The sequence below is a fragment of the Hyaloscypha bicolor genome, assembly GCF_002865645.1.
Source record: "Hyaloscypha bicolor E unplaced genomic scaffold K444scaffold_117, whole genome shotgun sequence".
NCBI lineage: Eukaryota > Fungi > Ascomycota > Leotiomycetes > Helotiales > Hyaloscyphaceae > Hyaloscypha > Hyaloscypha bicolor.
Genome location: NW_020194619.1, coordinates 488537 through 710041, shown reverse-complemented (window position 1 = coordinate 710041; position 221505 = coordinate 488537). Strand labels below are relative to the sequence as shown.

Below are 221505 nucleotides of genomic sequence, written 5' to 3'. Positions count from 1 at the left end.
TTCATTCATCAAGGTCTCCCAGGCCAATGACCCATGCATGCATATAGCGTAAATACAATGGAGCTAGAGCCGCCTTTGGGGGAAATCTGCGAGCAAAGTCTTTTCATGCTGCTTACGAAGTCACGATGCAAGTGTGATTGGTTGCGGCGTTGAGAGGGGCAAGAGCTGCCTCGTCGCTGAGCTGAGGGGCTTCCGCTGTGGCTGTGGCTGAAGCTGAAGCTGAAGACCGCCAATGGAGACGGAGATGGAGATGGAGATGGATTATTGTACGTCCGGTGTTGTGCCGGTCTCTGTTGGTGGTGGGAGGACTGTCCAAGCAAGCGTATGCGCATGCAAGGCGGGCGTTGCTTGTTCCGCGACGGGGATGCACTGTGGGTTGCCGGCATATATTCACGTGGAGATGGAAAATACTTGAATGTCCAGAAGATAGGATGGACCATGAGTTTAAAACTCTAATGAGAGATCAGGCCAGAACCAGATCAGCTGGCTCGTAACGAGAACTCTATCCAACTATATGGGCATGGGGCATGGGGGAACATTGAGGCCGGCTGTACTGTACTTGAGTCAACTGGCAGGCCTGCTGTTTCTTCAGCAGCCACAGATCCAGAACACCAAACCAAATGTGTAAAGGCGGGGAGGTGGTCCACGGGAAGCACTGAGAGGCGTGTGGAGCAAAGGAGAGCCGTTATCGCCGTTCTTCATTGTCGATCGTGAAGCTAACGTGCTGCTTGTTGTGTGCGGTAACAAGAGACTCGCGCAACGGTGTTGGAGCCAGCTAATGCGCGTGCCGCCCACACCGAGTTCATGTTACACAGGGCCCGCGGTTAATGTTCTTGCATCAACCAATGAATTCGATGGTTGGGGTAGGAAGTTCTCTCCGGGGAGGGGGGGCCAGCATTTGGTTTCCCCGCTCGTTCTCATCCGCGATTTCTTTGGAATTGGACTCAAGTGAGAAAGAAGGTTTTGAACGCGCAAAGAAGAGAGTGCGTTTTGGCACTTGGTAATCTTACGTTGGCAAAGCTAGACCCACCATTGCTAGAAAGCACTTTCTCGGCTCATGGGAAGTTGGCAAAATTGGTAGCTGCCATACGGGAAAGGTACTGTGGGACGATATCACAACATGGTCCCCCGCCATCGAGGAACAGTCGCAGACGAGAAACGGAATTGGTGGACCCAGGAAGGGAACTAGACTTACAAAATACTACGAAGTTCTCCACCCTTCGTTTAGGCACCTTCAACCAGCCAATTACTTGCCAGAGAGATGGACTTTGAGGCTTATCCTGGAGAATGTCATGAAACTTGGTTTAGGTGGAAATTTGCGTGTGTACGGAGTACGAGGTACACATCATTTGTGGAGTGACTGCATGCTGACGAACAGAGGCCGCATCGAGCTGCAGCAAGATGGGCTGACTGTCAGACCTCAGGAGACATTACCGGCCCTACTACTGTACGCACTCTCCCTGGCCGTCTTCGAGCCCCATTTTTGAGCAGATCCAAGGCCTTCCAATTTCAACTCGCTGCTCCCTCCAGAATGGGTGGCCGCAGCGTGGGGGTCGTGGGCCTGCTTTAAGCCTCTCTCCCATCCCTCGACGACGGTGCAACCAAGTCCATGTTAACCGTCAAGCGCCCCAGATTGACATTGACCTATCACAAGACGGCCTCCTTCATTCGAGGTATAGAGGTGGAAGTTCTTCAGCTATTCTTTTGAAAGACTGCCTTCAAGCCGCTACTCTCTGCTGGAACACAAACACAATCCTGGCCTGGGTCCCCACCGTGATCCTACCTACCCCTCTTACCGCATGAAGTAAATCGTCACGCGAGTGGCTGAGGCAACATTCGCGAAGTCCAGGTCTTGCCCGGAACGTTGCCCGGACGTTCGGCTTGCAACAATGAGTGGCTGGTGCAGGACCCCTGAAAGTCCCCGTGCTGTACCGTGTTTTATTGTTCGGAGGTACAGTATATCAAGATTTGGAAGGTAATACAAGAGATAAGAATGCACTGGACCGGGGCCATGCGAGGTCGGAGCTGCAATTCTCGACCAAAAAAAGGACGAGTCTTCGTCAGAAGAGGGGTCCTCGCCTTGGGTAAGGAAGAAGCGGCTCCGATTTTCCTACGTGACTTTCTCCAGCCTGAGCGGTGGATATTGTCAACCAACTGTCCCAGATAGCGTCTTAACGCCATAAGGGAAGACCGTTGGAAATCGATGCAGAGGATAATTCATGTAGAATGCGGAAGCTCGAGGAAAATCGAGACTGAAGTTTGCCGGTAAACCACGTGATGATAACCTTAGTGGACGAGTCTCGCGATAAAGGTTCACTCGCGAAAAATTTCTCTGAACAGACTCGACCAAATGCTGCGTAGAATGCAAAAATGGCTAATACAGGCAGCACTACATCCTCTATGACCTCTACATCACATACAATGACTGCTTTTCCACCTGCTGCCAAGCCATCCCTACTTCCCGCCAAGACCACCGTGGTAGCCTCACCAATGGCAAACCTTCTCGAAGCTCTCGCACCCGCCAACAGACATACATTTATAGCTCCTCCATCGGCTCTGCCCCAGACCAGCTTGGCGTATCTTAAGGAGACTTTGGATTCCGTCGCAGGGAAGCTAGGGGAGGAGCAAACAGAGAGACTAAAGGAGCAGAGGAGGAAACGGAAGCGAGGTGAAGGCCGCAAAGAGGAGGGAGAGGTGCTGAAGATTAGGAAGGTTCATACGGAGGGTTTTGAGGTCGAGCAGGTCTGGGAGCAAGCGAGAAGGGTTATTGATGCATTGAGAGGAGATGCGGAGAGAGCTTTAGAAGAATTGGGCGAGGTTGAAGTGGAGAGTGAGGATGAGGCGGTAATGGGAGATGGTGGGGTGAAGCTGTTGAAGTTTGATGAAGATGGATTCGAAGTGGGATTTGATGATGAGAGTCTGGAAGAAGAGCAAGAAGTGTCCGGGTCAGATGAAGAGGATGGCTTTGAAGAAGAGGGGGTCGATGGGGAAGGCAGTGCCGATGAAGTCGAATTTGACGGCCTCGATGGCGAGGACGACTTTGAGGATGAAGACGACGAAGTTGAAGAACCTACTGGTGTCTTTGTAGAAGATCCAAATGGGTTGAATGACGGCTTTTTCTCGATCGAAGAATTCAACAAGCAGACTGAGTTCCTGGAACGACAAGATGCTGCAGGCGATCTCTATACGGGGGAAGCAAGCGATGAGGAAGAGATCGACTGGGATGCCGACCCACTAACAATGGCGGAAAATCCTGCGTCTAGTTCTCGGCGGGCTGCTGCAATGGATGTCGAGGATGATGGGATCGAGGAAATGGATGACGAGGAGGAAGACGGCCCGACCTTTGGAAACATGGATCTGAACGCTCCTGAAGGAGAGAGTGAAGATGGAGAGGAAGATCTTGAGATGGATGAGGGTGTTGATCCCGCAGGCGACAACACGAACGATATTCTCTACAAGGATTTCTTTGAGCCTCCACCACGAAAAGCTGCAAAGGGGGAACGACAAGCAGACTATTTAGAACGACAATCTCAAAAGGGTAAAGCAATAGAACCTGAAGATGACTCAGCCGGGATAGAACGTGCTATGGCAGATGTTCGGCGAGATCTATTCGACGATCTCTCAGAGGAAGAAGGCTCAGAAAATGCATTATCAGATGTAGACCCTGCGGATCCCAAATCTAGAAAGTCAGCACACGAACGCCGACAAGGAAAGCTCGCAGAAGAGATTCGCCGTCTCGAAGCAGCATCGGTAGCGAAACGAGAATGGACGCTTGCTGGAGAAGCTCGAGCAGCAGACAGACCTCTAAACTCATTGCTCGAGGAAGATCTCGATTTTGAACGTACAGGCAAGCCTGTCCTAGAAGTGACAGCTGAGGTCACGGAGAGTATCGAGGAACTCATCAAACGACGAATCTTAGCCCAGGAATTCGATGAGGTGATTCGTCGACGACCAGATAGTGTACCTGCGAATACTCGCAGAGGAGCATTCGAGCTGGATGACAGCAAACCGCAGCAGAGTCTTGCGGAAATGTACGAGGAAGAGCATGTCAAAGCCCACAATCCAGACACCTATGTCAGCAAGGCTGATGAGAAGCTGCGAAAGGAGGAAAAAGAAATAGAGGCACTGTGGATAGAAGTCAGTGCCAAACTTGATGCTCTGAGCAGCTGGCATTACAAGCCCAAACCTCCAGCTCCAAGCCTGACTGTTGTTTCCGATGTGGCGACTGTAGCTATGGAAGATGCCCAGCCATCCACTGCTAGTGCTATCAATGGAGGCTCGAGTATGTTGGCACCGCACGAGATCTACAAAGCTGGCAAGGAGAAGGAGAGTATCGAGAAGGGAGAGGTTGTGCTGAAGAGCGGTGCTCCCGTTGCGAGACAGGAGATGACGAGGGAGGAGAAACTGCGGAGGCGAAGAAGAGAGAAGGAGAGAATCAAGAAGAGAGGTGGTGTTGAGCTTAACCAACGACCGGAGAGTAAGAAGACTAAGCAGAAGAGGGAGACCCTCGGAGAGCTCAAGAAAGGTGGCGTCAAAGTCATTGGGAGGAAAGGAGATATCAGAGATGTTGAAGGGAACAAAGTTCAAGCTGCAAAGGCTATCAACGGAGCTGGCGGGTTCAAGTTATAGGGGTCGCCCAATCAATTTATTAACTTGGCACATCCAAGTGTATCTACTGGCTTGCACAATCCCATTTCTGCCTTGACCGATGGAATGGACGTGAAATCTTGGTCACCAAGATGAACATTGGAATCGAGTGTTCCTACCAATTCCTATACCTTTCCCATCCCATCCCTCAGAACTGTCCTCCGCCCTGCTAGCCCCTGACATCAAAAAGGGGCTCCCACCCACCCCTGATTGGACCCATCCCTCCTAGCCGCCGCGGACCAGCTGTCGGCCCGCCCATGTTTCAACCCCCCATCTCCAGGATTTTTGTTGCACATCTCAGATGTTTCCATAGACCCTCAGACGTTTCTCCGGTCGTCCTGAAACGCGCGCGCGCGCGCGGGACGGGATGTTTGCGGCGCCCGGCTTCCCCGCCACTTGGGGAAATACTGGATGTTTTGTTGCACGTCTAAACCATTTACCCGGGAGATTGGGCTAGGCTGGGTTTATGTTTTATTGCTTTTTCTTAGATGCTTTTGTTTCCATGATTTATCAAGGGAAGCGAACGTGTTCGTTGCTTGACGATGTGGAAATTCATCAAGCGGTGCCTTAACCTACCTACCCCTGAACTCTTGGCGAGAGAGGCGGCTTAACAGAGTGACGGGGAGACTGAACCTTGCTTTAGGTTGTTTGCGTTGTGTAAAAAGGCAAGTTTGAAAAGAGGCGTGAGACGGCGTTGATCCCGAACCTTATGCTTTCATTTTGTGGGCCTGTTTCATTATAACTCGAAACTCGCATGGGTAATCAAAGCTGATACCCAGAATGGTGATAGCTAAACACTGGGTTGCAAAGGGACTTCGATGGACTCGGAAAAGGTATTGCGCTCTAGACGGAGGTATTTGGTACATTCCTCATTCGAGTTTAAATTCATAGTTTGTTGAACCCCTGGATTTCTGACAGTCATCGCTCGTTAATGTAAACGCCGCAAATCCGATATTACCCTACCAATCTAGCACTTGTCTCTTGTGAGGAGCGATCCCTTTGACCTCAGCAAAGCCTTTCCTCCAGCTCTAGTTTCGTATTTTAGACTGATTAGAGTGTTTAAGTGAGTATTCCCAGAACAGGCCGAGGCTCTCATGCGTGTGGGCAACGAGTCCAGGTTGCCAGGATTATAGGTTTAGAGCGGAAAGACATGAAAGGACGAGTTTGGCGTCATCCGGCAAAGTGAAATCGCAGTGCCGAGGAGCCTAGATTAGAGGAGATGATGTATAGCACGCAGACGATAAAGTGACAATGTGGCAGTGTGCTGATGGGTACATCTTATGATGTTGATCATCAATTGGGAGGCGGGGTGTCGGGAATGGGGGGAACGCTGTATTTCGTTGACAACTTCCTGAGATATGACCATATACGGTGATGAAAGGAGGGAAACGAACAGTCAGCGAGGTGCTTTAAGATAACAGTTCAGCTATGGAATCACTTCAGAGAAGATTGTGAGACTATACAACCAACCATAAGTGGGAACTGTAATCGGTGTCGTTGAATTGGTGGTGCTGTTGTAGAAGTCTCAAGGGTGCGGGGAAAAGAATTTGAAAGAATAACCGAATAATTACATGAGAGCCTTCTAGGAAACGGGTGGGTCCCGTTAGTGGAAGAAGAAAATGCTCGATCGATAATTGATGGCTGGTGAACGGAAAGTGATTTGAGTAAGAGGAGCAACCCCATAGCCGGTAGCTCTTCTATCTTCACTCCCAAATTGTTCAAAGCAGAAAACGTAGTACGAGAATGCCAAGTCAAGAGCTGCCAGTATCTTTTCGTAAAGGCCATGATTACATTCCCTCCCCAGATGATGAAGCCGAGCAAAGGTGAGCGAACCATGGGGCTAGTACTTTCAAGTCACACATCCGCCCTGTGAATCATACGCAATTTCAAGGCAATCCTCCTGCCTAAGATAAGTGTCTTCCAAAAGAACATATAAAACCTTTACCTCACCTTCTATTTCACTCTGCAATTCGAGCCCAAGGGCTTCATTCTTTGCCTCGTGGTTCACTTACACACCAATCTAAACCCACCACTTCGCGCCGTGCAACGAAAGGCATTCGCCCTCGCCCTTTCGGACAGAAAGGCTTCAACTAAACGCCCGAGAGAATATCACATAAGAAAAGGGGCATCGCCCGCCTCAGGCAATCCAAAAAAATGCAAGGCCTCACCGTGCCCGGTCCGGCTGTGCACGCCTCGGAAGCCACTCTAGGCACCACCACCGTGTGAGTCACTTCCCCTTTGAATTTCCCTTCGCCCATGTACGAAACAACACTAACGCAATCCTCGCTCCAGATCCAGATCTCAGTCTAAAACCTGCAGGAAGAAACTCGAGACCTCGCCAGACCCGAATCTGGAGAGACAGCAGCGGCTCCTTCACACACTGCCAACGGAGTTGCATGTCAATATCATGGCTCATCTGTACCAGGACCCGGCTTCGCAGATCTGCTTTGGGTTGGCGTCGAGTTACTTTTATTGGCAGGTGTTCCATGAGGTGAGGGATGAGAAGGAGTACGGTAGAGACGGGAAAGTGTATCGGCCTGCGAATGATCTGCGACTGCAAGTAAGTGTTTGTGGTCAGTATTCGGTGTATGGGCGGTGGGAATATGGCTTCCTGTTAGATGCGTGGGATATTGAGTGGCATAGAAGTCTTGGGGAGTTGTTATCTGAAGAGCAGTGGTTGTGGGGTCAGTTGAGGTATTGTGAAGAGTGCGTGAAGTACAAGCCTGCTAGCGCTTTTGAGGAGTTCGGTGGAGAGCAAGAATTGTTGAAGGGTGTTGAAGAACGGCGGGTGGAATTGGTCGCAGATTTTCAGTGGCTTGAAGGTATGTGCAAGAGGTGCAGGGCGAAACAACTTCTTAGGGATTTGGGGGAGAGGGAAGAGGCTAGAGAACAGGATGGTAATCCATGGGAAGAGAGAAGGAGTCTGGGGTTGAAGAAAGTGGAAGTTGGTGACAACGCTAAGGATCTTTTGCGGGAAAATGAATATGCCTTGACTCCTTCAAGGTACTGGGAAGAATGCGAGGCTTCAGATGGAAACTATGAGACGTGGGAAAGTATATTTTCAAAGTTTGGTATCTGATTTGGGGAAAGAAAGTAGGCCTTGGGTATCCTCCCCTCTTAGACATCCCCTCCACTTGGACTAGAAGCATGGTAGAAACTGGAAACTAGAATACGCAGTCAGAAATTGCTCACTTTAGTTCAAGAGGTCCTAGATCGAGCTCCAAGTTTGCGACCCATTGAAAAAATCTAAGGGCCAACAAGCAGTCTTTGCACAGGCAGGCCTGTAATTCACATGCTGTGCCGGGCGGGCCCTGTATTTCATGAATTTATTATCTCCAGCTACCTGGAAAGTAAGCGGATATTCTACAAAATTGCTCTTGATATCCTCATCGTCATGCCGAGAATATTTTGGCAGAAGCAGACGTCGAGTGTGGAACGACTTAATCCCCAATCCACATCCGCCAGTACCGAAAGAAAAGTAGACGGAAACAGAATCCTTCCTGCATGTGAGGAACCACCCCTAAAACGCCGATTTATGCATTACGAGCCATGTCTCCTATTTTCACGCCGTTTAATGCCCACACTTCCTCGCTAACATATCAGAATTCTCTTCATTAGCATCATTTCCATGTCATAGACCAGCAATCATCAATTATTCCTCATCCCCATATATGTAAATTAATCTCATGCCCCATACTTGTGATTCATACTCCCTCAATATTTGAAGGCAGCATCATCTTGGTGAACAGAAGTAGTTCTCAATGGATGACGTCCGCAGCGCTTTGGCTTGCTGGGTTTTCCGCGGTAGCAAGTAGCATGGGCGTTGTTGCCAGCCGGGATTCCAAAGTTCTGCTTGAAGGCGCAATACTCCAGCTCCTTGGGCATCCAGGACTTGATGTGCTGGTGAAGCTCACAGCGGTAAATGCCACACTGCTTGCACTCTCGTTTTCCGACAACCTCCCAAGCGGCCTCAAGGGGATTGGGCCCAATGCGTCTCGTGTTGAGAGGCATCTTTGTACCGTGAATAGCGCGACAGACGAGGTAGAGGTTTGGTGCAGATAGACCGAGGCAGCAAGAGTCAATCTTATCCAGGTAGCTGAACACCTCGAGTTGAAGTTCGGTGGGGAGAGTTGGGAGCGTGTTTCCATGGCTGCGAGACGGAATGAGAGATAGGCGTCGCTCCAAATCCGGGGTCATCTGGAACTCCCACTCCTCTTCCTCAGGAGACGAAGTCATATCGGTGTCGGTGCTTCCCAAGGAGTCGTAGTCAGCGTGGTGGCTACTTGAAGAGCTAGCTGAGCTGAACGAGGTTGAAGCCATTGCGTTTGACAATCCCGTGACCGGTGGAAGGAGTGCTGCTTGGGCAGGCAAGGGGAGTTCCAGAATACCAGGACCGTGAATCACAACGCAAATCGCTCTCATTTGTTTAGACACTCTTGCAAGAGAGGCAGCACTACTGGGATCCAGCTCTTGAGCAACACGGGTGAGGGCGTAGTGGCATCTTGACGAAGTCAGCTTTTTGAAAGAGGAAGGAGCGGGCGAATTGGCATACAGATCGTTGAGCATCTTGGTCAAGCGAGGTTGTGTCTCTTGAGTTGAGGTAATATCGCGCTGTCGAGCGGTTGAGTTGGATGTAATCGGTAAATCTTCAGATCGTGAAGTGGAATGCTGATTTGGGATGTGTCTTCTGTAACAGTAAAATTTAAAAAGTTCAAGATTGGAACGCAACTGCGGGTCTCTTTCTTTTTAGTGCCCGCCGATAGTCAGGCGGGCGGCCGTCGAAGGAAGCACCTGATGTGAACCCAAAGTTATTTCCCTTGTCGAGTCAGTCCACATCCACTTTTATCCGGGAATTATCGCCGGCGTCCTAGGGGCGAAATACGGACGTCATGTGTTTTCTGTGAGCGGGAAAAAAGTTCTCAAAGTCACTTGATGGTATTTGAGGGAGTTGCGGTGTACGAAGGTACTCGCTCTTTGGACAATCTAGACGTGCCAGAATACAGTACCTGCAGTGTTCCACGCTTAGACACGGAAATTTCAGGAGGCCAATGACCAATCTATGTGCAGACCCCTGCGATAAATTGTCCACGCCTCCACGCCGATATCGTGGGTTAAAAAAGCCACGCACCCGCCTTGGAAACGGTTGTCAAGAGCAACAAAGCGGGGGATGTCCGAGAGAAAGTCAAAGCCATCGCAGATTCGCAGCGAGAAACACAACATCAGCCAATAAAAAGTTGAAGCCTCTCATGATGCCGTGGCACTCCCACGGATCATTGAACGCGCAATTTGGAAGTGTGTCATGGATTTGTACGCCTGAACATGCTGATGGGGAATTACCAACTATCCCGTACAATTACTATCCCGCGATGCGAGTCCCCTCTGGCCGAGTCCGGATATGCGCTCCTGGCTATATCGAAATCCAGATGACAGATATAACGACGTCGAGTCCCTTATTCTCCCCGCCTTCATACTTGAAGCTCCACATGCCGTCGGTCTTCTCGTTCCAGTATGCTCCCGTTGCGCTATGCATTCCTCTCCGGCCAACATGAGGCTTCCCATCCGTTCCTGTAGCCTCATTCTTGTCGCTCGTCGAAATCGTGGCTTCGGTCTTGGGCACCGGACTCTCTTGGGCTGCTTTGGCTCGGTTTAAGGTAGAGGTAGGCACAAGGTGTTGGATGATTGTGCTGTTGACAGCATATTTGTACGATGGGGTTCCGCCAGCAGGAGAGGACTCGGAGATCAACGAGCGTAGGATGGAGTTCTGCGGAGATGTTGGTCAGAAGAGTGTATTGTGTGCAGAGGAGGGGTCAACAAACAATGATTGTTGTGTTCCACGCCTCGGTCTTCGAATGCTCGTAGAATTCGGTGCTTCCCAATGCACTTTGGCAGGCCTATCAACCCACTCAGCACGAGTACTCAATATAGGTTTAACTGGAAAAATGCTCTGCGAGAACGTACGTCATTCGCGATCTGCTTCAGTCGAGTGTAAGAGATTGGCTGCGGGGAAGTTAGCAATGAATCACGATCGCATGCTCGAATCGATGGGCTCGTACCGGAGTGGCGGATGAAGTCGCCATATTTTCGGAAGTGCTCTCGATGCCAATGGGGAGTAGAGGAGGACGAAGAAGCTATTGAGGAGAAGTGTTGCGTTGGAATGGCGCTGATGCAGCTCATCAGATGGCCTTCCGTGATTTGGTCTGGGGTAAAACGCTGGAGGTAGCTTGTTTTGGCAAGGCGCCGGTTTATTCTTGCCTCACAAACAAGGCAATAGGGCCAAAAAAGCTGGCGCTTCGAAGCTTGCTGCAAGAAGACCACTACGAGGACGAGCCCTGGAAGCAAAGAGGCTGGTGATAGCCAATCCAACCACTCACAGCAGAGTATTGTTGCACGTTTTAAGCCCCACCCCAAGACCAGACCTTATCAGATGGACCTCTGCAAACTCACGCATCGATCGAGTTTTCCCACTTTAGACAGCTTCCCTCCAAGCGTGACCTTCCCGAGCGACCTACAATCGCCTTCTCGAAGATTCAATTCCTCCCTCCCCGGCTCGAAAGTCTCATTTCATTGAGCTTACCTCAACCAATTGCGTCTGCCCGCTGCTACAGGACCCGGCACATTTCCCCCATCCCAGCCCGGCCCATCAGTTCCCCGCAAGATGTCGAGCCAACCTCTTCTTCAATCGGCTCCTGGTACGTGAATCTCTTCCCAACGATCAGTGAGGGAATGGAAATTCTCAGCTAATCCTGCAATCACAGGCAAGCGGATTGCACTCCCAACCCGAGTCGAGCCCAAGGTCTTCTTCGCGAACGAGCGAACCTTCCTCTCATGGCTGAACTTCACCGTTATCCTTGGTGCCCTTGGAGTTGGCATGCTGAACTTTGGTGACTACGCCGGTTTCTGGTCAGCTCTAGGGTTCATCACCGTTGCGGTCTTGGGGGCATGCTATTCGCTGTACACATATCACTGGAGGGCGAGGGAGATCAGACGGAGAGGACAAGGCGGTTTCGATGATCGATTTGGCCCGACTGCTCTTATGATCTGTCTCTTCTTTGCCATCATTGTCAATTTCGTTCTGCGCGTCGTTTACCCGGATCAGGATTCAAAGAAGCATTAGCGGCCTATAATGAACGATGAGGGATGTACTTGTACATGAGAAAGGATGAATTGGCGGGAGAGTAGGAATTGGCGCAATTGAGATTGTGTATATAGGAAGTGGATGGCAACCGAATTGGCGTTCGAGGGCATGGTTTGCTGTACATATCATGGTAGGGGTGTCGGTCACATAAAAGCTTCGTCAGAAAGGGCATGATCGATTGAATATGACAGTGTTTCTGTCCGCATATTGCGTGCTATCTTCCGGAGCACCAGCAACGGGTATCTTTGTAGACCTAACGCCGATTCCTTTTCAAGTCCCCACGTGCAACGCAACTGAACCTCAACGCTTTGGGAGCTCCAAGCCATTCGTCTGCTCGCTGTGAGAACGTTAGTGAGCTGTTCGAGTAAAATTATGGAGGTTGGACTCACGTGTGGTCCTTCCTCAAACTATCAATCCGTACCCTCGAGAGACACAGCGCCATGACCGGAATAGCCCTGATCTTCGGCTTTCCTTCAATCGCCCTCTCAAACGGAGTCTTCATAGTCTCAAAGCCCCCCTCACTCTCATGACCAGCATCCTCATCTTCATTCTCAGCCAGAGATCTATCTGCCCCAGCACCCTTCTCCTTCTTTGCATCTCCTTCCTTATGCCTTTTCTCCTCCATAACCTGACCCAACTTATTGTACTGAAACCACTTTCCACCATTCTTGACAATCTCCCTCTTCACGATCTCGGCAACTGAAATCATCTTCGACGCAACAGCAGCTTTGGAATAAAGCATCACGACTTTCGGCTTCGCTGGCGGGATGGTGGGGTATTCGGAGAGGATGTCGAGGGCTCGAGTGACTTTTTGCTGGATGTGTGACGAGGATATAATGCTCATACTCGTGACATCGTGGGTCTTCTCAAGCTCCGTTCCCATCTTCGGAGCATCGGTCGAGCTGGTGGAAGGATTGTTGGTCGTACTTCTCACGTTCGCAGAATCCAACGGCATAGACTCCCCAATTTCCTTGATCACTGCCGAACGTTTCTTCCCCGCGTCCTCCTTACTTCCCCCAGCTAGACGTTGGAGAGGAGCCGAAGTTTCGGCATGGTGTTGGGCGCGTTTGGCTGCTTTGGCGGCTTTTCTCTCCTCCTTATTTCGCTTTTGGTTTTCCTGGTTCCGCTGTCGTCCCTCGGGCGTCTTCATGTTCTCTCGATACGCACGGCCTGCGGGCCCTTTCCGAGCTGCCGCCTTCGTTCGTGACATGGTTTCGAATTGCACTTGGTTCTTGGTGGACGATGTTGGAAATGTTGTGCTGACTCGGAGTTGAAGACTTCGAGGTGGCCTTGCCCGCTTCGCACAAGCCACTTTCTCAGCCTTGCCGATCCGCTCGAAAGAAGTATTGCTTCACCAAGTCCAGTTCATGTTATTTAGACATCCATTCCATTTATCCATCTTAAAATTAGACAAAAGACTTGGCAGCGGGACGGTCAACTCTCGAGCTTCCTTACTAATTCGAGTTTCATTTTCGTTCTCAATTCAAAGCTCCCAAGCGGGTCGAGAAGAGCACCACAATGACACTCCCAATCCCCAGCGCTCACAGTTCAGGAAAGAACTGTATGTTGTGAACCAATTTGTTGTAGAGCGGCATCATGTTGATACACAATAGCTTGAGTAAGCTTTGTTCACGATGGATAGTACTGTCTTTACGTCTTTGCTCTTTCTATGCAGTCCCCGCTCTTGCCCTGAACAGCTCTTAAATATTTTTCATGCAACGATTACTCTTCAGTATTTCAATTCTATGAATGTACCGACTAGCCACTGATGTTACGGCAGTCCTGTGTGCTGGCACAGAGTCAGCTGACGGTGAACAAGCATGTCTGCCGTCGGAAGTGATCTTTCGGATTTGCTGAGATACTGGGCGGGTAAATAGCCTCCGTACTCATGACTGGCTTATCAGGTATCTACTTTTACCACTCCGCAAGTACTTTGTTCTCTAGGCAGAGATGGTTTCTTGGGGACGGGCTTGGGAATTCTAAACAAGGTGCTCTGAGAGGAAATTCTGAGTTTAACGATTCCGAGAAATATATTTCTTCACAACTCACAGTGTAGAAGCTGAGTGGGAAAGTAGCCCAGGATATTCATGAACTCGAGGGAAGGATGTGTGTCGATTCATTGCAGGACTTCGGAAGGATCGAGACCCCTGACTCAACCAAAATAGAAGTACACCGGCGACGTGGAACCTTTTTCTGGTTTATTTCGGACTGACGAATAAGAATCTACCCAGATATAGACGAATTTTAAGGACTTTTCTTCTCTTATTACTCACTGGAAGCCTGGAAGGTATTCTCGCTGAGTCTTGTCACATGCTAAGGCAACTTGCGAACTCTCACTGTTTCACCTCCACCACACCTTTGAGTAAAAAGTATCAATATGTGCGGGGTGAAAGGTTATCAGGCAGGCCATTTTGTGGAGAAGCTGTCACATCTGCCCCTCATCTTTTTGCAGGTGGGGTCTTGTTCAGTGTGGGAGGATATGCAGTTTCATGACAGCCTCGACTAAGCATTCGTCAGAAACCAAAGCCCAGGCGCATAAATATATTCCTTTTGGTGTGTGATATCCACTCTGTAAACTTCCTTCTCAAATACTGTACACTCCTATCACAAACGCACACGCCTATCACCGACCGGTTCGGGCTACTCGGTAAGAGGCAGGTTCGCGGTGGTACAAATTGCAAAGGTAATCTGTTGTTGCACTCTCGGCTGCTTGCACACCCAGCCTGCTCACTCGATGCACGTCAAGCCAAGAGTAGGGATGGCTCCAATGACGGTCTCGGAAATGTGGCCGTTGAGTGGAGCCTCGTCCTGCGTCAAATAATACTGTAGCAATGGACTGATCCAAAGCCAAGCCAGGCACCTCTCTTCTCAAACGAGCTCTCCCATTCGAAGGCTGCCGATGAGCTGACACCCACGCGGCCGCCTGTTTGCAAAGTCCCGTCCTTGTTGGAAGTTGGCACTCCCCACAGGTCAGTGCTGATTATTAGTGGCCGGCTATATCCATACGACGAAGTGTATCCGCAGCGTGATCGCCACCACGATACCCGTGAACACCGGGAATGCCTGGGCCACAAACGATAAAGGGCTACCGTACTTCTATTTCCAAAAGCTCGGAGGAGGCGCAAGACACGGAGCAGAGGGTGGGATACCTGTACCAGAGTGCAAAGCCGGAACATTCGAAGGTGCTATAGCATGGTGTAGCTCCGTACTCGTACTTATTTACCAGTCCAGCAATGTCCACACTTCACATGTGTCCTCATTGCGAATCCTGATATCGCTATCGCTATCGCAAGGTGCAGCGCCTTGCAGCGCTTCGTTTCCTGCAGGCAGCATAAAGTGCCCAGCCCACAAGGCGCCCGCCCCGACGCAGCTCCACCAAAGATGCAGCGCAGAGCAGCATCCAGCGCAGAAGCGCACGGCACGACGGAAGGCAGCCCATGGCCCCATGCCCAGGAGGCCCAATGATGCCCTTGACCTAGCTTGGTAAGGCCAGCAGGAGAGCACAGGGGGCCCTCAAAGGACCTGCTTGGCGGCAGCGAATGAGAAGCGTCAAGCAGATTCCAAACCTCTCCACAGTCCACACCCTCGCGGTGGCTCGCGGTGGCCCGCCCTTGTTCGGCTGGCGTTGAGCAATTTTTAGTGTGCGACTGCAGCAGGGGGGGGGGGGGGGGGGGGGGGGGGGGGGGGGGGGGGGGGGGGGGGGGGGGGGGGGGGGGGGGGGGGGTGCCAGGCGGGCGAGCGACTGTGTTGCTCCCCAGGCCCAGGACGGGTCGCATCTTTTAGTTTCCTCCATCAGTCAGTAGTACAGTAGTCCATCAGTCCATCAGTCCACCTCCACCTCCATCTCCGAATCCATCTTCGATATTCGTCAACCACACGCCCAACGCTGGTCCGACTTTTTCCCATTTTCACTGACGCCTTCCTTCACGACCTTAGCGACGACTTGTACTGTAATTTTCACTCTTCTTCTCTTCTCTTACCTTACCTTATCTTCCTTCCCCTTCTTCCTCTTCTTCTCCACGCCTCACGCCTCACGCCTCACGCTTCACGGCTCGCTTCGGCAACTACGACCACGCCTTCGCTTTGTCCGCGTCTCCATCTGTCGTCGCCCCGTTACAACATTTCGCGAACCCACGCCACGACGGCAACCTTCGATTCTGTGCCCTCCTTTCGCCTTCAGCCCTTTATTTACGCGACTTGTAATTGATTCACCTTCTTGTACAGAGTTAAACCGAGGGCCTGCCCGCCTGGAGGGTCGTTTTGGCCACTCAGGAGGCTCCACTTTTGTCGACGTCAGCGAAGCTATATTCACCAGGTCACCAACTCCCGCAACCTCGTTGTCGCAAACATCAACAACCAAAACCCCGAGAGGCTCATGAGTTGCAGATCGGAGTCGTAGCTCTGGTGCAAGCCCTCCAACCACAACGGTCTGCTCTCTCTGCATGCGAATGTTCCGACTCCCGTCTTGGTTGGAATCCAGGGGTTGTGATAAAGTGGTAAATGGAGTAGCAGAGCACAAAATGGCGCATGCCACTCGACCGGTGGTGGAAATTCACTCTGGCGGTGCGTCGAAGCGGAAGAGAAGTAGTAGTGAAGGTACGCCTGATATTGTACCAGGAGCGCATGATACCAAGCGGAGGAAGGGCCACACTCCTACGGAGAATAGAACGCCTGTCCCAGAGATTACATCTACATATACGTCTACGTCTATGCCTACGGGTGGACTGAGTGAGAAGTTAGAGGCCGCCATCGATCTCGATCCAGATCGAGTCCGTGAAGGCATCGAGTCCCAACTGAGTCTTGACATTTTGATGAAGCACAACGAGCTTCGTCTGATCAACCAAGAACTCGCAAAATGCCAAGCTGCTCTCGAGCAACTCCGTCGTTGTCATTTGATTCCTTATCCGACTGCACAAGGAACTCCTGAGTCGATGCAGCATGTCAGCAACGGAACAGGACCAACTGTTGCCCATGGTGGCAATGTGCCGCAATGGGCGCCTGCTTACGGAGTTGCCGATGGGCCATATACAAGACACTACGCCAAGTGGCTCATCCCAGATCCAGCATTCGATGGTGTCCAAGTTGACTGGCAACGGGGTTCTGATATGTCACGTGCTGGGAAAACTGTACCAGAGGGTCGTTCTACCAGACACAGTTTCGTTGAGGGCACCACAGCAGCAAGCAAGTCCAGATCTCAAAGAGGCTCTTCTGGTCAAAAACTCCAAGCCCTCTCAAGTGGCTATCCTCAAGCCAAGGAGAAGGCTGGGCCTTGCATTCTCAAGCGGGCAAGCGATGGTCAAATGGTCAAGCTTGTTTGCATCGACTGCAACCGCGACAATTTCTCAAGTACTCAAGGATTCATCAATCATTGCCGCATTGCTCACCGCCGAGATTTCAAGAGCCATGATGAAGCCGCGCAGGGCAGCGGACAACCGATAGAGGTTGACGAAGTTGGAGGCATCGTTGGTGAAGAGAAACCTCAAAGCGCTCCCAACGGTCTCGTACATCCACTCATCAGAAGTGCTCCGACAGACAAGGAAGCTTACAAGGCCCTTCTGTCCCGCATCAAAGCTTCCATGGAAATGTATGAGCAAGGCAAACTTCCCGGCGTTACCTCGATACCAACGAGCACAAATTCAACACCTTTGAAGAGCAAGTTTTCGAAGTCGGCCGACACTTCGAGTCCAAACTTCGTTCCATCTCTTACTACGCCACGTCTATCTGAGTTGATGCGGAGCAGAGGCTTTGGTGGTGACCTTGCTCAGATGGTTACGGAAGCGAAGAAGAAGGTCGATTTCGATGAGGACTCGGATGATGAATCAGAAGATACCGATGTAGTTTTGAGCGCCAATCAGCGCCCAGGAACCGGCGTTGAGACCCCAATACTTCCTGCGATGAGAGTGCCATCCCGTGCAGGCGTTTTACCAGCTCCATTTGGTCGACCTGGGAGCAGTAAGGGTGTTGATACTCGCCATGGCAGACAGCCAGGCCTGAGCGGAATATCCCCCCGACTTACCCATGCAACTCCAGTCATCAACACGACCGCCGCTGGCCACCGCAACATGGGCACAACTCGTCTCGTCAATGTTGAGCATCATGATCATGCCGATGAGCACCAGGATGATGTTGATGTGGACATGCTGCACGGTCCGTCGATCAGCGACCTCAGTCCAAACACTGTTGTGAGCAACAACGCGCCCAGCTTGGTCAGTGATGATGGAGAATATGATGAGGGTGATGATGCCGAGAGCGCGAGCTCTGAGGAGGAAGCAGAGGACAGCGATGTTGCCGAGATTGACATTGAGGATGATGGGGTCGAAAAGGTCGTGCCAAGGACGATTTTGAGGAATCGATCCGGCAGTGCAGGCGATAGCATGAGATTGAGGAAGGAAGACAAGCAAGTCACCTTCGTTTCTCCAGTCAAGGATAGCAGACGCACGCGGAGAACTTGAAAAAGCAGCCGGTGCATGATGTCGGATTATGAATATCTGGGGAAGGAGGAGAGTAGAGCTTGAGCATCACACACGATTCCGTGCTTGTTACGCGCTCTTGTTAGCATCACCAAAGCTTAGATAACTCTTCTCTTCGGTTAGACTTCTGTATGATAGAAAATACACTTTAGCACAATTCAACTAATTCCCAAACTTTACAAATATGCCCAAGGTTTAGCACTTCATAAGCGGTCTTTGATTTTCCTGGTGACTCTGGAACGTTAACAATCCGCTTCCCAATATCAAACAAAATTCCATGCAAACCCCTAGCCCTTAGGTCGTCATGAGTCGACTTACGCCTTTCAATTCCAACTTCCGCTCGCACTCTGATTAAAGGCTCCATCCTCCTCCTCATCCAAAGTCCCCTTCTGCTTCTTCAATTCCCTCTTCAAATCCGCATTCTCGGACTCCAACTGCTCAATCCTCAACTCCAAACCATCCATTTGCTCCTCAGCGCCAACGCTGAACTCCTCGATGATCTTGAAGAAGCGCCAGAGACGCAGAATGACGACGAGCGAGGCGACTTCTTCCAGGATACCGTGCAGTAGGACGTCGACAATGAAGCCTGCTACGATTACGGTGGCGTCGAAGGAGTGGAACCAGGAGTTGAAATACCTTTCAAATTCACATATCAGTATGCAAATTCAAATTCAAGTAGAGAGAGATAGAGAGAGAGGGGGGGTGATGGAGGGGGAAAAGAGAACTCACCGCCACCCAAAAGCCCAAACACTAAGTATTAATTCCAGCATAAACAGACACGAAAACACCAGTCCTGCAATGCCCAACCCGTTTCGAACGTCGTCCCAGAAGGGACTTGTGTCTTTCTCGTCGCATTGGTAAAGGTTTATTATTATGTCTGCGAAGATGCCGAGGAGGTCGAAGGAGACAAGGCCGAGCACTGTCCAGTGCTGCGCGCGCGAGGAGAGGAAATCTGAGACGCGGGTTTTGCAGCCGTGGTAGATGGTGTGGAAGTGCGAGCGTTGGGAGGGCGGGGTGGAGTGCGTGCCGTTGGAGATAGAGTTGTGGGTTGTGAGTTGGTCGTGGAGGAGCGGCTGTGAGGAGACGTCGGAGGTGGGATGGGAGGTGGGCATTGCGAAGGTTGATAAGTTGCTCGAAGTGATTATGGCTATATTATATACGTTCACTAAATTGAAGAGGAGGAGAAATAGCCTCGTCGATGTCTCTTGATCACCGAGGGACGAGGTGGTTCAGGTTGGTTCTTGACTAGAACAAGAGAAAGTAGGCTCGAAGAAGTTGGAAACTTGGTCTTGTAGAGCAAAGAAGCTTAGACCTAAACAATCTCAACTCGAAGTTCTGGTTGAAATGGAACACCGAGAAGGTAGAGCAGCTCAGGGGTGAAGCTGTTTATCTGGGGAAGTTTCGCGGCGCACAGCTCTTATCGCAGTCATCTTGACAAACCTCTTGGTCGTCCGATATTATTTCTTTTGCTGCTCTCGTGGGAGGAATTCCACTAGCTGGAGGATGGCTGTGTGAGCTCTGTGTGGGATTAGTAGAATAGCACTTGCACTGTTAACTTGTAGCGTGGCATTTTCTTGGAGGTCGCATTGTGCTTGTCAGCCTTGAGATGTGGTCCCTTGAAGCTTGGGTCTTGGCATTGTTTGGGTCGTAGAAATGACGAAAAGGTGCGGGAAGCAGCCTCGTCTTCGCCAATTTGATTTCAACAACACCATCTCCACAACGATTTCGCCTGCCTGATTTCTTTTCTCATATTTTGAGGCTTACAAGGTTAGTAGATACTTCTCGTCTTAATGTTGGCTGTGTTGCGTTGAAACAGCCCTTTGCGTGTGCAGAGAAGTGGGAAGAAAGCTCCAAGGGTGTTTCCAGCCTGATCACTACCATTCCAAAGCTTCAAATTCACTTATTTGCTTCTAGAAATATTCACTGCCTTTATCGCTTATCACACTGGCGCTAATGTTGTCATAAACCAGGTTCTGCACGCTGCCTCCTTTCCTTTCGACAACATCAAGTATTTTATTTCTGATTGCACGCAAACTTCGCAACAGCATCCTCTGAAAGCACACAGGATGGCAGATACTGAGCCGAAGGTTGAGGAGGACGTCCTTATCGGCGAGGAAGAGGGAAATGATGAGGTATGCCATAGCGTCGCTTTCAGGCCCGGACATTGTTGACCAAGGTTCGTAGGAGGAGATTTCGGCAATGAAGAGGAGGGTCGCAGAGATGGAGGAGGAGGCAGCCAAGCTTCGTGAGATGCAGGCGACGTTGGATCAGCAGAGCAACGATCTGCGAGAGGACAAGGAGGATATCGACTCGAGAAGCATCTTCGTTGGCAACGTCGACTATGCCGCTTCCCCAGAGGAGATCCAGGCTCACTTCCAGAGCTGCGGCTCCATCAATCGTGTCACCATTCTGCTGGACAAGTTCACCGGCCATCCCAAGGGGTTCGTTCCACGATTTCTGGTTTCATGACGGCCATTGCTGTTCTTGTTGTTGCCGTCAAGAATCTATATGATCAACGCTACCTGGCAAGAGATGGATGCTAATCTAGGCTATGCAGGTATGCGTACGTGGAATTCACAGAGCCAAGTCTCGTTGCTCAAGCTCTTGTCTTGAACGAGAGCGTCTTTCGTGGACGTAACTTGAAGGTTGCAAAGCTTTCCCTTTCTTTGTATAGCTCTTTGCTAACCAGGTTGTCCTTCCACAGGTTGTTCCAAAGCGTACAAATGTCCCGGGTATGACTCGCGGCCGAGGCCGAGGTGGCATGAGAGGTGGTCGTGGCTTTGGGGGCGGACGTGGAGCTCCTCGCGGTGCATACCGTGGTGGATACAGAGGAAATCGAGGCCGTGGATTCTCTCCGTACTAGGGTGAGAACGGTTCTTCAAGGCGGTCGATGACAATTCAAGGGATTGGAAAAGCGTACGATAGTTAAAGGCACGAGACCTGCGTTGGTTTCTATAAAACGGTGGGGAATTCATGAGGGATCTGGGCAATGGTCTTGAACTGAAGTACTAGATTTGGCGTTGATATGGGAGCACGTGCTTGATTCTTCCACCCTGTTCATCTGCCTTCCAACTTTGTGAACTTCGTGAACTTTGTGGAACATTGATCTTACTGCCCTGGGCACATAGAGATATCGATATGGCTGGACATCAGGGATAAGATACGGGGTGGAAAAGAAACGCTCCCGTTTTAGACCTTCGAGACACCTGCTGTTTTTACCCACTCGACATCATGGTGGCCTTGGGATTCTAAGGCCACTTTAGCGGGGAGACGAGACTTTGCCGCAAACCGTGACCTGCTCGCGAAACCACTCTGTTGATGCGAGAGATCCCCGGCCAGCCCAATCTCGATATCAGTCCTTCTCAGTCTGATGTACTGAGAAGCTCAATTCCGCCGATTCTTTGTCAGACGTTGTGGCTCCCGCAGGCGCCTCTGGTGCAGCACAGCCCCCTCTGCGGATCACACTGACGACCACTCCTTGGGTTCGCCGCCAACCACCCTGGAAACACAATCGGTTCTGCGAGCACGTCGACGAGCTTCATCATTGACGTCGAGTCTAACGGCGTCGCCATATTTGGCGTACATTCACGATGTCCAGCATTAGGACGGACTCGAGCCTGCCAGCGTAAGTTGCGTCCCGGCGTCATACCAGGAACCTCTACTGACACTCTCCAGGCAACCCAACTTGCGCTTGACCAGTACGCTTTCCATCGAATATTCCGAGTGTCTATCTATAAAATACTAATATCCTGCAGTAATTGCGGCTGATGGGCTCTACAAGCGTGATGTCTTCCGTATGCATCATCCAATATTCCCGAGCTTCGAACCCAAACTGACAGCCATTCCCAGGCTTTCCAGATCCTTTTGCCGTCGCGACTCTGGGTGGCGAGCAGACCAAAACCACGGCAGTCATCAAGAGAACCTTGAATCCTTATTGGAACGAGACCTTCGACTTGTGAGCAGGCAGGCACGGCAGCGAGAATAGGACATTGATACTGATAATTTACAGGCGCGCCTCTGAAGATAGCATCCTCGCTGTACAAATATTCGACCAGAAGAAGTTCAAGAAGAAGGACCAAGGATTCCTGGGTGTCATCAATGTTCGGGTTGGAGATGTCGTTGACTTCTCATCTGGCCAAGATCGTGAGTAATGCGAAGTAGCTCTCAATTTAAACTCGTCACTGACTCTCGTGATTCACAGAAATGCTCACACGCGACCTCAAGAAGTCCACCGATAACTTGGTCGTTCATGGAAAACTGATCATTAATTTATCTACCAATCTCTCGGAACCTGCACGAAACAACCTAGCTCCTCCAAATGCCAACGCCAGCCGACCTTCTTTGAGCAACACCCCTCACGGATCGACTTCATCTGGCTTCCCAGGTGCATCGACTCCGTCCCATACCCCGCAGCCGTCGGGCGTTTTGATGGCAAACGGTACAATCTCAACAGCCCCAACACCAGGACACGCACCCGCTGCCGGCAGCGCTGGACCCGCAACTGCTACCACTCAGGCGAACGGTACAATGGTACCTAGACAGACTGGAACATTCAGTTCTTTTGAAGATGCACAAGGGAGACTGCCAGCCGGATGGGAAAGGCGGGAAGACAATCTGGGAAGGACATATTATGTGGACCACAATACCCGCTCAACAAGTTGGAATAGACCCTCTGCGAGCGGTACTGTAGACTCCCAACGCATTGAGCGTGACGCCAACACCCAGGTGGAGAGGCAAAGGCATCAGAACCGAACTTTGCCGGAGGACCGGACAGGTGCCAACTCCCCCAATTTGCAACAGCAGCAACAAGGCGGAGCTGCCGCGAATGCGGCTACCATGATGGCAACAGGCGCCACTACGGCTGGAACCGGAGAGCTTCCGCCGTTGTGGGAACAGAGACACACTCCAGAAGGCCGTCCATATTTCGTGGATCACAACACGCGAACGACAACCTGGGTCGACCCAAGACGCCAACAGTATATTCGCATGTATGGTGGGCAAAATGCCAACAACACCATCCAGCAGCAACCTGTTTCACAACTTGGTCCACTGCCCAGTGGATGGGAAATGCGACTCACGAACACAGCCAGAGTGTACTTCGTGGATCATAACACGAAGACGACTACATGGGATGATCCACGACTTCCATCATCGCTGGATCAGAATGTCCCACAGTACAAGCGAGACTTCCGGCGCAAACTCATCTACTTCCGCTCTCAACCGGCTCTCCGAATCCTTTCTGGCCAGTGCCATGTCAAGGTTCGAAGATCCCATATTTTCGAAGACTCCTATGCCGAGATCATGCGCCAGTCCGCTACGGATCTGAAGAAGCGCCTAATGATTAAATTCGATGGCGAAGATGGTCTAGATTATGGTGGTCTCTCGAGAGAGTTTTTCTTCCTCTTATCTCACGAGATGTTTAATCCCTTTTACTGCTTATTCGAATACTCCGCCCACGACAACTACACCCTTCAGATTAATCCCCACTCAGGTATCAACCCTGAGCATCTTAACTACTTCAAGTTTATTGGCCGCGTTGTCGGCCTTGCTATTTTCCATCGCAGATTCCTGGACGCATTTTTCATTGGGGCATTGTATAAGATGATGCTAAATAAGGCGGTTTCACTATCGGACATGGAAGGTGTTGATGCCGACTTCCACCGCAGTCTCCAGTGGATGCTCGATAATCCGATCGAGGGCGTCTTGGATCAAACATTTTCTACAGAAGATGAGCGATTTGGCGAGACAAAGATTGAAGATCTGAAGCCTGGTGGACGGGACATCGAAGTCACTGACCAGAACAAGAAAGAATATGTTGATCTTATGGTCAAGTGGAGGATCCAGAAGCGTATCGATGAACAATTCCAGGCCTTCATCACTGGTTTCCATGAATTGATTCCTGCCGAGCTTGTCAACGTCTTCGATGAGCGAGAACTGGAATTATTGATTGGTGGTATTGCAGAAATCGACGTTGAGGATTGGAAAAAGCACACGGATTATAGAGGATACACGGAATCGGACGAGGTTATCAAGTTCTTCTGGCAGACAATTCGAAGCTGGGATGGAGAGCAGAAGTCACGTCTCCTTCAATTTGCAACTGGAACATCTCGAATTCCAGTTAACGGTTTTAAGGATCTTCAAGGAAGTGATGGGCCGAGACGATTCACGATTGAGAAAGCAGGAGAGGTCAACAATCTGCCCAAGTCTCACACATGGTCAGTGCACGTCGAAATCCTGAATGCTGACGAAATGCTAACCCAGCGTAGTTTCAACCGACTTGACCTGCCACAATATAAAACACTCGAAGCATTACAGACGAAATTGACGATGGCAGTAGAAGAGACTATGGGATTCGGGCAGGAATGATTGTTTTACATTGTCGTATTCCTTTGTTTCCTTCACGGTGTTTTTAAGCAGAAATGGGCGAGGTTCTGGTCTCAGGAGCCAAGGGGCGGTCTTTGGAACTCTTTGCATAGTCATCACCGGTAGACACCCAGAAGCCTCAAATGTATTTAGCATTTGCCAAAAAGAAGTTTGGCAATTTCCAATACCTTGCTTCGGCTCCGTGTTTTGAAATTACTCTTCCCGGATAGGAAATAAAGCCACACTCATCGCAATGTCCCAAGTCGAATTGGGACATTACAAATTCTTCCTCTCCTGACGTTCATAACATTGCATTTTCAAAGTCTACTACTCTCTTTGAATGCCCAGGAATTCTAGAGCATCAAAGTTCTGCTCCTCCGAGTCTAAATGGGTGTCCCAATTGCATTGTGGACGTTGATAATGCGTAGAGGCTAGCCCCTTAAGCCCGCAACTCCTGGCGCCCCCGTAACAATGTCCCAAAAGGAGGGGGATATTGAAGCGCCAGCTTTTCGTATGTAACGTAATTGATAATTCTAATATCATGGTATCGCTTTTATTATGCTTAATAATGTATCAATAACAAGAACGAGAGGTCTCCTTCAACCCATAGCATTCCCCTTTTCCTTCCCAAACCCCGATCCAAAACGACACGAAAAACGGTCAAACGCGAAATCGCACCCAAATTTTGCACGCTCGTTCTCATCCGAAGTCCTTGCTTCCTCCTGATGGACATGAAAAGCAGCACTCGTCTTCAATCTTCCGGGTCAGGTTGAAGGTTCAAGTCCCTGCCTCTCTGAATATTCCCTCGACTTATCGTACATTCAAAGTTCACCTACTCCAAATGTCCTATAAGTTTGAGGAGATTCAAGGCATCAGCCTCCAATTCCAATTAGATGTTCAACCTGGCTTAGGACAGCGAAAACAAGTCCTGCCATTTAGCCCACCGCAAGCCCCCCACTGAATCTACAAGAAAGCTCCAACAAATCCAGCGACGCCCATCAACACACTTCCCGCACCAACCGCTACACCTTCTGCACCATTCTTCACCGTCGTTGTAGAAGACGCTCCAGCCCCGCTAGCGGTAGTGCTGCTAGCGACTCTGACAGCACCACTTGACTCCGTAGCCTGAGCACCAGATGACCCAGATGTTATCGTGGAGACGGCGGACACAGCGCGTGAAATGGCGGAGGTCGTGGTGCCGCCGTAGGCTACGAAGTCGTTGCAATATGTCTCATGAGAGGACTTGGCTGAAGCGTAACGGGGATCGTTGGGGCATTGGAGGAAGCAGCTTGAGGATTTTGTTAGTTATTGTAGGAGGAAACGAGCAGAGGGAACGTACGTCAGGACATCGTTCCACTTCGAGCAGAGGCAGCCGTAGTCTGTTGTTGTGCAGGCTTGGGCAATTGCTGATGTAGACGCATAGCAGGAGTCCATCACTGGCTGAGCAGCGCATGCTGTGCTGCTGGCGGACGAGCCGGAGATGGTTGTTGCTGCTGCTGCAACTGAGAGGAGGAGCGAGGCCGGGAAAAGAGAGATATACATTATGACTGAAGATGTTCGTATATTTTTGCTGGAGAACGAGAGACTGGAATGAAGTGTGAAAGAGCAGAATATAAATTAACGACAGTGAGTGTGGTGATAACAAGGGGAACAGAGAAAGAGAGGTTTGCTGGGTCGGCACTACTCATATGTGTCCGAGGACAATCTCCTCAATTGGGGCTCCACACGCTAAGATCTCAAGTAGACCCACTGAGACCTGGACACCCTTGAGACCTGGACACCCTTGAGACCTGTGCACGCGTTGGCGAGCTGTGTCTGTTTCCAGGGTACCTTTCCCCGGATACGAGGCAGTGATTGGATGCCGGGAGCCGTAATAGTAAGTGAGTACGGCCTGGCGTCGATAATGTCTTGGTCGTTGGCCGTGGCACCATGATTCCTGGTCTAAGAGTGGCAAACGCTTCTGAATGGGTGGACCGTGGGGATCTTGATAAAAAGCATTGGACTCCTTTTGCTCAAGAGCTCATGCGTGGCTGTGACTTGTCGAAGGGGGCGAGAAAAAGAGGGTGAAGGGTTGCGTTCGTCAACTTCGTCTCCTCTTTCGTGGGACTAGCTCGATTTTGGACGCCAATGAAATTAGAGACAAATGCTTAAATTGACCCCTGTATATCGATCTACAAGCATCATCTCGTACTCGGCAGTCAGGAATCTCCAATTTCCCATCGACTTCAAGAAGACTGGAGCTCTTCTTCTCTTCTGCTCGAACATTCTTCTTTCTTATTGTGAACTCACCAGCGTCGCCGTCGCCGGAAAGGAACTCGGTGATGGTCAGGTCCTCTGTGTCTTTTCTTGAAGTGGCGCAGGCCACGGCATGGCCCAAGGAGCAAGCGTCCCCCGTACAACGAACAACTTCTTTCACGTGCGTGAAAGCAGAATGCCATGGCTCCGTATCATTAGTGCGATACGCACAGCATGGCTCCGAACACGAGCAAACCGATAAAACCATCAGAGAAAGGGAGAGAAAGGAACAGTTGAGATCTGATCGAAGGGGTCTCCGAAGATCGCCTCTGATTCGCTACAGGAAGATCATCACATGCGTGTTGCCACATCAGCCTTGCTATGATGTCAATCGAAGTGCATGGATATTTGGAGAGTTTATGATGTCGATCGAAATTACTTGGATATAAGATAGTCTTACTTTCACGCCAGTTCGTTTCTTTCACGCTAGTTGATCCAATCCTCACTCACAAATCATTTGCTCTGAATCACACTATCAACCAAAATGTCGTCTTCACAATCCTATTCATATTCATCCACATCATATAGCTCTTCGTCCTCCCGCAATGGTCAATCAACCTCGGGACGACGATACGTGCAAACCACATCCTCCAATCCCTCGGGGACCAGAGTCCAAACGGTAAGCCAGAATCTGGGTGAGCCCTTAGTTCACGAAACTCGACAATACGATTCGGAAGGGAGGCAGATATTGGAGGATGGTAGAGCGTTAAAGCAAGGGAATTCGGGTAGCGAGGCAAGGAGGATTGAGGACGTCAGTGACGAGCCAGAGGCTTAGTAGGCGTAGAAAGTGTATGGCATCGTGCCCGGAAAGGCTTCAAAAACAAAATGTTCAGGAAAATGCTGCATGACAGACTGAGCAGGTGGTTATGAATGGGTTTTGCAACTGCCTTTTTCGCAAATGTACAGTTTTCCATATCGAACCAGAAAATCGGGTTCAAAGAAGAAATCGAAGAAAAAGATTCTCTCTTTTGCTTTCCCAAATTCCGTGATGAATCTTGCTGGCTCTGACTTCTCATTACTGGAAGTCCATGCAATTGAATACGCCATACCGGCGCCTATCAGTTGACCACAACGAATAGATTTAAAACACGTTCATCTAAATCACAAGCTACCTAATGTTAGCAAAAAAAAATTTTTTTTCGAAAGAAGTACTCCTCGTTTGGTCTCGAGTGCTTTTGTATAGCCTGGCACAGTGCACCAGGAAATTCCGACACAGCTCTGCAATATATTCTTTCTTCTTGATTCTTCAACACAAACAAACTCTATTGCATCCTATGTGCGGTCCGAGACTTTATACAATAAAGAAATGCTCCAAATCTCTCATGCTTCCGAATATCTGCCTCTCTACTTTCGGTACCACATCCGGGTGATCTTGGTGTGTCTCATTTCTACTCAATGTCAGTAATATACCTCGGATGGAATAGAAATTGGGTCTTACTCTTTTGAAGCTGGAAAATGCCATACTTTTGCTCAGTTAGTACAATACGTTGTGTTGTTAAGAGGCTGCAGCTTACCATCAACGCCTCCGAAGTTGGGGGGCACCCAGGCACATAAATATCGACCGGCACAATCCGATCACAACCTCTCGTAACACTGTAACTATAATGGTAATAACCACCTCCATTCGCACAGCTCCCCATAGAAACAACCCATCTCGGATCCGGCATCTGATCGTAGACCTGTCGAAGCGCAGGAGCCATCTTGTTCGTAAGAGTGCCCGCAACAATCATGACATCGGACTGTCGAGGAGAAGCACGGAAGATTATACCAAGACGATCTTGGTCGTAGCGAGGAGTGGAAAGGTGCATCATTTCGACGGCGCAGCAGGCAAGTCCGAAGGTCATGGGCCAGAGTGAGCCTTGACGCGCCCAGTTGGCTATTTGATCGAGAGTTGTCCTTGGATGAACATTAGCCATTTCCAGAGCTTGACAAGGGCTAATAGAACGGACAATGCGTATTGCATAACACCCTTCTTCTCCTCCTGTGACGGCAGCACCACTTCACGTCTGACCTTGCCAGTAACACTCATCGATGGGTTCCCTGACGCATTGTGTGGTGTGACCGCGCTCGCTGGTTTTGAAGAAGACGAGGAAATTGCTGCAATTGATCGGTAGGGAATCAAGGCGGACACTGGCTTGACTGTGAGGGGGAGATAATTAGTTGTGGCGAGAAATGAGCTCTTGGAGCTATCAGAACGCACCTCGCAGCGCCAGCGCAGCTGCTGATCTTGTCGAAGAGAACATCTTGTTAATTATTAGATGGCAAGAGAGAAAGGAAAGAGGGGAAGTTGGGAGTGGAGAGGGGCGCTTTGTTCGGGGTTCGTTCGAATCGAAGATCTCAAGATCATCAATTCAAGCTCGCGCTGATTGGCCCCAGCCTTAAGTCACGTGAAAGTGGCAATGCATTAGATTTCATAGTGAGAGTTTAGAAAGTGCTACTCTACATTTTGCATGCATATTTGACTTCCCTGTGATTTTGAGCGTCTCTAGAATTAATACAAGTATCGTAAGTTGAACGAAGAGGATATATACTGCAAGAAAGTCTACAGAAAAACCGCTTTTGTGACAGAAGCAAGCATTGCTATCCCCGGCTCAAGCACCAGAACTTTTCGAGTTCTCGCCCATCATAGCGTCGATCTGAGCATCGACCTGCATTTCATCGGTCTCAGCAGCATCGTCAGCCTTGCCAGTTCTGCCTCGAGGTGGTGAGCGCTCGTCACTGTCCTCTTCGCTACTATCACTGCCATGCTGACTATCACGATTGGTCTGGCGACTCCTGGTCATCTGAGAATTGAATTAGCCTCGTCTTCCACCTTGAAGATTTCATGACTTACCCATGACCGAACACCGCCGATTAAGCCCAAACTGTATCCAGTAGCAAAATCGCTACCTGGGCCTGGACTATCACCTCTTGGAATCTCCAGACGGCGGCTGAGATGTGAAAGAGCAGAGGGACTCGTAAGAGTACCTTTCGAATCATCGTAGCTTGCCATACGAGCTGGAGAACCTGGTCGACTAGCTTGCCAAAATTGTCTCAATTCTTTGCCCAGTTCTTGCCCAGTAGTTGTCCAATTCGTTCGAATGGCTTCTCTCATCTCTGAAACGTGTCGCTTGAGATCAAGTTCGTTCTTCTTAAGCCATGATACATTGAGTTCCTGACGTGAGGTACCACGCTTGAATTGACGTGCGATGTACTTCTCGTAATCACGCACAATCCTGCCAATTTCATTAACATTTTCAGCAAGGGGATCCACGGAAGCTTACTTTGTAATGATCCCTGTGGTACTGACGCCCTCTGTCCTCTGCGTGACCAAGAACTTGCCAGCTTCCTTGATAGGCTTATAGATATCATCGCCCTCATCTGCGCCGTATGGGAGATCGTCGTGCGCAACATAATCAATCTTGTGTTCTTCCAAGAATTGAGGCGTCACAATCCAGGGGCAATCCTCAATAACTTCATCCACCCACTTGCAATGCCTAACCGTCTCAGCTCTCTCTTGTCCAGAGAGGACTGTAAGTCCCTTGCGTTTGTGTGTTTCCTTGTCGCCCGTTACACCAACAATAAGATAAACGTCAGGGAATGCTTTCTTGGCCTGTTCGAGTTGGCGCATGTGTCTGTACAGACATCAGCAATTACTCAGTGTTCGCTTCATCAGAGAGCTCACCCAAGGTGAAATAAGTCAAAGACACCGTCTGCATAGACTCGAACAGCTCTGCCAGCCGGAGGTAGATTTGTTTTGTAGCCGACAGGATCTGTCAACTTTCCAATTGGTGGAGGTGCCATGGTTGCATGCTTCTCATCACTCTCGTCCTTCGAAATGCTCTTTCGCGGTTTCCGTCCAACGCGGTTTGCTATATCTGTACTCCCTTCGGTCGTATCTGATGGCTCGCCCGGATCCTGGACATTGTCAGATCCATTTGTGATCTTCTCGTGTGTACTTGATCGGAATCTCTTCGCTGGAGGGTTGGAGTCGATTGAGTTTCCCTTCTTATGGCCTACGCCAGTCGATTCTGGAGCTGTAGATTCGCCATCTTCACCCGAGGCATCGCGCGACGAAGGTTGTAATAAATCCATTGTCGATGACTTGTTCGCTGATGGCATCGTGGCCGTTCTCTTCCGTTTCCCCACGCTTGAACCTGCTGATGAGGGAGAGGACATGGTGAGTTTCTGTAATGCTGATCTGAAGTAGGCAGAATTGCTCGATGGAAGAAAATATTTCTCAACAGAGGAGGAGGTAATTGCTTGTTGATCGATGGTTTGGATCAGGAAGCGGTCCACAAGTTGACCAGCTCCTTAGTTAAATAATTTTGCAAGGATTCCGAATTTCCACAGGGGTCGTGAAATTCAGTGCGCAATCTGCGTCTTATCCCAAGATGAACAATTTCCCGAAAAAGGAGTTAGCTTTTGGGAAAAGAAATGGAAGACAGCTGGGCTACGATTCGGGCATTAAGATCATGGTTTGTTGGGAGTTCTAACATTTCTAGAAGATTGAAGAGTGGATACCGGTACACCTACTGCCCGGTTTTTGTCTGAAATCGTCATCCATCCCCGTTCCTAGCTCGATCGATCTTCACGCGACCACGCCATCACGTGGCAAACTATGGAAGAAACAGGTGGAAAGGCCGACAGGGCTGAGAAGCTTGTGGCTGATGCTCTGATGCTGGCAAAAGAAGACTTTTGTTCACATCATATGGCCCTCGGATCCAATGTGCAAATCAACGTCCAGGTATCAATTCCGCAGTTCTCAATACAACGCAACTGTAGGTCTGATTCTAGTGACCTCCCTTCCAATTGTGAGATCTGTGATGCAAAAGAAAAGAAACGTAACACATGGCTCGCTGCGTAATGGAGATCGTAATTCAGAAAATGAAAACAAGAGAGCGCCGCCATGTAAGATCCGAGAGACTGCCAGGTGTAAAGTGCTGCGATGTGTCCACCTTGGTATCCCTATGTTCGTCCTGCCGCTCCGGTGAGAAGAATTTGTGAAATGTCCACAAACTGCTGATAAAACACAGAAACCCGTAACGTATGACTTCTAATCCAGGTCTTGGTGCAAAGCAGCAAAGCAAACAACCTTCTAGAAAGACCCGTCTCTCAGAGAAGCAGTATCCGTCATAAAACCATGTTCGAAGTGTTCTTAGAGCATTCGAACGATAGATTGGAAGCAATTAGACCCTAGTTTTCGGTAATCTTCTCGTCTGCTTTCTTTTCTGTCGTTTCGGTAGACTTTGGGAGGGTGTCATCTGCCACGGCCTTAAGGTTTGGCTCCGTCTTCTCTGTGGTCGACTTTGGTTCGTCTTCGCTGGTTGCCTGGCCCTTGTGTACTTGACTCGCAAGGTCCTTGTCCTCTTCACTGTGGTCAAACATCTCAGTGTCGTCAGAATCTGTAAGAACTTCAGTACCGTCTCCAAGGAGAATAATGCGGCCCCGTTGATTTCCACCAAAGGACTTCTTCTGGTCCATGTCGACATCATAACCACTATCACTGTCGTCGAAGTTATGATGCACACCAGGTCCACGGAACTCAGCTATCCCACTAGTCAGCCCTGATATCACCAAAACTAATAAACAAAACACTTGCCGTACTCTGGAGGCGCGCAAGGCCCATCTCCATTGGCAACTCTCTTGGCAATCTCCTCATACCACTCCTCCTTCGTCTTTCCGCGTAACAGGCCGATAACGATCATAGTCATGTTATCGCAACCAACACCTCCGGTCTCCGAATTTGACGCGAGGCAATTATCCATCATATTCTCACAGATCTTGGCGAGTTCTTGCTTCGCAGCGATACCACGTCGAACGAACTCAACAACCGCCTGCGAAGACTGGCAATCCCAGATACCTACAACACCTCACATTAGAAGGTAAATTCCCAAGACCCGTATTCTATCACTTACCATCACATGCAACCACCAAGAACTCATCATCGTCTGAGATGTCGTGGACCGTCACGTCTGGGTACGCTGTAACGATCTGTTGCTCAGGAGCAAGTTCCGCGCTTTTCTTGAACTCAAAATCACCTATAGCTCTTGATAGAGCTAGGTTGCCGTTAACACGTCCGAAGTCTACGAAACCTCCAGCAGCCGTGATTCTAGCCTTCTCGCCTATCTTCATATTAGCATTTCAGCCAAAGTTCAGCTGCCAGTCGTCTATCTACCTTCATTTTGTGGTTTGTGATCAAACGAGAGCGGCTTCGCTCTACCTTTTACGCCTAAAACACTTCGAGAATCTCCAGCATTTCCCTGAGTCTGTTAATATAAATGTTTTAACAGAGAACTCCATCACGTACCACGTAGATCTTCTTCGAAGATAAGATTCCAACCGAGGCAGTGCAACCGGAAACTTCTTCCTCGTACCGTGGGTCTAAAAGAGTGCAAGTCAGTTTCCATGCCCCACAGAATCCTTCAAGTATGCTGACCGTTAAGGATGGCTCTGTCCGTAGCTAGGAATCCGTCCTTTAAGGCTTGCTCTATATCACCCTTCTTGAAAGCATCCTGCTTCGCAATGATCAGGTGTATGTTTTCGCCAGCAAACTGTGCGACCTTATCTCCTCCATGACCGTCATAAACACCGAAGAATGACAACCTCGTATCAATATTCGCAGGTTTCGACTCCTTGCCATCCTCAGCCACCGATTGGAGGTCCAAGACCGCGGCATGCGCATCCTCCATACTGATACGCCATCCCTGCATGGAAGACACGCCAAAGACTAAACGTTCATCACCCCCGCTTGCCGAAGTCTGCCAGATTCCGTGTATCAGCAAACGTGAAATGAAAATTGGAACTTATGTAGACCCGCCGCCACAGCCAGCTCGGAGCAAACTTGGGACAACAAAAAACAATCTCCAGCACTTGAGTGCCAAGGAACTGCAGAGGGATCGTCACTGCGCACACTTCCAAGCTCTGCTAAAATAGACATCTGAAGAACTACCGAGGCTGAGAGAGACGACTGCGTGACGACGACACGGGAAAAGAAATGAACTGCATACCTTTTCGACAACGGGCTCCGACAGAGTTTGACCCATCTTGAAGGAAGATCAGGTCCTCTCTTGCTTCCGCCGGGAGCAATTTCAGGTCTTCCCTTTCGCCTTTGCTGCGCAGGAAAAGAAGGATGTGATGAGCGGGGTTCCGTCGCACGGAGAGGAGGCTCAGAGATGGATCTGCAGACTATCTGTTCATCTGCATCAGGAATGTTCGCTGAGCTGCTTCGTCGTCTTCGAGTCTGGAAAGTTACCAGAGATGTCGCGTGTGGGGGGAGAAAATCGAGTTGTGCTGAATGACGAAGGAGGGCGACCGTTAGCTCGCTCGCTAAGGACTTACCACCTATAAAGCGGCGACAGAAATCAAGGAGTTGTCGGAACGCATTCGCTTCACCCTTTCATGTTCCTGAGAAGACCGCTTCTGCTTGGGGCGGGCAAGGCGTGAGGCTTTGAGCTCCTTTACTCATAGTACATAATTTCACCCGTCATCATTATGGGTTGCGCAGCACAGCACCATGTCCTTGGCCGGGAGGCGGGCGACGAGGCAGAAATCAGCGCCTGTGCCCTCCCATAGGCTGCGTGTCACAACTCATCGAGGGGTTGCATTAGCGGACCCTGAGAATCTGTCCGATTCCAAGGCTGGAGGTGGCTGCTGCCTCTTCTTGATGGGCGATCAGTGTCCAGGCACTCGGGGCCGAGGTCACTTGTACCAAATTTCAAGCCTTGCGACGAGCCTACCCTTCTTTCCACGCTCTGGAGATTGCTCGATCGTTCTGTATTGTGGCGGCCCCAAGGGGGTCAGAGCTGAGCTGCTGCGTCATCGAGGTCCTGGCCATCCTTGCTTATTGCTAGGGAGTATCAGCACAATTTCTGGGGAAGTTCTCCAAGGACGCCAACGGCTAGACCGTCTCCGAACAGAAGAAATTCGATAACAAGAGGGAATCGAAAGATTGCATGATTTAATGTACCAATTGACTCCGTGTGGGAAACTCTCCCGGAAGGACGGTCAATGTCTGAAGTCAGACGGTACACCAGTCAACTGGTCGGAGATTTTGAGGAAGAGATTCTATGATATTGTCAATGAAAGGAGAGGTCGGGACGAACCTTTACAGCATCCGAGCTCAGCTTGGCAACACCTCTGTCTTGAAACCCTAAAGAGCTTCCAAAATGCTGATTTGGATTTTGGCTATTCCACTTCGGTTCCTAACCCTCTCACGGACCGAAGCCATTGAAGGCTTGCTGAGGAAAACGGGATCTTCCTCTTCATGGGCAACTTCATCGTTTGCCATCCTTTCAGGGATCTAGTGATTGCAATGTGTCTGCAAGAGACTGGCCATCACATTCATATACAGAACAGGTTCTTCAAAGGAGTTCAGGAGTTTACCCGAGCAGTCAAGTGAGCAAGCGAGACAGTACCCCAAACCTTTGAGATGTGCTCGCATTCCTTTACATTATCTAATTATCTCTCTCCTATTCCAAAATATCCTATGACTGCAAATAGAACTCATATATAAGCTGCATAATCTAATTCTCCTCGCTCAATCTTCGCCCTGCTCGATCTCTTGTTTGCTTTCGCATCAACACTGATTGGCCTCCTCGAAGCACCGGGGACCATCCTCATGTTCGGTTCGATATCCAGCATCGGGGAATTGGGTTTCGAGTTTGAAATCCTGGCGCTTGGGATGAAGCTTGGCTTGGACATCGCTTGCGCTGCAACAGCGTTGACTTCAGCCACATCTCCAGCGTTAGCGTTGCCTTGGTTATCCTGAGGACTGTGCTGCGTTTCCCAACTGCCTTCTCCATCCGAGTAATCGTCCCGGAGAAAATCTTCGTAACCATCATCATCGCCTCGGCTCTCTGGTTGTTTCTGAGCCTGGAATTGGTGCAATGACATCAATGATCCACTCGCTGATTCGAACCTGCTATCTTTTGACTCGGTGGATTTCATACTGCTTCTTGTCCTGCTCCGTGACAGGTGGCTTTGAACATAAGACTTTAGTTGCCGTGTTCCCTCGCGAGCCATTCCATAGGAGATGCCAAACGAGTCCCGAGGCAAATCCTCATTCTCCTGTCCTGGGCCTTGGGGGACAGTCTCCAAGTTTCCGGCCATGGTAGCTTCTTCAGGAACAGTCGGAGAATCCGCGTACGTAGTTCTCGCCTTCTTCGGTGATCGTCGAGATTTCGATTTCCTGGATGCCGAACCGCCGAAGAATGGTGACGAGTCAAGCCGTCTGCTCACAGGCCTTGAACGTCGAGAATGTTCGCTGCTCGCTGAGGGGTGACCCGCAAGTGGTATCGACGGGCTTTTGGTCACTTGCCGAATAGTGCTAAGTCGTATGACATCTTCTGGCTTCATATCTGCATATTCGGATAAAGCACTGACTGTGCTTCTCCGATTCAGCTCATCTGCCTCTGACGAACCTGTCGTCAGCCATGTTTTCGAATTTCTTGCAATTCCTTGGCCTAATGTCCAGTCTTGTCCGTGTCCAGCACTGCGGCGTTTCTCACTGTTTTCAGACAACGAAGAAATAGCGTCCCTCCCGCCACCGTGTCCAATTCCGCTCGAGCGCTGACTTAGCATGGGCATGAATCTGGATTGCCTCCTTGTCGATTTTGTGCGGCTGAGTCTATTGCTAACGAATGATTGCTCAGACATTTGACGAAAGCTCGCATGCTTTTTAACAACGGAAAATCTTTCCATAGGCGCAAATGAGAAGTTGCTATCCCGCAAATTCAAGATAGACTCTTCAACCGGCGGACCAGAAGGAGTAACATCCGGTAAAGGGAGAAAGTTGCTGGTAGAGTAGACCTTCGCTGAGCGTCTTGTGTGGCCTTTCCTCGAATAGTTGGAATAGTTTCGGGAAAGCCTTTGAGTGTTTGTCGAATCCGTTCTAGAGGATCCCTCAGTCGGATACAAGCTACCTTGGGTGGACCTCCAGCTACCGTCGGCCTTAGATGCGGCATTTTCTGAATACGACCGAGCTCTATTCTCAGATTCATTGGACTCTTGGCATTGAGATCGCTGCGTCCCAGATATATCAGACAGAGTTTGGGACCTCCGTATATCTTGTTTTTTCTGCCTTGTTAGGCTAGTTTGCTGCTCTCTGGTGACGATCGAGCTGGTATCGCCTCCAAATCCACTCATGTCTAGTTCAAGCGGTGGCGGTGGAGCAATGTAAGTCGGGGGTACTATCTCCATGATACTTGAGCTAGCTTCGGTAGGCCCTGATATTTCACTTTTGGATAGAGTTGGTGAGCACCTTCTTGCTTCGCGTCTTCGCCTGACGTAGCAGAACAATGCTAGAAGTATGCAAAGGAGCAGCAAAACAATTGGCATGACAATCGCCAGAATAATCTTTCTACTCAGCGGCTTTTTGGAAAAAGCTGGCAATTTCGTCGAATTTCCCGTTTGAGATGTGCTAGGCGGGGTCGATGTTCGTGATGGAGCCGATGCCGAGGGTGACGCTTGGCTAGTTGTAGTGACAAGATCGAGCTGGAAGGTTTGAGAGCTAGACTTAGTTGATGACTTTGAGGTTGCTAGCAAGGTGATCGCGATGGATGGTGGCTTTGCAATCAGCGGGACCTGGCCAGCAAGATCAAATGTTTGAGAATCAAACGACAGCCAAGGTTCCGCAGGAGAGATCTGTGCAGTGATCTCGACGTCTGACTTGTCACGGAGATAGATACTTAAATCATAAGTAAATGACTTCCCAATCGTTGCATTTAGCGTTCCAATTTCGTTGCGGAACAACGATGTAGAGATATCAAGAAAAACGATTGCATTCGCAGTGTCTCCATATATGTCTGTTGCCAGAACTGTGATGTTGTAAGGTGTTGCATCAGCTGGGACGATTCCACTCAGAGAGAAAGTGGAATTGTCAAAAGCCAACCAAGGAGGTGCATCCGCGGATAACGAGGCAATTTTTGAGTCATTGGCGGTTCGTTCATCGATCTCGAGATTTCCAGCAAGACCATCGAAGTTGACGGCATCACCAGCTGCTGCATTGATGACCAAAGCTGCATTCTTGAAAGCCAGAAGGTGCACCCCAACCTTAATATCAAAATTCATTGCTGCTCCACTAAATCCTTCAACATCCGACGCAATCAATTGTATACCAAAAGTCTGCGGTGGCTGTATGAGGGAGTGATAGTCGGGGGTCTGACCAGTGAACGTCAAAGAACTCTCATCAAATGCTATCCACGACGGTAAAGGCGTATTGTCGACAGTAATAGCGTAGTAGATGAGGTCTGAACCCGAGAATGTGTCAGGCTGGAAATGAATGGTAAATGGAGTTGAAGGATGGTAGAGTAAGATCGAGGGTGCCGAGAAAGCTGTTGATATTTGCAATTGTACTGAAAGTGGGATACTGAGGATCGGTGCTGGATTCTTGGAAACAACTAGTGTAGCATTTTGTGTGATTGAACCAGACGAGTCACTCGCAGTGATGGCTATGGAAACTCCGGTGACTCCTCCTGCACCAGCAGCCTCGATGGACGGCGTTCCCGACAAAGTACGTGTGCTGCTGTCCAGAGACAGCCAGCTAGGCCCATTGGAAAGTGTGTACGTTATCGGAAGAGTCGATGAGAAGGTCGAGATTGAGAACGAGTAGGAGAAGAGTTCGGAGATTCGAGCAACAGGTGGTACTTGGGAGTTTAGAGGGAATGTGATTGTCGGTATTGCAACTACAAGAGTACCATAGATGGCAACAGCGGATAGAAAGCCCCACAGTGCCATCTTCTTGAGAGCTGAATGATCGCAGCAGACACAATGAATAGTGAAGTCCAAATCCGTGGATGCCAAGTATGATCAGATCAACGGTAGGACAGTATGAAGATGATCAAAAATGCATAGAAATCGACGGATGGAGTTAAAACTGAGGAAAGTGGAAACCACGAAGTACCATTGAGATAATTTCCTTGAAGGCGCAGAACCCCTTATCGCTGGTATCGCCTTACTTGGGAATTCAACATTGTAGGGAAAGAATGGATCACTGCAAGGGATATCAAAACTTCCGACCCCAGCCATCGAACGATCGAGAAAACTCCGAACTTACGTGCGGAGAGGGAATGTGCCTCCTGGAAAGGCTGGTGGGCGAAATAGTATGGGAAGGTTGTGATGTTGTGGAATGCCAAAGTCCAACCACCCCGCCAATTGCTGACATGGGGTTCAGACAACCATCGTTCGACCGTTAGAGGCTCAAATGAGATGTGACCGCCTAAACCTTTATGGAAGATAGTCTGACAGACCAGACCAATTTCGTCGATGCTGGTTGGACGACCGCACGGGGGCTGGCAAGAAGAGTTCATCCCTACATTGTGAGAACCAAATTGTGGGGTCAGGACGAGGCAAGAAAGACGCCGTAGGAGCCGGATTTGTGACGCTCTATCGATTGTGGCATAACGCCACCCCTTGGTGATTTATGAACAAGGGACTGCTTTCCAAATACAGGAGTGAAGAAAGGGGGTTCGAAGGACGTCGCAACAAAAGGGGTTGATGAAGCGAAGGGCGGTGAAGGTGTTCTGCCGGAAGTTTAGTCGACCCCTCCACAACCCCCCTTCGACAAGGTCTCTTCAGGACATCTAGCCTCCTTCACAAGATGGCATCACGCTCTCCTTCACCAGAATTTTCTCCGCTATCAATTGGAGAATATTTTACACCGGTTCCCACCTACAAAGTAGCCTCAACCACGGCTGTCGACTTTTCGGGCCTCCTCGAAACCCCACTAAAACTTCATGAGGACCTCAAGACAGGCTGTGGAGGTCAACTATGGCCGGCCGGGATGGTATTAGCTCAACAAATGCTACGGTATCATCGAGGCTCGTTAAAAGATGCACGAATGTGCGTATTCAATACCTTTCACCTTGCCACGAAAACTGACGTTAAGAAGTCTTGAGCTCGGGGCTGGCGGGGGTCTGGTTGGATTGGCTGTGGCTATGGGATGTCCTGTTGATCACTCTATCTACATTACAGATCAAGAAAACATGTTTGAGCTCATGAGCAAGAACATTGCTCTAAATGGACTAGAGTCACGTGTAAAGGAACTCGTCCTAAACTGGTATGCCTTTCTCAAATGCTAGAGAGATTCGTCTTAACGGAGAGATTAGGGGTGAACCGCTACCAGCAGAAGTCCTCAGAGACAAACCTAATGTTATTTTGGCAGCGGACTGCGTGTATTTCGAGCCGGCCTTCCCACTACTTCTGAGTACGTTGGCAGATCTCCTTGACTTGTGCAAGGAAGCCGTCGTATACTTCTGCTTCAAGAAACGGAGAAGAGCAGACATGCACTTCATGAAGAACGCAAATAAGAGATTTATTGTCGAAGAGATCGAGGATGAAGATAAAGAAACCTTCTCCAGAGAGGGATTGTTCTTGTACACTTTCAAACGAAAGCCATAAGATTTATCATCTTGCTTGTAGCACTTCCCCCAATCCGTGCCGTAACTTTTAGTTCGAACTAATAAGGTCTTTCGCCTTTTCCGCCCCTAATTGACTTTACTCTTCCCTGTCTGCCATGTTGACCCCAAGCATAAATGCAGGCTCGTCAACATTATGGTGCTCATAAGAAAGGACCCCGACGGCCCCTGGCTCTAACATCATGGGAAGTTTCACACCGACTTCAAACCCGAGCCACCGTCTTGCAAAAGCCCTGAGAATCTGTCCATGGGCAATGATCACCACATCCACAGGCTTCTCTCCATGCATATAAGGCCCTTGAATCTCTCTGATCTTTGCAATGACACCATCAAGTCGACTTTTGATCTCTGCAGGCGATTCCCCTTTTTCACAACCATCCACCCAGATATTCCAAGATTTTTCTCTGTCCAAACCGCGCTCTTTTCGACCTGCCTTTGCCTGAGACGGTAGAATTCCTTCGTACAATCCATAATCCCATTCTCGAATATCCTCCGTTATTTCCACCTTCCCCTCGAATTGGTGTCTTGTGGGCTCGTCAAATAGCAATTCGTACGTTCGGAGAGCTCGAAGGCGAGGACTGATGAACAGTTGAGTTACCCTTGAGGGATCAATCATCTTGCCTGGTCCAACGACCACACGAGCTGAGGAGATGACCTGCTTCTCTCCATCTGCCGTGAGAGGAATATCACTTCTTCCTGTGTACTGGCCAGATTTCGTCCATTCAGTTTCACCTATTTCAATTAACATCTTCTAGAACAACAGCATTGAAAGATCACTGACCATGTCGAATGAGAAAAACTCGAGGAGTTCCGGCGTCCTTGTCTGGCATCTTTGCCAATCGCTATCCTGTTTCCTTCCCCACTGTTGATATTGACAGCTTATATGAGCATCGAATGAAAGGATTTGGTAAAAGCCGCCAAGCCATCAATCTACACTTGAGCGAGGAGGTTGATGTTTCACACGAGATGAAGATGAAAATGAAAAAATGGGCTGAAAGTCACTTTCTGATAAGATAAGAAATGCCCCACTGTGCCCCGCTGTGCCTCTCCATTCATACATGAGGTGAACGAAAGAAATAGGGCGCAGACAGTAGAAAGTCTGGGCAAGATATTGTTCGCAATGCAAAAAACGAAACCACATCGAGACTTCTAAATCGAGAAAGATATCGTAGCAAACTTTCTCGCGTTTGCAATATAATTTTTTTTGATGATATTCAATTTCCAGCTTCCTTCCCCGGATTTCTGTTCACAGCCTTGTAGAGAAAAGGTAATTGCTATACAATCAGTTAAAGTACCAGACTGGCCTGGGGTCGGCTTTACTCATACCTTCTATTCATTACGACATCTTTTTGATTTACATGTTTGGTGTTCTGCCGCTGTTCGAGAGCTCCTAGCCAATCAACGCGAGCGTTCGCACAAGGCTGAAGCCGGGCCAAGGGCACTGTAACACGAGGCCAACGCATCCCGAATTTCATTTCCTCAACTACACTCCCATGAACTCGCAGACAGACAACCTTTTCCACAAAGCCACTGACAGAACACGGTCATTCAAGAAATAAAGCTCGCGCCGATTCGAAGTGGCTTCTGGCAGCCATTGCGCGGTAGCCTTGGCTGCTCGACCCCTGCAGTCACTCGGCGTGCACGCCATCGGGCTTTGATCTCCTCTCTAGGCAGACAACGTCCCCCGGCTTGTTCAGCCATGTACCACTTTCAGCACGGAAGCCGGGCCTTTGCCCCTCAGGAAGAGCAACCCAATTCCCCTTCTAGCATGGCCAACAACCAGCCGCGCCGTCCTCTAGCCATCAATGACATGCTCAATCATGCGGCGCCTCCTCCATCCTCAAGAGACACAAGGTCAGTCACAACTATGATTCCAACCTATTCACGGACATTGCTTTGCTGACTAGACCAGCTACCCAAATCCAGCATACCAGTACATTCCACAACCATCTCTGACCCATCCTCCGCCAATACAAACGCCGGTGCCTCAGCCTCGCCACCTGTACCCACCTGGGACAGCATATCGACCTCCGTTTGACTCTACATTCCGTCATAGGATAGAGCTTCCGCCCCCGCCCCCACCCGAAACCAGTGAACAGCGTTGGGACGTTGATTACTACATGAGTCATCCTCGAGGCACTGTACCGCCTGATCACTGCAAGTCTCTCTTTTTTTATATCTTCCAGCGAGCCTGAACATTCAATACATTATAGACTCTACCTTTTAAGAGTACAAATTATGCTCATATGATGCGAAGAACCACTTACTGGCTCAAGCATTTCTTTGAACGAGTTCGATCAAAGGTGTTTGGTGTAAGGCTCTGTTTGCTAATGGCTGACACACCCTCAGATCCTTCTCAAACACTCCCTGAACTTAATTTCCAGAATTCACAAGAACTGGCAACTCCTACAGCAAGACCAGGTGTCACCTGGACATGCAAAACTTGTGTGTTATGTAAGTTACCACCCAACTCGTTCGGTTTTCTTGGAGAATCATGCCTGCCATTATTCCTGTCCTTTTATATCTTCATTCGCTCCGTTGTGTCTCAATTGGTCATGGTGTTAACTATTCCAGGCCTTGAAAAATTCGAGGGAGAAGATCCGAAGAGTCACTTTCCCCGTATGTATGCCCTTGCTTTCATCCCCATTCTCGTTGCCGTTGTTGATCCAACCAACGCTAACTGATATCAGATCAGTGCAAGAGATGCACATCCGGGGACTTCTGTGCAGGATGTCTGAAAGACTGGTTCCTGGATGCTTGCAAGAATGAATCCAAAATGCCACCGAAATGCTGCTCCATTATCCCGCTCTCGGCAGTTGCCAATCTTCTCAACAATGCACAGATTGAGCTCTATAAGGCAAAGTACGAAGAATGGGCTACTCCAGATAGGATATACTGCCCTATACCAACATGCTCTGCTTTCATTCCACCACGAATGTATACCAAAATCCGTCAACGACCAGCTACACCCTACAACGATGCAGGCGATACGACAACATTCCCAACACCCTCTCCCCCGCATGCGTTTAGTAACCCAAAAAGAGAAATAAAATCACACGTGGCATGTCCTATCTGCGGTGTCTCGGTCTGCACAAAATGCAGGTCCCTCACGCATATTGGAGAGTGCCCAGAGAATGATCTTGATCCTGCTCTTGAGGAACAATTGAAAAAATGGAAGATTAAACGTTGCCCTAAATGCCGAGCTGGAGTTCGGAGAATGTACGGTTGCTCTCATATTGAATGCAGATGCGGTGCGCACTTCTGTTGGGAGTGCATGTTACCAATTAATCAATGCGGTGTAAGTTCCTAGTTACTTTTCATCCCCCCACATTGTCCAACAACACTTATAGATCTGACAGATTCAGGGCCAATGTGACGATGACGCATCTGATGCCGAACCGGATTATCATGTGGAAGAAGACGACCTTGACGGCAATGCAGGATTCTACGAAGGTGCAGGTCCTGACTTTGGCCCGGAACCGTACGGACACATTATTGATGCTTGGGGATGTCAACATATATGGAGCCTAGTTATTCCCGCGAGCCCCTCTACCTTAGAACGGCGCGATATGGAATGCAACAGATGTTTTCGAATTGTGCAACCTTCAGCCAAAGAGGCACCTCCAAAACCTACTCTTGACGAGGACACGGAAATGACCGGCATGAGTCCACCCTCTCCAATCACTTTTTATGGAGAGCCAGCTTGGCAATGTGTCTCTAGACATATTGTCTGCACTCGTTGTCCGAAACAGCCTCCTGCTTCGCGGAATGGAGACCCTAGCCGGTTATGGACTTGTGACTGCGGTATTCAATGTCTCTCGTGTGACAGAGCTGAGGCTATGACCAAGCACGCGAACGGCGAGAAGCTTGCTAAAGAGCGGAAGGAGAAGATGGATTCCTTGGCATGGGAGTGTAGATGCGGGACAGTTATTTGCGGTGCTTGCAAATCTGAGAGCGCATGAAAGGACCGGGCTATCGAGGAAAATTGAGACAGATGAACAAATCTGGGAGAACGGCAATTGCTGTGAGCATTGAGCGTTATTTGGAGCCGGCGCGATGGCGAAATAAGATAGTCAATATGATCGATACCCATCTGTAATGCAGGCCAGGAGCGTCTTGTACAATTTAATCAAGGACCTTGCCATGGCAATATTTGCGGCTATTCTCAGACCAGTTTAAAGGTTCGGCATTATCCGAGGTAATAACCGCACCGAAATGTAGGAGAGCAGGATTGAGTTTCTTCTAAGTGACTGCCAAGGGGTATCATAGGTATTGTACATATAAAACACAAGTCATCTATGCCAATCAAACACATGATACAATAAAAAGCCTGCAATGAGTTGCGTATACACCTCGTGTGGAGATGGAAGCGGCCATCCCTTTTCAAGAGTCTCCAGTCCTTGTTCTCATCTCGTCTCTACATTGCCATCTGCTTCGTCCTGATATCAGAGTCGTTAATGATACTGTCCTCTGCATCGGCCTCCAGATCCCGAAAGATAAAGTCCTCTCCATCTGCTGCGATGTTTGTCTCATGAGACTGCTCCTCATCCCGCGGATTCCGCATATCATTCTGCAGCAGATCCAGGAACTCTGCTCCCGGATTTAATTCCATATTCCGCCGCCTCCTCATCGCCTCAAGAAGCTCTCTTCGTTTACTAATCTTGAACATGAGCGTCAACGGCCGCAGATCTACTTCTAGACCAGCGCGTTCCATGCGAGAGATGACATCGGCAGTATTTTTCGTGTCCTGTACACGAGCGTATCCGTTTACGAGACTCGTCCAGGTTACAAAGTTCGGCTCAATGATGCCCTTTTCTTGCATCATTGTGAAAACTTTCGCTGCGGCGCGGGTTTGGTGCTGGTTCATGAAAATCTTGAGGAGGATGGACCACGTGCGTACGTCAGGCTTTGGCGGAATGTGTGGTCTTCTTGGCTTTTCCTCTAGAGTTTCGGATAGCTGAGGGAGAGAATCTTGAGTTGGGTTAGAGTCAACGAGACGTTGGGATTTCGAGATTTCGACGTCGTTTTCAGAACCCTCAACCTTCGATTGCGCCTCGAACGTCCCACCTATCAGAGACGATTCGGGTTCGATCTGGCTGGCCAAAGGATCTTCGCCTACAGTGGATGGTGCAAGCATATCTCCAACAATGGCTGTGCAATCACCAAGCGTGTCCGGAAATTTACCCAGTGCCAGGAGGACCGAGTTCCAAATATGGGTCGTTTCGAGAAAATCTGCAATAACCGGATCACTGGTCGACATAAGAAGGCGGAAATGGTTATAAAATTGCTTGACAGCCCACGCATCCCGCAAGCCGTAGAGAAATGCACTTATCATCAAAGCTTGTGTCGGCATGGGCGGCTGCTCGAGTTCATCTTGGGGTATCGGTGAAGTCTCTAGGCGTTGGGCGTTTGGTAATATATCTGAGATCCAGGGAATAATTCGTGCTAATGGCTGAATTCGAAAAGTTTCCATATAAACCTTCAACATGTGATAAAAAGCAGCATGAGGTTCAGAAGGCTGGTCATGCTCCTTGGCCTTTTGCCGGTAGAGAAGGAAAATTGCATCTAGAACATCAGTGACAATGTGAGCACTCATTAACCCCTTGCCCCGAACGATTTCCATAACTGCTTCAATAGCCTCGGAGTCCATTCTGTGTTTTGAATCGTTCAGTAGAATCGAATACGTGTAAGTATCTGGCTCGATTCCACTCTCTATCATCATGTCGTGAATCTGCCACGCAGTGCTGTGGTTACCGATATCCACCGAATTTTTGATAAGGACGTTATATGTGATAATATTTGGCTGCATTCCCCACCCAAGCATGCGCTCAAATATATCCGAATCGGAGTAGGCCGTGTCTGGACCTCTGACGGACCGATCAAGTATTTTCGAGCACAAACTAAGCATTTTCGGGCTGTTGAAGTCAGAACCGTAGAGCTTCAACTTCTGCAGAATCTCCAAGACAGTATCTGTCTCACCGACCTTTGCAAAGCGGTACGCAAAGTTCATCAAAGTATTTTGGTGTAGCGGGTGGCGGATGTCTGTCATTATCTTGTACAGCTTCTTCAACAGAAATGGATCTGCGTGGGATAATAGGAGAAACGTTGAATGTTGAGAGATGTGAAGATAGTCCTTCGGCCCGATCTGCAGCAGACCGAAGACTGAATTGTGTATTCTGCGAATGAGATTTGGTGCGCGAGGTCCAGGTCGTCCACCGAGGAAAAAAGAGATAACATAGTTCAGACAGTCTGAGAGCGCATACGGAGGAGGAAACGGCTCCTGAGCATATGTTCCGGCTATGATTTTCAAAGTTTTGCCGGTTTTGGTTTGCAACGTCTTGATCATAAGCTCTGGCCATATCTCCATTTTCCGTTGTGGGCTAAACTTTTCCCATTTCAGACGTAGCTCCAGAGAATTATCTCCTTCATCCATTAATTCTCTAAGGAATGTCAAAGGGAATCTCGAAGTTTGCTGGAAGACGAATCTTGGCAGTCTCTTTCCTTTCATGGACAACTCATGGCGAAGATTTAAAACTGCAAATCGCCGGTGCCAAGTCCTAAACGGGGTATAGAGGCTAGAGTCGGTATACGGACTAAGGCGAACCCATTTTGGCCTGTTGGGCGGTATGTTTTGCTGCTTTGCTCTAGCCTGCGACTGGAGACAGAGCCTCCTTCGTCTTGATGCTTCCAAAGATTTCTTTCTGTCCGCTTCGAGTTGACGGGCTCGATCCCTCTTTAGACCGACCCGTTGTTGAGGTCTCCTCATCGCGCTGCGACTGAGCAGATGGTAACGAATTTTGAGTGCTTCGCGTCTCATAGGCCTTGCCTCTTCGGGGTCTTTCTCGTCCCCGGGTAAGAAAGGCACTCTCCTTATTGATGCCATTGGAGGTTTTATCTTAGGTCGGGGACCCCAAATTTCCCTATATTTTCTGCGGAAGTCCTCCTCTTCAGAGCTCCCAGAGGATTCTGGGCCAGGGGGGAGGCCATCAACATCCCTTAGCGCTTCGTGAAGTTTCTTGCTTCGAGAGTACCAGATTGCCTCATACTCTCTGCGCGACTCCTCTTCAGATATCCCAGAAGCCTCTACGCCAGAGTAATGACCATCAGTGTTTCCTCCTGGAGGTTTCTCCAGTCCTTGGCGCCAGTTGTATTCGTCATTTGTATCATTGCTCATAGAACGATCGAACTCTCGAGGCAGTTTGTGAACCTCCCGTTTCTTCCCCTGGATGCGCGATGTTGAACCCACAAAATGGCTTTTTCCTCCACTATTCTCCAGCGGCAAGGCTTCATAAGCGTCCTTCACAGCTTCGGACTTCTGTCGAACTGCCTGTGCCGTTGCCGAATGGACTGGACGCCCTTTGCACGGCCATGGTTGAAAAACTCGAGGCGCGAGGAATGGAAGGATGGACAGATCGAACGGTGGCCAGCGTTTCGTCAGCAGTTTGAAGCGTGGAGGCATCAGCTGAGGAGAGTGTTTCGTTCACCACATTGCTTCGTGATGCATGAGTTAGAAGAGGTGGAAAAAGGCTTGAATTGTAGCCCCGACACAGGGGATCCCTCTTTTCTTTTTTAGTATGCGGCCGCATCAGGCTGAGAAATTTGGCGCAACCTCACAGCTTCAGTTGACCAAGAACATCTCCACAATCTAGAAAGATTAATCCTCCCTACAACTCACACAATATGTCTGCGACTCATGCGACCTTAGGCGCAGCAGCAGATGAACGAAAAGCGCGCCTAGCCAAACTCAAATCCCTGAAGCGCAAGCAACCAGGCGATGAAATCGTAGCCCCAGAATCAACACGCTCGCCATCACCACCCGCCGAGCCAGATATAGCAAAGCTACATCTGTCTGGAAGAAATTATGACCCGGAAGCCAAAGGCCCGAAGCTAGGATTCGAAGCACCGCCAACATTGGCCGTCGAGAAGACCCTAGAGCAGCAGGCAAGAGAAGTCGAGGAGGAGATCAGGAAGAAAGCCGAGGAGGAGGAACAAGACGACAAAGGTGTGGATCTATTCAAGTTACAACCCAAGAAACCTAATTGGGATTTGAAGAGGGACCTGGAGAAGAAGCTCGAGATCCTCAATGTTAGGACGGAAAACGCTATTGCCAGGATGGTCAGGGAGAGGATAGAGGGGGCACAGAAAGCGGCAAAGTCGAAGTCTGGGAATGGATCCATCACAGCTAGCGAGGGCGGAGAGGAAATGGGAATGGAAGGTGTTACTCTGGTTGAAGGGGTCAAATTGAGGGAAAGAGAGGAGGAAGAGGAAGAGAGACGCCAGAAGGAGGATGAAGATTTGCAATAGAGTTAAGAAAACTGTATGATAAAGGCGCCATGAAGGGATAAGGGAGCATGGTGGAGTTTGGCGTTCTAAGGAAAAGTGGCTATAAGCCAGATGATCTGCCTTACAATGGGTGAACCTCCTGAGGTTCTTCTGTGAGAATCGAGACATTGGGGCTGAGCGATATTTTATGTTGTACTCGTCAAAGCCTCTACTGTTCTCCCTTTTACGTCCGCATCAACAATTCGCTTTTCTCTTTGTTGCACAATGCGATCCTGGCGTTTTCTTGGTTGTGGTAGAAGTCTATCGTTGCAAGAAGCGAGAGTTCTTTGCCCTGAGATATTCTTCGCGCAACCGTCTGGATGTTGCACTGTCACCAAACACTCACGGAATCTCAAGCAGCCAACATACAATCCCAAGCCATCCTTAGTTTCGCCTTCTTGCTGCTATGGCACTCGCTGCTCCCGTTGCTGCCGCTGACGAGGCCGTATGCATCGACCCCTTCGCGCCCGTTTGTGTGCCACCATGAATCCTCTCTGCCGCCGTGTCACGAGCTGATAAAGCAAAGGAATTCCGAGTCGGGAGGATGGAAAGTTTTAGATGATTAGAGTGACAAGCGGATTTGAGTGGAGCGGATGAGGTTGTTGCAATTCGCATTCGTTACTGTCATTCAAGAAATTGAGATGGGATGCCTTGAACCTTGTGGTAAATCATGGCTCTCGTGACTTTTTCGCCAGATCTTTTAGAGCTCCTTAGAGCTCCGTGTGGGACAGCCGAATAGAGAAAATTGTAGGGAGCCGAGAGGTCTATAGAGACTCAAGACTACCGTGTGTGAATGACTGTTGCTTTCTTGGGACTGTGGTGTGAGGATGAAAATTTAGAAGATATAAATAAGCATTCAAGTTGGTGTGGAATCAGCTTATACAGGATGTGCGTAGCAGGGAAGAACTGTCAGTCTGCTCAGGAAAAGCACAAGGAGATCCGAAGGTAATTGGAAAGCATTAGAGTATCAATATCGTCTGAAACTGGTCATGCTGCTTTGCAAATATTGAAGCTCCGAATTGCATAGCGATTTCATCCATTGCAAATATTATTTTACCGATTCACTTTCCAGTCTGAAGACAATCTCGATATATCCAAAACCCTTGGAGATTGAAGCAAAGTGCAACAAAAACGCTTGAATACTAAGATTCACTTTGGAGGCGGTGGGAATCTAGAAGGACAATTTCTTAGGCACAACATCTAACAAGAAATTCGTGGAGGCTAAACTTTCGGCTGTGCCCCTTGGTCAGGTCACATGGCTGTATCCTTTGGACATCGAATGCCTTTCCTTCGAATGAAGGTTCAAGTACAGTACCTTCACGCCAAGCACAACTGTTGACTTACTCCAGACACATCTTACCTAGATATAGTGTTCACTGGCAGACCACTCAAAGCTCTGAGGTTGTTGTAAGGCCTTGAGACTATCAGCCAAGTATATTGCCTATTGACCCATATTCATTGCCTGAGTCAAGGCCAACCTCTTGCTAAAAGGACTCAGGCTCCTTTCTCTTGGCAGTGGTCTGTAGCTATCACGGGGAGGGCCGCCATCACTGAACCTATCGCTTCCACGCTGTCGATCATTTGAAAGTCTTCGTCTTCCCCTGTAAGGACTCCTGCTTCCCGTTCTCCTGCCTCTCGCAGGTGGGCTTACTTGCTGGAATCTTCTCCTGGTGCTCCTGCTATCTGTTCTTTCCCTTGAAATCCGTCGGTCTTCTGAAGTATAGGAGTCTGCGGATGAGAAGGAACGTCGTCTTCGCTTCTTCTCGGATTCTGTAAGATGCTTTGGAGGCGGTGGGGATCTAGAAATGCTCGGAGATCTGGTCACAGACCTTGACTCGTTACGGCCAGGGTTCCTTCGTTGTGGAGAAGATGATTTGTTTGACCGCATAGGCTTGCGGCTCGCTGAGTGTCTTGATATCTCTCTTGGGGATGGCGATCGAGACATGTTTGTGGAAATAGTTGACACCGAGACAGATGAGTGAGAAGCTGATCGTATCCTTTTGGGTGCACCTCGAAGTTCCGGATCCTCACTATGCCTCTCACGCTTCCGGCCCCTCTCCTGCTCTGCCTTCGCAAGTTGCTCATCGGCCACACCTTTTCTGCAAGACAGTCATGTTAGCAAGAGATTCAAAGAACCCACTGTTAAAACAAGAACTTAAGTAAATGTAACTATTTGTAGGGTAGACAAAGACGAACTTTCTGAGCAGTTCCTGCGGAACCTCACTCGTCAACTTTGGGACCAGTTTTGGATTCAAGAGCTGCTGAGTTCTCGAAGGGCGTGAAACATATGGTCGTTCTTGAGCAACAGCTTTGCACTCGTAACTATAGTGGCGTAGATTTCAGTCAGCCGAGTGCCCGTGAGGAGGGTAATGATTGTACATATCTCTTTTAAGACATTTCTGGCATAAGGTAGTCGCGGTTGCTTTCGACGGGCCTCCAATGGTCGGCCCTCTGCCGTACCGATTCATGATTCGTAGCGTAAAAGAGTGGTGTCTACTCAGTATAGTGTTCAGCGGGAGACAACTCCAGATGCGTTCGAGCAGACGAGCAGTAGTTCCTCGTGGTGGATCTCAATTGTCAGGACTGTCTCTGCCGTTGCGGGTAACTTTTTTAAGGTTGGTTGACAGGGGGTCACCGACGCTACAGTAGCGCAGCCTTTCCTTGACTGGATGCAGCGATTTTGGAGGAGGCCGATTATTTCTCACCATCCAAAAGGGCTGAGATGCTCTGACCTTTCCCCGCCAACAATCCCTCAAATTCAACCTTTGGCCAGATATCGAGAGTCTGGGAAGGCCCTGCGAGTATTTGGAGCCGCGGTCGTACGAAGGTCAAGTCCAGAAGGCAACACCTCACCAGCATTGATCCACCGTGGTACGCCTTGAGCCAAACGGACTGACAAAACCCACGCTTTCTCCATAAACTCCCTCATAACCACCAGCAGCTTGTCAGCTACGACAATGACCAGATGTCACGTCTCTTCATCGGGCGCTCTTGTTAACTTTCTCCCTTAATTTTAAATTCTACAAAAGCTTTGGTTTTTACAGGCCTATCGCCTGGTTGCGATCTCACCTTTGTCCGCCTCGGGCTCCGACACTCTTTTTCGTCGACTAGAATCAGGTCTGGTCGGACTTACACTTCAATATGGCGACTGCGCCAATGTCCGCAGCTACATCTAGACTGTCGTTCGCGAAGGTATGTGGAGTTCGACACATCTGGTCTTCTCAGCTTTGCGTTACGACGCCCAGCAGGCATAGGAATTTACAGCTAATGTTTGCCCTCTTTATTTAGGTAGCTGCATCGGCAGGTAAAGACGATGTAGCTCTTAGCTCGTTTACCAAAGTTACGACCTCGACATCTCTCCGAGACCAGCGAAAGGAAAACACTCGGCTGCACGCCCAGAACGAAGTAGTAGACGGATCGGGTCTACCGAATGCAACATCCGAAGACACATCCGCAGTTACTTTGAAGAAGGAATTTTCTTCGGGCGAGCCTAGCTTGAAGATGAAGCCAGAAGAGCCACGTTCTGCGGAGCCTAGCGCCAGCGAGGCCAAACTTGGGGACGCCGTTCAGGCTTTGAGCGTCAACTCTCCCATGCCGAGTCTTGTCGTGAATGGTTCGGGGCTTGTAGCCAGTAGGAATAAGGCAGATGCAGTTGACGGATTCTCGGAAGACCCCTTTCAACGTACAGATTCTGGTTCTGAGCTTGGAACTAAACCACCAAGTCTGGACGGAAAGAGCATCACATCTGGGACTACTTTTGCGCTGGATGAGAAAGAATCTTTACGCCCTGATGATAGTGCGAGTGTCAAGGCTGCAGAGGATGATGATACATTCTCTGGGCGAGGTTCTATAGTGGCAGGTTCAAGAATTGGATCCGAAGCTGCTGGTCGGGCATATCGTGCACAGTTCTATGAAGCCCCTGACCGACGAAGTATGCAACCCATGCAGGAGCGTCAGAACCAAGGCATTAGCACACCACATAGTGGTTCTTCTGGACAGCAGACAACAGATGATGGCAAACCTAAGCCTCTCATTGGAGCAACCGGAGCACCAGAAGCCTTCAGTCTGTTTTATCGCCAGACCCCCGATGAGAAGTTACTAGAAGCCCTGGAGTCTCCAAAGGATAGAATCTTCCTTCTCAGACTTGAGCAGGATGTGATTGAATTTGTCAAGGATTCTAAGTAAGTTATACCTCAATGGTTAGCCCCTTTTGTGTCTTGATTCTGACGCTACATAGAGAACCTTTCATTGACCTGCCTCCTTGCAATTCATTCTGCAGAATGCTTACTCACAAACTTGCTGATTACTATCACATGACACATCAAGTTGATTCCGGTGCTGGTGCCGTTCGGATCTTCAGAACACCTTTCTGTAGGCTGCCGCCCTCTTTGACCAGTATCTCCAACCCGCCAACCTCAGGCAACACCCCGCCCCCCACGATGCCAGCAATGAAAATCATGCGAAGGGGTGGCGATGGTGACACTGGTCCTAGCCCTTCCAAAGCAACCTCGGAAACCGGCAGTGATGGCAAAGATAAATCTCTCTCAGCGAAAGAAAAGTTTGTGTAACTCTTTACCCTTGTCGTTTTCTCTCTGCTGACTCGACTTAGATTATCTCGAGAGGAAAGGGAGGCAGCTTATAACAAAGCCAGAGAACGCATATTTGGGAAGGAAGAAAAAACCGGCGATGTCACCCCAGGTGTGTCAATTCCTTTTTGTCTCACACTGCTCCTTGCTAACCATTAGCTACAGAAACCGAAGAGGGAAATGAGATGTCTCGCTCGAGCTCGCTCTCAACCAAGGACCGGGCAAGCCAAAATAAGAGACCTAAGCCACCCAAGCAGCGTAGAGACGACTCTGAAAGCTTCGATGTCAGGTCCCAGTATACACCGTTCTTCCCCCAACCGCAAGGTCCAACTTGGGCCCCAACTCAGCAGTTCGCTCCCATTGGTCCCCAGCCATTTAATGGTGTTGTCCAAAACAATTACCCAAATCCGATGCAACCTCAGTTCATCCCCCAACCAGCTCCACAGTTCAACCCTGGTATGCCAATCAACAACATGAACAACGGTAATATTCCGATGTATAACCCCATTCCCCAGGTAATTCATCTCCACGCTATATTGGGTGGATCTTCAAATTGACAGGTCTACAGCAGTATCCTCAGCCAAGTCAGCAACGCTTCCAACCTCACAGTGCGCCGATCAGCGCTTATGGGTCACCTGTTCAGTCACCTCCACTGGCACCCCAGCAATGGCCTCAATCGAATCCTTACCAGAGCCCGTATCAGACACAAGGACCCATGCCAAGAGCTCCCCCGAATTCGATACCTTATGCATTTGGTCAGTTGCCTAGCACAGCGAATCCAGCCGATCCGAAGAGTCAACATCCCATTCCTGGGAGCTTCAATCGCCACGCCTTCAACCCAAAGACACAATCATTCGTTCCTGGTAATGGTGGCCTTCCGCTTCCTCAACCGATGTCCCATCATGGCACTCCTCACCATGGGTCTCCGCACCACGGCTCTCCCCATCTCCAATACAATGCCTTCACTCCACCTCAACAACAGTACAACAATGGAATGGGGTACAATATGGCTCGGCAGGGTTCAAACAACTCTTTGCCCTCTTATCATGCATCTCCTCACATGGCTCATCGGCCGATGATGCATCAGGCTATGCCACAAAGCCTCCCTCAGAGCATGCCCCCTAATTTGCCACAAGGCATGCAAGGAATTCAAGGAATGCCGCAGAATGGGCAGATTGGAAATCATCTCCCCAACTATGGTAATTCATCTACGCTCCCTCCCAAGCCACCAACTGGAGTTTAGAGACACGCGGTTACGTGATCATCAAAGTGGCGTATGGTAGCATTGGTGAGGAGTTAGTGGGAAATGCGTGCATCAAAACGACTTAGTTTACAACATTGGCTGATAGACTATGAATACATAAACTACATAAAAAATAGGTCCTGATCACGAGTGACGAGATTGGTGAAGAATGGTATTCTATTCGATTGGCTCTATAGCCCCAGTAAACGCCAGAACTTTTTCCATTCCTGTACAATGCAATTATGAACTGCACGGCTAAGTCTCATGGAAGGCGTTCAATTATCACATATCACTCGCTCGGTTCTCTCGGTTCTCTCGGTTCTCTTTGTTGCCCACCACCACGTCCACCTCCCCTCTTCCCACCTCTCTGGCCACCACGTTGCCCCTTGTCTCCACCGCCTTCGCCACCAGTTGCTGCCAACGCATCTGATCCGCCCATAGTGAGAGTAGCGGTAGCCAGCCTTTGCGAGAGATCAATTTGGGTGCGAATGGTGTTGGCCAGATATGAAACAACCAAAACGTCCTGGATATGGTTGTTGAAGTCCCGCTCGATGTCTTGTGGGTCGACTTTCGGTGCCAGTGACAAAGCGTTCATCAAGAATTGTCCCAAAGCATTCGACGGCTCCTTTTCCTCATCCAAAACCGAGTTGACATATTCTGATACTCGCTCAAGCAGATCAAGTGTCTGATCCACAGCTCTCTCTAGACCTTCAATGTCCGAAACTACTGGCGCCGCTCGGTTCTCGCTATCCTTTGCTCCAGATATCAACTCCAGGCCACTCTTCTCGGCTTCGCCGTAGCGGATCTCGTATGGTACTGGGATGAACAGACAGCTCTCGGCAGCACGCTCAGCGTTTACCCCAACCGGGGCACTGATGTACGCTCTCGCTTCAATCTCCTTTCCAGCCTCCGTTGATACCGTCAAATGGACTGCCGGGTGAGGGAAAGTTCCAGTCTCGGGACTTGCGAAGAAGTTCTGAATTAAGGCGCTGAAGCTGTTGAGTTCAAGGCTTGTCGTGTACCATCCTAGCAACACTTCTCTCGGGTTGGCTTTGAGTTGTAATGCGAGCATGTTCTTCTGGTACTCGACGTCGACCTCGACTTGATCTTCGTTCTCGGTATGGGGGATCGCGAAGCAATTTCGTACTTCCACTTCCATGCCGTCTTCTGAGCGGACGCCGAGTAGGGCTCCAATCACTCGCGTTGATTGTGTGTCGCGGATGTCACGTCGAATAGCATGATCGAGGATGGAGAAAACGGCCTTTATATCATCAGTTCACCATACGGTAATTTCGTGTGCTTGGACGTACTTGTGGTTGAATTATGACATTGAGAGGTGCGGTTGTGGGCTGTACACCGATCGCTGAAGGCGCAAGAGGGCGTGCAAGATGCAGGAAAGAATCAGTACCAACCGCCATGCTGGGCAACTTTCTCTGGGGTCGGAAAGGTCTGGGGAAGGCGTCAAACGGGGTGTTGACTTCAAATTTGCTGCCCCTCGTCGTCGCTTCCGTTGTGTGCGAGATTCGGCGCTAAGATAAGGATTCACGTGCCAAATGTACTTTTCGAAGACTTGCAAGAAGACTTCATATTTGAATTTAATTAAAGTTATACTTTATATCCTAAAAGGCCTTATATCCTCACAGGCTTCATAGAACTTCCACTGATCTGAAACCAAAAATTGCACTCCGCGAAGTTGTTCTCATTCCAAATGGCCTTCAGGACGACCATGGGTGCGCTAAGATAAGAATTTGTGTAATTTTTTGAGACATCCGTCTCGAGAGCTTCAACTTTTACACAATCTTCGAGCCTTCACCGAAATGGCATTCCACGGATCGAGAGGTGACTTACGGGGTAGGGGAAACAGTGAGGGAAGCGGGAGGAGATCCAGTATGGGTGGCTCACGTGGTAGAGGACGAGGACGAGGACGAGGCGGCTTTCGAGGTGGGAGAGGAAAGCCGGTCTTTGACAGTACACGAATAGCGCAGCAAAAAGAAGTGTAAGATTTCCAATTTCCCAATATATGAATGGAGCATTAAACAGCTTTCAGGGAAGCAAATGAAGAGTCTGAACCAGAAAGTCCATCTGAGGCGGAGGAAGAACCGGAAAGCCAAGACGAATCCAGTGGAGATGAGGAGCCATTACCAGCTGTGCGTTCCTATGCTGCTCTTATGCAAAGTTTTGCAACAGACTTGGGGCCGCAAGCAAAACGGAGGAAATTGGATCCAGAAGCAAGGCCCGAATCAGCGAAAACTGAAGAAGAAGAGAACTCGAAGCCTGCTGCAGAAGATTCTGATGAGGTTGAAGAACCAGAAGAAGGTCCGGAGACTGAAACTGACGGCTTGCTTGAAGACGAAGATGATCTGGAGGACGCTTCGGATCCCTTCGAAGCTCATTTCGCGGATCCAGATGACAACATTCTTTCCAAGAGACTCAAGTCCCTGGAGAAAAACCAGTGGGTTACTCAAAAAGCAGTAATTCCGAAATTTGGAAAGGTCGTAATCGGCATCCCTGAAATAGACGACAAGAATGACAGGACTAGGCCCAAGCCCTTGTCTGAACCGGCCGAATTGAGGTTGAAGCAGAAGTTGGCAGGCGTCATGTCTAAACAAAGACCAGAATTTGACGATCTGGAGAAACACATTACACCTTCGATATTTGGCTACCAGGATATCTTTTACTGTGAGCGGCGGCCGACGAACTCAGAGAGCTTAAGACGTTTGGCATGCCTCCACGCTGTCAATCATGTATTCAAGTAAGTACTACCTATTTGGGACCTAAGCTTTTGTTGACATATCTCCAGAACTCGAGATCGTGTTATCAAAAATAACGCTCGCCTTGCAAAAGAGGAGAATAACGGTGACCTCGAATTACGAGATCAAGGGTTCACCCGCCCAAAAGTTCTCATGATTCTTCCCACTCGCGAGTCTTGTGTTCGGATGGTAAAGATGATCACATTTTTGTGTGAACCAGATCAGCAGGAGAATCAAAAACGATTCGACGACTCGTATGTCGAAAAAGAAGAGAAGTTTTCCGATGACAAGCCACAGGATTTTCGAGAACTTTTTGGAGGCAATGATGATGATATGTTCCGGCTTGGGCTAAAATTTACTCGAAAAACCATCAAATACTTCTCGCAGTTCTACAACTCGGATATCATTTTTGCCAGTCCATTAGGCTTGAGATTGGCATTGGAAGGCAAGGACGACAAGAAAGGAGACTATGACTTCTTGAGCTCGATCGAGGTAGTCATCGTTGATCAAGCTGATGCACTCCTCATGCAGAATTGGGAGCATGTGGAGTATATTTTCGAGCACCTAAACTTGCAACCGAAGGAGGCCCATGGCTGCGATTTCAGTCGAGTGAGGAGTTGGTATTTGGACAACAACGCCAAATACTTCAGACAGACCATAGCCCTGGCAGCATTTAATACACCTGAGTTGAACACACTCTTCTTCAATAAATCCAGGAATTGGGCTGGCAAGTTCAAAATCAGCATCAATTATCCCGGCGCGATTCAAGAGCTAGGATTGAAAATCAAGCAAACCTTCTCTCGTCTCGAATCGCTCTCCTTTGCCTCAGACCCGGATGCTCGATTTACATACTTCACCACCGCCGTTATACCATCCTTGACCAGATCTGCCAAGGACAGCACTGGGACAGTCATATTCATCCCGTCCTATCTCGATTTTGTTCGGGTGAGGAACTATTTCTCAACATCTCCAGCTACAACCAGCTTGTCGTTTGGCAGTATCTCTGAATACACTTCTGTCAGGGATGTAACAAGAGCACGATCTCATTTCTTTAGTGGACGCCATAGTGTCCTACTTTACACCGAACGCGCACACCACTTCCGCCGTTACCAGCTCAGGGGTGTCAGAAAAGTGATCATGTATGGTTTACCCGACAATCCGATCTTTTACAAGGAAATAGTGGGTGGCTACCTTGGTAGGAGTGTCCAAGAAGGTAAGCTGGAGCCTGGAGAAGGGAGTGCGAGAGTTATATTCTCCAAATGGGATATATTGAAACTGGAGAGGATCGCTGGCACGGAGAGAGTCGGGAAAATGATCAAGGAGAAAGGCGATACTTTCGATTTCCTGTAAGATATCGAAATAATGAAGATATGTAAACGCCATCCCATGTAATTCTGATGTACAATCGAAAGTCCTGGTATCAATACATTTGTCGCCTATCTTATTTTCAGTCATCTTCCTTGCTTGGTCTAGGATCTCGTGGCTTTGGAATAGTGATGGCATCATTTCTTTCCTCGATCTCGACTTCTTCCATCCTCTTCACCATCCTCTCGAGGTCCCGCTGTCCTTTTTCCCTGTATCTTGTGACCTTCTCAATGTTCCTTTCAGTCATCTCGTTGAGCGGCCGTCCTTGCTTTCTCAATGTGGCAACAGTCCTCGCTGTCATCGCAAATCGCATATCGTTAGGTCCATCTACCAGCTCCAAAATGGCTGAAGGCGCTTGATCCGACTTCAGCGGCTCAATCCGCAATACACGCGTGTAACCGCCAGGTCTGTCCGCATATCGTTCTCGTAATGGGCCAAAGAGTTTAGGGAGGAGTTCGTGGGGATTCTTTCCAAGAGTCAGCATCACACATAACACATGTTTCCCAGCCTATCAAGATTGAAGTATTGACATACGAAGAATATGCTCAAGGCCCTTCTCTTGCTCGCTTCTGTGTTTTTTTTCCCCAGAGTGATGAGCTTTTCCGCCAGCCTTTGCGCTTCTTTGGCTTTGGGGTATGTTGTAGATATCGATTCGTGTGTGAAGAGAGATGTGACGAGATTACGGAGGAGGGCTTGTCTATGTGAAGACGTGCGGCCTAGATGTCGATATTTTAATCTGGCGCCGGCCATGGCGAAGAGTCAGGAGATCAATGGAGGCTCCTCTCCGCTTGGCAGAAACTCAGGAAATGTAAATATGAGCTTCAAGATCGCCTAGCATGCGGAGCTAGGCTTGGGAGCTTCAATTGATACGCAGTGCGCTGGGGAAGATGCTTGATCCGACTTGCTGGAATTATTTGAGGTTGACGATGAGCTTTAAGAGCCAGCTAAGGTCACACCTCTGTTACATTAAAGCCACGGCAAGGCTGAGCCTCTCGCTTCCTCCAACGACCAATGACGGCAACCTTCATCTTCAATCAATCACACTTCCTTGGGACAACAAATCAAGAATGTCCAGACAAGTCGCGGACTTTTCTACTCTTCCAACTGAGCGTCGCCTCCAAATATGGCGTTACAGCTGCCTTACTCCCAGAATTATCGAAATGCGCACAGATGACTACCCAGGCAATTGGAACATATCATTCTATCCAACCAGACATGGGACGGAAATCCGCACTATTCAGTGGGTAACTCAAACCACAGCTCCAGCAGTACTCAGTGTCTGCCACGAATCACGTGAAATGGCTCTGAAAGTCTACACATTAAGTTTCGAAGTGCTGGCCAGTGGGTCCTCTATCATCTACATAAATCCCTTGTTGGATACGATATATGGAAATTTCAAATGGGACAAAGAAACTATGGGGATTTTGATCGACGATATGAAAGCCTTCGATGCGGAAGGAGTTGGTATCAGAAACCTGGCTCTCCCTCTGCACTCCGGCTCGATTGGATGGACTCGGCTTCCTCTGGATACGCTGAGTTCTGTGACGCTGGTCGCTGAAGACTCCCTTGAACCTTATTGGCAAGACTGGGATGAGGATGCTGTCTTGGTTGCACCTGTCACGGAGCTTGAAGTAAGAAGATGGGAAGAGGGAGGGAGGAAAGCAAGTGTGACTTTTGATGAGGCTATTCGAGGCCTTGAACATCCTCCTGTCTTGAATATCGCTGCGCTCAGGAGAGGAGATGCTGCAAGAGCTTTACGTGCGGTAGATCGGAAGTTTCGTGTTCTTCAGGGCCCAAGGAGGCCGCATATAGATCATGATGTCGTCCCGCCGGGAGTCGCAGTATGGAATCATTATGACTTGTAGTCAAGGATATCACGGAGTTCTAGGTACTGGCGGGACATCCATACTTGGAGCATCCGATTTCTTAGACCTGGTATGTGGTGAAAATCTGTTCTATCAACTTGAAACTTTTCCTGATCTCCTACTTTTCGCCGGGAGGACTCTTTTGGAGCTAGGCAGAACATAATTAGCACTCTTCAGTCATGACGCACACGACCTCATTGGCTCTTGAAAAGGCACTGCTTCAACGTTCAATCGTCTCAACTATCACGATACTCTTACCTGCGATAGTTTGCCAGTCGAGTTGAAATACTTCAAATTACTATCAGCGATGTCTAGCGTGGACAATGACTCGACCAAAGATGAGTCGTATACAGGCTTGAAGCAGCAACTACTCTCGAAACCGGGCCCCGTTTTGCCACCTCCTCGATCAGCTCCATCTCAGAGCCTTACTCATGCTATCTCCTCATTGTTCCTTCATCCCTCTATTGAAGCTGCTCTCCACCTATTCAACGGTGACTTGGTATCAGCCCATTTTTTGGTACGCCGCATGCAAGCTGCACCACAGTATGAATCTATGATGTTGCATGGAATACTGCACCGCATTGAAGGGGACTATGAGAATGCAAGAGCGTGGTATCGTGATGTGAAAGACTCGGAAGTCTTTCTAGCCGTGTGGGGAAACAGCGGCATCGACAAAGTAATGGATTTCGTGAGAAGCATTGAGATTCTGAGGAAAGAAACAAAACATGAAGATATCTCAGAGGTCCATCAGCTAGAGGATGGGAGCAAAAGAGAGCTCAAGACTGTGCTAGAGTTTTGCGAGAAGAAGTTTGGGACGCAGAAGGTGGATGATGCAAGTGCGATTTGGGTCCAAGATGAGAGATCGTCAGCAAAAGGAAGTGATATGGTTGTCGGTGGAGAAGGTTGGAGACAATTCTGAATAGCCTCTCGTCTTTTTCTTTTCATCGCAATTTTCACCTCCGAAATTTTCCAGTGTTTAGGTGTCTAGGTGTGAAGTTGCGTGTCGAATGTGTCGAATTTGGTGTCTAATGACGACAAGACTACTAGTGCTGAATGGCGTCAAGTTGGGAAGGGACGAGATAACTTTCTACCTCAGCAACAATTGCAAAACGCTACTCTTTCCATTTTCTTATATAATGGGCGAAAACACTTCCAACTCAGATCGCCTACCCACATTTGCGTGGGTAACACTTGTTACTCGCGCCAGCTACCTTCCAGGAGCCACTCTTCTCGCACACAGCCTCAAGAAGCACCAATCAAAATACCCGCTGATCGTTCTTACCACGCCTGATTTTGAAAAATCTCATGTATCCACTCTTCAGCAAGAATGCATTCTCACAAACTCACGTCACATACAAATCTCACCTCTGGTCCCTCCCGCACACAATTTACCGGAGACACTTATTGCACCTCGCTTTGAAGATACTTGGTCAAAGCTGCGAGTTTTCGAATTGCATAAGTATGGATGTGAGAAACTGGTATTTCTGGACGCTGATATGCTTGTGAGGAGGAACATGGACGAGTTGTTCGATATGGGGTTACCCGGAAGAGATTGGATTGCGGCTAATCATGCTTGTGTTTGCAACCTGGACCACGATAGCTGGGCCCCAGAGGAGTGGAACAAGGAGAACTGTGCTTATACTGGTTTGAGTCCTGAGAGTCCACCGACACCCGTACCAAGTCCTGGAGGGAGCAATGGCAAGAGAACACACGCCTTGCTAAATTCCGGCTTGTTCATCTTCCAACCGTCGCAGTCTCAGTGGGAAGAGATGATCAAATTTCTCAATGAAAATGAGGAAGTCAAAACGTACCTCTTCCCAGATCAGGATTTTTTGGGTGACTTTTTCAAGGGCAGGTGGAAGAGTTTGTCGTGGAAATACAACGCGCTGAAGACAATGCGGTACTGGCATAAAAACCTTTGGGTAGACGAAGAAGTCAGAAATCTACATTACATTGTGGATAAACCTTGGAGTCGGCGGATTGGCAGTGATGGTATTGCAGGGCACCTCGGAAAAGATGGAATGACACATCAGTGGTGGTGGGATGAGTTTGAGCAATGGGAGAGAGAAAGAGAGAAGATGGGAAAATCTAAGATTCTTGAGATAATGAGGACTGCTGTGGCAAAACCATTACAAAATGGCCAAGATTAGGATTGGGAAAGGAACAGAGAGGCCTACAAAGGCATTTCAATGACCTCAATGTTCATGGGCGCAAGCTTTTTCATTTCCAAATGGCCATATTCGAAGGATATTCAAACTCCCAAAATGTCAGAAGATTCCGCTTTGTGATTTGAATAACTCCTATATACATTTTGACCCGCCTGTACGCAGGTACTTGGATGGCGCCATACTTGTATTCCAGGAACTCCTATTAAGAATAATTCGGGATATTGATTCAGATTAAGTCTTCCTGTTTAAACCGAGCATTGGGGGAAACAAAACGATGCTTAATATCAGAATACCAAAGGTGGCTTTGTTTTCGAAAAGTGATGACTTGGGAGACTTTATATCAGGAGGGCTGACCCCCTGCAGGGGATCGGCAATCTTTGTGTGGTTGGCCTTGGCTCCAAAAGTTTCGCGGCGAACGAGAACTGATCGGACCACCAACACGCAACCTTCACCCTTGGTCGTTCTCTAACTGCGAGCTCCTTGGAGCTTCCACGATATCAATTGGGACATCCGAATCCCTTTGACCAGATTGGAAGTTTGCCGAAGCCTTGTAGCATCCGTCGCGCCAGCCTAGCAACTCAAGATGGGCTTCACAACTGGTTTTGTGAGTACCGAGAAGAAGTTAGCGAATGCTGCAGCATAACTAACGTTGGCGTCCAGACTGGCGGGGTTGCTCTGACACTCGGTATTGCATATCTCACAGTCCTTGCCCATGAACGGAATCGACGGGCCCAAGCTGAAGCTCTCCGGTCACAATCTCGCGTGCTTACAAGTCTGCTTGAACCCTCACCTATACCTCCACCACAGAGCAGGGCCGAACTCGCGCGCGAAGAAAGGAGTTCGTTAACGGAAACGCTGAAAGATAGATGGAATGAGGAGGTTGAGCATGCCGTTCGGAGAGTGCAGAAAACGGATTGGAATGAAGTGCGAGAGGGGATGGAAGGAGCTGTCGCGAGGATTTTAGGGTCTGGATTACAAAAGAGCAGGGAGGGCATTGAAGAAGCGGGGAAGCAAACTGCTCCGAAGGTTCAGGACGCGGTCGATAGGAGCAAAGCTGCTGCCAAGAAGGGTACCGACCAAGCTGCTGCTGGAATCGACAGAGCTGCGGCAGCGACAATCGCTGGGGCTGAACGGGTCGGTGCTCAAGCAAAGGATGGTGCAAGCAAGATCGCTTCTGCAGCCAAGGAGAAGGCAGATCAAGCGGGTATCAAGACTGGAGAGCTTGGAAGTTCAACGAAAGCGAAGGTCGACCGGTCAGCTGCTGATGCAAAGACTGGTGCTGAGGATGCTGCGGAAGCCGTGAGACATGCTGGCGGAACCGTTGATGCGGCCCGCGGTGCTTTGAGGGATACTTTCAACAAGGGTATTGAAAAGGGCAAGGCAACAATCGGAAAAGCTCAAGCTGCAGTTGGTCTGGCGACTGAGAAGATGGAAAGCAAGGCACAAGCAGCAACTATGAGCCATTCTTCCGCCGTTGAGAAGGCTCTCCACGAGCGATATGAGAAACCGAGCTCTTTGGATAAGAGTGTTGAGGAGACCCTGGCGGAAAGGTATAAGCCCATAGAAGAGAGGGATAATACCGTCCTACGTGGCATGTAAAATGTGTACAAATCCTAATGACCGCTGCTTGTATCAAACTGTTCTTCTCAATTTTAAGGATCTGCTCTTCAAGTGGCAAGCAGTGAGCGTCTAGACGAGTTAGGTGAAAAATAAATTGGAATTATATGTCATGCGAAACGATCAGGATCTCTTTCAAGGTTTCCAGGATTTGCTGGACTTCGCATTTATTCACAGAAACTTCTTTGAGTCAAGAAAGCAAACAAAAAAAGGTAGATAGGTATGATGACCGAGTCACTTTCGTGCCTCGCTTTGAGTACTCGTCAATAGGAAGTCACTCCTCACTTCTTTCCATGCAACTCCGATTCCATTTTCAAATTCGAACGTCAGGTAGAAGTAATCTGCTTGCCTCCCTTCTGCGACAGTACATCATCTAAGTCTGCTTTTGAAACCCTCTGTTAACCAACCGCTTCACCTTTTCGATTAAGATGGGTAGCAACTGGAACAGAAGACCGATTTTGGCCGGCTTCGATGACGCTTGGATTGAGGATATTATCCAAGACCATTTGAGCATGGCTTCTTGGCCAAGAGTACCACCAGAGCCCAAATTGGAGAAAGACGATGGCCACTCCGAACGTAAACACATCGATCACCTCGCGGTACAGGTAAACAGCGACGATTACACAGCTTTTTTGCTCACTTTCAAGCTGCCAATACCACGCTTACGAGTAGGCATGCAGTGAAAGATATCGACCTACCACACCATTGACATGCGCAACTGACGAACGCACATTGCAATTTGTAAACTACGGCCGCCGTATTTAGCCATCAACCGAAGCCCAGCAACATGAAGCTGAAGAAACAATAAGAGATATCCTCGGATCCCGCATCATCAACTTACCTACTGTTCAGTTCATTCTCAAACTGCAAGCAACTCGGATGGATCCCATGGAATAGGTCTCTGTCAAACAAATCATCGAAATAGAGCCAAAGGCTGGGAAGAACTTGTTCTTGCTAGCGAAGCCGTTGGATCAGGATGCTAAAGCTACGAAGAAGGGAAAAAAGGAAGAGGCGGCAACTATTTTGCAGGCTGATGGGCTTCACTAGATGTTTTGTTACCCCGTGGCGGGAAGCTAGGAGGTGTATCGAAGCAAGGCCATAGCCAACGTACGCATTGCTTCAACATCTTGGAGCCAGTTCTTCCCAGTGCTGCTCGTCGGGTTATCCTCAAAAGTCATACATTATCGAACCTTCACTGATTGCTATGATTCGCAGTTCTCAAAATCGTTGTGAAATATCCCATACAGGATAAGAAGCTTTGCTCCATTCATCCTGATCAAATGCCGATCCGGATACCCCCTTGGACTTCCCTAATGCCTATTTCCCATCTGTCAAGGAGGATGCAGAATTTCTTCGTTGCAGCATCATACCCATACTATTCAAGATTTGCGTCCAGCACAGCAATCTCCTTGAAGCCCTTCTCTTAAAACATGTCACATCCATTAGGAGATGCAGGAATCCACGTTCGGCAGTCGCTCTTGTCTGCTATCTTATTGCAATGTTCGGTCATGAATTGCCCAATCCAATTCTCCGATAGTGTGGGAGCGCATTTATTCCAATTCTTTCAAACCCACAATTAAAATGAAGGTCTAGTATTGCGAAAGTCCAATAACATCGATATTAAAACTTTTAGAAGGTCATGCATTTTATTGCAATGAGAAAGGAACTTTGCTCAAGATAGTCATCCTCAGTATCCTATCCATAATCACTAGCAGCGCCCATGGCATGAGCAAATACCACAAACACGTCCAAATTCACACCTTCCAGTGCTGGAGGCATCGCCTTAACTTGGATCACTGAAGGTCGGAACTCTCACGGTTCTCTAAGACTAGTCCATGCCACAACTTTTCTACTCTTCCATCAGCCTCCGAAGTTCAAGAATATCATCCATCGGAGGAACAACTCACCCTGAGGAAACTTCGGTGACTTTCCACATCGTGATATCATCCATTGCCGCTCGTGGGCCAAACGTCTTGACTATCCAGGGAAGGATTTCTTGGGGGTTAGAGTTCTTGAAAATTACCTTCCAGAGTTCGTAATCGACAAAGGCATCGTTCCATATGGAGAATAAGTCAAGTATGTCATCGTTGTGAGCTTCACTGAAGTCGAAACCTGATGGGAGTGCCATGTTGTACTTGCAAGGCAGCAAGGAAGATTTGACAGATATTAAGGGAAAGTGGAGAAGACCTGAAAGTGTTCGGATGAGGAGGGAGAAGGTGCTCAATGGAGAGGTTTAAATGCTGACTGCTGTGTCTCATGCGTTCTCGAATGGCACACTCATTTTCATGTCCGCATCTTACAAAACACTCCACCCCCTGGAGAAGGACAACAATGCTGACGAGTCATATCAACTTGCATAACAGTCCTCGGCTGACAGCACCACCCGTGGCCCAGTGAAGTGTATGCCCCGCAGGATCAGAATACAGACAAATCAACTAACAAAATCCACCCGAATAATGCCAGAATGGATTTAATTTGTGGTTTTCAAATAGGGGAAGACATTTTGCAATCTGAAATATAGGTTCTTAACTTCTCATTCTAATGTCAAACTATAGAAGGAAGCATATAAATCGAGCGTCAAAACACTTGGATGAAGAAGACGAAGACGACGAAAAGACACTGATAATCTAAGTTTTTGAATCTGCTTTCTATTCTAAAACGGTTGTTTTTGGCAATAAAGGCCTCAAAGGGTTGAAAATGGGAAAGACGTTTCATTTCGCACTCGCGAGGGCCTTGTTCAATATGAAAAAGGCAAATGATATAGAGATTAGTATTGGGGGAAGGGGAATTGAGACAATTCACAGCGTGAAATTCCAATTCCAAGCTTTCAACAAGCAGGTGGGTATCATTCCGTTACATTTGATATGCATTTTGACCCTCGTTCCGAAACGCCGCTTTGCAACAGATCCAAAGCATTAATCCAATTGAGCAGCCTGAAGATCAGTCTAAACGGGCGCGTACATCATCTTCGTAGCCTACAACCTTATCGATTTCCTGAGCAAAACTGGCATTGTGACCAGCCCAAGCTCTTTGGCCCCTCTGGCACGCGATCTGAATGGCGTTGGGAAGATCACTGTCTTTATGTCAGTAACTGATCCAGATCCAGAGTCCAAAAATTTGTGAAAATAGAAAGGGAATTTTGCCAACCTTGTAGTGGACTTCGTGGCATAACCTTGAAGCTCAAGTTCTTCCGCGAGTTCCAGTTGGTGATTATCCAACAAGCTGTCATTGGGAACGACGATCAAAGACAAGCCAAGTCTCATACCATCAAGAATCGTACCTGCACCTATATGCTTGTCAGTAACTGCAATTCATGTGCGGCTTTGGAAAACATACCAGCATGGCATATGACCAGGCCGTTATTTGCGATACCCTCATGTGCCTGGCACATTCTCATTTCTCGGTTCAAACCGTCAGCCTTAAAATCGAAAACCTCAATATCAAGACCTTTGTGATCGGTTGGCATGAGATTTTCGAACGACTTGAAAGTTTGGCCACACTGAAAGATGAGTTTTGTGAAGCCGTTGTCCGCTAATAGTTGAAGAGACTCGGGCTTGAGCACTGCTTGAACGAGTTCTGGGAACGGAGCAGTAGCGCCTGTGGTGATCAAGCAGACTTTTTCCATCTTCTCGGGCTTCCCCTAGACGACAGGGCCACATGCCCCGAGGCGTAGATAGATCTCTTCCGATTTCGTGGAGGCTTCAGGGTCCGGAGAGGAGTGAGGAGAGATCCACGGCATGAAACGGATCCACGTTGAGAGCATCTCTTATCGGAGTGGCTATCGATTGGCCGTGCATAGATGAAAGTAATCGTTGCGTCAAGTAAAGAGACTAATTTTTAGCGTGGGCCAAGTCTATTGAGGTCGGAATTTCCCACTACCTTCCCGACAAGCGGTCTGTCCCTTTCCTGTCTGGGACTAGTGCAGCTTCCTTAACAAAATTATGCTCCTGCAGTATCAACTTCACAAGAGCAAACAACCATGGCTGCAGCTCTTCAAAGCTTCCGCTTTGCTGTGAGAAGCTGCAATTGCAGGCATATTTCCCCTCGGCATGTGGCCAAGTCGATTGGAAGAGGGCGAGAATTCTCCACAACGCCTCAACGCTGGCTGGCGGCTTCAATTGAAGAAATCGAGGAACGTCTCTCGAAAGCCGCAGCAACAAACCGTGATGCGGCAGAATATATGCGGGTTTCGAAGGAGACTGAAGAAGAGCTAGCGGCTCTGGAAGAGAGTATGCAGCAAGAGGAAGAGGAATCGAGGCAAAGATATGCAGCCCGGCACCCTCCATACGTGTTACCACTACGAAGGAAGAGGCTGAAGGACACGTTCATGAACATGGGAGATCCTGAGCCTTGGGAAGAAGAGGGCATGTTAGATGATGACCACGACGATATGACTTCCCTTGCGCATGGAGAATTGGAGCAACATCGGGAGATGAGACATTATGCCAGACTGGCAGCGTGGGAGATGCCTCTTTTGTCAAGTAGGTGTTATCTTTTGGATTTGAGAGATGGAATCTCCGTGAACGGCAGCTAATAACCCCTTGCAGAATTGGCTAAGCCATTCCACCCTCCCACTGCAGATATGCCACTGAGATTCCGATATACGACGTACATGGGCGAGCAACATCCCGCAGAGAAAAAAGTCGTACTAGAGTTTACTCCAGCAGATATGCCAGACCTTACCGATATTCAAAGAGATAAGTTAAGGAAGCTGGCGGGAGTGAGATGGAATCCCGAGGAGGATATTATCAAGATGAGTTGCGAGATGTTCGAGACTCAAGCCCAGAACAAGCGGTATTTGGGGGATTTGGTTGATAAACTTCTGGAAGAAGCAAGGGTATACATCTTTCCTCTCATAAACCAGTAGTATTTATACTAACAATGGCAGGACCCAACTGATACCTTCGAAGACGTGCCATTCGACACCAGACATCACCATTTTAAGCCCAAATTGAGCTTCCCAGAGGAATGGAATATGACGGAGCAACGACGCATGGAATTGGACCAGTATCGCCAAGCCATTGCAGAGAAACACAAGCAACTAGAGTTTGCAGAACAACTCGTTGATGGGATCAAGCAGATTGAGGAGGGACTGGCTAAGCAAGAGCCAATTAGAGAATCTCTACCTGATATGCTCCTGGGTGCGAGAAGGCCGGGTTTGAAGGGAAAGAGAGTCAGTGTCAGGCGATAGATAGACGTTGTATGATACGGCCAGGCATTGTATGATATTGTGATAATTATCCACATAGAAACTGATGTAAGAAATAATTCAGACACAATTCATCACGGAGAAACCGCAGCCAAGCTTGGAAATACGTGTCACCCGGAAGTGTACGAAATATCTCTGAACTTACTTTAAAGGCCCAATGAACTCGCCGAATTGCTCAATGACAGGGGAGTTAGACTTAAGGGCAGCAATCTAAGTTCATCCCCTCTGGTTGTCTAGCATAGTTTCCCCCCTTTTAAATCTCACGGGTATCTTGGGTAAGCACCCTTGACGAGCTTCGCATGGACCGAGGCTTGGGAGGTGCAAGAAATTGAGGGGAAGGCAGACGCCACCATCACCTCCGGATTTACGACAGCCACTGGGAGAAGCTAGATCTTCACATGAAAGTCAAGACGACAAATCATTTCGGGACTTGAGTTGCTCCGCTTTGTCTCGAACCGCAACACCTCTGCACAAATAAAGCTTGAGTCTCGCAGCGCTTTGCCTCGCGAATCTCTTGAAACAAAGCTGGCCTGACCAGCCCGAATGCAATCATCCGCTCTTCTCTTTAAACACGAGAAGTGCAAGATAACCAGAAACTGAATTCAGGGAGTGAGTTGTCTACCTTCTTTCTCGCCGACCTTTACTGTCACCGTCTTGTTGTACAATGGCATGGCAGGATCAGATCATTATCATAACTCATGTGTCGGCATCTGCTAAAGGGACCTGGTCGAGCCTGCTGCAGAGGATGCTGCCTAAGTTCCTTGACAATTATGCTAACATGCGATAGAACAGCTTCATCCAGCAGAATGGGGCCAAGCAAGATCTCGCCCTTCGAGGCCACACCAATTGACTCTATCCCGGCCACCGTCAATCTCTGCAAAACTTCCTTCCACGCACAAACGACTAAGCCTCTCTCATACCGGTTGACACAGTTACGCAAGCTGTACTGGGGAATTGACGACTATGCCGATGCTTTGGTTGAGTCTTGCAAGCAGGACATTGGCAAGCCCGTCTTCGAAAGTTTCATCTCCGAGATCGATTGGTGCAAGAACGATATCGTATTCGTCACAAAGAATCTAGAGAAGTGGATGAAGGATGAGGCCGCACCGGACATGGCATTTACCAACTCGTTGCTTAAACCGACCATTAGGAAGGAACCTCTTGGAACCATCTTGGTTATTGGTGCATACAACTTCCCTGTCCAGCTCCAGCTTGGTCCCGTTATCGGTGCGATTGCAGCTGGCTGCAGCGTTGTGCTGAAGCCATCTGAGGTTTCGCCGGCCACAGCAATGGTGATTAAGAAGATTGTCGAGGAGTACCTTGATCCAAATAGTTTTGCTGTTGTGAACGGTGGCGTCCCGGAAACAACAGCCTTATTGAACGAGAAGTGGGACAAGATCTTCTACACTGGAAGTGCTCAAGTTGGGACCATCATTGCAAAGAAGGCTGCTGAGACTTTGACACCCGTCACTCTCGAACTTGGAGGTCTCAACCCTGCTTTCATCACCAAGAACGCGGACCCACGCCTGGCAGCGCGCCGACTTCTTTGGGGAAAGCTCCTTAATGCTGGCCAGGTATGTATGAGCGAGAACTATGTTATGGTAGAGAAGGAGATTCTCCCAGCATTCATCGAACAATTGAAGATAACCCTTAAAGAATTCTTCCCTAATGGCCAGAAGAGCAGCGAAGATTTTGCCAGGATTGTCAACAAGAGACACTTCCAGAGGATCAAGAAGATGCTTGATGAAACCTCAGGCGAGATATTGATTGGAGGAGAAATGGACGAGTCTCAAAATTTTATTGAGCTCACTGTGGTTCAAGTTCAGGATGAGAACGATTCCACCGTTGTGGATGAGATTTTTGGACCTATCATGCCACTTCTCGCGGTGGATAACATTGAGACTGCTATCCGTACAGCGAACAAGGTACATTCAACACCTCTGGGTCTCTATGCCTTTGGTTCGAAGGCAGAGACGAATAAGAGTAAGTTTCAATCCCTAGTCTATACGTTAATCAAAGCTACCGCGTTTTCGCTACACTCTTCTGTTTGAATTCTAACATCGCATAGTCCTCAACGAAGTCACATCTGGCGGTGCTTCCATCAACGACGCCTATTACCACGGCTCCATCCCGACTCTCGCCTTCGGCGGTGTAGGCAACTCAGGGCAAGGTGCATACAGAGGCAAAGCTTCCTTCGACAGCTTCACGCATCGTCGTTCAGTCACCACCACCCCAGGCTGGATGGAGAGCATGATCAGCGTCCGCTACCCACCGTATGCCGGCAAACTCCCCCAAATCAGACGTCTCACTCAGCAGAAGCCAAATTTCGATCGTCAGGGAAAGGAGATCAAAGGTGTTGGGTACTGGTTTAGCTTTGTCTTTGGACTTGGGGCGAATAGTCTGAAGGGAGCGATTGCGAGGTGGGTAGTCGTTGCTCTTGTGGCTGTCGGTTTTAAGAAGGCCCAAGGAAACAGCTCATTGCCTCCATGGCTTAGATAGAAGAGGGACGATTGGTTCAAAAGTCGATATGAGTGCGAAGTTGGACCATGTATGATTATTAAGCACTCTTTTGGGCTTGGAGCAATGTTTACGGGCCAGGAAGCACTGGGGACAGGAAACTCCTTGTCTTGTCACACGACACAGTTTTGATATTTGTCAAGCAATCTTTGTTGCATATCGGATTCCATCCACAATATCCTCGGGGCACATCTCCATCTTGATTCCTAATAAGACTACGTCTAGTACTGGACTATGAATATACACCCCTATCTTCTCATGCAGGTCGCTTACTCCCGAGGAGAAGCTTCACCACTGACTGGTTGATGCAAAGTTGCCACCCGTGAAAATTACGCAGTGGATGATAGTCTTGGAACGGAGATCGCTTTGGCTTTGTTGCACATCGTAACGGGTGCATCCGCTCCTCGGAGTTGGGGAAGTGGTGACAGCCTGAGTTTCGTGAAATATGATATCACGTGCCCAGAGGTATTGTCTTCAGGACGGTTGGTTAAATGGGCACTGTGTCGTTCCGGGGAGAGACCAGATGGAACCTAATCTTTCTTGAACGTTTTTAAAGATCCCGGGGCTGGTTAAGCTTAATGTGGCACTTTTCGCCCCTTCGCCGCCAAGCAACCACTTTGACCATCAATATTCGCCTCTTACATTTTGCACACTGGAAATTCCGTTGAGCAAAGAAGTATCCTATATCTGTGTATCTATTTTCTATAAATATCAATCGCTCCTACTTATACGCCACTCCGATGCATCCTATATTACAAAGTCCCCCAGCACCACATTTACTGTGCGACAACCACACCCCGATATCTCATCTTCCCATCCTCCAACTTCTTCATACTCTCCTCAATACCCTCAACAGTCATGGGGAACTGCTCAATAATAGGCCTAATCTGGTGATGCGCCGCAAAAGACAACATCTCCCGATGCACCTGCCTGGCAGCAACTAGCGATCCCTGAATCTTCAACTCGCCTGCAAGGATAGGCATATATGGGATCTTCAAGTCCTCTGGCGAGACAGTGAGAGGATAGATTGTTCCGCCAGGTGCCATGATGGGCAGGAATTGCTTCCAGTCTGGCTGGAAAGAGGTGGTAACGAGGAGGTGATCGATGGTGCTGGAAACACGAAGCTCTTTGGCGCCTTTCGTGGCGATGAATTCATCAGCTCCGAGTTTGAGGGCTTCGTCTTTCTTGTTGTCTGTGCTGGAGAAGACGACGACTTGGCAGCCCATCTTTGATGCGAATTGGATGGCGAGATGTCCGAGTCCGCCTACACCGATTATGCCAACGCGGTCTGTGGCCTTGACGTTGAAGGAATGTAAGGCATTGAAGACTGTTGCTCCGCCGCACATCAGCGGTGCTGCATACTCGCGCGGGATTGAAGAGGGAATGTTGTAGATGTAGTCGGCTTTCCAGATGGCTTTCGAGGAGAAGGAGCCTTGGTCATGGTTGGCGTACCCGTACATTTGCCGCTCAGCGCACATTGTCTCGTGGCCGGTGAGGCATTGTTTACAGTGGCCGCAGCTCCCGGTCTGATATCCCCATCCTACTGAATCGCCCTGTCGAAAATTCTTGACTGATGAACCGACTTCCTGGTTAATGATTAGCTTGAGTAGCCTCATGAACTGAAGGGATCTTGCCTCGACAACCCCTGCACCTTCATGTCCCAGTGCCATGTCTGTGTGCTTATAATGCTCATCTGTACCGCAAACACCAGAGTGGGTGACTTTGATGAGAACCTCATCTGGTTTGAGCTCCTTCTGGGTCGTGCTTTTGATAATCTTCCCCTGCTTCGAACCTTTGAAGATTGTGAATTCAACCATGACTGTGTTTTCTTGATTTGACTGGATTGGAAATTCGGTTGTGTAAAGAAGTAGTGGAAGATTGTAAAGTGGATTCTTGCTGCCCGAAGAGAATTGTGAGGTGAAAACCGCGAACTACTTATACGAGGAAACACACTTGACGATAACAACAAACCTTCGGAGATGATGAGATCAACAAAATACATTTTCGGAGCTTCGATCCATGATTTTTAAGCAGCCCCATTATCATGCTGTCACAGTTGAAGAATTATCCATGCCATGTCGGGGTCAGGCAGAGAAAAAATCTAGAACCACACAAAGACCCACCAGCAACCACACAAGTGACATCAATTGGCCACGGCAACCCGTCTGATGGGTCCGAAGAGAGGGGTTCCGGCAGTCTTTCGCGATCTGGTCCACATTGAGAACAGACATGGATAATATGGCACTGAATCGCATGCTCTCACGTCGCTTCCCTCGATTCGACACCAAAGAAGTGACGTCTCTAGTGTTTCGCTTCGATAAAGGAGATTTTTTTTATCGCCGAAAGGAATAGTGAGTTACCGTAGTGGTTTCTGTAGAGAGATTCACACCCCACAAACCCTGAAATTGGATTTGAAACTTCCATAAAATTTCTGTGTGAGCAGAAATATGTTATCTGGAACCCTGTAATTGTTGCAAGCAGCTTCATTGTTCGTGAAATTCTAGCAGAAAGCCATCCGAAATAGTTGCTTCATTGTCAGACCGTCAGGGATGCGGCCGCAGGAGTGGTAGATGCGCCGCATACGGAAAGCCGTAATGCCAGCGAGATCTATTAACGATTACTGATTCACGATTACTATTCACCAAAAATTCGGCCGCAGCCAAGATACCTCATTTTGCGTGCGCAAGCATTATCGCACTCGTATATATATAGCTCATAGAGAAATCACTAAAACGAAGCTATTCGCAATTGCTAATCGCATTAGTATTTATATTCGTCTCCGCTATAAAATCTCTAGTCCCCCCTTTTTTCTCGACTACTACACACGAAAGGGATAGTCTACACCAAGAAAGCCTTGTCCACAGCCCCAGACTAGCCTAGCATGACTGCCTTTCGGATCTCCAGGCCATCCGCCTCGGGAGAAAGCCCGAAAACTCCCCTTCTGGATCTCAATCCGGTTATTGCTCCTCCAGGATAAGTAGTTTAATGTTCAGGGACGGACTCCGGCCGTAGACGCTGACGCTTAAAGGAAGAGGGACAGGAACCATTCTACCAAAGTATCCTTTTCGTTTGTAAACACGCCTGATATTGCCTCTAAGCCTTAATATGCCTCTATAACCTAAGCCTCTTGATAATATAAATAAACCCAAGTGCAAAAATGCCCGTTAGGATATGTCCCTAATATCTCCTTAACCTAGCTAAAGGTATGCGTTATTAGCGCATAAGGGTTAGACTCCCTTTATTAAACGAGCGAAATAAGGTACCGATTTCTTATAAAGTCTTAGTCGATTAGAGACGGGCGGGCAAATCTTGTGTATTGACATTGAATAATAGAGGAGATACGGTGTCTCGAGTCGGAGCGGTGGCGGTAGTAAAGGAGGAGATTCTATTATTGTCACTAGTTCGGGACTCAATCCTAGCCTTGTACTCCTCCAAAGAGATAGAGCAGTCGGTCCACCGATTGCTCCAGGTTACCAGACCGCACCACGAGGAGGTGTTGAGTCGCCGCGGTCCGGGGTGAATAGTAATCGTTGATCAGTAATCGTCAAACAGAATCGCTAAATCTCGCAGGCACATCTGATCCTTACGGCTTTCTCCAGCCGCAGCTTTCGTGCTTCTTACCTCGGTCTCATGAAACACGAATAGAATCGTAGTTTTCTTCCCTCATTATTGACAGCTGGCTGCTCTGTAATAGTGTCAATAGAAGCTGCTACATGCGGAAATCTAGACCAGCCGGGCCCGAAGGAATTTGGAAAGTGTTTTGTTCGGACAATGGACCAACTATGTACCGCTCAACATCTCCAGAACTCTCTTTCCCATGTCTCCTCCAAGGTACGTGGTACTCTCGCCCGGATTCTCATCATCAACCATGACAGCGGCTTCATAGCCCCTCATGACCATATCTTCATCGACCCTCAACCCCTCTTCTACAAGCAATGTAATAACGCCTCTGATCCTCGCAATTTCTCTTCTTGTCTCGGCAGGAATTTCGTCGTTTTGACTCGAATAGATGGTACTGCTGACGTTCTCCTCAATCCTCGTGATGGCAGTATCACCTCCAGCGACTTCGACGTGTTTGCTGATCCAGATGTAACCATTAACTCCCAATATCACATCGACCTTTCCCCCGCCATGATCAGTATCGATTGTCCATACTTGCCTCCTAGCTCTGACCACACCTCCTCCACCGCCTGTTCCGCTGACACTGATAAATACTCCATTCCTCAGCTTCCCATACTTCAAACTCCTCGTGTGTAAACTGGCGCTTCCATCTTGATACAGACTCTGTACCTCCGCTACCAATAGGTCGCCTTCGCTGAAGAATGTCCTGATTTGCAATTCGTCTGTCTCTGTTCTCTTCCGCAGGATGCCTCCAGGCAAGTTGATGGCTGAAAGTGGAAGACCAGCCAGTACGGGAGCTCCAACGTCAACGCGCCAACGCTTGGATTGTACTTCGATTATACGCCCTACGACCAAGTCGCCAATTTCGGGGGTATAACGCGCTCGTAAGGGCCGGACAGAGAGAAGCTTGTTTGTCTTTTGGACTGTGCCTGCTACCGTTGCAATGATTTCTGTGCTGGAAGGCGCAATGTATGTGCCATGACCTCTTGAAATGTAGTTAGTAAAACAACTACATACGAAGGCATTGAGATGTATACCTCATCCATTGCGGATCATCTGTGACCGTCTCTCCAGGTGTTACGATATCCTTGCCTCGCCGAGCTCTTTTTGAAGGTCGCATATCAGAATCCCCTTCCAAATCAACACCGCCATTCTCATCATCATCATCCGCGTCATTCCTTGTTTGATAAGGAACAGTAGGAGCTGGGGCCAGAATCGTGATTGCCATGGTTGCTGGGGTTGAAGTTGAAAAAACCACAAGGCTGAGTTGGGGAATTTTTGGTAGCCGGATCGGAGAAACATGTCTCCATCTCTACAGGTTACAGGGGTATAATTGCAGGCATTACCGGCAGTCCAGCGTTTTTGACGAATCGCTCAGGCGCTGAGCGGGTCGAGAACGAGGCCATTCAGCTTGGTGGAAGCAAGAAACTTCAGGAAGACAAGTAATCATCGCACAGAAGGCGTTGAAGTATTGTAATCTATTTATTGTCTTTGCATGCTATAAAAGTATTCATTTCAAGATACCGCACTCAATATTCAAATTGCGCGGCTTTGTGATGCCGTTGCCAACACTCTCCTTCCATCTTGGCTTCCTCTTTATGAGCGCTACGATTCTCACGCAGGTACAGTAGAGACTCCCCTTCAACATGTCTTTGACCGACAAGGGTACGCATTGGCGCCCTGTTTAATGATTCAGTCAAGGACGATAGGGCTATCGAGGGTCAGGGAGGAGTCGAGTATCGAGAGCATGGGATGAGAAGGTATGAGCCCAGTCCTCGTTTCCGATGCATGACTTTGCTATTGAGCTAGGGCCAGTTCGTAGGATTCGTAATTCCAGCCATTGTTTCAACGGGACCGATCATGGAGCTGACGGGGGATATTGGACTCGGCGTTGGATGTGGTCTGCCCTGAGCCGGGTTGGTGGTATTTTCTGCTTTCGCTGTGCTTTTTTTTTACAAAGTGATCCTGGGAAAAAGAGAAGGCCGAGTGGAGATCCAGGGAGGCGAAGTGTGCGGGAGCATTGGAGGAATAGGACACCACGATTTAAAACCATGACACACCCCTTTCAAAGCTGCTGTCCTGAAGTGGGGTATGCTGTCTAGTTGACGAGTCTCCAAAAGCCCATTCCCGCGAGTGTAAGGGCGATTCCGGTAATTCCAGCTTGTCGACTCTTCAACCCGAATAAGCTCTTGCTCTGTAGGATCTTGGCCTGTTGTGCTCTGAGCTGGGAGTGTCCAGAGAAGTAGCTGTAGACACCAAGTCCCATAAACGCAGCGGCCCCTAAATGATGGTCAACAAAATTTGGGTGCTAGACGAAAGCCAGCTTCTTCCTACCAGTGATTCTGCAAGGCAAGCAGTCTTCAAATTTGTCCTGCGCGAGAACTTCTTTGAGCGGTTCAGGTCTTGAAAGCGCCTCTATGCGAGGAGTGCTCGAGCTTGCCATCGTGGGTGAGCGCCAAGTTACTGTAATGACTGTGTTGGTGTAGAAAGAAGATTTGGGGGCTCATGAAATGAGCTTCATGGCTGAGGCGGCCGCATTTGACACCCCACGTACGTCTGGTGCAATCATGATCTACCAACAGCACACCCCAATCTAAACACTCTCCGCGCATCAAATGATTCAATAGCAGCAAGAACCAACAATGAACGGGGCTATAGAGGCTCTGTACATTTATGATGAACACAAGTAAGCAGAATTGCCCCTGTGATATTTCAATAGCTGACTGTCAAGCCGGCCAATTCTCGCCCATCCCTATACCTCGCGACCTCTTACCGCACCCCAACTTCTCCCTTTATACCTAGGACAACCTACTCCTCGGCCGAACCTAATATACCTTCCGAATACCTCTCCACCAACTCTTGTCTTCAGCCTCATCCACTGCCACCTCCTCTTCCTCCTGACCTCCTCCACCGAAATCGAGCCTCTGCTCGCGCTGGAGTTCCTACACCGGGTCATAGATGTATTTGAGGAGTTTATTGGGGCGCCATTATTGGCCCACAAGGTGGAAAGCAGCTATGATGTCGTGGCCCAACTTTTAAATGAGATGTGTGATGCTGGTGCAGTGAGCACGACCGAGCCAAATGCTTTGAGAGACGTAGTAGAAGTTGAAGGGTGGATTGGGAAATTATTAGGAGGAATCAATATTCCTGGGTGGGTAGCTTTACTGGGGTTTAATTTCTAAACTAATCTCTGTCGACAGAAAACCAGGTTTCTCAGCGCCCTCAAATATGTCCGCCATATCTTCGACCGGTTCATTGGCAGCAAATACTCCTGCTTTGCCATGGCGAAGAGCAAATGTGCGGCATACCTCTAATGAGCTGTATGTGGATTTAGTTGAGACACTTTCAGTCACCTTGGCACCTTCGGGACGGCCTCTAGCAGCTTTTGCGAATGGTACCATTGCCTTTACATCAAAAATATCAGGTGTTCCGGATTTGCTGTTGAACCTTTCAACGCCATCCGGAAGGCAAAACATCAACAGCGTTATGGAGTTACCGGTCTTCCACCCCTGTGTAAGATTAGCAAGATGGCGGGAAAAGCCAGGAGAATTGAGTTTTGTTCCGCCGGATGGAAGGTTTGTCCTCGCTGGTTATGAGGTTGATTTACTGCCACTTCAGAATGGTAAAGTTGGCATTACTAATTCTTCGAACTTGAAATTGCCTGTCAATGTGGAAGTAAAGACAAGTCTTGGCCCCACAGGTTCGGACTTTGAGGTCAGGCTGTTCATTACCAAAGTCTCCGGCCAAGGAAACTCCTCAATTTCAGGATCTTCCTCCCGAAGCAGCAGTCTTCCCGGAGGTCGGAGTGGATCAGGCTTTGGAGGCCTTGGTGGGAGTCATGTAGGAACCTCTTCGACACCAGCTTTGGAAGATCTAGTCGTCACGGTTCCTCTGCCATCCGATGTAAGGAATCTATCCGAAATCCGAGCAAGTCGAGGCGATACTACCTATAACCCCGGCGAGAGGAAACTAGAATGGAACATTCCAGCGAAGGAAGCTGTTGCAGGTGGAGCTACGCTGCGATGTACTCTGGTTGGACCTCTTTCAGATGACGAAGACTTTGATGCGAATGGATTCAGACTCGATGGGGGTTATAATTACGAGGAGGAACCGTATCAGAGTCACCCTGTCGCAGCTCCTAAAACGGAGATGACGGTCGTACAAAAAGATTCTAAGAAGATTGCACAAAACAAGATTCTTATGCCGAGCTCGGCAATGGTCAGCTTCTCTGTCAAGGGTTGGTTGGCATCTGGAATCAAGGTCGAAAGCCTGGTGATTGATACGAGGAAAAGTCGAGGCCTGGGAGAAGGCGTCAAGCCCTATAAAGGGGTGAAATACTTGACTGTTAGCAGAGGTGGTGTTGAGATTCGATGTTGAAGATTTCCATGGACTCGGCGTCAGGAGGGCGTGGCACAACGGCGCACAGCGTGACGAAATCCCATTTGGAAGATACAAGGAAAGTCTTCGTCATGAATTCTATTGAGATCGGTGTTACATATAATTCTCGCCAATCTCCGTTCCTCTCCAAACAAACTCTAATTCCTCGAGGATCGGTGCAAGGATTATACATTAGAGAAACCCACCTCCGTCTCAGCTGCCCAAGCCAAGATAGATAGATACGAGCAAGTGCCACGTCGTGACTAGCCAACAAGGTCGTCCAGACCTCATTATTTATTAGGCTTGTTCCTTTTCTTGGCTTTGTTTTCGACCTCTTCGTCCTCGATCGAAGGGGTGAGATCGGACTGGAGTATAGTGGGGACAGCGAATCCACATAGAAACGTCCTCATGTTGTCTCCCAGACCCCTGCCTAATGGATCAATATCAGAATCGTCGGAATCAGCGGCTTGGGCCCGCAAATTCTCCTCGGTCAATGCAGCGAGCACTGGAAGCTTATTTTGAACGCTGTCATTTCTCTGGGGCGTGTTGGGCTCACTGTTTCTCCTTACTGGAACCCGCGGCTCCTGTCTGCTAGGCTGTTGACCACTGTTACCTGTTGGCCTTCGTCGGACTGGATCGGTTCCATTTCTTTCGAGCGGTTTGCCTTGAGGACCAGAACCGGCAATGGCGGGAGAATTTGGCCAAGCAGGTCGTCGCTGGTGGAGAGGGCCGAATGCCCGCAGTCGCCTCGCCTCATTCTCACGCTTGACTCTGTCTGCATTTACCTTTTTCTCGGCCTCTTCCGCCTTTCTCCGCTTTTCAGTCTTCACTTGTTCGCGTTGACGCTCAGTTTCCCTAGTTTTGGAAGCGTGCTGCTGCTCCATTGCTCGTTGACGGATGTCCCGTTTTAGTTGACGGATAGCTTCTCTCTCTCTTGCTTCTTGTCTAATTTTCTCGGCTGCCTCTCGTTCACGTTGACGAACAGCTTCTTGCTTCTTCTTCTGCTGAACTTCCTCCAACTTGCGAGGAGCAGCCACTGCCTGCTCTTCAGCTCGCCGTCTTTGTTCAGCACTCTTCCATTTTTGCTCTTCTTCTCGCCTTTTTGTTTCAGCAGCCAGTCTTACTTGTTCGTTCTTCTCTCTTAACATCGCATCCCAATCTACGGTTGGCTGCTTCTGGACTTTCTTTGCCATAGACTCTCGCTGCAACCTTTCATATTCCTCGGTTTGCAGGTTCCCTCGTTGCCCTAACTGATTTTCAGCTCGTGACGATAGCGATGTGTTGTTCCGAGCTTCCTTGGTCCACTGTGGGGGAATCGGTGGCACAGGTGGAAACTTCTCTCGAGGTCGGTTCACTTGTTCATTCGACGCCCGAGGCCTGTCTTCTCTCAGATGATTCGTTCCCCTCTGGTTTTCTTGTCTCTTACGAACAAGCACACTATCTGATCTTCTTGGAGACCTTTCCCTGCCACCACCTCCGGGAGTGATGGCAACATCTCGGGATTGACGAGGACTCGGCAGGTTACCTTCCGATTTTCGACCTCGATTTGGTCCTTCGCCATTGCTGATCTTCCGAGCTAGCTTCTCGGCCATTACTATTTTGTGGCTATTAAGATGCGTGTGGATGGGTCTTCGACTACTCTCGTCGTAGGATTTCCTGCGTTTCCGTTCTCCCTCGTTAGGGTCTGGACTCCAGCTGCGAGGATGTGGTTGGTTGAATGAAGACCGACGCTCTCGAGCTTGTTCTCTGTCCTCAATATAATTGTCGAGCTTATCCCGTATCTTCTTGAGGAACTTTAAGGATCCCATAATTCCATGATACTAATGTTTGGGTGTCGTATCCTTTATGCTTGGGATCAATGTCCCCTTGGATTCATTCTCACTTCTCGTCTCCTGAGCTGAAATAGGGAATAACCTTTGTCTGTGAATCCTGTGCTGCCAGCAATGGCAGGAGATACTGTTCGATTTGGAAGCGGCTAACGGTCAGTGATTCATCTATCACATTCTCGAGGCGCCTCAAGCCATTGCCATATGGGTGAAGTGACCTCATCATAAGGCGGGAAAGTTTCACTTCAGATATTGGATAGAAAGGGAAGAACGTGCTAGAAGATAGGAGCCTAGTTATTCCAATTTCTAAGCTAATATCTCGCAAAATTTGTTGTACAAATGCCTTTCGGGGACATGGATTATGGAGGTCAACGGCGGGAGGGCCGTCTTTGAGAGCGACGAGAACTCGGATAACCGCTTGGAGGCGACATTCCCTCAATATAAGTTCTCCGATTATCAAACAGCTCCGCCCTTTCTGTCGGCACTCTTGCCGTACTGGCATGCGATGCTTCACTAGCAGCTATGGCAGAGGGTTCCGTGGTCTGACCAGCGCTCATTTGTGAAGCTCTTTGTGCCGGACGCTGCGGAGAGACATTTTCCAATTGAGCAAGTGCGATTTCGGTTTCTGTTCTCTCATCCTCTGCCTGACTTTGTCGAGGAGGAGGACGACCCGGTTGTGGGCGCTGGTTAGAATTTTGAGAGGGTCTTGGGCGTTGGGGGTCTTGTGTAGCGTATGGAGGAAGCGAAACCTGGACGCCATCTTGAGAACCTGCTGGCTGCGCAGAAGAAGGTCGAACGAGTCTGGGGCGGATAGCTCCCTGTACGTCTTGTGGTGAGCTTGGAGGTCTGGGTATCAACCCGGGAAGGGGTTGTCCGCCGGAAACGAGATCGGGCATGAAATTTGCGCCCGAGCCAGGGTAGTTGATTTCCATTTCCCTCTGAAGTCGTCGTTCATATTTCTCGATATCCCGAGCTGGGGGGTAATATCTTGATGACTCTTGGTTCTCCTTGAAATCCTTCTTTGCTTCCTCGCTGAAACCTCGAAATAGCATGTCAAGCCAGTTGTGTACCGTGTTATGGGGTCTGTTGCTCTTTTTTCCCATCTTGATGGTTCGGTGATCCGATGCTCTTTCAGAGCCGTGGTTTGTGATATTAGTGGTGAGCCAAGAGTTCTCTGTGAGAAAGGTTTACTCCTCGACTTAATTGTGCCTTGGGGGAGGAACCGAAGAAGTGGAATGAAACTTGAAATTTATGTCGCCGCTGAGGGAGTAATTCGTTACTAGTGCTGTTAATCACCAAGGAGTAAGCATCTTTCTGTTGCATCATATAGACAACATAAAGTTCAATAGACTTCAAGTGACTTGGGCCAGCAGCTGCTGTCATTCAAAGCCTGTTAGTGATCTTCGCATTCCTGGTAAGCACGACCCTTGAACACTACACTAGAGCAATAGCCAGCAAATCACGGGATATGTGGAACTGGGAGAAATGTCTTGCACAAGGAAAGCAAGACTTCCGAATTTGATAGGTTTAGTTTGATCCAAGAACTACTTGATTGCCTTGTGATCTAACATACTCCTTACTTCACGGAAAGCGGACCCGAGTAGTAGGAGGAAGTACAGACCGAAGCTGGGTCGGGAACCTCAGTCCCTCGACATATGTCCCTTGAGGGTTCCCTAACGGAGCAAACACTGTTGGCACTCTTGTCGAGCATGTCTGTGAGCCTCCACTGACCGGTCCACACGGTCGTTTGGAAGTGGTTTCTGTAACCCCCCGCTGGGGCAGGGTAGATAGGAGGGTAACTCATCTGGGTTTTCCCTTTGTTTAGCGTTAATTGCGGGCTAGGGTGTTCTAATTTAACAATCACTCTTTGTGTGTTGATTGGTAGAAATGAGTTTGTTTTGGTAATCGTGCGTCAGGACTTGCACTAAATCCCCTACGTCCCTGCGGGTTTAGTGCGTATCAGCGATACGGTCAAAAATCAGCGATACGGTCATTTTTTTAGAACACTAATTTTCGGAATTTTGGTGAAAATCAAAGAAAAATATTTTATAGTTTATATAGAGTTTGTACTATAATTAATAATTGAAATTCTCTTACTTTTACATCGCATGTGCATGCAGTATAAAATGCTGGAAATATTACACACTTTACCTCATCGGCGACCCCCCCAAAATGCTTCGATTCTAAGAAATCAATTAATTACACAACCACCATGTCTTAATTCGTGTACCCAATAATTGTCTCCTTCCCATTAGTAGCTAATCTAACTATATTACCAAAGCCATTATTATAAAATGAAGGGGAAGGGGGGAGTGGCTTGACAAAACCAAGCTCTCTACCTAGCATTTATCATTATGCGCAAATATGCGTCGCCTGGTGGGTGGACGCGCTCTCTCCCAGAATCTTATTAGCCATCCCCCGCACTCTCTTGAGGTTAATATTATGGCCTAAACAGATCAAAAAATCAATAAACTGCTTTAGGGCATTTTCCTGATTACGATAAAGGGCCTTGTTGAAGCCCCCTTTGGTGTTTTGTGGTAATCGGCCAGCGAGCCGCGCTTTCCAGAGGCGTAATTTGACCCTGAATTAACGCGCAATCGCAGATTTTTGACGTGTGGGTTCCTGGCATAGAAATCGGAGGCCTGGGCCATCCTTTTCTCTTCTTCTGGGTCGAATTTGGCCATGGTGTTGATATTTAATTAATTAAAATCGATATAATGGTAAAAAAAAAGACCGTATCGCTGATTTTTGACCGTATCGCTGATACGCACTAAACCCGCAGGGACGTAGGGGATTTAGTGCAAGTCCTGACGCACGATTAGATAAAGTAGATAATTTCAAATTCGGCGTCGTGCAAGCGAAGTTACATACGAAGGCGACGGGCGAAAAAAACCGGCCACCTGCCAAATCGCGAGGAACACCAAAATCGCTACCTGTGGAAAATCACACTAAGGTTCAATACAACATCTAAACTCTTTACTTTTTAATTTGTATAATAGAAAAGAAGCAGATCTATCTTTTACAACAATTTTGCTGGAATTAAATTCAAATTACAATTACGACAAATTTTTTATCGCATGGCTAAGATTGCGCAAATTCTCGCTTAAGGGATTTGGACGGTTTTTTTCGCCCGTCGCCTTCGTAAGCAAGCACGAGGTGCTTGAGAAGGCAGTAGCTAGCCTAGGTAGACTCAAGGAGATAACTTCAGTAATCAGGAGTCTCTATCGTTCGAATACCATTTGGACATTGAAAATAAATGCGAGTATTTGAATTCAGAGGAACCTATATATCGGAAGAAATTTTGTCTTGACAAGTCCTGCAGAAGAAAGCAACGATTTCTGTTATTAATTGGGTGTTTTGGTGTTTTGCCATTCATCGGCCTCTCATTTGACTCATCTCTGAGAGTATCTCAGCAGTTCTGTTCCACTGCCACCACCGATACCATTCCGCCCCTCTGGGTTGCTGATTGTGCCACGAGTCTGTCCCCATCCAATCTGATCTCGTCTTCCCTCCATGCGTATATCATTTGCATCCTCACCCAGCGCATCCCGTGGCATAAAATTGGCAGCAGGAGGAACCGAAGGTGCTTCAGTCTTGTATGCCGGAGGTCGCTCTATGCCGTGCTCGTCTCCGTGCTCGGGGGGGGGGGGGAAACTTGGATGTGGAGATGTAGGTTGGCGGCTTTGTACCTCCTCCGGCTATGTATAGTGCTGTTTGTGGGGATGCGGAAGCAGGAGCGGTGATCTGTTGTGGAGGTCTTCGCGGTCTTTGAGGTATTGCACGTTCTTGGTTCTCAGTCCAAACGGCGAAGTCGCGGACAGCTACCCCGGTGGGAGGTTGTTGGATCGAGTTTTCTCTAGACAACCTGTGTGTAGCGATTCTGCGTTCAAAGGGTCTAGACGGAGCAACTCGGCTTACGCTTGCTCGGGGGTTTGTTCTGGTGGAGTAAAAAGAGCCAACGGAAGGAGCTCCAGATGCTTGTTTTGCATGATTTGTCGAAGTCAATCTGCTCGACGCATTTGATTGTCAGGTTGGTTCTGCTGCCGGGCCAGGTGGTGGAACTAGATGGCCCAGTTGAGAAAGAGCTATTTGGGTGTCTGTTCTCTCATACCCCATCTTAGCTTGACCCTCGGGATGAACTGGTGCAACGAAATCTTGAGTGTGATGTGAGATCGTTGGTCCTCTGATGGTCTGGGAAGCGACGACATCGTCACAGAGATCGAACAACTTCTCCTTCCTTTCATCTCGGCGTGTATCTGATTCCAGGCAATTCAGAATTATTGCCAGAACTGGCGGAGCTTTTCGGACCTCCTGGAGCCATTTCCAGCGTTCGTCCTTTGAGGGCGATGAATTTATGCGTACGAGACTCGAATTGGCATGTTCAGATGCAGAAACTCGATCACGCAGGTCCTGCAAACCGAGACCGAACTCATCGCCATCGGGGCTTTATACAAGGCTATTAATTTCCGCAACTTTCGGTCCACTAACTCGAACCATAGAGTCCTGCTGATATCTACGTCACCGAACTTCTCTCTTCCACTGCTCCCACGCTGCAGTTGATGCACGCTGGCCTTCCTGATACTGTTTCTCCGTCTCGTAATACCTTCGAGGAGTCTATCAGTGATATTAGAGCTGCTGCTGCTGCTGGTTGGATAGGGAGCTTACATCCATAGGCTCATCGGAACTTCTTCTTCTTAGGAACGGTTCCCCATGACACTTTCCGTACCTTCCACAACGGGTGACCAGATGAAAATCCATTTCGCGCCAGATGGAAGCTTGAGTGAAAGGGGAGTGGAGTCGTTGGTGAGCCCCTTAGCTGGGTGGATGCTGTGATAGTTTTGAACCAGAGAAGACTGAACAAGTGAGGTAGGAACGACACTTGATCCCTTCACATGAAAGGGTGGATTAGATGCACCATACAATCAGATTTACGGATGACTCAATAATCGAAAACTGATGGGAAGCACTGACTCCCATAGTCATTTTATTTGTGAACTGTATTGAAGAGAACTAGCAGAAAGAAAAACCTTCAGTCGAGAGCGAATTTCACTTACTCAACCAATAAAGAAAGGAATTGTTTAAGGATTCAGGAAATCCGAATTTATTGTTAGATTACCAGGCCAGTTCACAAACTTGGATGGACTTGACCAAATCCTCTACCCCCAGGTGTCTGACGCCTTGCAATGCTGTCTAACGCACCGACCATGACCCAGCAACCGATCCCAAGTCTCTGCAAATGTGTCGTGAATCATCGTTCCGTGAGGAGTAAAATATCGCTGATGCTCCTTAAATGCTACCAGAATGTGACAACAAAAGCTCCCAATAAACAGCAGGGTGGTGATGCACCACTGGGTATCGCAGAACGGGAGACAAAATGTGGATCGCTATGCGAATCTTCCTCGCTTTCCACCCCCACCAAAGCCATCCTTGCCCAAATTTCCAATATCGAAAAATTCTCCAAAGTTGATCTTGCGTTTCTGCCCCGCACCTCTGCCTATCGAAGCCGTATTCCTGGAATTGATCCGTGCTGAGTGGTTATTGTGTCTTGTTCGTGAAGGCCGGGTAATTGTGATGCCCGACGACGCAGTATTTGAAGCGTGTGACGTGACAGAGCCGTCATGACTTTGAGCTCGAGCATTGTCTGCAATTTCGAGGTCTGACAGGATAATATCTGCATCCTGAGGATACGAATGCGATGATCGGAATGTGAAAGTGCTTTGGGGAGGAACAAAATTGACAGGTCCCTCTTCGGTAATTGGCGTGATGACTGTAGGTGGCGGCGCAGATTCTGTTCGTGCTGGAGATGCTGTCCTGGCCGGCCTCGATGCAGAAGATAATCGAGTGGCACTTTGTGATCTTTGAAGGATGGGGGATGATCCTCGCTCTAGCTTCTCCGAATTCTCATCGTCGCTCTCCATGTGCTGAGATATCGAGTCTCGACCGTCCAGTCTTTCTGTGGCCCATCGTCGAATCCTCCATCCTTCCCCATCACTCAAACCAATGTCTTCTTTGTCTAGGAACGCCAGGAGTTCATCTAACGCATCTTGGTAGCCTTCTGCTCGTGCCCTTCCCTGATCTGCTGCGGCGCTTTTATAGAGGTTCGTGACGGACAAGGCAGCGGCCTTGAAGGCTGTAAGAAGCTGCTCGGAAGGCTCTCCCATCTGCTGCTTGGCTGGAGTAGTGCCGGGAAGAGATGTATTCAGACTCCTCATGGAGTCCATGCTTGTTGTGTTTGTGGTGATCGACCGTAACCAAGGTCTGTCGGCAGGGCTTGTCGGAAGCCTGCAGGTCAAAGATCCGGTTGTAGCAGTCTTGCGATGGCCCAGGCGAGGTGGGTATAATGGATTGAACAAAGGAGCCAAGAAGCCCAAATACTATGGCTATTGAAGCTGAGACCAGATTTTGTTGTATCGGTGTGTCTGGGTGAATAAGATTGGTGTTGTTCACCCCGCAGCATTTCCTTCCACAAACGACTTCCGCTACGGTTGCGCTAAGCCCTTTTTAGGCGACATCGCTCTTCCCTTAACGTTTATGTCGACGCGTTCCAAAAAGAACCTCTCCTTCTAAGTTCTTCAACACCCGTCCACAACGCCATTCCCTGGACAGTATTCTATCACCAACGCGATCGGGTCATTGCACCTAGCTACTGGGAACATTCTTGAGGCAGCATAAGGCTCCCTCCTTTGTGCTCTTACTCCCCTCCTGGGTTGGAGTCTGACAACATGGCTCCACGCTCATCTCGCGCAAGTGGCGCCGATACCGATACCTCTATGGCGGATGAACCCATTCGACAGCTTCCAGTTGACCCAATGGTGAGTAGTACAAAGTCTCTTGCCCTATTTGAATTGTCCCAGAACTTTTGGAACTATTACCTGAGACTCATTGGGCGGGTGTACAGACATGGACCACTAACATTCACCCATAGGATGTCGACGAGACTCCAGATTTTACAGAAGACTCCGATACCAATCCAAACACCACCGCCAGCAGTGTTGTCGGTGAGCCTCTCAACACCGACGGGCGCAAGCGACGTTCCGAGGCAACCCAACTCCGTAGAAGTGTTTTTGGAAAAAAACACGATATTCTTGGCGAATCTAAGGTACGTTCCGGAATATTTGCCAGCCCATGGCCTTGCCGGAACAATCTCTGACAGACTCCCAGGAAGATGACTCCATCAGACGTTTTCGATATCTCCTTGGCTTAACCGACCTCTTTCGACATTTCATCGAGACAAACCCCAATCCACGCATTAAGGAAATCATGATTGAGATCGATCGCCAGAATGCGGAAGCTGAAAAGGCTAAGAAAGGCCGTGATAGACAAGGAGGAGCTGCGAATGAGAGACGTCGCAGAACCGAGGCTGAGGAAGATGCAGAGCTGCTGAAGGACGAGAAAGCTGGTGGCTCTGCCGAGACAGTATTCCGAGATTCCCCAGGATTCATCAAAGGTGGTGAGATGCGTGATTACCAAGTTGCTGGTCTCAACTGGCTCATATCTTTGCATGAGAATGGTATTTCTGGTATTCTCGCAGACGAAATGGGTTTGGGAAAGACTCTACAGACAATTGCCTTCCTTGGATACTTGCGACATATCATGGGTATCACAGGCCCGCATCTCATTACCGTCCCAAAGTCGACACTTGACAACTGGAAGAGAGAATTTGCGAAATGGACCCCAGAGGTCAATGTTCTGGTCCTCCAGGGAGCCAAGGATGAGCGTCACAATTTGATTAACGAGCGTCTTATCGATGAGAAGTTCGATGTCTGCATTACGAGTTACGAGATGATTCTGCGAGAAAAGGCACATTTGAAAAAATTTGCTTGGGAGTACATTATAATTGACGAGGCAAGTTGCGTCTTTAGGCGGTTAGGTACAATATTCTAACTCTTTCAAGGCCCATCGCATCAAGAACGAGGAATCGTCTCTTGCGCAAGTTATCCGCTTGTTCAATTCTAGAAATCGTCTGTTGATTACGGGCACGCCTCTTCAGAACAATCTCCACGAACTCTGGGCCTTGCTCAATTTCCTCCTTCCTGATGTTTTCGGTGATGCTGAGGCTTTCGATCAGTGGTTCTCAGGTCAAGGAGAAGACCAGGATACTGTCGTCAAGCAACTGCATCGTGTGCTTCGTCCCTTCTTGCTCCGACGTGTCAAGAGCGACGTTGAGAAGAGTTTGCTTCCTAAGAAGGAAATCAACCTGTATATCGGCATGTCTGAAATGCAAGTTAAGTGGTATAAGAAGATCTTGGAGAAGGATATCGACGCTGTCAATGGAGCAGGCGGAAAGCGCGAATCGAAGACGAGACTTCTCAACATCGTTATGCAGCTTCGAAAGTGTTGCAACCACCCTTACCTCTTCGAAGGCGCCGAGCCTGGACCTCCATACACCACCGATGAGCACCTCGTTGTCAACGCAGGCAAGATGGTCATGCTCGATAGACTTCTTGTCCGACTAAAGAAGCAAGGAAGCCGAGTTCTGATCTTCTCTCAGATGAGTAGATTGTTGGACATTCTTGAGGATTATTGTGTCTTCAGAGAGTTCAAGTACTGTCGAATCGATGGTGGTACAGCTCACGAAGACCGTATTTCAGCAATTGACGAGTACAACAAACCAGACTCGGAGAAGTTCATCTTCCTTTTGACGACTCGAGCTGGTGGTCTTGGAATCAATTTGACCAGCGCCGATATTGTCGTCCTGTATGACAGCGATTGGAACCCGCAGGCGGATTTGCAAGCTATGGATCGTGCTCATCGCATTGGTCAGACTAAGCAAGTCGTCGTTTACCGATTTGTCACAGAAAACGCCATCGAGGAGAAGGTGTTGGAGCGTGCTGCTCAGAAGCTTCGTCTTGACCAGCTGGTCATTCAACAAGGTCGTGCACAGATCGCTGCAAAGGCAGCCGCCAACAAGGATGAGCTGCTCAACATGATCCAACACGGTGCCGAGAAGGTCTTCAATTCCAAGGGAGGAACCGGCGCTCTCGCGGAGAAGGGTGCTGAGCTTAATGATGATGATATTGATGAGATTCTCAAGCACGGAGAGAAGCGTACTGCCGAGCTCAACGCCCGTTATGAGAAGCTCGGTATCGATGACTTGCAGAAGTTTACTTCCGAATCTGCTTACGAGTGGAACGGCCAAGATTTCACTAGCAAAAAGAAGGAGATCGGTATTAACTGGATCAACCCTGCCAAACGTGAGCGGAAGGAGCAGTCATACTCCATGGACAAATACTACAAGCAGGCTTTGTCGACTGGCGGTCGCACCGCTGACACAAAGCCAAAGGCTCCCCGAGCACCAAAGCAAATCACTGTCCACGACTATCAATTCTTCCCTGGTATGTTGCGGGATCTTCAGGATCGCGAAACTGCCTACCACCGCAAGGAAATCGGCTACAAGGTTCCCCTTCCTGAAGGACCAGATGATGACTTGTCAGATCGCGAAGCTGAACGTGCGTTGGACCAAGCAGAGATTGACAATGCTACACCACTCACCGAGGAGGAGCAAGAGGAGAAGCAGCAACTCTCTCAGCAAGGATTTGCTGATTGGAATCGCAGAGACTTCCAGCAATTCATTAACGGTTCTGCAAAGTACGGCCGAAAGGACTACGAGCAAATTGCCGACGAGGTCGACAGCAAGACTCCTGAAGAGATCAAAGCTTATGCAAAAGTTTTCTGGCAGCGATACACTGAAATTGCTGATTACAGCAAATATATCAGCTTGATTGAGGCTGGAGAAGAGAAGACCAGGAAGATGGAGCATCAGCGAAAAATGCTGCGTAAGAAGATGCAGCAATACCGTGTTCCTCTTCAGCAGCTGAAGATCAACTATTCGGTCTCTACAACAAACAAGAAGGTCTATACCGAGGAGGAAGACCGATTCTTGCTTGTCTTGCTTGACAAATATGGTGTCGACAGCGAAGGAATTTTCGAACGCATTCGTGATGACATTCGCGACAGCCCACTCTTCCGCTTCGACTGGTTCTTCCTTAGCCGAACCCCGATCGAGATCAGCAGAAGATGTACCACATTGCTCACGACTGTTGCACGAGAGTTCGAGGATGCATCTGCTCCGAAAGGTGCGAATGGCACTACCAATGGTAAAGGCAAGAGAGAGCCGGATGATGATGAGAATGATGAAGATAGCGTTCTTGGAATGGCACCGGCAAAGAAGAAGTCTAAGAATGGTGTAAAGGTATATCAGAACAATCAAGATTGTGATCTAATAACTAACTCCTACCAGAACAAGGCACTTGATAACATCAAGTCTGGTGCAGGCAGCAAGGCGACTTCCGCTGCTCCTTCTTCCAGAGCGTCAAGTGTCATGTCAACCGCATCGAGCCCCGCACCTGTCTCGAAGGGCAAAACAAAGGGCAAAAAGAAGTGATGAGTGTGCTTATTATGACCGCTTTCTTTTCTCCATGTAATGGTCAAAACGGTGGGAAAGGGGCGTAAATAAGAATTTCTGGCATCATTGTATGGCGTATTAGAGGTTGTGAGGTGGAACCGTTGATTTGGGTCGTACCGACGGGAAACTCTACATTGAATTGCTCTCGTATTGCTGATAGAGGGAAAGAGAAAAATGCCATGTTTTTCATAATGCCTTAGTGCCATGGAGTGCCGGTGCGGAACTACTAGATGACTTCTCTGATTCACAATTCATCTAAAGCATCTTTCGAAGTGTCCACCGCTTCTTGTCTCTAAAACTATCTATTTTTTGATCTTGATGAATCACGATGAAAATAGGGGTTGGACCAATCCGGGTTGGATGACTAATGCTTGATGCCAATCACGTCCCCAAAAAGCAACTGGTAACGAACTCAAGCTCTCCAACGTCACACAACCTAATTTATACATCTCCAAACCATACATGAAAACCTACCAACTCCTCACGACAACACCTAGACATTCCACATTCTCAAATCCTCAACGATTGCAGTGCAGAAGAACGTTTATGATGACGACGAGATTATCCAAGGAGCCGAGACGGTTCGCTCCGCTTGGGGCAGGGATTGATAAGGGGACTGAGGGGCTGCCGAGGCTGAAGGGGATTGTGTTTGATGTTGATGGGACTTTGTGGTGAGTTTGATTTGTCTTTGCTTTGTTTTGGGGGTTTGTTTCCGAAAGGTACTGTGGTGGAGAGGTTGTGAGAGCGGCACGGTTTTTATATTGGATGATGATGGCCCTGAGGAGCTGGCCAGTGCCATCTCAACTCCATGCTATTGTTCGGTTCTGTGACTCAGATGCTTCAGATTCTGTGGTGGCAATATTGCATGTCACTGGGGAAAGATCTACGGCGTTAACCAAAGCACGCGACTTGAGTGCGTGGTATAAATTTGTCTTACGAGGATTCGTTGTAAGCAAAAGGAAGTCCTGTGAACTTGGCCATGGAGGAGTCCATGAGCATAAATTCTTGGAGCACGAGATGTCATGAATATTTCAAGTATACTAAGGATGAAGTAGCCATTCATATCGCTGCTTGTTGCAAGTGCTAGTCACAAGTAGAATTCAGAGTCCTATCTGAGGTTTATAGATTTCAAAATATAACTTACTTGTTTTAATTTCTGTACTTAGGATCCCCCATTAATTTCATTCACATTTGGTCCTTATTGATTCATGGAGCTTCGACTGACTGGATCACTTCATCCGTCACGCGCAAGCGCGCCTACAATGCTTGCCACAGTAATGTACGTCCAGGATTGGTCGATCGAGTACTGGAGCTGGCTATAACCCCCGAAAGAATGATAACCTGGGTCCATAATGCAGGTGGGCTATCAGAGCAAGTGTTTTAACCCTTTTTTGTTTAGTACACTTCAGAGGCTCAATCCTGAAACTTTGTTTCGAACATTATGCTCAGCTATTACCTTCATCTACATGAAACAACGCCCAAAGTGTTACCCCTTATTATTCTCATCAACTGACTTCTTTTCCCCTCCTATTTGGCCTCACATGTCCTACCATCCCTTATCTTGAACCGCGTACATTACCCCTTTACAGAACCTGAAGCTAACATATGTGACCAGCTTACCACAGAATTACATGTTTCAGTAAGCAAGAAGTCCAGATGGGAATTCTTCACTCAATTTGGTTAAAGTCCTTTTTCGGAGAGGAAAACTGCTGACTCCTTTACCTAGATTAATGAGACAAGCACTGGGCATTGACAAGTCTGTGGATATCCTCGATCACTGCCATTCGCTCTCTCCAGATGAAGAAGCCGCTGCCCTCGAGAAAATTCGAGCTATAGAACGAGAGGCTATGGTATCTCAACAACCACAACCCGGCATCGTCCCTTTAATGGAGTACCTAGACTCTCGAAAGATCCCACGCGGTATTTGCACAAGGAATTTTGACGCCCCTGTAAATCACTTATTGACGAAGTTCTTACCATCCTTTGAGTTCTCTCCTGGTATGCCAAACTACCGTCTATAATTTATTTCGCAGCTGTTTTAACAGAGAAAGTTGTGACCAGAGATTTCAAACCCCCGAAACCATCGCCAGCGGGGATCCTACACATTGCAAAATCCTGGGGCTTCACGAAGGAGGAGAACGGCGAGGAAGTTGGCGATGCAGGGAACTTCATTATGGTGGGGTAAGTCAGCGTCCCCATGACGTCCCTCTTTCGTTCCATTTCTTCATACTCAGTGTAGCGGAGAAGAGACTATAAGCAACTGCCACCTATATACATCTCAAGAAATAGTAATAATGATAAGGATAAGTGTTGACGCCACCACAGGGATTCGATAGACGACATGACGGCTGGGTTCAGGGCCGGTGCCGCGACGGTGCTGCTTGCGAACGAGGTTAATGTGCATCTGGCACAGCATGAGCATACTGACCTGGTCATTTCGAGATTGGTTGAGTTGGTGAGTATTCTGGAGGAGGGCTTTGTGGGGCAGATTGGGAAGGGGGATGAGGAGAGTGATACGAAGGCTAGGGCGGCGGGCGCGCTGAGGGATGGGAAGGGAGAGAGCAGTGCGGTTTAGGGATGAGGATTATCGCTGCTGTAGAAGTTCCAACGTTGAATTCCATAGACGTTTTCAGGGTGGCTTGGGATATTGATTCCATGGACTCGATCAGCCAAGCATTTTGATCTTGACATTGTATCAAGGTTCGGGAGAGATTTCACATATCAACAGCCAAGATGAAGCAGAAGGGATCACAAGTAGAATCGTAAAGTTTGCTTGTCTAAAACGCCTGAAGCACCGCCGTACTTTCATTTAAGACTTCCATACTTCCTCTTTTTCAGAGGTTCAGATTGCCCATTCGAATTGCAAAAGTGACATGCATGATACAAAAGAAAAGGTGGAATCAAACATATGGTGCGCCAAGATATGCATCATGGGTGATAGCGGTCTCGAGAAAAGAAGAGGAGGATGAGAAGAATATGCAGAAGCGAGGTTGCTGGGCTTATTGACCTGTACCACTCGCTGGATAGCCAGATCCGTACAGACCATTTCCAAATGTTGCTTGTCGCCGACTCTCCTTCTTCAAATCCGAATCCTCCTTTCGAGGGACGGGAGGCGGGGGTAATGGTCCCGCTGGAGGTGCGGGTCGCATTGGAAGTGTCGTTGTAGAGAAGGTGGCAGCGCCAGCACTTGAGGGTCCATTGGAAGCTTGGTCGGGTGCGTTTAGGGTTGTGACTTTAGGAACAGAATTGGTGGTAGACACTCTTGGTGGAAGTCCAGGGTGGAAAGGAGCACCTCCTGCACGCCCAATGCTACCATTCTTGGTTGGTGAACGATCAGTGTACTGCGGTGATGTGATTGCGGATCGCACGTCACCTCCACCAATTGGAATATCGCCGGAGGTTGGTGTTGGCAGAGAGTAATCTGGAGAGTTTGTGGCGTAAGGTCCCGTTGGCGAGTCGCCAGAGCGAAGTAATTGTTGAGTAGATGGAGATAGTTGCGGTGCAAGATGAGATTTTCGGTTATCTCTCTCGATCAAGCCTACAGCCCACTCCTTCAAGTCAACAGGTGTACGCTTGGCAGCTTGTACGAAGGGTTCTCGCTCCTGTGAGAAGGTTAGAACAGTTTATTAGGCCTCTTCAGTTGATACTTACATAAAGTTCTTGTGGGGTTGGTCGCTCCTCCGGTGCTTTCGCCATACACTTTTGTATCATGTCCTCTAGAATTTGCGGGAAGGCCTCACTCTTTGGAAGCTTCGGTGCTGGCTCGTACACAATTTGCTGCAAGAGATCCAGAATGCCAGATGGTGCTCCATCGCCGTCCGAAAGGTGCTCGCTTGCATCGAAGGGAAATTTGCCAATAGCCAGCTCCATAATGGCAAGACCGAAACTCCAGACATCTGACTTGACCGTGTATTTTTGGCCTTGAATTCTCTCGGGCGCCATGTATGTCGACGTTCCAACGAAAGTGTCTGCTACAGAGTTAACCAACTCGCCGGATACTCCAAAATCACAGAGCTTTATTTGCCCCTTGGAGTTTACCAAGATATTCGATGGCTTGATGTCTCGGTGCATGATGTGATGCTTGGTATAGAGGTAGGTGAGTCCACCGAGAGTTGCTTCTGCGATCTTGCCCAACACATCCACCCGGACTGGACCAAACTGGCGTGAAATTCTATCCAACGAACTAGGAATAGTTAGCAGACACTCTTCATCCAGCTCCAAAATTCTTACCCAACGTCCATATATTCCATACACATGATAACATCGTTGTTGTCACTCAGGAAAGCTCCGTAGAAGTTCACAATGAATTCCGAGTTGGTATCGTGCATGATCTGCAGCTCCCGAACAATCCGACGGCGCATCTCTTTCTTGGCCTCAACGTGGATGATCTAGAAGAATACCAGTTAGGCTTTGCCACGACCCCGAAGTCTGCCTCTGTGCTGCCACTAACCTTTCTTGCCATGATGGTTCCCGTCGCCATATGTCGAACCTTACTGACAGTGCCTCCGTTTCCGTGTCCCAGGTCTTTCAAGACCTCCAAATCCTCCCTCTTCAGGTCCAGCTTGTACTCGATCCCGATCTCTAGTTGTGCGGTCTGCCTTGCATTCTCACCACTGTTGCCGCCAGGGATCTGTAGATCGCTCTCAGAAGGTGCGACTGTTCGCGGCGCTGGTGCAGCTAAAGCGAGCCCTTTCACATTTTTACGCTTCAGCGTGCGAACTGAACCGATGGCTTCCGACATTGTGACGAGTTGCTGCGAGCTGTGCCCGGCACTCGAGGCGGTAAGATGTCGAGAGTCGCGGGCGGAGTGCTGTAGCTTTTATGGCGCCAGCAAGTGAGGGGAGGCAATGTTGGAGGATAGCAGGTGATACGGAGGCAATATCGAGAGAGCATAGACCCCTGAGCAATCTTATCGGAATCTCTTCTGGGCCTGGTAAGTATACGCAGGGTTGCAGAGGTAGTTGCAGAATTTACAGTCAACTGTCAGGGTCGAGATTCTGGTCGACCAACAGCAGCGGATTGGCGTTCGGCGCTACTTCAAGAACGTGGGGAAGCGCGCTGCTTTGTGGAACGAGGGCAGGGAACGAGGGCAGGTAAGAAGGCAAGGCAGGCAAGGCAGGCTCAGGTGAAAGACAATTCTCGAGTTCAATGTTCGCAAGGTTGGAAGATATTTTGGAAAGGGGACAGACAGGGAGCCGCATGGACTGGAGTTACAAACACGTCTGTCTCATGGTTTTAAGGTTTCTACATGGGGACTGGGCGTGAGTGAGTGCTGGAGGCCCGCCTAAGCTTGCTTGCGTAAGGTACGCATCCTTGACTGTGGATTCGTGGATTCGTGGATTCGTCGTCGCAAGGCTCGACTCTCGAGAGACGAGCATCAGCGATCCGGAAGCTCCCACACAAGGCCTTCTAGAAGCAAGCTATTTGAGGATTCATGCATCAGGGCCGCGTGGGCGATGATGTGATGGTGATGGTGCTGGTGCTGGTGCTAATGAAGGCTAGATTGAAGCTCAAGTCACTGGCCATTACCAGTACCACATTAGGTGCAGAAGAGCGGCTGCTTGCCGCGCGGGATCGATCTCACCAGCTGTTGGCAGCACCTCCAGCCCAGCCCCTCTCCGAGAAAGCGGCACGGCTTTTCCATGTGCTTACTTACTGTATCCAAGTTGGACGTTCGTTTGGATTGCGGATTGTGATATTCTAAAATGTCGAGACACCAGAATGGAGAGAGCTTTGGAGATTTGGCAAGGTGACAATGCGACAATGCGGTGATCCGTAGTAAGGGGGATTGCTCGAGTGATCCAACTTGGCTTGATCGAAGAACACGAGCGACTACCGCTCTTCTGTTCACCTCAGGGCAGGCTGAAGGAATTCATATCACGTGCAACACCCCTGGTCGGCAACGACCACCAGACCAGACGCGGAAGTGAGGATCGCGAAATTTATAGCCGTCAGTAGCATCACCATCACCATCCTAGGCAACGGTCACCATTCACCCACCACCTCAACTGCTGCCGGTTCCCAGACCCCGCTTCCTCGAGAGTACTTAATTGTCTCCTCTCCCCCTCTTCCCCATTCCTGAACCATCTTCCTTCCACCACAAGATGAGCGGCACAATGCGAGATCTGATCCAAGGAGAGGCCGACGTTGACGACGAAGAGAATGATGAGTCCTTCGACGAGGACACCGGCGAACCTATTTCTGGCAAATCGCGTATCAATGGGGAGCTGGACGACTCGAGCGAAGAGGAGGAAGATGACGATGATGAGGAGGCTGCTCGCGCGGTAGGCCCCCTAGGAAGTCATTTCTATGCGCCTTTTGCTGACACCTTACCAGGTTCGCGAGGGCTTTATCATCGATGACGAAGACGAGGAGCCGGAGGAACGAGAGCGCCGTCGTCGAAAAGACAAGAAACGAAGACGGGCTGAGCGCGAGGAGGAAGAAGCAGTGTTGGACGAGGAAGATTTGGATCTCATTGGAGAGGCAAACCCTGAATGGGAAAGGAAAACCGCAGCACAGGTATGCGCCATTGGGGAACAGTGGATACATTCAGTCTAACCCCCCATCTAGCCAAAACTCAAGCGCCTTAAGCGTGGACATCGAGACGATGGCGAACAACATCGAGAGCGTGGCCTGGACGAGATCTTCTCAGATGATGAGGAACTTGATGCGCCGCATGAGTTCGAACGCGGATTTGCCCGACCAGATCACCACCGAGTTGACGAGTTCGCGGACTTCATCGAGGAAGACGAATTAGAAGATGAAGACGAGAGGCAGAGACATCAGGAGGAGATGGAGGTTGCCCGTCCACGAGAGAGAGGATATGTTGGCGGAGCAGAAGCAACTGGCCTTGATAAGGATGCCTTGGACGACATGGAGGCCATATTTGGGAATGGGGAAGACTACGACTGGGCTTTGGCCCTTGAGGATGAGGCAGAGGCCAGGGAGGCTGGTGATCATAATCTGGAACTGAAGGATGTCTTCGAGCCGTCACAACTTTCAGAGAAGCTTCTCACGGATGAGGACAACCAGATTCGATGGGCAGACGAGCCAGAACGATTCCAGCTGGACCGATTACCATATAAGAATCTCCAAATCACTGATGATCAATTCAAGGAGGAAGCTCGTTGGATTACCAGCCTTATCTGGCCAAAGAAGCAACTGCACAGCGATCTTCAGGGCCCTTTTACAAGAGCGATTGGCAAAGTTTTGGAATTCTTCGTAGTCGACGAGGTGGAGGTCCCATATGTCTTCCAACATCGCAAAGACTACCTCATCCATGCTACCAGGCTTCGGGATAACAATAACGCTGACCAGGATGAGATCGTTGTCAGTGCCGAGAAGCTGTTGAACCAGGACGATCTCTGGCGTGTACTCGAGCTTGATTTGAAGTTTCGGGCTCTGATCGAAAAACGAAATGTTCTGGAGAAGACCTACGATAACTTGAAATTAGCTGCTGGTGTGGGAGACCCGACTGTCGAGGCTATGCTTCCCATTGCGGTCACCATGGAAGAACTACAAGATATTCAAGACTACATCTACTTTCAACATTCCACAGAGATCAAGGACTTAGCTGCCACGAACGGTGAGTTAAAAGAGAAGCGACGGCCCGGAGGCAAATCCACGATTTTTGATCGCATCAGGAGAGGGAAAGCATACCATCTTGTTCGAGCATATGGTATAACTCCTGATCAAGTCGCTCAAAACGCCTTACGAGAAGGCAGAAAACAGTACACCGAAGATTCATCTCTCACGCCAATCGATCTCGCCGACACATTGATCTCTGATAGCGAATTCAATACTGGCGATGGGGTCTTGCTTGCTGCACGCCAGATGTTCGCCGAGGAGCTGTTCGTTAACCCCCGTATGCGAAAGCATTTCCGTATGAGCTACTACATAATGGGAGTTATCAATTGTCACAGAACTGAAAAGGGTCTTCGGAAGATTGACGAGCAACATCCGTACTATGAGCTCAAGTACCTCAAAAACCAGACTTTTAGCGACATTGCCAACAAGCCTGAGATATTCTTGAAGATGTTGAAGGCCGAGGAAGAAGGGCTTCTAGAGGTTAAGGTTTCACTACAGAGCGAACGAGAGTTTCGAAAGCAGCTCTTTGCTGAATTTGCATCCGATAACTTCAGCGAACTTGCCGATGCTTGGAATGACGAACGCCAGAAGGTTCTTGATATTGCGTTTGAAAAGCTTGAGCGGGTTATCACTAAGGGTGTTAAGGAGAGCATGAGGACTGAATGTCAAGATTCCATCCTCAAAATCTGCCGAGAAGAATACTCGAAAAAGCTCGATCAAGCACCCTACAAACCGAAAGGCATGATTCTCGGTACGATTCCTCGAGTGTTGGCATTATCAAATGGCAATGGCGATCCCAATCGCGACGCAGTCTGCTGGGCCTGGGTAGAAGAAGATGGGAGAGTATTGGAGCACGGCAAATTTGACAATCTCTCTCGTGATGAGAGGTCCAGAGAAGCTTTTGTCGAATTGGTTCAAAGAAGGAAGCCAGACGTGCTTGGTATTGGTGGTTTCTCAGTTGAGACACACAAGCTCATCACCAGCATTCGCGATTTGGTCGCGGAGAAGGACCTGAGAGGGGCGGACTTCGAAGATCCAGATTCCGGCGAAGATCGGAGCGAACCACTTGAGATTGTAGTGGTCAACGATGAAGTTGCTCGACTGTACAAAGATAGCCCGCGTGCTGCCATCGATCATCCCACCTTCACTTCACTTACCCGATATTGCGTTGCTTTGGCTAAGTACTTGCAAAATCCAATGAAGGAGTATGCTGCACTTGGGAAAGATATAGTCTCGTTGTCGTTTCACCCATGCCAGCAACTCCTCCCTGAAGATAAGCTTCGGAAGCAGCTGGATACCGCCATGGTTGACATGGTCAATCTATGTGGTGTTGACATCAACGAAGCCATAGCCGACGCATATACAGCGACCTTGCTACCATTTGTCTGCGGTCTTGGACCAAGAAAGGCAACTGCTGTTCTCAAGACAATCAATGCTAATGGTGGTGTTGTGAACACTCGAGACGAGCTTGTGGGTGACCCTGACAGCGGAAAACTCCCTGTCGTTGGACCGAGAGTGTGGAATAATTGCGCCAGTTTCCTGTCCATCGAGTACGACAGCTCTTCGCCAACATCAGACTACCTTGACAATACTCGAGTGCATCCAGAAGATTACGAATTGGGCCGTAAGATGGCTGCTGATGCTTTAGAATTGGATGAAGAAGATGTGAAGGCTGAGGTTGATGAAGGCGGCCCTGGTGCTATTGTTCGCAAACTTATCAAGGATGACGAACAAGAGAAGGTTAACGATCTGATCTTAGAAGAGTACGCTGAGCAGCTCGAGCGGAACTACAATCAACGCAAACGAGCAACTCTTGAGACAATCCGTGCGGAACTCCAACAACCTTACGAAGAACTGAGGAGAAACTTCTCCATTTTGTCCGAAGATGAGATCTTCACGATGCTCACTGGAGAAACTCGAGAATCTCTATGCGAGGGAATGATTGTTTCAGTCAACATTCGAGTGGCAAAGGAGGACTTTGTCATCGCGAAGCTGGATTCAGGTATCGAAGGCCGGGTTGAGCCGCATGAAGGTTCAGACCTGCCTGACATACCACTCAACCGTATCTTCCAGATGGGACAGACTGCCCAGGCTAAGCTTCTTGAACTTGACAGACGAAACTTCTCTGCGAGGCTCTCTCTTCGCGAGGAGGCGCTGCGGGTCCCGTTCAGAAGACGAGTCGATCACGATCCCGGTACTTGGGACGCGGTCCAGGAACACAAGGACAAGGAGGAGCTTCGAGAGAAGGACAAGGCGACTGGTCGAACTCAACGTGTTGTCAAGCATCCTCTTTTCAAACCTTTCAATTCAACACAGGCAGAAGAGTATCTCGGTTCGCAGGCCCCTGGCGATGCTGTGATTCGCCCTTCATCCAAAGGCAACGATCATCTTGCCATTACCTGGAAAGTCGCTGACGGTATCTATCAACACATCGATGTCCTCGAATTGCAAAAAGAGAATGAATTTTCTGTTGGGCGTCAGTTACGAATTGGCGGGAAGTACAATTACAGCGATCTCGACGAATTGATTGTCGATCACGTCAAAGCCATGGCGAAGAAAGTGGATGAATTGATGCAGCACGAGAAGTATCAAAATGGCAGCAAGGCTGATACAGGTAAGAAAAGCCTACTCTTGCTCCTTTGCGGCGTGGCTGACAATTACTTTACAGAGAAATGGTTGACTACATATACGGAAGCCAACCCAAAGCGCTCTGTATATGCTTTCTGCCTGGATCCACGACATCCTGGGTACTTCTACCTTTGCTTCAAGGCTGGACAAGGCGCGAAGGTCAACGCCTGGCCGGTGCGAGTGGTGCCCAATGCTTTCGAGCTGTTGAAGAGTCCTTATCCCGATATGAAGGCCCTGTGCAATGGCTTCAAATTGCGGATGATGAGTAGTGACCCGAATCGGCCTCGTTGAGATGGAAGGGAAGATCTTTATGAATGGGAGGAGTTATAGACTGGTATCACAGACATTTCCGCCCCTTGTACTAAAAGTATCGGAGAACAGGAAATCATGGCGAGCATTTTAAGGGGTAAAATCGGTTCCAGGCGGCTACGCTTCTAGAAGCATACCGGCTGAAGTCCATAGCATTGATCTACGTGGCGATGAATAAAATTCTCCATCTTTTCTTCGGACTAAATGCGCTTCCCTGGTGCTATCCTTGCTGGTGCAAGGGTTCACGTCAGCCCGGCCAATATGAAGGCACAAATTCCTTGCGCAGTCAGCAAACAGCCCAAAATACGCAAGGCTGAGCATTCCAGGTTGCCGGCGTTGTAAGATGTTCCGGACCAGCCTGCGCTGAAACCACGTTTTCCATTTGTGCCATCCTCTGGCCCTCCCTTCCCTTTCCCTCCTTCACCCTCCTTACTTTCATGCTTCAAATCTTCAAATCCATCCAATATATCTAAACTCTTCTCCAACTTCCTTCTTTACGCATTCCGCCATCTGGAAACACCACACCGCCACACCTTATTTTCATTAGCCTTCTGTGGCGTCGCCGAGCTGACAACCTAAATAAACAGCGACGTCTAAGCAGGGCTGCGCGAACGAATTTAGGGGACCGACCATCTCTGTACGTCAGAAATAGTAAACAGAAGCTGAATACACCTTGAGAGAGCATTTGTAAAGTCCGCCGCCACTTGCGCCCTCCGTGGCTCCTTCGCATGACTGCGCCCAGACTTCCTCAAGGCAACAACTCATCCGGGATCCGAGGGTTGCGCGCAAAACATTTCCTGGACGACAGAGAACGCGCCAGCTGTCAATGATCGTTGGAACCGCTGCGAAATGGCCGGCTTGGAGCAATTAGAGATTCATAGCAAGGTAGGCGGGTTGCTGCGAGTGCTGGAAGACAGACAGGGAAGCTAATGGACCATAGTCGTACATTGTTCGTTGGGTCAAAATTGAGGAAGGCCATACGATATCCTGGAATGTTCAACCTCACAAGAAGTCGATGTAAGAAAAGCTATCTAGATGCTAGAGTATATGCTGATTGCATGCCAGAAACTTTGGAATATTCAAGCATCCTGGAGGGAGTAGCACCGGAACCGCACAGCATCTAGACGATGCTACTGCCTCCCTTATTCATCTCGATGCTGGTGTCGACAAGTTAAGACGCCCCTCAAATGCTACGAAGAACGACGAGTCTACGGCCCAGGAACAGTTGAGAGCGAAAGGCTTCATTTCGATACAATGGTATGGCAAATACGATGCGGACAAGGTGTCGACGGGGACATTTTCTGTTACGAAAGGACAAGGTGGAATGTACGGCCTCGTATTTGACAATACCTTTTCGAAACAATTTTCGAAATCTGCTACTTTCGTCCTTCTCACATATCCTTCCAATGCACCTCCACACACCACGCATCAGTTGTCCAACCTCGCATCTTCAATGAGCACAACAGGGATAGGGAATGCAAGCAAAGGAGTAAGCCCTCATTTGGGACCGTCAGCTTCGGATTCGGTCGACAGCCTACAAAGTCACCTTGGACTTGGGACTGGTGGCAGCAGGGGCGGTTCTGTTCTGGGGAGGAACGGGAGCGACAATGGACTTGCTACATACCATGTGGGAATCCTGTCAAAACGCCGGCGGAAACGAGGGCAAGGCTATGCTAGACGTTTCTTCTCACTGGATTTCGCATCGTGCACTCTATCATATTATTACAGCCGTAACTCATCCGCGCTCAGAGGTGCGATTCCTCTGAGCTTAGCTGCTATTGCTGCGGACGAGAGAAGGAGAGAAATAAGCATCGATTCGGGGGCCGAAGTGTGGCATTTGAAGGCTGGCAATGCAAAGGATTTTGATGAGTGGACTAGAGCTCTAGAAAAGGCAAGCAAGAGTGCTCGAGGACTGGAGCCCGAGTCTGCCCCGGATTCCCCTGAGCAACGGTTAAGGGTCAGAACGACTGGATTACAAGCTCCAAGTTCGACTCGAGAAGAAGAGCGAGAATGGGAGCAGGTTGAATCACTTGTGAGCAGGATTGTAGGAACTCGAGATGCTGTCCGTCGACTCTCGAAGGACACCGCTCCTGGAGCCACAAAGAGGCTTGCACTTGCAGGATTGGGACTTTCGACAGGAAGTAGCCCCAGTATCGATGAGGGTAGCGATTACTTCGCAACGCCCCCTGAAAAGAGACCATTTTGGAAGAGGAAAGTCAGCACACCTTCAACACCGCAACTGGTCCAGCGAGGTATCTCGTCACAGCTTGCAGTTCCTGCACCCGCAACCGTAACGACGATTACCGCTAATGGGAGTGTCACGCCCTCGTCACGAAGAGGTAGGCACTCTTCTCAGCTTGACGAACCCAGTATGCATGAGCACTGTGCTGCGTTACTCAAGGACCTGGATGACGTTCTCAACGATTTCTCGACATTGCTATCCAATAGTAAACGTCGAAGGATGCCTGCCCCTGTTTCTGCTACCAGGAACAGCATGGATTCAACCTCAACCGGCGAATTCTATGATGCCGAGGCTGGGGATGGTGAGCGCTCGCAAGTGTTTGTGATCGATCGCCAGAGTGAGGAAGACACTCAGCTGTCAGAAGCGGATGATGAATTTGTGACCGACGCTTCCTCAATATCTTCTCACGAGGAGGATTCGTCCGCTCATCTCCAAGGCTCAGCAGCACTTTTCCCTCTCAAACCAAAGTCATTAGATCCCCTTCCCATTACCACGTCCATCAAACGAAGGAAAATCGTGCCTCCAGCAACTACAATGCCTCCTAGCTTGATCGGTCATCTCCGCAAAAATGTTGGGAAAGATCTCAGCACTCTCAGTATGCCTGTCAGCGCCAACGAACCCACTTCACTCCTCCAACGTATCGCCGAACAATGCGAATACTCCCAACTGCTCGACACAGCCGCCTCCCATAAAGTGCCAACGCAGCGTATCCTCCATGTTGCCGCCTTCGCCGTCTCACAATTCAGTATCAACCGTGCAAAGGAACGAGCCATCCGCAAGCCCTTCAATCCCATGCTAGGGGAAACGTTCGAACTTGTAAGGACAGAAAAGGAAGTACCAGGTGGATTTAGACTCCTGGTAGAAAAGGTATCTCACCGTCCCGTCAGAATGGCCATCCAAGCCGACTCAGCACGTTGGTCATTAAGTCAATCTCCCGCGCCAACGCAGAAGTTTTGGGGGAAGAGTGTGGAGCTCATTACCGAGGGCCGCGTGAGGTTAAACTTGCGGTTGCTCGATGGGAGCGATGAATTCTACAGCTGGAACCTCGCCACAGTTTTCTTACGGAACGTAGTCATGGGCGAGAAATATGTCGAGCCCGTCGGCAGCATGACTATCACAAATGAAACCACTGGCGCAAAAGCCACCATCGAATTCAAGCAAAAGGGGATGTTCAGCGGGAGAAGCGAAGATGTGCAGATCGAGAGTTACAATCCCGACGGTGTGCATACTGGCGTTGGCTTGACTGGAACCTGGACCACGAATCTCCGGAGCCTGGAAGCTGGAAAGGCTGCAGGAGCGGAGATCTGGCATGTTGGTGATCTGGTCGAGAACGCTGCGCAGACGTATGGTCTTACGACTTTCGCTGCTGGTCTCAATGAAATCACGGAGCTGGAAAAGGGAAAGCTACCTCCGACGGACTGTAGATTGAGACCTGATCAGCGGGCAGCGGAGATGGGTGATCTGGACACTGCAGAGACGTGGAAGGCGACACTGGAAGCTTCACAGAGAGTTAGGAGGAAGGAGGCTGAGGAAAGGGGTCAGCCGCATATGCCGAGGTGGTTTGTGAGGGTGGAGGGCGGGGATGATGGTGAGGAGGTGTGGAAATTGAAAGGTGGGAGAGACGGTTACTGGGAAGAACGACAAAGAGGAAAGTGGACAGGCGTCGAGAATATCCTGGCTGGGTAGCTGAGTGACAGGTGATGATGATCATTTTGCTTGTTTAGCGATACACATTCTTGAATCTTTGACAGGGCTCGTGAGGCGTTATGGAGAAGCGAGGGAAAAATAACGGGTTGCGGTTTGGATTAGACAGCGCGTTTGGAGTAATGAATTGGATTGCCGTTGACTCTCGGTCCATATTTAATCATCGAATCTTCTTTGTGACAAGTTCTTTTGGTGTGTTTAGATCTTGGCAAATGCAAACCGCAAAGTTCTTGCTGGGCCCCTATTTTCACAGTCTGGAAGCGAAAGCTGCTGCTGACTCAGCTCCAGCTCTCCCATCCCACTAAAAATCCTTGGCGATTTCAGTCCGTTTCCAAAACCTTTTCCAAAGTCAGAGCAAGCAAAACAGAAGAACTCGGGTTCTTTCCTTGTGAGTGGAATCACCTGCACAAGATTGAAAGTCATTGACGAGGTTCATCAGACACAACAATTGCAAGCCATGCCGCTCTCCAAGTTCGATGGCCTGGAGCTACCCGCTTCAGCGGACTTTCATGTCCACCTGAGGGATGGGCCTCTCATGAAAGCAGTCGTTCCTACGGTTAGACGGGGAGGCGTCAATACTGTTTATGTAAGCTCGCTGATCATGGCCTCTCACAGATGATTCTGATTCTGAGATTCAGGCCATGCCGAACTTGGTCCCACCTCTCACTTCGGCCTCTGATGCTATGGCGTATAAGCAACGCCTGCAACAAGAGGATCCAAGTATCAACTATCTGATGACGTTGTATCTTCATGAGAAGATTACTCCAGCAGTCGTCAAGGGAGCGAAGGCTCAAGGAATCGTGGGAATCAAGTCGTATCCTGCTGGTGTCACGACCAACTCGAGTTCTGGGGTTCTTGACTATGAAGTTTTTTATCCTGTGTTTCGGGCGATGGAACAATGTGGCATGGTTCTGAATTTGCATGGAGAGTGTCCTAGTGACCATGGAAAGAACATTACGATTCTCAATGGTAAGGCCTATCTCATAACATGTTGCTGTTTTCTTCTCCGAGATCTCAGAGCTCGTGCACTTCACAGGAACTTCATGCATCCTCGTCTTGGGAGCTTGGATTTGAGCTCCTGGGTTCTCTCTTGACATTCAAAAACGCTCCATGCTAATTGTATCCAGCGGAGTCATCCTTTCTCCCGACGCTCAAGAGCCTGCATGCCCAATTTCCCAAGGTTAATTGCCACCCCTTCGAATAAGGACAGCTTCTGTCCACTGAGAGAAAGATTTCTGACTTCGATCTTCATAGCTCAAAATTGTCTTGGAACATTGCACGACCCGTGAAGCTGTAGAAGCAGTCAATGAATGCGGCCCTAACGTTGTTGGAACTATCACAGCACACCATCTATACCTCGTAGTCGATGATTGGGCAGATGATCCATTCTGCTACTGGTATGTCCCTCCCATAGCCCTCGCACATCTCTCTCAGATCCTCGCATCGAAAACCGTCATGTTCCTCCGTTCAAGAGCAAGCTGACCCCACGAAGCAAACCAGTGGCCAAGTGGCCAAGTGACAGAGAAGCGCTCATCCTAGCTGCAGTCAGTGGCACCGGCAAATTCTTCTTCGGCAGCGACAGTGGTAAGCTTACTCCATAACGAATTGCTGTTTTCTTCTGTAGAAGCTGAGAGCTTTGGAGCTTTACGGGAGCCGGCATACGCATTCCTCTCTCTCGAGCCGGGCTTCTCAGCTCCTGAGCTCTCTTCAAAAATTCAGCAAAACTCCATACTAATTCGATGACAGCACCACACGATATGACAGCAAAGAAAGGTGGACGAGGAAAGACAGCAGCAGGGGTCTTTACGCAGCCATACACCACGCAGCTTGTGCTTGGAGCTCTGGAGCAAGCTATTGAGCGGAAGGTCATCACGGAAGAAGAGGTGACGGAGGAGATTCTGACGGGCTTTCTGGGCGGCTATGGGAGGAACTTCTATGGGATTAGTGATAGCAGTAATGAGAAGATTGTGTTGAGGAAGGGAGGTGAGGTTATTCAAGAATCGGTTACTGGGGTGGGAGTTGAGGTTGTTCCTTTTCGGAGAGGGCAGAGCACTTGGAGCATTGAATGGAAGTAGCACATCACAGCAATGCACAAATGCTAGGAAACTTCACTCTTTTCATACCTCTATCACCTTTTTAGTTCGCTGGTCCAAGGATCTTTATGATCAAGAGGACAACCAGTCAAAGAGGACCGCATGAAAGACCGCTAGGGTCATGAAAATTCTCTCTCGAAAAACGCCCTGAAAATATGCAGCAAAGCCATCTAAAAACGCCACACCATCATGCAGTCTATTATCCACCAAGGCGAAAAAATGGCACACCCAATCGAGCGTATCTGCAAAGCACAAAAGCAAGCAAGCACCCAAGAGTGACGCCAAATCTTCTCCAACCAGACCAATCGTGTGAACGCCGGCAATGCTTATGAGAATGGGCAAACAAATGAAACAAACACCAGTTTTTTTTGTAAGGAAAAAAAGAAAGAAGCAGAGATTTTCGCCGCTGAAGGAACAATTTGTGCGGGATAACGGCGACCATCAAGGTCGAACGTTGTGAAGCGACATATTTGATATCCATGGTCTGAAAGTCATGAATCATGAGTCATGTCGTTGTAATGGAAGTTGCAATGCATAATTGAAAAGAAAGTCGTAATGAATGCAGAGAGAGGCAGATATCTTAGATACCAGGCCAGCTGCAAAGAAGGGCGACGGGCGACGGGCGACGGGCGACAGTGAAGGAGATGTGGCGGCTATGTCAGTACAGAGCGCTTTCATCCAGACAAAAGAGCTATGCAAAGTCGAGCTACTTGCAGCTTCGATCTTCAGGGTCGATTCATTGTTGATGGGGATTTTGGGTAGGGCCTGGAGGACCGCCACGTCCACGATATGTGACTTGGTCATCATCTTCTTCCTCGCCCTCCTCAATCTTTAGAGAGGCAAAGGGGTTTGTATGCGAGAATGAATGTCCACTCTGACCGGGAGGGGGAGCGATAGGTCCGTATCCACCTCGCATAATCGCTGAGGAATTGTTAGCAAGAAAGTCATTGATGTGGCTGCAGATGGGCTTACGAGTGTTAGGAACTGTTGTTCGCATGCTTGGTCCCGGAGAAGGCGAGACCGTAGCTGCATATCCGGGGTCGGCCTGAGCGGCCTCCAAGCGACGCCATGGGCCATTCAAACGATTGGTAGACGGGCCAGGAAGAGCAGGTGGAGCAAGTGGTGATTGTATGTTGACGCCGTACTCCCGTCGGTACCAATTAGGGAGACCGTGGTTCAAACCTAGGGAGAGTTGAGTCTCACGATCCATTGGCATCTCGTGGCGATACTTGCACCCCATCTGGGTGAACGCACACGTGCCCTCGTGGATCCACTTGTCGCAGTATATCTTCTCACGACGTGGGCGGTGAGGAAATTGAGGATGCGGAGGGTGTTGAGGGTGCTGAGGGTGCGGAGTGTGCTGAGCCATCGGGGCAACTGGACCAGTAGGGTGGGCAGCTACGATGGCATCAATCTGTGCCTGGAAGTGGTCAGTAATTACGTGTTATGTTAACGTAGATAGTGCAAAGAATGCAGCAAGGTGTATTTGCCCTCACCTGGGTGGCATCGTTCGGATCATGGCAACTCGGGCTAGAGGCGTGGGCGCCCCGAGGACGATTGGCTGGCAATGCATTGATAACCTATTGATTGTGAGCTCATCTCCATTTACTCGAAGTGAAAAACGATAGGACTTACGGAGCTCGGGATCATGGGCTCGGGGCCAACGCGATGCGACGGGTCGGCCTGACGAGGAGATGGGAGGATAATCAAGCCCTCTGGACCTTGACCTCGAGGGACATTTTGAATGTCATTCACCTCATCCGCACGGATTAGACGAGTATAAGAACCATCCTCACGCTGGATACCGTAGGCGTAGGCGACTTCGAGCTGCTCCCGAGTGGGATATGTGTTGCCGGGCACAACGGAGCTCAAGGGAACTGAACCCCCGCCGGTCATCTCCGAGTTGCTGCGGGGGCGAGGCTGAGAAGGACCGTAGCTGGCCATCTCTGGTGCGCGAGGATCGTACGGTTCTTGAAAGTGGCCACCATACTGAGAACCGAATTGTGAACCCTGCTGATAACCGGTTTGGGCAGCATACTGACCGCCGTACTGACCGCCATACGGGGCACCATACTGGCCAGGGGCGTTATGGTAAGTGCTGGTCATGCTTGGAGTCTCCTGACTATAAGTCATCGTGCCTGGGGCTACCGATGAGCGGCCACTCGTATCGTTGCTCGGACGAGCCGAACCTTGTCGTTCACCACGGTCCCGACAAGGTTGGTAGGACATCCTCGATCTTTTGGGTGAGGAGGATCTGGACCTCGGATTTTCGTCTTCAATAGAAGTTAGCAGGCATATCATCTCAGTGTCTCGAGATCCGGTATAAGCTGAAGTATTGGTCGGAGAACCAGGAGAAAGTGGAGGCGAAGCAAAAGAAATCCCGTTGGTTGACATGATTATGCCCAATAAGAGATGAAATAGATAAAATCGGAGAAATGAACAGTCAGGAGGAGAAAAAGGAGGTGGCACGAACAAGCTATCTAGTAGTGTTTTTGAAGTCTATAAAGACTTTTTTTTGGAAGATACTGTTTGCGACAAATCCAGATTAGCCAAACCTGACATACAAATCGAGATGGAAAGGGCCTTACAATGGTCGGTATCAAACCTGACAGGTTTATGTACGGCTCGTCTGCCTAAGGGCCGTTTGTTTGCAATGTTCTGGTTGGACAGGCGTGTCTCGCGAGGCCGGTTTGCTGCAGCGTTTGATGGGTTCCTGCACGTGACAGCTATTAGCTTTGAAAACACACAGAGACCAACAAAACGAGCGGAAGATGAACTTACGGGTTGTTTGTTGTGAGCGAGATTCCTTTGGATGCTTTAGCAGATCCTAGAATTTTGTCCATTAGCAAGACTCAATTTTTTGGTGGGTGTGTCGTGCAGCAGGGGAGGAGAAAGTAAACAAAGGAAAAGGGGTCGGTCAGCCAACAAGCCAACAAGCCAACACTTTAGCAGAAGATTGGAAAGTCAAGCTCTTGCAAGTTCCAGCTTCGAAATCTAACTGCACCGGTGACGGCGACTCGCCATAGGGGTAAGGTGAGCAAAGCATCAATAATAAGGGGAAAGTGACAGCAATAGCAATGCAATGACGGCAGGAACCCAAAATTGTGCAGAACAGTAGACTGTACATGCCCAAGAGAGGTAACAAACTATCCTGCTTTTGCAGAAGCTCATAAATCTACTCTTGTAGAAACTCAAGTCCCTTTGAGTCGCAGGGAGTTGAGGGAGGAGTGGTGAGATAGAGTGAGAAGGCAACGCCGCCCCGACCGACTGAGCGAGACGTGACCATGAGGACCTCAGCAACGTAAATCCTAAAGCCGTGCAAGACAGTAGAGTTTACATTCTAGATGGAGGTAACAGAGCTGGCGCTTTCGCGAAGGCTCTTGAGTTGGAGTGGAAGGAAGAGTTGGGGGAAGAGTCGACCTCCTTCGAGGGAGACTGAAATTTTTGCCTCGAGGGAAGGCACTTACGGTCTTGTATGCGCTGCACAGCAGCTCGAGATAAATATTGGCAAAAGACTCGTAAAACTATCGTATCTAAAGCTCATGCAACCTGGTGGGTGCGGAGGAAGGTTGTTGTCGAAAGGGAAGGGGTGTTGTGTTGTATTGTGGTGTTGGTTCGAAAGAAAGAAAATGTGCGAGAACCCGAAGCGAAGTCCAGATTTATGGTCGTGGCTCGCAGCCTCGTCCACTGCCTACTCGTGCGATTCGGGAATTCACCTAGAATGGAATGCAATCAGATGAACCTTTGCCGGGTGTGCGCCGCAGAGCAAGCTTGAATTGTTCTTGCCAAGTGCCGGATTTGGACTTACAGCGGGCAGCCTTGTCCACCTGTGATTCACTAGCTTTGCAAAAGCTCCACAGAGCCAGATAGATGATTGCTAAAGAGAACAGAAGGATAGGTGAGCGGGACCGCAACCAGGAAAGTGAGCGGGGATCGTTTTGAAGAAAAGTAAGCTGGGCTGCAAAGACTAAAGCATTGACAATGCAAATTCTTGTAGAACAAGTTTAGTAATCTTGAGCCAAGAAAGACCAGAAACAACAGTGCTGATATCTAGGAGATTTGGTATGGCTTAAGGACACTGAAGGGTGAACGGTGTGAAAGTGGTGGGCTTGGGAACTGTTGTCGAAGCGAAGATCCTTTGAAAATGTGAATTGCAGAAACATGGCAACCACTCCGTATTTTGCCGAATGCTTTGCTGACAGAGAGCTCGGGTCACTCACTAGCCGGTTTCCATGGGACTGAGAAAGGCAGCGGAATGACTGAAGAGAGCGGGGGCTATGTCGGGTGCGAAGCTGAACACCTCTGCCACTAGACTTGGAGGTTGATCCGAAGATTCGAAGCGGAAGCTGAAATTGAATCTGATGCCGGAGAAGGCGTGGAGTGCGGCGGAAACTGTGACCTGGAATTTGTCAGCTCGATATTCAGGATAAAGCCATCTTCCCAGCACACATCCATCTCCTTCTATTATATATACCAAAGAGACTTGATTTGAGAACATGATTAACGTAAGGGAAGAGTATGGGAGTGCACGGATAAGGTCTGTCACAACTCCTCGCATTTTCTTCAACGTATTCCCCATAAAGGAGCTTTTGAAAAGAAATATATATCTCTCAAACGTTGTGACCTACTCGTTTGCTATAGAAGATAGAAGTGGCAATTCAAGAAAATATATCATTCAAGGATGAGCCACAAATACTCATTTGCACAGAGGAAGAGTATAGAAAGTCACCGAAGACACTGTATAAGGCAAGCACGTTGTTTCAAGCACGTAGATCAGTTGAAGATCGTGGCCTTCCTTCTTCAAGTCTACGCCATGAGGGATGATATTCTCGTATACCTGCTCATTTTTTGTTGCGACTCACTCCATGTCAGAGGATTATTTCCATGTCAGGAATTTCTGGGAAAGTACAACAAATCGGTTGACTTGGAATTGAGGTCCTTTCCAAAGACGTCTGGTCAAAGCCTGAGGATCGCGCGGGGTGCGAGCAGAAGGTGGTTTTGGCTCGATAGCGACGGGCTCATGTTCTGCATTCTTCCAAGATTTACCTGGATAAAAGCAGATTAGAAAGTAGCCTTGCATGTTGAGCAAAGGCGAAGAGGGCCCAACTTAGCTGGTTCCGTTCTGAATAGACCTTTACTGCGCAGTTATCAGCCTCTTGGAGAGCGGGTTTTCCAATAGATGTTCCCACCCGGGCAGACTGAATGGTTGAATAGTTTCAACAATTCGTTGACGATAGGTAGTATAGTATGTTGAGGTTTAGGTTCCTTGGTCTTGAGAGTGGTCTACGATTGGCAAACCCCATAAGCAGGAAGGTCCGAGCTAAACAGCGTACCGGATAGCATCATCTCTTGGCTTCAAAAATCAATATAATAAATATCACTGCTCTCTGGTAGATCTCTGGAATATGTCCATGGCATCTGGAGGCGGTTGAGCTTTGTAGATGAATCGGTCATCGAAGCAAGACAGGAGCTTTGGTAGAAAGCTCAGGTGTTGACATCGCGCACTTAAGTGTACCTGATTGCACCGTTTCGAGTGATACCCAAGCAAGACTCCCCTATTCTTGAGATAATTCTTGCCAAGTGCTTCGTGGTGTGTCGCTTGCTGGCGGCTTATGAAGCTGCGAAGGCGTATCCTCTGAGCCGCAACAGAGAGACTAGTGGAATATTGTGGCGAGATGTAGATGAAGTCTCGTCAAGTCCCAGCTTGCGAACCAGCTGGATAGAAGGTGTACACGATAAGAAGTCGCAAACTTGGCCTGCCCTAGTAGTCACTCGGTATGGGAAATGACAGATGTTTCACGACTCACTCATGCTGTTCGCCTTTATTCACGATTCTCAATGCCCGTGTTGGTTTACAGAAGCGTCGTCAATGGCTATGATGTATTTCCCTTTGCCATATTTCGCTTTGTTTGCCTTGTTCGTAGACGGTCCACTGTCGTGGGCACAACCAAGGATGCGCCGATGCTGAAGGTTACGCGTAGTGAGAAATAAGCTATCAGAATCGTCAGCACGCACTCCCTTTCCGAGAAGATACAATTTTACAGACCTGTCAAGAGATAGTTCGATGGCTTTCAAGAATTTGTTGAGTTGCTCGTGTTGATGGTCGCGGATACTGACGAGTCCTAGGAATGCAAGGATCTGGACAAGAAGTGGTCAGAATTGTTCGAACTCAAATTTGATCATCTTTACAGTACAGACCTCCGTATACAAACTTTCAAAGACTAGACAGCTCCTCTTGCGTCCCCTGTGTCATTGATAGTATTGCCATGAGGTCCAATGGCTATCGGGAGCAGGTTTTGTGGCCGGGTGAGAAGCAGGGAGAATCAACCAGGGCATTCTGTTTCCAGTTCGAATCGCCTTCAAAGGCAATTGAGGGAGGGGTCCTTTCGGTCCTAACAGTTAGCTTTATTCGTCTTGTTGATGATTACGTCCAATGGGTGGGGTGGGAAGACGAGCAAATCAGAGCCTGTTCCCCCTCAAAGTCGAGAAGGCCAGGAGCTGTCACGCCTAGAGACTGTCAGCTCCCTCAGATGCCATGAAAGGTTTTTTTTTTTTTTTTTTTTGAGGATTACCGGTCTCTTTGGATGCTTGTACGACATCTTGTTAAGCTGCTACCGTCCGATGATGTCGCCTGTGAGCCGATGAGTCGGTGACGCCAGACACCTCTCTCCGCTCCTTCTACAGCTAGTTCTTTCGCCGAGGGTATTGTCCTACGAGTAATCGACAAAGCTTTATGCTGTCGTGAAAACTGAGAATTGAGGTTGACGATTTCGTTGAATATGTGGTCGAGATCAGGGGCTTGAGGTGGTTCAGCAAGCGTTGTGGCCCAGATTGCGGAGGCACCCCCGCAACGAATCCGCTGCCACCTCATTTCCCTGTGAACATCATCTGCCACATATTCCAAAGTTGAGATCTTGCCAGAACTTTCCTTGCTTCCGTAGCTGGCTGGGATCATCGACTGCAAAGATAGGATATCCCATCTATCTATCTCTAGGTAGGGATTCTCGAGAACCCCACAATGCTTCGGGCTATTCACGGGTGCTCCGATCCGGAGGGAGGACCCGCGCAAGCTAAAGCGAAGAGGAACTGGCCGATTCCGACGCCGCCTTGAAGGAGCTTCTCTAAAGTGACGGAACTGATTTCCTCCTTCGGCCACAAGCAACCAATAATGAATTAACTTTCAGTTGGCAAGCGGGGTAGAAACGCGGTACAATAACCTTAGTGCGTAGGTTCAACGTGAAAGTGCAATGCATTCTATTTTCACGTGAGACAACGAGCAAGAGTCTTTCAAATGGGTCTCTGGAGCTCATCCAGAAATACTCTGGCATTCCCAGCGAGTGAGCATCCTAATAGGCTTCTAGATCTGGACATATAGATTGAGGGGGTTTGAGCATGTTTGGGGCTTTGCAGTGGATCAAAATGTGGATTTCGTGCCTTGGCAATGCAGACATGCTTCCCGACTGCTTGTCCAAAGTTTCGCATACTTTGGAGACCTTAAGAGTGCTACGGAGACGCTGTCAGAGATACCAACAATCTATCAAACATGCTCACGCTAGAAAATTTGCGACCTTGGCCAAGAAAGCGTTCTAGGGTAAGATATTTTTCGGGGTACGTTTCCCGCAGGACTTCAACCATTTTCCTTCCTTCACCAGTCTTTTCTGTCAAGAAAGCGTATCACCAAAAGTTCAGCAAATATGCTTTCAGTTATCCAGCGACACATTCAAGAAGCATCTAATACCTCTCTTCTGGAGCCGCATTGGGGATATGTCAATCGAGTTCTCCCTTGTACTAATGATGTTGGGTCTTGTGAATACTTGGTAAGTGCTGGGGGGGCCATGAATAATTTCTCTACATTACATTGTCCCAGTTCTCTCGAAACAATCTGTGTTGAGCAATTGCTGACTTCACCGTTACCTAGGATTCCGTGTACTGGATGCACGATGTCTCCATGCTTTATACCTTCATTCTTTGGGCGGCTATTGGCTTCACGTTGATAGTTATTTTCGCTCTCCGTGTTTCAGAGCCGTGGCCCAGCTGGAAGAAGACGCAAGATGGGCATGGGGATCAAATCATTCGCCGGCCAGCCAGCCTACATTACAGGTCTTGGAGAGCAGTTCGAGCTACATTCAGAAAGTGGATTTTGCCCGAAGCGTTCGTTGCTTTCTTTGGAAATGTTACCAGACTGCAACTTCTCGTTCTCGCGATCTTGCTAGGTTACCTTTTGATATTTTCGTAAGTATCTGAGATATTAATTTCCTCTTTCTTGAACATTAAGTTCGTACAATGGTTACGACTGACACCTAGATAGCTTTGTAGGAATAGTTTACAAGACGTGGATTACCCCAGTCAAGAACTCGACTCTACACAATACTCGAACTAGGCTTGGAGGTTTCGCTGATCGTGTTGGGGCACTTGCTTATGCTTTGACTCCTTTGACCATAGCCTTATCATCTCGAGAGTCTATTCTCACTCTCATCACTGGCATTCCGTATCAATCCTTCAACTTTCTGCACCGCTGGTTAGGGCGAATCATTCTCATTCAGTCTTTCCTCCACACGCTGGGATGGACACTCATCGAAGGCCGTTTCTACCAACCCCAGCCTACCACATTCAAAAATTTCATCAATGAGACCTATATTGTCTGGGGCTGCGTTGCCATATTTTTCATCACATTTCTGTATATTTTCAGTTTGAGATGGGCCATTGCGCTTACAGGGTACGAGGTTTTCAGAAAGGCCCATTATGTTGTTGCCGGTAAGTTCTGCTCATTCATATCCCCTCCTCTGGAAAGCGCTACATATTCATAATTGTATTTCACAACAGCACCAACTGAATGTTCTGTAGGACTCTATCTTGGGGCATGCTGGGCGCATTGGAGCCATCTAGCTTGTTGGATGATCGCATCACTTGGAATTTTTGGGCTGGATAGAGGAATAAGATTGTTCCGAACGGCCATGATACATAGCGGACATGGAGGGGGTACAAAGGGTCTGTAACCTCCCACTTGTTCGTTTGAATCATGAGACTAATTAAAAATGTTAGGATTCGGATTCCACTGTGTTCAATTGAGCCTACGTTATTTCCACGACGAGGATGGTGGTGTGATCCGTCTCAAATTGCAGGACACTCGCAAATCATGGGCGGTTGGTCAGCATTACTTCTTGACCTTTCCAGCCCTCACAATATGGCAATCACATCCGTTCACAGTTGCTTCCGTTCCAGGACAGCATCACTTCATCATCCGCTGCAGAAAAGGGGAAACTAGCCGACTCAAGAGGTTGGCGACTCAGACATCGACGACTTCCGAAGGGGTCCCTACCTTGAACCAAACTCCAGTCGTACTCTGTGGCCCTTATGGGACGGCCCTGCTTACCTCGAAGTCTCAACCAACGAATATTCTTGCCATCGCTGGTGGAACGGGTGTATCGCTTACACTGCCACTTGTGCTCGCTGCTACAGCTGCGCCTGATTTTGCCGAAGTCGCTGTAGACTTTGTTTGGATCATACGTCGACAGAGCAACCTGCAATGGATTGCAAGCGAGCTGGATGGACTGAAACGACGTGCTTCTTCGGGCGCCATCAATTTCCGAGTCCATGTATATGTCACACAAGTAATGGACGATACGTTCACAGCTCAAAATTTAGAAAAGTGCTTGCTTGGAGTATCAAGTAAACCAGCATCGGAGGCTTCAAACGGGGAGCGTCGGATTGACGAGCTGGACTTTAACATTACCTACACCAATTCCGAACATCCTTCCCTTTGTAACATCGTTTCCGAATTTAAAGACAGTCGTTCAAGTTCTGCATTTCGCACAAGGGTGATTGGTAGTGGTCCCGCAAGCATGGGACATGACTTGAGAGCAGCTGTGGCTAAATGGAATGACGGACCGAAAGTATTGAGGGACGAGAAGCTTTGGGACATGTCATTGGATTGGGATGATAGGATGGGCTGAACACAATGCAGAACGCTTTTTACCATTAACTCTTACATTAATTTAGTTAGTCATATCTTATAAAAAGTTTTCAGAGCCTCCGGTCTGGATCCACTTCCTTCCTTCTTTTTTTAACACATGGATGGACTCTTTCGAGCCGTTTGAAGATTTAGGAATGTACTTATAATTTCATTTCCTTGTTAGTGCTGTGAGTTCGGAGCTGCTTGAGATCTTCAAGGTAGTTTACACATAGCACTGATCCTCGTAAGCACTTACTGGCCATAAGCCTTTCCAGAATCGATACCAGCTCGAGCGAGATTGTGTTCCTGAAAAGGATATTTTTAACATCTGAAACATCCTCTTTTTGAAAAATAATCAATCTTCTGATATAAATTCTGAAATAGGTTAGCGCAATATCGGCGTTAAAACAAGCGCGTCATTAATCCTTGTTAAACACGGCATCGCGATGAGTGGCTTCACGATGACTTCAACCAACAGCGCTGCACCATAGGTTCTTGACCGTGTAGAACTATTGTGACGCGGATCAAGTCCTTAATAAGGATCTTTGGCATAGCCCATTCCGCAGCAAGCGTGTCTCGTCAACGACCCTAGCGACCCGCCGACCTATGACCCACCTACATGCTGTTTCTCACTCAAGCACCATGATACAGAAGCGGGCTTTCGTTGGAATCTGTTAGGATAGCTGTAGTTGGGTATTTGGTCTTGTACAAACAGTTCTTGATCTCCGCTGACGGCTGCTGCAGGGAAAGCTCTGTATTTACTTAGAGTCGCGTAGTCGCGCGTCGCGAAGCCACCATGGCCACCAAGAAACAAATCCCAGACTCGGACGCATCTGAAGATTTAGAGACCGAGAATGTCCATACACCCGAGCCTAGAGACGAAGAAGAGAAGAAAGACGCTTCCCCGCCACAATCGACACTTTCACACCGATTTCGAGAATCGCCGCAAAAGCGCTCCGAAGATCGCAAGAGAGAGAAGAACTCGGATGACTCTATTGCAGTTATGGTGCCGGCTCCTGAGCGGCCGTGGGAATATCAACCATATCGTGGCGACACAACAGTTGACTCTGTTATTGAACTCAAGGTCATGGATGATAGGGAGTGGTACACGATCGATTATGAGGATGGCAAGAGAGAACTTGTGAGTGTACTTTCATATCACTTTCCGGCCGAAGTGCTTCCAGTTTGGCCTTGCGTTATGTTTGTTGTCCCCCCTGTGTCACTGTTTCTGGCGGTGAGCTTCGACGAAGTTGTATCCGGAGGTTTCGGATCAGGTGCTGCTTATTTGCTTTCCCTGAGAAGGCGCACCGCCAAAGCAGGACATTGGGGGCTTAACAGTGGTAATTGCCAGTCTCATACTCCAGGAAGCCATTGTGTTCTAGTTGAGGATGCAAAAGCGGAGCAACATTCTCAAAGACATAAAGGGTGATCCGAGGAAGTTTTCGCGCAGTTTCTTCACCTTTGCGCAAGTTACCCCTTATTTGGATTAGGGATTCTGTAGCCTTTGTATGCTCAATTATACAGGGGCTTTGCACTTGTGCCTGCAATTGTATTCCCTTGTGTTGTCATCTTTGGAAAGAAGAATCCACTGCTCGTAACGGTCTGTTTACAAACCTGTGGCGCGTAAGCGATCCCTGAGTGCTCGGATCTTAGCGAGGTTATTCTTCCACCCCCTTGCACCTTCCTTCCTTCTTCAACCTTCCCCAACCTCTTTTAGTCTCCGCCTGTATCCTTCCTTCCACGGCATCATATGTTTCACGTCAACGTCTTCTCAGCCTTGAGCAGAGCAGCCTCTTAACAGCTATTTCTGCTCCAGCAAAGTCAGTTGTACCCAAAGAGCGCCATCCTCCTGCTTGCGTTTGACGGTTGAAATACCTTCGTCACTCTTTTCATATTGTTCGTAAACCCATCACCTTCACCCCTCCTTTTATTCGTTGACGCGTCATGTCACCTTTCAATATCCACATCTGGATCGCATGTCGTCTTCAATACTACATTCTTCAATTGAGGCATTACCTCCTCAGATCTTTCCTTCCTTCCTTGAATATTTTGTTGATATTTGCATACAGGTCCCTCTTGAGAAGCTTCTCAGCCTTCGAAACGGCCCAAACGCGCTGGATATCTTCGAAATTGGAGAAGAAGATATTGAGGATTCGCAAGACAACAGCCATTCGAGTTTCGAGCGCGGTATGTCTTCCTCTGCTGGCAAGCGAAATCGGACTACAGCAGCAAGAACTAGCTTTGTTTCTAGCTCTGTCATACCTGTGGACTTCGGCGATGACGACCTTTCTGGAGAAGACGACACAATTGTCAAAAAACGCCGCCTCGGGAAAGGAAAAATCTCGGTTTTGACAAACCGAAGTAGTCGCCAAGGGTCACGCCAGAGTAGTAGGCTTAGCAGCCGTCCTCAGTCTCGCGCCAACAACGGCGATGAGAGTTCTGACGACTCTGACCTGGAACCACCAACGAGTCGGGGCATGCAGCCAACCCGTGGTAGTCGGTTCGCAACACGTTCTTCTGGACGAAACACGCGATCATCCACCGCAAAACCCATCATCAAGTTGCTTACAAAACCTTCCAAGACCATTGACGATAATGAATCCGATGAATTGGCTCGAGACGTGCCCGAAGACAGCGACGGTTCCCACATCGTCTATCGGCAACGTAGCCAGAAGAAGACAACCAAAGGTCGGCAAAGCAGATCCGAATCGAAGGGGAAACATGGTAGAGGTCGCCGAATTGTTGATGATGAGTCTTCTTCATCTCCAGAGCGAGCCACTCGCCGGTCTGGCCGTGAAAGAGTCGTCAAAAACATGAGGGAGCGTGACATGGAAGAGGAAATCTATGCCGATGAAGTCGCTACCAACAATGCACCTAAAGTCATCAGCATACGAGAAATCTTCCAGCCAGTCCCCAAAGACTCGCCTTTCCGCCTTTTGCACAACCAGGATTGTGATGTATGCGGAGGCACCGGAACACATTCCAACAAAGGCCCTAGTCCTCTGATATTCTGCCAAGGATGCTCCACCTCAATTCACAAGGTATGCTTGGGATACCGCAGTGGAAGAGATCATATGGTCACCAAAGTCGGCCAGGAAAATTTTGTCATGCAATGCCGTCGATGCATTGGTGTCGTGGCAAAGAAGGATCGATTTGCCCCACGACTCGATATCTGTCAAGGCTGCAATCAGGAGGGGCCAGCCTGTGCGGCTTTCTCGCCAAAGAGGACTGCCAAGCAAGAGGAAAAGCTACGAGAGGAGAACGCTGGAGATGACCCGGTCACGGAAGTCTCGGAAACTTTGATAAATAATTCCAAGAACGTCTTATTTCGGTGTACTTCTTGTGCACGCACTTATCACTTTAATCATCTACCACCCTTGTCGAAGTCTTCCAAGACACCAGAGGACGTTGATGAACTTCGCCAAGAACGCTTCGAAGAGTACTCACAAGGATGGCAATGCAAGGAATGCCTGGAGGTTCCGGCAAAAATTGATGCTCTTGTTGCATGGAGACCCGTGGATCGGGATTCTTACGTCACTGGCCAGACACTCGAAGACTTTACTGAGGACGAGAAGGAGTACCTGATTAAGTGGGAAGGGAAGTCACACTTTAAATGTTTATGGATGCCTGGTGCTTGGGTATGGGGTGTCACTGTTGCGATTATGCGGAACGCTTTCCTGAAACGAGACGAAGGGATCAATCTGCTTCCGAAATGGACTTCCGAGGAAGCAATCCCCGAGGAATTTCTACGTATGGAGATCGTTTTCGATGTCAGCTACGTGAAAGGCTTCCGTCCCAAATCAGAGTCGGCGGACAAGGCAGCGATCAACATGGTAGACGAGGTTCTGGTCAAGTTTCAAGGACTTGGTTATGATGATGCAGTCTGGGAGGAGCCTCCAAAGCCAGATGATGAAGATCGATGGAGTGATTTTGTGGCAGCCTACAATGAGTATGTTGTCGGCCAATACTTCAAAAATCTCCCAGCAGCGGCCATGAAGGAGCGCGTGGATGACTTTCGATCATTACATTTTGCAAAGAAGGTCGAACTGAAGAAACAGCCATCGGCTCTCACAGGGGGCGAAATGATGCCTTATCAAATGGAAGGTCTCAATTGGCTATTGTATAATTTTCATCAGAAGAAGAACGTTATCTTGGCTGATGAAATGGGACTTGGGAAGACCATCCAAATCATCTCTCTATTTGCGTCTCTCGTCAAAGGCAATCCCAAGGTAGGTCCGCTTCCTAATCTACAAGTATCATACTGATGAGCTTAGTGCTGGCCCTTCCTTGTGGTAACTCCCAACTCGACTTGCCCAAACTGGCGCCGAGAAATCAAGAAATGGGCACCCTCACTTCGAGTTGTCACGTACTACGGTGGTAAGAAGGCGCGAGATATGGCTATGAAATACGAACTATACCCCAATGGATGCTCAGACCTGAGAGCGCATGTGGTCGTTACATCTTACGAAGGCCCTACGGATGACTCAAGTAAATCTTTCTTCCGTAAGGTGAAGTGGGCTGGAATGATTGTGGACGAGGGCCAGCGTTTGAAGAACGACGCAAATCAGCTTTACGTCGCCTTGAAGGCATTGAAGATTCCGTATCAAGTTCTTCTCACCGGTTCGTTACCTCTAATTATCCAGTTTGCACTGGCTGACACCCTCTTGAAGGCACCCCTCTGCAAAATAATAAGCGGGAGCTATTCAACCTACTCCAATTCCTGGATAAATCCATGAATGCTGCCGAATTGGATGAGAAGTATGAGGAATTAACGAAGGAGAACCTACCGGAGCTTCACGAGCTTATTCGACCATTTTTCTTAAGGCAAGTTACACCACCGTCACGAATGACTCTCGCTGACTTCAATTTAAGGAGAACCAAGCTTCAGGTCCTGAAATTCCTGCCGCCGATGGCGCAAGTCATCCTGCCAGTGACGATGAGTTTAGTACAGAAGAAGCTTTACAAGTCTATCCTCGCCAAGAATCCAGAGCTTATACGGTCCATATTTGGGCAGAGTAAAGCTGCTCTTCGACCGGCTGAGCGAGGAAATTTGAACAATATCCTCATGCAGCTACGTAAATGTCTTTGCCACCCCTTCGTTTACAGCCAGGCAATTGAGGAACGAACGGTCGGCGAAGCAGCTCTCCATCGAAACCTTGTTGATGCATCTTCTAAATTTCAACTACTAGAGATCATGCTACCGAAATTGCGAGAACTAGGTCATCGAGTCTTGATATTTAGCCAGTTTCTCGACCAGCTGGACTTGGTGGAGGATTTTTTGAATGGACTTGATCTGCCTTTTCAACGGTTGGATGGTCGGATTGGTGCATTAGAGAAGCAGAAGAGAATCGATCAGTTCAACGCGGCTGATTCGCCGCTCTTCGCCTTCTTACTTTCAACTAGAGCTGGAGGTGTTGGCATCAACCTTGCGACAGCTGACACAGTTATTATCATGGTATGTTCCCTACAGATTTTGAATAGCTCCAAACTGACCTTGGATATAGGACCCCGACTTCAATGTAATTGGCAATCACCACATCTACGAAATCTGCTGACTTTTCTAGCCTCACCAAGATATACAAGCTCTTTCCCGCGCTCATCGAATCGGTCAAAAGAACAAGGTCTTAGTCTTTCAACTCATGACTAAGGATACTGCTGAAGAAAAAATTGTCCAAATTGGCCGCAAGAAAATGGCCCTCGATCAAGCCCTTATCGAGAGCATGGGTGCCGAAGACGATGCTGGTGTTGACCTGGAGTCCATCCTCAAACACGGGGCTGAAGCATTATTCAACGACGATGATCGGAACGATATTCATTACGATTCTGCTTCCGTTGACAAGCTCCTCGACCGAACCAAGGTCGAAAATATCAACCCTAATGAAGAAACGACCGCAGAATCTCAATTCTCTTTCGCGAGGGTTTGGGCCAATGACAAAGGCACTCTAATAGAAGATCTAGGTGATGCAGATGCCGAACCATCCGTCCCGAACTTCTCAGTCTGGGACAAAATTTTGAAGCAACGTGAAGCAGATGCGGCAGCTGAAGCCGCCAGAAACATGCAAACGTTTGGCCGTGGAAAGAGAGCACGCCAGGTCAGTCTTGTTTAATCTCTCTTGTGGAATTACGCTAATGCAATGAAAGATGGTCGACTACAAGAAGAACGTAGACCTCGACGACGACATGCTAGACTCCTCGCCTTTGAAGCTACCAAACAAAGGCCGCCCCGATGAGTCGGCAAGTGACATAGATTTCGCTGCTGGAGATACTGATGGAGATGACGATTCTGACGGTGGAGAAATGGTGGATCCGCGAGAGTTACAGCCACCACAGGAGCGCTCAAGAAGCTCAATCACCACACCGCCAAAAGGTAAATCACCCGTGAAGAAAGTCACCTCTTCGCAACCAAAAGGCTCTTCTCTTAAAAAGCCTGCAACGGTTATTCCGATCAAAAAGCAGCAAGTTTCTGCCAAAAAGATCTCCGTTCCTCCAAAAGTTCTAAACAAATCTACGCACACTGCTCCGGCTTCGTCGAACAAGACAGTTGGTTCGAAGAAGCCGGAAAAAGTCAACGCCCAGAACCTTCCTCAGAAGATCAAGAATGGCGAAAAAGTCAAGCCAGGAATCCCGGCCAAGTCTTCAGAAGTCAAGGAGAAAGCTCCTACTGCAAACAGTATTCCGAAGCCCGCAGCCAGCAAAGGCACGAAAATAATGCAACCGAAGAAGCAGGAGGCTACTCCTATCAAGCAAATAGTCCCCTCAGCTTCTTCAGCAGCAAACAATACCAACTTGGGCAATAGAAAGACTAAACCTCTTCCAGCCAAGCCAGCAAATGCGGTTAAGGTCAACCCCAGTCTCAGCGAGCACTCCGTTCCAGCAAAGACTCTTCATATCTCCGCAAATGTCAAGCCTGACGCTGCTCCGAAGACAGCCAGTGCTGGGAACAAGGAGCCAGTGGCTTCAGAGACCACCACAGCACCTCAGACTTCAAAAAAAGCTCGGGGTTTTGCTAATTCTCCTATTACAAAATCCAATATTTCGAATCCTGCTGCGTCAAGTCTATTGAAAACCACCCTACAGATAGCTAATTCGCAACCCCAGAATATCGACCAAACTCCTCAAATCACAGCCCACAATTCAATCGAACCTTCGAAGAAAGATCCCGTCAACCCGTCCCTGGATTCCGGCACGCTCCAGACGTCAATTTCAACGAGCCTGCTAGCCACCAATTCCGTTCCAATTCAAGGTCTAGGGCCTATGAAAATGGATTTGGACAACAGTCTAGGGCAGATGCAAATCCAATCCACCAAAATGGATCTGGACAACGACCCAGACCAGGTGCAACCCCGGGCCAACAAAATGGATTTGGCAAACATGTCCAAGACCAGCGAAGCAGCCCCCCGGCTTATCCTGCGATTCTCCCTCCCGTCAAAAATGGGAGAGCTAGCAACCAAACTCAAGCAGAGCATTTCTGCAACCACTGCCAAACCAGACACGTTGCCGGACAGTGCCCACTGCAAATGATGGGTGCCGACTATTGCAAGCGGTGTGGAGTGGCCCATTTCGGATTCTCCGACAAATGTCTCCATTACTTGAGCGTCTTACAAATCCGGGTCCTGCTGGACTCCTTACGCCAGAGCAACGAGCCAAAAGCAAAGGTTGACGCAGCGCGTGTGGTCCTTAGGCGGGAACTTGCAAGAAAGTTGCAGCCGAGTAAAAAAACCCCACGTACTGGCCTTCCCTCTTAGAGTAATTACCATCGAAGGGGTCTGAAGGCAATTAAGCCTTAGATCTGCAGCAGGTCAAGCATGGCAGGATCCCGCTTCCCAGTCAATTCGTCGTCATTGGCTCTCTACAAACTCTTTCTATTCATAGTTTTCTTCTTTTTCGTCTTCGGGCCTGCAATGCTTCTTGCTGGGTATCGGAGACGATTGGCGGGATGAGCCTTCAGCTCAATCCAGATCTTGCATGGCGCAGCGTTATGAGAGACATTTTCATAGAGCGTTCAGGTTTTAGACTGATTCAGGAAGACCGGCCGGAAGTTCTCTACTCAATGCACAGATTTCTTCCATTCGAGTTATCACCCTGAAATTCCTTTTCTGACAACTTCTGCGTGCAATCCCGACCAAATACAGTAAAATGTGAAGATAAACCCCACCCCCCCTCAAGCCCCTACTTTCGTATTTGGCTGCGGGAGTACCCCCTGAATCCTTGTCGCAGTAGCGTGGGCGTGTCAGCATGCGTCAACCGCATAAAATTTTCTCGGCCATCACATCCTCAGCAACGCCCCAGGATTGAAATGCTCAACCTTGTTCGGTCTAGAACGGGGAGGAATTTGCCATCTCGCTCAATTGCGCTGCATCGATGCTATCACGTAGGCAAAGCCGGCGTGGTCCACACTGCAATCCGACAAAGTCTACGCAAATCGAAAGGACAAGGCCTCAGAGCATCGACTAAGCGGGCTCTTTCTGCAAATGACCCACGAGAAAAGTACAGAGTGCAACATGGCCTTCCCAAGTGGGTAGACCCTCCGAGGGACCGTTCTCCGAGAGACGACTATGACTACGGCCTCGAGAAGAATTCGCCAACGAAGAGGGCTGGCGGGTCTATGAATGGATGGGGCGAACGCGGAAAGACGAGTACGCGCGACTTCGAGAAGAGATCCCTAAGGGAGCAGACTACCGAGCCATGGATGGGACGGGGGAAACGTACGAAGAAAAGCACGCTTAACTTCGAGAAGAAACCGGCGAGGCAGTGGGAGATGCGAGGCAAGACGGACACAAGCGACCTACGAATTCGTCTTGGGAAGAGACTTATAACAGGCAAGGAAACAGAGGGTGGAGGGCGTGCTGAACGACCGGCACGATCTGCGGGTCCATACGAGGACTCGGTTTTCAGATACTCTGATCGACGTGAACGAGATTCAGATAATGGCTCACGACCGTTCAGAGCTAGGAATCACGAATATGAAAGGCCGGCACGATCTGGGCGGTCATACGAGGAAAGAAATTCCAAGCATTTTGGGAGACGCGAACGAGATTTAGACGATATTCCCAGGCAGTCCAGAGGTATGAAGGAACCTTCTGAGACGACGCGTGACATTCAGGGGCGAAATTCTGGAAGAGATTCTGGATCTCCATCGCCTCGTTCCTGGGAACGCCCAAGTGATGATCGGTCATACGGTTCAAGATCCCGTGATCGGCCTTCCGAACCAACAGGGGGTGACCTTTATCCATCTCTATCCTTCAAGAGAGGCTCATCCGGGTCAAAATTTGGGAACGCAAGCTCGGCAGATAGAAGACCTTCGGATAGACCTGCGCGTCAGGGCGATCCAGAACCTTTCGACCGCAGTCCAAAATACGGCAGCAAGTTCCCTAGTGCCAATGTACCGCGTGATGAGCGTTCTTCGTCCAATGGCCCGAAATTTACTCAAGTTGCCGACAATCGAATCCCTCTCTCGATACCATACACTACGCCTGCGTCCGAATTCTTATATGGAACTTCGGTCGTCGAATCAGCTTTGAGATCTCGAGGAGAGCCGCGAAGACAGCTCTACAAATTATACATTTATACGGGAGAGAACCGCAAGGATCTTGATCAAGATGCTAGGTTAGAGATATTAGCAAAGAGAAATAGTGTTGAAGTAGTCCGAGTTGGGAATGAGTGGCTTCGTGTTATGGACAAAATGAGCGGAGGGCGGCCGCACAATGGTTATATTCTGGAGGCATCGCCCCTTCCCAGACTCCCTGTCACGGGTCTTGGTCAGCTCATGACAGTGGATGGTCAGGATGGTTTCGAAGTCTCCATCGGCTACCAGTCTCGAGAAGAAGCTGCAGTCAATGGCACTTCCAACTTCGTTAAGATCCAAAGAAATCGACATGGAAGGAAGCCTTTGGTTCTCCTACTGGATAGTATTGTGGACCCTGGCAATCTCGGTGGTATACTTCGGACGGCGGCTTTCCTTGGGGTAACAGCCATCGCCATCTCAGCCCGCAACAGCGCATCTTTCACTCCAGTCGTCCTCAAAGCATCTGCAGGTGCTTCTGAAGATGTTACCCTATTTATGGTTAACCAACCTGCTGGCTTTATTGTTGATTCGAAGAATGCTGGCTGGAAAGTTTTCGCGGCTGTGGCTCCCGCTAAAAAGCATGATCCGGCTATGCCTGCCTCGATATCTACCGAACAGCTGGACGATCCACTCTCTGAAGACCCTTGTATCCTCATGCTAGGCAGTGAGGGTGAGGGCCTCCGTTGGAACCTGAGAACCAAAGCCGATGTGAACCTGTACATCGAAGGCTCGCGTCAGAGCCACAATATTGACAGCTTGAATGTCAGTGTTGCTGCTGGAATATTGTGCTGTTCCTTTTTGAAGAGAAAGAAACCTAAGGAAGCAGCCCTTATTCAACAGGAGCAGGAAGCAGATAAAAAGGTGCCCGAGACGGTCAAGCTCTTCTAGGTTCTGAGAACGACCCTACGGCACTTTATGGCCAGCTATCTTCATTTGTCATGTACGAGTAGGAATCCCGAAGGTCAACGCCACTCTTTATATCTCGACCATATATGTATGAGCAGGTAGATAAGATACCCCATGTAAAGATATATAGAATCAGATGGCTCATGAGGCTTGCAGGCCAATGTTTCTCCTTCCCTTTGGCATTGCCCAAGATTTATTTACCAGTTTCTCGAGACGCGATCTCGTAGCCGCCCATCAAGCACGTCAAGGCCACCAGACCAACGCAAAGTTGCGTACCGATGTAAGCACCCGGGCCGGTTTCACATTGGCAGCTAGGCCTACAACCTGAGCCGAGTGGATCTCAAGGTTTATCCCATCAGAATCTTCTTGGCTACGTCCAATGAAGCTTAGATATTTGGGAGAATGACTAGCTTTCTAGCCTTGAAGGTAGGCTTCACTGTAGCGAGGCCGGAGGGAAGAGGCCTTTTCAAGGGTGGGCGCTCTGCGTGACTGATCCTTTCACCAGCAACCAATTTCTGTCGTCGTGGAGAAAAGTACGCTGCATTAAAACTACATTCTCATCTTCTACAAAGCAATGATGGTTAAGAATCGAGATTAAAGTACCAATTTTGACTTCCAACTGACCAGCTTGGCCGCGGATGTTTCTTCAATAGCCCTTCTCTTCTCTCAGGTCTCTTAGCGGAGTATAAGCTTTGGGTCTAAGCTTCCACCCGATCCGACCGTCGGCCGATCACCAGGATCTGATAACCACCTTGCATAATCTGATCCGCGCTGATCCGCTCCAGATGATCTTATCTGATCTCTAGCGCGGCTTCAATCCCACCTCCAGGCCTGCTCTCTCCATTAAATGATGGCTTACGCTGCAGCGGTAGCCGTGGGAACTAAAACGCCCCGAACTCGACGAATCAGTCATCTAGTTGGGAAAATTTTTGTCTTTCTATTCTCTCCCGAGTTGCTTGGCAGTGCTACGTGTTGTTGCAATCATTATCTTTCCCGCTTTAGTTTCTGGCCTGACTTCGCTGAAGCCGAGGGATAATGGCCAATACCGTCTTCTCTCCTCTCTCCTCTAGTGACGAGGATGAGTGGAGGTGTAGAAATGCACAATAAGTCTCTGCCGCCCTCAAATTTCTTTTTCCCTTACAGTCTATCCATAAAACTAACAAGAAGCGTCCCCCTTCGCAAACTTCAGCTCATGCTCGTCTCATTTTCAAATCATTCACAATGACAGCTGTCTCCTCGAACACTGCTGCCACTGCTACCGCTACTGCAAAAGCAAAAATTGCGGCTGCTAAAGCACTGAGACAAAAGAACAATGAAAACACAGCCAAATTTCTGACCCTTGGTATGGCTGGAATAATTGCTCTTTTCGTGATCTTTCACTGGACTCGGATGTTTTACAAACGCTATGGAACTCGCCAAAGCCGCAGCTCAAGCGTTCTCAAATTTCCCATTGCTTTTACCAGGTCAGACTTTTAAAATCATCGCATAGTATTGAATAGGACTTACATGTCGAACAGGAGCTCTAGGCGCATCCTCATTCAAAAAGTTCCAGGTTTCATCTCGGCGGGTCACGCTTTGGTATTTCTTGGGTACTTGGCCACTTGTCTTAGCATTTCATTTGTCAACCTTGACTGGATGACGTTGAATAACCTTGCAAAGCGCTTGGGATGGTAATGGCCTTGTCGGCAAAGTCCTTTCATTGCTGACAGCATCTCAGGGTGGCCGTTGCTAATCTCGCTTTTGTCATTTTCCTCTCGTTGAGGAACACGCCTCTTACTTTCCTCACAGCCTATTCATATGAGCGGCTCAATGTCCTCCATCAAGTAGCAGGCTACTCAACAATAGCCTATGCAATGGCCCATGCGGTGGTGTACATCGTAGCTGTAGGTTACAAGCTCCCTCTCACCAATCAGGCCTCTTTTGAAGCTCTCCTGACTCTCCCTCTCAGTGGTCCAAGTCGGATAACCTCCACGAACTTCTATACACGGTTCAGATCTTCGGTATTACGGCGGGTTTTGCCATGCTCGTCATCCTCGGAAGCTCATTACTGCTCCGAAAGCTCCAATACGAAACTTTCTATATCATCCACATCCTCATGTCTACTCTCATCCTCATCACCGTCGGCATGCACAGACCGGATATGACGAAGAAAACTCTAGTCATTGTTACCTTCGCGGCCTCGATCTGGGTTGTGGATCGGATCTTGAGATTCGTAAAGTTCACAGTATACAGCGTCGGAAACGCAGCCACGATTACACCACTCCTTCACGGCGGGACACGTATTGTTCTTCGCAAGACTCCAATCGGGGCTGTTCCTGGCACCCACTGTTTCCTTTGGATTCCGGGGATTAGAGCAACAGAGTCTCACCCTTTTACAATCATTTCTACGAATCCTCTTGAGTTTGTAGTTGCTGCTTATGATGGCTTCACTCGCGACTTGCATGAACATGCTTTGAAGAATCCAGGCCAGGCCCTGAAGGCTTCAGTTGATGGGCCTTATGGATCAGTGCCAGACTTCACGGCATTTGACAAGGTCATCTTCATTGCTGGAGGAAGTGGTGCGTCCTTTACATGTGGCGCTGCCGTGGAAACCCTGCGAAAGTTGGGAGATTCAACAGCGACGGCTATCGAGTTCATCTGGGTTGCAAGAGAACAAGGTGTGTCCATTAAATCCGAGCTTTGATATCAGTAATTGATAGCAGGTAGAAATCATTGAATGGTTCACCAAAGAGCTAGAGCAACTACATGCCTCGCCTCTCGTGAATCTACACATCCACAATACATGCCTCTCACGACCATCAACCCTACGCAAGTCCTCGCTTTCTCTGGAAGAAGAAAAGAAGGAGTCATCAACATCCGAATTGATCCTCTCTCCAAGAGCTTCCGAAGACGTAGATATCGAAAAGGAACATGCTTCTACTTCGTCTTCTCTCTACTCCTCTCTATCAATAAATCAAGGGAGACCAGATATTGCGGCAATTATCACGGATATTGTATCGAAAGCTGATTCGTATGATAGGATTGCGGTTGTTGCTTGTGGGCCGGATGGTATGGTACACGTTGCTAGGAAGACGGTGGCGAAGAATATTTGGGTTGACGGGCCGAGCTTGGAGTTGTATTGTGAGCAGTTTGGTTGGTAGATTCTTGCAAGTGAAAATAAGGATGCTTCCAAGGCATGGGACGGATTTCAACTTATTTGATCCGGTGTTGGGTGATTCTGCACTTGACTTATAGAAAATAGAAGGCTGTCATTGGATCATTGAGTGGAGTCAAGTGTAGAACGTGATGCAAAATTCAGATGCAACTTGATGCCGTCTCTATGATACCTTGATAATCAAGGATAGTGAATCAAGTTCGCATCAAATCTACCTCATGCCCAACCTAACCGTACCATCGTGGAGCTTTTTGAAGAAGGAACAAATGTCAGGGGTGTGCAACGGATCTAGCACGAATCGACAAAAGAGTGGAGGAGCCTTCAACCACTCCAGTTGAAATTGGAGAAGGCTCTGAATCTAATAGTAAATTGTTGTACATAGAAGTACGCAAAAAATTCCGGGAAAATCAACCCAAACGACATACCACTTGCACCTGGGGCATATGCGACATCTGCCAACTGGTAATGCTCTTTCTCCACTCCGTCCTCATGATCCTCAATCTTTACTCGACTGGTGATTTTCCAACCCAGCAGGTGGTACATTCATGTAGAGTTCCAGCGGCTTCATCGATGGTTGCCTAGCCTCCCCTTGTTGCATCGACGAGCCGGGCATTTCTTGTAGTGGGTACTGTGATTGTTGCTGCTTCTTCTTCCTTCGCAGACAAAACACCACCAGCCCAAAAATGGCAGGAAGAGCTACTAATCTAACTCCAATACTGATACCAACTTTCACACCTGTTCAAAGCCCAGAGCTAGTAACGATCCCGGTCTGAGAATCGTGAGGACGTATTGGAGGGAGATCCAGAAGTTGTCGTGCTTGGATGAGATGAGGAAGGATGTCGAGGAAGCAAAACCGGTTGCTTTGTAACGGATCGAGAAACCAAAACCGTTTACTGCTTCAGTCTCCGGGTGTAGTGTTACGCGCTCGGCCGTAAGAGCAGCTACATCGGTAGCCACCGCGGTTTCGACAGCGGCGAATTGAGAAATTGCAGACCTGACCATCGAAGTTGAAGTTTGCCGCGGTGGAGCACTCATAATTACTGTGGTACCTGTATTAGATTCTGGAGAGATCAAGATAGGTCTAAGATGGGAGAGCTTACACTGGACAACATGTTGCTCGAGTTTCCGTGACCGTATCGCTGGCAGAAAGCTCGGAGCATGCTTGAGTGTAGCCTTGGGGGAAGGCGCCAGGAGAATAGTGTTGACTCAGGGATTGCCATCCCAATGGAAAGCACTGGCTTAAACTTGCTGCAGATCCACCAAAGCTATAATAGTTTCCTACCGCGATTGCACAGAAACCTGAAGTACAATTTGGAGCCGGAGTAAAGGTGATGGTTAAAGCAAACATTTTCAGAACAGGGTGGAATATCACGAACAGATGACATTTAAAAAAAAATGAGACGAAAGAACAAGATGGGAGCAAGGCTGATTAACCTGAGGATCTTGGGGGATGCTGTCATCAGAGGCTAAGTCCAATGGAGAAAATCAGTGGTGCCTGGCGAGCCGTAGAAAACAGCACTCGCTTATAATCGAGTCTTACACCCTCTCACGTAAAGGGGTAACCTTCCAGCAGGGGTTAAAACGGGACTTCCAAATTTGAATTATCCGCTGGAGTCTTAGAAGTTCCCTTCTAATCCAAGCAGATTAATAGGATTCAAATGATGGTGCTTAACTACTTTGAGAACTTTTTCGCAAGAAAGTGTATTCGGGACGAAGTCAATATCTCGGTAAAGCCTGTCGAATTAAGGGGTATGTTTTGGTCACGTGAAGAACGCTAACTTTTGGAAGAAATACACGTCGTCAGCCAGGCCATCCGTACATCTATAACTCTACTGGCCTAGCCAGGAATCTGGGGGATTTCTCACCTGGGTAATCTTCACCGAATCCCTTCTGGAAGACTTGGATTTAGGCGGTTCAGCCCCTTTTCGCTATAATTACAGGGTTTGTTGTCCTGCACGGCTTGGAAGACTTTTGTGCCTTGGTGAGACTCGGCGAGGATTTCTGACTAAAGCTATGCAAACCCCTTAGACAACACCCAAGCAGAGGTCAACATAATGTCAACATTCAATAGAGTACTTCCTCAAAACTCTTGCTCGAAGGGAACGTCAAAGCCAACTTCGAAGTAGTTTTTAATTTCAATGATACTCTTGGAGATGGGTTGACACTTCTCTGAGGATAAGACGAGGCTGGCTCACCTCCTCGATTTGATGATGCGATGCTGAGCGAGGCTCAACAGAGTTCTGTATAATTTTTCTTGCGCTGCTGTCCTATAGTTGCTTGACTGAGGCAGAACTATTGCCAAAGTCTAGTCTCTACCCTCAAGAAACCGCCATATAGATCTACATTGAGAAACTAATCCCCTACACAACTGCTTATGCTAAACCGCACATCAAGTCATGTGTTCTCAAGAAGTAGCCCTTATTTTCGTATCTAGCTAGATAGTCGATCTACTTCTTGAGCCTAGCAACCTGTTTCGAAAATCTGACAGTCTTATTCTCTTTCACTGCCATAACAATCAATTCCTCGAATAGAGTGTCAGCCTTCCTTGTCGAATTCGCATCGGCTCATATTCTCCTTCATCGACCGGCCGTACAATGGCCCGCAGAGTTCTTTCCTCGGGTATGAGCATTCGCCGAGATGTATCAGGAGATCAATGGCCGGGAGCACCCCTTCCACCTTTTGGCCGAGAGCGTTTACATCCTCGAAAAACTCTACCCTCTTGCCTCCAAGCCAGTCTGGCATTGGACATTTCTGATCCAGAGCATAGACCTCCAGCCTTTTCTCTTGTACTTTGTGTGCCTTCGAGATCCTTGCCATAATTTCATTTTGGACCTCTTCAGCGTATGCTTTGGAGGGCTCTGGCAGCCAGCTAGAAAGTAAGTTGAAGGACTTCGCGAAGTAGGTCTGTACCTCGGTCTCTGCTAAAAATTCGATTTCGCATCTCAGGGCATCAGCCACTCGTTGAGGTCTGAAGCCGGGCTGCTTTTCCTTGGTCGCAGTTGCCACTTCCAAAAGAACATCCATAGCTGTGTCCAAGCGCGAACGCGATCGGTTCCGGAATTGGTACGGTGCCTCCAAGTAAGAATGCCTGCCCAAGTAAAGAACTAGGTCAAAAGTTGCAAGCCCGTCCCAGGCATCAAACTTAATCTCCGTATCTGCGGGACGAAGTCTCCCATTTTGCTGTTCACACTCTGGTAGTCCACAACCTTTTTTTCATCTTTTTTTCCCCAATAATTATATGAGCATATTCTGCGGAGATCTCTGCTTTGATGGCGTCGGGGAAAGTGTGCACCGTCTCAAGGCCTTCAACCCAGCTCCACATTAGATCAAAAGAGTCTGGGAAGTGGGCTCCAACCTCCTTCTTTTGCTTCAAATCTTGAATCTGTTCTTCAAGCCGAACAACTTCTTGCGTTGGCATAAAGTTGGGATCCTTCTTCATCATTTTCTTGGCTAAGCCCAGAAGCAGCTTATCTGCAGGTTCGTCTGGAGGTCGGTACCCATGATATTTGTCACTATCATCGCGATGTAATGAATGTTTCCAAGAAATAGAACCTGATTGAACCCCAGTTCTAGGCTTTCCAGCACCTCTGATAATTGCTCAATCTCGGGGACGAATTTGGCCATGGCAGAGCTTGCTCTGTCGAAACGTTCATCATCCTTGGATTTCTCGTAAGCAGTGATGATCCAAGTCTTGATGGCAGTATCGCATCTTTTAGCGGCACCGGGGTGGTTTTGGATCTGTTGGCGTACGAGAGGATTGGCCTCTAGAGCCCAGGACCAGTCCTTACATTTTGTAAGGTGAGCCCAGGACGACTTACTCGCGAGCATGTTCTCTTCGATGATGAATTGGTAAAGCTCCACTAGCTTGGCCTCGAGCTCCTTGATCCTCTCATCTTTCAATTCTAATTTTGCTGCTTTGTTTGGGGTACTCTGTATGAAGCCTTCCACCAAGGAGCTGGGCCTCTCAACGGACGGAATAGTGATTGATGAAGGTGCAGCGCGCAATGGAGAAATAACCTTGGAGAACAAAAGATTGAAAGGTAGTCTCGGAAGACGCGACGAATATCGGGTTGACGAGACCTGCTGAAAATGGTGCACGGATACCCTGAAGATGTGCAAATGCACAAGTCTGTGTGCAGTACAGCGGAGACCAAGGCTAAATGCTAATGATCCTCCGAAAGACTGGAGATACAGCGTATCCCTTCGTCCGGTGAGACATTACTAGCGTGGGCAGGGGGCTCTAACTTGGCTGGCGGGGCATAGAATTATATGGCTTCAGGAATTTTATTGGGTGCCACAGCTGTGGCTGATACGCTAGTAATGTCTCACCGGACGAAGGGATAACATAATGGTCTAAAATTTGCGTGAGTAATTGGCGAAGGCCCTCTGGGTAACTAGGCTGTTTGAGTCATTTCTTATTGTTCAAGCAGCACCTCAAAACATAAGTCGACAATGCACGGAAAGGGAGTTGTGGATGTCTCATTCATCTGAAGAGTCAGCCTTATAGAAATTCTCAATTGCGACTCTGCTACTAACAGTCATGGCTCCAAGTGGGGAGGCTCTAGTGTTTGTTGCTGCTGCCAGAAAACCTTCGCTGATTCCAAAGCCTCCAACCAAGTCGACATCTCATGAATAGACTTTGCGAAAAAGGACTCAAACCCATAGTCATCAAGCTCCTTGGCATGAGCCTTCAGAGTAGCGAGTTCCTTCTCCGGCTTGAAACATAACACCTCCTCCTCCATCCTTTGAAGAATCTGCACTAGGAGGTCATCAGCCGGTCCATCACACAGCTGATCCCCACCGTCGCCACCTCCATCCAACTCCCCATAATAGTGGTTTGCTAAATGCATCATCAAATCAAATGCCAGATTCAAACTCCCATTAATGTTGGCAAGGCGTCTGATCTCGGGGACAAAATCAACCATTGCGTCGGCAATATCGACCGATGAAATACCGGTCTTTCTTCCGTTGCAGCTGCCCTCCCAGAGTGGCTCATATACTTCATCGATCCGGCGGCGAATAGAGTCGCTGAGTTTCTGAGCAGCTCCATCGTGAGCTTCTAGACGCTCGCGGATCGACGGTGGTGCTTCTAAGGCCATATCAGCTTTAAAGGAACTCTTGAAATATTCAATCATGAATGTGACAAACCAGATGCCAGGTCTTTGCTCAGAATGAATTCATGTAATTCGTAGATTTGTGCCTCGAGATCCTTCACTCGTGCTTCAGGATTCAACTTGACGTGTTTATTGGCTATGGTATCCTCGGTCTCGTCAATTTCAGAATAGATTCTTTTATGAGACCCGGGTTCGATTGAGTGAAAATCATTGCTGGAAATTTCCTGCAGAGGCATTTTGGGAGAGTTGGAGATTGGGGGGGCTCGAGGGAGGTCTATTTTGTTGGGTAGCCAGAAGACGCGTTCGCGTCGAAATTTCTAGGCACGTGATCCAGACACAGTGAAATTTTAATATTGATATTGATAATCGGACTTACGTCTTGGAGTAATAGGGGCCAATTTATTTTGGCAAGGAGGCCACGAACTCGTTGGCCACTTGGGCCATTATGATCAATCAAAAATTATGCAACGACGTCAAGGGCAGATGAGATCTCTCTTCGACTTCATCCTGCAACATTCCCGGCGATCTTCTCCCCATCCTTCCCCACCACGCCTTCCTGTCTCTCAGCCTTTGCCTGGGGAACCTCAAACATCTTGCCCAAAGCTTCAACACTCACATTCCCTCCCGAAAACACTATACCCAAATCCCAGCCTTCCTCCCCGCACTCCCTTTCCACCATTCTTCTGAAATCTTCATTGAACAATGCAGTCGCCAGACCTACCACCGCACTCGGCTCTACTATAACCTTCATCCTCTCCAGCACCAGCCTTAAAGCCTTCTTGATCTGGTCTTCAGTAACACTGAACATCTGCCTCACCAGCTTCCTCTCATAAATCACTGACCAAGGATAAGCACCCACAGGTGTTCTCAACCCATCAGCAATCGTAAGGGTCTTCACGGTCTCAATCCTCTTCCCTTGCTCAATACCCCTTTTACAATCATCTGCGCCCTCAAATGATGGCTCCGCACCGAATACAAAGATTCCCGTGCCTTCACAACTTATTGCCGTACCAGAAAGCATCCCGCCCCCACCACAAGGCGCAATGATGGCATCCAATCCCTTTATGGTTTCTCCCTTACCCTTCAGCGCAAAACTGCATTTCGGCCGTTCCTTTCCACCTTCGGCAAGCATCCTCTCAACTTGTTCTTGCAACTCAATTCCCAGAGTTCCTTGTCCAAGCATGATATCTGGATGATCATAAGGGGGAACTAATCTGGCCCCTGTCTCTTTTATAACGTCTTCAACCACTGCTTCCCGCTCTGTACTTGTGCTCCCGCTAAATATAACTCTGGCGCCGTAGCGTTTCGTAGCTGCTATTTTTGAAGGGGTGGAGATTTTGGGCATGACTATATGGGCGGGGACGCCTATCGTGCGGGCTGCGAGAGCAAGTGCTTGTGCGTGGTTGCCTGTTAGATACTCACATCAGCACAATGCTTCCATCTCAGCTAAGAAGCGCAGACTGAGGAAAGTGGACAGACCAGAACTGTGCGTAACCACTCCTCTTTCCCGCCCACCACGAGCTTCCCACCCCTCCTCCGCTATCAACCTCATCAATGCATGAAATGCACCTCTCACCTTGAACGCCCCCACTTTCTGCAGATTCTCGCACTTGAACCATAATCGAATCTTCGGTTTTGCTGGTTTTTGGCCTGCCCAAGGCGTGTCTGCTAAGTCGGAGGCTGATTGAGGTATTGATGCTAGGTCGGTAAGTGTAGCATTTGTGAGGACAGGTGTATAGTGGATGTATTCTTTGATCAGAGCATGTGCGGCGATGACTGAGTCGCGGGTGAGAGGAGGCGATTTCTTGGGATCTGCCATGTTTGTTCTCGAGCTCTGCAGTCAATCGAATATCTGAAGATATATTACTGGAGGAGAGGTGAAATCCGAGTATCCCTGGAAAAGATTAGTACTTCGGTGAAATTTTGCCGATTGCGGAGAAATCGAGTCATGGATGAATAGCACGTGCTAAGAGAAATGTCAACATCGGAGTAAGAAGGTATAAACTTTTTGGTTTTCACAATTCCAGATACCATAATTCCCTTGCGGAAGGAGTATAGTACAGTTCGCCAATTTTTGTTCCCCAATTTCAGAAATAACAGCTCCCCATATGTTCAAGCGTCAATTACTTCTGGTTCTCGGGACGGAGAGAGCTATGCATTCGTCAGTAAATGTACAGGGACATCCGAGAGATATCGTAGAACTTACCGAACAGCCTTTCCTGCTCTCCAGATCTCCAAATCACGGATCTCCTGCATCTCCTTTTCGTACTTCTCACGGTAATTGGGTTGCGAGTTGAAGGTAAGCGACCTCTCGGTCTCCTTTCCGGTCTTAACAGAGTCATAAAGATCATTGAATACCGGCTTCAGAGCATCCTTGAACTTTCCACTCCAGTCAATGGCACCACGACGAGCGGTAGTAGAGCAAGCCTCGTACATCCAGTCCATACCGTTTGCGCCAATCAATGGGTACAAACTCTGGGTAGCCTCCTCGACAGTCTCGTTGAAGGCCTCGCTGGGGCTGTGGCCTTGCTCACGGAGAACCTCATATTGTGCGAGGAACATGCCGTGGATACCGCCCATCAAGCAACCACGCTCACCATACAAGTCGGAGTAAACCTCCTTCTCGAAGGTGGTCTCGTACAAGTATCCACTGCCAACTCCAACACCGAGAGCAATTGCCTTCTCCTTGGCATGACCAGTTACGTCTTGGAAGACAGCAATGGAAGAGTTAATTCCGCGACCCTCACGGAAGAGAGTTCGCACAGTTCGGCCAGATCCCTTGGGCGCAACGAGGATGACATCGACGTCAGTTGGTACATCAACCTTGGTTTGGTCCTTGAAAACTGGGGAGAAACCGTGGGAGAAGTAGAGGGTCTGCAGAATTAGCTTCGATCAACCAAGTTCGAAATGACGACACTAACCTTTCCCTTGGTGATCTGAGGCTTGATTGCAGGCCAAGTCTCACTTTGGGCGGCATCACTGAGCAAGTTCATGATGATAGTACCCCTGGAGATAGCCTCATCGACATCGAAAAGGTTCTTTCCTGGGACCCAGCCATCTTGTTGGGCATCCTTCCATGATTGACCGTTCTTTCGCACACCGACAACAACATTGAGACCCTGATCCCGCATGTTCAACGATTGGGCGTGACCTTGCGAACCATATCCGATGATTGCCATTGTGTCATTCTTGAAGTAATCCTAACCCAGTATCAGCATGTTGATCGAAATTGCGGTGAGGGGTGAAAATACTTGGAGCTTCGCAGCAGGCCAGTCAGCTCTCTCTGGACGGATTGTTAGACATAATTCTCCAGTAGAAGCTTCTGGCACTCACCATATACATCTTCCTTGGTGCCGGCAAAATCAATTGTCTTCACACCTCGGACCTGTTGAGTTGCCGCAACAGCGCGGGCAGCAGTAGGTCTAGCTGACGCATTGAGGGCGGAAACAAAGGTGCGACGAGCTGGGGCACTTAATTGCTTTGCCAATGGCGAGCGGAGAGCTCTGGAGAATGTGCGGGAGGACATTTGAGTGATAGAGTGGAGTGGCTGTGGTTGTGTTTGTGGTAAGAGAAAAACGGTTGTGTTTATTTGTGAGGGTGACTCTTTGGCAAAAATTCAGAGCTCTGAGCCGATCACGGACCGAGACGAATTGAGCTTGGCCTGATTTTGCAATGTGGAGGCAAGCTGGGATATTGCCACGAGGAGTAATAATTCTCACAACTCTTTCAATGCAAGTCTAAATAAAGGGGACATTCTTCGGAGTAGATTAACTGTCGATCTCAAAACACCAAGGTATGCTGTGCATGAGGAATCAAATTTCTACGACGCTTCTCTGGAAGGCACGAGACCACCCTGTATTTACTCCATCTTCCGGATCCTCCAAATATGAACGCCTCATTATGCCATGAAGCTCGTATGGCTGTGCAAGTCTAGATGATGTATCTCCGATGTCCTACTAAACCCCCTTATCTGCTCATGTCTTCAAAACCCTCTCGAAGGTCTGGTTCTTGACTGCCCCACCTCCCATAGCTGACCGAACGTTGCGCTTGAAGCCCTCTCTGTTGGACCGCAAGTCCTCCGCTGCTTCTTTGTTCAGGGGATCTGAGGCATTTGGCTCGAGGAAGAGGAACTAGACCTTGTAGTTAGCATGCTTGCTTCAACAGACTTGGGGAGGTTAGAAGAGCGTGCCTGTAACCCAACAATAACGGCTTGTAGATTCAGCACCGGCTTCCAGTCTTCCCTCAAGATGTTCAGGCACACGTTGCCCTCCAGGTCGATGTTCGGGTGGTAAATCTTCTGTGTGCACTTGACCTTGGGTGCCTCATGCGGGAAACCTTGGCTGATCGCAAATGTGAAGTGAAATCTGCCACCCTTATACATGCCCTCGTCGGGCTCGATGGTGAGTGTGAAGTTGAGGGTATCGTCAGGGTCTGGGAAGTCGGTTTTCATGGTGCTGGGTAATGAGAGTTCGGAGAGATCTGGTGCGCGAAGGTCAGAGGGGAGACGATTTGAGGCGGAAACAAGATGCAATCAGACCAGACATACCTTTCTGGACTCGAAGTTGTGCCGCGGTCACCTTCTTTCTCTTGGTTCCTGCAGCAGCATCTGCGTTAGCATCCTGCTGCTGCTTCTGCTTCTGGAGGCAAGTTAGCATCTGTCATGACGGGGAACAGTAGGCACTCGATAAGAGCCTGAGTATGCCGGGGGCATGACTTACCATCGACCATATCTTCAACATCTTGTCGGTCGTATGCGAAAGGGTCTTGAGGAGGTGGTGTTATGGTGGAGGCAAAGAAAGGTCGAGGCAAAGAAGACGCGATTCCGATGGCCAAGCGTCCTTTGGTGGGCTGTGAGATGACTTGTGCAAACCACGTCACTCACCAGGCTCTCCGCAGAAAACTAAACTGAAGCAAAAGAGAACATGAAAACTCAATATCACTTCGGAAAAATAGTTAAATCCGAAGAAAGAGTGGGGTCAAGCGAGAAAGGATGCCTTTGTATTCACCCCAGGTTTCGGAGCCTAATTCAATGGAATGAGGCAAGGCTACGAGGCTGATGCTTGTGACGACTCGAGGAATACCACAGGCAGAGTATCCATGGTTGTTTGAGGAACCGGTCTACGCTAGTCCCACAAGTACTTCCTCAATTATACTTTTCAAGGAACTGAGACTTTGTTCATTAAAACGTCTCGACTTTGCTCTAAACTCCTAGAAGCCTCTCATTATTTGTAGAGATTTCGGCCCCTTGTTAATCATATTGACATTGATATGCTTTGGACCTCATTGCCAGTCATTTTGATGCCACCCCAAGCATTGGGGAATCGACAAGTACAATTCTTTTTAACAGCCAGAGTTTACTTTCCTCTTTAATTATTCTTTCAGTATCAGGCGAAACTGTTATTGGTAGAAAACCCAATTACAAGGATGGAAAGCTGGATGTCGGGTTTTATTTCCCTGGTACACTTCATTCCGAGATTGACAAACAACAGGCATTGAACTTAGCACTAGTTGACTATTAAGTGAACGAACTGGCCAAGGAGACTCTGAACATCCACACACTCATCTGACCAAAGTTGAGCTGGCCATTGCTATTCATCCTTGATATCCTATCTTAAAAGACGACATTTACTTCTCATTTTCTCAACTTGCGGCCCTTGACTACGGTTCAGCTCCTCTTGCATCCATTAAGTTAACAAAAGCTACGCTGCACACCAGGCCCGACATGTTGACATGTTAACGTGCCTCTGCTTAAGATATAGTGCAGATTATCTTTCCTTGAGAAGTATTCTTCTCCATTTCCTCATGTGCCTCAATAATCTTCTCCCAAGGGAAGACCTTATCAACATAAATCTTGAACGTCCCATCCTCAAACTGGGGCAAATAAGTTTCCAGCGTATCTCTCAACTTCCCCTGGTAATCAAGGTCTCTGCTTCTCAAACTGCTTCCCACGAAAGTAATTCTCTTCCGAACAAAAGCACCAATATCAACACCATTCGGTAGCTTGGTTCCAGACATCGCTCCCAAGTGGACAATAGTTCCATCTCGAGCCGCGACGTCGAGGTTTCCTTGGAAGTAGTTCGCGCCGACAAAGTCGACGACGACATCAACTCCTTTGCCATCGGTAGCTTTCAGGATCTCCTCCGACCAATTCTGCGTTTTGTAGTTGAAGCCAGCAGTAGCACCAAGCTCTTTCACACAGAAATCGATCTTCTCCTGAGATCCAGCAGTTACATAGATTTTGCTCGCACCGCCGATTTTCGACAATTGTATTCCAGAAATGGAGACGCTGGAGGCGCCTGCATGCCAGAGGATGCTCTTCCCTTTTTCGAAACTACCGACTAGGTACATGGCTTGGGTGGCTGTGATCCAAGTCTATTTCTACATTAGCTCACTCATGTGAAACACCAGGACAGATTCAAACGCCACTAACTTCCGGAACTCCCGCCGCCTCATCCCAATTCAGGTGATGAGGTTTGTGGAGAAGCATGTGAGTGCTCACTGCAATGAATTCCGCATAGGCACCGCCATACCTATAAAATAAGATTGAAGTCAGTGTGCTTGGCTCGGAAAATATGGGAATGAAGCAAGGAGCATGCTCCCATGACAGGTCTTCCTCGAACAAGTCCCAATTTTACAACTCGCTCATACCCAATGAAAAGACAAAAATTCTCAAAGGACAAACTTACGCCAATCCAAACACTTCATCCCCCACCTTAAACCCATCCTTACACCCCTCCCCCAAACTCTCAACGATACCACTAAACTCCACGCCAAGTGTCTTCGGTGCCTGAGGAGGAACAGGGTACTGGCCATTTCTCTGCAAAAGATCCATACGGTTTAGACCGAAAGCTTTAATTTTTACAATGGCTTCACCTTTGGATGGGGTAGGTTTGGGGATGTCAGTGATGTAAAGGGCTGTGGCGGCGCCTTTGCCGGTTTTGATATCTGGGTGTGTTGGTAGCTTGTTTCGGGGATTGTGGAAAGAGGGGAAATATACCAACTGCTCGCATTGTTGAACTCATTTCTGTCGATCTGTCTTTGATTGATTAAGGGAGAGAGGGAAATTGACTTTTGGGGAGGGAGAGAGCTGGTCGACCGGGAAACCCGGAAAGAGGATATGGGGCAAAAGCTTTAAAATCAAAGTTCTGTGCTCGATATAGCCTGAATTTGCCAGAAAGTAAGCCTTTTAGATCTTAGGGCTATCAGCAATTTCCCTGATGTGAGAATCAGTATCAGTATCCGCCAGCTTATGTTATTTCCTTCCTGGAGATAATCGAGTTTGTCGTTCGCGCCAAATTCATGACGATAGCGGGGTAACCCTGGCTGACAAATCATCTTCAGGAGCTTTTCCGCTAAAATGAGGGGCAGACTTCGAAGCCATACTTCCCCAGCAATCAAGGTCTCACATGTCAGTAAAATGTGTTCAATATGAAGTCTATTCGTTGATCATAGAATAGCTAGATCTTGCGGCCATTCCATTCTTGCCAGCCTTTTAATGACGAACCAGAACGCCTCAAGATGCAACAAACCACACGACAACACTTTACATTTGCCCTTGAGCTTTTGCCTGTCTTTCAACCTCGTACGTGAAGTCGAAATAACCTTTGTCGAACTGGTGAACTCGGACATAGCCATCCTCTCCTCCACTTGCGTAACTCTTTCCGGTTGGGTCGACGGCAACGGAATCTGTAGAATGATTAAAGACTACTCGGGATGTGTCAAGGTTCAGAGGAACTCACTCAAGGGACCGAAATGGCCTCTGACTCGACCAATCTCTTCCGCGAATACCTTGTGATAGAATCTAGCCTCAAATTTTCCTTGTCGAGCTATTTTGATAAGTTAGAGCGTGTTTTGAAAGGCAAACAAAGATGAAAAGGCGTGCTTGGATGAATAGAAATATCAAGGAGAAAAGCGGCTTGGCATCACATACCGTCGGTTTGAGTAACGCCCATCGCATCTTGTCCACCACCGAGAATGACAAAGTCTTTCTTGGGGGTAATTGAGGCGCTGTTCAGCGGTGTGTCTGCCACATAAGTCTTCATAACTTCAAGGTCTTGGGCGTTGATGAGCTATGGAAATAGGGTTAGTCAAAGCCATGATATCAAAAAGTCGGCAGGACGCTACCTTCGCGGTCTTGTCCTTCGATGCAGTAATGAAGTAGGTCCGATCAGCAGACCACTGGAGATCCGTAATGGGCATGTCTGGCTCGTGAATCTGGGTGTTGTCAAGTTGCTCTCCAGTCTAGCTCTTATCAGCAGATATTCCTCAATACCAATCAAGGGCCGCCGTACCTTCGCATCATATTGGGAGACAGTCCCGTCCTCATGGCCAGCAATGATGTACTTCGACAAATAACTCCATCCGGCCACAGTAGCTTTCGACTCCTCGCAAGTAATGGTCAAGACCTTTTCATCAGACTGCTCCGCCTCAGGGTCCAGATTAATGTCCATTACTTCGATCGTTCCCAGGAAACCCATTCGCTTTTCGGTAACGGCCAACAGTTGTGAACCATCCTCGTTGAACTCGACTCTCTTGACCGCAGTGTTGAATTCCCAGACCTTCAAGCACTTCCCGCTCCTGATCTCCCATAATCTGACCGTATTATCTGCTGCGCCACTTGCGATCAATGTACTTGTTGGATCTACATCCACCGTCCAGAGGGCTCCTTGGTGGCCGTGATATGTCCCCAGTCTCTCGCCATTATGGGCGAACCAGGCGCAGATGTGCTGATCTTTCGCGGTCGAGAAGATTATATCGCCGTCTCTGTTGTACCTAGAAGAGCATCAGTATGAAGCAGTTGCATGGAGTCCTCGATTGTGCGCACTTGATCTGAGTCAAAGCTCGCTCCTGTGCGGGTGTTAGCATGTTTATGGATTCAATATGTGCTGCCAACTCTTACATGTCCTTGCAGTAATATTGGCCTCATGTTTGCGACTCAATATTTGGTGATGTCGCGATAAGAAATGCGCGAAGTGCTTCGTTTTAAAAAGTTCGCGTCGTTGCCTCTCGTCAGTATCAAAATGTGTGTGGAGGAATTCAGCCAATGAGAATCGAGCGCTAGAACAGTACTGGATCGGACCTCTCACTCGAGAAGAAAAAAAGCGCTCTCAATCTGGCCATTGAGGATGGAACGGCGCCCGAGTGCTTCTGGATCTACCGGAAGAGTTTTGATTTATATGCAACCATGAGCCCATGGCCAATTCGTATATTTTTGGTTCTTCCTCGCTTGTACTGAAAAGGGAGTCATTTAGTGACACGTCCAAGTGCTGGGTCCACCACTCAGCGCGCTCACATCACACCGACAGAGGAAACCTTCACCACACCCCGCCGCAGGATGCTCATGTTGCTGCGGCGTTACAGCAGCTCACTGTCAGGGTCATCTCTCCATATGCGATCGGTTGCCCACCTCCCTCAAACGTCCCTGTTCGCCGCAAAAGGGATCACTGTTCCTCGGTCCTCGTGCGCCCGGAAGCCCTTAAGATCTTTTTTCAGTGGCTCAGCCTTGTCCGGTGTGGCTGCCAGGCACAGCTCCAAATCGCGGGGCCGAATTCTGCATCGGTGTCGATCAGCTCTCATCCACCCCACCTGTATCACCGCTCCGTCTTCCTTTTCCTCCTCCCCATACACCTCCCAACAGCGGGCTTTCTCAAGCACTCCAATCGCAATGACGGCCACCAAGATTGATGGCACTGCCATTGCGAAGAAGATCCGTGAGAAGCTTCATGCCGAAATCGTCGAGACCCAGAAGACCAATCCAAGATACAAGCCTTCCCTCAAGATCATCCAAGGTGACTTAAGCATCCACTGTTTAGACATCGTCACTAATATTCGAAACCACAGTCGGCGATAGATCAGACTCGAGTATGTACATATACTTTAGTTAAGTATAATAATCGGCTGACGGCATTTAGCAACCTATGTTCGCATGAAATTAAAGGCAGCCCATGAGGTCGGTACTATATTCTACAAGGTACTACTGTTATACTAATAACCGCTATAGGCAAGCATCGACTGCGAACTCCTCCATTACCCCGATACGGTCACCGAAGCCGAACTTGTCGAAGAGATTACCCGTCTGAACTATGATCCAACGGTCCACGGCATTCTTGTCCAGCTTCCAATTCCTGGACACATCTCCGAATATGAAGTGACCTCGGCTGTTGCAGATGAGAAGGACGTTGATGGTTTTGGTGCGAACAACATTGGAGAGCTTGCCAAACGTGGGGGCCGACCTCTTTTCACCCCTTGTACGCCCAAGGGTGTCATGGTCTTGTTACAAGAAAGTGGCGTAAACCTCAAGGGAAAGAATGCTGTGGTTCTGGGGCGCAGTGATATTGTAGGAAGCCCCGTCAGCTATCTCCTGAAGAACGCCGATGCAACAGTCACCGTGTGCCACTCCAAAACCGAGGGACTGGAAGATTACATTAAGCAAGCAGACGTCTTAGTGGCAGCCATTGGGAAACCAAGCTTTGTCAAAGGGGAGTGGCTGAAGCCGGGCGCTGTCGTTATCGACGTGGGGACCAATTACCTACTTGACGAAACCAAGAAGTCGGGCCAGAGACTTGTCGGTGATGTTGACTTTGCGTCCGCTTCCGAAGTGGCCTCACATATCACTCCAGTTCCCGGTGGAGTTGGGCCAATGACTGTCGCCATGCTTCTGCAGAATGTTGTAGACTCGGCAACGATGTACTTTGAGCGACAAAAGGCTCGGGCTATTCTGCCCCTACCTCTCAAGTTGCAGAGTCCCGTCCCCTCAGATATTGCCATTTCCCGAGCTCAACATCCAAAGCAGATCACCCGTGTTGCCAAGGAAGTTGGGATTGCTGGCCATGAGCTGGAGCCATATGGTGCTTATAAGGCCAAGGTAGATCTGGGCCTACTCAAGCGCCTTGAGCACCGCCGCAATGGACGATATGTTGTTGTCACTGGCATCACACCCACGCCGCTCGGTGAGGGCAAATCAACAACGACCATGGGAATCACACAAGCAATCGGAGCCCACTTGAACCGAATTGCATTTGCAAATGTTCGCCAGCCGAGTCAAGGACCAACCTTTGGAATTAAGGGAGGGGCTGCTGGAGGAGGCTACAGTCAAGTGATTCCGATGGATGAATTCAATCTCCATCTAACGGGTGATATTCATGCGATTACTGCTGCAAACAATCTCCTAGCAGCTGCTATTGAGACCAGGATGTTCCACGAGAACACTCAGAAAGACGCAGCTCTTTACAAGCGTCTTGTGCCTGCCAAGAAGGGCAAGCGCGAGTTCCAGCCGATCATGTTTCGACGTCTGAAGAAGCTTGGGATCACGAAGACGAACCCTGATGAGCTCACGGAGGACGAGATTCATCGGTTCGCCCGACTAGACATTGATCCATCTACCATTACTTGGAGGCGAGTGCTTGATGTCAATGACCGCCATTTGAGAGGTATCACTATTGGTACTGCTCCCACTGAGAAGGGACAGACCCGGGAGACCGGGTTTGATATTTCTGTGGCCAGCGAGTGTATGGCTATCCTTGCTCTTAGCAACGATCTCGATGATATGAGAGAACGCTTGGGTAGGATGGTTATCGGATCTTCTAAGAGTGGTGATCCTGTTACCTGCGACGACCTTGGAGCGGGTGGTGCACTTACAGCCCTGATGAAAGATGCCATCAAGCCCAATTTGATGCAGACTTTGGAAGGAACTCCTGTGTTCGTTCACGCTGGCCCTTTCGCAAACATTAGTATTGGTGCTAGTTCAGTATTGGCTGACAAACTTGCTCTGAAGCTTGCTGGTACTGAAGCTGATGAGGACCACAGCACGAAGGCCGGATTTGTTATCACTGAGGCCGGCTTCGACTTCACTATGGGAGGAGAGCGATTCTTCAACATCAAATGCAGGTCTTCAGGACTCATCCCTGATGTTGTCGTTATTGTGGCTACTGTCAGAGCACTCAAGGTTCATGGTGGCGGGCCTCCTATTGCTCCTGGTGCACCCCTCCACCAAGTCTACCGAGAAGAGAACGTTGAGATCCTTCGAAAGGGTTGTGTTAATCTGAGGAAGCATATCTCCAACGCTAGATCTTTTGGCGTGCCAGTCGTCGTTGCTATCAACAAATTCGAGACTGACACCGCGGCTGAAATCGAGGTCATCCGAGAGGAGGCTATCGCTGCCGGTGCTGAAGATGCGATCCCAGCCAACCACTGGGCTGAAGGTGGAAAGGGAGCTGTCGACCTCGCCAAGGGTGTCATTGCAGCAAGTGAGAAAGAGAAGAACTTCAAGCTTCTGTATACTCTGGATGGAGATGTCCAGACCCGCATTGAGGCTATTGGCAAGCAAATGTATGGAGCTGCTAAGGTTGAATTCAGCGAGATTTCGCAGAAAAAGGTGGATACGTATACGAAACAGGGCTTTGGCAATTTGCCAATCTGCATTGCTAAGACGCAATACTCACTTTCTCATGATCCGGATCTCAAGGGAGCCCCAACTGGCTTCACTGTTCCGATCAGAGATGTGCGACTGGCTGCTGGTGCTGGCTATCTGTAAGCCGATTTCAACTTCGATCTTGAGTAATTACTAACATTTGGCAGTTATGCTTTGGCTGCCGATATCCAGACCATCCCAGGTCTACCCACAGCTCCAGGCTATCTCAATGTCGACGTAGATACTGAGACTGGAGAAATCGATGGTCTCTTCTAGGCGATAGGATGAAATATCACTCTCTCTCTCTTGAATCCCTTGATTTACATATTGCTTGTTCAACAGCATTTGGCGGCAAAAGCACATTCAACGTGCGTCTATGCATCTTTCAACAGCGGCGTTACAGATAATTGGCGGAAAGTCAAAAGTCTATAGATTTATCCTTTCCTGATCAACCCAGGGCTTAGAACGATGAAATGAAAACGAATTTTTCTGGTTCCTAGTTCTCGCAAATCCACTATATTTTGTACCAAGCCATCTCAAATTCCCAGAAGCAAGGCCTTCACCTCAAGCTTTCGCCCTCTTCTCAATCTCAATGAACTCTCTGACCTGATCATCGATACAAGTCTTAAGATCCTTGAACGTCATCCCCAATTCCTTCTTTATCTTGCTGTTATCAACTTTATACCTATCCACTGGATCGCCAGCCTCGCCCTCCGGAACCAATGCTTTTTTCTCAGGAAAGTCCTCTCGGATAATATCGCAAACCTGCTGATATGTATAGCCCCCAGCCGTACAGAAATACCTCTGTCCCGCCGACTCATGCGTCTCATATGCCCTGACATGCGCCTCCCCCACATCCCTCACGTCGCAAAACGCATAGTATTGCGTCTTCGGGACCGCCTTCTCTGAGCCATTCATCAGGCGATAAATATCCGCCGAGCTGGTATTCAAATGCTCCAAACTCGAGATGGTGTGAAACGCAGGTCCATAAACCATGGGCGGACATATCGTCGCCAGCTGAAAATTCGGCTTGTTTTTCGCAACGAAGTCCCATGCTGCTCTCTCGGCCAAAGTCTTAGAGGCCAAGTAGGCTATTTCTCCAGAGGCGGAGGAAGAGGCGGCTTCCTCGTAGGTCACGGGGTTCCAGTCGTTTTCGGTGTAGGTGTATCCTGGCCGCGGGTTCTTGTTCATGTCGATGATGGATGCGAAGGAGGAGGTTATGATTACACGCTTTACGTTGGGAGCGTGGTTTTGGATGGATGTCAAAACTGACATTGTTCCCTTGATTGCCGGGTCCAGAAGATCTCGCTCGTTGTTTTCGACCTTCATTTGGAAGGGGGAGGCTGTGTGGATTACCTGCGCAGCATTCAATATCAATTTGTGGTTTGGGGAAATGATATGAGAGACGAGGACTCACTCCATCAACACCTTTCACGGCTTCATCGTGACCACCTGGTGTAGCTACATCGGGCACAATGGCAAATGAGATCTGAGAGAGATATTTGGCGTGTGACTTTTTTATCTTCTCAGCGCTTGAGTCACTCCGAACTGTGGTTTTGACGTTGTAGCCTCGAGAGAGGAAGGAATTCAGGATATGCGCGGCGACGAAACCAGAACCGCCTGTGACTAGAACCGTTTTGCCCTTTCCTGAAGATTCCATGGTTTTGTCCCCGTGGGCGACGTCTTGGACTTTGGACTTGATGGTTTCCATTCTGTTTGAAGTTGGAATCTGGAAGCTTTCACTCGAATTGGGGATATGAGGCTTAGTTAAGAAGATCAATTAGTCGGACTTCGTCAAATGCACTAAACATCATCTCCGGAAAATGCATGACGTTGGACCGGTCCGCCTTTTTGATAATGGTCGGACTTAATGTCACTCCTAAGGGGCCGGCACCATGGGAGAGAGGATAACGCCGACTATTATCTTTTCACCATATCCACAAAGCCATGGCATGTTGTTTTGAGAACCAATGATACAGAAGTAACTCGCAAGTGCATCAGAACATGTGAATATTGACTTTCGGGGCTGTTTTTTGCCCAATCGGAAACTTCGGACAAAAGCAACTTTCTGTAGTCAGTCTGTTGGCCACTTGTGATTTGTGGTGGAGAGAAAGGAGTATCGGAGTCGTACTGCGGGGGACCTCAAGTGGTAAGTGGTGAGGTAGTTGTCATATGAAGAGATGTGTTGCATGATGCGTCTTGATGACAAACGTGGAGTCTTTCCCGTGAGGAAGTGATTGGCTTCACTATCAGTCTACCACTAACCACTAAGGACTTCTTGGGAGCTCCTTCGTCAATGTGTGCGGATCTTTGGAGTGGACTTCTGCCGATGTCAACTTTGAGCATCGAACCTCTCTCAGGGATAACTGGCCGACCAGAAATTGATGTTCAATGGGGTTGTTCCTTGGCTGTCTCCATCAATTTGTGGACCAAGACTATTATTGGAGTCAAAAATTTATCCACACAATAAGGGCCTTAGGGGCACACGAAGGCAAGCGTCAAACCAAAAGACGCCTTCCGAATTGAACTCAAACATCAACACCAAAGGAACCTCCCAGTAATCGTAATAATAACACCGACCCGAAACTTCTCATTCTCCTCGTCCCTTGTAGTTGCCCATCTTCTCGATCGAGCTCATGATGCCGCTTCTATATCCCAACCCGCTTCCTGGTCTTCCACCCTGAGCACTACCACTCCTGCTCCTCTCATGGCTGCTTCCTGCAGGCGCACCAAAACCTCCCCTACCAATACGGCTCTCTGCTGGAACAGTACTGGAAATACTCGAAGGGGCTCGTAATCCCGAAGCCCGTGAGATGCTTCCCCGGAGATTTTCGACTGTACACGGTTGTCTCTGTTGCTGGGGCTCACTCGATGGCAGATTGGCCGGGACATTGTCCATGTTTGCCAGCATGTCATCGAAAGCTGCAACCAATGGAATCATCTCGTCGACTGCCGCAACCAATTTGCCCTTCTCGACCCTCTCTTCAGCCAAAAGTTTTCGAAGTTCCGAGTTATCATGTTTTAAACTCTTCACCTCTTGTGTCAAGCCTTCCAACTCAGCTTGCAGCTCCTTTGTTTTCGCATCTCTGGTAACTTGCTTCTCCAGACTATCTGTGACTTCGAGAGGATTCTTAGGGTCAACTTTGGTCATGGTTGTGTCCCGTCCGAGCTTGAGCTCTTCGTTTTCCTTGGTGAGATCCTCGACCTGGGTTTCTAATTCCTTGACCTTCTTGTCCCATCTCTTCTCGTAGCTCTTCTTTAGGGCAGCGACCTTGGTCTCATGCTTGTCTTTGTACAATGAGTGAAGTTCCCTCGAGACTTTCTCAACTGCAAGCTCGACAGCTCGGCCTCCGCAATGGCATTCATCTGATTTGGCTCCGTTGGTCTCTGCAGTTGGGCCAACCTTGCCTGCTTTCATGGCTGCCATCTTGCTTTCAGCCTCCTGGGCCATTATCTCAGCAGCCTCTCTCCTCCGCTCACTCTCTTCCAATCGACCCTCGAGTTCATCTCTCTCCCGTTCTCCATGGACGATCTCCTCCTTAACATTTCTCAAAACTGCCTCCATCTCGCGACCTCTCTTCTCCCATTCCTCCTTATCAGCAGCTAGCTGCTCCTTGAGATTCCGCTCCTCTCGAACTTGCTCCAAGCTTTCACCTACACGCTTCTCAGCATCACCCACAGCTGTCTTGAGAGACTGAACCTCAGCTTCTTTTCCACTCAAGGAAGCCTTTAAGCTACTGATCTCGGACAGGAAGTTGGATTTCAAAGTCTCAAGTTCTCGCGGTGTAATTGAAGGCATGCTTCTTGGGGTCGGCGCAGGAGGAATGTCGAAATCAAGGAGGTTTGACATTGTATGTCGATTTACCGAAGGTGTCGTTGCCCATGACTTATCGGTCGTTGTCGAGCCTTTTGTGGGAGATTGTCGAGCCTGTCTGACAGGAGATTGATTACTGCGCCCAGTAAAGCCATTGAATTGCTCGGTGAAGTCTAAAATCAAATTTGTAGTGTTTCCTTCGTCCTTGCTCTGGCCGCGTTTGTGACCTCGAGGAGTGGGAGATGGAGAGCGATTATTCATTGGCCGTCGAGCTGTTGCTGGTGTGTTCATCTGACTACGCCTTGGTGTAGGACCCATTCCAGGATACTTTGTAGGGCTGTGTCCAATCTTTGCGAACATTGTCATATCTGGCACGGCAGAAAATGTACTGTATGTGCTGACCATGGTATCGTCAAAATTGGGCTCATCACATCCAGGACCCTTCAAACTGGTCAATGTATCGTCTGCAGGATGGTCTTCATTGGTATCGCTGTCGCCGTCCTCCAGAATCTCTATCGCCTTCGTGAGGCCTTCATTCTCTCGAATTACATCTTGAATGTCTAAAGTCTTTTCGACAGGGCGCTTCTCTGGCGAAGAAGGCTTGACTGGAAATCTCTTCTCTGGAGAAGACAATTTTCGCGGGCTTCTAATCGTCTCAAGCGTTTTATGCGGTGATTGCGCCTTCGGCGACGGTGTCGTGCGACTCTTCAGCATCTTCAATGGCGATATCAGGTCGCGTTCGACGGGACTTTTGGTTGCGAGTCGGGAAACCTTGCCCGGTGATGTGTTTTCCGAGTTCTCTGTGGCGTCTGGAACATTCGCTACAAAAGGGGAACTTGGAGGTCCATCGGTATCGGTGTCCGTGTCGGTATCAGTGAATGTTTGGGAGGTGCAGCGGACTTCGTATTCTTGGCTGAGGATCTTGTTAGGAGTTGCAGAGTTGAGAACTGCTTCTCCGGTATTAGACAATGGAGAGCCCATACCAATTGTCGATGATACCTGATTCCAGACCCCACGTATCATTGTCCGATGTGTTGTGGTTGATTTAGTGAGCTTTTGTTGTCTTTGACTGACGTTGGTGTTGAAGAAGTAAATAAACAATCACGGAGTTTCAGGTTTGTTGACTTTTCATGTTTACGCCTCAGGCCTCAACAATTGTTCCACTTATTTGGTACATCGTAATTTTTTCAAGCTGGGAGAGTAATGCTGCAAAGTACTCGTCGTGAATTCTTTTTCTCGTAAGTCCATAACTTCTGTAGTGGTTACAGAAATCGAATTATGCTACCGACCATGCAATATGCTTCCAGTCCACGCTCCCAATGCTTCCATTTCCTTTCCATGCTTTCATCCCAGACCCCAACCAAGCAGCCATCCGTTGACATGAACCCAACCAGAAACTTGCATAATGACTTAGAAATACACACGACCCCGAGACATTACGCCAGATCATGAGGCGAAAACTCTCCGATACGAGTCTCGGAAAGCTCGTTAGGTCTCAGATCCGGACGACTCACGCTGTTTGTCTTCTTGAACATTCCGTAAACGCTCTGCTGCCGTTTTGCAGCGACCTTGAGATTCTGAAATTGAGCCTCCGGTAGCCTCTTCCCAGTTTTTAGACTCTCAAGTACCCTGCATAGGAATGTGAGAAGGTCTCCCATAGGCTGACCAAGAAACTTGCTTACCATTCAACACCAACATACTTCACTCCACAACCTCCTACTCTTCGTATTTCTTTCTCAATTTTTGTACCTGACAGTCCACCACCAGCTCCAATTCCTGCAGCCCCAGATGGCTTACCCAAAATGACATGGGTAACTTGCTTCCTTCCAAGATGCAACGACATCCTCGCACCATTTTCGGCCAGGACATGCTTGAGTTTGTGGTCCGATATTGATGGATAAGTGCTGCCATTGACATAGATCACAAGTCCATCAAAAATCCCCTTCTTTCGATTCAACTTCTCTTCTTCTTTCAAATCGTCTTCCTTTTTCCTTTGGGCCATCACCTTCTCTTCTTTGGTCATGGTCACTATGTTGTGTATTAGCATTCCACCAAAGACAATCATGTACATTCAAGATACCTTACTCTTGCTTTCCCCCGTAAGCATATCCTCCACGGATATCTTTGCCCTTTCCCTGACATCTTTGGGTATCAACGCCTTGGCTTTCTCGTCCCAGTTCTCAGAACCAGCCCCAACTTGGTCTGAAATTCGCGGGCCGCCGGTCCCACCACTTTTGAATTGATAGGAGAGTTTGCTTGCCCGTGATTGCCTCCATCCTGTTGAGCCTCCTAGACGGTTCTCCGCTCGCTGGTGCCCCGTTGAAGAGCTATTCCACGCATCAAAATATGCTCCAAATTTGGGCTCGGCAGCCGCGGGAGCAGAGGACTCTGGCGGCGGCATTTTTCTCAGCCTCATCGTATTACCTCTCGGGTCAGCTCCAAGCTTTTTGTGTCATGGTTGAATGGAGGTGAAGAGGTCGTTGATATCGTTGATCTCTGGCCGGGAAGACGACGCGATTTAACAAACAGATGGTGGGGTGGGGTGGGGTGGGGCATCTCTGGGGTTAACGAGGAAACGGGGATGACGCGTTCCAGATTAATTCGAAGAACGAAGTCACGTGGGCGAACACGAACGCTCTTTGCTTCTGAAAGCCGACTTTGCCACCTTGGATGCAAGTACCACCAAGTATCTTAGCCTCTCGATTTTGGCACTGCCGAAGACTCTCAGACGATCCGTACACACCCTTGAGGCCGAGAAAGGAGGGGGTCGAGCACATGCTTCCCTCTTGAGCCGCCCGCCCGGCCACCCACTCTCACAGCATCATCCGATCGAGCCACTGTCCGTTCCCTTCGCTCACAACAGCAAAAAAGCTCCGAATCTCTATCCAAGACGAAGGTCACTGTTGTTACATCTTCAGCAAAAAAGTATAATGGCCTTCAATTTCCATGGACCAAGGGCGACAAGAGATGCACAGGGCTATGCAAGAACCCGCCCGCCTCGCAGCTTCTTGCAGCAGAATGCACCATCGTTGTCAGATCGAGGCATTTTTAACGCACGACATACATGCGTGGGATCAAGCAGCTAAGGCTGCCCTTTGCTGCATGTGGCGGCCGAGTTCCTCCCCTCAACCCACCCAAAATCCTTCCCGATGCCTGCGAGGCAAGCAAGCAGCATGAAGATCCAGCCCTCCTGCGAGATCTCGAATAAGCCTCGATGGATGTTGTACATGGTCATTTGAGACCATCATGCAGGAGCAATATAAATATGGGTTGAGTTTGCATGTTTTGGGACACGAGGGTGTACAGCTTCGTCAGTGAGCTCTGGGGCCAACTCGGATGACCCATGTGATGATCACGAGAACAACGACTGGTGAAAACGGGAGTAGCCGCGTTGCCCATTGCACGTCCAGCCGCCCCATGTAGAGCAAGGCCTTGGTGGGGACCATCTGCCCTTCTGCTGTCGTGACAATATGGGGATGGCCTGGGCTGGGTTCAGAAAGCATCGAGGCGATATCACAAGCAACATCTAATAATGATGGGTGGTCAGACTTCAGACTGGCCCGAGAGGACGCTGGTGGACTACTTGCTAGGTTGGAAATCCTCCAGGAAGCTGGGGAGGTGGTTCTATGTTTGGCTCCGTCCAACCTCCTCCAGGTCTCTCGATCCTTGCGGGCTGAGTTCAACTTTCGCGAGAAAGCTCAACTCGGGAGCACATCCATGATCTGACCTGACTACTGACCTGAACTGACCTGACCTGATCTGACATGGAGGATGGTGAGGCCGATATCAGGAGTGACTTCGTTTCCGTCAACAGGCTTTTCCCGATGTTTGGATTGAGGGAGGTTGGCGAATGAGGAGGCCGCGGGGGGACGAGGAAGGGCGGTGAAGGGACGCTAGTGACACGCTCCACGCCATCAAAATCAAAATCCAGCCCTCGCAAAACGGTCACTGGACGCCCGGAAACATCGCCAAAATCCTGCCTCCACCACCTTGCCCCAATCCCATCCTCTCCCAGCAACCTGGTCTTCGACGAGACTCGCTCAACCGCAGATGGCGCGAGCACTGACGGACAATCGTCTTCTGTACTGTACTGTACACTGTACAACTCCCGAACCATCACGGGAAGAGTTGAGATGTCGTGCGTTATATTTCCGACAGCATAATTGGCCGCCACGGGTCTCAGCCAGAGACGTGCACATCCCTGCCATATGAAGACGGACCGTAACGACCGTTATCCGCGCGCAGCTTCAGTGCTTCACGCTTTCGCTGATCCGCCCTACGGATTTTACATCTTCAACGCCTCCGCTCGCCGCGCTGCGCCCATGCTACACCGTTTCCCTCTGCTCTCCACTGGACGGATGTCGTGGCTTTGCTCTCCACTGCTACGATGGCTTGCTCGGCAGCTCTCAAAAGTCAAATCAAACCCCACATGCTGCGAGGCTGCGCTGCTCGCTGCTCGCTGCTCGCTGCTCCATGCTCCGTGCTCGATGCTCGATGCTTGATCGATATCGTTTCCCTGTCCGCAAAAAGAGAGCGTGGTGGGGTTCGGCGAGTAGCGGGGCTGCTGCACCGCGTATAAAAATGCTTGGCGCGGATAGGCTAAACACCGACCCAAGACGCAGAGAAGCCCTGGGTGGCCGCCATGGTCGCGAGGAGGGTGGCTCGAAGACGTGGTGGTCGTTGATTGGGGTGACCCTACAAAGCCACCAGCTTTGGGGCGATCGGCGCCTGCAATGAGGGGTCGTGATAAGCTGATAGGCTGTGCTGGGAGATGGGGACTCGGACGAGACGGCTTCGAAATTTCAATTGCCCTTCTACCACGCTCTCGCGGCGTCCGCTGGGCATCTCAATTTCACACCCATTTACTCTCACGGAATGACAGCATCCAGCATCCACTTGGCTGCCCTCGCCTGAGGCCGCGGTTGACAAGCGCATGAAACAAGCTAAGGACCCTTGTTGCGCCATCGCAGCTGTTGAGGCCGGTTCCGCCGCTGATTGGAGAGGTTTTTGATGCAAGTAGCCGCTCTGCATATGCACATGCAAGTGCTCTGGCGCACAGCAAGGGCCATGTCTCTCAAGGAGCTGCAGGGACCGGTGCCGGGAGTGGAGAGCGTGAGCGATGGGCGAAGAATATCGAGAGAGGAGGCAGGGTTCTGGAAGCGGTGAACTCGCGAGAAATACGTGGGTCACGTACTACCAATGATTTTGCAAGACGACGAGTAAGACAAGCGGTTCATAGAGAATATCTCTTGATTGAGCAGACAGAAACATGGTGCGATTTCGACCGACCTGGGTGCGGGCTGGATATCAAAGAAAGTCGAGTACGTCCGGAGGGGACGAGATTGTGGGCTTCTGTTCTTCCATTTGGAAAACCATGCTGTCTCGGGGAGCCGCAGGTCACCAGCGCCATGCCGGGAGGATCTCCAATACTTCCGCCCGCAGATCACGGGATTTTCTGGGAGACCTTCAGGAATCAACATGAGAGCTCATGCGTCCATTGTATCTCCGCGAGGCGAGATCAGAGTGTAACGCAGGACCGTCAGCATCCTCAGTCCGAGAAGAAGATCCCCGGAACGGAATCTATCATGTGCGCCTCAAAACTATCAGTACTCAGATATCCAGAGCTAAGTTTGCTTCCAATTTCAGGATCTTCTCAAGGGATGCTTGATGACGCAAAAATCGAGAGAGTCAGAGGTACCAGATGAGACACGAGGCTCATCGAGGATACCAGCTGGAAACCAACGACGGCGAAACCAACTGTGGTTTGTTCAACTTCTTTTTCTCAATCTCGGAGACTTGCTTAAATCCATCCAACGGGATTTCGCGCACGATGTTCCTTGCGTAGTGGCGAGGCGGAAGGCGTCAAGTTCGAGGCTCGAACAAGGGGGGAAGTTGATGAGTCGAGATATCTTCATCCGCAGCACATTGTAACAATTGCGCCGAATGGAAGAACCCCTTTAAAGACCGAAGCAATCACCGTCTGGATCCAGGCGAATAGAGGGATGGCGTTAACCGTTTGAGAAAGTTCCATTACGGGTCAAAATGGCAGCGCTCTCCAGCCAGTCCCCTTCGACCACGAATGTCGAGGGCGTGACAACGCCAGTTTTCGGGTTGTCACAAGGCTCTTAGTCGAAATACGATATCAAAACCTGAGACAAGGCGGAAATCAGCGCAAACATGGCACGCCTCAACTGCTGTTGGCAATCTCGACAGTCCAGAGAATATTTTCATCTTACCTCAGCATACGTGTTTGATACGTTGGTGGTCATCCATTGTTTCTCGGGCCATCCAGAAGACTAACCCCAACGAAACCAAAATAATCTCCATGTGAGAAATGCCGCCGATCTGACTTGCACGTCGCTCCGAACCCTGACCTGCAACCCTGGTCTGTACTTCGATACATGACCACTCAGCAGCAAACAACAGCAGGCAGAAAAAAACTGTGGACTTCCATGATGCCACATCGGGATGGGATTTCAACCGTTTTTTTCCCAATTACTGCACGTGTTGTTCTATGCACACTTCTCAAGACTTCCACCCGCCTTCTCTGCTCGCCATGCTGCTGCCACAGCGTGTCTCCGTCTGCACAAAGTACAGGGGAGCGAGTGAGATCCCACCACACCAGCAAGAAGCGTTGCAGCTTCAGCAAGCAGACGAGCAGCTTGAATTTTGAGGGCGAGGCCCCGCATCCACTGCCAGCCCCCAATATTTGCAGGATGGGAGGTTGCCTGCCCATTTTTTGAAGATTGAGGCCTGTCTTTGCGTTGACCTGGGAGGTCGGAGAGGCTTGTAAATGGATACCAGGTGCTGCAGGGGTGGTGGGTAAGCCTGCCCACCCAGGCCCCCCTCGTCGATTTAGAATTTCGCAAAAATACCCTTCAACATTTGATACGCGGGCGTTAAAAAGAACGCTGTCGATTCGGCTGGGCCGACCGGCTCCATCCTAATCTCAGTACAGAGGGAAAAAACTCAACTGTACCGAGGTTTTCTGAAGTTTGAAAACGGGCGATTCCAATTCTACCCTTGCAAAGAGACAAAAAGGGATAGAGGCCCGAGGTGAGCCTATGGGGCTGCGGAGTGATGCCCAAATCAACATCGGCTTGGTCTGAGGATGACTTTCTCTCCCTCTGGCACCTTTCGGTTTCCCGAAAGCATAAAAATATCAGTTGATCCTGGTTAGTCGTGGGCGTCACCTAGCTTCTATCCACTTGATCTAGTGTTGAACGGGACCTTTTGACATGACATACATACGTACATTTCATGCCGGCTTGCCTGCCTGCCTTACCGATCAAGCATGATCTGCCTGTGGAGGGGATCCGTTTTTGGCCAGAACCTCAACTTGTAGCTGCACTCCGGACTTTTGCCAACAAAACCTTCATCTAGCTCGCATAAGGCGGTTCAGCATTCTGCACAGTGCGGCAGGACGAAGGCAATCGGAGAATTCTGTGGCCCTACCTATTGTCCGGCTCGTGCACAGCGCGCTGCCATCTGGCTTGATCGCTGCACTGCACTCTGCAGACGGGATCTTCTGCAAGCTTCGCCTCTCGCTCGTCATTGCACCCCATCCGGAGTGCACATACAAACAGCAGTCCACCTGCAGTGCCAGTACGCCAATTCCATGTTCATGGAGAAGAATTAGAGTGGTAGCCAAGGTGCATGTACCTATTTCAGATGAAACCACACAAGGCCGAACCATATGCTTCCTCACTCGACCAGACGACTGCAGAGGATGGGAGCAAAGAATCTGCAAGATCGCATTGCGCGTGGGATAGGGCCAGACAGCCGCATCCACTTCCCTACCACCATCACCCCCGTTTCGGAGAAACCTATGACGATTCCCGTGGCTGGCCTTGCCGTTTTTGACCATTGAATCCTATGATTTCAGCATGCACAACCATTAAGACACATGATTATTCATTAACTACCTCTATAGAGATGTACGAAGGCGAAGATTGAGAGGACCGTAGCTGCAGTGGCATCAGTACCGTGCGGTGAGAAGGGAGGAGGTCCAGGATTTCCATCGATCTCCATTCTCGCTATCAGTCAATCGGCGTCAGGCTGAATCTGGTCCGGATCCGCGCTGGCCAGAACTCTTCAACCCCTTCCATTTTTTGGCGCCGCCTGCTCCCCTGCAACCTCACACGGCTTCTGGTTGCTGACAACGTTGCTGCTCCCCAGTACGCGGAATTGGCGCTGAAGCTATTCCACCAAACTAGAGGCTTAGCCTGATGTCCCTTACTCGTTGCCTTTGTAAGCGCGGGTATGTGGCTCGTCGTCCAGAATAGCAGTGCCGCTGCAACTGCTGCAGCCAGGCGCAACCGAAGCCGCCAGAGCAAAGGTTGAAGTTTGGAGATTGAAGCTTCGTCCCGCAGCTGCTGGAGCCACGGGGTTTTCTGGTGTCATTGTCAGGATTCTTGGGTGGGACCGGTGGGTACTACTGGGCGGGTTTCAGTGGCCAAGGCGCTGAGCGACTAGATGATTAACCATTTAAGGTGGATGTTACTACGGAAAGTAGTCCGGTAGCGCGCTGGAACGTGGGTTGGGAGTGGATCGTAGGTTGCTGGCCCCAGCTCCAACGTAAATTTGGACAGAGACCCCGCCACGGGTTGCGGTTACAAAGCTGCGTTGTCGACGAGGAAGAGAGGGAGGGGAAGAGGAAGAGGCAGAGCTGGACTACCAGACTGATAGCACGGCACGCCGGAACTCCCCACTTTTCCAGAAGGGCGAGCAGAGGTAGAGAGCATTTTCGCGGGCCTGAGCCAGATCAGATCACCCTGCCAGCCTTCCTCAGCCACTGGTTATTCGTGGATCAGCGTTGTTGGTCTTGACTCTTGAGTCTTGACCTGGTGTTCCGTTCCAGAAATCACCTCCCTCGCTCCCCCAGCCGCCTTCCTCTTCGGCTCCCTGGGTTTGCCCGCACGGCGCCGAGCAAGCAGCAAGCAGCAAGGAAAACAGCCTCAACAACCGAATTCGCAGCGGAGAAGCCAGGACAGCCAGCGAGAAGTCACAGAACCTGGCCGAGCAGAACTGGTACAGCACACGGACGTCGGACACCAGCCTCAGACGCCCTCGAACTCTTCTTTACAGGCTCGGCGCTCGCTGCTCTTCAAACGGGCAGCGTATGGCCAGCAAGCAGCAGCCCATCCAGTCAGCGGCGGGGGGGGGGGGCTGGATCCTCACCCAACAACGATACTCCGTCCTGTACCTCCCGCACGAAGGTACCCGGAAGGGGAAGAGGCCTGTCCTGGCCGCCCTCCACTGCGGGCGCTCGTTTAGCACACGGCGCACGCCCAGGCCTAGCGTGCAACAGGGAGCAGCTTTTGGCGCGACCACTGGTCGGCCTGCTGGGAAAATCGGTGGGCGGCGTGGGTCGTGGGAGCGCGACTGCTGCCGGTGCTGGAGCCGGAGCTGGCTGGAGCTGGAGCTGGGGAGCTTTGAGCTGGAGCTGGGAGTTTGCGCAGAGGACAGCGCTCCCTCCTTTGAACTTCTTAGCGTGGTGCTAGGGCCAAAAGGCGCGATTCTCGCTCAACCCCTCCCCTCTCCCTTCCCTCCCCTCCCCTCCCCTCCCTGATCCCTCCCACCAGTCCTCTCTCTCTGTTCTGCTGCTCTGCTCGGTCGCTGGTTGCTCAGGCGTCCCCCCGGCTCACGCCCCTGCTCCACCAGAAAACAATCCCAGCAGAACAGAGAGCTCCCCTTCCCCCCCCCCCCCCCCCCCCCCCCCCCCCCCCCCCCCCCCCCCCCCCCCCCCCCCCCCCCCCCCCCCCCCCCCCCCCCCCCCCCCCCCCCCCCCCCCCCCCCCCCCCCCCCCCCCCCCCCCGGTCCCGTCGATGCTCTCGCTCTGCCACCTGCTCGTCCCGCTATCCACACGCCCGCCTGCCACTGGCTCGTCGCTGTTATCCTGATCTCGACCTTTACTTGCCCTCCTCCACCCAACCTCTTCTCTCTCTTCCGCGCCGTCTCCAGATCCACCTACCTCTCCCTTCCTTCTCGCGCGCTCTCTCCCGACCTCTCGACTTTTCCTTGGTAGGAGGTGCAGGTTGCAAAAAAAGGTATGTGCTAGCTGCCCACGCCTTGCTCGACTGTTTCTCTTGCGATCCCTCTCACAGTCCTCTTTTCTGCTGCAGCGCTGACTGTTGGTTGTACCTGCATTAGAGGTGGCAGAAGTTCACCAATTCTCCAAACCAACTTTCACATACCATCCTCTCTCCACATCCTTCCGGACCCCCAGTTGCTGTGGCGCCGACGATTGTTCACGAGCGTAACGACTTCCCACGAAACTTTTGCATCCTCGAATCGAAGCACGGATCAGATCTTTTCGAAGCGACAATAAGCACAAGCATACCTGCAGCTTCGCGTAACCATCAACCAACCTGTCGTGGAGCTTCAATTGCATCTCAATTGGATTGACAGACTTTTTCTCAAGTCTCCTCTTAACGACCTTCTACGAGCCAAACGTCTTGCTTTCGAGTCTTTTGCAGTTTTAACGAAGTCACTGTTCGGTCTATGCATCTATTTTGTCCATCACGATAAATAAACGACCATCCTGCGCGTTCGTTGTAAAAGCACAGTTGCCCAGTGCTGATCATTTCAAAATACGATTGCATCGATTTCATGCCCAAGCATCCAATTCCTCAGCACCCAGCATCTGCTCCGTCGACCATCACGCAGTACCCAGCTGTCCGAATTGCCACACCATCAACCCATCTTGCACGGTTTGATCCTAGAGGCTTCTAGTCTTTGCCTACGCTCACGAACTTTTCGTTGAGCTTTCCGATACCTCGTCCTCCTAGGACTTGATCTCTCAAACCGAAAAGCTGGATCTCCCGTCGATCTCGCAAGTGCAAACCCGGGGACCTACAGACGTACCATTTTTCAATCATCACGCCCTTCAACGACCGCTGTATGTGAATGATAGGCTGCCTTCTCTGCCTTTGCCACAGCCGCAACAGGCATACTCATCCGGTACTTCGTCACCCCGGGTTGGTTCTCTTGGTTCCCTTGGATCTTCTTCGATTCTGAACGGTAGTTCGCACTCGTCCTACACGACTGCCTCATCGTCGAACGGGCCAAAGACACCCTCTCCGACCTTACCCGCCAACACTGGACTTCCTGTATCCTTATCGCAGACATCCTATAGCCACACTTCTCCTTCTGGTCCAGCATACTCCTACAGCCAAGATTCGTATTCAAATATGAATCACGGTGGTACTCAGGATATGTATTACCCTTCACATATGTCAACTGGCCAACCGCCACCACCACAAACAGTCACATCAGGAGGTATGGGTCATTACCCCCAGCATCAACAACAACCCCCATTACTGCAACCGGGCCCAGCACAATACCCACCTACCCCTGCTCAATACGGTCAATACAACTACACAAACGGATTGACATCACCTCAATCGACGGGCCATCAAGTTCCCGGTTCAATAGGCCAGCAAAATGTATTGCCTTTGCCAGCCATGTCAGCGGGTCAACCAATGCCTGGTCAAGGTTATGGGGCGCAACAAGGATTCGACACGACTGGTCAAGTAGCTCCTCCTGGGATGAAGCCCAGGGTTACTGCGACCCTATGGGAAGATGAAGGCAGCTTGTGTTTTCAAGTCGAAGCAAAGGGAGTTTGTGTTGCTCGAAGAGAGGGTATGACGGCATTTTCATTTAGATTCGAAACGCACTGACTGACAATTACAGACAATCACATGATTAATGGCACAAAGCTTTTGAATGTGGCAGGAATGACCCGAGGGCGAAGAGACGGCATTCTCAAGAGTGAAAAAATGAGACATGTGGTCAAAATTGGGCCCATGCACCTGAAAGGCGTTTGGTGAGCTTTGAAAGAGAATTGTGGGAGAAGATCGCAAAACTAACCAATTGACAGGATTCCCTTCGAGCGCGCACTGGACTTTGCGAACAAGGAGAAGATCACAGAATTGTTGTACCCTCTTTTTGTTCATAATATCGGTGCGCTTCTGTATCATCCGACCAACCAGACGCGGACAAATGCCGTGATGGCAGCTGCAGAGCGGAGAAAACAAGAGCAAAACCAAATGCGGAATACGCAGGCACCTGGACTGCCGTCTCTGCATCAGCATCACCATCATTCGATGAACAACTCAATTGGTGGTCACCTCCCCGGACCCCAGCATTCTCTCGCCCCTCACCCGAGCGTTGGGCGCCCGAGCATCGACCGAGCGCACACTTTTCCGACTCCCCCAACCAGCGCATCTAGTGTGATGGGCAACATGGGCAGCTCCGATGGAAGCTTTCAGTGGGGACCGCAAGGAGGAATGGGAAGCGTTCAAGGTACAAATCCCCTGTCTATCGACACGGGTTTAAGCAACGCACGCTCAATGCCTACCACTCCAGCGACGACCCCTCCGGGGACCCAAATCCAAAGCATGCAGCAGTATCAACAGGGTACGCAGCAGCCCTACGATGCATCACGGCAAATGTATTCTGCACCCCCTTCTCAACAAAACGCTTATCCTCAATCGGCGCCAGACCCGAACATGGCACGCTACCAGCCGAATTCGTACATCAAGAACGAAATGGGCCCGCCCTCAGCGAGAGCACCAGGCGCTGAAGCCGAGCACCACGATTCGAAAGATTCAAATGGTATGCTCCACCATAGTCAAGGACAAAGTCAAGTTGGTCATGGTCATGAAGATGAAGCAGATCACGAGCATGAGGCGGAGTACACTCATGGGAATCCTGCAAGTTATGATGCCAATCGTGGATCATACAGCTACACCAACGGGCCAGCAGTTGGATCCTTGCCGGGAGAGCATCCCCACTTGTCTCCAGAAATGACCGGTTCTCCAAACCACCCAGCATCCGGACGTGCTACCCCACGCACGGCCTCTGCCCCTCAACCGTATTACGCCCAACAAGGCGGATATAGCACGCCTCCGCGGGTCCAGCCACCCTCCAGTAATCTGTATAATGTAATGAGCAGTGAGCGTGGAACCGCGAATGGCAACGCTGGGGGTGATGTCTATGCTTCGCAGTCGGATCTGGGAAACTCGATACCCAACGGATATGCGTCTCAGCCAGTCATGAACGGGGCAAGCAACAAGCGTGGCCGTGATGACGATGATGATGCTCGACCATCCAGCAGAGGCCCGGGAGGTGATATTGATTTGAAACGGCGGAAGACGGGACGTGAAGGATCTGTGTCAGGCCCCCAAACATACGAGGCTGCTCCTCTGAATCGAAATCGAGCGAGCATCACCCAACGACGCCGATAGCCAGTCTCGACGCTCTAAGCCAGACTTTCTGCACATTCTTCTTCGGACCGGACCACCTTACCTGGAATCCGAGCCATTCGCCATCTATTTATGGCTTAGGCCTACGAACATACAAAACCCTCCATCACCACACTCTTTGATAAGACAAAATTTCCTTGCACTTTACGATTGTTCTTGTATTGGCTGAAACACCACACTCGGCATATTGTTCTACTTCAGATGACGACGGCTTTACGACTTTCATTTCTTGGACCTGTCAAGATGGTGCTTCACGTGCCATTTGCATGGATGATGAATTTACGCTTTGCAAAAGGAGGGCGATAAATTTTTTTCCTCCCGAATATACACAAATGCAAGCGGGGGGAGTACTTTGCAAAACCAACCAACGTTGCCACCGAACTCCGAGCCTCACGTTCCTATTATGATCCTTAGGCGTGGGGTGGGTTGGGGATTGGCACTGGGCTCAGACAGCACTTGAACACTGTCGAAACTACAATTATGTTTTTCCTTGAGTCTTTACATTGATGACGACCTTTATGACTTTCACACTTTATTTTTTCGAAGCAACTTGGCTGGAATATGGAAATGGAATGGAATGTTGCGGTTTAGCTTCTCTTATGTAACCCAACGACTTTACGAGAGAATAAAAGCTATTGTGTTGATTCTACCTTACAGAAAGAAACAATGCAGCATTGTTTCCAAACCTCATTTCTTCCTCTCTTAACAAGTGACAGCGGTTTCTGATCTTCATTCTCAAAACGAAACTTGAATCAAAAAAAATCAATTCCTCATTCAGTCCGGTTCCAATCGGATTGGGGAAACGGGTGAAAAGAAGTGATTACACAACATCAGTCATACACTGCATTCGTTTCGCAGCTCCTGTCTCCGGGGCTTGGCTGCACCTCTTTTGGGCGCTTGCTTCCTTCCGTCCCACTACCATACTTACTTAACCTTTCCCCTTCCCTTCCCATCCGTCCGAAAATAGGGAAAGGCTTTTGCTGAAACGAACGTTCTGACGGTCTGGTTTTTTTTGGGGGGGGGGGGGATAGAGAAATGGAAGTTTGGATGAGCTTGAGGTGCGTGTTGTTTTGAGAGATGTTTGTGCGGGGTGAGGTGCAGGCAGCATGGATGGAGCTTGATTTGAGGATGATTGCCCCTCTGGTTCGAAACTTGACCTTGGGGATGGAACTTGGGGGGCAGTTCATAGTGAGGAGCTTTGTTCGAGATCTCTGATGAGCTAGCTGACTGAAGGCTATGATCTCTGGCTCTACTCATAATGCAGACTTAAGTCGATTTCCGACAGCCGTTGCTCAGAATTTCGGTCTTCTCAATTGAAATGTATTTCGTTCTCTCTTTATCTCTGCTGTTGATTGGTGAACGAGTGAGAGTTCAGAACTACTTCGTATCTCTTCCTCATAATTCCTTCTTGAGTCTTGACCATCTCCTTCTTTCTTCCTCTTGCAGGAAATCTTCTCTAAGAACGCCAAATTCCCTTTCCTTTCCAACGCCAGAGAATCAAATCAACGCCAGTTGCGTGGCTCCGGTCAATGGGAAGCCAGCTTTTCGGTACTCCTACAGCTGTCCTGCGATTCGTATCTGTTGGTTGGTTGGGCTTCATTCAAGGAACTCCTCAATCAACCATGTAAACCAGAAACGCAACTCTCCACCTGCCCGGAACTTGCAACACACCTTCCATCATCCTCCCCTCCTCGACTCGGTTGACTGCTTCCTCAAGACACCGCCTACCACCCTCCGCTCTCCCCACCTCTCTTCCCCAGACCTCCCCATTCTCATCAAGACTCCTTAGCTCCTTCTCCGCAGCAGCTAGTTCGGGAACGGTGTACACAAGTCCAAGTACAATTCCTTCGAGAGATGAATCGCCGACGAAATCAGAGATTCGCAGCGTCTGGACGCGAGATTGAGGGGATCTGAGAGGTGCGTGGGCTTTTAGGAGGGTCGAGATGTGAGGCCAGGCGTGTGGTGGGATTTGGGAAACTGGGGAGGTGTGTTGGGGTGGTTCGTGGGGTTGAAAGAGGCATTGTGGTTCTAAAAGAGGGATTGATGGTGAGATGGTGTTTGGCAGGCGGAGGGTTGCTTTCCAAGGTCAGTCTTTTTGCGTTGGTAGATAAAGCAGTTGTATGGAAGCTGGCCAGGAAGTTGATGCAGTGAAGGCACCTGGAGATCTCATGCACTCGTCTGGCGAGGACTTATGAGACGAACGATCCTCTGAACTTCTTGCATTTCGAAATATGGGAGCAATTGGGCAGCAATAGGGATTGCTGGACAGACAAGCAACGCAACTCAACACAAGAATTCAAAACTTACGAAGGATATCTCCAATACTTCTACACCACACAGTGGTGATTCCAACCGCCAACATCAAAAAATTAAGCTGTAACATTCTTTTCCTGCCAGCACCTCGCCAGGAGGTATGAATCTTTGCAATATGAAAATGAAAGCGTCCTACTCTTGACTTCAAATCCCAAGAAACGAACGATTACAACGAAAATGAAGTGAAGAAGTACATGGGACATCGGCATCTTTAACGCTGACTTCAGCCTTGGCAGGAACCCACTCCACATTTTCTGACACGGTCTCAAAGCATAAGCACGAGCCACATTCCTCAAAACATCGTGAGCACAGGAGCTAATGGTTGAGTGCGAGAATGAGGGTCGGTCGTGAGGTGACGAGCTGTGAAGCGGATGCTGTGTCAGATGTTGCAAGGGTGGTGTTTGTGCCACTTGGTGGTGCTTGGCGTTTGAGAACATTGCGATTCTGTGGAGGATAGCCCGAAAATAGGATGATGGATTGGTGGGAGAAACATCCAAGACTTTTGGGTGGGACAGGAGGTGCGAGGGAGGAGTGGTCGCTTCTTGAATCCACGGATTTGCACGGGGATCGGAGTTTTTACTTCAGGGGCTTACATGTCTCTGATGATGAGGCTCGTGAACTTCGTCATGGATTGCGTGTGTCGTTTTTGATTTGGAGATGAGACAGTGTTGGAGATCTTTGTCGACCAGGGAGAAGTAAAAATATCGATGTTTGTAAGTCGAGCCTTCCATTTTAAGATGGAAGCTTCTCTGCGATCCACCAACTTCTCAAAAAGTAGACTTAACACTCGTGAGAGCTTTTGCAAGTTAATCTTGGCATCTCAGGCACCCGAGAGAAATTCGGCGATTTGAGATACAGAGGAAAGGGCTTCAACTGCTCACATAGGAAGTAAAAGTTCTTTGGAGATCACCTGACCACGGATTTCCCGTAAGTATCATCCTAGCTCGTGGGCTTGATCAAGGACTGGAAGAAGTCAAAGGGAACTTGTTCGTAAATCATCCATATAAGTCCCATTCACTTAGCAATCCGTGATATAAGCCGAACGCCATACCCAATTCTCAAGCTCAATGAGTCTTCAACCAAGCCAACATTTGATCAAACGCTTCAGCTTGTGCTGTCTTGATCTCCGCATCCTCGTACTCTCCAACAACTCCAAATCCATGCGGAACACCCGAATATGTCTTGAATTCGTTCTCAACATTATGCTCCTTCAGATACTTCTCACCATATTCTCGAACCTCTTCATCAAAAAGCTGATCATTCTCCACGCAAATGAAAGCCAATGGTGACTTGGTACCCTCAAAATCCTCCTTCCCTACCAAAGTCGCATGAGCAATAGCTCCAGTTTTGATGTAAGGTCCTTTCTTTACTACGCCAGCCTCTTCGTCCTTAACTTGTTGGCCCCATGCAACGGTATCTGGCTTCTCGCCAGCAAGAAGCAAAGTCATTCTTCCACCGAAGCAATAACCTACAGAATATATTCCACCTCCATTCGCAACGGCATCGGCAAACTCGTCCTTGGCCGCATCAATGACTTTGTGAAGGATTGGAAGAACTTTTTCTGGGGTTTGTCTGGCCAACCACATGTCGATCAAGAATGACTTGGAGGTATCCGCCAACCGCATCTTAACTTGCTCAATCCACGATGGGTCCTTCTCCTCTTCATATGTAGCAGAGCCGGGTATAGGATCGTTGTTGAACATGTCTGGCAGCACGACGAGATAGCCCTCCCTGGCATAGAGATCAGCCTGTATTTGACTGTTCTCTGAGTGAAGTCCCGTCCCGCTGGACAAGTAGAGCAGCAGCTTCGATGGTGCATGAGGATAGTTGGCAGGTTTCGAAATATAGCAATCAATTCCTCCGAGCTGGGTCATCTCTCCACTGGGTCCTGCGCCAAAAGCTGAAGCAAGTCAGCACAAGCTGTTCCTGAGAGCCCACCCCTAGCAATGAGTTTCTGGAAATACTGACGAGTCGGTCTGTCGGTCACGCAGTGTTCCTGAGGATTGTCAGTATAAGCTGTTGGTAACACAGGTTTCCACGCACACCAAGGCTGGCACCCTTTTGTGCAGGAGTATCCCCAGGAATCAAGGTTGCTGTCGTCTCCTCTGTGGCATCGCTCTCAGGAGCCTTCGTCGCGATTTCGGGATCAGCCATGTTTGCGTTTGATGATCGTATTGATCGTGATGATGGGGGGTTCCAATGTTCCAATCGAGCTGGAGCTTCGAAGGTGGCGTTGAGGGGGTGTAGGTATCCAAATATAGTTAGCCAAGCGAGAAAACCACTTTAACGCCCCTCCTTTCCTCGACGCGTTTTCCTTCCTCCAAGCGCGTCGTCAACACCAACTTTCCAATTTTCCAACAGAACAAGACCACCTTAACGGGACACTTCGCAATGGCGGACGCGGCAAGATCTCAGATTACCCAAGGCGCTCTTAAGTATGCTCAAACGTTCCCCAGTGAAATTCTCTACTAAGTGCAAGCAGTGCTATTTTCAATGACCCGGACAGGCTCCAGAGAGATTTCCCAGTACCAGTATGCCAATGTGTCCAGGTAAAGACTCTTGCATCAACGACGGAGGGCCAGCCGGAGCGCTATCGACTTGTCTTGAGTGATGTCAGCAACTTTGTACAGAGCATGCTTGCAACTCGTAAGTCAGCAGAGGAATCTTGGGGAACCGCGTTAACAAGTTTTTAGAGGCCAATCATGTTGTGCATGATGGAAAGCTAAAGAAGGGATGCTTTGTTCGACTCAAGTCTTACCAGGCGAATGCTGTCAAAGGCAAGAAGTACGTGAGATGATTGCAATCTCGATGGTATCCCACTGACCAAACCAGAATTTTGATCATCCTAGATATCGAAGTCATTGAAAGCCTTGGCGAAATGGAGAAGATCGGAGAGCCTGTTGCTCTGACAGACAAAGAAATAGAAGAAGACGTCAAGCCGGCAAATACAACCATTGCAGGAGATGGTTTCTACGGAAACAAGGTACACCAGCAACCAGCTGCACAAGACCGACCACTTCCATCGCGTGGCGCCCCTACCAGTTCTTCGTCGCATGCCACCATATATCCTATAGAAGGCCTCTCCCCGTATGCACACAAGTGGACAATCAAAGCCCGAGTCTCACACAAATCTGATATCAGAACTTGGCACAAACCGAATAGTGAGGGAAAGTTGTTCAGCGTGAACCTCCTTGATGAAAGTGGCGAAATTAAGGCAACGGGATTCAACGAGCAGTGTGACCAATTCTACGAGCTATTCCAGGAAGGCTCGGTCTATTACATCTCCAATCCATGCCGAGTCCAACTCGCAAAGAAACAATTCTCGAATCTTCCAAATGACTACGAACTCACGTTTGAGCGAGACACCGTGGTTGAGAAATGTGAAGATGCAACGGAAGTACCGCAAGTCCGATACAACTTCACCAACATCGGCGCGCTTCAGGAGATTGAGAAAGACTCAACGATTGATATAATTGGAGTCTTGAAGGATGTCGCCGAAGTTACTCAGATTGTATCGAAGACAACCCAAAAGCCTTTCGACAAGCGTGAGCTCACATTGGTTGATGATAGTGGCTACTCCGTTAGACTCACAATCTGGGGCAAGACAGCCACAGCTTTTGATGCAAGCCCGGAGGCTATCGTCGCATTCAAGGGAACTAAGGTCGGCGATTTTGGAGGTCGGAGTCTTAGCTTATTGTCTTCTGGCTCTATGGCAATTGATCCTGATATTCCAGAGGCTCATAAGCTAAAGGGATGGTATGACTCTCAAGGAAGAATGGACAGCTTTGCCTCCCACTCCAACATGGCAGGTGCTGGAGCCGCAGGTGGACAAAAGGACCCGTTGAAAACTGTTGCCCAAGTCAAAGAAGAGCAGCTCGGAATGTCATTGGAAAATCCCGACTATTTCTCCACGAAAAGCACCATTGTCCACATCAAGCAGGAGACCTTCTCCTATCCAGCATGCTTAAGTGAGGGTTGCAACAAGAAAGTCACTGATATGGGAGACGGCACTTGGCGTTGCGAGAAGTGCGATATCAATCATCCAAGACCAGAACATAGATACATCATGCAATTGAATGTCAATGACCACACTGGTCAGTTGTGGTTAAGCTGCTTCGACGACGTTGGACGTCTGGTCATGGGCATGACTGCCGATCAACTCATGGAATTGAAGGAGAATGATACTGCGGCTATGGAGACTGCTTTCGAAGAAGCTAACTGCAAGACGTTCACTTTCAAGATCAGAGCAAAGACGGACAGTTTCCAAGATCAGCAAAGGTACCATCTCTCGGTTTCAATTAGCTAAAAACTATACTGACATCCCAATAGAGTCCGATACCAGGTCATAGGTGCCAACCCAATCAACTTCACTGTCGAAGCTCACAAGCTTGCGGATCTCATAAAGTTGTACAATATTGACTGAAGAGATCATTAACAATTCTTTCTGATTGTCATTTGATCATCGTGGCGTGGGCCTGGATGTGGTGTTCGATGTTTCGCGCGAGTGACTCGGCTGACATGGCTTTATGCAGGATGTAGGTTATGGGCAGGATGAGGGATATTTGCATGATGGATGCCGTGTCTCATTGATATGGCATCGGCGTTCGTGGATGTAGTTATGGCATGAATAAATGAAGTAATTTTGACAGAAACGATTTCACCTCTATGTGAAATCAAGCATTAAGTTCAAAGTTTTGATTCTATCTCGTTTGAAATTTGAATCACAGAAAACTTTGAACTTGTGTCTGGGGAAGCTCATTTATTGCGTTCTATTCTGGCAATGTTATCGCTGAAAATCGGTCTCGTCTTTTATGATTTGCTTCTACCATAGAATCAAACCTTATCGACGCCAGCCTCTCGAATGCAGCCAGTCCACCGGCCCATGCAGTACGCCTGCTCTCATTCATGAGAAAAGCTAGTCCCATGCTGAGACAGAGCAAGCCTCCTTCATTTCAGAATACATTCCTTTCTTCCTGGTTGACACGCCGCCAGTCCGGCGCACACCTTCATTTATCATGACTTTTCGTTTCGCATGTTTCCATTTCGGTGAGGAATTCAGTAGAGGCCGCCCATGATATCCTCATCCTCGACATCACCGCCCCAGTCCATATCTGGTCCCGAAATACCCTGATCTCCCGTGCTACCTTGTCTGGCGTTCTTCCTTTGCTTCTGTATGAACTTGATGTAGTCCTTGTCGTGGGTCAGCATCCGATCCGTCTGCTTGATCTCCTTAGTTAAGGCATGAATACGCTCAGTTGCTGCTCCCAACTCTGTCTGCATCTCAACTTCTGTCAAAACCGGTCCACTAACAGCAAATGTGACTACGGAAGGTTGGCCTGGTGAGGTGCTCATAGTGGCATGTAATTCGCCCTGGTTGATCATTTCCTGGACAAGTTTCTCTCCGGCTTGAGGTGATGGCAACTTGTTTCCCGTCTCGGCGCTCATGGTCTGGCCGACAATTTCTGGGATGGAGATTTTGCTGTAAATATTGGCCAAGTTCCTAATCTGGAATTTTTGGTATGCTGCCAGAACGTGGAGGACCAAGCCAGTATTGCAATCATTTTGCCAGACAGTTAAGCCTTGATCTGCTTCAGCCTTGAGTCTCGAAGCTGTGCCGCTCTCAAAGATTTGCGCGAAGGTCTCGTACGGCTTGGCGAGGGTGTGATACTGCTTTGCCGCGTTGGAGCTCGTCGATCTGGGTAAGTTGAGCAGTTTGCCCTCCTGCAAGAGACCAACGAGAACCCATTTCTTGTAGGCTTCCGCCATAATCTTGCTTACGGATCCCTCCTTCGCAGGATAGGTGACAGCATTCTCCAAGCATTGCAAGGCGCCTTCCCAGTTTCTCAGGCCAATAAAGACCATTCCACTGTACAAGAAATACTCCAAAACATCTTGATACTTGAGCTTCTGTGTAAGGCCAGAAGCTGGTGTAATGTATTGCATTGGATTGAGGCTCATGTCGCAAATGTATTTTGGCCTCGGTTGGTTGGTGGTTCCGGGGAAATAGAGAATGAGCTTCTCAATCACTGGTACAACAGGATTGTAGCTGTGTGAATCCAAGGCCAACCTCACCAAGGCCAAATGAGAAGTAGTGAGTATGGTTCCTGTCGGGTCCAGTCTCAGAAGAGCCTCTCTAATGGGCGCAAGGGCAACCCAAGGCTAGATATTGTCAATTATAACCGCACATTCACGAAGCGGCGAACGAACCTGTCTGTTTGTGACCGCAATGCTCGCAACTGCCTCTAAAATGTCCGACAGCTGGTCACCAAGATATCTGATCTGTCGGGGATCGAATGTGCCAAGAAATGTAGTCATCTTCCCCCATATCTTCTCCATGTCCACACCTTTTGTGCCCTTCTTCAGCGCTGAGATATTGGCAAGTAGGATAAAAGTGTATGGGACAGTGTTCAAGGCGGGATTGATGACCTTTGGTTTCTGTTAGCTGATTGTTTCCAGTAATAATCTATTGTTGCTCACGTCTAAAACATTCTCACCACCCGAGGTTTGCTGAAGGAGCTTGCTGTCGGCTAGCTTTCGCACATAATCGATCTGCTCTCGAATGCCTTGATCATAGGCGTAATCTGAAATGGGATTTGGAGGCGGCGGATGGGGAGGGAATGAGAGGAGGTTGGGAAGAAGGTTATCCATCTTGACGGTGGAGAGAAGGCGGTGGTTGGAGAGATCGTGTGCTTGTTCGTGAATCTGAGTAGCAGTTGCTGCGAGCTTCAGCTTGCGGAACTTCGCCCAGACACTTGCTGCTGAAAGAGGTTCCCCCAAACAAAATAACGCGACAGGTTGCTGTGAAGGAATAAACGGTAATTATGGGACAAAGTCGAAGTTGTAAGTGGGAAAGAGGTTGTTATAAAGAAGAAGCTCAAGGCTGCAATGAGCTCGATTATCATTCGCGAACTTCCCCACGACGGAGACAAGTCGGCCCGTTGAGACCTTAGCGCCTGATATAACGACGACGATTTGTGTAATCTCACCCCTCCTCTAAATTTCAAATCACTTGACTCACCATCTTAAAGCAAAGAATTAAGGCAATCATGTCTTTAACCAATGCTTTGCCTGCAGATGCTGCAAGAGCAGCTAAGTCAGCCTCACACATTCTGGCAACACTCCCAACTGCTGCTAGGAACAATGCTTTGACCGCTATCCACTCTGCTCTTTCTGCGTCAAAGGAGGAGATTCTAGCTGCCAATGCGCGTGACTTAACGCTGGCAAAGAAGGCTGCTGAAGATGGGGAACTGAGCTTGAGTATAGTGTCACGGCTAGACCTTAGCAAGAAAGGAAAATGGGAGGATATGCTCAAGGGAATTTTGGACGTGAGGGAGCTAGAAGATCCTGGTACGCCCCCCTATTCAGTGTAAACATATTCCTAACTTGGGACCTGTGAAGTTGGGAAAGCCACCCTACGAACAAAGCTGGATGATGGACTCGAGCTTGAGCGAGTGTCCTGTCCGATAGGAGTGCTCTTGATTATTTTCGAAGCCCGTCCTGAAGTCATTGCCAACATCGCATCTCTTGCTATCAAGTCAGGCAATGCTGCTATATTGAAAGGTATGGCCCAATTAATTCGCAGGAACATCATTCCTAACAGAGTTCAAGGTGGAAAAGAGTCAACAGAATCATTTGTTGCAATTTCAAAAGTCATTTCCGCCGCTCTACAATCAACAGAAGTTCCGAACACAGCCATCCAGCTCGTCACAACACGAGATGTGATCCCTCAACTACTTGGACTAGATCAATATATCGACTTGGTCATTCCCAGAGGCTCGAATGAGCTTGTCCGGTATATCAAATCATCCACAAAGATCCCAGTTCTCGGTCACGCGGATGGACTCTGCTCGATTTATCTCGAGCATACCGCCGATCCGAAAATGGCTGTCAAAGTTGTGGTTGATTCGAAGACATCATATCCTGCAGCATGCAATAGCGTTGAAACATTGTTAGTTGAAGAAGCTGCATTGGAAACTGTTCTTCCAGCCGTTGCAGAAGCCTTGCTGGAGAAAGGGGTTTCGCTGCGCTGTGATCCGACGAGTAAGAAGGCTCTTACGGCCAAGCTTTCAGCGCATTCATCGGTTATTCTGCAGGATGCTGATGAAAGCGATTTCGACACCGAACATCTTTCTCTGGTATTAGCCATCAAAACAGTCTCCACTATCACCGAAGCAATCTCCCACATCAACTTCCACGGCTCCCACCACACAGACGCCATACTGACCTCTTCTTCACCTCTCGCTGAACAATTCATGTCCAGCGTAGACTCTGCAGGTGTATTCTGGAACACTTCAACAAGAATGGCAGATGGAATGCGGTTTGGTTTTGGGACAGAGGTGGGCATTAGCACCAACAAAATCCACGCTCGTGGACCGGTTGGTCTAGAGGGCCTGATGATTTACAAGTATAAGATTCGAGGGGGAGGGCATGTATCGCTGGAATATGGAGAATCGGGAGGTCAAAAGTCATTTAAGCATGAAAAGTTGGCGCTTTGAGATTCAATGTTGCTTTGTAATAATGCACGATGTATTCTCACATTAGTTCCCCTTGCAGCGTAATCCACTGCCCCTCTGAAGGAAGATCGTCCGGACAAGGAAACTTCTCAGAGCTTGTGGAAAGATCATTTCTCTCTTGAATAACTTCACTACAATGAGCCAGCTACAGTAGGCACGATGTCTATGCCCAAATCCTGCAGAGAACAGCGCTCCTATTTCACTGTTTACTCTTCGCTCTTAAGCGAGCAATAGATGGCTCGCAAAACAACCACCTCCGCACCCGCAAAAAAGTTGATAACCTCAAACACATCAAAGTAGACAGTATTAAAAGGAATATGTTAACGTTATATATATCAATAGAAAAAAATATTCAGAGCAAGCAGCAAAATAGCAAAACTCAAGTGAAGCCACTTCGAAATGTGAAGTCGAGTCAAGTCTTTTTGTGCCTGGAGGTGAGGGCTTCGACCATATTTACATTGGAACGATCCTGGCAAGTCTTGGCGCTCTCACTTCCTTCTTAACCAATTGGTCCTCATCCTTATTAGTTCAGAATCAATGCCCGCGCTGGTACGCACTTGGCTGCATTCTAATATCAAGGTGGGTCCACCACTTCGGATGAGCACGTGATTGGCGGGAATGGCTCCCTTATTGTCGATGCCGAGGCAGCGTCCCTTCTTCACCTTCTTTGACCTGGGTTGGCTCATCTTTACCCCTTGTGAGCATGGGCCGATTGGGGTTTATATATTTCAAAGTTCAGCAAAATAGAGGAGGAGTGCTGAATTCGGCTGGATTCGGCATTTCTGATGGCTCATCATTTGCTGCTATCTTGTCCTCTGTAGCATTACTCGTACTTGTTGTTTAATTTGCCAACTTTCAAAAAGATTTTGGGTTTAAGTATTTATTCAACAGTTCAAAGTACATCATGCTTGAAAACTCTAAATCCTGTTTTATCGAAACGCAAGAAAAACTTGGGATTATCCATGCTATGCACTACTAAGCATCTTCGAAGTAGAAGCATATCCCAGCACCTTCAGTTTCAAGATGTCGATAATAATTTTCGGCCAATGTCCTCGATATAAATTCATTGCCACTCCGCCGCCATCTACGGCCGAACACACAACACTTACAATTGTTCTCGCCGGGACGAAGGCCTATTTCTCTTCAGTTTCTCGCTTCTCCTTGTACTAAGTTGGACTCACCACTCTTAAAATCTCCCGACGGCCCAGCAGTAGGACACTTATGATCTGCCCATTCGCAATAGCTATACCCATCGCCATGGTCTGGATCACAGGTATTCGCATAATACAGGGAGACTATATCCCAGCCTTGTGACATTCGTGTCATAGAATTAAAGCTGAGGAAGCAGATTAGTTGTGCCGAAGAATCGCCAAGGGTCTCATATATTCCATTTCTGGGTTTCGGCAAGAAAGGGGCGGGCAGCAAGAGGGTCACCTGGTTGTCCGGTGGTGTTAATTTAGCCTAGGTTAATTGCTTTTTCATGTATAATCAAGCAAAGAAATTCCTCACAAGAACGGATGCTAGGCAAGGAACGAGGTTCAAGTACAACATGAATATCTGCTCAACGGGCGTTGATGCTGGAATATGGTTTCATTCAATCAATACCCGATCCCGAGTCCAAACACCGAATCGATTCAAACAGGGGATACATTCTGCTCAGCGCATCGGGTATTCAATTTCTACGCCAAACAATCCATCAATACAACAGCATTACACGCTCTCCATTTTGCCCATCCCACCCCCAGAAAACAGTCTAAACGCCGAGATGTATAATGCAGAGGCCACGCACTGATGCAGCATTAATTTTCACGGTACGCCCGACCTCCATGCATTTCTCCACAAGCCCCGCTCCACGAACCTGAATTCCCCAGAGGTTGTGGTGGCTGAATAAACGCAATGCTCGCTGGAATGCTTTGAGTTGAGGAGAACGAGAGTTTCTTAACGACGTGAGAAGCAGCACATGATTCCTGAGCGTCCAAGGAACCACAAGCAACCCATGAATCGGATGACAGAGAGGATGGCAGTCGCGTAAAGGAGGATCGTGAAAAACTTTTGGGTACGAACGGCTGCAGTTTCCTAGGGATTGTTAGTAGGCTTTCTTTGTGGAGAGGAGTGGTACTCACCCCGAAACCAAACTTGTCGATACTGTCGCTTGTGATCAATACTGCCAAGATAGTATTCGAGAAGATCCAAGTGATCAAAAGCTTCGTTCTGAAGGACTTATAAGAGTCCTCAAGCGTCCTCTTCTCGTCTTCCACGACTGGTACGTAAGGCTTCAGTGCCCGCTTAACCGTTGCTTCAAACTGGCTGTCGATATCCTCTTGAGGTCTATCGATTTCTTCAATCTCTGCGGAATTACCATCTGCCTTTGTTGTCTTCGCGGAAGGAAGAGCATCTGCCTTATCAGAACCCTTAGTACCCCACGAAACATCGTGCCAATTGCTGAAGGCATAGACCATGAGGATATTGATGTAGGAAGACATGAGCAGCAAGTATTGGCCGAAGGAAGTGAACATGTGCCATGGGTCGAGGTACAGGAAGGAGGCCACGAAATAGAGACCGAATGTAGCCAAGAGAGCAATGATAATGATTCCACCAGAGGCTCCAGAGTTTCCGAAAAAGCTCTTGAAGAAGTCATCCACACTGTCGGTCTGAATGGAAGATCCAGAGATGCCGCGAATAGCCAAATACATCGACAGAACGATCAGGTAAGCGTTGATGACACCGAAGACCATGAACGATATAATGTAAGTAGCCTTTGAACCTTTGGGTCTGTTTCCAAGTGCGAGGACAAACTGCACGAGGAGAAATGCCAGGTACAAATACTTAAGAACGGTGTTGACGATTGGAGTTGCGGTATCACCAAATGGCCATCCGTGATGCTCCGCGCTGGTCGAGGAAGCGGGAGTCGGATTTCCAACAAGATCCATGATAACAGTAGTCGTCAGATAGAAAGATGCCAACATGAACCACGACAGAAAGACGGTGAAGATGTTGTATATCAGTTGGATGTGGAAGAAGAACATTCGGATGATGTTGTGACCGCTCTTGTACCTGCAAATGGTTAGTTTTGAAATTAAACACAATTGCTGTTGACTTACATTCTGCCGAAATGCATGATAGAGTACATGCTTGCCGCAAATGAACCGTTCAACCACCTTCTACGTTGGCCAATGAATTCAGAGGCTCCCTCGGGAACGTCTGTCTCGCCTTTCGCGGCCTTGATATATGTCAAGTGCCATTTCGAACCGGCCTTCGCAACCAACTCGAAACACAGAATTCTGTCCTCGGCCAAGAACATGTTCTTCTTGAAAATGTTCATGCCCTCGATTCCTTTCTTGCCGAGCTTCTTGGACAGTGTATGATCTCCGTGGAAATACTGCTCCAGAGGTCGACCCATAATAGCACGGAAACGGTAGGCTGAGAAAGCCCCGGGCAACACACTGACGTATCCGAATGAGCTCTCCAAAGGTTTATCGAGAATGTTGCTGATCTTGTACTCGAAGTTCTGCGCGGCAACCAAAGGGTTGAACAATTTGCGGCCACCGCCCAACATGGCGTGAATTTCACCGCAAGCTCCTCCGAGATCTTTGTCATTGTAGAAACCTTCCCAGAGTGAGAGTAACGATTTTGGTCCGGGCTTCGTTCCTGCGTCAAGAAGAATGCAGACTTCAGGATTCAGAAGACGGCCAAACGCATTGAATAGCCATCGATGAGAGTTGATCTTCTTGCTGTTCTTCTGCTTCAGGCAGAACATCATCTGGACAGGAGGTAAGGTATTACTGCTGTCGTCTTGGGGGCGGATCAACTGCTGATTCGCAGTGACCGACAACTGTGTAGTGTACTCGAAAATGTGTGCAACTGTCTCTTTCCCGTCAACATCCTTCTTCATGACTCCATCTTGGTATACACCAATTGTTGCCAGAAGGTCCAGTGTATCCTTGTCGCAAGGATCGATTCCGTCAAAAACCAGGCACACAACAATCTTTTGCCAGGCTGGGCCCCCAACATTCCAGAAATCGGACTTCTTCAGGTTTACGATATCCCGGATATTTTGCATAACACCATGCAGCGTTCGAGCAGTCAACTGCTTGTCCTCGTTGTAGTAGGTAATGGCAATCAGTAGTTCCGTGTGGCGGTTGTACATTGCGGGGCGTAGATTGTAGCCGTTCTTGAGTGTAAATTCGTCAGGATCGCAGGTGGCTGCTGTGTACCTCATAGTCGTGAATTCCTCACTCCCACCCTCGAGGTCTTGCCTGTACTTAGCCTGGATGGCGTTTTTGATGGCCGATGGAACTGGATGATCAACACTCAGGACAGCGCCTTGTACGAGCTTCACCTTTCTGGTTGCGTAACGTTTGAGCCCTCCAGCATTTGGAGCTTGTCTCTGCCGCCATGCTTCGGTGGAGTTTGTCTCGGCCCTGGAGTATGGGGAATCTGATCTTTGATGTGCATTATCCTCTAGCTGGTGACCATATGTTGCGCCTTCGTCATATTCGCTGCTGTATGGAGGTGCAATACCCCCAGCAGGGAGGGCGTAAGATTCCGTTAAACTGTAACTTGACACAGGTCTGGCTGGCGGGGTACCGTGGAGAGTTCTCGCTTGGGCGTCGTAGGGGTCCGCAAACGGCACATTTGGTTGTTGGTGTAGAAGTGGTATATTTCCGTCTTCATCGTCTTGATGAGGGGGTATGTGGTACTGAGATTCTCAGGTCAGACAATGAATGGGAAGTTGCAGGAAGGATTGGTCGACTTACGCCGCCTCCGGGAGGAAGGTCCTGCAGTTTGTGCTCCTGGTATCCGCCATTGCCGGGATGCGCCATAATGACTGCGTTTATTAATTGTTTTTCGAGTGCTCGAGGAATGAGAGATGGTTCCTAGGTCTGCGGATTGCAGTGTTGAAAAATGGATGTTTTGGACGTTGGGAACTGGAATGTGAAATTTGACCCCTGGCAACCGTGACGCAATGAACGTGACAGAGGGAGCGATCGGCAGTGCAGAAGGAAAACAGGAAGGGGCGTCCAGGCGCTGTATGGAAGGTCTTGTAGGAAGAAGAGAAAAAAGAGGAAATTTGGGAGTTTTCAAGGAAACGTCAACGGGTTGAGATCGGCACGCAAAGGAGAGCCATGGAGGTGGAGCGTTTAGTTTGGTTGCGTGTCGTGTTGTGTCTCGCGCTCGCTTCCCATGAAGCTTTACTTAGTACATGCATGCATGTCACTTGCTTTTACGAAGTCGCACAAAGAGACCAAAACCAATTGACCCCTGCTGCTCAATGCCGATCGACTTGATTCACCTGATTCACGTCCCTCTCTTGCGCTGTTCTCCGGCAAACTTTGCTGAACGTTCTGATGGCCCTCTTCTATTTGCTCTGTGCAGCGGGCGGACGTTGGTTTTGGTGGCGCTTGTCCCTGGGCTCCAGGATTGAGGGGCCGATGACAGGTCTGGAGTAATTGGCTGATCAAGGATTTAAAACAAGCCAGCCGAGAGCATGTTTCACGAGCAGCAAGCCACTTGACGCGCCTCCTACCAAGTGACAAGAGTGACGAAAGTGACAGAGCGAAGTCTGGCGAGAATGTGTATTGCTGTAGCTCGGGACAGTTCACATTTGATCCAAGTCTGTTTTCTAAGTTTCTCACTCACAGTTACTTTACGCGAGTTGCCGTCGATCTTCACAAAATGCTCTGCCGGGGCTTGCTCTTTACGGAGTAGTGAGAGCTTGTCTTGGCTGTGGAGGCGGGTCTAAAAATAAATACTTGCCGTAGCGTTCGTATCGCTGCGGCTGTGTTGCGAAGAATCAATGGGGGGCAAACTTGTGCCAGCGAAAAAAAGGCGAGAGTTGGAGCTAGGAAGCGTGGATTACTTCAGCGGGGAAATGTTCGGTGCAACCGTCGTAGGGGGGGTGTTGGCAGGATGTTGTAACGGCCCAACATCCTTCAATCTTTCAGGGGTATCACGTGATCACAAAGAAGGGTTGAGTTCGTCGTTGAGGGCCGTGGAACTGAGTCTCTTTCCTGTCTCTGGTGTGTGTGGTGTCCTGTTCGGCCATCACCGTCCACTGTCTACAATTTGCTGGCAATATAACATCTCCAGTAGGGTTTGCCCCGTGGTTGATGCCAAGTTGCCAACCTGCAAGAATTCCCTGCTATGAACAGCAGAAGGTGACTTGGGGACGCCGGCAACACTGCAGAAAGGCCAAAGATTTGTGCCCACTCACAACTCTGTACGTAAGATGTCCAAGAATGCTTCCAAAAGTCAAGTATCTCAGATGAAGCAATACCTATACAGTATCCTTCGTGATGACGGCATTCGATATTGAACCCCCGAGCCTCTCCCCCTCCCAATTCCGGGAGAAGTATTGGAATCTCACCAGCAGTGTTACTCCACTGTTCCCGATCCTGGAGGGTATTTGGAGGCAGCCAGTCTTTCGCCTGGATACGATTGGCCTTTCAATCCCAATCCATCACGAAGACAGCCCCGGAGGCAGATCTAGCCTGTCGCTGGGTCGTATTCCAGTCGGCCAGTCAAGATGGTTTCGTTTGATGGTTCGATCTCCAAAACTCTGCGCGGCTGTGTTCCTGAGAGTGAGACTTTGTGTTTTGGGCGTGGCGTAGCCCCTCACTTCATTTCAGCAATCACTAAAGTTACAAAAACCAAAGATATGATATCGAGCAGCCCCAAATGCCCAGGAATGCTCGCTCAACACTGGATTTACGTTAAGCTTAGGGAATTTAACAGGTATCTTCTCTGCACCGCTCAATTGATCGAGGAGCGCAGGAATCAATATATCTCGTACCCGCTGATTGGCCTGATTGGCCGCAGCGCCCGCCCCCTAATCAAAAGGGCGCTGGTCTAGGCCCGGAAGATCCTAGCCCTGAGAAACACCAGTGCAGTGTGCACCACCTTCCGAAGAGATCTCGAATGCTCAGCTGAGACGATCTTCTCCATTCCAACATCCCTCCACGATCCAGCCCAACGACTTCTCGACGTTTACCCTCGCCGCCGGTCTCACAGCCTCATAGTCGATGTCGATGTTGTCCTGACGGTTGCAGACACAACCCCAACGCCGGAGCTCGCTCTCTACCACGCTCGTTATCGAACCGTTCATGCGACCGTAGCCTACGACTCCTTTGACTACCGGCCACACACAGCATTCGAACAATTCTTTTCTTTTGCCATCGACTGTTGCATTGGAGATCCTGCGGTCACTGTATCAGCGATATAGACCAGTCACCGGCCACGTCGTTCTTCGCTTTCAATCTCCTTTACGATACCCCGAGGTCAGCAGTAGATAACACGAGCCCCAATAATCGCCATTATATTCCAGCCTTTGGCGAGCATCAATTCCCACAAAGAACCGAGTACATCAGAGCCTTGATTGCCAGCTACTTTGATTGACGACCAATCCGTCAAAATGGCTTACAACTATGGATCGAGTTCGTGAAACAGCTGCCCTCAACGTTTGTCTAATCCTGCTGACTGCGGTATCTAGTGTCTTTCGACCATCTTTTCAGACGATGTGTTGGATGTGACTACACAACGACACCATCTTGCCCTCAAAATCCAAGTTGTGACGAGCAGGGCAAGCAATGTGCATTCGTTCCGCCGACATGCACCTCATGCCAAAAAGTAGAATGCGTAGAGTCAGCTGCGGCGACCGCGACATTAACCCCAACAGCAAAAGCGAATCCAGGACCCAATGTGGGAGCGATTGCTGGAGGCGTGATTGGGGGAGTCGTTGTGATTGCCACTCTCACCTACCTGGTGTGGAGATTCTGTATCAAGACCAAAAGACAACAGTACGAGCAAGAGAATTGGGTTGAAGATGACGAGACACTGCCTGTGGAGAAGGATTTCACAATGAGAAGGGATGCCAGGGCTTCGACACACACAGTCGCTTCAATCGCCTCTACGGTTTTGACCCGCGCCTCAAACATTATTCAAATTGCCTATATTCCCGGCGTGACGAATCGATCTGCGCCATCAACACCTGGCCTACTTGTGCCCCCTGTTCCTCCGATTCCAATTGCGTTATCATCCAACAACAGCACGCCGAGATACGAGCAAGAGCACTTTTTTATGCCTGGCGATCTGCGAGATTCCACCTACTCTGGTATCAGTGACCGAACCTCATACGCCAGGACCAGCGTTGCATCCACCATCTATGGCAAGAACGCAATAGTGTCCCCTGTTCCTGCACAGACTGTAATCAGAGGGAAACCAGCCTTGGTCAGCGTCAAATCCAATGGTGCCAGTTCTTCTGGTGAACTCACACCTCCGGTCCCAAGCGTCGATTACGGCAAGTATGGTGTGAACGGGCCTCCAAGTCCGGCATTCAGTGTCGGTTCCACATTCTTGAACAACGCCAATACTGCCACACAAGTACGACCTCAAGTCGTTCGAGTTATCAGCGGGCCTAGTAAGAAGCGTTCTACATCAGAGACTATTTCCGAAGACGAGGCCGCTTCCCATCGAAGCCTTGTCCCCCGCGACTCGAACGCAATTACCATAATCGATGACACTCCTGCTCTGGAACAAGGACCTTTCGGCGATCATCCTGATGGACGGCATACAAGCAGTAGCACACTTAGTGCCGTGATAGAAGAGGCGACAAAGAAAACACAGGGTGGTATTCAGGGATCGAAAAAGGAAAGCACCCCATTTGGGGATGAGCATGAAGTTAAAGAGTGATGAAGCTCTAGACTCGCCCTTATCATAGGGCGGTATGCCGTGGTCCCGGTCTGGCTTCCCGAGACATGACTTTGAAAGATTCTTATGTTCATATTCAAAATTTCTTCGAGCAAATAGGGTGGCGCAAACTGGAAATCTGGTGATATCCTCCGGGTTTCTGATTATATGGATGGATGAAAGGGAGGCAGGTTCTTTATCACCGTTCAATTCAATGGGAGATGATTCAGTGCATGGTGGCAAAAACTCCTTACTCAACGTGACATCGGTGATCCACAGTCTCCATCAGAGGCTCCATGAAAGATTTCGATCCAGTGTCCCCTCCTCCCAGCCATTCAGATGCTTGAGAATAGATAGATGAATTGACCTTTGTACGACAATGAGAAATTTGAGGTCCCTATGTGAAGTTTCCATAACCAGTTGTTCTAGAGACCCGTATGTAGTTGGCGGCCTCACTTTTCTTATTTCCAAATTGGTTCGCATTTTCCAGTCTCTCCACAACCTGGTCTTTCCATGTTTCCAAGGCTCCATCCACGCCATACCCAGACTGTTGGAGCCCAAGATCTGGGGAAGGCCAGTTGCTCCGAAGTGCCACCATTCGATGGCACATAACGTCGGCAGCGGTCCTATCAGCCACTGTTTTGAAGAGTCTCCTGCTGCCTGATAGGGAGGATAAAACCTCTGAATGCACGGTCTGTTCCTGTGAGATTATCCGCACTGTGAGCCATTGGAGGGGAAGCTGCACTATGTCAGCACAGGACCCTGTGCTCTTTTCTGTCCACATAGTGATGAGATCAAATAAACTGACTTTGGCCGCTGGACTTGGAAAGCCGCACCTCTCTCTATATCTATTCTTGTCTGGCCTGAGACTCACGTCAATACCGCCCCCACCACGTGACTGTTCTTTGTGGTCCAGACGCCGACACACAGCCAGGTGAGCCGTGTTTGACCGATACTCGATTCGTCCCGGAAGGCGAAAACTTCCCACGGGAATCTTTCGGGCCTGGCTGCCTGGCGCGAATCTGTGAACTCATGTTTGGTGAGTGGAGCTGGGCCTTGGGAAGCTCGCCGCTTTTGCAGGACATTAGCGCAATTTTTTAGCGAGGGCAAGGACAGAGGCAGAGTATTGAAGTATTGACATGCAAACCAACCCAACATCATACATAAACCCAAGACGCCCTAGCTGTGCCCTCCTGCTCCTTGGGCAACTGTCGCTGGCCCCTGTTCCCATACCAGAGCACTCGCATTCAGAGCTCACGGCTGTCCACAGACTTGCGCTTCGGGCAGCTCCCAGACCTTCCCCACTGCCAGACCTCACCACTCAACCCCCAACTTCAACAACACTCCGAATTGCCGCGACCTCGAGCTCTGATCTACATCCCCAACTTCGAGGGAAAAGCCCGAGCCGTCTCTTACGCAGCTCTTAAGCTCCTCCACTAAGGCAACGCCAGCTGTTCTCTGCGCAGGAAGTACCAGGCGGCCATAACTTGCTATCGCGGCCGTCGTATCGACCTACTAAGTCTCTCCGCCAAAACGGAAGTCCGAGCTTTGCTGCCAGAGTCCAGAATCAAAACTCCACCGCAGATCCAGCCGCTCTACTGAATAGTACGGATTGCTGCCTCGTCCGATTGATTCTTCGTCTCTCGATTTCTGCTTCTTCGACCACGGCCGCCACTATCTGCTCGACACCCACACACCCTCGCAACATCCCACAATATGGCGGGTAAGATGGTGCTGTACAAGCTGGTGGTGCTGGGAGACGGAGGCGTTGGGAAAACAGCCTTGACTATACAATTAACTCTACAACATTTTGTTGAGACTGTAAGCAATCCTTGAAGTCGTCAAGCCCCTTGACGCTACTCAGAGCTCAAGGATTAAGCTCACGTTTTTCCGTAGTACGATCCCACTATCGAAGACTCGTACAGAAAACAGGTTGTGATAGATGGGCAATCTTGCATGCTGGAAGTTCTCGATACTGCTGGCCAGGAAGAATATACTGCTTTGAGAGACCAATGGATCCGCGACGGTGAAGGCTTCGTCCTAGTGTACAGCATTTCCTCGAGATCGTCCTTCACACGAATTCAACGGTTTCACAACCAGATTCAACGGGTAAAGGAATCCTCAGCATCTTCACCCTCTTATCCTGGATCACCCATATCAGCCGCGTCACCCTCGGCACCAGTTCCCATTATGCTGGTCGGGAATAAAAGTGACAGAGTTACAGAGCGTGAGGTTTCTACACAGGAAGGACATGCGTTGGCACGAGAGCTTGGCTGTGAATTTGTTGAAGCATCAGCAAAGAATTGCATCAATGTAGAAAAGGCATTCTACGATGTAGTGAGGCAGTTGCGCCGCCAACGGATGCAAAATAATGTCAGGTCAATGCAGGGTCAGGGGAAAGGGACCAGGATGAATACTGGAGAAGGGCCAATGCGGGACGAGTCACGAAAATATCGGCCCAAGGATAAGAAGAAATGCACCATATTATGAGGGAGATATTTCAGAGCTGAATTAAGAATTCTGGCTCACAGGGCTTGCACGACGTTTTCTATTTGGGGTAGAGGGTTTCTTCCGGGCCTCCTCGCTCAATACCCCTTCTTCCTTCACAGCGTTGTTCGAATTTCAACCCGACTCGGCGAACGGAGTACCAAAAGAGAGGCATACGGCGTATATTCATTGGACGACGAAATTCTGCTTCATATCTGAGAGGGGGGCCGCGTTGTGCAAAATCTGCCCCGAAAGCAAGCGGGGAAATGGGGGGTGTTCTCTGGCGCTATCACATATATTTTTCGGAAATCGGTATCTCGTTGCGAGCTTCTCATGGTTTCTACAAACTCAACATCAAATCTTTGCTTTCTCTCTGCTGCTACTACACAGTTACTCCTACAATTCTGAAAGTCCATATTTGGTAAATCCCCATCGAAAGGGAATGGCGCGGTTGGCTTGGTTGATTGGGTGGTTGGTTGGATAGATTGCCTTGGCTTGGTTGGGGTTGCATGGTTGGATGGACGGCATCTGCAGAGAATGGATGGAAGGGGAGCCAGGGAAGGAGGGGAGGAAGAGAGGAGAGGAAAAGGAATGGAATGAGCCCTTGTTTAGAAGAAGGTTCTGTCTGTCTGCTTGTCTTGTCTCGTCTCTTCTTGTGAGCATTGAGCAAGATGGGGAGAAATCTTGGAATGGGAAGAAACCTCCCAATACAATTCATTTTAGCCAAAACACCCATCTATCTATCTATCTACATTATCTTCTTCAATGCTGAATTCCTTCCAGCCTCGCCTTACCGGTTACGAATCTACGATGAAAGGCAAACTCCACTCCCACTCCCACTTCCGTGGTACAGGAACGGGTACTAAACCTGCGTACTTCTATCTATCAACAAGTCCACAACGCGCGCCTCTCCCAAGCCTCCTTGTCTCTTGCCTCTTTTACCTCGCAAATTTCCGCGTCTGGCATCATCTCGCAGGAGATAAGATCCAAAAAAAAAACTTCTTTCCACGTCTCTTCTAGAACGAAATTTTTGGCTGTTCCTGATACGTGCGCTCGTCTTTTTTTTTTGGAGAACCCCCCGCCCCGCCCCCACGCTGACACCGGACTTAGTCCCTCACTCTCCTGATAGGGGCGGTAGGGTAAGGTACAGTACAGTACAGTACAGCACAGCAAGCGCGGGGGAGAACGGGTCCTGGCGCTAAAAGAGATACTCACGGAGAGACCGATGATAGGGACTTAGGTACCGGCATTGGTTTGGATGGGGAGGAGGGGGGGTAGCGCACCTGCCTTTCGTGGTGAGAGCATGTGTCTAGAACGTGCCCCAAGTGTTACAAGGAAGAGAGATAGGAAAGTGAGGGGAATGGAAGGGAAGGAAGGGTTGAAACAGACAAGGCTCTGCTATCATCGTACTACGGTCTGGGGATCAGTCCTTGGAGTATCTGCACTTTGTTTGGGATCGTGGGATTCTTTGGTTTCCGTTCCTGGGATTGGAGACGAAACGTCTGGGCTCAGGAGGGCAGGGCATGGAGGAAAACACGTGCTCTGGATCATTGGGAAAGGGGGGGCATCGCTCTCTCCACATCTCACGTTTTCTTGGAATCCCTCAAGCAGGGTCAGGCAAACACCGTGCCTCAAGATCCCAATTGCACTGGTTATGTTTTCCCAAAAACGAAACAGAGGATTCGCGGTGAAAGGACCGGCTTTACAACGGTGTGAGAGAGGCCAATGGGGACTGGGGTTTTTGCATCTGGGGACGTGAGACACCTGCCTTTCTGGCTCTGGCTCTGGATTGTCAGGTTGTGGGGAGTGGAGGCAGGGACCACACGTGCCTCGTTGCTGCTTCGACGTGATGACTACTGTAACGATCCAATTCAATCTCTGGGAAAGGGATTGAAAGGTGTGCCAATTGGAGGGTTCGTAAGACTGTGATGTAGATCTAGAGATGAGGGATTTCGGGGTTGAAGCGTGTCTGACTACGGCACAGGCCCGGCACGCTTCCGCGATCGACTGAGGTCGGTATCCCACGCCGAGAGGGTGAGACGGGAAGGAAGGAGGGGCGGCGCTATGTCGTAGGTGCCGACGTAATGGGCCCCCAAACGCGGAACGGTACGAATCCGGAGGGCCCGCCGGCATCTCCTTTTTTGACATCTGTGGGGGGGTTCAGGGCTTGCAGGAAGAGGGTGGTTTGCGTCAATGGGAGGGGAGGGTTGGCGCGGTGGTGACGGAATGGGCGTCTTTGAGGGAAGCTGTGAAATCTGTGAATGCGGGAGAGAGATGATCCCGTTCCCCCCGTGCTGTGTCCCGGTGGGACGGCAAGCCAGCATTCGGGTGTCCCACGGTCGATTGGCATCGCGGCTGCTGCTGTGGTCTCTGGATTGGCATCTTCCCGGGAGTGAGGCCGAAGTAGGTTTGATCGGCATATTTATGTGATAAGGGCTTGTATCAGAACCCGGAGAAGAAAACTGGTGTTCAGAAAGTGAAGTGTGCTTTCTGGGCACCTCGGTGTACGGAGTACTTTAAGCGTCTCTGTGTACTGTCCATGAAATATATATTGACAAATGTATGAAATGTCAAAAGTGGACAAAGCCTCGGGCCTCGAAAATCAACGGCTGGTACTTGTCAATCGGCCGTCTGTTGGTAAATCAAACTCCGTGCAGATGTTGGAATCGCTCATATCTAGTAAGGAGCAGCGCCGTGGTTGGAGGATAAAAATGGCCAAAATGGGTGCGGCAAGCATGTCAGACGCGTGGACCATGAGGCTGTCAGGAATCAAACTGTTTCGGAGTGTAATAGCATGTATTGTATTACAAGGTTTATTCTGGAGTTGAGTTTTCATTTTTGCAAAAATGGTTGTCAACTTGGAGGGTGGCCTATGGCCCATGTTTGAGAGGCATTTTCGTCAAAGGCTTCTGTTTCTGAGCAATCGGAGGGGTCCATAAGTAGCGCCGAGGTGTGTGTTGGATCTCCGATGAAAAGGCATAAGACAGCAGATCCAGATGACCGATCAGATCTCAGTCGATGCCATCGTAATATGACGAGATTGGGGCAACTTTTGAATCAGGCCATATGATCTAGGCCATATAATATCTTAGAAACCACAGCAGGATCACTCCAGAGGCCCAGGAACCCCACCACTCCAGACGGGAAAAGCAACGCCGCAAGCTTGGGAGCAGGGCGAGAGCGCGCTTCTTGAAGTGTCGACCCGAATACACCCATGATGCATTGCGACCTTGCAGCAGTATCGGCCTTCCTGCTTGCGTGCAAAAAGCGGCGGTCCTGCCAGCCCAAGGTCCAAATTCTGGCCGCATGTAGAGGATTGCATTCCTTCTGCGGAGCTAGTCTGCCACGTGATCCCCGCGTAGGCACCCATTTCTGCACTGCAACTGCATTCAGGGTCTGGTAGTGGCAGAGGCAGAGGCAGTGGCAGAAGTGGCACTGGGCCGGCATCTTTTCGTCGCTTGGCTCTCCCGCGTCCCGCAGGGGGAAAGGGGGCGAGCTAGGAGAGGCTGTGCCACCACACAACAGACAGCATTCGGGATTCGTACATACAGTTGGTGGTCGTTTCAGAAGGAATAAAACGGGCATGCACGTGTGGACGCTCAGTTGAGGACCGAGGAACGACCGAGGTATTCTCCTGTTCTGATACTTGCTGTGTAGATGTTGGAGGTATCTTTGCTCGCGGAGTAGGACAGGACTGCCTCTTCCTCGACACAACTTTTAAGCTTGAAGGGACTTCATTCGTGGGCTCGGTAGGTTGGGCCGAGGAGGCTGGACTTGGAGACGGCCCGGAATGGAGAGCCGAGCGACGTTAGATGCGGTGTCCCGTCCTTCAGACGCAGGCTGCATGCAGATGGAGGCACGGAGATGGTCCATGTGGTGGGAAACTCGACAGGCGATTCGATATTATCAAGTATCGGTGTGCTGGGCCAAGCCAAGGCTGACGAGAGGGCGGGGAAAGACATATTGTGAAACTTTGGGCGAAGTCGACCTTGTCTCTTCAGAAAACGTGTATTATCTCGCAGTAGACAAAAAAAGTGGCACTGGATGTCCCAAGTCAAATTGGACTAATTCAGGTATTCTCCCATACAATATGCCTTTGAGATTTGGTATCTTCTTAGTCTACCTTTTCGAATATCTTGGGAATCCTGAGTTCCTTAGTTCCTTAAGCTCCTATTGCAAAGTCCAGCTAAACATCCAACTTGGAGTTAGGACATAAAATGAGTGCCGTATTTTCTGTCCACCGCGAAAGCGTGTTTTGCGCACCGGTGATGCTGTACCCAAACACAAGTATTACATTTTGCAGTCCTGGAAACCTGCAGGTACGACTACCGATATGCCAAAATTAATTTTTCTTCCCACCGGGGAACCTTTCCATGCCCCTTTGATATGCAACGTGATAACCTGACCACATGCTAGAAACCGTGGAAATGCACATGAAAATCGCGAAAATGCTCAAGCAACTGGCTGAGTGTCTGAGATTCGTCCCCCACCTTCTTCGATATCAACAGGGTGTTTATCAAGGGCTTCAAACCACTGGATGGTACTTCCGATTAGGAAACACCATGACCCCCAGAACGTGGCAAGTGAACCTTGGTAAACGCAGCCACTATTCGCAGCTCCAAATCCAAGGGCTCCGCAGAGCGTGAAGCCGACCCCCTTTCTTCGGTCAGCATGTGAAAAGGGGGCGAGGGTGAAACTTCTTACTCCTATCAAATTCCACACTCCAATGTGCCAGCCCAAAACCTTGGGGGCGGGTAAGTACCATTTCTGTTGTGTTTCTAACATGAATAGTGTGCCTGAAATGATGAAGCCAGTACCTCCAACGACTTGTGGTGCCCAATAAGCGCCGTTCTGAGCAGCCACTGTAGTAAGTCGATCATAAATCGGAGGCAGAGCTGTGAAGCCTGAGATCCACTAATAAGGGCTTAGCATCCTAAACGACGCTCGGTCAAGAAACACTCCGATAAATAGCATGCAAACATAGCTGATATCGCTAATGGTAATAGAATGGAAAGCCCGCGGATACCGGGAGAGAAATTGAAGAAAGTTGCTGGGGAAAAGGCAACATTCTACTTTATTGCACCGGTAGTTGACTGAATGAGACTTCCCACATTGTATAAGGCTGTGTAGGCTGCAATGAGACCAAAGAAAGAACAGGATGCTACTCACGAAAATGGTAGCTCCAATCATCTGAGCGAGGCAAGCCAGAAATCCAACCTCCTTGAAGTAGTGCGTCCTAAGCTCATCCCAACTAGGAAACCAGGTCCAAGTGCTCGCAGACTTTGAAGCTGGTCGATCATGTACCATGTTAACATCCAGAGGAGGTTTACCTGCATAGATTTAGCATATAACCGGTACCTGATTCAATATCTCAAACCTTCAACAGCCTTTCCCTTGCCCACAAGATTTTTGTTGTTCTTATGATGATGTGTGCACCCGTCCGGTGTCAATCTGGATGAAGGCGAGTTAGAATTACTTTGACTAAGAATTTTGAATATGGGACACAGAGAGTTTGTTTTCCGTAAATGTTCCAGAACCAGTGGGACATTTGGAAGGTGCGAGACCTGATGCTCACGAACTCGCGGGCCATTTAAATCTGGGAAGGAAAACTCGACTAACCGTATAAGTCCATTCTCCTCCAGCACTTCCTCCAAGGCCCATCCAAAGCAATCCGCTCTATTCTCATTGACCGCCTCAATCATCAACAATATGCTCCCGAACTCAAAAATCGTCGCACCGATAAACGCCGTGATCCCCCCAGCATTTGCAATTTCCCCTGGGAACTCAGTCGAAGGATCTTGCAATGGTAGCCAGACAAAAAATGCATTGATGCACCATATAACCGATCCGAATGTGAAGATTATAGCGACCAGGTACGAGACATCCCAATAAGGGTATGTGCTGAACATCCGCCATATTCCCTTCAGCGTTTCCTTGGCCGTACTCGTGGATGGAGGGGTTAGATATTTGCCTTTTTCCGCTGTGGGAGTTACGACAATGGCGTGGCGACCTGCAAACACGAAGATGTTAATTAAGAATTGTGCTTCTAGAAAAGGAGACTTGCCTTTGCGGTTATCTCGGGTCCGGTACAGTCTCTGGACTTCCTCCGCTCCCAGCTCATCATTCTTCTTCGCCAATGGCTCTCCTGGTTTTGGCAGATCATTCGACTTGCCTGGTGTCCCCTCTGAACTTGAATCCTCCCCGGGGGGCTTCCAACTCAGCGGATATCGTCTCGACGTCGGATTCAGGAACGTGAAGGGACCGAATTCCGCCCCTTTTGCATGGTGGTGGTGAGCCATGACAAATTGGTATCGCGGACCAAATTCCGGTGGATCTTAGGCCTTTAGTCCAAACGCTCCAACGTGGTTGAGTTGATTTAGACTTGGGATGGTCTGGCGTTTTGGGTGGTGTTATTTTTTGGGGGCAGAATGCCATGACGCAGATTCTGCCAAGAAATGCTTTGTTTACGAAATTATGGGGCCACTAAGGTTCCTGGTAGTGGGCCGCATGAGCCGAGACAGGGGAAGCGGGGAAACGAATCGTAAGGCTTGTGCCGAGCGCACCTTCAAGAACACCATCTCACGATCTTGATCTGTGTTTACCATAATTGAGTTCACATTGGTCATATTATGATAGGAACAAGTACAACATCAACATTTATAGCTTTATAGAGATCGTACTTGCTCAAAGAACGTCTTCGTACCTGGGAGTCGGAATGGCTTCAGAGTATGATATCATCAAAACCCCTCCAAAGGGCCTCACATTTGACGTTTTTGGTACTGTGGTAGACTGGAGGAAGACCGTTACATCCACACTCATACACAGCGCCCTTGACAAGACCACTTCATCCTCGCGATCCGCAAATCTCTCTCCACCAATTCGAACACGATTATCACAGCTCACGGATGAAGACTGGGGTGGCTTTGCTCAAGAATGGAGAAATAGTTACAAGAAGTTTGTGAGCACTTTCATGCCAGGTGAAACGGAGTGGAGAGATATTGATACGCATCATCACCTTGCTCTTATTGCTCTCCTCAAGAAGTGGGAGCTTGAGGGTCTCTACAGCGATGAAGAGGTCAAGGATTTGAGTCTCATCTGGCATTATCTCGATCCATGGATAGACTCTTCCACTGGGTTGCAGAAGTTGGGGACTAAGTTCATCACGTCGACATTATCAAATGGCAATCAATCACTGCTGAAAGATTTGGATCAGCATGGAAATTTAGGCTTCAAAAAGTTGCAATCATCGGCAGACTTCAAGGCGTACAAGCCGCATCCAAGTGTGTATAAGGGCGCAGCGAAGGCATTGGAGTTGGAGCCGGGAGAGGTTGCGATGGTTGCTGCACATCTTAATGATTTGAAGGCTGCAAGAGGCTATGGGTTCCGGACAATCTATGTAGAGCGTAGGCAAGAGGAAGATTGGAGCCCGGAGCAGGAGGAATATAAGGAGGCAAAGACCTGGGTTGACATGTGGATTACGGAGCGCGAAGATGGTTTCTTAGAAGTGGCAAGGAGGTTTGGGATTAAGTGAAGGTTGAAGCTCAATCAAAATTTAAGATGTCCGGCTCAATATCTTTGAATGCACATCAATGAGTGAGACATTGAAGTGCGAGAGATTACCAGAACATGTAACAGGGAAAGACTTTGGACGTACGAGAATTATAGAATTCATTTGACATTCGAATATGGCGGGGAAAGACCAATTGAAAAGTTGGGTTAAGTTGAAAAAGAGTTTTATAAGGGAGACAGGTTGTCCTAAGCTGTCCTTAGAAAATGGCGGCTCTCATTCATGAGAAAGTCTAGCAGTAGTTAGGATACTGAGACAGAAAATGATGTAACATTCCAAGTGTCCTGGGCACATCAAAGTCACAACACGCTCAAGTGTTCAGGGATTCATTCGGACTGCCTTTGAAAAATAAAACCCGGAAAGGTCCTCAAGCCTTTGGGAGTATCGAAACTATGGGTCCTTCGACTTCGAGAGAGGACTTGAGTGTAGAAAGTTACAAACATCCCAATTCTCCCAGAACCGAGCCATGTACGCTCTGATACATTGTATTTTTCCTTCACTTCCCACAGCGAGACGTGTCTAGACTAGACAGGGTGGGAGAATTAGTCGATTGAGGCTGCTGTGGTTATTTCGAGGAAGTACTGTATGCATGATTAAATGGCTATTTTCATTCAGGCCCTGCGAACAAAAAGGAGGGGGAGAGATCTCAATGCCACCCGATATTAAGGACTGCCTTTACCAGGAAGTTGGCGGGGAAATCCGAAACACTCACCAGGGACGGAAATACCAACGACCAATCTGAGCAATCTGCGGGGTGGCTTCTGGGGCTGTGATAGGGGTGTAGGGGGGGGAGGAATTTGTAACGCACTGCTGTGCAGCTAAAGTCTGAAAGGCCTGTAGGCAGGTTATGGGGATTTGAAATGCTCGAGATAGACAATCGTGCTGCACATGATGAGAGACATCAGCACGGCGGCTGCACGTCGTCAGAATGGTCAGGCTTGCGGGGGCAGGACGTCAAGATGCCAACGATACCACGGACGGTGTCCCGAAGGAGTGTCCCCCTACAGGAATCCCACGAAAATGCGGCCGTTGTGACGACTTGATGAGGCGTCGTGGGGGACCGGGGAGATGGTTATTTCCAACAGTGTGCTTTGACAGCAGAAAACACGAGTAACTTTGGAGCCGGGCTGGCTCGCTCATCTATGCGGCGCACCCATCTGGTCCAGGTTCAAGATTCGGGAGTGCCATGCGAGGAGGTTCATGCTATATGTGCTTGGATTCAACAACTCGCAATTCTTCCTCAGGTGAAGAATCACAAAGAATTAGCCAAAGCTTGTTGGATGTGCCGTACTCCAAAGTGTGCCGGCGTCTGGCAGTGGCAATGGGCAAAAAGAGGTCCAAGCTGATGATGAGAGAGCATGTGTGAAGTCAACTCTGCTGCACGCTTGACCTCTGCAGCCCAAGAATCCGGATGAAGTTCCGCAGACCCTGCTCGTTCAACATAAACGTGATTGCCCGCTGTAAATACCCCAGTCGGAAGCACACGACCGCACATCACACACATCGGCCCAAGCCACTTTCACACTCGCTTGCAAGGCCACTGCCTCGTTGCCAACTGAGGCTTGACAGTTGAGACTGCCCGTCCGCCTCCCGCCCGTTCGTAACATTTCATCTCGGGAGAAACACGTCCTCCAATCTTGACTTTCCAAGCTTCCAGCTGCAAGGTTTGCTCGATTTGTTCCGAGTCCCATCTGCTGGATTCGTGACGGTCCACGGATGCATACAAGTACAACGTACGTAGTACACACTTCACCAACGGGGCTTCAACAAGGGACCCGCAAAGTTAGACCACTTCCGGGACGGCCCAGGCGAGTTTCCATCCCAAAGAATTTCCGAAACCAAGGGCTAGGCCTGGTTGGGACAAGCTGCTCTCGCGGCTTGTGTTTAAAGTTCTGCTCATTTTGATTTGCCTGCACCAGCGCCATCACGGGCTGCCATCTGAACAATGCTTTGTGCGGCCACGACTCAGGTCGCAGAGCTGCACGGGGACAACGAGACCACCCCCAAGGTTGGCCCGCCGTTGGCTCATGGGGGGAAAAACGACAGCCTATGGTTGCTAAATCACAGGAAAAGCAAACGTTGGAGCATGCTGACTGGTGGAACTGTGCCCTGATCAGCCGGTTGACGGGTCTTTCTGCTTTTTCTCACCGTGCCATTCTCGCCATCGGCATCGATCCGAAGCCTTGCAATTTGAAGGATCAATCAGCACCCAGTCACGCCCCCGGGCAGCCATTCCAACGTCACAGCCCGGTGTTCTCCTGGGTCTCTGGCTGCAGTTGAGGTCAGTCGAACAGCACCAGACGAACCGGACGAGAGCATCGCTGAGTTGTGCTGTGCTGTGCTGTGCTGTGCGGCCGTGCCAAATCACTCGCATTATCTGCTGCCGCATCGGATTCTCTTCACATTAGAATGGCTCTCTCTCGCTGGACTGCGGGCAGGCTGCACGTCCGGCGCAGTGCACGTTCGTGCAGACAAAGAGAAGCGGATTGGATTCTGATCCAAGCTTCAAGGAGCCGGCCTGGTCTGCGGGCGAACCCCCTCCCGCGCACCCTGCTCCCTGCTCCCTGCTCTCCAGCACCCCTGAGCTGCTAACCCGTTCCAACGTTCTAATCAAAACTGTCCAGTCGAAGTCCCCGTAGTGCGCTCCCCGCCGTCAGACCCCGGGGACTCCTTTTAGGTTTTACCTAAAGCATCCCCATGGCGTTTTTCCACTGGCCCGATAGCAATGGCACGCCAAAAGTCCGTGGGTTCTCAAGAACTTGCCGATCTTCATTGCTTCATTTTGTTTGCTCTCCTCACTGTCCGGTGCCATTGAGCGCGTTTCTCCTTCTCGACGACGTGTTTCTGTCTTGTGCTGTGCTTTGCTGCTCTTTGCGTTGCGTGGGACGACGACTACGACACTAACTGCTCCGCAAGCCCCAGACGGCCAGCGACATACATTTGACGAACTCCTCCGCCATAACAGTTTTGCTTTTCTGAACGCGAAATCTGATGTACGGGTAAGCCATTCGCGCTCTCTTCACAACATTGACACCAAGATCCAAGTCCGGACCAGCCATTGACCACTGTCAATGTCATCCCAAAGACACGAGGATACAAAAGGTCACCTACTCGAAACAATGTTAATTCTTTTTGAATAGTAAACATACGAGAGACACGAGCCACCCAAACCTCCGCTACAACTTCCGCCTGTCTTTTCAAATCATTCTCATATATTTCTATTTGTGCTGTCTCAATTGCTGGCACGAGACAGCCTCAAAGAGAGCCTTGCATCTCCTCAAACGCGCCATTTCTGCAGTCCCGCGAGAGACTCGATTTCGATATGAATGACAAGAGACGTTCCTAGACTTCCCACCTGCAAATAGAGGGCCTCGATAGAAGAAAACATTTGATATGGAATAGCTGTTCGGCATACAACTCGTGGAACCGACCCCGGATCATTCCTCTATGGCATATATGTTGGTGTCTTAAAAGGTATGCCAAGCCTCGTGGTCAATGCTTGCTCACCTCACCCACCACAACCCAAATATTCGGGCCTCGTGAGTCCAGCTGATATCGTGGACAGTCTTAGTTTGCTATTATCAAACTCCTTCTAAAATAGAACTCTCCTTTTCTTCCTTGCAGCTAGGCGGTGAGTTTTTCTGGAAACAAACTTCCACGCCGCATATCCGCTCAAGGTACCCTTGGCTAAATAAAACTTACAACTGATTTATGTCCAAGCGTAGTCAAGCAATAGCTTTGTTTTCAAACGCCAACTCTAGTCTTCAGACCTGATTTAAGCAAGCAAAAGCCGTAAGAAAACGGGTCCGAGGACGGATTTCCTGGGATCACCGCCGCAACATCGGACCGCGGCCATTGGCCTCTTCGAACAATTCCTCCTGCATACTTCGGTGATCTTCGTTAGTGTCTTGTGCTTGATGGAGAGTCTCCCGAGGTGTTAGAACATCTTTCTGGAGGTGACGGTTTGACTGTCAAACAATTTTCGCAATGGCTGGCGCGTGGGAGACGGAAGACGAGTATGCTGCGGCAGCAGCAGCTTCCCTTCCCACCCCAACGGATACGCCCTATAGAACCCCTTCACGCGGCTCCAGGCGATCATCACGGCAGAAATCGGTCTCTCCAGGGCCATCCTCGTCACCTCCCCCTCCTCCACCCGGTGAAAAGAATCGAAGAAATTCCAAGGATGTGACGAATGATGAAAGGTAAGTCCAGTAGGCTATTTATATGCGACATTTTGTACTGACGTTCAAAAGCATCTCAATTCTCGATCCCCGACGCTTCACCCCCACACTACATGCCAACTTAGTCTCCGAAATTTTGGCGCTCCGTAGGGATCAGGAGGAGAAGACGAAGTTGATCGAGAATTTGGAGTCCGAATTGCATAACACAAGAGGAGAACACGAGCAATTGGAAGCAACTCTTGTCGTCACTGCCAAGGAAAGTCGCTCGTTGAAGCGTCAATTGGCTTTGCTGGAAGGAGGAACATCATCCGCTCTCTCAGAACTTGCGAGGGAACGTGACGAAGCTGTCGATCTCAACACCGAAATCAAACGGCGTTTAGAGACTGCCCAAAAGAAGATTCGAAGCCAGGAAGAGGACTCGGACCGTGTCCACGAGCAGTGGGCTCGGGACAAGGACAATTGGGAGGAGGAAAAAAGAAAATATGAGCGCAAAATTCATGTGACAGAGGGTCGTCTGAAGACTGTCCTGGAAGAAGTCGCTGCATACCAAGCCAGCCACCTAAATGGCCACGAGGAACACCAGGCCGAGGATATTTCCCGAGATCCAGTCCATGGGAATGGTAGCGATGCTGGGAGCATTCGGACAATGAGCATGACAAATAGTATTCGATTTTCGATGCTGAACGGTCCAAATGGATATGGAGGAACGAAGCTCAATGGTGTGAGCCTTGCAGACGAGCTGGACCTCGATGATGAAGAGGATCAAACTGATCATGATCGCCCCGAGAGCGTCCTCTCTTTCCTGCATAACAGAAATCAGAGCCGTGAGAGTGTAATGTCGAAGCACCACCGCCGCAACCAGAGCATCGAAAGCCTCATGCGGCCGGGCAGTGTGGCACGTGGTCGAATGTTGGCCAACCAAGCAGTTCTCGAAAGACTCGAGGGCGGCATCATGGAGGATGATGAGACTCCGGTTTTGACTTCGAAAGTCGAATATGTTGATGCCGGTATCCAGTTTTCGCCTCCGCCATCGCCCAAATTGGAAGCAACTGATGTACCCTCGGCGATCGAGCCAATGCCAGTCAATGGCTCGGTCCATGCTGGAAAGATCGAGCGACAACAATTTGAGACTGCTCCTCGAGAGTGGGAGATCGAGGCTAATCAACGAAGAAAACGCGTACATGCTAATCCCCCTCTGATAATTGAGCCACCAACGACTTCGATGGTGTCTGCAGCATCTCAAACCTTGGAAGATCCTTTGAGTCCTCCCAGGACTCCTATATCACCAACCAGGGCCCCCCCTCCACCACCTTTTATAGATATCCGAGAAATGATATCAATTTCCACGCAAACCGATGTCGTTCCCGAGCTGCAGTCACCCAAACGAGCCGCACCCCCTCCGCCCATCCCAATTCCATCAATTCAGTTACACCCGCCCAATTCCGCTCCCGCAACCCCGAAAGAACCCCTACTACCTCAGCACTTCAAAGATGCGGGTTGCCAGGTTTCCATGCAGGTACCCATCCCTTCAAGGTCAATCTCCGTGCAAACAGAGGAGATCCGTGTCGCCCAGCGAATCAATTTACTCCCACCACATCTTCAACCTTCTGCAATATCGTCCAAGCCCCCCTCCCCCGAACCAACGGCTGAGGAAGTCAAACGATTCTCCCCTATCCCCGGTAACCTGCCGCCTCGAAATCCCAGACGGGTGAAGAGTCGGCAGAGTTTGGAGCAAGAGATTCCGTCATCTCCACCTCAAATGCCAACAAGTGATACTCAAGATGCTTATCCTGGTAACAATGACGATGGGCCATTGGCGAAGGGTAAAGGCTCCATCAGGCGTCCTCATCGAATCAGCAGCTTATTTGCTGGATTTGACAATGGTAGTTCTGACGATGCTGAGGATTTCGCTGATGCGGATCTGAGCGACAATGATTACAGGACACCACTGTCGGCACCAAAGCCTCCTGCTCCACGGAAGACCACTAGACGCATTTCATCAGGACCAACATCGGTTCCCGAGCATGTGGAACTTTCCGAAATCTCGAGACCCTTGCCAGGGAAGACCTCGATGAGGAACATGCATGAGGCAAACGGCGAGTACACCTTGCCGGAAGTGCAATCACTGCCGCCAAGAGGTCAAATGAAGTCTGCCGTCCGTCAACTTGACAAGCCACTCACACTTGTCACAAACAATAGTAAACCCAATGGCATACGCCGTGCTGCCATCATACAAAGTGGTGTTGCCGCTCACCAGGGCCGTCCTCGAAGCCCCAGCTTGCCAGATCTAGTGAAGGAGCCTCCATTCCCAATTCCAACCAGAGCGAGTTCAAGAAGACCTCCAATCAGTGCTAGTGCCCCTAGTGACGGCAACAGGAGCCCAACCTGGGGACGCGGATCAGGAAGAGGTCATTATCGAGCAAACAGTATCCGAAAGGTCAGATCTGCGGCTGCAATTGGTCGAGGTGGTCGAGCTTCTCGTCGCCGCGGCAGTCGATCGCCGCCACCAATGTCGGCATCCACTGAAGCTCCCGAGAGTCCCCAACTCCCTCCTATGCCCAGCAATGAGATCACCACTCCCGGATACATGAAAGAGACTGGGAGCAGCCGATACAAGACCCATCACAGACAACAGCCATCAGGGAATACTGCCAATACAACCAATACTGGCAGTGGATCGGTTGGAAGCAACACCAACGCAACGAGTGTTGTGGATGCTATTGCTCAAACCATGGTTGGCGAGTGGATGTTCAAGTATGTCAGACGACGGAAGTCGTTTGGTGTTGCTGATTCCAACGGTATGGACGGTGATAATGCCAACGGTGTTCGCCACAAGCGCTGGGTCTGGTTGGCACCCTATGAGAGAGCTGTGATGTGGAGCAGCAAGCAGCCAACATCTGGGTCCGCCTTGATGGGGAAATCGGGTCGAAAACGTGAGTGTTCCAAGTCTAGCTCGAATTCCCATATTGACTTTGATAGTGACCATCCAATCCGTCTTGGATGTCAAGGATGACAATCCCCCTCCCAAAGGCTCAGCACCCCTCTTCAATCGATCTATCTTGATCTTGACTCCCGCACGCGCTCTCAAATTCACAGCCACCTCTCCAGAACGCCACTACATCTGGCTGACAGCCCTCTCCTTCCTCGCCCACTCATCCCAAGCCGTCCCTGAAATCGTCCAAGCCCCTCTCCCAATCCCACAACCCACCATCCCGGACTTTGAGATCAGACAACCAAACCGTCTCCGCAAGAACGGAATCAGAGACTCCATCCGCGTGGCAAAAGGGAAGACTGCAGCAGCACGATCAGGACCAACAAGTGTGCACTCCGGCCAAGATCAATCCATCCGTGAAGTCGAGTCCTTCTACTCAGCTCAGACCGACAGCCATCGTGACATTGCAGCCGATCCCCCAATCGTGCCACGCTTCTCAGAACGCGGTCATGGCCCACCATTGCCCCCAATGCATGGTCGAAAACGCAGCAACACCGGCTCACGCGTTCCGCCTCCTCTATCATTCCGCGGATTCTCTGGTCCAGCATCCAGCGGTCACGCACCAACATCCAGTACAGCGGGCTTGAGCGTAGGAACCACAGGCTCATCCGATATCTACAACCAATCCCAGCCTTCATCGTCGATCGCTGGGTATAACGCGATGTCCGTCTCTGGTCGCTCATCAATCCGTACTTCAGACGCGAGCAATCGCCCTGGAGCCGTAGTGAACAACTTCTTCGACGCCGTTGGGACGGTCAGAATGGAAGCCTTCATCAGCCCCTTGGGAATGTCCCGTTTCGACGACTTCCCAGATGAACAAGACGAGATGGATTTCGTTGGCATGCAAAGACGACGGAGTCGAGAGCGAAGGAGGCGAAGCAGGAACCGGGATAGTTATTACTCGTCGCGTGGTAGACCGAGCGATGATTTCTTTGGCACTGCTGGAAGCAGAACGGAGGGTGAGGGGGAGTACGCCCAGTTTGAAAGCGGGCATTTCGGTCATGATCCGTTTCGAGGATTCTGATCGTTGAACGTGGAGAAGATGTGTCGGTTTTCCTTTCTTTGTGGTATGAATTGCGGATGAACGGCTCCGAGGCAGGTGAACGGCGTTAACACGAATCGGCTCGCGCCTGGTCGTTGCTTGCATGATTTTTTTGCGTTTGTTCATATGGGAGGCTGGCTGAAACGGAGTAATGTCTACCTGGCTCCGCGCCATTTTCCTTGGATCATCTGTCTACCACCAAGAACAATCGTCGTTCGATTTGCTTTGCTTACTGTTTTCTTGCTTGAGGGGGGTTGGGTTTGTATTTGGAAAAGGGAGAGAAGCTGCTGTCAATTTGGAGAGCAAAAATGTGGAGGGTGTATTTAATTTCTGGTTGTTAGCGAGGATACTGGATACCCATGGTTGTTCGCTCGCGGATTGGTGTACTTACTAGGCTTGGAGTGTATTGAAATGAATGGCAATGATATGACCAAAGCGTGTCTTCATTTTTGACCGCCGTGATGGTGCTCACCTCAAATTCTCGTAGCAAAACTCTCAGAAAATCATAGGCGCCGAAATAGGAGACCCTTCACCTATTCCGCTGAGCTTTCACATCTATAACCCACTTTTGGCACATGCTCACAAGGAGGAACACGAGCAAACCCAGGTGAACGAAGGTCTGAAGGGGACGCTATCTTTAATGCTCGGTGTGGGCATCGCGTCTGCTTTATTCTGCGATGAGCGGAATGTCGCCGGATGGTTCCGCGAAGAATCAAGGGATAGAGGGGTGTCATCATTTGAGCCAGATGCATTTGATGGAGTGACAACAAAGGACAGTATAACAGCAAAGTTGATGGGATGACTTTGAGGGATCTTTAGGGCGGAGGAAACTTGGGCTCAGGGTCCCGAAAAGTTGAGCCCGAATTCGAAAAGGCATGTCAAGCCAGTCAGAGTCACCAGCGCTAGTCAGCCTTCTCCATTCGTATATCGTCGAGGTGTGCCAATAATTTGCAGAAGGAGTAAGGGGTAAGAGCCCGTTCGGCCAGACACCTGCCCTCGTAATGCCCTAAATGCCCTTGCCTGCCCTGCAAACAAATTACAAGGCAGGGCAGGCAATATAATTACTGCCCCTGTACCGGGAAAAAGGGCAGGTGTCTGGCCGAACGGGCTCTTGCTAATGCTCATTGCCCCCGCCCTGGCTTTAAAAGGAAAGCTGATTACTCCTAGCGATGAACATGGGGAAGCAAAGGGATCTGATGCTGAGGATATATTGCAACTTCATCCACCAGTAGGGCTCCTATCGGATCGAATCAAATCGAATTTTTTATAAGTTCGATTCGAGCGAATATTCGATAATTCGATCGAATATTCGATTCGATCGAACTTTAGTCACGTGTAAACTAAAATAGAACTAAAATAGAACTCACTTCACTTAATTAGCTTCATAAAAATGGACTTAATTAGCTTTATAAAAAATCACTTAATTAGCTTTATAAATATTACTTAATTAGCTTAATAAAAAAATTTCTCACATGCAAAATCTTCTCTTAATTATTAAGCACTATACCAAGACCTCTTTTCAGCCACCAAACCCCTTAATTAGGGCCCTGAAATAGCGTAAGTGGAGCCCCTGAAGCGTATTTATAGGAGGATATACTAATTAGAGTAGTATGCCGTCTACTCCTAAGCAAAACACACCTCTCCGGCACTCACTTCGCCATTCCTCGATACAGCCAGAAGAAGAAGAGTCAATTATCCTCGATTATACTCCTTTACAAACCTCCAAGTCCACTCGAAACTCGAATATTCCTCCTCCCCGAACCCCTGAAACACGGAAGCGTAAACTCGATTTCAAGTCACTCCATAATTATGGTTTCCAAGGTCCTCCAAAGCCTATATCGCCGAAGCTAGCTCCTCCTGCAAAGAAAGCACGTGTTATAGCTATTAAAGACTCTCAAGCTTCCTCTCAAGCACTCTCGATCCCTAATAATAATAATAGAGATGAGGATATACTTAAAGAGAAGAAGAGATAGCCAAATGCAAGTGGAAAGCGTGCTTGGTAGTGGAAATACTACTTAGTTAAGACACTTATGACTAAGTACGATAAGGGAAAGGGGAAGACTAAGGAACGGGTTTTTGACGAATAATACGATTGCAATCTCTGTAAGAACTTTACTCGCAAAGTATCGAAACTTAGTAGAGCAACGAGTGCTTTAAGTGCACATATTGAGGTTAACCATAAGCGTATAAAAGACGATGGAATTAATGAATAACAAGGTATATAAACCGACCTTGCGAAGTTCGTAAAAGGAAAGGAGGAGAAGATCGAATTTGAGGACGCTATGGTTAATTGGATTATCGACGCTTGTCAAGCCTTTATAACGACTGAGAATGAGAAGTTCAGGACTATGATTCGCTCTACTGGATATACCAAGGAGATTATTAGGGCAGACGCAATTTCCAACCGCATTCACGATCGAGTTCAGGCTAGTGAGATGGATATAATCGACCTTCTGGAGCGTACTTGTAGTATAGTTGTAATCTCATTCGATGGCTGGTCAAGTACGAATAATCTCTCAATGTTTGCTATAAATGGCAAGTGGGCAGGCCCTGATATGAAGATATATCAAGCATGCTTAGATTTTATCGAAATTAACGGTGCTTATTCTGGAAAGAACTTAGCATAGCTAGTCTATAAGAGATGCAAGAAACTCGGGATCCTCCATAAGATTATTAGTCTTACGGGAGATAATGCAAAGAATAACGATACTTGCGCTCGTCATTTGCATAAAATAATGTCTTATATTTATGACGATTACTTGGATCCAATGCCTCTTCATAATCAATCTATGAGATTCAAGGGAGAGCAGAGTTTGATTGATTATATGGCTCACGTGGATAACTTGGTAGTAAAGGCGATTCTCAAGGACCTAGGCTCTAGTACGCATAAAGACGCTTGCGACTTCCTTAATAGAGTCAAACAGCTTGGTTGGAACAAGATTACGATACCAGGAGCCGCCGGAGATATTGCTGTCTTGCGAATTATCGTACTTTGGATAAATCACTCTCCTTAACGCATTTAAGAATGGAAGAATATGCCGGGAGTTACCAAGATTATCCCGTATAACGTCAATACTCGGTGGAACTATACTCTTACTATATTGGAGATAGCTCTTGAGCATCGTACTGCACTCCAATTATGGATCAAGGATCACGAAGAGCTATTACACTTGATTTTTGATACCGTACGATGGGACCGTCTGAAGCAAATTCGTAAGCTTCTCAAGCTCTTTAAGGACCATACGCTATACGTCTCACGTATAGAACCAACCCTCTATCGCCTTCCAGATCTCTACTTAAAGCTAGACAAGCTCTTGCAATCAATTATTAAAAAACAAGGGAAATATGCAAGCTACGATAAGACTCTGATTGCAGCAGCTAGTAAGGGGCTAGAAACCTTTAATGGATACTATACTGCAATAAAGGAGAACGATATGTATTGGATTGCATATATTCTTAATCCATGAGTCAAGACAAAATGGCTACAGAAAAATCACCAAAATGCTAACGAGATTATCGCTCGTATTAAGACCTTCTTGAAAGACGCTTATTACCCTGAATAGTAACTACCTGATCGGCCTCTTAATAATAAAGAGAAGATCGAATTGAGTATGGAAATGGACTTCTTGCAAGAGTACGGTTCAGCTATTACGAATGAAGATAATATTAAACGATATTTCAATACTTCACAAGTCAATTTTGTATTTAATGAGAAGGAGTGTCAAGTCAAGTGGGTACTTAATTAGTGGGCAGCTCATAAGCAGGAATATCCTCTTATGTTTGCAGTTACACGCGATTATCTTCCAATTTCCGGGGCAGAAGTAGATGTTGAAAGACTCTTTAATATCGCTAGGGATATTTTAGGGCTTCGTCGAATGGCTATGAGTTCGGGCACTTTGAGGGCTTTGATTTTATTAAAGGACTACATACGTAGGGAGGCAGCTGGCCAAGTCTAATTATGGTAGAGAAATATAGTGGAGCAAGTAAATCACGTGTTTGATACCCCTAATGTCTGAATAGCTTCAAAAAAAATCGAAATATGATATAAAAATCACTGAGAGTATATGTGAAAAAATAGCTCTATATGACTAATCATCACGTGGAAAATTCGATCGAACTATCAAATATTCGATCGAATCCTGTAAAAAAGTTCGATTCGACGGAAATTCGATCGGATTCGATCGAATCGAACTAATTCGATAATTCGATAGGAGCCCTATCCACCAGGCCAGCATTCCCCGACCTCTTGAACTTAGCAAGAAAAAGAGGTCAACGCTAACAAGTGAGCTCCGGGTATTGAAGGAATTACCTCCTCTCTCTTTTCCCTTTTTTTGTCAACAACACTCCTTGGTGTTGCTTCCGCTTCTGAGGATCCTCGACCTCGAGCGTAATGCCCCTTCTTCACCATGACCTCGATTCATAGGCTTCATTATGCTAAGTATGACCAGTGGATCGACCGAGTGCTCTCGTTACTTCATGTTAAGATTGGCAATGGAAAAGGGAATGGGGAAGAACAGTGAGAAAAGTCGTTACAACAAGAAAGAGATCGGATGAGATTTTCAAATCACACAAGATTGGAGCTCTGCAGGTCCCTCGTCCTCCCGAATCCAGAGGTTGCAAGGGCAAAAGTCGCGAGACCAGGAAGCAAAGAAGGTGGTTGGCTGTCAAAATCCCAACATCTGGGCTTGAAGCAATTGGTAGAGCGCTGCTGATGCTGCTGAACCGCGAGACGGTAATAAATTCTCGATCTGACGACACTAGTGCTGTACCGTCCTGTTTCGGAAGCTATTTCGCCAATGTATCGGACAGTGAATCATGTTGTGGTCTTGCAAATACCTGCAGGTGAAGTTCGAATAACAGCTAATAGTCTTGCTCCTGTGTCTGTTGGTCAAGGATCCTGGGAGCCCATTTTGAAACCTAAGAGCATTTAACTTTCCTAATCGAGTAATAAAGAAACGTTCACATGTACCAAGGCAATTTGTTCACTCCTTCGGCCCGTATACCAAACTACCATCGCTCCTTCAGCCTTAGCGTTATGTGCATACTTAATGCTTCAGCCTCCATCTCCTTTGATACTGCTTTGATAACAATCTTAAACAACAGTCTGCCCTCGCGCGTGGTCCTGGGCTTTAGTTTCCTGGCCTCTATTGGGATCTTTGCTGTGAGGCAACTTTGTCACTAGGTACCAACATCAAAAATTCTACCGAGCATTCTCATATTTCACTTTGGGAGCATTCCCAACGGGAGGGGAAGAGGGAAATGACAACGAAAAGATGGTTGAAAACAAAGAGAGTCGGGATGATTGATTTAGCACCTTATCATCCCCCCACCCATGCCCAGTAAAGAAAGCTTGCCAATCTGGGTTGCGAGCGCCATGGCAAGGAGAACCTCCCACTCCGCGCTTTCAACAAAGCCGCAGATTTTCTTGAAAGGGAACCGCAAGACCTAAGTCGCATGGAACCGGCCGAAAAGGAGTTTCTGATATGCCTACTCACCAAGACCGAAACCTGGTGGCTTGTCATTCGTGTGCAATTCAAACGGTTACCAGATCGATTACGAGGAGTCACACTTCAGCCCAACATTTGCTTCATCAGAGCTCGCTTTATAGCAAGAATGGAGCTTCATAGTGAAGATGGAGCCGCTTGTTTCAGTAGCTTGCTCAACCACATTATAGGGGCAGGCTATGGCCAGACTAGAGCCTCATAATTTTGCTTTTCAGAAATAAGCTGATCCCAAAGCAAATCATCTCCAAGGATGGTGTGAGCAAGACAACTGCTCCGAATGGGAATTCGCCTTGTTTGACATCGGCAAGAAACGAAAACACATGAGCGGAAAATAGACATGAGCGTAAATTGAACACATAAACTCCATGGCTACCCGATATGTATTTCTTTGGCCATCTTGTCAATTCACCAATGTTTTTGTTGTCAATTATCGTTCTGTTGTCAAGATCACCTCCCTTTAATCACTACTCGAATGACATTCGAACGCGACTCCAATCGCATTTTACCTCAATACATGCACTGGGAGGTGTAACTAATCGATTCTTGCTCAATCTCAATCGTATCTCGGGAATATTGGCGTAGATAATATGCATTCATGATCACTTGGCAAAGCGAGCGGAAGTTTTACCTTATCCCAGCATTCTTGTTGTCAACATCCTAGTCACTGTCAACAAGCCCACTTGTGCCAGCTGCTCAAAAGATGAAGGGGCTTACTCGATGAAGCTTCATTCAGCACTGAAAGTTAATAAAAAAAGTGGAGGGAGGGGTCATTGACTCTTACGCAAAAGGGATCATGATGTCGCGGCAGTCGTGCAGTCTGACCTGATCTGCCTCATCTACGCACTTGTTCTGCTCGTGACACTTCTCTTGTCCTAATGAGTACAAGAGCCTGGGAGTGTTGCGTTTAAATGGAGCTCGACTGCTCGTTGCGGAGAAGCTCAAGGGTACGTCTCAAAGATAGGAGCTGTGGCTGCTGTTAGGTAGGAGTATATCGACAGAGACCTCTATGTAAGTATGAATCAGCATTTGTGCTAGCATCAAACCGACAACAGTGCCCATTTAAGAATTTATCTAGCTGAAGGGAAGTTTCTACGCTGATGTCAGGAAACGAAAGAGACGGGTGGGGAATGAACATGAGCGTAAATCAAAGGCAGCTTTAATGCTAGTGGACACTCCTTTCACTGGCCTGGTTATTCATGACTAGAGAGTTGCTGTCAAAGTCTTGTCTTGTTGTCAGACCTGTCGTTTCCGCTAAACGTTGCGCGAAGAGTAAGTGAAAGGGTCTCAGGACAAACATCGGCGAAGAAAGAACAAGGTGGGCGGAAAACGAAGGACCTGTGCTTGAAGTAGGGTGAGTGTGAAAGCCAGCCAGCCGAACACGCTGGGCGAAGAAGATCTTGATCTCTGTTGTTTGTCTTTGAGGAGGGTGAAAGAACCTACATATATAGAGATTTGCAAGCTTCAGCTACAGATTAGCAAGCTATGATTCTCTGAGATACTAAGTTCAACATAGAGTACCTTACCTTCGATAAACTCTCTAATCCCAAGTATTGCGGTAAATATGTTAGAAGCCACCAGAGATATCAAAAATATACACACAGCTCTCCCCCAGAGCTCTTCAATGAAGCTTAATTAAGGGGTGTTTGAACAACTACTCGAGACCACCGCAGGAAACACCACACTCGACCAGTCTTCTTCAGGAGCAGTACGTCGAAAGGACTCTCTACTTCGACCACTCCTTAATAGGAAACTCAAAGCAGACCCGGAAACCAGAAGAAAAGGCATGGCCAAGACCCCGAGACTCCTCAATTCCTTTGCCAATAGAGGCGAAACGATACTTGACAACAGACGGTAGCCAACAGTGGAATGAGAGGGAAATAACATGAGTTGTGATTTGTACTTGTATCAAGCAGATTTGAATTCACAAGAAAGACCAATGAGCATCCAAGGGACAAGCAGTGAGCAAGCTGCGAATGCTATTGACCTACTGGTGTTATGCAGCGCGACCGCGGCCATGCAGATGATGCTAATGAGGTACTTCCCCCTTACTGCGTGCTTAAATAGAGCAGGCATTGGAAGATTTTGCAGGTCGTAACTCCTGCTGGAAAATTATATGCATGGGATTTCCGAGACCTTAGCCTTGAAGATCCCTACATGCTTCACGTTGCCCTCGCTTGATAAAAACTTCAAAGTCGTATGTCAACATCATTTGGACAGATGGTTCGTCTCGTTGATAGCTGAATGATTTCTCCTTCTTGACAATCTTCTCAGTCTTCTTGACAACCTTTTCGGCCTTCTTGCCCTGTTTGTTCTCGAACTTGGCAATCTTGCGCTCCCAAGCTGTCGAATATTCACCACCCATGTACTTCAGGATCTTGTGCATATCGTCTGCTTGTGGTGAGACTCCGGCCTTCATTGCGTTAGAAGTGCGTCGACAGGCACTGCTCTTGGAGGGAGCGGCCAATTGACCCTTCTTGGTCGAATTAGCTATCTAATACAACCCGTTCCTGCAAAATAAAGGGTTATCAAGGTCAACGCACTTTAGAAGAAGACACACCCAATGTAATCACGTGACTTGTGTCATGTGAAATCATCGATGCTCGACAAGGAAACAACGCAGAAACGACCACGAGGGCAAATGGCAAATCAGCGATGGGGAATACGTTACCAAGGCCATTACAGTAATAGTATATAGGTAAACTGCTCGTAAACATGGCGTTGACATAACACTCGACGATGCGATAATAAAAAAAGAAAAGTTATTCAAAGCACCAGCCCAACTTCGGACCTCGCTCGATGAAAGCGAGCCGGTGCTGAATTAAGTAGTTCTGAAAGCGATGCAGTCGAGATTCGTGCGAAGTGCAACGAAACGTCAACGCTCTAGGAACAGTGATTCACTTGAAGGTGACAGTGAGGTTGAAGTTGGCCTTGGTGTCTAGGACCGGTACAAAGTAAGGATTGGTGCGATGTGCAACGAAACTCTGTAAGCACGATTTACCCCTATTTTCTGGCTTTCCCATTGTCCTAAAACTTTTGGAAGATTGAATTATTGGGTAACAAAGCCTTTTTAGTCTCTCTTCTCTCCACGCAAGAACGACTTCAATATCCTGCTGTGGGCTTTAGCAAATTCCTGCAGTGCAAAGTATAGAAGCTAAGGAGAAGAAGAAGGGTAAATAGGTGGGAGTAGAGAGGCGTACTGCCCTTGGATGAATTTGAGAAGCCCAACTCAATAGAGCGAACATCGCCAGAAGAAGCTCAAAAAATAACTTCTACTCGAAAATGCCCAGCAGCATGAATATTCTCTTTGCTCAACTTTGCTTTGATAGCAGCTGTCCTCATATCACACCGCAAATATCGCTAGAGTTGGGAAATGCAAAATATCTGGATCTGAGGTTGCACAAAGACTTGAATCCCTACTTTATACTAACTCCAGTAGTTGCCCTCATCGAATTCCATTCATACTCAGCGATAGCGAAGGGCTGAAATTTGACAACGTATGAGCTTTGACAGCGAAACCTTGGATTCCAGATGAACTTCATCCGAACTTAGAAAGTGACGCCATACAAAACACTAAATCAATAGACGCGGCAGCGCAGCAAATATGCACATATCCGTTCATTTCCAAGTTCCCTCAACCTCGGCCTTCTTCCCCTTCTTTGGTCGCTTCTGTGGATCTCTCGATGGCGAGGTGAACTCTTCCCGGGATCTCTGCCTCAGGGAAGGAGGACTAAGGGCTTCTGATGCGGTAACCCGAATAGTATCGTGGTTCCACTGACCACGCAAGAGTAAGACAGAGCCTAGTAAGTGCTGTTGATCCGTCGACATGTTACTTATGCTAAGCTTCTCGCGAACGACTCTTTTAGTGTCCTTCCTGATAGCAGCCTGATCAACTCCGACCAAACACTTGTTTCCAGTATGGAGACGGCCGTCGGGCATGGAATTGACAATATGTATTTGTGATGCACGATGAATAATAAGAAGAATAAACATCTTGACCAGCAAGCTGAAGGAGAAGGAGGAATATGGAACCATGGATTCTCAGGAGAAGAAAAGGAGACATAACATCGATTCAGGGGCTACCCCATATTGACAGCCGAAACCAAGAATCCCATGAACTTCCATTTTCGCATTCGGGCACGCCGTCTTCACACTCAGCCTCCATCCTGCCCAGAAAAATATGTATTAGACCTGAATGGCGAGGATATCTCCATCCCCCGGGGAAAGCAAAGGCGAACACTTCAGCTTGGCGAGAACATGACGTGAGCTCCCCATCGGTTGGCAGGCGGCTCTCGACGCTTGCGCAGGCACCACGCCTCCATCTTGACAGCTCGACCACTCGCACCTCGCCGTCGACTCGCTGCAGGAACCTTCTCTTGCATGGAACAATCTTCCTCTCAGACTGTGCCGTCGACCAGTTCTCCGCATCGGCCAACACCGGGAAAAATGAATAGAGTAAATAATGAAGGAGTTATGAAGGAGGCAAAGGAGGGCAATGCCAAAAAAGGAATGTTTTCTCTTGAGCAGCAAAATCTATTTTTAGCACCGCACATCCCTGGGTTTCTGGGTGGCACAAGCCGAAGGGCGGGTTCCGGCCATCCACTTTCGTTGGCCTTCCTTCCAAAAATCTCGCTGGAAATTTCTCGAGGGAAATTTGCGGCTCCACTTTTCGCTGCGAAAGGGGAAGTACTTGTAGCCCGGTGCCGCCACGGCGTTCGCTATTTCCAGCCAAGATGAGGGTGTCTGAGGCGGGCGCGGAGATCAGTGGAGATGCGCAGAGATTGAGGTATCAAAGCTGGAGATGGCATTTTCGAGAACACGAGAAGGCCCATGTCGGAAGGTGTTTCCTGTACCGAGGATCCGTAAACCGTTGGGTTTTCTCGTGATGTGTTGCGGCCCGTGAGTTAAGGTTGCATTGCGGAGGGCCGTCGTCCTAGTTGCTTCTGTATGGAGTAACGGCAGGTTGCCACTGAGGACTGATCGATTCCTGTTCGGCCAGTGCCAGCAGGAAAACTCGAGATGTGATGTTGGGGAACGCGAGGGCTCTGTTGCGATGACGTTAAATTAATCTATTTTATTTTTATCTAATGACCGATGTGCAAGATGCGCGAGTTTCCAACATGGCCATCCCCATCTTTCACGCTCCAGAGCTTCTATCGGCCTTGGAAATGGTCGCATGCCCAGTGCCCACCATCAGGAATCCAGGTTTTTGGAATGACGACGGCGGGCCAGGGCCTGGCTCGGCGGTTGCTCACTTCAGTTGGGAACTTGGGGGAAAAGATCATGGTGGGTCTCAAAGTCCAATTAGTCAAGGACCGATCTTCTGTGCGCTTGAAAGTTGAAGCATGAAGCATGAAGCATGATTTGCTGGATCATGGTGACATTGGGTAGCAAGCGCGACAAGGTAATCTCCCGCCCTGGCAGGCCCGTCTCGCCGTGTTTCCCCGTGTATGAAAATCTCCTCCATACGAGACCACTTCTCTGCACAGTAATCACACTAATCATGGGTGTGCTGGAAGCCCTCGACTCCTCGTGCTCCCTCCGCCGCCATCAGGAAGCCAGAAAGGATTTCACGCCTCGCCACACGCGACAAGCGAAATGATGGCTCTTCCAATAGGGGATTCTGGAAGCCACTTTAGCCAACCAGCGGTAGACAATTTGTTCAATGGGGTAAAATGGATCCAATCGATCAGCCCATCCCACGAGCGAGCGATGGAGCGTTGGAACTGGGAACTGGGAACTTGGCAGGCGGCGCCTCTGTGGTTTCTGCCACAGTGCCACTGTTCGCCGCCCCTGACTAGCAAAAACGGCGGGCTGCAGCCCAACGTCAAGACGCTGAAGCAGAGACGGGAAGCACGAGCACGAGATCAGATGAGATGCGGTTACCGCTGCGTGTGCTGTGTGCTGTGTGTGACGTGGATGAACACAACATGGTGGGTGTACTGTATTTACATCTTCCATACGCAATATACTTGCAGCAAAGACAGGCAGTCAGCAACAGCAAAAGAATCCGTTGCCCTGAGAACCCAGCTCAAGCTTCACTTCCAGCAGAGGGCAGTGAAAACGGCTCATTCCACCAGTGGCTCGTGTGAGAGGCCCCCTGAAGCGGTAGAATTGGCAGCCAGCGGGTACGAGATTCATGTGAAAGCAGCTCAACAGGGCCAGAAGGCCCGTGGGCCAGTGGGCCACAGAGATCGATTAATTGCGAGCAGGGACAGGCAGGACGGCGGGCCACTTGTTTGCTTCGGGCATGTTTTTGGGGCTGTCTTTGGGGCTGTTTTTGCAGCTGTTTTTGCAGCTCGCAGTTCGCAGCTTGCAGCTCGCATCTCGCCATGGGAGATGATGGGGACTGGGCCAACGAAAGGCACGGATGAGCCCCTGTCTCCTCGCGTTTTCTCGACCCCCAGCCCGCGTAAGCCACCCACGCTAGCTTCCCACGCTAAGCGATATGCGGTCGCGCTGTGGTGCAAACTTGCAGTTGATGGTTGCGGTTGCTGCAGGCACCCCGGCCGCCCCCCCCGGCTGTCCGCGCTCTCTCCTGCTCTAGCGCAGCACTCCCATATAAAGAAAGCCAACCCATCACAACTCCCACTCTCCTTCTTCACCCACACTCTCGCTTTCACTCACACACAAATCCTGACTTTTAGTCAATTACATTCGTTCAACAAACGCAATCCACAACTTCGACCTCAATCCCTCATCTCTCCAACCTCCAACCCCTTTTACTTTTAAAGTAAATAATATCAACAAATCGTCAAGATGCAATTCTCCGCTGTTGTCGCCGTTGCCGCTCTCGCTGGTGCCGCCCAGGCCTGGTACCCTGCAGCCAACTCCAGCACCGTCGTTTACGTCACTGATGTGTACACCTCTTACACCACCTACTGCCCAGAGGCCACCACCTTGACCTACAACAGCGTCACCTACACCATCTCTGAGGTATGTGGTAGAACCGAAGGAGCGGGGATCTCGCTGCGATAAGCCCACAATCGCAGTGTAGAAACCTGGCTCGAGCGTGAATACTATCAATGCTAACAGCTTTCCAGGCCACCACCTTGACCGTCACCAACTGCCCTTGCACCGTCATCAAGCCAGTGACCACCTCAAGCTACACGTACTGCAGCACCTGGTACCCTTGAACTGTTCCAATACAGTTTTGAACAGCATTTACTAATTGGTTAATAGCCCGGCCACCACTGCCCCGGTCTACCCAGTGTACAACACTACCACTGCCACCCCCACCAAGACCCCAGTTGGCACCACCTCCAACTATGCCACCAGCACCCCGACCCCATCGCACATCACCACCTCAGGCGCCAACTCCCTTGTCGCCATCTCTGGTGCAAGCCTTGCTGGTCTCTTCGCTCTCGCTGCTTACATCTTGTAAGCGGTTCACGTCCTCTCGCAAACCGGATAGTCACGAACATACGATTCTTGGTACTCGGTAATTCATGACGGAAGGAAAGCGTTGGGAAGGTGGATCGGAGGCGTGGTGAGGTGGACTGGTTCTTGGGCTTAATCATGGTGTTCTGCATTGCTCTCTGGAGTCCTTCGTCATAATGCAGGGCGCATCAATTCCTTTTCTTGTAATTGCTTGCGGTCGATGAGTGTTTGCTTCACGGCGGCACAAGGATCCTATATCCCCCATACCCAGTGTGCGGTCTTTCAGGTGTCTCGAGACAACCTTCCACGGTGTTTGGGCTTGTTACATTAATAATCATCCGTTTCTAGACGCTTCGTCGAGGAAGAAAGAATCTGGTCAAATAACAACGCAACACCTTGTTCCACCTGAACCTTCTCACTGGATGGGTTTCCTGTTCACCTCTGCATCATAGAATTTCTTCGGTTCTCATCATACATTAATGACTCTTTACGCTGGGTGTGTTTATTGGTCTCTGGTCAAATGGAATGGAAAAATATTTCAAATGTTCACAGTGCTTGCGCCTGTCTATTGTACTGTACACTTACAATCAAATGAAACGGAGACGGCAGCATTGCTCGGAGACCAAGTTTTTGGCCCAGCACCCTTTTCGACCTTCTCGTCTCGCCCTCTCTCACCGTGTTGCTCAAAATGTTCGCTCACAACACACCACACTTCACAGACAGAAAAAATTACATCACCCGCGACTCCTCGCGACACGTTCAGCCCAAACTTCAAAGATCTCCAAAACCAACAGACGCGTAATTTAACCCGGATCCGATCACCGCATCTTGATAATCTGTCTTTTGGCCCCCCCTCGCCGAAAAGGCTTTCCACAGCGATCGCAGAAACATGGTTCCCCGGATGCCACGGGCGAGATTAAGGTAATCTCCACGCCCTCCACAAATGGGGATCAGGCCCCCCTTTCTGGGAATAATTTCCTGCTTTTGCCTGGGGGAGGGGAAGGCGCAGCGAGGGAATCATCGTTAAAAGTTAAAACAGTTCAAGGGAAGTGTTAATTAGTTTATTTTAGTTTGGTTTTTTTTTTTGAAGGGGGAGAAAATTGACATGTGGTTTTTGTGGGGGGGGGGGGGGGGGGAAGGGCCGAGATGAGATGAAGATGAGATGAGATCAGATGGGGTGGGACATGTGATGTTTCGTTTGTGATCGCTGAATGGTTACGAGGTGTTTGAGAGGAAGATGAGGGAGGGAGGTGTCGTTGAATTATGGATTGATTGATTGATTTTATGATAGAAGGAGTTGATATTAAAACAAAACCTGTTTTCTAACGAGAAACATATGGTGGGGTTAAACTCTCCCTTCCCTTGCTTCAGAAATCAATTGGTTTGGATTTTTCTGGGGTGGTTCTTTTTAGGGTTCGAGAGGTGCGAGGCTTCTCAGATTGTTTTCTTTTAAATAAAAAAAGATAAATTTTTTTTTTTACAATCCTAACCTCGAGACATCTGTATTCCACAATGTTTATCTCTCTAGGAAGCGCAACCTGCCAAAAAAATCTGGGGAGTCAGCTGCACAACCAACCAACCGCACCCAGCTCAGAAAACTGTCTCGTTCCCACCACGGAGGAGAGGTGGGCGGGCCCCGAGACCCCAAAAAGAAAAATCAACCGGAAATGAACGGTCGTTCTTACAGTAGTAGCTCCCCCGACCGAGCTCCGTTCGGTCGGTCTATCCCCCCTGCAAAAAACCTTGGGACGTCCCCTGCATTAGCGCAGGGTCGGTGAGGGCATGTGGAAGCGAGATTGGGTGTGTGTTCGTTGGGGGGTTGGCCCAATAGGAGGTGAGCTGGTGGGCAGAACCTGGGATTTGGGGATAGCTCGGAGGTGGATGAGGGCCCGGAGATTTGGAGAGGGGGAGTGCGAGGTGGAAATGGAAATACTGGGGCAGGGTGGTTTGGGAAGACATGGAGGGACGCGTTGTAGGGGATACGTCTGTGGGGAAGGAGCAAAGGGGAGAGGAAGAGGAAGAGGAAGTGATGTTTGGGAAGGGGCTCGTTTTGCGAATGGGTAGCTTCAAGTGAAGTGGTGGATGGCTCGTTGAGAGGATTTCCATTTCGCCTGCTCTTTCTCTTTCTCCGTTGTGAGTGTTGGTTGGAACTCAAGTGCAACCCGATGCCTGTTTACTTCGTTTAAGGATCATCCTAACTGCTACTTTTTGTTCCAAGCTTGGTGCCACATATTTTTTTGGCATATATGTCTGACCCCAAGCAAGAAAATACGGATCATTGTGATATCATACGCAGTACCGCCAAAGGAGGATCAAATTAAAAGGGGGGGGGTTTCCATATCGTTTCAATGTTCCAAACGTTTAGAGCTTGTGCTTCAGAGTTGAGAGTGAATTCTGGGAGTTGGGGGTTTGTTGCAAATTGCTTCAATGTTCGGAGAGTTGCTGATACATTGAGGGTTTCCTCGAATCTGGGAAGTGACTGTCGAGTTGGATTCTCGTTCCTGGAAGATGTGAGTGAATTCTGTAGCCCTTTCCCAGCCATGGCAATTTCATAAAAGCTCTTTGCCTGCAAAGTATTTTCGAAGGTAAAAATCAATAGTAAGTACGCTAGATATCCTCTTGTAAGTTGAGACTCGTCTTCGTTGCCCTAGAAAGTGAGAGCAAGCTTCACTTTCGCGACCTCTCACGACAGCATCACTCAATTCAGCGTTCACTTCTATTTTTTTATATTTTTTTTAGAGCAACGTCAGTGCCGACCTCGAGAAATTTCAACCTTCGAAAACACCTCGACCACATCTGCGTCTCCTCATTTCTGACGCTCTCGCCCACAACATCTCAGTCTCTACAGTCTGATACCCTCATCCAAGACTATCCTTCGCTTTCTTGAATCGGCAAAAGCGACTCTGCACCGTCATCTTCCCGCATCGCGTCGTCGCCTTGGCAAGATGAGCGAACGCAAATTAGACGAGTTCCTCGAGCTGGCCAAGGATCTCAGCGCGGCTGACATCGCAGAGGGTCTGTCAACACTTGCGCCTGATAAACGCAGAAGAATCTTCTCTCATCCGAAAGTGAGTGCTAGTCCTATTATAGATGATTGCACCCACCACGCAGGACCATTGTTCTACGACAAGATGGTCAAAAGAAGAGCGGTGATGTATCGACAAACACCGGGAACTTATTTAATCGACCTCACAGTTCTTAGACGACGTGAAAGGTATCCTAGCACGGACAACCGCTCAGCTGTACTCGACGTCCCAGTACTTCCCCATGCAACGGAAGTGGGATATCAAGACGGCTAGAGAGGAACAAGAGCTCTGTGTGCAACGTTGCACATTCTCAACATACCGTCTCGCAGCCAAGTAAAGTTTCTCAACCGCGATCCGTTTCTAAGAGCTTTCGAACGTGCAATGCTCACAGCTCATAAATTCTAGGTTCTTCGCAAGCAGGACGGGAATGAGGAGATCAACAGGGGACTTCGATGGCCAAATTATCCCTCGAAAGCAACTGGTTATTAGAGGGTACATTCGTTGTACCAAGAGGTGCCCATCACGTATGAGGATTGGCTGAAGACCGAGGATAGGCAGGTCGAGAATGAGTAGAGAAGTTTAACATGAAGGTTCAAGAGCGATTATTGGAGGTCACTAAGACTGTGGGACAACCAATGGTCCAGGAGGATCCAGAAGGCGGGAGACAGCCCCGACCGGAAGGTCGGTCGGAATCCGATACTCTCGAAAGCGTGTTGCAAATATTGTTACAAGAGTAAGGGAGAGCTCTCATTCTTCCTAGATTGTTTAGAACATCCATGGCTTGTCGATTTGATACTTTATGGTGCAGCACTGTAAGCAAGGACTTGGGGGTGAGAGAGTCAGATGGGGATTGATGCTATACCGATAAATGAGTACTGTATGAGCAAAAACTGTAATA

General features: G+C 49.1%; 78 protein-coding genes across 78 annotated transcripts; 36 read left to right on the top strand and 42 right to left on the bottom strand.

Annotated features, from left to right (window-relative positions):
- Positions 1-2352: 2352 nt before the first annotated feature.
- Positions 2353-4719, top strand: K444DRAFT_615396 (Mpp10 protein). The gene has a single exon (XM_024880721.1). It carries the CDS (start codon positions 2371-2373, stop codon positions 4627-4629), a length of 2259 nt encoding a protein of 752 aa, XP_024733852.1. The 5' UTR covers positions 2353-2370; the 3' UTR covers positions 4630-4719.
- Positions 4720-6618: 1899 nt separating this feature from the next.
- On the top strand, positions 6619-7918 carry K444DRAFT_665412 (uncharacterized protein). The gene is made up of 2 exons (XM_024887066.1): positions 6619-6869; positions 6940-7918. The coding sequence occupies exons 1-2, from the start codon at positions 6802-6804 to the stop codon at positions 7724-7726; spliced, it is 855 nt and encodes a 284-aa protein (XP_024733851.1). The 5' UTR covers positions 6619-6801; the 3' UTR covers positions 7727-7918.
- Positions 7919-8028: 110 nt separating this feature from the next.
- On the bottom strand, positions 8029-9249 carry K444DRAFT_615394 (uncharacterized protein). Its single transcript, XM_024880720.1, has 2 exons — positions 9200-9249; positions 8029-9148 (listed from the first exon to the last, which is right to left on the bottom strand). The coding sequence occupies exons 1-2, from the start codon at positions 9211-9213 to the stop codon at positions 8362-8364; spliced, it is 801 nt and encodes a 266-aa protein (XP_024733850.1). The 5' UTR covers positions 9214-9249; the 3' UTR covers positions 8029-8361.
- An 805-nt stretch (positions 9250-10054) lies between these two features.
- On the bottom strand, positions 10055-11094 carry K444DRAFT_692287 (uncharacterized protein; the record flags this gene model as incomplete). The annotated part of the gene is made up of 4 exons (XM_024887817.1): positions 10701-11094; positions 10606-10644; positions 10464-10538; positions 10055-10408 (listed from the first exon to the last, which is right to left on the bottom strand). The coding sequence occupies exons 1-4, from the start codon at positions 10722-10724 to the stop codon at positions 10055-10057; spliced, it is 492 nt and encodes a 163-aa protein (XP_024733849.1). The 5' UTR covers positions 10725-11094.
- Positions 11095-11302: 208 nt separating this feature from the next.
- K444DRAFT_632102 (vacuolar transporter chaperone 1) lies at positions 11303-11761 on the top strand (the record flags this gene model as incomplete). Its single annotated transcript, XM_024883445.1, has 2 exons — positions 11303-11336; positions 11403-11761. 2 exons carry the CDS (start codon positions 11303-11305, stop codon positions 11759-11761), a joined length of 393 nt encoding a protein of 130 aa, XP_024733848.1.
- Positions 11762-11921: 160 nt separating this feature from the next.
- On the bottom strand, positions 11922-13411 carry K444DRAFT_40336 (uncharacterized protein). The gene is made up of 2 exons (XM_024872542.1): positions 12172-13411; positions 11922-12119 (listed from the first exon to the last, which is right to left on the bottom strand). The coding sequence occupies exons 1-2, from the start codon at positions 12990-12992 to the stop codon at positions 12083-12085; spliced, it is 858 nt and encodes a 285-aa protein (XP_024733847.1). The 5' UTR covers positions 12993-13411; the 3' UTR covers positions 11922-12082.
- K444DRAFT_654093 (uncharacterized protein) lies at positions 13150-18234 on the top strand (the record flags this gene model as incomplete). Its single annotated transcript, XM_024885921.1, has 2 exons — positions 13150-13343; positions 16512-18234. 2 exons carry the CDS (start codon positions 13150-13152, stop codon positions 18232-18234), a joined length of 1917 nt encoding a protein of 638 aa, XP_024733846.1.
- A 341-nt stretch (positions 18235-18575) lies between these two features.
- K444DRAFT_632099 (uncharacterized protein) lies at positions 18576-19364 on the bottom strand (the record flags this gene model as incomplete). Its single annotated transcript, XM_024883444.1, has 2 exons — positions 18576-18888; positions 18982-19364. The coding sequence occupies 2 exons, from the start codon at positions 19362-19364 to the stop codon at positions 18576-18578; spliced, it is 696 nt and encodes a 231-aa protein (XP_024733845.1).
- A 605-nt stretch (positions 19365-19969) lies between these two features.
- Positions 19970-21315, top strand: K444DRAFT_593620 (RNA-binding domain-containing protein). The gene is made up of 4 exons (XM_024878315.1): positions 19970-20384; positions 20437-20693; positions 20810-20897; positions 20957-21315. Exons 1-4 carry the CDS (start codon positions 20319-20321, stop codon positions 21113-21115), a joined length of 570 nt encoding a protein of 189 aa, XP_024733844.1. The 5' UTR covers positions 19970-20318; the 3' UTR covers positions 21116-21315.
- Positions 21316-21495: 180 nt separating this feature from the next.
- K444DRAFT_615386 (HECT-domain-containing protein) lies at positions 21496-24625 on the top strand. The gene is made up of 7 exons (XM_024880719.1): positions 21496-21877; positions 21928-21950; positions 22008-22046; positions 22102-22207; positions 22262-22395; positions 22454-24467; positions 24519-24625. The coding sequence occupies exons 1-7, from the start codon at positions 21843-21845 to the stop codon at positions 24616-24618; spliced, it is 2451 nt and encodes an 816-aa protein (XP_024733843.1). The 5' UTR covers positions 21496-21842; the 3' UTR covers positions 24619-24625.
- A 953-nt stretch (positions 24626-25578) lies between these two features.
- On the bottom strand, positions 25579-26157 carry K444DRAFT_632096 (uncharacterized protein; the record flags this gene model as incomplete). Its single annotated transcript, XM_024883443.1, has 2 exons — positions 25579-25903; positions 25955-26157. 2 exons carry the CDS (start codon positions 26155-26157, stop codon positions 25579-25581), a joined length of 528 nt encoding a protein of 175 aa, XP_024733842.1.
- Positions 26158-27977: 1820 nt separating this feature from the next.
- Positions 27978-29227, bottom strand: K444DRAFT_593613 (NADH-quinone oxidoreductase). Its single transcript, XM_024878314.1, has 5 exons — positions 29111-29227; positions 28860-29049; positions 28425-28806; positions 28349-28373; positions 27978-28298 (listed from the first exon to the last, which is right to left on the bottom strand). The coding sequence occupies exons 1-5, from the start codon at positions 29151-29153 to the stop codon at positions 28255-28257; spliced, it is 684 nt and encodes a 227-aa protein (XP_024733841.1). The 5' UTR covers positions 29154-29227; the 3' UTR covers positions 27978-28254.
- Positions 29228-29326: 99 nt separating this feature from the next.
- On the bottom strand, positions 29327-31068 carry K444DRAFT_593610 (cholinephosphate cytidylyltransferas-like protein; the record flags this gene model as incomplete). The annotated part of the gene is made up of 4 exons (XM_024878313.1): positions 29327-29693; positions 29744-30125; positions 30174-30524; positions 30575-31068. The coding sequence occupies 4 exons, from the start codon at positions 31066-31068 to the stop codon at positions 29502-29504; spliced, it is 1419 nt and encodes a 472-aa protein (XP_024733840.1). The 3' UTR covers positions 29327-29501.
- Positions 31069-32177: 1109 nt separating this feature from the next.
- K444DRAFT_39823 (protein phosphatase 2C) lies at positions 32178-33896 on the bottom strand. Its single transcript, XM_024872499.1, has 5 exons — positions 33329-33896; positions 33200-33273; positions 33068-33152; positions 32808-33014; positions 32178-32752 (listed from the first exon to the last, which is right to left on the bottom strand). The coding sequence occupies exons 1-5, from the start codon at positions 33600-33602 to the stop codon at positions 32472-32474; spliced, it is 921 nt and encodes a 306-aa protein (XP_024733839.1). The 5' UTR covers positions 33603-33896; the 3' UTR covers positions 32178-32471.
- A 1498-nt stretch (positions 33897-35394) lies between these two features.
- On the bottom strand, positions 35395-39197 carry K444DRAFT_665401 (uncharacterized protein; the record flags this gene model as incomplete). The annotated part of the gene is made up of 2 exons (XM_024887065.1): positions 35395-38636; positions 38945-39197. 2 exons carry the CDS (start codon positions 39195-39197, stop codon positions 35395-35397), a joined length of 3495 nt encoding a protein of 1164 aa, XP_024733838.1.
- Positions 39198-39487: 290 nt separating this feature from the next.
- Positions 39488-40287, top strand: K444DRAFT_534347 (uncharacterized protein; the record flags this gene model as incomplete). Its single annotated transcript, XM_024875210.1, has 3 exons — positions 39488-39729; positions 39779-39946; positions 39996-40287. 3 exons carry the CDS (start codon positions 39488-39490, stop codon positions 40285-40287), a joined length of 702 nt encoding a protein of 233 aa, XP_024733837.1.
- Positions 40288-40383: 96 nt separating this feature from the next.
- On the bottom strand, positions 40384-41134 carry K444DRAFT_632091 (phosphoglycerate mutase-like protein; the record flags this gene model as incomplete). Its single annotated transcript, XM_024883442.1, has 2 exons — positions 40384-41036; positions 41086-41134. 2 exons carry the CDS (start codon positions 41132-41134, stop codon positions 40384-40386), a joined length of 702 nt encoding a protein of 233 aa, XP_024733836.1.
- A 719-nt stretch (positions 41135-41853) lies between these two features.
- K444DRAFT_39621 (uncharacterized protein) lies at positions 41854-44494 on the top strand. Its single transcript, XM_024872491.1, has 5 exons — positions 41854-42158; positions 42217-42461; positions 42654-42758; positions 42995-43602; positions 43664-44494. The coding sequence occupies exons 1-5, from the start codon at positions 42004-42006 to the stop codon at positions 44264-44266; spliced, it is 1716 nt and encodes a 571-aa protein (XP_024733835.1). The 5' UTR covers positions 41854-42003; the 3' UTR covers positions 44267-44494.
- K444DRAFT_39581 (uncharacterized protein) lies at positions 44429-47906 on the bottom strand. The gene has a single exon (XM_024872485.1). The coding sequence runs from the start codon at positions 47761-47763 to the stop codon at positions 44722-44724; it is 3042 nt and encodes a 1013-aa protein (XP_024733834.1). The 5' UTR covers positions 47764-47906; the 3' UTR covers positions 44429-44721.
- Positions 47907-47984: 78 nt separating this feature from the next.
- On the top strand, positions 47985-48864 carry K444DRAFT_593598 (uncharacterized protein; the record flags this gene model as incomplete). The annotated part of the gene is made up of 1 exon (XM_024878312.1): positions 47985-48864. The coding sequence occupies one exon, from the start codon at positions 47985-47987 to the stop codon at positions 48606-48608; it is 624 nt and encodes a 207-aa protein (XP_024733833.1). The 3' UTR covers positions 48609-48864.
- Positions 48865-49790: 926 nt separating this feature from the next.
- K444DRAFT_615372 (uncharacterized protein) lies at positions 49791-51200 on the bottom strand. The gene is made up of 3 exons (XM_024880718.1): positions 51010-51200; positions 50823-50958; positions 49791-50725 (listed from the first exon to the last, which is right to left on the bottom strand). Exons 1-3 carry the CDS (start codon positions 51092-51094, stop codon positions 50068-50070), a joined length of 879 nt encoding a protein of 292 aa, XP_024733832.1. The 5' UTR covers positions 51095-51200; the 3' UTR covers positions 49791-50067.
- A 567-nt stretch (positions 51201-51767) lies between these two features.
- Positions 51768-54455, top strand: K444DRAFT_534993 (uncharacterized protein; the record flags this gene model as incomplete). Its single annotated transcript, XM_024875252.1, has 6 exons — positions 51768-51818; positions 51915-52807; positions 52864-53184; positions 53236-53324; positions 53378-53727; positions 53781-54455. 6 exons carry the CDS (start codon positions 51768-51770, stop codon positions 54453-54455), a joined length of 2379 nt encoding a protein of 792 aa, XP_024733831.1.
- Positions 54456-54744: 289 nt separating this feature from the next.
- Positions 54745-55873, bottom strand: K444DRAFT_632085 (Mov34-domain-containing protein; the record flags this gene model as incomplete). Its single annotated transcript, XM_024883441.1, has 2 exons — positions 54745-55716; positions 55766-55873. 2 exons carry the CDS (start codon positions 55871-55873, stop codon positions 54745-54747), a joined length of 1080 nt encoding a protein of 359 aa, XP_024733830.1.
- A 384-nt stretch (positions 55874-56257) lies between these two features.
- On the top strand, positions 56258-59015 carry K444DRAFT_593588 (U3 small nucleolar RNA-associated protein 25). The gene is made up of 3 exons (XM_024878311.1): positions 56258-56451; positions 56503-57207; positions 57256-59015. The coding sequence occupies exons 1-3, from the start codon at positions 56273-56275 to the stop codon at positions 58553-58555; spliced, it is 2184 nt and encodes a 727-aa protein (XP_024733829.1). The 5' UTR covers positions 56258-56272; the 3' UTR covers positions 58556-59015.
- On the bottom strand, positions 58532-59488 carry K444DRAFT_615368 (ribosomal protein L17). The gene is made up of 2 exons (XM_024880717.1): positions 59105-59488; positions 58532-59036 (listed from the first exon to the last, which is right to left on the bottom strand). The coding sequence occupies exons 1-2, from the start codon at positions 59318-59320 to the stop codon at positions 58653-58655; spliced, it is 600 nt and encodes a 199-aa protein (XP_024733828.1). The 5' UTR covers positions 59321-59488; the 3' UTR covers positions 58532-58652.
- A 2083-nt stretch (positions 59489-61571) lies between these two features.
- Positions 61572-62585, top strand: K444DRAFT_534968 (glycosyltransferase family 8 protein; the record flags this gene model as incomplete). Its single annotated transcript, XM_024875247.1, has 1 exon — positions 61572-62585. The coding sequence occupies one exon, from the start codon at positions 61572-61574 to the stop codon at positions 62583-62585; it is 1014 nt and encodes a 337-aa protein (XP_024733827.1).
- A 564-nt stretch (positions 62586-63149) lies between these two features.
- On the top strand, positions 63150-64452 carry K444DRAFT_654080 (uncharacterized protein). Its single transcript, XM_024885920.1, has 2 exons — positions 63150-63207; positions 63264-64452. The coding sequence occupies exons 1-2, from the start codon at positions 63187-63189 to the stop codon at positions 64200-64202; spliced, it is 960 nt and encodes a 319-aa protein (XP_024733826.1). The 5' UTR covers positions 63150-63186; the 3' UTR covers positions 64203-64452.
- A 2708-nt stretch (positions 64453-67160) lies between these two features.
- K444DRAFT_632079 (glycosyltransferase family 1 protein) lies at positions 67161-67845 on the bottom strand (the record flags this gene model as incomplete). The annotated part of the gene is made up of 3 exons (XM_024883440.1): positions 67161-67293; positions 67368-67506; positions 67557-67845. 3 exons carry the CDS (start codon positions 67843-67845, stop codon positions 67161-67163), a joined length of 561 nt encoding a protein of 186 aa, XP_024733825.1.
- Positions 67846-68154: 309 nt separating this feature from the next.
- K444DRAFT_565658 (uncharacterized protein) lies at positions 68155-69518 on the top strand. Its single transcript, XM_024877109.1, has 3 exons — positions 68155-68701; positions 68768-69057; positions 69109-69518. The coding sequence occupies exons 1-3, from the start codon at positions 68200-68202 to the stop codon at positions 69409-69411; spliced, it is 1095 nt and encodes a 364-aa protein (XP_024733824.1). The 5' UTR covers positions 68155-68199; the 3' UTR covers positions 69412-69518.
- A 239-nt stretch (positions 69519-69757) lies between these two features.
- On the top strand, positions 69758-72195 carry K444DRAFT_565655 (aldehyde dehydrogenase-like protein). The gene is made up of 3 exons (XM_024877108.1): positions 69758-70038; positions 70217-71412; positions 71498-72195. Exons 2-3 carry the CDS (start codon positions 70236-70238, stop codon positions 71926-71928), a joined length of 1608 nt encoding a protein of 535 aa, XP_024733823.1. The 5' UTR covers positions 69758-70038; positions 70217-70235; the 3' UTR covers positions 71929-72195.
- Positions 72196-72614: 419 nt separating this feature from the next.
- Positions 72615-74205, bottom strand: K444DRAFT_615360 (GroES-like protein). The gene is made up of 2 exons (XM_024880716.1): positions 73581-74205; positions 72615-73532 (listed from the first exon to the last, which is right to left on the bottom strand). Exons 1-2 carry the CDS (start codon positions 73761-73763, stop codon positions 72723-72725), a joined length of 993 nt encoding a protein of 330 aa, XP_024733822.1. The 5' UTR covers positions 73764-74205; the 3' UTR covers positions 72615-72722.
- A 1521-nt stretch (positions 74206-75726) lies between these two features.
- On the bottom strand, positions 75727-76795 carry K444DRAFT_644645 (uncharacterized protein; the record flags this gene model as incomplete). Its single annotated transcript, XM_024884990.1, has 2 exons — positions 75727-76552; positions 76605-76795. The coding sequence occupies 2 exons, from the start codon at positions 76793-76795 to the stop codon at positions 75727-75729; spliced, it is 1017 nt and encodes a 338-aa protein (XP_024733821.1).
- Positions 76796-77665: 870 nt separating this feature from the next.
- On the bottom strand, positions 77666-78010 carry K444DRAFT_644644 (uncharacterized protein; the record flags this gene model as incomplete). Its single annotated transcript, XM_024884989.1, has 2 exons — positions 77666-77847; positions 77902-78010. The coding sequence occupies 2 exons, from the start codon at positions 78008-78010 to the stop codon at positions 77666-77668; spliced, it is 291 nt and encodes a 96-aa protein (XP_024733820.1).
- Positions 78011-78081: 71 nt separating this feature from the next.
- Positions 78082-80325, top strand: K444DRAFT_593562 (uncharacterized protein). Its single transcript, XM_024878310.1, has 3 exons — positions 78082-78253; positions 78299-78718; positions 78768-80325. The coding sequence occupies exons 1-3, from the start codon at positions 78210-78212 to the stop codon at positions 79942-79944; spliced, it is 1641 nt and encodes a 546-aa protein (XP_024733819.1). The 5' UTR covers positions 78082-78209; the 3' UTR covers positions 79945-80325.
- Positions 80235-81752, bottom strand: K444DRAFT_665386 (uncharacterized protein; the record flags this gene model as incomplete). The annotated part of the gene is made up of 1 exon (XM_024887064.1): positions 80235-81752. The coding sequence occupies one exon, from the start codon at positions 81750-81752 to the stop codon at positions 80235-80237; it is 1518 nt and encodes a 505-aa protein (XP_024733818.1).
- Positions 81753-82090: 338 nt separating this feature from the next.
- K444DRAFT_615355 (uncharacterized protein) lies at positions 82091-83172 on the bottom strand. The gene has a single exon (XM_024880715.1). The coding sequence runs from the start codon at positions 82871-82873 to the stop codon at positions 82139-82141; it is 735 nt and encodes a 244-aa protein (XP_024733817.1). The 5' UTR covers positions 82874-83172; the 3' UTR covers positions 82091-82138.
- A 1838-nt stretch (positions 83173-85010) lies between these two features.
- Positions 85011-86528, bottom strand: K444DRAFT_665384 (uncharacterized protein; the record flags this gene model as incomplete). The annotated part of the gene is made up of 5 exons (XM_024887063.1): positions 85011-85383; positions 85460-85626; positions 85882-86214; positions 86259-86384; positions 86497-86528. The coding sequence occupies 5 exons, from the start codon at positions 86526-86528 to the stop codon at positions 85163-85165; spliced, it is 879 nt and encodes a 292-aa protein (XP_024733816.1). The 3' UTR covers positions 85011-85162.
- A 327-nt stretch (positions 86529-86855) lies between these two features.
- Positions 86856-88191, bottom strand: K444DRAFT_615351 (uncharacterized protein). The gene has a single exon (XM_024880714.1). It carries the CDS (start codon positions 87989-87991, stop codon positions 87155-87157), a length of 837 nt encoding a protein of 278 aa, XP_024733815.1. The 5' UTR covers positions 87992-88191; the 3' UTR covers positions 86856-87154.
- A 129-nt stretch (positions 88192-88320) lies between these two features.
- K444DRAFT_654072 (uncharacterized protein) lies at positions 88321-92453 on the top strand. The gene is made up of 5 exons (XM_024885919.1): positions 88321-88582; positions 88696-88869; positions 88932-89615; positions 89665-91962; positions 92011-92453. Exons 1-5 carry the CDS (start codon positions 88493-88495, stop codon positions 92152-92154), a joined length of 3390 nt encoding a protein of 1129 aa, XP_024733814.1. The 5' UTR covers positions 88321-88492; the 3' UTR covers positions 92155-92453.
- A 151-nt stretch (positions 92454-92604) lies between these two features.
- On the top strand, positions 92605-94924 carry K444DRAFT_615349 (HAD-like protein). Its single transcript, XM_024880713.1, has 5 exons — positions 92605-92846; positions 93791-93814; positions 93902-94173; positions 94227-94356; positions 94501-94924. The coding sequence occupies exons 1-5, from the start codon at positions 92638-92640 to the stop codon at positions 94748-94750; spliced, it is 885 nt and encodes a 294-aa protein (XP_024733813.1). The 5' UTR covers positions 92605-92637; the 3' UTR covers positions 94751-94924.
- A 4-nt stretch (positions 94925-94928) lies between these two features.
- Positions 94929-97008, bottom strand: K444DRAFT_39070 (kinase-like protein). Its single transcript, XM_024872437.1, has 4 exons — positions 96626-97008; positions 96406-96563; positions 95827-96358; positions 94929-95777 (listed from the first exon to the last, which is right to left on the bottom strand). Exons 1-4 carry the CDS (start codon positions 96914-96916, stop codon positions 95175-95177), a joined length of 1584 nt encoding a protein of 527 aa, XP_024733812.1. The 5' UTR covers positions 96917-97008; the 3' UTR covers positions 94929-95174.
- Positions 97009-98137: 1129 nt separating this feature from the next.
- K444DRAFT_593548 (transcription elongation factor Spt6) lies at positions 98138-102901 on the top strand. Its single transcript, XM_024878309.1, has 4 exons — positions 98138-98459; positions 98512-98694; positions 98746-102376; positions 102431-102901. Exons 1-4 carry the CDS (start codon positions 98280-98282, stop codon positions 102679-102681), a joined length of 4245 nt encoding a protein of 1414 aa, XP_024733811.1. The 5' UTR covers positions 98138-98279; the 3' UTR covers positions 102682-102901.
- Positions 102902-103063: 162 nt separating this feature from the next.
- Positions 103064-106794, top strand: K444DRAFT_654069 (oxysterol-binding protein). Its single transcript, XM_024885918.1, has 3 exons — positions 103064-103584; positions 103640-103716; positions 103765-106794. Exons 1-3 carry the CDS (start codon positions 103549-103551, stop codon positions 106625-106627), a joined length of 2976 nt encoding a protein of 991 aa, XP_024733810.1. The 5' UTR covers positions 103064-103548; the 3' UTR covers positions 106628-106794.
- Positions 106795-106993: 199 nt separating this feature from the next.
- Positions 106994-108763, top strand: K444DRAFT_615345 (Dihydroorotase). The gene is made up of 7 exons (XM_024880712.1): positions 106994-107033; positions 107085-107231; positions 107284-107614; positions 107773-107825; positions 107900-108042; positions 108138-108229; positions 108392-108763. Exons 2-7 carry the CDS (start codon positions 107103-107105, stop codon positions 108718-108720), a joined length of 1077 nt encoding a protein of 358 aa, XP_024733809.1. The 5' UTR covers positions 106994-107033; positions 107085-107102; the 3' UTR covers positions 108721-108763.
- Positions 108764-109474: 711 nt separating this feature from the next.
- K444DRAFT_632064 (uncharacterized protein) lies at positions 109475-111132 on the bottom strand (the record flags this gene model as incomplete). The annotated part of the gene is made up of 4 exons (XM_024883439.1): positions 109475-109659; positions 109711-110158; positions 110235-110318; positions 110374-111132. 4 exons carry the CDS (start codon positions 111130-111132, stop codon positions 109475-109477), a joined length of 1476 nt encoding a protein of 491 aa, XP_024733808.1.
- Positions 111133-116118: 4986 nt separating this feature from the next.
- Positions 116119-118773, top strand: K444DRAFT_593539 (ferric-chelate reductase-like protein). Its single transcript, XM_024878308.1, has 5 exons — positions 116119-116555; positions 116657-116970; positions 117047-117492; positions 117583-117726; positions 117781-118773. The coding sequence occupies exons 1-5, from the start codon at positions 116433-116435 to the stop codon at positions 118689-118691; spliced, it is 1938 nt and encodes a 645-aa protein (XP_024733807.1). The 5' UTR covers positions 116119-116432; the 3' UTR covers positions 118692-118773.
- A 372-nt stretch (positions 118774-119145) lies between these two features.
- Positions 119146-126788, top strand: K444DRAFT_615338 (uncharacterized protein). The gene is made up of 10 exons (XM_024880711.1): positions 119146-119383; positions 119435-119831; positions 120760-122919; positions 122965-123310; positions 123361-123514; positions 123563-124145; positions 124195-124209; positions 124255-124782; positions 124832-125057; positions 125789-126788. The coding sequence occupies exons 2-10, from the start codon at positions 119487-119489 to the stop codon at positions 126433-126435; spliced, it is 5004 nt and encodes a 1667-aa protein (XP_024733806.1). The 5' UTR covers positions 119146-119383; positions 119435-119486; the 3' UTR covers positions 126436-126788.
- Positions 126789-126879: 91 nt separating this feature from the next.
- K444DRAFT_38889 (uncharacterized protein) lies at positions 126880-129605 on the top strand. Its single transcript, XM_024872419.1, has 2 exons — positions 126880-129259; positions 129318-129605. Exon 1 carries the CDS (start codon positions 126987-126989, stop codon positions 129141-129143), a length of 2157 nt encoding a protein of 718 aa, XP_024733805.1. The 5' UTR covers positions 126880-126986; the 3' UTR covers positions 129144-129259; positions 129318-129605.
- A 777-nt stretch (positions 129606-130382) lies between these two features.
- On the top strand, positions 130383-132475 carry K444DRAFT_665372 (uncharacterized protein; the record flags this gene model as incomplete). Its single annotated transcript, XM_024887062.1, has 5 exons — positions 130383-130624; positions 130679-130831; positions 130879-131044; positions 131110-131818; positions 131868-132475. 5 exons carry the CDS (start codon positions 130383-130385, stop codon positions 132299-132301), a joined length of 1704 nt encoding a protein of 567 aa, XP_024733804.1. The 3' UTR covers positions 132302-132475.
- Positions 132476-133035: 560 nt separating this feature from the next.
- K444DRAFT_38869 (uncharacterized protein) lies at positions 133036-133710 on the bottom strand. The gene is made up of 2 exons (XM_024872416.1): positions 133416-133710; positions 133036-133355 (listed from the first exon to the last, which is right to left on the bottom strand). The coding sequence occupies exons 1-2, from the start codon at positions 133661-133663 to the stop codon at positions 133214-133216; spliced, it is 390 nt and encodes a 129-aa protein (XP_024733803.1). The 5' UTR covers positions 133664-133710; the 3' UTR covers positions 133036-133213.
- An 831-nt stretch (positions 133711-134541) lies between these two features.
- On the bottom strand, positions 134542-137688 carry K444DRAFT_665370 (uncharacterized protein). Its single transcript, XM_024887061.1, has 6 exons — positions 137464-137688; positions 136975-137404; positions 136134-136444; positions 135813-136079; positions 135506-135765; positions 134542-135456 (listed from the first exon to the last, which is right to left on the bottom strand). The coding sequence occupies exons 1-6, from the start codon at positions 137663-137665 to the stop codon at positions 134851-134853; spliced, it is 2076 nt and encodes a 691-aa protein (XP_024733802.1). The 5' UTR covers positions 137666-137688; the 3' UTR covers positions 134542-134850.
- A 243-nt stretch (positions 137689-137931) lies between these two features.
- Positions 137932-139248, bottom strand: K444DRAFT_534542 (tryptophan synthase beta subunit-like PLP-dependent enzyme; the record flags this gene model as incomplete). The annotated part of the gene is made up of 2 exons (XM_024875223.1): positions 137932-138836; positions 138909-139248. 2 exons carry the CDS (start codon positions 139246-139248, stop codon positions 137932-137934), a joined length of 1245 nt encoding a protein of 414 aa, XP_024733801.1.
- A 304-nt stretch (positions 139249-139552) lies between these two features.
- Positions 139553-140955, bottom strand: K444DRAFT_644632 (mitochondrial putative ketol-acid reductoisomerase; the record flags this gene model as incomplete). The annotated part of the gene is made up of 5 exons (XM_024884988.1): positions 139553-139580; positions 139636-140303; positions 140351-140629; positions 140681-140712; positions 140763-140955. The coding sequence occupies 5 exons, from the start codon at positions 140953-140955 to the stop codon at positions 139553-139555; spliced, it is 1200 nt and encodes a 399-aa protein (XP_024733800.1).
- A 190-nt stretch (positions 140956-141145) lies between these two features.
- On the bottom strand, positions 141146-142421 carry K444DRAFT_615331 (putative NEDD8 conjugating enzyme). The gene is made up of 4 exons (XM_024880710.1): positions 142148-142421; positions 141976-142066; positions 141619-141908; positions 141146-141559 (listed from the first exon to the last, which is right to left on the bottom strand). The coding sequence occupies exons 1-4, from the start codon at positions 142166-142168 to the stop codon at positions 141404-141406; spliced, it is 558 nt and encodes a 185-aa protein (XP_024733799.1). The 5' UTR covers positions 142169-142421; the 3' UTR covers positions 141146-141403.
- A 494-nt stretch (positions 142422-142915) lies between these two features.
- Positions 142916-144687, bottom strand: K444DRAFT_615330 (quinone oxidoreductase putative). The gene is made up of 4 exons (XM_024880709.1): positions 144427-144687; positions 144116-144374; positions 143860-143959; positions 142916-143801 (listed from the first exon to the last, which is right to left on the bottom strand). Exons 1-4 carry the CDS (start codon positions 144437-144439, stop codon positions 143178-143180), a joined length of 996 nt encoding a protein of 331 aa, XP_024733798.1. The 5' UTR covers positions 144440-144687; the 3' UTR covers positions 142916-143177.
- A 160-nt stretch (positions 144688-144847) lies between these two features.
- Positions 144848-146594, bottom strand: K444DRAFT_615329 (putative eukaryotic translation initiation factor 3 subunit I). The gene is made up of 7 exons (XM_024880708.1): positions 146329-146594; positions 146254-146276; positions 145721-146201; positions 145554-145670; positions 145360-145498; positions 145169-145255; positions 144848-145115 (listed from the first exon to the last, which is right to left on the bottom strand). Exons 1-7 carry the CDS (start codon positions 146353-146355, stop codon positions 144973-144975), a joined length of 1017 nt encoding a protein of 338 aa, XP_024733797.1. The 5' UTR covers positions 146356-146594; the 3' UTR covers positions 144848-144972.
- Positions 146595-147093: 499 nt separating this feature from the next.
- K444DRAFT_535231 (FTHFS-domain-containing protein) lies at positions 147094-150114 on the top strand (the record flags this gene model as incomplete). The annotated part of the gene is made up of 5 exons (XM_024875271.1): positions 147094-147217; positions 147270-147290; positions 147341-147378; positions 147430-149957; positions 150006-150114. 5 exons carry the CDS (start codon positions 147094-147096, stop codon positions 150112-150114), a joined length of 2820 nt encoding a protein of 939 aa, XP_024733796.1.
- A 288-nt stretch (positions 150115-150402) lies between these two features.
- Positions 150403-151498, bottom strand: K444DRAFT_534396 (NAD(P)-binding protein; the record flags this gene model as incomplete). The annotated part of the gene is made up of 2 exons (XM_024875213.1): positions 150403-151194; positions 151256-151498. 2 exons carry the CDS (start codon positions 151496-151498, stop codon positions 150403-150405), a joined length of 1035 nt encoding a protein of 344 aa, XP_024733795.1.
- Positions 151499-152193: 695 nt separating this feature from the next.
- On the bottom strand, positions 152194-154717 carry K444DRAFT_615327 (uncharacterized protein). Its single transcript, XM_024880707.1, has one exon. It carries the CDS (start codon positions 154631-154633, stop codon positions 152429-152431), a length of 2205 nt encoding a protein of 734 aa, XP_024733794.1. The 5' UTR covers positions 154634-154717; the 3' UTR covers positions 152194-152428.
- A 116-nt stretch (positions 154718-154833) lies between these two features.
- K444DRAFT_593510 (uncharacterized protein) lies at positions 154834-156053 on the bottom strand (the record flags this gene model as incomplete). Its single annotated transcript, XM_024878307.1, has 3 exons — positions 154834-155281; positions 155335-155680; positions 155738-156053. 3 exons carry the CDS (start codon positions 156051-156053, stop codon positions 155089-155091), a joined length of 855 nt encoding a protein of 284 aa, XP_024733793.1. The 3' UTR covers positions 154834-155088.
- An 843-nt stretch (positions 156054-156896) lies between these two features.
- K444DRAFT_38650 (uncharacterized protein) lies at positions 156897-157243 on the bottom strand. Its single transcript, XM_024872394.1, has one exon. The coding sequence runs from the start codon at positions 157153-157155 to the stop codon at positions 156964-156966; it is 192 nt and encodes a 63-aa protein (XP_024733792.1). The 5' UTR covers positions 157156-157243; the 3' UTR covers positions 156897-156963.
- A 1142-nt stretch (positions 157244-158385) lies between these two features.
- K444DRAFT_665361 (uncharacterized protein) lies at positions 158386-159806 on the top strand (the record flags this gene model as incomplete). The annotated part of the gene is made up of 2 exons (XM_024887060.1): positions 158386-158484; positions 158623-159806. 2 exons carry the CDS (start codon positions 158386-158388, stop codon positions 159355-159357), a joined length of 834 nt encoding a protein of 277 aa, XP_024733791.1. The 3' UTR covers positions 159358-159806.
- A 5038-nt stretch (positions 159807-164844) lies between these two features.
- On the top strand, positions 164845-166902 carry K444DRAFT_534600 (apses-domain-containing protein; the record flags this gene model as incomplete). The annotated part of the gene is made up of 3 exons (XM_024875225.1): positions 164845-165295; positions 165347-165479; positions 165534-166902. 3 exons carry the CDS (start codon positions 164845-164847, stop codon positions 166900-166902), a joined length of 1953 nt encoding a protein of 650 aa, XP_024733790.1.
- Positions 166903-168946: 2044 nt separating this feature from the next.
- K444DRAFT_38593 (uncharacterized protein) lies at positions 168947-169875 on the bottom strand. Its single transcript, XM_024872386.1, has 2 exons — positions 169228-169875; positions 168947-168996 (listed from the first exon to the last, which is right to left on the bottom strand). Exon 1 carries the CDS (start codon positions 169668-169670, stop codon positions 169290-169292), a length of 381 nt encoding a protein of 126 aa, XP_024733789.1. The 5' UTR covers positions 169671-169875; the 3' UTR covers positions 168947-168996; positions 169228-169289.
- A 226-nt stretch (positions 169876-170101) lies between these two features.
- Positions 170102-171466, bottom strand: K444DRAFT_615317 (alpha/beta-hydrolase). The gene is made up of 3 exons (XM_024880706.1): positions 171277-171466; positions 171202-171229; positions 170102-171133 (listed from the first exon to the last, which is right to left on the bottom strand). The coding sequence occupies exons 1-3, from the start codon at positions 171385-171387 to the stop codon at positions 170298-170300; spliced, it is 975 nt and encodes a 324-aa protein (XP_024733788.1). The 5' UTR covers positions 171388-171466; the 3' UTR covers positions 170102-170297.
- Positions 171467-171556: 90 nt separating this feature from the next.
- Positions 171557-173887, top strand: K444DRAFT_654054 (replication protein-like protein A 70 kDa DNA-binding subunit). The gene is made up of 5 exons (XM_024885917.1): positions 171557-171668; positions 171716-171879; positions 171927-172017; positions 172066-173511; positions 173563-173887. The coding sequence occupies exons 1-5, from the start codon at positions 171625-171627 to the stop codon at positions 173654-173656; spliced, it is 1839 nt and encodes a 612-aa protein (XP_024733787.1). The 5' UTR covers positions 171557-171624; the 3' UTR covers positions 173657-173887.
- Positions 173888-173978: 91 nt separating this feature from the next.
- Positions 173979-176088, bottom strand: K444DRAFT_565582 (uncharacterized protein). The gene is made up of 3 exons (XM_024877107.1): positions 175711-176088; positions 175441-175659; positions 173979-175392 (listed from the first exon to the last, which is right to left on the bottom strand). The coding sequence occupies exons 1-3, from the start codon at positions 175879-175881 to the stop codon at positions 174289-174291; spliced, it is 1494 nt and encodes a 497-aa protein (XP_024733786.1). The 5' UTR covers positions 175882-176088; the 3' UTR covers positions 173979-174288.
- Positions 176089-176263: 175 nt separating this feature from the next.
- K444DRAFT_654052 (gamma-glutamyl phosphate reductase) lies at positions 176264-177963 on the top strand. Its single transcript, XM_024885916.1, has 3 exons — positions 176264-176580; positions 176632-176793; positions 176842-177963. The coding sequence occupies exons 1-3, from the start codon at positions 176280-176282 to the stop codon at positions 177726-177728; spliced, it is 1350 nt and encodes a 449-aa protein (XP_024733785.1). The 5' UTR covers positions 176264-176279; the 3' UTR covers positions 177729-177963.
- Positions 177964-179253: 1290 nt separating this feature from the next.
- On the bottom strand, positions 179254-182875 carry K444DRAFT_615313 (glycosyltransferase family 2 protein). The gene is made up of 4 exons (XM_024880705.1): positions 182504-182875; positions 180848-182445; positions 179870-180800; positions 179254-179822 (listed from the first exon to the last, which is right to left on the bottom strand). Exons 1-4 carry the CDS (start codon positions 182567-182569, stop codon positions 179685-179687), a joined length of 2733 nt encoding a protein of 910 aa, XP_024733784.1. The 5' UTR covers positions 182570-182875; the 3' UTR covers positions 179254-179684.
- Positions 182876-185157: 2282 nt separating this feature from the next.
- Positions 185158-186434, top strand: K444DRAFT_644618 (uncharacterized protein; the record flags this gene model as incomplete). Its single annotated transcript, XM_024884987.1, has 2 exons — positions 185158-185179; positions 185236-186434. The coding sequence occupies 2 exons, from the start codon at positions 185158-185160 to the stop codon at positions 186432-186434; spliced, it is 1221 nt and encodes a 406-aa protein (XP_024733783.1).
- Positions 186435-188147: 1713 nt separating this feature from the next.
- On the top strand, positions 188148-188921 carry K444DRAFT_534990 (ras-2 protein; the record flags this gene model as incomplete). The annotated part of the gene is made up of 2 exons (XM_024875251.1): positions 188148-188252; positions 188328-188921. The coding sequence occupies 2 exons, from the start codon at positions 188148-188150 to the stop codon at positions 188919-188921; spliced, it is 699 nt and encodes a 232-aa protein (XP_024733782.1).
- A 1065-nt stretch (positions 188922-189986) lies between these two features.
- Positions 189987-191293, bottom strand: K444DRAFT_37743 (uncharacterized protein). The gene has a single exon (XM_024872318.1). The coding sequence runs from the start codon at positions 191064-191066 to the stop codon at positions 190320-190322; it is 747 nt and encodes a 248-aa protein (XP_024733781.1). The 5' UTR covers positions 191067-191293; the 3' UTR covers positions 189987-190319.
- Positions 191294-191887: 594 nt separating this feature from the next.
- On the bottom strand, positions 191888-192606 carry K444DRAFT_37810 (uncharacterized protein). The gene has a single exon (XM_024872322.1). It carries the CDS (start codon positions 192501-192503, stop codon positions 191976-191978), a length of 528 nt encoding a protein of 175 aa, XP_024733780.1. The 5' UTR covers positions 192504-192606; the 3' UTR covers positions 191888-191975.
- Positions 192607-192958: 352 nt separating this feature from the next.
- Positions 192959-195352, bottom strand: K444DRAFT_565569 (uncharacterized protein). The gene is made up of 6 exons (XM_024877106.1): positions 194983-195352; positions 194538-194928; positions 194296-194369; positions 194088-194248; positions 193623-193832; positions 192959-193574 (listed from the first exon to the last, which is right to left on the bottom strand). The coding sequence occupies exons 1-6, from the start codon at positions 195215-195217 to the stop codon at positions 193371-193373; spliced, it is 1275 nt and encodes a 424-aa protein (XP_024733779.1). The 5' UTR covers positions 195218-195352; the 3' UTR covers positions 192959-193370.
- Positions 195353-195633: 281 nt separating this feature from the next.
- On the top strand, positions 195634-196449 carry K444DRAFT_632035 (haloacid dehalogenase; the record flags this gene model as incomplete). Its single annotated transcript, XM_024883438.1, has 1 exon — positions 195634-196449. The coding sequence occupies one exon, from the start codon at positions 195634-195636 to the stop codon at positions 196447-196449; it is 816 nt and encodes a 271-aa protein (XP_024733778.1).
- Positions 196450-200472: 4023 nt separating this feature from the next.
- On the top strand, positions 200473-204682 carry K444DRAFT_535339 (uncharacterized protein; the record flags this gene model as incomplete). The annotated part of the gene is made up of 3 exons (XM_024875279.1): positions 200473-200687; positions 200739-203599; positions 203646-204682. 3 exons carry the CDS (start codon positions 200473-200475, stop codon positions 204680-204682), a joined length of 4113 nt encoding a protein of 1370 aa, XP_024733777.1.
- Positions 204683-215646: 10964 nt separating this feature from the next.
- On the top strand, positions 215647-216683 carry K444DRAFT_692145 (uncharacterized protein; the record flags this gene model as incomplete). Its single annotated transcript, XM_024887816.1, has 2 exons — positions 215647-216613; positions 216646-216683. Exons 1-2 carry the CDS (start codon positions 215800-215802, stop codon positions 216681-216683), a joined length of 852 nt encoding a protein of 283 aa, XP_024733776.1. The 5' UTR covers positions 215647-215799.
- Positions 216684-216960: 277 nt separating this feature from the next.
- K444DRAFT_632032 (uncharacterized protein) lies at positions 216961-217585 on the top strand (the record flags this gene model as incomplete). Its single annotated transcript, XM_024883437.1, has 3 exons — positions 216961-217137; positions 217245-217327; positions 217384-217585. 3 exons carry the CDS (start codon positions 216961-216963, stop codon positions 217583-217585), a joined length of 462 nt encoding a protein of 153 aa, XP_024733775.1.
- Between the last annotated feature and the right edge of the window lie 3920 nt (positions 217586-221505).

Excerpts from the sequence above, each read along its gene's own strand:
- K444DRAFT_615396 (XM_024880721.1), top strand. The coding sequence starts at position 2,371 with ATGGCTAATACAGGCAGCACTACATCCTCTATGACCTCTACATCACAT.
- K444DRAFT_665412 (XM_024887066.1), top strand. The coding sequence starts at position 6,802 with ATGCAAGGCCTCACCGTGCCCGGTCCGGCTGTGCACGCCTCGGAAGCC. Across the intron at positions 6,870-6,939 it reads ACTCTAGGCACCACCACCGT|ATCCAGATCTCAGTCTAAAA; the intron begins GTGAGTCACTTC and ends TCCTCGCTCCAG.
- K444DRAFT_40336 (XM_024872542.1), bottom strand. The coding sequence starts at position 12,992 with ATGTCACGAACGAAGGCGGCAGCTCGGAAAGGGCCCGCAGGCCGTGCG. Across the intron at positions 12,120-12,171 it reads AGTTTGAGGAAGGACCACAC|CGAGCAGACGAATGGCTTGG; the intron begins GTGAGTCCAACC and ends ACGTTCTCACAG.
- K444DRAFT_593620 (XM_024878315.1), top strand. The coding sequence starts at position 20,319 with ATGGCAGATACTGAGCCGAAGGTTGAGGAGGACGTCCTTATCGGCGAG. Across the intron at positions 20,385-20,436 it reads AGGAAGAGGGAAATGATGAG|GAGGAGATTTCGGCAATGAA; the intron begins GTATGCCATAGC and ends CAAGGTTCGTAG. Across the intron at positions 20,898-20,956 it reads TTCGTGGACGTAACTTGAAG|GTTGTTCCAAAGCGTACAAA; the intron begins GTTGCAAAGCTT and ends GTCCTTCCACAG.
- K444DRAFT_615386 (XM_024880719.1), top strand. The coding sequence starts at position 21,843 with ATGTCCAGCATTAGGACGGACTCGAGCCTGCCAGC. Across the intron at positions 22,047-22,101 it reads CTACAAGCGTGATGTCTTCC|GCTTTCCAGATCCTTTTGCC; the intron begins GTATGCATCATC and ends AGCCATTCCCAG. Across the intron at positions 24,468-24,518 it reads CTGCCCAAGTCTCACACATG|TTTCAACCGACTTGACCTGC; the intron begins GTCAGTGCACGT and ends AACCCAGCGTAG.
- K444DRAFT_593613 (XM_024878314.1), bottom strand. The coding sequence starts at position 29,153 with ATGTTCTCTTCGACAAGATCAGCAGCTGCGCTGGCGCTGCGAG. Across the intron at positions 29,050-29,110 it reads AGCTGCGCTGGCGCTGCGAG|TCAAGCCAGTGTCCGCCTTG; the intron begins GTGCGTTCTGAT and ends TCCCCCTCACAG. Across the intron at positions 28,374-28,424 it reads CAACTTCGGAGGCGTTGATG|TATGGCATTTTCCAGCTTCA; the intron begins GTAAGCTGCAGC and ends ACTGAGCAAAAG.
- K444DRAFT_39823 (XM_024872499.1), bottom strand. The coding sequence starts at position 33,602 with ATGCAGGGATGGCGTATCAGTATGGAGGATGCGCATGCCGCGGTCTTG. Across the intron at positions 33,153-33,199 it reads CTTCGAAGAAGATCTACGTG|GGAAATGCTGGAGATTCTCG; the intron begins GTACGTGATGGA and ends TAACAGACTCAG. Across the intron at positions 32,753-32,807 it reads CTTGGTGGTTGCATGTGATG|GTATCTGGGATTGCCAGTCT; the intron begins GTAAGTGATAGA and ends GAGGTGTTGTAG.
- K444DRAFT_39621 (XM_024872491.1), top strand. The coding sequence starts at position 42,004 with ATGTACCACTTTCAGCACGGAAGCCGGGCCTTTGCCCCTCAGGAAGAG. Across the intron at positions 42,462-42,653 it reads CACTGTACCGCCTGATCACT|ATCCTTCTCAAACACTCCCT; the intron begins GCAAGTCTCTCT and ends ACACACCCTCAG. Across the intron at positions 42,759-42,994 it reads ATGCAAAACTTGTGTGTTAT|ATCAGTGCAAGAGATGCACA; the intron begins GTAAGTTACCAC and ends AACTGATATCAG.
- K444DRAFT_39581 (XM_024872485.1), bottom strand. The coding sequence starts at position 47,763 with ATGCCTCCACGCTTCAAACTGCTGACGAAACGCTGGCCACCGTTCGAT.
- K444DRAFT_615372 (XM_024880718.1), bottom strand. The coding sequence starts at position 51,094 with ATGAATCGGTACGGCAGAGGGCCGACCATTGGAGGCCCGTCGAAAGCA. Across the intron at positions 50,959-51,009 it reads CCAGAAATGTCTTAAAAGAG|GCCACTATAGTTACGAGTGC; the intron begins ATATGTACAATC and ends ACTGAAATCTAC. Across the intron at positions 50,726-50,822 it reads CCGCAGGAACTGCTCAGAAA|AAAAGGTGTGGCCGATGAGC; the intron begins GTTCGTCTTTGT and ends ACTGTCTTGCAG.
- K444DRAFT_593588 (XM_024878311.1), top strand. The coding sequence starts at position 56,273 with ATGGCATTCCACGGATCGAGAGGTGACTTACGGGGTAGGGGAAACAGT. Across the intron at positions 56,452-56,502 it reads ATAGCGCAGCAAAAAGAAGT|GGAAGCAAATGAAGAGTCTG; the intron begins GTAAGATTTCCA and ends AACAGCTTTCAG. Across the intron at positions 57,208-57,255 it reads GCTGTCAATCATGTATTCAA|AACTCGAGATCGTGTTATCA; the intron begins GTAAGTACTACC and ends ACATATCTCCAG.
- K444DRAFT_615368 (XM_024880717.1), bottom strand. The coding sequence starts at position 59,320 with ATGGCCGGCGCCAGATTAAAATATCGACATCTAGGCCGCACGTCTTCA. Across the intron at positions 59,037-59,104 it reads GGGCCTTGAGCATATTCTTC|AATCCCCACGAACTCCTCCC; the intron begins GTATGTCAATAC and ends ACTCTTGGAAAG.
- K444DRAFT_654080 (XM_024885920.1), top strand. The coding sequence starts at position 63,187 with ATGGGCTTCACAACTGGTTTT. Across the intron at positions 63,208-63,263 it reads TGGGCTTCACAACTGGTTTT|ACTGGCGGGGTTGCTCTGAC; the intron begins GTGAGTACCGAG and ends GTTGGCGTCCAG.
- K444DRAFT_565658 (XM_024877109.1), top strand. The coding sequence starts at position 68,200 with ATGGCTGCAGCTCTTCAAAGCTTCCGCTTTGCTGTGAGAAGCTGCAAT. Across the intron at positions 68,702-68,767 it reads GGAGATGCCTCTTTTGTCAA|AATTGGCTAAGCCATTCCAC; the intron begins GTAGGTGTTATC and ends AACCCCTTGCAG. Across the intron at positions 69,058-69,108 it reads AACTTCTGGAAGAAGCAAGG|GACCCAACTGATACCTTCGA; the intron begins GTATACATCTTT and ends TAACAATGGCAG.
- K444DRAFT_565655 (XM_024877108.1), top strand. The coding sequence starts at position 70,236 with ATGGGGCCAAGCAAGATCTCGCCCTTCGAGGCCACACCAATTGACTCT. Across the intron at positions 71,413-71,497 it reads GAAGGCAGAGACGAATAAGA|TCCTCAACGAAGTCACATCT; the intron begins GTAAGTTTCAAT and ends AACATCGCATAG.
- K444DRAFT_615360 (XM_024880716.1), bottom strand. The coding sequence starts at position 73,763 with ATGGTTGAATTCACAATCTTCAAAGGTTCGAAGCAGGGGAAGATTATC. Across the intron at positions 73,533-73,580 it reads AAGGTGCAGGGGTTGTCGAG|GAAGTCGGTTCATCAGTCAA; the intron begins GCAAGATCCCTT and ends ATCATTAACCAG.
- K444DRAFT_593562 (XM_024878310.1), top strand. The coding sequence starts at position 78,210 with ATGAACGGGGCTATAGAGGCTCTGTACATTTATGATGAACACAA. Across the intron at positions 78,254-78,298 it reads TACATTTATGATGAACACAA|CCGGCCAATTCTCGCCCATC; the intron begins GTAAGCAGAATT and ends CTGACTGTCAAG. Across the intron at positions 78,719-78,767 it reads GGAGGAATCAATATTCCTGG|AAAACCAGGTTTCTCAGCGC; the intron begins GTGGGTAGCTTT and ends CTCTGTCGACAG.
- K444DRAFT_615355 (XM_024880715.1), bottom strand. The coding sequence starts at position 82,873 with ATGGGAAAAAAGAGCAACAGACCCCATAACACGGTACACAACTGGCTT.
- K444DRAFT_615351 (XM_024880714.1), bottom strand. The coding sequence starts at position 87,991 with ATGGACTCCATGAGGAGTCTGAATACATCTCTTCCCGGCACTACTCCA.
- K444DRAFT_654072 (XM_024885919.1), top strand. The coding sequence starts at position 88,493 with ATGGCTCCACGCTCATCTCGCGCAAGTGGCGCCGATACCGATACCTCT. Across the intron at positions 89,616-89,664 it reads AGTACATTATAATTGACGAG|GCCCATCGCATCAAGAACGA; the intron begins GCAAGTTGCGTC and ends AACTCTTTCAAG. Across the intron at positions 91,963-92,010 it reads AGTCTAAGAATGGTGTAAAG|AACAAGGCACTTGATAACAT; the intron begins GTATATCAGAAC and ends AACTCCTACCAG.
- K444DRAFT_615349 (XM_024880713.1), top strand. The coding sequence starts at position 92,638 with ATGAAAACCTACCAACTCCTCACGACAACACCTAGACATTCCACATTC. Across the intron at positions 92,847-93,790 it reads GATGTTGATGGGACTTTGTG|CTTACCACAGAATTACATGT; the intron begins GTGAGTTTGATT and ends ATATGTGACCAG. Across the intron at positions 93,815-93,901 it reads CCACAGAATTACATGTTTCA|ATTAATGAGACAAGCACTGG; the intron begins GTAAGCAAGAAG and ends TCCTTTACCTAG.
- K444DRAFT_39070 (XM_024872437.1), bottom strand. The coding sequence starts at position 96,916 with ATGTCGGAAGCCATCGGTTCAGTTCGCACGCTGAAGCGTAAAAATGTG. Across the intron at positions 96,564-96,625 it reads GAACCATCATGGCAAGAAAG|ATCATCCACGTTGAGGCCAA; the intron begins GTTAGTGGCAGC and ends GTATTCTTCTAG. Across the intron at positions 96,359-96,405 it reads ATGGAATATATGGACGTTGG|TTCGTTGGATAGAATTTCAC; the intron begins GTAAGAATTTTG and ends AACTATTCCTAG.
- K444DRAFT_593548 (XM_024878309.1), top strand. The coding sequence starts at position 98,280 with ATGAGCGGCACAATGCGAGATCTGATCCAAGGAGAGGCCGACGTTGAC. Across the intron at positions 98,460-98,511 it reads ATGAGGAGGCTGCTCGCGCG|GTTCGCGAGGGCTTTATCAT; the intron begins GTAGGCCCCCTA and ends ACACCTTACCAG. Across the intron at positions 102,377-102,430 it reads TGGCAGCAAGGCTGATACAG|AGAAATGGTTGACTACATAT; the intron begins GTAAGAAAAGCC and ends ATTACTTTACAG.
- K444DRAFT_654069 (XM_024885918.1), top strand. The coding sequence starts at position 103,549 with ATGGCCGGCTTGGAGCAATTAGAGATTCATAGCAAG. Across the intron at positions 103,585-103,639 it reads AATTAGAGATTCATAGCAAG|TCGTACATTGTTCGTTGGGT; the intron begins GTAGGCGGGTTG and ends AATGGACCATAG. Across the intron at positions 103,717-103,764 it reads CAACCTCACAAGAAGTCGAT|AAACTTTGGAATATTCAAGC; the intron begins GTAAGAAAAGCT and ends ATTGCATGCCAG.
- K444DRAFT_615345 (XM_024880712.1), top strand. The coding sequence starts at position 107,103 with ATGCCGCTCTCCAAGTTCGATGGCCTGGAGCTACCCGCTTCAGCGGAC. Across the intron at positions 108,043-108,137 it reads GATGATCCATTCTGCTACTG|CAAACCAGTGGCCAAGTGGC; the intron begins GTATGTCCCTCC and ends GACCCCACGAAG. Across the intron at positions 108,230-108,391 it reads CTTCTTCGGCAGCGACAGTG|CACCACACGATATGACAGCA; the intron begins GTAAGCTTACTC and ends ATTCGATGACAG.
- K444DRAFT_593539 (XM_024878308.1), top strand. The coding sequence starts at position 116,433 with ATGCTTTCAGTTATCCAGCGACACATTCAAGAAGCATCTAATACCTCT. Across the intron at positions 117,493-117,582 it reads GGCCCATTATGTTGTTGCCG|GACTCTATCTTGGGGCATGC; the intron begins GTAAGTTCTGCT and ends AATGTTCTGTAG. Across the intron at positions 117,727-117,780 it reads ACATGGAGGGGGTACAAAGG|GATTCGGATTCCACTGTGTT; the intron begins GTCTGTAACCTC and ends TAAAAATGTTAG.
- K444DRAFT_615338 (XM_024880711.1), top strand. The coding sequence starts at position 119,487 with ATGGCCACCAAGAAACAAATCCCAGACTCGGACGCATCTGAAGATTTA. Across the intron at positions 123,515-123,562 it reads ATTCGACCATTTTTCTTAAG|GAGAACCAAGCTTCAGGTCC; the intron begins GCAAGTTACACC and ends CTTCAATTTAAG. Across the intron at positions 124,783-124,831 it reads GTGGAAAGAGAGCACGCCAG|ATGGTCGACTACAAGAAGAA; the intron begins GTCAGTCTTGTT and ends ATGCAATGAAAG.
- K444DRAFT_38889 (XM_024872419.1), top strand. The coding sequence starts at position 126,987 with ATGCTCAACCTTGTTCGGTCTAGAACGGGGAGGAATTTGCCATCTCGC.
- K444DRAFT_38869 (XM_024872416.1), bottom strand. The coding sequence starts at position 133,663 with ATGTTTGCTTTAACCATCACCTTTACTCCGGCTCCAAATTGTACTTCA. Across the intron at positions 133,356-133,415 it reads CGAGCAACATGTTGTCCAGT|TAATTATGAGTGCTCCACCG; the intron begins GTAAGCTCTCCC and ends CAGGTACCACAG.
- K444DRAFT_665370 (XM_024887061.1), bottom strand. The coding sequence starts at position 137,665 with ATGCCTCTGCAGGAAATTTCCAGCAATGATTTTCACTCAATCGAACCC. Across the intron at positions 136,445-136,974 it reads AAGGAGCTTGATGACTATGG|ACTTGTGCATTTGCACATCT; the intron begins GTTTGAGTCCTT and ends TACTGCACACAG. Across the intron at positions 135,457-135,505 it reads AAAGGTTGTGGACTACCAGA|TTTGATGCCTGGGACGGGCT; the intron begins GTGTGAACAGCA and ends ACGGAGATTAAG.
- K444DRAFT_615331 (XM_024880710.1), bottom strand. The coding sequence starts at position 142,168 with ATGTTGAAGATATGGTCGATG. Across the intron at positions 142,067-142,147 it reads TGTTGAAGATATGGTCGATG|AAGCAGAAGCAGCAGCAGGA; the intron begins GTAAGTCATGCC and ends ACTTGCCTCCAG. Across the intron at positions 141,909-141,975 it reads ACAACTTCGAGTCCAGAAAG|ATCTCTCCGAACTCTCATTA; the intron begins GTATGTCTGGTC and ends TTCGCGCACCAG.
- K444DRAFT_615330 (XM_024880709.1), bottom strand. Across the intron at positions 143,960-144,115 it reads GATGAAGTGTTTGGATTGGC|GTATGGCGGTGCCTATGCGG; the intron begins GTAAGTTTGTCC and ends CTTATTTTATAG. Across the intron at positions 143,802-143,859 it reads AGGCGGCGGGAGTTCCGGAA|ACTTGGATCACAGCCACCCA; the intron begins GTTAGTGGCGTT and ends ATGTAGAAATAG.
- K444DRAFT_615329 (XM_024880708.1), bottom strand. The coding sequence starts at position 146,355 with ATGAGGCCAATATTACTGCAAGGACAT. Across the intron at positions 145,671-145,720 it reads TCTCCCAATATGATGCGAAG|ACTGGAGAGCAACTTGACAA; the intron begins GTACGGCGGCCC and ends GATAAGAGCTAG. Across the intron at positions 145,256-145,359 it reads GGGCGTTACTCAAACCGACG|CTCGACAAGGAAAATTTGAG; the intron begins GTATGTGATGCC and ends TTATCAAAATAG.
- K444DRAFT_615327 (XM_024880707.1), bottom strand. The coding sequence starts at position 154,633 with ATGGGCTCTCCATTGTCTAATACCGGAGAAGCAGTTCTCAACTCTGCA.
- K444DRAFT_38650 (XM_024872394.1), bottom strand. The coding sequence starts at position 157,155 with ATGCTTTCTGAACCCAGCCCAGGCCATCCCCATATTGTCACGACAGCA.
- K444DRAFT_38593 (XM_024872386.1), bottom strand. The coding sequence starts at position 169,670 with ATGTTCTCAAACGCCAAGCACCACCAAGTGGCACAAACACCACCCTTG.
- K444DRAFT_615317 (XM_024880706.1), bottom strand. The coding sequence starts at position 171,387 with ATGGCTGATCCCGAAATCGCGACGAAGGCTCCTGAGAGCGATGCCACA. Across the intron at positions 171,230-171,276 it reads AAAAGGGTGCCAGCCTTGGT|GAACACTGCGTGACCGACAG; the intron begins GTGCGTGGAAAC and ends GACAATCCTCAG. Across the intron at positions 171,134-171,201 it reads CGTGACCGACAGACCGACTC|CTTTTGGCGCAGGACCCAGT; the intron begins GTCAGTATTTCC and ends GACTTGCTTCAG.
- K444DRAFT_654054 (XM_024885917.1), top strand. The coding sequence starts at position 171,625 with ATGGCGGACGCGGCAAGATCTCAGATTACCCAAGGCGCTCTTAA. Across the intron at positions 171,669-171,715 it reads ATTACCCAAGGCGCTCTTAA|TGCTATTTTCAATGACCCGG; the intron begins GTATGCTCAAAC and ends AAGTGCAAGCAG. Across the intron at positions 171,880-171,926 it reads ACAGAGCATGCTTGCAACTC|AGGCCAATCATGTTGTGCAT; the intron begins GTAAGTCAGCAG and ends ACAAGTTTTTAG.
- K444DRAFT_565582 (XM_024877107.1), bottom strand. The coding sequence starts at position 175,881 with ATGGATAACCTTCTTCCCAACCTCCTCTCATTCCCTCCCCATCCGCCG. Across the intron at positions 175,660-175,710 it reads GTGGTGAGAATGTTTTAGAC|GTCATCAATCCCGCCTTGAA; the intron begins GTGAGCAACAAT and ends CAGAAACCAAAG. Across the intron at positions 175,393-175,440 it reads TTGCGGTCACAAACAGACAG|CCTTGGGTTGCCCTTGCGCC; the intron begins GTTCGTTCGCCG and ends GACAATATCTAG.
- K444DRAFT_654052 (XM_024885916.1), top strand. The coding sequence starts at position 176,280 with ATGTCTTTAACCAATGCTTTGCCTGCAGATGCTGCAAGAGCAGCTAAG. Across the intron at positions 176,581-176,631 it reads GAGGGAGCTAGAAGATCCTG|TTGGGAAAGCCACCCTACGA; the intron begins GTACGCCCCCCT and ends GGACCTGTGAAG. Across the intron at positions 176,794-176,841 it reads CAATGCTGCTATATTGAAAG|GTGGAAAAGAGTCAACAGAA; the intron begins GTATGGCCCAAT and ends ACAGAGTTCAAG.
- K444DRAFT_615313 (XM_024880705.1), bottom strand. The coding sequence starts at position 182,569 with ATGGCGCATCCCGGCAATGGCGGATACCAGGAGCACAAACTGCAGGAC. Across the intron at positions 182,446-182,503 it reads ACCTTCCTCCCGGAGGCGGC|TACCACATACCCCCTCATCA; the intron begins GTAAGTCGACCA and ends TGAGAATCTCAG. Across the intron at positions 180,801-180,847 it reads ATCATGCATTTCGGCAGAAT|GTACAAGAGCGGTCACAACA; the intron begins GTAAGTCAACAG and ends AACCATTTGCAG.
- K444DRAFT_37743 (XM_024872318.1), bottom strand. The coding sequence starts at position 191,066 with ATGTCAAAAAAGGAGATGCCGGCGGGCCCTCCGGATTCGTACCGTTCC.
- K444DRAFT_37810 (XM_024872322.1), bottom strand. The coding sequence starts at position 192,503 with ATGCCCGTTTTATTCCTTCTGAAACGACCACCAACTGTATGTACGAAT.
- K444DRAFT_565569 (XM_024877106.1), bottom strand. The coding sequence starts at position 195,217 with ATGGCTCACCACCACCATGCAAAAGGGGCGGAATTCGGTCCCTTCACG. Across the intron at positions 194,370-194,537 it reads GAGGAGAATGGACTTATACG|ATTGACACCGGACGGGTGCA; the intron begins GTTAGTCGAGTT and ends GCCTTCATCCAG. Across the intron at positions 194,249-194,295 it reads CAAGGGAAAGGCTGTTGAAG|GTAAACCTCCTCTGGATGTT; the intron begins GTTTGAGATATT and ends AAATCTATGCAG.